Source organism: Semicossyphus pulcher, unplaced genomic scaffold, assembly GCF_022749685.1.
Source record: "Semicossyphus pulcher isolate SPU_LCO1_2020_fin unplaced genomic scaffold, fSemPul1.0.p SCAF_10, whole genome shotgun sequence".
In the NCBI taxonomy this organism is placed as follows: Eukaryota; Metazoa; Chordata; class Actinopteri; order Labriformes; family Labridae; genus Semicossyphus; species Semicossyphus pulcher.
Genome location: NW_027211604.1, coordinates 30,363,868 through 30,652,225, shown reverse-complemented (window position 1 = coordinate 30,652,225; position 288,358 = coordinate 30,363,868). Strand labels below are relative to the sequence as shown.

The 288,358-nt window shown below is 40.7% G+C and overlaps 1 protein-coding gene across 1 annotated transcript; it reads left to right on the top strand.

The window, feature by feature from the left end:
- The first annotated feature begins 133,729 nt into the window (after positions 1-133,729).
- On the top strand, positions 133,730-282,156 carry ntm (neurotrimin). Its single transcript, XM_069668185.1, has 8 exons — positions 133,730-134,215; positions 234,218-234,450; positions 257,985-258,110; positions 275,448-275,576; positions 277,228-277,348; positions 277,561-277,712; positions 278,602-278,637; positions 281,200-282,156. The coding sequence occupies exons 1-8, from the start codon at positions 133,932-133,934 to the stop codon at positions 281,298-281,300; spliced, it is 1,182 nt and encodes a 393-aa protein (XP_069524286.1). The 5' UTR covers positions 133,730-133,931; the 3' UTR covers positions 281,301-282,156.
- The last annotated feature ends 6,202 nt before the right edge of the window (positions 282,157-288,358 follow it).

The window sequence follows — 288,358 nt, the reverse complement described above, 5'->3', positions numbered from 1 at the left end:
CGGGTCAAAGCTGCAATCATCATGAAGAAGAAGAGAAGCGGCTCACGCTCTGATGTGTAGAGGCTTTTCATCCTGCTGCTGCTTTTACATTTGTTCTAGAAGAAGAGGTGTGATATTTTACAGGCAGGGACGCAGGGGATGGAAAACAACTTCAAACTGTCATTTATATATAGTTTCTTTTATCATGGCAGCACAGAGCCTGAGGAGTGAGGATTAATCGCACTCCCTCTCTGTGCATTATTTCTTTAAAGCCTGCTGCAGACTGTGGAGCTTTTTAAAGGCCTCTCTTGCTCCACTAACTCTGATTGCTTTCTTTGGCCGGCTGTTATGGTCACTCTGTATCAGTTTTAATGATGAGGAGACAAAGCTGGGACATGAATGGAGTTTGACCTCACTGCAGAGTCAGTCGACCCAAAACTAGAACACTATTAAAGACTGAATTTAATACCAAGAGATGTTTTCAAAGCCTTCAGCCCACAGCACCGATCCTCAGCCTGCACACAAGTGATCCATTTCTGTGTCGTGTCCAGCTCGGCCTCTTATGGGAACAATCTGGTCCAAAACATAAACAGAGTTCTTTAAAAGCACAAGAATCCCGTCAGAGTCATCTGAACAACAATCCAAGAGAAGGTATACTGTTCACTGCTCAGTACAGTCAGTAGGTTTGTCAGTGTTATGACACAAACAGGACAAATTTAGAGGTCATTTATCTGTTGAGCAAACGGCTGAATACTAATGAAACAGAGCCGAGTACTCAGCTCATTCACACACATACATGTCAAGTAGTTTTAACATGCTGACTAATAACAGATCGACCTCCCCACCGCCTGCTGATGCTTACTTATATTTTATAAGTCACTTTACAAACAGCAAACAAAGCTAAATGCTCGCAGGGCTCAGAAAGTGTTGAGTTGTGACATGTTACATGTTAACTGAAGAGGAAGCTCATTCAGTCTCTGTCATTGATCTGTCAGTGATATCAGTCCTCTCAGTGTGTGGAGACAGAGGAGCAGCAGCTCTCTGCTCCCTGGGGTTTGGATTCACGATGCTGAAGACAGATTACTACAGCAGCGTCTGAAAAAGAGCCGTCATTTTGTCTGCCTGGGTCGATGTCACCTTTCTGTTTGCTGTTAGCCTGCGGTGGCTGAACAGCAAGTCTTATTTAGTGTGAGGCAGGAGGTGAGGATCCTCTGGGGTTTGTAGTTAAGGTGCTCTGAATGAATGCAGCCACCCAGGAGCCAGCTGGGCTACAACTGCTGTCAGGCATTAGAGCAGAAGCATTTCATCTTTTTGGTTTCAGCCCAGCAACCAGAAAGCTCTAATTTAGCTCCACCCTGGGATCCAGGCTCATTAAGACCAGCAGATACTTTTGATTCTGCGTGGGTGAACAGTGAGCAGGTCACAGGCTCTGTTTTCAGACCTAAAGATGAAGAGATGCAGACCATGAAGACTTGTTTAAAGTACAGACACAGCTCTATCATGTGGGCTACAAAGGATGGAAACAGAAACCCTGTAAATAATTCTTCCTTTGAGCCAAACTCAGTGTTACATGTTGTTGTGACTGTGTAAGAAAGGTGCTGATTGTGCTCGTTGTTAAGCTCTGCTGTGAATCACAACAAGCTGTAACTGAAGAAACACCAATGTTTGAGAGCGTTTATTTGACCGCTGCTTTCCTGCTGTTTGTCTGTGTTGACTTGGGAAACAGTTTGGAGTTTTGTTGTGGAGCTGAGGGAAAACAAACTGTGTCCATTTGAGCTGTGCTTTTCTGAAGAGCTCAACATCTTTGCTCATAAAACCAAACTCTGTTGTGTCGGCCAATATTCATTGAACAGCAGCGTGGGGCTCTTTCTGGTTAACATTGATCTTAATATTAATGTTAATGTTCTTTCTGTGATGTTGGCAGACACTTTTAATAACAATCTCAGCTGTCAGTGGCTGAAACGAGCTCTGTTAGTGGATGCACTTTGATTGGCACATTTACTCTCATCATGATGCAGCCACTGAAGCCTGTTTGCAGCAGAAGCTATCTACAGCACACAGGAGAGGTTTACCGCTGCCTCCACCTGTTAGTGTGTTTAGTAACTTAGGTGTTCGTGTTTAACACAACAATAAGACCTAACCAGTCCTGTCCTGTAACGTTCACCATGTTTGTGTCTGTCCTGTAGTTAGAGCAAAGACTGCACCTTTAATTTAATGACGTGGTTTTGTCTCGGATGCTTTTTGTTCAAACATCTTCTAAGTGTTTTAACGTCATCAGCCTGATCACCTCTTTTCAGTTAGTGTAACTTGTTCTGCACTCAGGGGACATGTAAAACAGTGAGCTCATTATCACAGCATGAAGACAATAAAAACATGTTTGTGTGCAGCTTCATCCAGTCTGTGAGTCGCAGCAGAAACAGGACAGTGAAGTGAGGAAGCTCCTCAGCTCTGTTTACTGGCCTTCAGATGAAAGTCAGCAGGGAGACATTTGGGCTCAAAGTGACTGAAATGCAGACAGAATGAAACATGCTGCATGCAGCTGGGTGACATGAACAAACCTGCTGCAGTGATGAGCTGCAGAGAGCAGCTGTCAGAGGCACACAGTTTACTGACACACAGTTTATCATACAGCTGCTGTGAGTGACAGCAGATCAGGAGACAGTCCAAGCAGTCAGAGAGCAGGGAGGTTACTTTACTGTCTCTACTGACTTATTGAAGCAGGTCAGTGAAAATGAGCTTTTTATCTTCATTATAATGTTGGGTAAAAGAAAGGTGATGATAGGGTGCTGTTATTACAGGGCAGGCAGCTTCTATATTTACTTGTGTCAGCTGGTTTGTCAAAATGTTCTGAAGAAGGAAAATGTGGCTTAAATGCAGGAAAACATGTGGAGTTGTTTTGTAGTCTTGTTGTTGTGTGAATAAATGTGTTCATCAGATAATATGAGACTCATTAGAGCAGAATTCACTTTGGAATGAAAACATAAAGATTCATGTTTTGTAAGATAATTATTTAAAAGCTCAAATGTGGGACAAATAACATGTAATGAGCCTGATTTTACACAAGCTGCTACTTTAATTCTCTTTCATTGCTCAACATAAATGTGTAATGCTCAGGTGAGTCTCTAATGATAAAGTGTTAGAAGAAAAACGTGTTCACTCAGACTGTATACTGATCAATAACAGCAGCACACACAGTAACCTGACAGTGTGAAGCTCTGACAGAAGATAAACTTGCTCCAGAAAAGAGGAAGAAGACAAATCCATCCTGCTCACCTTTGCTCTACCTGTGTTACACACTTCTATTAGACTGAGCTCACTTCCACAGCCACTCCTGCTCTTCATGCCCTTTATGTTATATTTTTATTTCACTTTATTTATGTTTACAATGACTGTAAGTTGTTTGTGTTCATGAGCTCTGACAACATCGTATCGTATACAGTCATTCCAATAAAGCTCCTTTAATTGAAATCTGCTCTTAATTGTTCTTTAACAGACTCTGTCACACGAGTCCTGCTGGATTCCCTCTCTGGGAATCAGGATGAATAGTTGATATTAAACCGTGAGCTGCTGGTGGAGTCGTTCATTCACAGATAAACAGAGATCTCACTGAGCTCTGTGACCTCGTTGTAAAGGTTCAGTCCAAAGATGGATTCAGCTGCTGGGCTCTGACTCTGTCATGGTGAAACACGGAGCACTTAGAGCTCTTCATGCACTGAGCCACAGACTGCAGGCATGTTGCTCTGTGTCAAACTGACTGTAATTCATAATGAATGTTGCACATTAAAGCACTAACAGCCTCTAATGGAGGTCAGTGTTGTTCCCCTCAGGACATGATGTTAAACAGCTTCACATGTTGGTGAACAGGATTGAAAGGACGATATCAAAGATTCTTTAAAGTCAGAATTGTTTCAAATAATCTGAGGTTGAGATGCTTCTGACGCAAAGGATTATGGGTAACTGTGACTTCACTTTGAGAGCCCACAGAGGACAGCTGAAGACGATTCGCTGCAGGATCTGAGAGGCTGTGTGAGGTCACATTCAGACTGCTAGCATGTAGGCTAACTGAATGCACTGAAGTAACAAGAGTAGTTTAATGACTGAATTAAAGTTCAGTCGATCCAGCATGAATAAAATATAAGCAGAGGGAAATGCATCTGAGTGAAAGGAAGATGATCTTCAGCAGTCTGTGCAGAGTCTCATTCAGTCTGTAGATCTCAGTAAACACAGACGAGGCCGTTACATCCAAACTGTTCAGGCATCATTTTGTCGTTTCTCACTGTTTGTGTTTTTCTCTCAAATATGACGACAGGCTAGTTATTGGTTACTCATACAGGTTCCTCAACCTGCACAACAAACTATCAAATACCTTTGTGCTCCATGAAAACACATCACTTCCTCACACATAACACAGGAAATTAAGAAGTTTCCTCCCATGAGTCTTTGTGGCTCAGCAGCACGGGGCTCATGCAACACTCATTAATATGTAGCATTAGTTGAATGGACTCATCCTTCATGTTAAAGCTTCATATTATTTCTTGACGGGCTAATAAGTTAGCTTGACATTTATTCCAGGCATTAATCGCCTGCAGAGGCTGTTCATTCAGTGTGACCTTGTGAGCAGAGCAGAGGAAACTCTTGTGTGTAGTTCACTTGTGTCCAAACAGGTGATGTAAAAAAGCCCGCTCACTTCTTCTGCTAGACTGAAGGTGGATGAATACATCCTGAACAGTGCTGTTTGTTTATCTTTAACATGTAGTGATTTAAAATACGGCCGACACAAAGAGTGGTGATGCTGCGAGAAACAAAAGTTACATTTCAGGAAAATCTGAAGAAACATTTTTTGATGCCCACAAACATAAAATCATTTTCATTTTCATGTTCTTCCTGGTGAGACGGAGCGAGATGAAGTGTTTCTGATGTCGATGATATCAGCCAAAGGTGCATTCAGGCGCCAACGTGTAACTTAATCAATCTGTGTGATAAAGCTGATACCCATTGTAGTCCTGATCTGTCATCTGCAGCGGGGATCTGTCTCTGGATTTGTCTTTCACAATCAGCAGGTGTTGTTGTTCATCTTCATCACAGAGCTGCTGCTTCTGATGCACACGTGTCATTATAATAATGAGGTAGACTCCCTCTTTCTGCTGTGTGTGTGAGTTGTGCCACATGTCGGCTGGATTGTTACAGAGCTTTGGATCAGCATCTATATTCTCCTTCAGGCCGATAAGCAGCCTGGAAGCGAGCAGGCTGAGCTGAAGCTTACCCGACTATTAGCTTCCAGCTTCAGTCCTCCTAACATAGTTGGTAGGCCTCAGGTTTCTTTATGATGATTCAATTGCCTTTAGCTTAGCTCGTAGAAGGCTAACTAGCTAACACGCTAACTGCTCAGGAGTTGTAACGTTGCATTAAACAGGTGTTGCTGTCACTCAGGATATTGAATGTAGAACTGCTGTTCTTGAATCAAAGCTTATCTGGACACTTTTTTCAGACTATGTTATGCATACATTACCCACAAGGTCCCCTTCCTTAAAGGGGAAGTCCTGACTGGTAACATTTTAGGTCTAAAGACAACACTAACAACAGGTAGCTGCTCCCTGATGAAACTTACAAACAACCTGTTTCTCCTCATTGAATAACTGTCTGGTCAATTATTTCAGGGCAGCTCAGGTGTTTTCTTCAAGCACAGCTCCTCCTACTGTTTGCTCTGCACCTGCTCTCTCACCATCTACCTGTACACACTCTGCCTTCAGCAGGACTGTCTCAGTTATGACCTCACATCTTTATCTGAGTGCTTGTTCTGCACTTGTTCTGCACTCAGGGGACATGTAAAACAGTGAGCTCATTATCACAGCATGAAGACAATAAAAACATGTTTGTGTGCAGCTTCATCCAGTCTGTGAGTCGCAGCAGAAACAGGACAGTGAAGTGAGGAAGCTCCTCAGCTCTGTTTACTGGCCTTCAGATGAAAGTCAGCAGGGAGACATTTGGGCTCAAAGTGACTGAAATGCAGACAGAATGAAACATGCTGCATGCAGCTGGGTGACATGAACAAACCTGCTGCAGTGATGAGCTGCAGAGAGCAGCTGTCAGAGGCACACAGTTTACTGACACACAGTTTATCATACAGCTGCTGTGAGTGACAGCAGATCAGGAGACAGTCCAAGCAGTCAGAGAGCAGGGAGGTTACTTTACTGTCTCTACTGACTTATTGAAGCAGGTCAGTGAAAATGAGCTTTTTATCTTCATTATAATGTTGGGTAAAAGAAAGGTGATGATAGGGTGCTGTTATTACAGGGCAGGCAGCTTCTATATTTACTTGTGTCAGCTGGTTTGTCAAAATGTTCTGAAGAAGGAAAATGTGGCTTAAATGCAGGAAAACATGTGGAGTTGTTTTGTAGTCTTGTTGTTGTGTGAATAAATGTGTTCATCAGATAATATGAGACTCATTAGAGCAGAATTCACTTTGGAATGAAAACATAAAGATTCATGTTTTGTAAGATAATTATTTAAAAGCTCAAATGTGGGACAAATAACATGTAATGAGCCTGATTTTACACAAGCTGCTACTTTAATTCTCTTTCATTGCTCAACATAAATGTGTAATGCTCAGGTGAGTCTCTAATGATAAAGTGTTAGAAGAAAAACGTGTTCACTCAGACTGTATACTGATCAATAACAGCAGCACACACAGTAACCTGACAGTGTGAAGCTCTGACAGAAGATAAACTTGCTCCAGAAAAGAGGAAGAAGACAAATCCATCCTGCTCACCTTTGCTCTACCTGTGTTACACACTTCTATTAGACTGAGCTCACTTCCACAGCCACTCCTGCTCTTCATGCCCTTTATGTTATATTTTTATTTCACTTTATTTATGTTTACAATGACTGTAAGTTGTTTGTGTTCATGAGCTCTGACAACATCGTATCGTATACAGTCATTCCAATAAAGCTCCTTTAATTGAAATCTGCTCTTAATTGTTCTTTAACAGACTCTGTCACACGAGTCCTGCTGGATTCCCTCTCTGGGAATCAGGATGAATAGTTGATATTAAACCGTGAGCTGCTGGTGGAGTCGTTCATTCACAGATAAACAGAGATCTCACTGAGCTCTGTGACCTCGTTGTAAAGGTTCAGTCCAAAGATGGATTCAGCTGCTGGGCTCTGACTCTGTCATGGTGAAACACGGAGCACTTAGAGCTCTTCATGCACTGAGCCACAGACTGCAGGCATGTTGCTCTGTGTCAAACTGACTGTAATTCATAATGAATGTTGCACATTAAAGCACTAACAGCCTCTAATGGAGGTCAGTGTTGTTCCCCTCAGGACATGATGTTAAACAGCTTCACATGTTGGTGAACAGGATTGAAAGGACGATATCAAAGATTCTTTAAAGTCAGAATTGTTTCAAATAATCTGAGGTTGAGATGCTTCTGACGCAAAGGATTATGGGTAACTGTGACTTCACTTTGAGAGCCCACAGAGGACAGCTGAAGACGATTCGCTGCAGGATCTGAGAGGCTGTGTGAGGTCACATTCAGACTGCTAGCATGTAGGCTAACTGAATGCACTGAAGTAACAAGAGTAGTTTAATGACTGAATTAAAGTTCAGTCGATCCAGCATGAATAAAATATAAGCAGAGGGAAATGCATCTGAGTGAAAGGAAGATGATCTTCAGCAGTCTGTGCAGAGTCTCATTCAGTCTGTAGATCTCAGTAAACACAGACGAGGCCGTTACATCCAAACTGTTCAGGCATCATTTTGTCGTTTCTCACTGTTTGTGTTTTTCTCTCAAATATGACGACAGGCTAGTTATTGGTTACTCATACAGGTTCCTCAACCTGCACAACAAACTATCAAATACCTTTGTGCTCCATGAAAACACATCACTTCCTCACACATAACACAGGAAATTAAGAAGTTTCCTCCCATGAGTCTTTGTGGCTCAGCAGCACGGGGCTCATGCAACACTCATTAATATGTAGCATTAGTTGAATGGACTCATCCTTCATGTTAAAGCTTCATATTATTTCTTGACGGGCTAATAAGTTAGCTTGACATTTATTCCAGGCATTAATCGCCTGCAGAGGCTGTTCATTCAGTGTGACCTTGTGAGCAGAGCAGAGGAAACTCTTGTGTGTAGTTCACTTGTGTCCAAACAGGTGATGTAAAAAAGCCCGCTCACTTCTTCTGCTAGACTGAAGGTGGATGAATACATCCTGAACAGTGCTGTTTGTTTATCTTTAACATGTAGTGATTTAAAATACGGCCGACACAAAGAGTGGTGATGCTGCGAGAAACAAAAGTTACATTTCAGGAAAATCTGAAGAAACATTTTTTGATGCCCACAAACATAAAATCATTTTCATTTTCATGTTCTTCCTGGTGAGACGGAGCGAGATGAAGTGTTTCTGATGTCGATGATATCAGCCAAAGGTGCATTCAGGCGCCAACGTGTAACTTAATCAATCTGTGTGATAAAGCTGATACCCATTGTAGTCCTGATCTGTCATCTGCAGCGGGGATCTGTCTCTGGATTTGTCTTTCACAATCAGCAGGTGTTGTTGTTCATCTTCATCACAGAGCTGCTGCTTCTGATGCACACGTGTCATTATAATAATGAGGTAGACTCCCTCTTTCTGCTGTGTGTGTGAGTTGTGCCACATGTCGGCTGGATTGTTACAGAGCTTTGGATCAGCATCTATATTCTCCTTCAGGCCGATAAGCAGCCTGGAAGCGAGCAGGCTGAGCTGAAGCTTACCCGACTATTAGCTTCCAGCTTCAGTCCTCCTAACATAGTTGGTAGGCCTCAGGTTTCTTTATGATGATTCAATTGCCTTTAGCTTAGCTCGTAGAAGGCTAACTAGCTAACACGCTAACTGCTCAGGAGTTGTAACGTTGCATTAAACAGGTGTTGCTGTCACTCAGGATATTGAATGTAGAACTGCTGTTCTTGAATCAAAGCTTATCTGGACACTTTTTTCAGACTATGTTATGCATACATTACCCACAAGGTCCCCTTCCTTAAAGGGGAAGTCCTGACTGGTAACATTTTAGGTCTAAAGACAACACTAACAACAGGTAGCTGCTCCCTGATGAAACTTACAAACAACCTGTTTCTCCTCATTGAATAACTGTCTGGTCAATTATTTCAGGGCAGCTCAGGTGTTTTCTTCAAGCACAGCTCCTCCTACTGTTTGCTCTGCACCTGCTCTCTCACCATCTACCTGTACACACTCTGCCTTCAGCAGGACTGTCTCAGTTATGACCTCACATCTTTATCTGAGTGCTGCTGAACATAAGGTGTAATGCAGCTACAGAATGCTGTAATCTGTACTCATCGTTTTTTAATCCTTTTTTACATGTGTCACTGACTTAAAGCATTAAGGAGGAGATCTATAGTCTGTAGACTTCTACACAGTTACTCACAGCCTGCTGTCTTTATAGAGACATGTGGTCTGAATGAACTCAGCATGAAACATATTGAAGTGACTTAAACAAAGAGCAGATGGAGAAATGTAAAATGCTGCTTTAATGCACATGATATAACATCCTCTCATGTGTCACCATGTGTGTGTGGACATGTCTCATCATCAGCTGCTGTTGTCATCATCTCATGTGCATAGTTACAGAACACAACATGCGTTTAATTGAGCACAAAGGGTTTTGTCTCCTCTCTGCAGACTGAGTCACATTTATAACTATAACACATTCAGACAGTTTAATCATTGTTATGGAATCATTCATTCTGACCTCAACAATATGTGGGGCTGAAAATGAGCTGGAAGCCTGTTGGGAACAACACAATCAGCCATGTTTAAATGGATTACACCTGATTCCTGTCTGATCACACTGTCATTTAGAAAAGAGCTGCAGCTGTTCACACTTTGTGCATAATAATGTTTTTACCTTCAGCTCATCACAGCCCACTCCCCACTGACGATGTGAAGCAGCAGAAGGTGGAGGAGGATTTTATTTTCACTCGTTTGACAAAACTGTCGAGTATTCAAAAAGTGCTTCTGTAATCTGACGATCTTCAAGGACCCAGCCGCTGCTGACTTTCACTTTTTAGTCCTTATTTCTGACTGATGTTTAATTTGCATCAGTGCCAACAACGCAGGTCGACCTGGAGAGTTTGATTTAACCTCACAGAGAGAAAACAATCCACAGGCTGAAAATAAGCCCACAGATCAGTTTCTCTTCTTCAGCTCCGTCACAAGCACATCACTGCATCAATGATGGACTATGGACACAATGTCAAGTACTCAATCCAAAACACTGACTCATTATCCTTCAGTACACAGACAGAGACGTGTTTTATTTATGAGGAATGATGAATGTTCTTATACAGCCAGTCAAACAACGTGCCCTTTACATCCTTCACTCTGAGCGGGGAAAAGAACAAAGATAAAGTTAGTGCACAATGAGTGTTGTGATGTCAGTGTGTTGTCGGGCCTCCAGCAGTGTGGCCAAAGGCTTTTCTACACACAGACTGAACAAGTCAAAGTGTTTTAAAGCAGTGTTGGTTAAATCAGCCGCCTGTGCAGTACGAGCATGAAAACCTGCTGACTGCAGCGAACTGAAGCAGCTCCACTGTCAATGTTAAAAACAGCAGATACACAGAACACTACAGAGCTGCAGGGTTCCCTCCAGACTGACCCCATGATGGAGTGTGTGACCCTTCATGTTTGAGGGAGTGTGTGTGTTAGTGTGTTTGTAACCACAGACAATAAAAGACACACAGGTTTGTAAAGGTGTTTCTCAGGCAGGAGCTCTAATATCTTTTCCATCCTCTGTATAAAACACTGTGTGGGCCTGGAGAAGCTAACGTGAGCCTTCCTGTGAGTTTGCTCTCTCAGAACAAAACTTAGCTCAGCCCGACACCTTTTGTTGATCCTGTTGTTTCCTGTCACGCTGATTATCATCCTGTCCAGAAAGTGGCTCTGCTCAGAGAGAACTCTTCAGCTTTGTTGTAAACGTGTGTCTCCACTGTGCAGTGAATCAAACTCACCTGAAGCAGACACAGAAGTGGACCTGAGAGAAATGTTTCCTCCACACTGTGAATGATGTGAGGATACTTACAGTGTTCAGTGAACAACACGTGAGCTGTCAGTGTCTGCTGTACAAGAGAAGTTGTTGAGGTCTGAGACCTGTTAGAATGTTTCAGTGACAGGAGATCATGTTGTAACTCAACATGAGTTGCAGTTTAGTTGTTGATTGAAGCTTTGATATCGTCACCAATAAATGAGTGTGTGAGCTCGACTGAAGTGTTGGAGGGCACGAGTTGTTGCAGTCCTCTGCTGGCTGCGTTACATTTTAAATAACTGCTGTATCAAACTCAGTCCATCAGTTTATCCAGGCTCAAATATCTGTGTGTCACATACGATCACTTCCTGTTTGATTCTTCAGTTTAATCCTTTTGTCCAGTCAGTGATGAAGCAGTTCACAGTGAGTGAATGAATGAATCCACTCCTCCTGCTAACGCAGCGTTCACTCTGAATGAATAATCTAATGGTTTGTTTCCTCTCTTCTCTCCCTCTCTCTCTAGGTAAGTGAAACAAACTGCTCAGTCTGATTGAAAGTGGACTGCCTCGAGGCATCACATTCACCAGCACACCCAGCTCTGGTACAGTAGCAGCCTTCACACTGCAGAGCCTTTGCTTCTCTCTGTTAACACACTGACTGAAGATCACATGATGATTGTTGCGCTCTCATCTTGCTAACAACAGTTTGGTGCTTTGGAAGAACTCCAGTGGTTTGAAGGAGTTGTTGATGGAGGATTGAAGTGCATTGATGTTGTCCTGTGTGAGTAATGAGACTCAAGCTGTTTGCTAAAGACGACAAACCACATCTGCAGTTATGTTGTGATTCTGTGCAGTGCTGGAATCTGAACAAAGCAGGTGTCAGGTGCCATGGTTTAACTACAATCACACTGATATTGAACTTTCTCTAAACACACAAAACATTTCTCCGTTCCTCTGTGCTTTGCTTTATTTGACAACAGCTCGTGTAGTGTGTCTTCACTGCATCAACACAATCATCTGTCAGTGGATGTAGCAGTCACTGGCTCTGAGGTGAAGTCTGCGTTTCTCTTTGACTCCTTCTCTCTGTGTGTCATGCAGCCTCATTGAGTTCAAATTGAATATGAGCTTCTAATCAGTGTCATTAATGGAGGATTGGATTGTGTCTTGTGAGGGCACGAGGTAGAATAATCTCTCCAGTCCTCAGACATTATTACCTGAGCACCAATATACACACAGTGACTCTCCTCTGATTGGTCAGGATCACGGCTGACCGAGGATTCGCTCGCTGTAGGTCTCCTCGTTATCTTCCACCAGATTGATTTCAGTCAATGTGCCTCCTGTTGTTTCATTTATTTATTGAGCAAACTGAGATTTTATAAGAGGTCATGAGAAGTAGATATTTGCATTACAAAATGTTTTATATAACTAGATGTGCAGATAACAGGAAGCAGATGATTTTAAGGGGGAGTTCTGGTAAACATGGGCTCTATTTCTACGTGTTACTGTGATGGCTTTGATGGTATCAGTGAAATCGTTCCTCATCAAAGTACTTCCACTGAGAGTGCTGATTTGTTTCCACTGACAGTCTCTGACTGTTATTAAAACTGTGTGACATCAATACAGCAATGATCCCTACAGAGAGACATTTGTATCGAGGTAAGATCCTTTTATTAACCAGAAGCAGCTGTTGGATCCATCGCTCTTTTCAAAGCCACCAAACTTATTGACAAAAACATTTGACCCTGCAGAAAGCTGGAGCTGCTGCCTGACTTCACTTGTTTGTATAATGTTGTTCTTGTCGATGTCATGTAAAGGCTGTGTCTGGTTCAATATAATCATCTTACCTATAAAAAGGTTCCCTTTAGAGATCAAACAAACACAATTGAAATAATAAGAGTTCTGCAGGCTTGAAACGACTGTTTTGGCTGCTGGCTGCAGAATTTGGCAGCGACACTGTCGATCAGAGATTTCTTCATTTGAGCCTGTTTCTGAAACGCTTTGAACTCAAGCAAGGTCATTGATATTAGCTTTTATTGTGTTTTTATTGATTATAACTCATATTGGTGTCACTAATACAAAATGCTCAGAGTGAGGAGAATTTAGAAAACTGGTTAAAACATCAGGAGAAGATATTTTAATTCTTTTCAGGCTCAGGCTGTTCAAGTCACTGTGGATTTTGCCCTACTATTTTTTTTCATTGGTACCATTATACTAAATTGCATAGGTTTATGATGAAGTGTTGATGAAGACTTAGGTGATAAAATTGGTCTTTTCACGATGATAAACTAATCAAACACTTCAGCTTCATCATCACATCTTATGAGACAAACTGGCAGTGAGTCAACCTCAGACACTGCTCAGTTTTACCACTGCTTTGTACAAGCTGATTGTAACTAGAACATCTACAGCAGTGTTGTCAGGTGGAAAATCTTAAAATATCTACAAGAAAACATAAAACAGCTGAACAATACAAACACAGCTAGCTCAGAGTACGTCTGCATGTCCGTCTTTCTCTCAGCTCCTTCCTGTTTATTGCTCCTCTGTTTTTTCTCTCAGGCTTTATGACCTCCTCCGTCTAAGAGGCTGCTATAACTCGGCTTCTGGCCGTATAATAAAGCCTCTTTGTTTTTCTTTATAGCAGCATCAGAATCTGACTGAGCCGTGAGTCAGACGCCTCTGCTGCTCAGCACACAGGAAGCTTTGTAACCCTCGCTCTGTTGTTCTTAGCAGAGCGCTAAATATTGTGTCTGGAGGTCTCAGGCTGAAATACTTACATGCTGATTCAATGTGGATTCAAATGAGAAGAGATGATGAGAAACAACACTGCAGACAAGAAGAGGCAGGTATCTGAGTACACAGAGAGCTTCTATTATAACACTGTACGCTCCATTGGTGATGCTATTATGCTAATGTGCCAGGAGATGCTGTTGAGATGATTCGTTAGCATTATTGTAAAAAGCTAATTGAGTGCATTCTTGCTAAGCGTTGTTAATCATCCACCATCAGCCTGAGTCAGACGTGAACACACACATGCAGGTACAAATGTTGTCACAAAAACACATCCTGCACAAACACAACTAAGGTGTCTGCAAGAAGGGCGACTGGTCTTCAGCCATGACAGGACTCCATTTAGAGGCGGTGTGCTGCACAGGTGCTCACTGCTCTGAGACAGACGAGACCTGAGAGCTGAACTGACTTCAACATGACAAACAGAGAGCGACATGAATACTGAGCAGCTCTCTCAGCAGCAACAGTCACATCCTGGTGTCAGCCGAGTCACTCACACAGAAAGCAGCAGATCCTTCATGAAAACTATCCGAGCTGATGGTGTTTATGAAGACGGTAGACGAGAGACGATTCAGATGTTTTTTGCTTTAAGAACGTTCGTGCAGCGCGTCGAGCAGACGCCTCAGACTTTACCAAAATAACTGGCTCATGTACACAAGAGGCTTTGAGTCTTGTTGATTAATCAGTGACAGTTTAGTGTGTGTGTGTGTGTGTGTGTGTGTGTGTGTGCGCGCGCAGAGAGAGAGTACACCCTGGATAATGTCACATTAGCATACTTCCATCCCTGCGCTGTCTCTCAGTGTAAAACAGAAGACATACCTGTAGAGTCTGCCGTATACTGGCTCCACTAATATGTCTCTGATGTTCTCAGGAGTCAGCCGTGTGTTTCACCGCAGCAGCTCACATAACAGCCTCGTGTAACTCACCAGGGGAATGGATGCATCAGCTCTAATGGAACACAATATGTATGTTTCAGACAGGTGAAACACAAAGAGGTGAAAGTTCACATGTTCTGCTGACTTCAGACTAAATGTTGTGAATGAAAAGTGTGAATGCAGTGATATCAAAGTGTGACAGCTGGAGGACTGCTGCTGTAACCAAACAAACAAGTGAAAGCTGCTCTGAAATGTTTCAGTCAGTCACACAGCAGCCAGACTCCACACTGAAGGACTGGAGTGCTGAGACAGCGCTCGTGTAGCCGCCCCTGACACAAGACACACAAAGTGGACTGACAGTGTGAAACAACAATGTGTGCATTACAAGTGTAAAGGTACAATTAGAGTGACAGCGTGTGCTGTTATTCAGGGAGTCCATGTTAAAGCTTGAAATGACTCACATTAGTGAGACACACCTGGCCTGTTATTGAGCACATTCACCTGTTTGCTGCAGGAAAGCTTTCTAATGACGAGGACGGCACTTGATTGTGTCAAACACTAATTGAGGGATTAAATGGTTCCGGCTGACTAAAGGATGTCGAGACATTTTCTCCAGATACCCTGTTAACCAGCACTGAGTGAGAGAGCCCAGCAGCCTGACAGGAGCAGCAGAGGATCAGCACAGGCTGCTTATTCTGTGACAGCAGAGCTGAGCGCTTTCATCTGTGAGGACTCCAGTGTTAAATCATCTTTTCATCCGTCTCTATTCAAACATGTATTTCAGTGATCAGCTGAGAGGGCAGAGGTCACAGAACATCTGATTAGAAAGAGGGGAAAGAAAAGATCCTCTTGAGACGTGTGTTTACCTGAGAATAAAGAAAACCACCAGTCACCAGAGCTGCTAATCGACCCTCATCAGGGGATTTTAGACCCATCAGGCTGCCAGCATGCTCTGAATATTAAAGAGTATTTTCTTAACCTGGGCCCTATGTGAGACCAACATAACTGATGGGTACAAACAGTTTTGGAATAGCTTCAGCTGGCAGTCAGGAGACAGGCTGTAATACCTGTAACATAATCTTTAACAGCTAAAACGTCTGATCAAAGTTTGTCCACTAAAAGTTCTTGTTTTTGTCACTGACAGGTTCAGATTGATGTTTGAAGTCTCTGAACAAGTTCAGTTCCGGTGGTCTCGGGCTGCTTCGTTATGTTGCTTTGTTAGTGTTTATGTTTTATCGATCTGCCGGGGCAAGTTCAAACTTTGTGTACCTGTAAGTTACCAACTATGTCCCTACATGAGCCCATATTTAAAGTGAGGCCTGGTAGAAAGACGTTATGAGGCAGTTGTTTTGGCTGAACCTGTAATTTTAAGTGAATTCATCACTCAGCTACCTGCTGACCTGTGTGTCAGGCTGCTGTTTACTGTTCAAGATATTTACAAATGTCTCAAAGGTTGTATCACTTTAAATCAGAGCAACAACTTTTACATCGCTCTAAACACAGACATTATTTTATTAAGACAGTGAAATCATCCTCATGCACATCTTTAAGAGCACACTAACTACTGTAATAGTCCTTGTGTTCCTTCCCAGAATGCATTTGGGTGATGTTGATGTGCAGCAGGAGGCAGAAAGTTCAACCTGAACAAATGCTTCTCCGTGATTTTAGTAACTTTTAGTAAATCATTATTTTCACAGCTTTTCTCTCTTCAAACTCTTGATGGACTCATGACATGATCACATGATCAGTTCATCTCTCAGCACCATGCAGCTGCATCTGTGCTGTAATGAAAGCTGTCACAATCCACAGCTATTATCAAAGGCAGCACAGAATCAGGTTCATATTGTGTCTGTGTGTAAATGTGTCTTTATTCTGCAGGATCAGATGTGGGCAGAGACACTTCATCTCAGAGTCTGTTGTAGTTTGATCATAAATTCATCTTCAGAGTTTGTAGATATTTTTAATACACTTCACTTCACACGTCACCGACTTTTTCACTGATCTTCTCTGTTTCTATAACTTATTATTCCACGCCTTTATCACACCACACTGTTGTCATGGTGAGGGAGTTATCAAGCTTTAACTGAAAGATGTGGCCTTCATCTTCTGCAGTTAAGTGGCCCTGTCGACTCTTCCTCACTGATGTGTTGTTCTGGATATTTGGCTAATATCCTGCATCGCCACATTAAAGTGTTCTGTAGCTCACAGGAACAGATTCAAGGTAATGTGCCTTCAGTTCTGAGCGGATACACTCGACAGGATTTGTTGCAGTTTGAACGTTTCTATGTGAGAGAAAACACAAGATGTCAGAGTGAGTGAGCGTGCTCCTCAGAGTGTGGACTGATGCTGCTTTCTTTGCTTCTTCCACTGCTTGAAACAGTGACTGCTGCAGACCAGAGACATGAATGAGTGCACTCTCCCAACAATCGCTTTCACTAATGGATCCATTTAGCTCCGAAGTGAAAAGCAAACCACAGCTGATACAGGTTTACTGCAGAAGTGCTGACCATCTCTGAGGTGATCGCAGGACCACAAGAATAAACTTCTGTGGAGAAGCACAGAGGGGAGTCTCCACTGAGGCAGAGATCAGCACAAACAAGAGTTAAGCTCTGTCTGAGCTGCAGGACCTCCTGTCCTTTGGGATTTTATTCCCATAACATCTAATCAGAGGATTAATGAAGTGTGTTTTTCACTCAGAGATATCACGTGTGAGTTGGACGCAGATCTGCGGCTCAGTGGTTTTAACTTTTACTTCCTGTAACTGTGTCTGTAGTTCCCTCTGTGTCTCAGTGAGTTGTGTCAATAAAGTTGTAAAATGTCTGTTTTACAAATAGACTGAGGGCGGGATCCATAAATTGCGCATCATTTGCCCCCGCTATCTGCCCCGTCTCAGGGTCCGATTCACAAAGCAAATTGCACTAATGATATTGAAGCCCAAACACGGCCATAAAGTTTCACAGATCCGTGCAGTTGGCTCTTGTTTTGTGTCTGATTGTTAAGAGAAGCTGTCTGCACCTCCACTCTGTGCTGCGCGGTGCTGCGCTCTCAGGCATCAGTTGAGCTCCACACTGACTGCTCATTTACATAGAAAGAGGCCAAATTTGCCCTGAATGTCTGCATAATGACTCATTTAAATACACACAAACAGCACCAGAGCATAGAGACGCTGTTTGCTCTGCAGCACACTTTGAGGTGCATTCAACCCTCTGCGTGTGCTGGAGAATGAGGCGGAGTCTTTTTGTGTCATTTGCAGGTTTAGAGGCGCAAAAGCTGCACAATCCTTTAGTGAAATCCTCCCTCAGTGTTAATAACAGAGTGTCAGCTTGTTCTCCAGCCCGCCATCATGTCAAACACTCATACCAACACAAATGTCAACCACCATAGTTTGGTGGGAGTGATGCTGCTCAGTAACAAGCTGTGTGTGTGTTTGCCTCTGGCCCATGTGAGGCTCTGAATCAGCCCTTTGAGCTCCAACAACAGAGCTCACTGTACCGGAGGAATGCTGCTGATGTCTGTAATAATGTAAAGTCACACAAAGGTCCACATACAGGACTGCACATGTTGGTTTGTGCATCCACGAGGAACTCTAAACTATGAGTGGATAACTCTGCTCAGGAAACAAAGTTACATTCCAAAAATGTGTCTGGTCTTTGCAGAGTGACTGACTGAGCACAGGTGGGACACACCTGACAGACTGTAGGAGGAAACTCCAACAGATTTAACAACTCAACACAAAGAGGTCTGACATGTTGAGATTTTGAGCTTCAAAGTTTATTCAAAATGCAGTAAAACCAAATTCATTAATGGATAGCTGATGTCAGTTAGGACCACTTCTCACAACATTATATTCTAATATTTTACTTTTTACAGCTTAATATCAGATTATAATCTAATACGATTATGTTTTATATCATTACTAACTTAATATAGCATCCAGTTCTTTTAATAATCTAATCGTTTAATTCTACTGAAACATACCTGTACTAATCTAATTCAGTGAGAAATGACAGACTTTCTCTGCCTCTGATAATTCTTCTTCTGCATCAGTTGTGCTTCAGACACAGTGAGGATAAATAACCATCCGACACAAACACAAAATATTTTTGGGTTATTTTTAGTCAGATTCATTAATGTCAAAATTCAGTTTGCCGACTATACCAAAAAACATTTTCAAACTCTGTGAACCTGTGAGGGTTTCATTTTTTGGACTCACTTTGTGGCCTTCAGAGTCAGCACACTCTAACACTGCTAATAGTTAATTTTCTTCCAAATTGTTCATTTCCTGTTTATCACACGATTACATGTAAATTCTGCTGGAGGACAGAACGGCTCTGAAATGAAAGATTCATTCGAGGTGTGAATCTTTGCAGCAGCGATCAGTCAGAGTGGAAACATGGTGAAACTACAAGAGGAGAAAGGTACATAAACCGCACCAAGTCAACACCAATCAATGACAGCTCATGAAACGGGGAGACGGGGTAAACAGCATATGGACACACCTTTAATGTCAGCACACACACACGTTAGCGTCCTGGCTGCTGGTTGTAAATAAAGACTCACAGACACTTCAGCAAAGCTTCACCTCCAAACAACGTCAGGAGACTGAGCTTATTGTTGACCTGATTATAATTCTTATCTTGAGTCTGAGAAAAGAAGAAAATAAAGTCAGTATGTTTTTAAACTGAACTGAATTGTGAGTTTGCTCAGCATGAAGGGTAAACTCTGCTTTCAGCAGCTCATCTATACGGTCTGATGGCACTGCAGTCTGTTTGAAAGGAAGAGCATCCGGGCTGATGTTGGGCTCCATGAGAACATTTTCTAACACCTTATAGTCTCCTGAATGTTACAGCACTAACTCTCTACATAGAAGACAATCATCCCAACAGGAACACATGTATGCTAATGGGTCCCTGAATGCAGCACAATGATCTGAGTGTGATGATAATAGCAGCTAATTAGCAGGAAACAGTTTCACAGATAGCATCTCACCTGCTGTCAATAGCTTGTTAGCATTTCACACATTAATGAACGTGTTCACCTGAACAAACACAGGTGATGTCACTCATTATGTGGGTTAAAGCTTCATTAAACATCATCTCCTGTGTTTCTACTTTAAGTTGAACTTTATATTGTAATTTTTTATTGTCTTCATTTGACTTTAAACGTGTTTGGAGGCTTCACTCTGCAGCTGCTCTCCTCCACAGCAGCTCTAAAGCACAGTTTCCTAATGACTGCGTTCAGGATGAGTCTTCCTCTTATCAGAGTGCAGCTCAGAGTTTTCCTCGTGTGCTGGAGTGAAACTGTGGAGAAGATAACTCACCGGGTTGATGACACAATGACAGCGAGTCCCTCAGGAAGCTGCTCTGATGAAGCATCAACATCACTTGGTTTGGACTCACTGCTGCAGAGTGTGATGAAGTCTGGGAATACACAACCAGCAAATGACATGTGATGATGTGATATCGACGTTTTAGTTCATCAGCTGAAGCTTCATTCATTTTTCATCATGCTTTTATTTTGGCGATCATACGGGGGAAATGAAAGACAACAGCAGCAGTTCTTTTATGAAGTTTGCTATAAGCTCTGACAAAAGTGAATTGTTAAGAGGAAAGAGTGAAAGAAACTCTGATATTGAAACATTTACTCTCTCTGAGGATCATCTGAGGGCTGAGCATCGAGTCATGTCACACATCAATAATACACTTTGCTTGTTCCCCCTCAGGTTCATAAATTGGCTCTTTTGGAGTCTCATTATTGAGAACAAGCAGCAACATGTGATTAATTACCGTCTTCTAATTAGACCTGCAGTGTTGGAAGCTTCACATGATTTCATCTGCAGGAACATTTATCACATTTACACACTGAGATCATTCTGTCTCCACATCTGCTGCGTGCAGGAAAACACACACACACACACACACATACACACACACACACACACACATGCAAACACACACACACACACACACTAGGGATGCAATAATTAGACTTTGATGGTACGATTATAGTCTGGGAAATAATCATGGTTTCACGATTATCATAATTATTATGCATTAATTCATTTTACATTATTAATAAAATCACATGAACATGAACATTTGTTATTATTATTATTATTATTAATAATAATACTCATTATAATAATAATAAATGAATTTCAATGTACTAAATCCCATAGTATAGGCTAGGTATAGGCTGGTGCTGGAAGCTCCTGATGTCATGTTAGTGTTTCACACCAACCGTCTTGAATAAGTCTCTGGTCCTTCTTGGTGAACCCGAAATGCCCCCACACGGCCGACTGAACTTGTGGATTTTTTTTTTTTTCGGTGGATGCAAAGCTTCACTGCTCTGTCCCTCTGCCATAGTAAAGCTAATGTAGCGTAGCCTCTTTCTAATTAGCATGTCACATTAGTGTCACAGGTGTCACTTGTTCTCGTTCCGTGCAGGTTGCGCCAAAAACAAGCAGCAGGAAAACTGGTGTAGCAGAGCCTTCACGATTAAATAAGCGTGACGCTTATATATAGTGAAACAGGTTAATCATCCCTAACACACACACACACACACACACACACACACAAAGAGGCAGATCCTACTGTCATGAAGTGGGTTCATGACTGTCTGCAGAGAGACATCAGAGTTTATACGTCTGCGATGAGTCAGTAACCTCACCAAAGCTGTGAAGGGGCTGAAGGTCATAAATGTTCACAAATAAATGTTCCATAAAAATAAGGTGAGCCCCTTTAGGCTCCTACATGTGCCACTTTGAAGTGAACACATGGAGCAGGAGGCGTTGCATCCTCAGCAGGTGTGTCCTTCACTGAGCTCTGTGTCGACCTTGCTGCTTTATTGGAGGAGATGGAGTGATTGTCGAGTGGAGCACGCTGCCAGTTTATGATCTCACTCCAGCAAACATTATTTCCATTCCAGTCTTGTGATCTGATTTGGTCTGTGAGCGAAGCCTCCACTACTGTGAGGACTTCTGCATCCATTTGTGAACACATTTCAGCTGCTTGTAATAATATTACAAATACTTTTACAGCGCTCAGATCAGCAGAGATATCACAGCTTCCTGTCTCAAAGCTCACAGCTTTAGGGGATGTTTTTGTTACAGTGCAGAAATGTGTTTGATTTTCAGCTTGTATCAGATCATGAGGAGAGGAAGACGTGACGTTCATGGTGTCAGACTTTAGCACAGTATGCTACATGTTAGCATCCAGAGCTGAAGCTAGAGGGGAACCTACAATGTTGGGCAGCTCAACAACCTGCCATATTTGAAGAGCTGTGAGTGAGAACGGGCTGAATGTGCAGATGAGATGTGAGAGACAGTGTGTTAACAGCACATCAACACTCACACACAAACCTGCCTCACGTGACCACTGTGAGTGTTTGTACTCTGTGACCTCCTAATGCATCTCCTTCTCTCATGTTCACTCTGTACAATGACAGTAAATGGTGTGTGCACAGACAGCTGCTAATTAAAGGTGCTGCAGTTTGTTGTGACTCTAAATTCAGTGGATACATGCGAGCTATAGTTTGTCTCTGAGTGATTGGCTCTCAGCTGTAATGCTGGGATGTTGAAGGGTTATGTGCAGCAGGTGTGACAGGAAGTCTTTGTGAAGTGACACAAACCAGCCTCATTGTAAATGTGCTGTGTAGCTGATAAGGGATTAAAGGGTGTGAAAAGTAGCACAGAGCAGCAGGAGGACGAAACAACAGAGCTGAGAGCGAGAGACAAAAGGTTTACGTTTGTTTTCTGTCAGTCACCAAAGAGACAAACATCCTCAGTGATCCCTCAGAGCTCACGTTTCATGTCATCATTCTCTACATCATGTGTTCATAACTCAAATATATTAATTGTACTGTAGTGAGATTTATAGAGTTCTTTCTGCAGTGAGCCCTGCAGGAGAGCTGACTCACATGATAGGGCCTGACATTAAAGGACCTGTGTTTGACTGTAACCCAGGCTGCTGAGATAAGGACTCTGCTCTGATTGGTGCTCTCTCTACCTGGTGAGCTACAGAGAGCACTGCACTGAGTTCAGTGACATCACATTCATTGTGTGACATCACTTCCTTCTTTATAGTTTCCTTAAATAAAAACACTTTTCTTAAACGTAACCAGTTTTTTAATTTGTCCCTGTTTGTGCGTCTGTCTGCAACTTAGTGTTTTTTGCTGCTGTCTTGGCCAGGTCTCCCTTGAAAAGGAGATTCTTAATCTCAATGGGACTACCTGGTTAAATAAAGGTAAAAAAAAAAAACGTAACCAGTTTTAACAAATTAAATCAAACCAGTCAGTTTTAAAAAATAAATCAAACAACAACAATTTCAAAACATTAACAACGTGTTTATTATTGTCACCATGATGGCAAAACTCCACTCCATTCCAATTGTCGCTGCAGGTAGATAGATGACTAGTTAGTTAGTTCAGACCAAGTACTCTGATTGGACAAGAGGCACGCCATTAGAGCTGATATAGAGAACAACATCACTGGGACTTTTCACTCTGTGTATCACTCCGCCTCAGCCAGGTGTTCTGAACTCTGTGAATGAACATCACAGCAGAGCATGTATGTCTACATTGATCAAGCTGGTACCTCTGAATCACACAGAAGACTCTTATTTAACTGGCTGATGATCAATTAAAACAAACAAATAATAGCACATGATAAAAACAGCTGATTTGTGGTAACCTGGAGACACAGAGAGCAGGAGGATGTTTGTGCTGCTCGGCAACAAAAGTCAAGTTTCAGTTAAGTTTTGAACTAGTTGAGTTGATGGAGCAAAAAATAATGTGTTGTTCATTTTTACTTTTTACAAATATTTGCTGCTTGTTTAACTGTTGTATCAAAGTAATATCACACTCCAGGTTGTGACGTTGTTCTGAATATCATCTCGGCTGTAATTCTGTAGTGGGCACAAGGATGCAGTCCAAGTGTCGCAGGTAATCACAGCCGTTACAGCTGTGATGATATTCAGTCCATCGCTCTCTCTTAATTACACACTAAACATGCTCATCTGCTCACACGTGCTAAAGGGCCTGTGTTTAACTGTAACCCAGGCTGCTGAGAGAAGGACTCTGCTCTGATTGGTGCTCTCTCTACCTGTTGAGCTACAGAGACCACTGCACTGAGTTCAGTGACGTCACATTCATTATGTGACATCACTTCCTTCTTTATAGTTTTCTTAAAGGTACAATTTAAATCAAAACACTCTTTTTTTGTTAAACTTAAACAGGTAGTTTTCAACATACATGAAACAGGAACAATTTTAAAACGTTACCATGGCGACAAAGCTCTTGTTACATTACACTTGACCAGAGCATTTATTGGTTCAACAGCCGAAGCAGGAGAATCGTCCTCATGAGACTGAAGAGACGTGGATGTGGGGGCTTGGACTCAGGCTGGGACACCTTTACTGGATTAATTATAGTTTAAGGACGCTGTATCATGTTGATATTATTTATCATTACATTATGACATCACACACATGGTCTATCATGCACATGATTTACTGATATATTTTTATACTTTACTTGTTGTACTTTATAGACTATATGACTGATCCGTTGTGTGATCACACCTTCAGGATACAGATTGGGCACATTGCTCTGCTGTGTTATGTTTCTATAACCTGCTAAAAAGTTCTGTCTTATTTGTGGAAACACATCCGTTAACACAACTCAAGACCTGTTTGGACCCCTGAAGAATGTAAATGTGAGCAGTGTTGGTTATAAAGAGCAAATATAAAGCTTCCACAGCACTTTACCTTCCTTTAATGGCTTCATTTATCATTCTCATGCACCAAGAACAGAGATATTTAACAGATTTCAGTTAGAGCATTTTAAACTGAAATACAAGATATTCCCACACAGTGCACTTTCATAGCGAGTGCTGTTCAGTCAGCAAACTCCTGCTGGAGAATGTCTCATCAAGTGTTTGTGCTTCAGCAGAAATCAGATGGAAACAGGAAACACTTTGCTGTTTCTGTGAACTTCTCAAACACTCCAACAAGTGTGCTGAGCAGAAACAGACTCTGAGGCTGAGAGCCAGTGAGCCCGGGATGCATCTGTGAGCGTGTTCAGGATGATGAGATGCAGAACATCCACTGACTCTGCCAAGGTCAGAGCTGAAGAGGAAGAGAGGGGGCGTCTCTCATGCAGAGAGGACGACAAGCTTCCACTGGGAGAGATCAGAAGCACAAGAGCTGGAGTGTGTGTGTAGGTGTGTGTTTGTGTGTGTGTGTGTGTGTGTGTGTGCGTGTGTGTGTGTGTGTTTGCGTGTGTGTGTGTGTGTGTGTGTGTGCGTGTGTGCGTGTGTGCGTGTGTGCCTGTGTGTGTGTGTGTGTGTGTGTGCGCGTGTGTGTGTGTGTGCGTGTTTGTGCATGCGTGTGTGAGTGTGTGTGTGTGTATGTGTGTGTGTGTGTGTGTGTGTGTGTGAGTGTGTGATTTAATTTCCCCCATAAGAGCTGAGACAAAGATGAAGAGAGCCCCTCCCATGATGCACCAGGAGTACCTGCCTCTGTTGTTATCAGTGATTGGAAAGGAGGCTCACACGGCGCCTGTTAGACGATAGATTGCTCTGATAGAGTCGTGGTGGCAGCCGTGCCGGTTGTTTAAAGGGCCATTCGGATGCAATCTGAGAGATTTCAGCCTGGATTTATGCCTCCCTTATTGCCGGGGCTCCTCACTCCTCAGCTACTGTAAACCAGGATGAATTATTGTGTGGGTAAGCAGACTTCCCCCTCTCCCTCCCAGCAGACAGGACCCTGAGCTGAGCAGGCTGGCTGTGCTGTGTGTTTCATGAACACTCTGCAGCTTCACCTGCGTGTGTGAAGCACATGAACAGAGTCATTAGAGAGCAGGGTTCAGCTCATCCTGAGGCCAGAGGTGATCCCCTCAGTGAGAGACAGAAACTAAGCAGCATTTATTCAGTATCCATGTTGACAATGATGCAACCTTTGTGTGATTCATGTCACACTATACCTGACTGCCATGTGGCACAGACTCCGCCCCCCACCACAGAGAACATTTAATAAGAATAAATTGGACTCATTTGTCTGTCCAGTTGGCGCGGTCAGAAAACAGAATCTACATTCTTTAGCAGAAAATTAACTCCGGGGAAACTTTGAGCTCATTTTTCCTCCTCAGTGATGAATCTTTGCTGCTGCTGATGGATGAGGCTCCACCCTCTCTAATGAGCTTTAGACCTCGCCTCGTCCTCTTGGGTTGCTTTGGTTTGTAAAGATTGATTAGAACTGAGAAGTAAGAAGTTTGCTATAGTTCTGATTTGGAGCTTTGAAGTGTATAAAGTTTATAAGGATTACTGTCAGCCTCAGTTGAGCCCTTGACAGGCCGAAGACGTGGGGAGCTTTTAAAATGTTCAGGGCGTGGCTACCTGTGATTGACAAGTTGCTGCCATGGCAACCAGCACAGAGCCGTAGCGATGTGTATCCACCCTCTCTTCAGAATATGGTCGCCTATGGCCCCAAAAAAACAAGATAGTGACGACCAACAAGCCAAACTTTAGTCTTCAAACACTCGTCCACAAACCAGTCAGTGATGTGACCGTGGCTACGTCCACTTCTTGAACACAGTCTATAAATCCAACACCTGACCCGTCTGTCCAGTAATCATTCGGATGGACAGGCTCATGGTATCCCATGATTCCACACAGCACGGACCAAATACAGCTTTTTATCTCTGAAGTTCAAAGCACTAACTCTAAAGTGATCAGTATCATGTCTGAAACATGATAACAGCAACATGTGCTCTCAGCTGGGCTCTCTGCTCTGTCACCTTCTTTATCATTGGCTGGAGAAAGATATTTAACAGTGACACACGTACATGAGGAAAGTCCTGCTGAGTCCTTTGTCACACTCCTTCTTCTGTCTGATGGCTGCAGGATGCTGTTGTAGTCTTTAGTGGGAGATTAGATTCTGTTAGTCTTTATGTTTTATCTAGATGAGCTCAGCATGCATCAACCAGCTTGATATGTGTCCACCTGAATAAAGCACAAACAGCCAACATTACAGAAAACCTCCTTTACTAATGTTTCTTTTAATGCCCTGTTTTAATGATCAGGCCGAAGTGTTATACTGAATATATGTGTGCTGATGATGTGGGGGCGTGCATGAGATCATGTATTCTCACTGTCTCTTACCTTGGGTGGATTCTTCGATAGCTTTCATTAGAGAAAATAATATTTCTCTACTGATGCTCCAATTTGATCTGCCAACAAGGACATATTGATCTGTGTTTGCTTCTCAGTCCAAGCAGCACAACAAAGGTGTTACAGGTGAACATATTCAGCTGCCACGTAACAGCACAGTGTTCCCAGTAGGCAGCTGTTAAAGCAGAGTCGTCATTTTGTGAGAAACTGCTGGAAATGTTTCAGACAGAAGAAGAAACTGTCTCTCTTCATCACTTTGACATTTTAATGTGGCAGAAACTGAAATCAAATAAAGAAGAAACCTGACAAAAAGGTGATTTGAAAATGTCTCCCCATTTCCTTCTGCTGCTCAGACTGCCCCTCTGTTACCTGAGGGTGCTAGTTAAAGCTCTGCTCATGACAGGTTGTGGATAAAGTGGCTCTGTGGGCCTTTTACTGCTGTGCACCCTGTTTGTGTGTTATTTAACAGAAGCTCTCCGGTCAGCCAGAGTCTCCTTCTGTCTCCATCGGGTTCAACAGAGTCATCAGCTGTACTCTGCTCATCGCCTCCCAAGGAGAGGAGTGGAGCGTATTTGTTGGCCATGTAACACTGACTGCTGTGCAAATGTGTGAGGACAAACCTGTTTCAGGCATTTACAAATATGCTGGGCGGCTCAGTCGGTCGTCTTTAAATCGGAAGGTTGGTGGTTCGATTCCCAGCTCCCAGTCTACATGTCGAAGTTTACTTGGGTAAGACGCTGAACCCAAATTGCTCCCAGTGGCACAGCCATCAGTGTGTGATAACTGATTGACAGTTGGGCACTTTACGTAGCAGCCTCTGCCATCAGTGTGTGAATGTGTGTGTGACATGGTGAATGTGACATGTAGTGTAAAAGCAGCTTTGAGTGGTCGCAAGACTAGAAAAGTGCTTTATAAGTAGAGTCCATTTACCATTTACACATTTAGATACCTGCATGCTCATTTTTTTCACATGCACACAAAACCAAACCTTTTTGACCTTTATTTGACTCCATAGCTTTGCCTCCTGAGGCCTTGAATCGTGCACATAAAGAAGCTGTTCCTCACAGTGAAATGTTCTTTACTTATCAAAGGAGTTCATTTTACTGATCCGTTCTCCTCACTAAGCATTTCTAGCTTCCTGTACTTAAAGACTTCCTCAGAAGTGAAAAATTAAACATTCCCCTGAAATGTTCAATGACTAACTTCCTCGCCTGCAGACTATCAGGATGGAAAAGAGTAAAAAAGGAGGAGAAAACCTTAAATCATTCATGTTTAACACACCTCGCTGATGTCTGTGGTTTAAATGGTAGCAGCATCACTGGGGACGTCCTGCTCGCTGCAGACAGGTGTGACCACATCAGCAGCTCTGTTGGAGGTGACTCCGTTCATCACAAGAGGAACAACACAGACTCATAGATTTCCCCTCTCGCTCTCACGCCGGGTTCCCAGAGCTCGCTCGGCCGGAGGTGTTCCCTGTCATGCTCTGACAGATTTCCACAGCTGACATCACCAATCTGTCTCCCCCTGATCTGGACTGATGGAATTCCCTCTCAGCTTCCTTACAGGAGGAGGATGCAGCTCTGAGTTAGATCATTTGCTGTGTAATGAGTGGGTGGGAAACAACTCTTATCTTTCCTCCACGACAACACATACTGTTGTAGAGGAGTCTGGATAATTTCCCACGTTTATTTCACTGGCAGCTCCTCGACGGATTGATGAAGAGGTCTCGACCTCTCTGCAGCGTTTCATTCAGACCTACACTTTAACATCAGCATTTTCTTCCTTCCTTTGTTTCTTGATATAAAGTTTAATATCTATCGACATCCAGTCCCTTCAGAAGAGCCAAATGTTTGTCCTCCTGCTCTCAGGGCCTCACTTCTCTCACAGAGCTGGAATCAGTTCAAATCTGCATTTCAGTTTATCACTGAGAAGAAGTCAGAGTCGTGTCTGTTGTGTGACACATCTGGAGTGCTCGTCTATAAAATGTGTTTCTGTTAAACTGATGGAGGGAAGTTTATTTACATCTCTTCCTGGAAGCTGGAGCTGTTAGACAGCTGCTGAGTCACTTTGGATGTGTGTTAAATAAAGACACAAATGAATGCAGGAGATATTTAATGAGATGTAAAAATAGTAAACTTTATGTGACAGAGTAATCTCAGAGTCTACCAGTGCTGCCATGATGACAGCCTGACTCTGAGATATAAATATACACTGTATTAATGGCTGACTTTGTCCTCTGATGATCTGACTCTCTCAGTGTGAACAAGAGAGCAGATATCTTCAGTCACTCAGGATGATGATTGTTCTGCTGCCTGTGCACATCACTGTCACGTCTTTCAGCTGCACATACAGCTGCTGCACACACTGTCTTTATCTGTCACGTGACCATCGCTGCACTGTGGCTGTAGTGATCCAGATGTCAGTGTGTGTTTGTGTCCATCAATGTGCTGTAACCAGTGATGGTGCAGTAAAGACACTTTTAGACTCCAGCTCTTCTTTTACGCAGCTTTCTTAGTTTTTACTGATAATAAGAAGCTATTATTTCCACTGTGACAGTGTTGTAGTACTCCAGTCCAGGACTTGGACTTAAGTCCGACTTGAGTCCTGATTTTTAGGACTCAGGACTCGACATTGACTCTAGCACTGATGACTTGGACTCGGAATCTGACTCGCGCATTGGAGGCATTCAGACTGGGAAGATGGAGAGGAGGACTCTGACTTATTTATTGATAAGGACTGTTTCATTGTTTTTAATAATAATTTATTCCTTTTCAAGCGAGAGCTGACGCGTGTTCAGTTGCATGCGCGTTCACTTTGCTTTCAAAGATTTTACAGCAAATGTCAGAAAGCTACCGGGATATTTTTTGAGTGCAAGTGCACAAAAACAATATCCACTTACTTAAACCAAATTTTAATGTACCGCTACGTTACTGTGACTCTGTACATTTGTTGATGCGTGTATGCAGCATTGGGTGTGTCGCGGTGATGAGCAGATTGCAGTCATGTGGATTGGGCTAACAGGCTCTTAAAAAGTACAACTTTTGTTAATCAGAGGTGGGCTGCAGGCATTTTAGAGTTTATTAGGCACCTGCAGTGATCGCGCCACAGCAGGAACGACGAGTGCGTCTCCCCGGCGCAGTGCGCATTCACGCACGATACCCAGCGCTGTAACTTCATTCATAATTTAAACCTCCAGACACACCGACAGGATCAGTCCAAATCTAATGCTTAGAAATGCAATGTGTTTTCTACACATACAACAGGTCCCACACAGCCAGTCAAGGTTCACACAGTGAAATAGTTTGAAGTGAAACTCATAAATCCTGAGCTCCATCAGAGCTGTCTCAAAGTTTTATTTTAGAAGTTTATTCAGTTCTCTCTGGAGTTTCCTCTGTCCTGTCAATTTATAAAAGTTCAAAACAGTTTGAAGTTTTGCTGCTTAAATAAACGATATTTGCTGCAGTGACATCACTGCACACGTGGAAACATTTACTGTAAGCAGCTTCTCTTTTAAAGTAAATAGTTGAAGAAGAGATTCATACATCAATACAACGCAATAAAGACATCACATGTAAAGGTGCTCAACATCATTCATAATCATTTATTGATCATTTGGCTTTAACAAAATCCCACCCTCTAAGACCTGAGTATAAACATGAGGGTCAGAGATGGAGAGTTAAAGTTCAGCTGAGTTTTATCATAATTAAACCTTGAAGACTCGGACTTGGACTCTGACTCAGGTAATGGGGACTTGTATTCTGCTTTGGTGACTCGACTCGGACTTGAACACTGGGGACTCGAGACTCGAATCGGACTCGAGGTTTGGTGACTCGACTACAACAGGGCTGCTAGCATACAGGCTGGCTTTGGCTTTACTTGGACGAGAACCCAAAACCTCAAACTGCTGCAGACTGCACAGCCATCTGTGTACATGAGGTTTATATTAGATCCTGATGAGAAGACATCTTCATGACAGCCTCTGTCATCAGTGTGTGAATGTGTGTGAATGGGTGAATGTTGGCATGTGTTGTGACGAGCTTTGAGTGGTTGGGTGCTGTATAAATGCAGTCCATGTGTCGTTACATTGTGGTATAAAGTGGGGCTCACCATGGTTAGACTTGTATTCTGTGATCACTAATATGTGTGGAGATCAATGAGCTCCATTGACTCTCTGTGATTCAAACTAAACGTTCAGATGAGAAATAACTTCCATCTCAGTGAGTCGATGTTTGCAGCTCGACCTCAGGATGACGTGTTTCGCTCTGCAGCCTCCGCTCACTTCCTGTACTTGAAATCCAACAAGTGTTTACAGCCGACACTGCGCCTCTTTGAGACTTTGATCAGTCTGTCGTCGTCTCTTCAGGTTGCTTTGCAGTGTAAACAGTTGTCGATGCTGGAAGAGCAACTTTTCTGCAGGATTTTCCTCCACTGAATCAGTCTTTCACTTTCACCATCTGACGCGACATGCAGCTGCATCAGCATCTCCTGTCACAGGTTAGATCAGTGGTTCTCAAACTTTTTCTGTCATGCCCCCCTTTGGAGAAAGAATAATTTCCAGGCCCCCCGCTCCAACAAAATTGTCACAAATGGGTCAAGTTTAACTTTTATTGAAAGAAAGTCAAGATTGTGACCATTCTTTTCACTTTTCTGCTCATAACAATTGCTCCGTCAGACTTTTTCAAATAGAAATATAAAATGTGCAATAACTTTTTCAGAACAATAACATTGAAGTTAAATCTGTGCTAAGAAAAACAACAAACTGATTTTTGCTGCAGCTGACATATAACACAGACAGGTCTCTCTTCATCTCCGACCATATTCGCTGTAAATCCAAGAGCAAGATAAGCGTCGTCATATTTTCTTGACTTCTTGGATTTGGCGGTTGATCAGCGTTAACGTCGGCCGACGTCGTCTTGTTGGTATCTGACGCGTCAGCTGTTTTTGTTTTCGCCCCTGTAATATGTTTGTCCATTGGCAATGCCAGACTTTTTCTCTGTGTCTGTCTGAATGTGAAATCTGTCATGGAAATCACCAGGGCAACGCGTTAGTGTGTGCCAACTGAAAATGAGTCCAGGTTGTCCGAGGTCAAAACATAGTTCCGCCTGCTACATTTTCCAAAAGAAAAAAAAACACACAAGAGCGGTGACGCCCCTCCCCGTCATGCCGCTGTGCCCCCCATGGGGGGCGCACTCCACAGTTTGAGAATCACTGGGTTAGATGTTCTAAAGCCTGAAATCAGAGCCAAGAAGAGGTGCAGAAGTCATGTCTGATGATGGAGCGAGAATAAAGTGCAGCCCAGCTTTAAGTCATCATGTCCCGATAGTTTAGACAGATTTCAGTACTATACTACTATATATATAACCTACTAAATATATGGAAGGACTATGTGTCAGAAGAAGTTGATCAAACCACATTATGTGAATGTGATGTTATGAACTGTCTGTATGAACAAGCTGCAGGTTCATATCATTGATGAACTCCCTGCTTCTACACAGACTGCTCACTTCAACATGAACTCGAGCTCTCAGAGAGTCGATGCATTCCTTTAACTTCTAACAAGCTTTTCTTTTGCTGTCCTGTTTCCAGATGTTCACTTCATGTTCTGTAAAGCTTAATGTACTTATAAATGTCAGGGTGCTGCAGCAGGAGGAGTAGATAACCTGCTGTCAGGAAGCAGAGTGCAGGGTGAGAGGGCTGTTTAACAGGAACACATCAGACACAGATCATCTCCATGCTGATGTTATGTTTCACAGATTAGAGGCTCGAGCCGACGGAAACACAGCGGAGTGTTTGTGAGACAGCACTGCAGCTCTGCTGCTGCAGAAGTCTCTTTGATTTAGTGGATCTCACATTGAGCAACACGAGCCTCTAAATGATCACTTTGTATGACAGGAGACACATGTAGGCTGACATGCTGCTTTCAGTGTGTCTTTAGTCGTGTTACTGATGAGACTCATTAAAGACACTTCACTGGAGGAGTGTGACGTGGTTAACCTCTCCATTACATCACTCATCAAATGAATTCATAAGCTACAGTTTAATGGATAGAGTCCAGGTGACAGGGCGGCATCACACTATACTTTCAAACTCATATAACAAAAACAAGATGAAGCAAATTAAGTTTTATCCAAGAAAATGATGAACAATTAGATGAATCAGTCTCACACAGAAGTAGTGAAGTTGTCAGTCAGTGACCTCTGTCTGCTGCTTTAAAGAACACACAGAAAACTTGCTGATAACTGAAGACACATATTTATACCTAAATACCTAAACTGACTGATTATAGAGTAAATGAGGATTAATAAGGATTATATATGATGAAGAGAGGGCCTCACAGCAGGAAGCTTTTTGATCATCCAGCTGCTGTTCCTGTGTGGACTTCATGTTCTCTCTGTCTCTACTCCGGCTTCCTCTCACAAAAAAACATGCAGGTTAGGTTCACTGGAGACTCTAAATTCCCTGTAGGTGTGAATGTGAGTCGAACGGTTGTCTGTCTCTATGTGTCAGCCCTGTGATTGACTGGTGACCAAACAGGATGTACTCAGCCTCTCACCTGATGTCAGCTGGGACCAGCTGCAGCCCCCTGCCTCCTCTTAGGATGAGCGCTGTAGATAATGGATGGATGTTTGGATGATGAAGCAAAATAACTAAATGAAGGAGAAAAACTATCAAAGACATTTTATAAAGAAAACGTCTGAAGCTGTTACTCAGTCATGTATCTAGTGATGTAAACATACTTTTAAGATGACAGTGCAGGTTAGCGTCAGCCTGCAGCTGCACTTCAGGAGACACCACGGTCACTGCTGGAAACAACAGAAACAAGTTCAACAGAAAATCCTGCTTCTCTGAGGTCAGCGGTTTGTCAGCATTTTACCTTCCCTGTGAACTATGCATGAAACAAATACCCGATTAAGTGTTGCAGTTTGTTGGCTAAGCTACATGCAGTACTAACGAATAACCATCAGTGCTGAAAAGATATGTTTAAATTGAGTTCATCTGTGACCTGAATATAAAAATCCAATCCAATCATGGATTGAGAAAGTGAAGACGACTCTAATGAGCTGAACTCAGAGAGGAAACCTGCAGGCCTGATGTATGTGAGGAGAGCAAAGGGACGATGCTGCAGGTCAGCTGTCTGAGGATTATAGAAATGTGGATATTAGATGTGGAGGGACTGAAAGAGCTGAAAGGTGTCTGATTCTCCTTCTGGCTACGTCCAGCAGAAATGAAGCCCTGCTTATGTCATCTGCTCCTCTGCTTCTGGGGAATATCCAAAGTGAAGCTGCAGCGTCTCTTCCATCGAGCCCTCTTTCAGATGCTTCAATTCAGCTGTTCCACCTTCACTGTGACAGTCTGTGTGCCTTCAGCTGAGGACACCACACGAGCCCTCAGGGGAGGACACTGATCCTCCTGCTTGTAGCGTCTTCTTGTCTTTCTCTGCTGGAACTGAACACAAAGGCTTCTTATGAGCTCTTTGACCTTTCTCATTTTCTTGTGCTGAGAAAGAATCAAAGTGACTGACAGACGTCTTGTTTTCCTGTAGTCACCTTTCTGCGGTTGGTGTCGGGTGAACCCTGGCTGAACTCACTGTAACAATAGCATTAATCTTCCCCCCTCTATCGTGGAGTGGATTAATATGATGCTGGCTGCACGACATGAGCAACCTGGCTGTTTGTTACTGTGAATAAGAAACAACAAGAATTCTCACATGCTGTATTGAAAAAGAAACATTTCCCGTCTTCCTCTTTGCTCGTTCTCCACCAGCATGGCTTTAGGTTTGTGAATTTAGCTCTAAATGGATGGGGTAATTTCTCTTGTGCTTTCACATCAATGAAGATGGAATAAGAGTCAGTCTTCAATACATACAGAAAGAAAAATTTAATCTCAATCTAAACCTAAATCTCCTGATGGAAATCAAACCCTAATATGGGTTACTGTACCACGTGGTGATGAGGAAAAAAAGAGGGAAGAAATTGAATAATTTTACCATTTTTACCTATGTGGTTACATGTAGCTCTACTGCCCTCTAGAGGGAAATACAGCACATTACTACTCACCTCCTCTGCAGCGTCTGCACAAGAAAAACTGCACGACAGGCCAAGGACGTTTGAAAAGCAGAGAGTAGGAGGGGGAGTCTCTCATTTACTTCATTAGAAACAGTTTTACACATTTCAATGTGTCACTGCACAATGCATGGTGTGTGGAGTCAGATACTTGCAGCATGACTCACTGATCCCCTCAGTCTGACGCTGACACATTATTACCTGAGTTAATGCTGTATTTTCTGTCTATTTATGTACTGTAACAAGTGGCCCTTTCAATGCAGCACATTCAAGTACATATAATTAGTGTATTATAACCATGATGCTGCTATAAGGACTGTACTTTTAAATAAAGTTTGATACAGAGTTGACATTTACAGTCATCAGATCGGCTCCCTGTTCCTTTTGCAAAAAGAGCACATTCATTCATGTTCTCTTTTCCAGGATGGCAGCCTCGGTACTGCGCTCCCCAAAATGTGTTTAAATATTGTACCCATAGGCCTGTATATAGTAGCTTTTAGTTTGTCAGTGTTTGTGTTACTATTTGTCTAACTTGTTCTTGTCCTTGTTTTAAGTGTAGCATATTAATTTGTTTGTCTGTATGGAGAGTAATGGGAAACTGTAGTCAAATTCCTTGTACGTGCCCACATACTTGGGCAATATAACTGATTCTGATTCTGAAACTTTGTGTAGAGCTTTTCACAGACATCAGTTACAAAGTGCTTTACAAAAATAAAACAGCAATTCAAGCATAAAGGATAGATTGACCTGCCAAGCCATGTGATTTAAAAGAACAAAGCTCGTCACCTTGGGTCTTAAGGAGTGTGCAAGACAAAGACAGAGGTCACTCTGCATTGTTGTAACAAGAACATATGTTGTTGTTGCTCTCTTTGCCTGTCTCTGCATCTCCTTCTATCCCATTTTCGGCCCATCCAGTCGAGGCAGATGGCTGTTCAACATGAGTCTGGTTCTGCTCGAGGTTTCTGCCTGTTAAAAGGAAGTTTTTCTGCCAATGTGCCGAATTGCTAAGTGCTACTCATGGTGGATTGATGTTGGGCCTCTCTTTAAATAACTTAACAAAGAGTCGGTCTAGACCTGCTCTTTCTGTAAAGTGTCTCGAGATAACCCTGGTTATGATTTGGCGCTATACAAATAAAATTTGATTGATTGATTGATTGATGTATGCAGCAGCCCAACCATGCAATGATCTTAAAGTGGTAATCTCGAAGATCTCTGTTTCGTTGTCTTTGGCAGCACCTATGGTGATAAATGGTAGTTGCTGACGGTCACTTTTCATTGTTCCTCCTCGCAACTCTTGCAGAGACCGGAAAAGCAGCCGTTTAGCTCCGCCTACCCTCTCTAGACCAACTACTGCTGAGTGATGGAAAACGCGTCAATAACTGGGCACAGCTTGTGATATTTTCTGCGAAAGTTGCACCAGACACCCAGTCTGTAATATTGCAAATGCAAAGGCTTTCATCAGTGGGCCATAGGCTCAATCACCATTGTGTTACCTCATTCGGAGATACATAGTGACTAAACAGACATTTATTTACATGAAAATCTTCAAGATTATAACTTTAAGAGTGAGGATTTTAAACTGGATCCTGTCTGAAACTGGGAGCCAGTGAAGGGTTCTAAGTAGTAAGTATTGCAGCAGCACTCTGGAGTTACAGCAGATCACATGTTAAGAGAGAAGAACAGAGGGTAATAAAAGTCAATGTGAGATGAGCTAAAGGTGTGTAATATTATGTGTATAAGTATTGTGGTTCAGCAGTTGAGATTTCATGTTGTATATTGCAACATTATTTAGAGTAGGGTTAGTAACAGCATGTTTCTGTGTACTATTGCTTTGCTGGAAATTCCTTGCCCAAAGTGTTTATGTGAACAAGCTGCACAGTGTTGCACAACCCGTTGGAGCATCTTGAAAAAACAACAACATATTTTTCACATTTTCATGCTGCAAGCCTGGATTAAATATGTTGTTTATATTTTACCCTATGGATCCCTGGGTGGTAAAAATTAGTTCAGACTAATGAGACACTTGTAGCGGTCACAGGGGTGACTCCATTATCTCTCAGGAGTCCCAGTATCCCACTATGAGAAGGTGATTCATTATTGAGTGCCTTGCACAAGGTCACAGTAAACATGGAGCCAATAGTGGATGGGTTTAAGGATTTCAGCCTAGCTTCTCCTTCTTTTATGTTAAACACATAAGAGATGACCTGTAGTGACCCCCTGCTGTGTTGGTGAACTGATGCATCCTGGGATACACTTCTGCATCACTGCAGTGTGTTTAAAATTACCCTGACAGATCAGTGGAGCTTTAATGTTCCTCTCTCCCTCGGCCACAAAGTCTTCCACTGCTCTCGTAGCTTTTGTAGCTTAGCAACAGTTTGGGTAGGAGGCAGAGGAGGGAGGGTTAATGGACGAGCATGTTGAGTCTCTGGCTCCCACGTGTCTCCTGTGTTATTGTCTCTCTGATTTGACACAGTTTAACAGTGCGATTGTGTCTTAGTGGCACATCATCCTGTCAGTGATAAAATACAAATATGAGTCCATCTTTCAGTGCTGCTGACAGTTTGTTGTTGGAGAGATTTTGTTTGGCAATCAGGAGAGAAAAGTTCCCCGTGGCCTGTATTAATTTATCCCATGTTATCCACTTCTGTTAAGTAACACGTCATTTGGGAGATTGGAGCACAAATACTCGTGTTTTTTTGATAGTGTTGATTTACTGCCGCAACTTTAGTTACAGCTGCTCTCAGCACTGAATGGGTCCGATCCAACAGATGCAGGTTTTTTTCTTGTCATAAACACTGTGTATTGAGGAAGAACACTTATCTAGATTGACTGATTTACCTTTTTTATTCAATAGTAAAGAAAAAAGTAAAGACAGGTTATTGTTAGTATTCATGTACAATAACTCATAAATGACAGCCAAGACAGCTAGTCTGCTTATTTCCGATGAGGTCTTGCTCCTCAAAGACAGGATAGTCGTCAGCAAATGATGGACCTGACAGCTCATTCAAATTTGATAACCAGTGTTGGGTAATGTTACGTTTAAGAGTAACTCATTACATTACAACATTACTGCCATTAAAAAGTTACTTGTTACGTTACTGTGTTACCTCCTGAGAAAAGTAATCCGTTAGAGTACTCGGATTACTTTTTTGTTGAAAAGAGTAACGTACATCAAAAGTAATCCATTGGGGGAAAACAAGGCTGTATTTCCCTTTTCCATTTATCGCCACCAAATAAGAAAATCCCTGAAGCTCTGTTTCTGTTTCTCTCCTACTTCTTGGCAGGTAGCTGCGCACCAGCAGAAGGTAAACACAGCTGTGTCAGGGCTGTGTGTAGCTAGCTAATTTAGCTAGGGAGATGGCCTAGGACAGCGTGTACTTTGAGGAAATATTCATATTATTTTGAATGTTTGGGTGAAAGGGACGAGAACAACATGACGCTGAAATGTAAGTTGTGTCTGGAGGATAATTGCTCGTCAGCTGTGAAGAGCTCCACTTTAAATGTGAAGAACATCTGCAGCTAAACACAGCTCCACCACACTGGTGGGACTAAGGGCCCGTGTTGTATTGTCATGGAAACAGCTGTGCCTAATACTGTACACCTCTGCCCAGTTCACTGTCAGACTGTTAGCATAATAAAGAGCTGTAAAGGTTATACTGCATCACGCCATTCCAGTTATTAGGCTGCAGAGTTGTAGATTATGGGCCGTAAACGAGGCTATGCAATGACGGTAGAGTCAATACATTCAAAGGTAATCGTACAGCAGGCTACACGCCGTCCTGACAATATAACAGACGTGTGTAACTAGTCGCAAAAGGGGTTTAATTTTTGGTAACGCAAAGGTAATCTAATGTGTTACTTCTCTCAAGCGGTAATGCAGTAACATAACAAGTTACTTTTAAAAGTAATGTTACCCAACACCAGTGATTAACTTAAACATACAGACATTAGGTTACTTAGTGTTTGTTTGACCAATCCAGACCCAAGCTGCCATCTCAGGCAGGTTTTCATGCTCTTCACGCAACTTCAAAAGTCAAATGGAAACAATAAGATAGAAGACAGCTGACAGAAATGACTGGAAGGGTTAGGTCACTGACCATGCTGCCATGTTTGAACAGGCTTAAAATAAAGTAACATCTAAACATTCAACTAAAGTAGAAATTACTATTATAATTGTTCTTATTGTAAGTACAATACTTGACTTTTTGTATGTAGTTTTTGCAGCCCTCAGCTGTAACATGTATGCATACTGTACACATCCTTTACTAGTACAGTCCTGTTTGTCTCCGGAAGTAATTTTGCATTGTACAAATGGGGAAATAAAACAAGTGTTGAAGGAGTCTGTTCACCTCTTTACTCAAGGAAAAAAGGAGGAAATATAAGATACATGTCACAATTGTTCAAAAATGTCAAAAAACTGTCACTTCTCCAGAACTGCATGACTTCATGAAAAAAATATTGATATTGCGTCCTGTACATTCAGCCTCAGCACGTTCTCTCCACACAGCACAAATCCGGTCACTGATCCAGAGCGTGGTCCTTCGATCCTGCTGGTGCAAGCCTCCTGAGAAAGGCAGCAATGTGCCTCTTAAAATTATTCAGTGAATCCTGAGTGTGTTGATAAGCTGTGATATCAGCGGGTGATGAATCGGGGGCAAGAATGCGCTCCGTCTCAGTGTGTGAATGTGGGCAGAAACCCGACCAAGTGTGACAGCCGTGTTGAAGCAATGCAAGAATGATCACAAACACAGAAATCCATTTCAGTTTTCTCACACAGAAAGTTCAGTTTTGATTTATAAGCGTGGTGACATTTAATGTAACATCAAAAGAGCCAACAGTGCATGGTCCCGTATACCAAAGGAAGACTTATTTATACCTCCAGCAGTCAGCCTGTGATAAGACTGGAACGTCCTCTTTTTGCTGAGCAGTGAATACAGAGCACACACCTCTTATTCATTTATATGCATCACACCCAGCAGGTAGTCTTGGCGCCTACTTCCCAGAGTAAATATCATCCCTTCTTCAGCTTCCTTACCTTTTTCACTGCATCAATCATGAATGTTTGTTTGCTTTATTTAAAAAATCAATCCTCCTCCTCATTGCATCTTCATCTGCTTTAGAGACATGAGAATGTGAGGCAAAGCGTAGGAGTACGAAACACTTAATGCATTAGTGTTGGCAGACAGGTGTTACTTTAGATAAGGTGTGCATCTTCCCCCAAACAGCCTACTGAAATAATCCACGGATCTGAATGATGCAGGAGAGGACCAGAGACTGTATACACCGATCAGCCACAACATTATGACCCCCTGCACAATATTGTGTTGCCAACAAAACAGCCCTGACCCTTCGAGGCATGGACTCCACTAGACCTCTCAAGGTGTGCTGAGGTATCTGGCACCAAGGTGTTAGCAGCAGATCCTTTAAGTCCTGTAAGTTGTGAGGTGGGGCCTACATGGATCGGACTTGTTTTTCCAGCACATCCCACAGATGCTGGATTGGATTGAGATCTTGGGAATTTAGAGGCCAAGTCAACGCCTTGAACTTGTCATGTCCCTCAAACCATTCCTGAATCGTGTTTGCAGTGTGGCAAGGCGCATTATCCTGCTGAAGAGGCCACTGCCATTGGGGAATACTGTTTCCATGAAGGGGTGCACTTGGTCTGCAACAATGTTTAGGTAGGTGTCAAAGTAACATCCACATGAATGGCAGGACCCAAGGTTTCCCAGCATAACATTGCCCAAAGCATCACACTGCCTCACTGGCTCGCCTTCTTCCCATAGTGCATCCTGGTGCCATGTTTTCCCCAGGTAAGAGACACACACACACACAACCGGCCATCCACATGATGTAAAAGAAAACGTGATTCATCAGACCAGGCCTCCTTCTTCCATCGCTCCGTGGTCCAGTTCTGATGCTCACATGTCCATTGTAGGCGCTTTCAGCTGTGGACAGGGGTCAAAATGAGCACACTGACCGGTCTGCAGCTACGCAGCCCCATACACAACGAACTGCGATGCTCTGTGTTGTAGCGGTAACTACCTTTTTGGATTAGAAATTTCCTCTCGTTGAAAGGGGCACCACCTCCGATTAGGAGGAAAATAAACAGATAGCATTACAGGAAAATGTATCAGTCTCGTTATCTTTTTAGTAAGATCTGAACACATTGACCATAGTTCTGTAATGACAAATATAGACAGACAACGACTTTGATCATTAAATGAAGACCTTTTATTTATAATAAAATGATGATTAATAAGTGAATAAGTGAGCATACAATGAATATAAGACACTTAAAGAAAATTCTTACCTGGTTATGAACTAAAGTACTAACTTGGCGATAGTGATAAAGGGAAAAAAACCAAAGGGAAAAAGAAAAAAGAAGCGCGGACAAAAGAAAGTTTGTGGTTTTATCAATGTTGTGACTCGTCACTTTGTGGGCGGTCTCGAGCTCTCATCTTACCACCGCAAACTTCTTCGTTTAAAATAAAGGAAATTTCCTATATAATCACGTGGTTATTCGTTTACTTAATTTTCGCACAAAGTAACATATTCTTTATCACTTGTCAACAGATGTTAAGCAGTTGTTTTTAAAACACACATTAAATGAAAATAGGAACATAATCATGAACACAAGATAACTACGGCAAACAAACTTCATAAGCATTATAGATTATTAAACGGCGCATGCAATTCCTAATCAATTCGTTGCCAGATCTAACTTTAGCGTTACTACATTAAAAGACATAGGGGTTAAATGACTCGTTTTAATAAAGATCTCCGGATTATTAATAATTCACAGACGTATTTCAACATGTCCACTGGATGGCAGTATGACCACACGGTAGAAGTTACAGTATAATTGTAGTTTCCTATCTCAGTAAAAATATAACGTACAGAAGCGGGAATTGAACCATTTTGCAGGGAAACAAATTGAGTAACATGAACTTGTTTCCTGAATGATTGGACCACAAGTTTACCTTCATTCAGAACTGATCAAAAAGTACTTCAGAACACACACAAGAATGCTCTTAAATTTATGACTGGCATCTGTTTTCACAGTGAGAGTAGGAGAGAGGAGGAGGTGTTGGGTGTGTTTATGTTGAGATGAGAGAGAGAGGAGAGACAGATAAAACATAGGAAAGGCAACCATTGTTATTCAGAGTCCTTATCAACCAATTCTTGTTGATTCGCCTTTTGGTCGTGTCAGAGGGTACAGTCTTCTCATTAGAATGTTTATGTGTTAATCCATTTGATTGTGAACAAAGACAATTCTACCCAGGCTCGACCAAAGAGGTCTGAGGGTCGTTGTTGATTCACCCCTTTATCTCCTAAAGGGTGGTTTCTTGAAGTGTCCAAGGGCTTGATAGTCCACTGGGAAATGTTACTTTTGTCACCTTTATGACTTTGAGTGTAAAACCACTGAGAAGGTTCCAGGATGTCTGGTAAACATCCTCCCCGGTGTTAATCCAAAGGTCCATTAGTTGGAAAGGAATGCATTTAGAGTTAACACTCACCGATAAATGGTTATCAGTTTTGCCACACTAGTGAGGTCCACCTCTGTCCTCGCTACAGTGTGTTCTCACACCTTTCTATCATAACCAGCATTAACTTTTTCAGCTATTTGAGCTACAGTAGCTCTTCTGTTGGATCCGACCTCACAGGCCAGCCTTCGCTCCCCACGTGCATCAATGAACCTTTTGGCCGCCCATGGCCCTCTACAGACCGGGAACACCCCACAAGAGCAGCAGTTTTGGAGATGCTCTGACCCAGTGGTCTGGCCGTCACAATTTGGGCCTTGTCAAAGTCGCTCACATCCTTACGCTTGCCCATTTTTCCTGCTTCCAAAACATCAACATCAAGGATAAAATGTTAACTTGCTGTCTAACATATCCCACCTACTGACAGGTGCCATTGTAACAACATAAACAATGCTATTCACTTTACCTGTCAGTGCTCATAATGTTATGGCTGATCGGTGTATGTTTCATGGCCTGTGTGACATTGTTTGTTGGTGGTTTTAAGCCACAGTGGTCGTCACCATGTTGCTTCCATGGAGCTAGAAGTGACCATATTTGAAAGAAAAGGTTGAGCTGAGAGGCAGTTAGGGACAAAGGAGTTATACATGCCCTCATGGCTGCCAGAGTTTTGACTGACAACATGCAGGTGATAAAAGATGTTATAGAGTGCAGCTAGTTTTGCCAAAGGCTTCAAGACAAATGCTTTTTCTCTTCTTCGTAAAGTGGTTTCGTTCAGCGCTTTTCACCCTGCTCAATGGTGCGTCAAATACATTTATATCCATTCGAACAACTCGGAACCTTCAACAGAAAGAAGGGAAGTTTGTGATACAGCCCGGAGGCTCAGCTCAAGGGGTTGAAGTTGGAGATGGACATGCAGTGAATGCTTTATGTCGAGCTGGATTCACTTCAGTGGACAAACTGTTCACACAGCTGCAGATAGATATGAGCTGCATACACATACAATAGTGTAATGTTGCTCTAATGATTCAGAAATTGTAAGTATAGGAAATAATAAAGTGTAATTAACCCTGTGAAAATGGACCTCCTGCAGGCAGCTACAGGAGATTATTGTCTGTAGAGTTCTGACATGACATCACAATAAGTAACACCAAGGCAGACACTGATTTTATATTGCAGATTAACTTATCGAGACACCTTTGCACTCTGCTCATAAAAAGGAGCATATCTCAAAACCTAAAACAATGCACAGAGTCAAGCATGGCGCTACACCGGGTCTAAGGGGTTCTATAGCCCTGTCAAAAAACTGCATAGCCCCAGTTAAGCCCCAGTCCCAGTTTGTGTGTGCACAGTTAACAGACAGGCTGCTTACACACACTGGCTGCACTTCAGATTTCTGACATCGTGATAAACGTTTAATCCGTTACATTCAATGCAAAGTAGGACATGTATTTTTGTTTACAATTAAAATGTGATAGCAATTGATAACCAAGATTGTGATTAGGGTGGCCATTTCCATAACACCAAAAAGGAGGACACTTTGCAGGAGTCAGGGAAGCCAGGATAAAAACTGAAAAATAATCCCAAAACTATAACACAAAATAAGACTCTAGTGTACTCACCACAGAGTTGGATGTCTATCTGCGGTACTTTTGCCCTTTCCTGGCCGCTTCCAAGAGTTTTTTGTTTGTAAGGCATTTCCAGTACATGTCTGTGCACTCAAATGTAAAATTAACACAAATTTGCAGCTCTGCCTTGACACTGTCCACATCCAGATGATTTCTCTCATTTCTCCATGCTGAGGTCATCATTGAAAAGACAAGTTCTGTATGTGCATTGCTACATGGTATGGATAAGATGTAGGTGCTGACCTTCTTCAGGTTCACAAGTGGGACATCTGCTTTGGAAAACAGTTTGAATTACCGCTCCTCACTGTGCCAACCTTCCATTACTGAAGAGCTGAGAATAGCTTCCACCATGCCGTATTCCTCATAGAGTCCACCCATATCAATGTCTTTCAGACTGCAGGCCTGGACTGCATCACTGTATTCTTCATAAGACACAGCAGTTGTGAGGCCAAGCTTTGACACTTTGCTACGAAAGTCATACCTTTCACTCACGTATTTCTTGGCTCTTTCAAAGAAAACAATAAAATCAGCCTCACATTTCCCAGATCAGGGGTTAGCTGCTTGAGTTTGTTGTTCACAGCAAAGCCAAAAAATGTGTCCTTTAGCCTTCTGTCAAGTTTCCCTTTCAGTTCAGTCATTACCTTAAAAACAAAGGTTATGCTAAATGATTTGGCCTCAAGTGCTTCAATGCAGTCTGAGAACACCTTTAGAATGTGACTGAGGAGCAGAAAATACATCTCAGATACTTCAATGCCATCTTCTCCAAAGCATTTCCACAAAATCTTGGAGCATTCCTCCTCACCTAGACTCTGAAAATAGCTGGTCGGGGGTTTCCAATACTTTAGGATTCTGTCAATGGATGGCAGCAGAGACAACCACCTCGTGACAACGTGCCGCAGCAAATTGCATTCCTCCACTTCCACAAACTCGCAGAATTCCTTCAATTTTGCCATTCTGCTAGCTGAGATGCACAACATTTTCAATGTCAACATCCAAGCTGCTTGCTGCATACCTTGTTGCATTGTGCAGAATATGGGCTAAACAGTTTGCAGCAAGCACATCCTTTTGAGCCAGTTTCAGCTTCTGATAAACACTGTTGTGTTTTCCATAGTTAGCTAGCGTTGTCTGCTGCATATGCTGACATTTTCTTCACATCTAGACCAGACATCTCCAGTTTAGCCAGCAGCTGATTTGTTATAGCTTCCGACGTTTCGTTGCTATCACTGTAAAAATCCAACAGTGCATGTTGCACGCCCTCCTCAAAGTCCTCAGTACAATAGGAAAACACTTGATCGTACCTTTGTTTGATGCATCAGTTTCCACTGAATAATGCAGTTCATTCTCTTTTATATAATCCACATGCGTCTGGACAGAGTAAGGGGCTAGGACATTTTCGCACAAAGCTTTAGCTTTTGTTTTTCCACAGGTCACCCCTTTTGCTATTGAGTCGTTGTAGATCTCTCGGTCAACTGTTATTCCACAGTCTACACTCCTGTATGACTGGTGATGCTTGACTGCATGCTTAACTTTACAAAGTTCAGCAGCGGGGATTTTGTCATCTTGTGGTGATGAAGCTTCATGGAAAAACGAAAAAAGTGAAGAGGCACCTGCGCTTCGATTGCTGCTTTTGTGCTTGTCCGTGCTAGCATGTCTGTCGATGGCGCCTTTTCCTTTGCTGCTTACGTCCACATCACAACGACACAGAGTGCAAAAAGCATGGAAGTCGTCCTTTTTGTTTTTTGTGATGAATGCTCTTTTGACCAGTCTTTCGTTTTGGCATTTCTGCGGTTTAAGCTACCACTACAGGTAGATTGTGTCTTTGCCTGCCGTGACGTGACATCAAGATGCCACATGGCTAATATGTTTTCATTCAGGCTATTTAACCAATGAAATACCAGATATTTATTTGACACCGTGTTCAGCCAATGATTTCTTAGACCACAAGTTTAAGGAAATGTACACTTACACGTAGCATATTTTTTAATTTGTTTTATTATTGATTATATACCACTAGATAAAAAGAAGTATAAAAAGGGACGATCTCATAAGGAGGACATATAAGTGTCCAGCTCAAGGCTGCGCTGGTAGACGGACACAGTATTTCAAAACCGGACTGTCCGACCTAAAACTGGACGTATGGCCACCCTAATTGTGATGTTCATTTCTGTTCAAGTGTGCGCACAGTTAACAGGCACAGGCTGTTTGCACTTCTCGTTGCAGCTGCACTTCTGCAAGTTGTGATAGCCATTTACCGAAACATTGCCAATGCACAGTTGTCTGATTTTGCATAAGAAATGCACTTTGGAAATGTCATTTTGGATGTTTTGGGTTGTTGTTGTTGCTGGGAGCTGTCCAGTGCTGTGGGGTGCTGAAGTCTTTCACCTTGACACATGAAATCTTTTTGTCCTCACCTTTACTCAGTTGTTTTGAGCTTTTAGCTATTTTGTTGAATAACCAATTCAGTTAAAAACTACATTTACATGGAATGTGCTTTGTACCAGAGCTGTTTTTATTCAAAAAACGAGCATGCTTATAAAGGAACTCTAATGTCATGAGAATCACCATGTATTGGTCAAGCTCCCCCTCAGCACCAGTAGAGAAAAAATCCTGGCACCATGCCTGCACACAGATCTTACAACTTAAAGAATGTACTTACACTATAAAATACTTTGACACTTCAGAATTGTAAAGGATAGATATGTTTTGCTTGTTAATTTCGCAAAATTTGAAGGAAAAACATGACAGTTTTTTTTTATTTTATTCAAGGACAGGATTTCAATAATTTTATCAATCATTATGGTTGATTGACTTACTTCAGCTTTAAGTTCAGGTTGTAGAGATATTCTAGGGATATGAATAATAATTTTAAAAAAAATAACAAAAAAATAAAAATAACATATGTTATCACCAAAAGCAAAATACAAATGTAGGCATTGACAGACCATTTCTATTGCAGAGGCTTAAGTCCTCTATATCCAGACAGACAAGGCTCCAGTTAAAAAATGAATGAACTGAAGTCTAGACAAAAAAAACGTTTAAATGTGCCATATTAACATAACAATAAGAAATTAGGATACATCTGAACACAATGTCACCTGCATGTGTCGTTCTCCCAGAATACTTTACATGCACATACTCATGCTGGGCCAAAGTTTGTGCCCACACTTTGGAGAGAACAGGTTATAAAATTCACCCGAAGTCTCCATCTTTCACTCTCCTCTGCTGCTCATCTCCACATATTCAAACATCAAAGTGTCGGTTTATTGGGATATTTACTTACCACTTCCTCTGAGGCCCTGTTTTGTAGCTGAATTTTATGTTAATAAAGCTGTTTGTTCTCCCTCACCCAACAAAAAAGATGTTTGGGTGAGAGCAAAAGGCTGCATGCAGCCATTCTTTTATTCATCATGTACATACAGGGAGGATGCCTGCTGTTGGATTAGTCATTGTTCTCTGGCCCCCTGCAGCTTTCTGACACTGACAAGTAAATGGTGTTTTTTCGCAGTCTAGTTAGCATTCAATAGGGAGATTCAGGCCAGCCTTCCTCACAAAAACAAGGCTGAACTTGACTGCTGGTTATATTTTGTAGACTGTCAGAGGCTCTGATAGGCTTTGATTGATAGCTAAGGCAAAAGAAAATCCAATTACTATTGAAAGCTGTGCAGGAAGGCAGAGGGAAAACAGGATATTTCTTGTAGTGCACCAGCCCCATCTTCTGTCTCTGCCAGGCAAAGGCAGTGCTATTCGTCTTCATCACCTGCACACAGACAGGACTGTCCATAAATGAAGCAGGAAAAATGAGTATTATCAATGTGTCAGGTTGGTTTGAATATTCCATGAATCAATGACTTATCAATAGCGTATCCTTTCACTCAGACTCTCCATCATAATTATGAATCATATGTTTGTGCTCATGGAGAAAAATCAGGCTGATGTGAGCGCTGTCACTCTCAGATTTATTGTAGCATTACCTAAACGTGCTGCATGGAAACCAAAGCTGAAGGTATCACAGGTGATTACAGTTTGATTCCCTGAGCTCATCGGTAGAGTGAGTCACCCTCCAAGGTCGGCAGTTTGATCTTCTACTGTGTACATGTCAAAGTAGCCTACCCTTGGGCAAGATACTGAACCGCAAGATACTGAACCCCTGAACTGACAGGACTATGATTTTGTCACTTTAGTCTTCATAAGTGATTCAATAATTGTCATCAATCATCAGTCAATCAAACTTAATGTGCAACTTTCATCGAGGTAAACATAACGTGAGGCTTATTAGTTCTATATCTGCCTTAGTAGCAGTCCAATAGGCAAAGTTTCATAGTAATAATAGGCTTCATGGTGGTGCAGTGGTTAGCGCTGTCACCTCACAGCTAGACGGTGTCTGGTTCGAGTCCCAGTTTGGACGTGGGGGAGTTCGCATGTTCTCCCCGTGCATGCCTGGGTTCCCTCCGGGTACTCCAGCTTCCTCCCACAGTCCGAAGACATGCTCGTTAGCTTCATTGGTGACTCTAAGTTGCTCATAGGTGTGGGTGTGAAAGGTTGTCTGTATCTTTGTGTCAGCCTTGTGATTGACTGGCGATCAGTCCAAGTGTAACCCCCGCCTCTCACCCAATGACAGCTGGGATTGGCTCCACGTACCCCCAGGACCCTGAACAAGATAAGCAGTAAAGATAATGGATGGATGGATGGATAATAAAAATAATCAGGATACTAGAAGGTATCATTTTCATATCCCCACTTACCCCCAGTGATGGATGGAAGAGAATTATTGTTCTAAGCTAGATGGGTATTGAAACTGTACATTACATCAATAAGTGGCAGATAAACTGTTTTACCATGAGCACGTATAATAATATGGCATTTTGTTATGCATGTAGTGCATGCGTTTCTTGTTAGAGTCTTATTTTAGTAATTAAAACTAATAATCTATAGCAGCTTTCGGTTAAGTTTGACCCAAATATGACGTAAAAGAAGTAGTCTAAGCAAGATGTTACCCAATGGTTTGGTCCCAAATTCTTGAAACTAGAAGTGACACTATTTGGTCTGCAGTGTGGATAAGCATTTGCCTATATTTGAATTGACAGGTTGCAGTGGTGGTGACTTGTACACAGGTACCCACGCCCTACAGCATACCCTGCTTTATAATCTTTTTTTAGTCTAAATGGGACCGTAACTTAGAAAACGAACGTCATGCTGGATTTAAGAAGACTTTAAACTATAGCAATTGAAACCATAAACTATTCGGAAAATGTTAACTGGGGGAATAAAACAAATTTTAAGTAGTGTCACCTTCCAAACTTGTCTTAAATTTGACCTCCTTTGGCATTCAGTGGAGTTGTCCCCTGCTAGTCATTAGAAAGAATGCACGTTTAAAGACCAGCTCCAGTCATATTTTAGGACATATAAAATGCTCTGCTTGAAATCATAAATTCTCTGATGTGTTTTTTATGCAAAATATTTTTAATTACCTTCTCCTAAGACATCTCCTAATTCTCCCTATTTAAAATTTCCAGAATCTGCACAGTTCCTGCCCACTAAGCAAATGTCTAACTGCCTCCTCCATCGGGAAAAAAATTCACGTCTCTGCCAACGTTTATCGGCAACTTGTTGAAACTTAGCTAGCTTGAAATGTAGTAATTACTAGTAGTAACAATTACATTAATAGTCAGTAGTGAGTTTGCAAAAATGACGATGACGGTTATAGCTGGCTCGCACATCGCCGAAGTGGTTGCCATAGGTTACACATAATGATATGCATAGCGCCACCCCGTCCATTAACGGGATTGGCTCCTTAGGTTTGTGACGTCTCAAACCTGCCAATCTGAAAACGTGTTGTTCAGCCTGTCCTTGGTACACTGCAGTTTAAAAGTCACCTCCCAAGTTTATTTCATCTTTGTGCTCCCCTGTCTCGGTGTCAGTTCGTCGTTTGCCATTTGTCTTACGTCTGTCCTCGTCAACCTCAAGTTAATCTTTTTCGAATCGGTTTCAAGGACTCATTTGGTCTTTCCTTGTGGCTCCCCGTGTGTGTCACCTTCTGATGTGTTTTCATTTGGATTATTTGTTACCTGTTTTGTTGGTCCTTGTGTTGCCTTTGGATATTGTTTGCCTGCACCCTTTGGACAGTAAGCCTTTGTTTGTTGTCTTTTTAGCCTTTTTGTTAATTAAATTTATATCGTCGTCTGTATCTGGGTCCTCTCCCACTTATTGTTTAACTATAACCAAGACAACCATACACAGACTAAGACCAGAACCAATTTTATGACAATATTCAGTCACCTTGTTTAGACATTGTATTTATTATTATAGAACAAGGCATTACAATAAATGATCACTTTTATTATCAATTACAAAATGAAATCAAAGTTTAGTCTTAATAAAGTTGTTGGTTTCATTGTTATAAATGATGGATTACAGGGCAAATTTAATATGTAAAGTAAACTGTAAAACAAAGTAACAGGTTTTTTTGTGTTCTGCAGCCTCTCCTTTCTCTCTAAAATGTGGATGGTCAGTAAACACAAGCTCTGCCTGTAAACGATGTGGAAATGATGCCAATACTTTTCTTTTCTTTGTGGCTCCTTTAGCAGAACGCATTTCCACATTATAATCTGTGAGAAATGACTTGATGTGATGGATATTTGCTTCAGAGTGAGTGTGATAAGCTGAATACACGATGTAATCACATCATTTTCCACTCGCTACATTAAGTGCTTGTTCATGTGAGGAGCCAAAGCTTGAACGAGCAGCTCATCATCAAGATGCATAATGGTTTGACATCGTAGGAGGTATTAGAAAGTTTGTAACACTCAAAACTCCCATCATGCATCATCATGCTGATTAGATACTGAACTCAGAATAGAGGAGTTATAATATCCGTATAGCTGAGATCATGTTTCATCTCACACAGAAGGAGAAACTGCACAGATGCTCTGCTTTCTAATCTCAAACTCTCATATCCTACAATATTTGAAATTAATGGTGCATCACACACAAGAGGATATTATGAAGATAATCTTGTGTGCCAGGAGGAGCAATGCACCACCTCATGTTATCTAATAGGGGAGCAGATGTAAACAAAGAGGAGACTGATGTGGAGCAACAACCTGCTGAACTGATGCTCTGCTGTGACACAAAGGCAAGAGCAGAGACAAAAGGGATCTGGTAGAGAAACTAGTCGGGGAGACACAGTCAACAATGTTGTTCAGCAAGAACTGGAGGTGACATTACCTGTCAACAGTAGTATGCTAGCTAATGTTAGCCTTGATGGCTCTAATTAGGCTCGTTCGAGATGAGCGAGGCCTGCGCAGAATCGATTGCACCCTTACCAAGCTCATTGCATGATGGTTAGATTGTTGTCCGACTTGTTCTGAAAACCCGACTGCGTGAGGCTTTGAAGTCCCGCGGGAGCGAGGTGGTCGCAGTTTTCAGGGCAAGGCGCCGCAGTTGAAATACATGAAATATATATATTGAAAAATATGAGAACTTAATATTAAATCCAATAATAATAATAACGACAACAACAACAAATGAAGACTTTATTTCCATCAATTTACAGTGAGGCGTTTTATAGATGCTTGACGAGGCGAGCAGCAAACTCGTCAACAAAGAAGTGTCTGACTTTAAGACTCCTCCCCCGACTGCAATCGGCTACTCTCGCCTGTTGTCGAGGCGAGCCGGCAGTCATCTTGAACGAGCCTGTTGTCTCCTTTTAGACTTAACCCTCTCATTGGTTATTGTGGCAGGGGCATGTCATTCGGAAATTCCCAGACTTCTGTAGGGGGATTCACAGATCTTTCCCAGATTTAGTTTTTTAACACTTTAAGCAGCCTTGCACCTCATTTAAATTCAAGGTAAATGTCATAATCTATGTAAATTTAAATGTGTGTGTCAAAAACTGTTTAATGTATATATTATTTTAGTATTATGAAGCTAAAAATATTAGTATTTTAATGAATTTAAGGAACAATCTTAGTGCCCTTAACAATATGGTCAATGTTAAATAGACTACACTTACCGCACCTTTCCTGAGCTTCCAACTTACAATTTGAGCATCCAACTTCCAAATTGGACGTGCCCTTCCCACTTACGGCTTCCAGCTTCCAAGTTGAACCTGGGCCAGGCGCCAACCCTTTTCGGGTCATGTTGGGCCATACAATGAGCTACAGACTTGCACTCCACTTCTGGCTGAAAGCTGGCATCCCACCCATGGCTAGTGTCCATTTTTGTTCTTGTGGACACACAGGACGTGCCCCAAATGTGATAAATCAAAATCTGGAAGTGATTTACAATTAAATTTGGAAGGACTTTGTGCCTCCATAACTCCTGATCTACTTGAGCTAGAAGGCACTGAGGGCACCAACTTCAGCTTCCAACTTCTTACTTGAGCTTCCAGCTTCACATTACATCACACTCTACCCTCTGACAGACACATTCATGTTCTGATTCACACACACAAAGGCCCACGTAAGGCACAGCTTCAGGAGCAAGTTGGGGTTACCTTGCCCTTTTATGTTCAGACAGGAGAAGCCAGGGATCAAGTGCATATAAACCACTCTACCTCCTCCAAACACTACATAATACATGAAATTAATCAACTGAGTTTCAAGGCAAATGGTCCTCTGTGTCTCAGTATATTGGTCATAAAACTTGCCCCAGGTGTTATCAGTGTTTAGGACTTCCAGACATGTGCACTCCTTGTTCTCCCGGCTCTGGGTGAGGACGTCTGTGTCGCTGCTTCCCTTCTTATACTGTTAAATATCTTCTTAGATCCATAATCGACTGAGTGAGTTAGCTCAGAAAGCTAGTATTTTCCATAAAAGCCTCTCTGATTGGTCTTGTCTCTTTTCCAATTCACTGAAGATACAAAATTATGATACTGCTGTGTTCTTTAAAACAATTAACAGCTCAAGGATAAGAATTACTCAAAGATCAAGAATTTATCTTCAGGGACACAGCCCTGAATGTCCAGGCCATGCCATGCCCATATATTGTGTTCAAAGTCCAGAAGTACAGACGTAATCATCCAAGTTTTATATCCTAAATATTTAAATATGTTGGAAATATTCAGGTTGGTCCTAAGATTGGATCTGTAAAGCGCTCACATAGTATGATAATCTGGGCTGAACATCAGTACCGACCATGTGGACCAGACTTCTTAGGTTCGTGAGGCTGAATCTGGGATAAAGCAACCCGAAACTCCTATTGTCTGAGCCCGGATTTAAGTTTCCTCAAACTACCAGCTACTTATCTACTGAAAGAGACAACTGCAGCCCAGTAAGAGAACTGTAAGCATCCATCAGGCTTGGGCTAGCTAACACATCTCTCTGAAGAGTCTCAGCTTTCTCTCTCATTTCTCTCTGTGGGATCAGAACACATTTTCATTTGGTTTCCTTCATTCGGTTATTCTGTTTCAAACATCTAATTTAAATTTTAATCATTCATTTTCTCTCCACCGCATGAAAAAAAAAGTTGCTAGAGCTTTTTTTCTTCCCATGACAGATCATATCCACATTAATTGAGAGGAAGCACTAAGTTATCCAATCTCTGCCAGGATAGCAGTTAGACCCAGTTTCAGCTAATCAGGCCCTGTGGATCCATCTTCAGCTGCATCCAGTGGCCTGTTAGCACATCGAAGTGGGAGTTTCTTTGGTCTTTCTCGAGCTGAAAGCCTCTGTTCACTATGGCTACGTCCCCTCTCTGCTAACTCACTCCAAGCTGTCAGTTCAGACTGGGCTGTGAGGCGACAGACTATGTAGCGACTTAATGTACCATTATTAGCAAGGCCCACTGGGCAATTTGTGTAACTCAAGTGGTAAATTTCAGAGACAGCAAATTAAAGCTGGGCAGACTTGGCAAAAAATGCTTAGTGTGTTAAAGAAAACTCTTCTCTCTTTAATTTTCCATTGTCCCCTGGTGGTTCAGAGAGCGGTTTTAATGTCTATGCAGAAAAAATACAAAGAATGCTGCAACCGCAAAACAACTACAATTAAGTAAGAGGCTTCAACTTTCATTTAAGTATAAATATGAAGGTCTTTTATGACATAAAAAAAATACCTGGACTCTTATTCCACATGTGGTCACACAGAGTGTATATTTGTCTTCTGGTCAATAAATTCAAAGAACCAACTAAAAAGATCAATAAGTGTGTTTGTTCTCAATTCTGATCGGTAAATGTACTGAGAAAGAGATTTTTCACTTCCTCAAGACAGTATCCTTTGAAAAGGGATAAATATTACAGCTAATGCTTTCATTCTGTCTTAGTTGTAAAGTTGCTTGTTGTTAACACAGTCTCACTAAAATCTGAGATTATATACCTACCTTTACATAACAGGGCGTTGGCACTTCATGTGATGAAATTAAGTGCAAGCAACACTTAAGCAAGGCCAATGCAAAGTGTATGTGGCAGGGGAAGAAAGGCTTTGAAAGGCTATCAACAGGGTTAAAAACATTTGGGTCGGGGCTACGTCAGTATAAGTTACTCAAACCTCAATCTCCTGTGTGAAAGCACTGTTGTGACCAAATCATCTTTGTTTGAGTCTCAAGCAAGTCTCGAGTCATTTTTTCTTGGGCAAGTCGAGTCAAGTCAAGTCACAGGTTATGTCAAGTCCACCCAAGATCCAGCACTCTTACCTGTAGTGTCCGGTCTTTATAAAGAGAAAAGACAAGGTGTTAGTAGCTCCTCTAATAATGATATTATTGGCCAATTTATATAACCTGTTCAAAGAGCATGACAATGAATTGTATCTGTATTATCTTGGCACAGACGCAGCCATGATGATGGTCTGCTCTGAGACCGTATTGAGTAGTAATGAGTATGACTGATGAGGCTTCTCTTTGGGGAAAAAATACCAGGTAGTGAGGGTCTTAGATGTTGCGTGTTGCCATGGCGAGGAGTTTGACTGACAGCCAGTCATCCAATCATGACAGTCACATACTGGGGAGCTTTTTGAGTCATCCAATCATGATTTCCAGTTTGCGCTGCGTACATACTTGATAGTTAGAAACTTGAATTTTATCATTTTATATTGAACAGCTAACATTCAAACTTATGAACACACGCAGGTCATCCGAGTCATCATGCCTCAAGTCAAGTCTCAAGTCATTTATTTTTTGTCAAGTCACAAGTCATCAAAACAGTGACTTGAGTTGACTCGAGTCCAAGTAACCAAGTCTCAAGTCCACACCTCTGTGTGAAAGGGCCATGTGTTTTTGACCCATCCGTGGCCCACAACCAGCAACCTCGGCAGACTGTCTAACTTGTTATTCAGTGTCACCCGACTTTCTAAATCAGAGTTTTTCAAAGTGTGAGGTGCACCTCCCCTGGGCGCCAGAGGATTTAACAGGAGGCGCAGCGTGAGAAAAAGATAAACCAGAAAAATATCTGTAAGCATCTGGTTAGCTAACTTCTGCGATGCGTGGGGCAAGATGGATCGATTTCTTTTTTTGTAACTACAGAGAGAGAGGTCACATGTCCGTTTTTCGCATTAACAGTGATCAAGCAAGTACCATCAAAGCTGCAGGTAGAGGATGATCTGTGTTTATTCCTTTCTACAGTGCATCCTGCATCAACCGCTTGTGCGCATTATAGATGCAGGGCTCTATCGTTCACCTGGCGCAAAGCATTCATTGCTTTTCCACCCGATGCAGTTTTGTTCATTTTTTGGTCTCAAATGAGGTGTGGTCAGGCAAACAGGTGGTGCGTTGCGATCTGGAGGACACAGAAAACCACTGTGTCATAGACCTACAAAAACCTGGTCTAAAGTCCAGTGTCCGTTGGAGAATACAGCCATCTGAACCAGCAGCAAAAAGAAGTAAATAAACAGGCTGTTTTTATGTTCTTTCACTTTCCCATACTTTGAAAACCCCTGTTCTAAATGAACAAATGTGTGCATCCTCCATGAAGATGGAATCTTATCAACTTTCCATTAGCATTGTTTGCTGGCATATCATTTTCAGATATTACAGGCAACCACCACACATGTTGTAGTGGTAAGAGGTCTTGATTATGAGCATTGAGATTGTATTTCTGTGAGAATAACAACATATGTTGCAGCAGTACAGATCTGTGCCCAGAGATACGTGGAACAGTAACAACTGCAGGTGTTTTTCAAACTGTACCTGTGACAGGTGGATACAGTTGATTTACTGCATAGTTTTACTTTTGTTCACAAACTACGAGCCCCTTCCCGAGTGCAACAGCAGCACTCTTACCAGCTCAGACAAAAAATTCTCATTGAAATTGGCAGTGTGTCAGCAGGGTGCTGACTGTTACCTCTGTGAAGACGCAACGCTGCCCTCCTGTGGCTGCAGACACCAGCAGCATCTTGTCTGCTGCTGCTTATTCTCTCTTGCTCCTTTTTCCGAACATTGAAAGATTAAAAAGTACATACTTAAGGAGATCAAAACACTGAATGTTCTGGATCAATCCTTCAGTCTCTGCTCTGCTGAATAAACTAGCCCAGTCTCCTCCTTTGTGTGATACATTTGCTGACATAGTATGGAGTTAGAAAGTACTGAGAGACGGACAAACACATTGTTGGTTCTTGGAAGCACTTATCCACACACAGCTACTTAACTTGATTAGAAATGTATCCAGGAAGCACATGCAGGCATCAGGACGGCTCTGCAGCAGCAGCATCATCAAACATGGAGGCAATTTGAAGGGGAAGAAGCCTGATGATGTGTTTCATGTCAATCTGAAAGCCTAAAAGCACTTTAAACACCGTCTGTCTGCAGGACTGAATCCAGTCGTTGAAGAGAAAACACTGTCTGTATCATAATTGCGTAACATTTTGACATTAAGTGGTCAGCCCAGACAAACCTGTGACAGACTTCACATACTTTATACCTGGACATAGTGATAAAGAAGGTCACACATAGATCGTTTGGAGATACAAAGGTTATAAATGGTTAGGACATTAGACAGACCCTCTCAGCACAGGGATTCACTCTCTACATCTTAAATTCTGAGCATGATCCATCGGCACCAAACGGCCTCTGCACCACATCAGCCCTGAGGCAGAACCCACCCACCCTCGATTGCCTCTCCTCCACCCCTGAAAGCACCCATTCACTTCAAGTCCCATTCATTAGAGCACATCTTACCACCCCCAGAGCCAGCCAGCCAGGTCTCTGAGAGGCTGGGGGAGCCATACTGAGAATCTCTTCTCTCAGGTATTAAAACAAGACTTCACTCTGCAAAGGAGCAGAGCAATTACATTCCTCTTCCTCTCCTAATCTTCATCAGGTTTTTTCTGCCACACTTCCCTATTCTTCTGACAGCATGACTATCTGCGTGTGCTGTTTGGGGGGGGGGGGATTAAAAACCTCTGAGTGCACCTTTAGGGGCAGAACGAGAATTGGAATTAACAGAGGTTCAGTATTATCAGCCGACATGCCATAGGTGGCTGCGAGTCCATCAGCCCAGAGGAGAGCGACTTAATAAGAGCCTCATTAAGAGCAGAGTCCGTTACTGATAAGGGTCCCCCTGAGATGCGCTAATTAAAAGCGAAGGGGGGGCGTCAGAGTGGGCAAATTGGACACAGTCAGTGAAACTAAGTTTTCATGTGGAAACAAAAGCAGAGCTAATCTGGCCGCCTCCTGTGTGAGGCTTTGTGTCTGCCCTGATGCACCTTACAGGGCTGCCTCAGGTACTTCTGACTACTGGCCATTTAAGACTTAAAAAAGGGTGACTTTGCACAATGATCCTGCCGAATAACATTTTTCTCTGTGTGCGTATCAAAGGCTCCTGGGTGTGAATGTGCATTTGTTAAACCCTGTGTGAGTTCTGTTGCCCACTTGATGGCAGAAGAGCTCTACTGACTGCGCACGCCTCTCTCTCTGATGCTCTCCTCTCTGTGCAGGAATAAGAAAGGGAGACTTCTGCATGGGTGAAGTAGGAAAACGCAGGAAATCAGTTGTAGATGTCACCGGTTGTGTGCAGATTGACGTACCCAGTCTGCTGTTTTCAGTCTGTCACATAAGTTGATGTATTGCAGAGGAAGACAATTAAATGCTCCTATTGGGATTTCACAACAAGATGTTAGAAAACCTTAGAGCCGACGATGCACCTTGAATGACATCTTCTTTGCAGAGAGGTATTCTGTCTAATGTGGGTGTAAATGTCTGGATCATTGTTAGTGTTAGCTCTTGAATTAATCCTTCGAGTGCTCTGAGTAGAGAGGAGACTGCTGCTAATTTGAAATGAGTGTAATAGCGAGCACATTTAGGACCACAGCGCAGGAATGGTGCTGGGAAGGGTTAACTGTGTTTCGCCATTACCGGAAGCCAGCGGTAATCTGTGTCATACGTTAAAAGCATTTTGATCATAGAGCAGAGCCTATTTAGGCCACAGTGAAAGTGCAGGAGGAAATTATGAGGCTCTTAGAAAAACTCCTCCTGCCATCAACATGTTGAGGCACTTCATAGTCCTTCTTTGTTGTTTTGCAAACATAAAGAGTCCTACCTCAGTGGATTTTATGTTGGGAGGTATAACGTTTCTGAAATTACTTTCATCCTTAAAGGAGAAGAATAAGAGACTGCTCGGCCCACGTGCATGTGGCATGCGCTTCTATTTGTAGACAAACATGCGTTCCTAATAGGACGGCTCGGGCAAGCAGAAAATACATTTCCTGCTCTGTGCACTCCTGTCATCTCCGGTTTCATCCTTATCCATTTCAATGCTGCTGCCAGTGCTGTCATTGATAGTAAGGGCAAGGCCTGTTCATACACAAACCATTTCTCTTCCAGGAAGAATTGATTTAATGACAACATCCAGTAGCCGCAATCGATGGTGCAGAGGGAAATGTACATTATGAGGAAAGGAAGACAGATAATGGAGGATCACAGAGCCATTTCCATCACTCTAACTGGTCTCCTTGAACACTCCTCCCCTCCTTATTCCAAAAGTAGCCAGCATAACCGGCCTGTGTCTGAACTCGTCTCATTTCCTCCCCACGGTATCGGATCGTCACACCCCTTTTCCTTTCACCCGCTTGCTCCTCGCCACCCAGCAGAGTCACATCTGGGATCACAGCAGCACGCATTACTGGATGATGATCATTTCAGTTTACAGCCACACTGTTTTACCCCATGTGGCTGCTAAGCTAGCTGCAGTAACTGTGGCCATGGAAAGATAGTGAGAGATGCTTTTGTTTTAATAATCAACGTGCTCACTGCGCTTAAGATCCGGCTGCTTTTTAGCAAAGAGTCTTTTTTCTCTCATATCTGCTTTTAAGCAGCACATCCGCCCTGAACACATTTGATGAGCTGTCTTATCAAACAGAGGAGGGCTGATTCTTCTCACAGTGTAAAGATGCATTGTGGGTCCCACGCCCACCATGACATTGTTTATGAGCTACAAAAAGCTGCAGTTGCTTTCATTTAAATGGCTGTCAATCTGCAGGCTTTTTAACTTTTTCCCACTTTTCCAAGACATTATGATTTCTATTTTTAATACCTTCACAACTTACATATTTCTGAGTACTTAAAAATGATATTTTTCACTTCAACTCCTTCTTGTGCATGCAAAAAGTCATCGATATGGTATGATTTAAAAAATAAAATTACTCAACTAAAATGCTCAAAGGGAAAATATGCTCAAGGTGTTTACAATAAGCTCCTGAAAATCTGTTCTAAATCTCAACAAATATTACAGCTTGGTCGGTGACCGCTATGCTTCAAAATATGATGATTAAGGAGACCCTCGTCTGTTTTATACCTGCTGCAAATCAACAAAAAAAAAAAAAGGAAAGGTGCAGTAAGAGACAAGTTAGATATGAGTAATAGCGTACAATGAAATCCTGAGTAAACTGCTGGCCGTCACAGAATCAATGCTGTTTTTGTGTGAAAATTGTGTGAAAACATTTGTATGTATGAGTCAAAGTCTGACAAGGACTCTCTGTTGACAAGGACCTGAGATGTTGTTTTACTGATAACACGGGTCGAGGAATGCTCACCTCGGGCCGTTCGACCTGAAGCCTCTGGACCCTCTCAGCTGAGGTCACCTGTTGTCTGTAGTTATGAAGAGCCTACATAACACCGCCTGAGGAGCTGAGGCTGTGCTCGGGATCCTGAGGTCTGAGACATAGCTGGGAGCGAGGCCTGCATGAGCAATCTCTATAATCTTGACATCAACTTTCAAACTGACAGGCGACCCTTGTAATACTAGGATAACAGTAATGTGCTTCAGTTTGATGAGCTGTAATACTGAAGATTCTCATGTATCACACCTCATCTATGGCTTTCAGTGACTGTCATTCATTGTACAGTATGTGTATTACCCTGTTTCCTCTCTGAGCTCCACTTTTAAACAGCATAGACAGATTCTTGTGTTTGTTAATGTGTTCTTGCATTAGAGGACAGCTTTCGGTCATTCGTCTGATCTTTGTGACCCAAAAAATCCCCTCAGCAGGGGGATAAAATATCCCCTGTCACATGTCAAGTGCAGGATAAATGTTGGCTTTGGCAGTTAAACATACAGGTCAGCGGTCTCTATGATAAATTGTTTTTTCTATTATAATATATATATATATATATATATATATATATATATATATATATGATTTTTTTTTTTTAAGCCGTTCTAGTGTTTAAGTCAATAATGTGTCTGTATGCAGGACAATATGGAGGATCTCCTCTATGTTTAATGTCAAGGTGAGGGAGGACGCGGTTGGTTGGGAGACTTACCTGTTGTAAAATGTCTATATGGCTCTATTTTATCTACTTTCAATCAGTCAATCAAATTTTATTTGTATAGTGCCAAATCATAACCAAAGTTATCTCCAGACATTTAAAAAAAAAGAGCAGGTCTAGACCGTACTCTTTGTTATGTTATGTAAAGACAGACCCAACATGAATGACCATTAGTAGCGCTCGGCTTTATTTATTTATCTGTTAGGGCCCAAGCACTAAAACGGTGCAAGGACCCAAAATGAAAACGGAGGGAATCATTTAATTTATCTCCACCTGTACTTTACTCCATCCATACATTATCTATACCACCCATCCTGTTCAGGGTCGCGGGGGGCTGGAGCCTATCCCAGCTGTCATTGGGCGAGAGGCGTGGTTACACTTGGACCGGTTGCCAGTCTATCACATAGAGACAGACAACCTTTCACACTCACACCTATGGGCAATTTAGAGTCACCAGTAAACCTAACGAGCATGTCTTTGGACTGTGGGAGGAAGCTGCAACCTTCCACACAGAAAGGCCCACTTTGTCCATACCAGGATTTCAAACCAGGAAACTTCTAGCTGTGAGGCGACAGCGCTAACCACTACACCACCGTGCAGCCCCCTGTACTTCACTGAACTCTTTTTTGTGAGTGTTATAAGTTGGAAGGTTCTGTGACCTACCACAGTGGAAAGAGGGTGGAGGAAAATAGTTAAAATCAGACTCTGTATGAAGTGTCTTGTACAAGTATTCACCCCCATGGTGTTTTCGTCTTTGACAGTTTTACAACCTGGAATTCCGAAAGATTTTTTTTTGTAGCTTTTTACTGTTTAACAAACAAAATCAGTCCAAAAAGAAGACATCTTCAGATCTTAGCTCAGGGTACAGCTGACCCCAATGTAATCATTGCCATGGTAATCGACGGCAAAAATCATTCTTCGAATATTTATTTATTTTTTTTATTTACCTCCAACATTAATCTTGTAGTGACTTTGGCACCGGTTTAGCTCAGCAGTTAAATCGGTGACCATTTACAGAGGCTATAGTCCTCAATGCGGCGGGCCAACTCCCGCTGCCCTTTGCTGCGTGTCATCCCCACTCTCTCTTCCCCCGTTTCCGCCACTATCCACTGTCCTGTCTCTGTCTCTCTAAAAATTAAAAAGCCAAAAAATTTTCATTAGTGACTTTCAAACAAACCAATATATGTAAATAAGCCACTGAGGTGTGGAAGGCTGAACAAGTTTGTTCTGGGATGAACCTAAATCAATGTCCGTGCAACGTTCATCTTTTGATTCTGTGATCCATTTATTCACCTTTTTTTGTCGGCAGTTATATTGCAGCAATGTTTCCATACATCAAACATAAAGCAAGCTGAACCGACCAGGCACAACACACTGACGGTAACAAAAGACATCCGCATACACACACCTGCTCCTCATCATCGGGTGGTTACCTACATGCACTCACATACATGATGCTCCACCTGGTGTTGGATATCAGACAGCAGGATAGTCACAGTGCTAAACATTAAACCAACAAAAAACTGCATCATGGCTCCAACAAAAGGAAACTTAAACTGACCAGGAGTGAAAGATGGCGCTCCTCCTGACGATGGAGAAGCATCCGACGGAGAAGCGACTGTCACTAGAAAGAGGGAAGTGGAGGTCTTTTTAAAAGGCAGGTCAAAAACGGATTACTGAAATGTGGACCGTGCCGCAACTGGAGCCAAGCGCGTGCCTTGCATTCCTGTCAGGATGGAGCTTCGAGCGCACTTTTTTGAAAGCTGGATTTAATGCAAATGTCCCCCTCAACCCCAAAAGTATGGACACCTTTGTGTTGGTAACTTACCTACAACCACAATAATATCCCTTTAAGTTTGCAGTTGTAACTTCAACTACTTCAACATATAATAAAGTTAGAGGGGGGTGAAAGATGCGAGGCACCGTATATGTGTCCCATTATGTCAGGGCTGGTGCTATACTTCACACACACCTCACAGCAAGACTCCACTTTTACACCGGCGCTGAAAGTCAGAGCTGTCCTTCTCAGCGGTCGGGCAAAGTGAACTCCACAGTGTGATGTTTCTGTTTGATGAGCGAGATACGTTCTGACGACCAGACTGCCTGCAGTTCTTCCCCTGCCGGTTCCTTTCGCGCTGGAAATGAATGACTGCCTGGTAGCAATCACTTACTGCGTATAATGGACCTTCAGGTGAGCCATCACACTTTACGCTCAGTGTGGCCGTGACGTACAGAGAGTTGATAGTACATCGCTTCTTCAAAGAACAAAGGCTAACTCAGCACTCCACATAATCAGCACTCTGGTCCCGACTCATTTTCTTCAAAACAAAAATTGCATTTGAACATTTCTCCATTTAGAAAGAGGTAATTGGAAGGCTGCAGCCGTCTTCCTAATATATAATTACATTTGAGTGCTTGTCAGAATGCACAAAATCCATCGTCTGTCAGTGCTTTCAACCTTAATAATCCCAAACAACACCCTGCTGCTTCATTCTGTGTCACATAACAACTGAAGTTTCGCTGTGCTGTCACACAAAGCACTGCAAACTTTTCTCCAGTCCTCCTGGCTAGTTAAGAGCTGCTGTTGGCTGCTGCTGTTGTGTCTCTCCCCTCTTTACTCCCTGAGCACTGAGGAGCCCAGGTGTTGGCAGTGAGCAGATTGCGTGGCAGCAAAGTGATATTTTGATGACATGACAGTCAGCTCGCGCTCCCATTCTGCAGTGCGGTGCGGCACTGTGGCCCGGCGCTCCGCTGGGACGGGCAGATCCATGGGTCGACACAGCTGGCATCAGCTCCTGCCAACTCTGGAAGCTCCCCGCCACAGATGTTCATGCAGCCACCACATTGGCAGCGTCTGGCCCTTTGTGTTGACCTTATGCACGAGCACAGCAAGCCACGGACGGAGAAAAGAACCCCATCAGTGAACCTGTGAAATAAAAGAAAGAACTTTATGGGAGATTAGGTTGTAAAAATAATAAGTAAATAAAACAGCATGATCCACTTGTCCCATGTATTGCCCCATGCTAACACATTAGCATATGTCAAGTGATAGTAGCCATGGCAACTGGAAGGTGCCTGACCTTTTTTCAAGTGAAGTTGTTTGTGCTTTTAATAAAACGGTCCTCCGAACTGATGTGTAGGACTGTGATTATTGTGTCATTCTGTCAAACCTCAAAATGAAAGCCTATAAGTCACCTCCTATAAGTGTCAAACATCTCGGCCTAAAGAGGAAGTCAGTTAACTGGCAGTTGTTGTTGTTGTGTTTTTTGTTTATTTGGTAACGCAAAAAAATAGATAATATTCATTAATCGGTCTTTTTTTTAAAAGAACAACAATTATACGTATGCTTTGGGAATGTGAATTTATGCTCCTTCACTGAGTCAGATCGTTTGGCTCAGCACAGCAGTAGGTGCCGGCTCCTCATTCAGCTTCATTAATAATAATTTTTCTAGATTTTTTAATTGGTGTGTATGTGCACATATATCAATTAAATTATTTAATATAATTATAGAATGTATTTTTATTTCCAGAATTTTATTATGTTTGGTAAAAAAAACAAAAAAACACCTCATACTTAATTAATATCACATGAGAGGGAGTGATGTTGTACTGAATATAATCTTGGCTGTGATTCAGTCCTTATTGCCCGCTAATTAGTGATTCATACATAGGCACGAGTGCCACAGATATTCAGCACAATATCACAACCTCGAGTGTGATATTATTTTTATACAACAGTTAAACAAACAGCAAATAGTAGTAAACAGCAATTTTTTTTATTTGAAAGTTTTCTGTCACTCAACTAATCCATCTGTTCTTAAACGTTTTTCCTGTGTGACCCCTGAATGCTCAGCCATGGGAAGTCATCGTCGTTTTGTTGTTGGCAGTTTAATCAAAAAGTCATTTTCCTCCCAGTTTGTTTGATTTGAACAATTTCTAAAGGAATGAAAAGGTAAATGTGTATGGAGTTTTTCATTAAATAAGCAATGTTTTGAGATGAAATGATTACTGTTATCATAGGGACCCATTGTAGGAGCTGCGACCTCCTGGTCTGTAAACTAAAAGCCCTTTTGTTTGAGCTTTTGGTGTGAATAGACAGCTACAGAAAAACACAAATCTTCTCAACATTCAGCTGTCTTTGCCATCACATCCTCAGCAGTAATTGGTAAACAGTTCTACTTATAAAACATCACAAACAGAGAGCATATTTCTTACTGTCCCAGCAGGGGTCCTTGTTGTGTATCCCTCTGAGTCTTCAAAATGTGTTTTTCCCAGCGTGACGCCCATGATAATCACTCCACAATGAGAAGAGACTAATTTTATAAATGTATCTGATGATGTTGGGGTTAGAGGATCTATTCTAAGTTAAACAGCTGTCATTTCTTGTGGTTCAAATCTTAGTGTTCGCTTAAAAAGCTTACTGTCTGCTGGAGGAGATTTAAGGGGATCCACATACACCATCACTACCCCTACAGTCAACACAACCATCCCTCCTCCACGCTAACAGCCTCCAATCTCATATGCACAGACGCGGATGCAATTATTTTCACAGAGATAGAGGGAAATGTCATCAGGACCCTCAAAAAGCCTCCACATTCTGTCACCTTCTCATTCCTTTTTTTTTTCATTTCCCTTTATCAATTAAGTCTACTCTCAAGATTGTCTCTGGCAATTTCATTACAGTCAATTAGCCTGGAGAGAGAGAGGGAGGGAGAGAGACAGCGGCAGACAAACGACATGCACCCCAGCCTCTGCATACCAAATGGTGACAGCAGGAAGCGTCGAGCCGGGGACTTTTACTTCTCTCAAGCCTAATAATATTTGTGAGACGCTCAGGGGAGGCCAAGCAGACACACTGCTGGGGCTTTGTGCCGATGTGTAGTTATATAAAGAAAATGCTTGTGATAGACACGTTGCTGACCGCAAACTGGAGCAGCTATGAAACTGTTTCCTCTGTTGGACGATGTAACATGAGCCTAAGTCAGCATTAAGACATATGCAGCGGGCAGCGGCACAGCTCAAGGGAGAATATTCATAGAACTGTTATTTCTTATGTGGACAGGTCTTTGTGATCTGTCAGCAGTGTAGTTTGTACTGTATGGGGAAAGATTTTTACAACATTAATTTGACAGCTGAGATAAAGAGGCACTTCATAACTTACTTTACAACTTGGGTTGGGGAAAAAAGAAGAAACCATAGAGGAATAACAAGCTGTAGATGATTACTGTAATATGCTCCTCTTCGTGAGTTATATGTGTGTTATTTTCGAGAGCAGCCCCCAACAGCTCAGGAGCTAGCTCAGGAGCTGATGTATCTTTTCTTTGCTTCAGTTAGACCTATCTGTCGTGTTACAACAAGAGCCTTCCCCTTAAGAGAAGGCTGCCTTAAGGGTCGCAGAATGGCTACAAATGTTAGATGACCGTTCCTTCAATAGATCTGAGCAGCAGTTGTAGTTTTTTTTTTTTGTGTTTTTTGTCTGAACTGGTTTAATTAAAATTCTTCAACTTTTATTAAATTAACTTGTCTGGGTCACATTGATTCTGCCCTGTAACGCGGCAGATTTTCTTACGTATTAATGTTGTATTGTGCTGGTGTGCAACATCTCTGTGTGGTAATAAATGTGTTACCAGCTCTTCTCTTTCATACCATACCATATGGCTAAGCAGCAGCTGGTTAACTCTCCTGCAACAGCTCAGCTACAACTCCAGGGAATCCACATGGGTTCTTTGGGAATAACCAACATATGCCTGACTATGCAGTTTACTGCAACATTAACTGTATTCTGTTTTTGTATCATGCTGCCTTCGCAGTGGTTAAACCTGCTGGTGCTAGAACGGTATCATGCTGGTCTTCACCCTAAATGTTAGAGGCTGTTCTTTAAAAGTCAGCAGTAACTGGTGTCTACACAGAGCAGCGTTAGGATCACAATACCTTAAAGGGGAAGTCTGGCATCTGTAAACCTGTGCCCTTTTTTAGTTGACATATTTTGCTGTCTGAATGACCAACAGGCTTCAAAATGTTGAATTATTTCAGCTGTCAGCCGCTGTCAGGCGCTGTTATGGCTACAACGTAATCCTGAGGCCAAAGACAGGCTCAGATTCTTAGTGTCTGAAATAATTACAGAAGGGATCACTTCAGATCCTTTTAAAGGTAGAATCATCATTCAAAGCAGAAACAGCTCGTGCCAAAGTTTACTAGCAAAGACAGTAATTTAGACGAGATGCTGGTCTAACTGCTCCCTCGATCGTTGAGTTGAGTTTCTTTGTGTTATTGTGTGACTTATGTGTTATAAATGGGTCATTTGGATCCTTCAAGGCCTTCGTAGACAGGCAGCTCCCATATTGTGTGAGGAAAAATCATTTTGTCTATGGAATCAGCTGGTTTTGAAGAGAGCAATATGGCCGCTGGTTTAGAAAAGCATCTTACTCTTTAGCATAAAATAAATATATAAAGATCTTTTCTGTAATGTTGTCAGACTATTGCAATAAATACCTGAGCCTGTCAGTGAAAACAAACAAATTTAGTGGACGCAGCCATGACATCCCATCTTGAGGCTGCGGACGGAAGCAATCCTCTGGAGCAATTCCAAAACCTTTCCTACGTTTTATTTATTCAAATATGTACAACGACAAAAAAATGGGGCCAGGCTTTAAAATACCAGAACACCCCTTTAACAGGTCAGTATTTTCAAGGAAAAATAATACAGGTTGGGATCAGTGGAAGGATCGTAAAGTTTACGTTGATAAAGCAGTGCAAAACTGAAGCTTCCGAGCTGCTATAAGCTCCAAACACTGGAGGCAGGCAGGCAGGCAGGCAGGTCTTCTTTTATGATGTAGCTTTGGATGAAAACAAGTTTATTTTACTTCTCCTTTTGAAATGAGTTAAAAAAAACAATCTTTTCAAAGCTGCTCAGATTGCAAATAAACTTGCTATATGAGGATTTCATGCCCTTGCCAACACATTCTTCTGAAGGCTGTTGTTCAGGTACAGAGCACATATAAAATAAATTGCTTTCATTTGCCATATTTTGCTCTTTCTGGTTAATAGCGTTCATTTTCTCAGGGAAACAGTGGGTGGTAGATTTCTGAATCGTGCTGCTTCTCACCCACACTGCAGTAACAGAACAGCATATGGCCCTGAGAAGTTTAATCAACCCAAATTTTGGCAGCAGGAATACTATTTCTAAGTTTTTGATGTAACCGTGGTAAATTAAGTTTCACTGATCAGTTCAGTGGAAATGTCCATTGTTTGTACATATGTGCCAGGCTCAGAAGGTGAGGCTTGCAAAGAAAGCCACAAAAGAAGTGAAATTGAGTGTAGCAGGCTGATAAGATGAGCCTTCTTCTCACTTGATTTATTACCTCAGTAAACAATTAACTTTTTTATTTAATTAATTTATGGTCTCAGTCGCCAGTTGCAGGTCTTCTTTACTTCAGCATAGTGTTCATTTTGCACATTATGGTGCCAATTTAAGTACTGACCAAGCTGTGTTTGCCTTGAGCCGTTGCTAGCAGTGATTGACAAGCAGCTACCACGGGGGCCTGTTAATCCAGATGGAGGCGTAGCAATGCATATCCATCCTCTTGTCCAAATATGTTCACTTCTGACCCAAAAATCAAGAAGGCTACGGCCAGATGGCAATCTTTGGGCTTTAAAGTGGAAATCCACCGACAGTTGTTGCTGCATCCACTTCTTATATAGTCTATAGTCACATCTTAGCATTGTGTTATTGTTTGCAAGGGGCAAATTTGTGATGAAAGGGTTGGCAAACAAACCCACTGCAGCATCTGCAAACAGTGTGCAAGGTGTAAAATTCTGTGTGGTTCTTCTGATTTATTGGAACGACTGTGAAATTTAAAAAGTTGCTTAGGTGGCCTCCACATTCAATATAGTATGGATTACTGCTATGGATTATGGATTGCCATTTCTGGCACACTTAGATCCTTCGGAGCCTTAAGTTTTATTTGATTGCCAGAAGTTTTCACAGATACACCAAGCGAGAAAGACTCAGGCTTTTTGAAAGTGTCAACCTAAGAGAAGATTTCTATGAAAATTGAATCGGCAGGGTCTTCCAATGTGTTGGACGAAAATGACAATTAAGTGTGGAGCTCGACCTGTTCAAGACATGTCTACAAACAGAATGGGGCCCCTTTCAGGGAACTCCAGCAGTGTGTTTACATCAATCAGTCATCTTCTCGTTTTGCTCCTTTGACCCCTCTTAGCATTTCTGCAAAGGTGCCAGTTTGTTTCTCTGTAAGAGACAGAAACGCAGACAGAGACGCAGCTAGCTCACCCCACCGCCATCACCACCACCCACCACAGTTCTCTTCATGAATATCCACAGCGTTCTCTGTTTCTTCTTCCTGTGCCCAGATAGATTATGCATCAAGTTTTAATTGATCCCTCTGGGGTGGGATTCTCGCAGTTGGGGAGACTTAGGCACACAATGCTATGAACCTCGATCCTGTGATTTCTAAGCAAACACAGCGTTTTGAATACTTAGCTCCAGGCAGCATTAATTGGTTTTGCATAAATACTTGTGCTTCCACGCTATGGAGAGACCTTGAGTGGAGGCCGGGATGTTTGCACTGATTTGAGTAGCATAAGTGCGAGAGATGGAACAGGAAATTCAGTGTGTTGAATGTGTGCACACCAGTCAACAAAATCAGGGTTTTTGAGTGTTCCTTTTAGTGTTTGAAGTGTTTGTGCATATAAACTATGATGGTTATCATTATTCAGCAATGAAAAGGTACAGAGATCTGAATAGATATCATCATCCAAATATTTCCACTACCTTATTTTTGTGACAATGTCAAAACACTTAAAATCTTAAAAGTTTTTAGCAAACTTCATGTTGAAAGAATTTATTATTGCTGACGTTCCCGCTTTCTTTAGAAGGTCTAACTTATGAATATTTAGTATCATAAACCACTGAGTCCTGCATGTGCAAAATACTGCAAAATTCAAGCGATTCTTTCCTGTAACTGGGTAACCCGGTTGGAGATAACATATCACGAAATTCACCCCTTTCAGTCAAAGCTGGTGTTCTCTGTAATCGATAGAAGCAATAATATTTGAAATTGGCGCCATAGCTGTGGAGAAAGTTTAGTTCAGTTACAGCTAGCGGTTTCACCCATTCTACATTCCTACAACGCCCAGCGTGCATTGCACCCCCCCTCTGAAAGGAACGACCCAGAAACACTACCGTTTCACTGCAGGCTATGGCTCAGAGCGGTACATTATCCGAATACGACGAGAATATACCAGTGGATCGTCTGAAAAATCTTCAGGTCTGCAGTCTACATTTCAAACCTGACGATGTTGAACGAGACGTGACATCATTGGCGGGCGTCCTAGATTGAGGAAGTGTAGTTTAGCAAGCTCCCTAGCCTCCGCCAGATGGCTCATTTTACAGTTTTCCAGGGCCCATTGGAGAAGTGGATAGCATCCTTCAAAGGCATCTACCATAATGGCATTAGCTCCCCATAATAGCATGATAACCCGGGCTTTCTGCTTCAGGCTCTGTGCATGCTCACAGAAAAAGGGGCGTTTTACTTTTACTTATTACTTCTTCCACACAAAAAGGAGCTCTGGCTGTCTGCATCAGTCAATGTTAATATAAAGTGTTAATTTTACCTGAGGCAAACAAGTAAAAACAAGAACAGGGAGACAAGGAGGAAAAGGTCATATTTCCGCAAGAGAGGAAATGTTGTGACTAAAAGTAATGACTGAAATGTGATGACTTTTTATTGACTAAAACTGGGCTAAAATGTTTTGAGTTTTCATCGACTAAGACTAGACTAAAACTGTCCTGTCCCTCAGCCAAGTCCATTTGCCTTTTGGATTAAGTTTAAAATTACCATGACCTGGATGACTGAGAACCTTCACATGACTAGGTTAATAGTTTGAAAGAAACATTTTAATTGTAGAGATTCAATATTTGCGTCTGAAATCTGCAACCTCTCAACTCTTTTCATCATGATTAAAGTGTTAGGGAATCTGTAGAAAAACTCTTATGTGTGTGTTTGAGTGTGTGTGCGCATGTGAGCGCCCGCTTCCCTGAGCATGACTCATCACTGGAGCCTTTAAACTTTCCCTATCCCTCTGGGCGATTAAATGTCCTCATCCCTTGTCCCTGGACTCTCTGAGAGCAGATGATCCTCATTAATGTTGCCCAGATGGAGGGCATGTGTCTTCACAGCCTCTCCTGTCCTCACGCTGAGAAACCCAATCTGACAAATCCTCTTATAAAGATATCCTTCTCCCGCCATCCATCCCATCCCAGACCACGTCCTCGTCAGACACCGCTGCCTGGCTCATCCTTCCTTATTTGCACTCTGCATTGATCAGGTGAGAGCAGCAGTGAAACTAGGGCAGGCCGTGTGGATGAGTTGTAATAAATGATGGATGTTCTTTCCCGATGGTTTTTGCTGGGACGTGACACATGAAGTATAGCAATCACAGATCGTCTCACTGGCATGCAGATGAAGGGTCAGGTTGCTGTCCCATCAAGTACAGTAATTGAACTGTCGTCCGACTCCAGCATATTCCCAAGTACTGCTCTTGAATTCCTCTTCCTTATATACATCATGAAATTTTCATCAGCTGAAGCGGGGAGTTATTTCCTGCCTTCATTTACTCAGCTAACTTGAAAGCTCCGACAGCGAACAAGATCTGCAGCCATGTTTTATCAGGTGGAATCTGTCTGTTGATGAAAGAGCAGTTCAAGAGAAATCAATGTGCTCAACCAGTAAATGTGAGCAAATGACAGCCCACATGTTTTTTTAACTCACTTCCTGCCATTTAAACCAAACTCTGCTGCTCAGTTCCTGATGCCTTGCAGAGATCACAGCTGCTCTATATTGTGGGCTCAGAGCCTGCATGACACCACAAGGTAATTGATTCACCCGCTGCTGCTGTGGTAGATCAATTTAGCGTGATAACATCATGATGCAAAGACAGAATCTGAATTCCTCAGGGAAATATTCAGTGTCAAGGAATTGTATTTCTGTTCTGCAGAGAGGGAGTGGGTGTAGCAGCTCTTCGAAGTGCATGTAGTACATGCTGAATCTTTGGGTAAATACATTTCTAGAGGTGTGTTTGTGAACGTGTATATAACTGTGAATCTGTGATCTAATTAATCCCAGAAAAACAAGTCTCCTGTGGGTAAAATGTGTGGGCATTTCATTTCCCATAATCTGTAACTCTGCAGCCTAATAACAGGAATGACAGACGCAGTATAACCTTTACAGCTCTTTATTATGTTAACAGTCTGACAGTGAACTGGGCAGAGGCATACAGTTTTAGGCACAGCTCGTTACTGCTTGTTACAAGTAATCTGAGTACTCTAGCAGATTACTCTGTAACGTCTTACCCCAGCACTGATCATATCTACTATCTGACGAAAGCTGACCCATCTTCCAAAGAGTTTACCTTTCTGCCATCATTGTATTTTACGAGCCATTTAGAAACCAACTGTGTTCCAAAATGATATATTCTTATGATAAAGTTCTAATGAAATGGACAGTGAATCTGAAAATGAGAAACCACCAAATAGTAAAAATACATAATTTTACATACATTTTTCAACAAAAAACACAAGTGTGTTTATTTCATCTTGATTAAATTACACATCCGTAAAGTGTTGCCTTAAAAAAGCATTCGCGTGAAGTTAGATGACACCAATTATAGAGTTAGACTAGAAAAGTCATGTCTGAAGCGTGATCTGAACGGGTTAAAGAAGATAAACGTACAGGAGTTAAACTAAACCCAGAACAATTTCCAAATTTACTGAAATTAATGTTTGGAATTCTATTTCTGACACTTTGTATAAAGATTATAGGTATGCAAATAACTTATCAACTTATTATCGTATTATCAACTTGAAAAGCTTTATTGGGTTACAGGTTAGATACATCTGGAATAACCCGCAAACACACATAACAAAATTATAACTTCATGTATTTCACATAACAACACGGAGCTTAACTTATTGGTCTTCCAGTGCATCTTATCTTTATTTAAAAAAAAAACTTTTTGCTCACAATTCCCTGTAAATAATGTGGTCCCAGGGCAAAATATTAAGTATTAATGCACTTATCCACATATATGGATAGAAAATCTAAACACGTATACATTTTTAATACGTGTTTTAGACTTTTGCACCAGCGCTGCCAAATGTTTGAGCACAAAATGAAGTTAAGTTCACTTTTAAATTGATTTTATTTCACCTCAGCAGACATTCACTGAGACACCGTAGAAACAACAAAATCAAGGTTAGCTTCAAAACACCTTTTCTTTCCTGATGTTGATGATGTTAGAATGAACCTTGGCATTTCACTTTATAAAAAAGCCTTATAAAATGTTGAATGTTTCAAAGGCTGGTGATGTTTGGTGCTTATTTTCTTCTGAAAACTGTTTACTCAAAACGACGTGCTCTTTGATATCAACCTCTCTGGTGGGTAATAGAAAAGTTGATCACTATCTCAATTCCATTTCAAGGGAAAAAATGACTGCAATTCCTTTAACATTGGATATCAATTAGTCAGGAGAAGAACTAAGGGACTCAAAATAAATTCCACATGTGAAGGAAAGACGCAAAGACAGAGGAGCAGAGTAAACACTGCATCGTACCGCTACATGGATCATATTGTCAGAGCGTGTTTGAGAGGTGCAGGATCACCTCACTGAATTTAAACACAATTACAGGTCACATAAACGTCCAAAAGGTAGCAGGAGGCACATTACACAGAGACAGGCAGAGGAACGGAAAGAGAGCTATAATTAAACAGAAAGAAATATGCTGTCATAAAAACATGTAATAAGTCATTTTAATGTCCACAGGCAGCAGTTTTCTTGACATCTCCCAGCACTCTGCTTATTTCCATTAATCCTCGGCCCTCAGCCTGGAAAAACATCCAGGATGTTTCAGCTGCCATCTGCTCAGATGGGCTAATAAAAGCAACAACATCAAACTGTTCAATTATGCCTTTTTATGGTTATGATGGGAGACTGTAATTACGGCAGTAGACAGCCCTCAGGTGGACTCTACTTTATGCCTTTTTAATAACTCTTATGTTTTAGTCCTCTCTGTCTCCTTGTACTCTTTTTCTTTCTGGAGGAAATTTGGCCTCTGAAGTTTCATTATCCCTTTTTGGTTTGTACTTAGAGATCATCCGTCCCAGCTTAATGAATTGGAGACATATAGGTCGACCCCTTGATTTAGATGCTGATGTGAAGTATAATACACTCCTGTCAGAAGTTTCTTCAAGGGAATATACCGCAAGGACTACATTCAGTAGACATGTCAGAATGATAGATGCCTACGGTCCATCATTAAAACACTTCAGAAGTTGGCCGGGTCCCAAGTCTGGGTGATGTGTTGTCTCCATGGCACCCAGCAGAGCCGGCCAAATTACCCCAGCAACAAGTCATGGTAGAAGATGGATGCAGGCGTCGCAGCTCTCACTGTTGAAGAGAGCATACCGGTTGACTGAGGGGGGCTGGGGGGAGGTGGGTGGTTGGTTGGGGGGGTTCAGTCCAGGCCTGGGCTGCCCACAGCTTTTGTATGTCTGTCTCATTTCACAATTCATCAACCGAGCGTGACTGTCAGGCGAGCCTTCAGCTCCAGAGATCCATCAGGACCTGTCACCAAGCCATCACAACTGAGAGATGAGGCCCCGGCATTCGAATTCCATTAGCCCCATCAGCACCGGCTGTACGGCCAGGCAACCCAGTCAGCCAGCCAGCGCCTTGTCCAGGACTCAAAGAGATAATAAAACGGTATCAGCAAATCAGAAACAGCTCCCGTCTGCCTCCAGCCACTGCCACTCCCCCAGTGTACAGCATTCCCAATGGAAAGACCAACATATATCTTAAGTAGTAGGCTTAACAGATTCATTGAATATGAGACAACTGGAGAAATGGTGGCATCAAAAATAAGCAACAAAATAAAAAAGTAAAAGCTAAATTATTATTTTGAAGTTTGGTTTTAAAGGCCTCAGAACAGCTGTACATTAGAGAGGTTATTCCAAACTAAGGGGGCATGATAGGGAAAGGCCCTACAACCTGATGATCTCTATTGAACTATGTGGAATAAACAGGGACCATGTTTTCTATCAGTGGGAGCAGTGAACGAAATATAAGGTTGAAGGAGATTAGAGAAGTATAAATTGGCATGCCCATTCAGATCTTAAATAGCTTTAGCTGAAACATTTAGGACCATTGGAGAACTTCAGACATGCTGATACTTGAGCAAGCTGAAAACAAGGATTTACAATAATCTAGTGCGGAAGAACAGGTTTGAATTGAGGTCTCTGTATCAGCTTTGATTCTTGGCTGTCAGACTTTGGAGAATAACACAGTTGATATTTGTTACTCTTGATCGAACTGGTGATTACGTTTGCAAACAGCATCTGAGTTTCATCAGTCTAAGAGTTGGAAATTACTTGACATCCTTTTAAGTTGGGTGCAGTGCCAAAAAGAAATCTTAAATGTATTTGTTGCCAAAAAAGCAAGGGAAATATGCTGCTTAATGATCAGACTGATCATGCATGTGATTTAACACTTCTGCAATGAGAGGAAGAAAACTTCCAGCTTTTGATTCATACCAGTTTGTTTCAACTTCTCAAGCCATCACAGAGCACATATATCTTTAGTGAACCAGGGTGTTGGCCTCTCTGATTGTCTGCTTTTGGTAAAAAGAGGTGCAACTGAATCCATGAAAGTAGAAAGGACTGTGTTTAGGTCATTGGTACAGATTTAACCAAGGTCTATCGCTGCAGTGGCAGGAGCCAGGGAAATAACTCATCAAGAGCAGTTAAAGTTGACAGACCAATGTTGCGAGTGGTAAATATGTTAGCACCAATTTTGCAGAAACAGGCTGGTGTTGCTTCAAATTTAATAAGAAAGCCACCTGACACCACCAATGTGACAGTGAGGCTGTCAGAGCAGATACCACTATCCAGCATGACTGAATCAAGTCAAGGGTGTTACCACTGCAGTGAGTGTTAAGAGGTACCAGAAAAGCTTTGCTGAGATGATCAAAGCTCTTATTTAGGCTAATACTGAAATAACCATTGCAATCAGTTCAGACTGAAACATTTATTTGATTCTTCTTAAAATTGGGTTAAAGGGCCAGGTGGTCTCAAAGTTACCACATAGTGGAATGCCTTTGGTCTCCTTCCCTGGCAAAGTAATTCATGGTGGTTCATCGGTGGAGAAAGTTGTAATACAAGATCCTCAAGAGAGTTGAACTGCAAATAAAGTTTGAAGGTTCAATTGCAAAGAAAAAACTCTTTAAGACACCATCCCCAGCCCAAGCACAGGTTTGGTTTGGTTAGGTGGGGGATATTTCGCAATCTCTATCGGATGCTTTGTTGGACGTGAAAGTGGTCTTGTTAGACATACATCAGGGGAAGGGGACACCCTCAATGCTTTAAATTAGGCTGTCAGTGTAATGGTCTGCAGAGTGAAGATCTCCCTGGCTAGTCTAAGCATGTGCAATCTGTGCTAATGTGTAACCTGGCCTTGTGTAGATAGTAAACTGGCCGGCGAAATAATTACATTTAACGGATTCCTCTATGACTAGTGAGCTTGTTTAACTCTGTTGGTGTGGGTAGTAGTGGCAGGTTGGCCCATTGAACTGCCAACAGGGCTGGTAAGTGTCAAATTTTGTTTTGCAGTTACAAAGGGTGACCGCAGATCATGCAACACAACCAGTTCCTTGCTACTGTAAGTCTTTCCACACTGCTGAACAGAGCTCTAAGGAGAAGTTCGGTATTTTTAAACATGGGCCCTAGTCCGTACCGGAGCTACGGCGGAAGCTACCTACTGGACCAATTCCAAAATGTTTTGTTCCTATGAGTCATTTCGACACACGGATTTGTACAAATAGGGCCCAGGTTTAAAAATACCGAACTTCTCCTTTAACTTCTTCTACAAACAGGACTGTGGGGGTAGCTACCTAAAGTGCCAACGTTAGCTGAGTGTTGAGCTGTTCTAACTGAAGGCAGATCTGATCAAGGCACCCTTTATCTGTAAAGAAAGTCCCTTAGATAACAGCTGATATTATAGACTATCCAGCTCATCCTTAAGAAAATATAAAAGAACTCACAGAAGTGCCTTTGTCTTACATGTGACTTTGACCCACTTACTTCTTAGCGCCACTTTCTGTCGTACATTGACAGGACGTTGATCCAAGTAAGCATATGCCCTCCCATTTAACCAACAATACCCCGCATGACAGGATTATGTTCCGTCACGCTGCCTTCTCTTTCTTTTGCCAAACTAAAGTTTTTTTAAGAATACCCCAGTTTTGGGTTTTTTTTTGCAGGAAATAGAAGATGAGCAATGTTGTCTCATCTCCAGCATTGGCATCATCGCCTTTCTCCTTAATCCTTCAGGCAGTCAATTTGCAGCCAGCGAAGTGTGAAACTCTGTAATGATAGGTTATTGACCCGTTTGCTGTTTGGCAACGAGGACGGAGGCAAGCTGAAAGGATAGTTCCTCCTCTTCCCTGTGACATTCAGATGGCTCTCTGGCACTGAGGGTAATGCCACAGAAATTGATAGTTTGGTTTTCTGAAAATAGACACACTAATATTTGATTATTAATGCCATCAGATGAAATTCATAATCTCAGGATTTTAAAAGATTTGGGGTTGAATCATCCACTCCCAGCAAAAATAAGAATATTGTAGTTTTTTTTTTCTCACCACCAAGCATAAGGATAGACTTCACATGGGGTTGAACACATACAGGACTTTTTATTGTTATTTGCTAGCAATGTGGGAGTCATTGGAATATATCACACGGTAACCTTGGCACTCTTTATCTCTCTATGGTAAATGGACTGTACTTATATAGCGCTTTTCTAGTCTTTCGACCACAAAAAGCTGCTTTTACACAACATGTCACATTCACCCATTTACACACACATTCACACACTGATGGCAATGATCTAAGTGCCAATCTCCAATCAGGATCTATGCATTCATATAGAGTTATTTGGGGTTCAGTGTCTTGCCCAACATCTGACGGCAGCAGTCAGGAATCGAACCCCCAACCTTCCGATTGAGAGACGACCGACTCTACCACTGTGCCTCTGTAATAATTGTAATATGATAACTGATCATAAAGATCACATATGCTGACTTTGGTCTTCTGGTATGCACTGTTTAGCAGTAACTGCATCATTTTGACTGCAGGCTTCTAACCTAATAACCATTCATTCTGCCGGATTGATGTAGCATATGCTTATAGATCGACATCAATGACAGTCTACAGACAGGCCCCCCATCCCCTGACTATAACAGGAATTCAACCAAAAAAAACCTAAAAAGTTAGATCTAAAGTAATAAAAGGCCTCGTTTTAAGTTTCAAACAACTTCAGGCACATTGGTTTACAACTACAACTGCACCTCCCTCCATCACTGTCTCAGGCTTTGATTTTTATGACAGGGGAGTGACCAACACCACAAAGGTGTAATGCAAATACGGCACTCATGTCTCCATATGTCCAGCTTTAGCTTCAATAAATTCAACCTATTTTCATTTATTCAGCTGCTGGAAAAATGGCATTTGGGGTGAAATATCTTATCTTGGAGGAATGATATAATCTAGCTTTCCTAGAAAGCAAGTTTTTTTTTGTGGCTCTTTTTTTGTCTCTCTGTTTTTCTCTCTCTTTCTATCTCTGTGCTTCCCATGGGGCTCTAGTGGTTATCTATCTTGACATGAGGGAGGGGAAGCCTGAGGGTAACGCTTGACAGGGAGTCCTCTCCATGATTCCTGGCAGCGCTCTCCATTCCCTCGCTGTCACTGTAGGGGAATATAAGGCAGCCATAAAAGAATGCTGTCATGTCACTGTCACAAACATTGTATGGAACCAAGACGTCCGGCAGCAGTGCTGAATGTGAGCTGCAGAAATGGGCTCTGTGTGTGTGAGTGTTGTATGTCTGTGTGTATTGGAGTTAGGGCAAAGAGAAACTGTATCACTGTGTTTCCTGCCAGTCTGAGTTTTCATATTGCAGGTAGTGGTTTAAACTCGCCACGTAATAACTTATCAAAGTAATGTCTCATATGTTCATTAATAAATGTCATATTTGCTCATTTTAAAGGACACTCAGTTTAAATACAACTAGGACTTTATTGGACCGTATGTTACACAGTATTTTATTATGATGCTCACCATAGAAGATGTTGAGATCAAGGGACACAACATAAGCTGCCGACAAATGGATGGGTGATTAAAAAAACAACAACGCAATAGCAAGACAACAACATAGCTTTTGGATAATAAAAACATAAATATTTAAAAAATATATTTTTGGCAAAATATCTTATGATTTACGATTTCCACAACAATAAACCTTCTTAATGGATGGTAGAGTTAATGTTATGGAAAGACAACTCAGATCATACATGAAAAGACTACAACTTTTTAACAACCCATTACAAGTTGTCACGTGATGAGTTAAAATGATGTGCCAGCTCTACAGGAAAAAACAATGCAAAGTGGGAGAAGAAGAAAGCCGTTCCAACATGTGATGGATGTTGAGAAATGTTCCAAGTTTGGTTAGGTTTAGGCACCAAAACCACTCGGTTAGGTTTAGAAGAAAGACCATGGTGTTGGTTTAAACCAATGTCTGTGTATAAAGATGGACGACGCGTCTCCATCTGCTCTCAATGTACGAAATTGACACCAAAGTAGCCCCTGCAATAGGTGCTGCCATCTTGCAATGGGGACGTCATTTGGAGCCAGAGCTGCACAGTATAGATCGAAGGATGAAGCTACCGTAGCCACTTCCACTAACCAAAACGCACACTTAAATTACTGTAAAAAAAATAAAACAGCAAGGATCCTACACACTGGCGTGTTTAATAGCAGAACAGCTTGTTTGAGTTGGTCTGAAGCTGACGTTCACATGTGAACTTCAATGACTGTAGTGATTGTTTTAGTTACAACTCCTCTAGCCGTTCCTCCTTCACTCTGCTAATCTGGAACTGATCGGGTGCAGGAGCCTAATTTGTCAACAGAGCTGTCAATCATCATTTTTACAGCATCAAATTACTAATTAACCCTTCTGTCATGTTCGTTTCTCCCCCCTTACTTTGGTATTCCCGTTCAAATGTATTGCATTTTATTTAATATCTTTTTTAGCTGTAAACAATGTCTCGAGACTCAAGACTAGTGGTTAACACGAATAACTGCAGTGAATATACAAAGAGTAGACACTGAAAATGTATTCCAAAATCCATCGATGTTGTCTTCCATGCCTGAGACATCCTCCTCTCTCTCTGGTCCAACTTCGATCTCCTCCTCATCCAGTTCACAAATTTGGTCCAGTTGTTAAAGTCTGAAATGTGTGGTTCATGTGGGGGGATGTGTGGGTGTATGGGGATGTTTTCTATCCGATGGATGAACATATTTATTAATCCCATTAATTTCCTTTGGTGGTAATTTTTGACTGGGAACAGGTGTTACAAAGTTAACTAAACCACTCAAATATCAATGAAAATGGTGATCAGCAATTTTATATGTTCAAATGCCTAGTGTGGAGGATATCATAAGGCCTTGAGGCAATCAAATATGGAATATTTATCATTGATGAAAGTTGCAAATCGGTCAGATTTGAACCACACGACAGGAGGGTTAAAACTAAACGTGTAAGAAAAATGTACCTTGTGACATTAATCAGCATGATAAGAACTCACTATAATGACAGAAAAATGTATTTGATGTGTATTTTTATTTTATAGTTTGACTCATGTCCCATCTGTTAACATGGAGAAGGCGGGCTTTATGACCTAGACTGCAGCTAGTCAGCAGGGGGCGATAGAGAGGGTTTGGCTTCACTTTAAGGGAGCTGTCTTGTCATCCATCTTTTTATACAGTCTGTGGATTACCCAAGTCCACACAAGTATGAAATAACTTAAACCAATTCCTCTGTTTTCCTCTTTCTAGTAAGTACTGCTCATGTTGGCCTTTGAACCTCTGCTTCTCTTTCCTCATCTGACTTTTTGTAAATGTTAAGTTCTCTATTGACTTCTTCATCTACAAATGGAATCCATTACAACACTAAAAAAATAAAACCCGAGATGTTATCAATCACTATTATGCATTAATACTCATCAGCCTGTAGCCATTCAAAAGCAAGTTGATTTTTTGTTAGAGGCTGTTCAGCATCTTTGGCAGAACCTTAAGCCATTAATGGCTTTTCTGCATTCAAAGAAACACTTGCTGCTGCTCTGTAACTGCTTATCAAACCAGTTAACCGGATCAAGATCAAGTTGACAGCACAGGAGACTCTCAGACCAACCAGTTCAATGGTCAATCATGTTTGACCTCTTCATATTAAGAGAGGGTGAGATAAACCACGCTTAGCTCAGAGCTAACAGAGTGGCCCGCAGTGAGCTGGTGGACTTTCAGACTCATGGATAAAATATTGCATGTGTTTGGTGATCATAGGCAGCAGCATTATTTGGCAGGCAGTCCATAGCCCACTCTGCCATATGGTCCGCCTCATTTCATAATTGAATGTTTGTTTGAAATCAAATTCTGAGCATAAGCAGCTACAGGGTATTGATGATTTCCACTCCGGCGGTGGTCTGTGTCGACATGAGCATTTTCTGATTTACAGTGAGAGATTGTAATGAGGGGCTGTTATGTAAATGTTGAACAAAGGCTCATTGCCTCGGGGCTCTTTCTTTCATGTATCAGAATGGTTTTACAGTAATTACGGTTGAATAGTGGAACAAAATGATCCGCTATTGGCAAAACAGGAAGGGAGCAAATGTCATAGAGTATTAATATGTTAATGTGGTGGTTTTGGAACAGAGAAGTGAGACATTATCTAGCTTCGAAAAAACAAACCACATATGTCAAGCAGACTTCTCCTTCATGAAAGTGTAGGAGATCTTCACATACGGGTTCATCTTTACTTATTTCAGTGCCAAAATTAAACCCTCTTTGCTGCATTTTTCCAATGGTAAGCTTCTTTTTCCTTCAGGGCCCGACACTTGGTTTAATGATGAGGCGATAAACCTCAGCATCTCATCCATCTGTCCTTACTCGTGTGCTCTTAGTCCCTGTGACCTTTGCAGCTCCTGGAGTTGTTACTTAGTGCAGGTGACTTTCCTCTGCATGGCTGCCTTCAGCCATCCTTTGCCGCAGCAGCGTCAACAGACCCTGATGACTCTCTGACATACAAGAAGTTCTTCATCTGCGAAATGGCCGCCTGTGTTGCTATGCACCTTGAATTTATAATTCTCTCTCTGTCACCTTGACTTACCCAGTGCCGTGCTGCAGATCGTCTAATGACCGTGTATAGGGGGATCTGTTTCATGTAAATAGGCTTCTGCTCTGAGTGTAGATGACAGAGGACGAGGGCAGACTGGTATCTTTCAGTGGCAGGGAACCTTAACCGAGGCAGGAACATCAAATTAGATTAGTAACTGAGGCGGTGGCTGCGGTGTGTCTGGAGGGAGAAACATTTGCCGCGGCCCCTGTGATCCATCAGGGATCCAAAGCTTACCACCCTGCAACTCACTCTGGTCCACATCCCTCATGCTGATGACTTTTCACTTTGATCTCTTCAAAAGAAACCTTGAAGTCACCCCATTATGCAACTGAAACATTGCAGAAATCCAGAGGTAGGGAGTAGAAAATAAGTACAAATACTTTACTTATGTGGAGTTTTCAGTTATATTTAAAGCTCCTGTGAGGAGTTTGTGTTGGCTATGAAACAGACTGAAATTAATAATGATGCATTTATATGACCTACAACAGCAAGCACGACCAATAGTGACATGATAGATTTTTTCGATATGGTTATTTTGAATGCCTGTAACTGCTGCCAGACGAGGAGATTAACAGCATGTGGATGAAACAGCCTTTGTTTACTTTTTCTACTGCACAGATTCTCTCTGAGCGATTTGTTTAAATGTTTAAAGAAAGCTGGATGTGAGTTTTCACAAGAAAACACTTCTTACACATGTACAGGACAAGTTCAACAAAGAGATAATATGAATGTCTTTTTCCACAGGAGCTTTAAATTTAAACTTTTGGCTTTTATTATCTACATCTTACCACAAGTATCGGTTCTTTCTGCTCCTGAAAACGGGAGGACAGGCTTGTATGCATTTAAGGTGAATTACTCTATTGCATCGCTGTGTTGCTTCCCAACATCAAGCCATATTTCAGCATAAATACATGGGATAAAGAAAGAATGAAATGACAATTCATTGGCGTATCCATCAGTGCATATCATTCAGTGTTAAAATGGAAAAAAGAACAGTTGCCATCAAGAGCTGCCCCGTTATGGACGGGTCTGTCAGGGATAACGCCGCCTCACTGACTCAGAATGACCTCGGGGGAAAAAACTGCAGGATTATGAAACACAGCTGAGTGGTGTCACCTTGGGCTGACTTTGTTTTTGGATCGATTGCAGAGAGATTATACGTGACTTCATATTTTTAATTGAGCACCACTCTGACCTCACTCACCTCGTTGGAAATGCCAGGAGCCAGCAAAGCCGGGGGAAAGAAATAAATTGGGCCAAGGTGATGGAAAAGGAACATGTGTTTAGCAAATTGAGAATGTTGATAGAAAGTGCTCTTCCCGTCTGTGACTGCAAGTCATAAAAGATGGATGTTATGTGTGCGACGCCAAAGAGCTTTGACAGTCAAACCTGGTTTCCTTGTCAAACAAGGATTGCAGTGTCTTTTTCTCCTCTAAAGCTGGAAATAAAAAGCCCAGTGTCAGGTATCCGTTGCAGTACCCAGAGGTAGATGCGCTGTGGTTTATGCATTATTAATGCGAGGACAGTGAGGAAATCTTGTTATCTCTGTAACACGTGTGACCTCTCCTAGGATATTCACCCAATAATGACTACTGATCATGTGTACAGCTGGGCATTTGAAATGCATCTTGGTGCTTCACCACATGTATACCTAATTATGGATGGACTAAATTCTTTCCCCCACTTTTCCTCTGCCTTGTGTAATGCATAATTGGTTTAGCTTTTTAGTTTCTGAGGGATTTCAAGTTGTCGGAAATGAGACGTTTACTGAGTTTGTACCTTTTAATAGCATATTTCTATGAGGTGTTTAGAAGGGAATGACTGCCTCAATTCTTCCTACAGCTTTCTTATTCCTCTGTGGTCAGAATAAGTCATGAATCACATTTGCATTCTTTACTTGCTCAATCATATATGAAATACCTGAGATACCTGTAGCTCCTGATAATGTACTTTTAATTGCACTGCCCTTGAACTGCCACATTAGTCCTTTTCAAGCAGCTAATCACAGCGGCCATGATGTTGATACACTCATTACACATACACACATAACATTATAATGGCTCATTTGGCTCTCATAATTTCCCATCTATTAAGATTAAGTGGCTACCCCATGTGGTGAAATGTATGTGTTACACACCTTTGTGTAATGCAGCGAGTGAGGAGGGGATGACATCGATTTTGGTGATGCTTGTGAATCCTCCCTCTCAAAATGGCTAGTTCTGCTTTGCTGTAATTGGTTAGCACTCATTGCCTTTAACTTATACTTTCCTTGGGTTCTCTGCAAGGAAGCTCCTTCGCTCAGGAGTACAGGAGATCGCTGTTCCTGCCGCATGTCCATACTGACTCATTTTTCTTTACCCAAATCATGATTCAACCTTACCAAGTAGTGTTGGTGGCTTAACCGAACTGTGACAGTTTTGCAGTGTTAACTATTTATTCGATTTGTAAGCCATCAAAACTACAAACAAGACTAGACATTAGTCCATTTGGGGGGGAAAGCAGCCTAGCCCAATGCCTTACAGAAACAGCAGGTTTGGACATCATCCAAAAAAAGATGGATCTTCTGTTCACTCATTTGCATTACTTCCTGCTATGAATAGTAGTTCAGAAAAACAAACAGAATGTGTGACATGCAAGCGGCAACCTCCAGTGTTGAAAAATGAAGCTAATGTGGAAGTGTGAAAAACTGCAGTTCCCCGAGTTTTGGTGAGTTAAATGCTAGTGTTATTGTATTGAAATATTTTTAGCACTAAGTAGCAGGTATACTGTGCTTGCTATAGCTACTTGTTAGCCTGTGCAGTGTTTATCAAACATTTATTTGATTGTCGGCCAGTAAATAGGAGTCAGGAGGAGTTGTTGGCTTTTCCCCGGAGAGATTACAGCGGATCGTCATGACGTTACGTGTCGTTCACCCGCACCTCTCTCACCTGGCGAGCGAGCGGTGAGTCCGCTACTTCTTTCGTCTGATAAATAAACAAAACTAGCTCATTCACCAGCTAATACATCAGACACAGGCACAGACTGTTTAGCTTTGATAACTTGCTCCTCTCCAGCGCCACCCTCTCATCCAAACATGGTCACTAGCTCCAGTAAACCAACATGGCGGCGGCCATATTTCAGCTTCATTTATGCAGTCAAGAAACCAATGGGTGACATCACGGTGGCTATGTCCATTATTGATACAGTCTTCAGTGACATGCTGGCTGAATTCTGATGACAATATGGTTTCTAATTAAATGCTCTTTAAAAAAGGGACTGACAATTATGTTACTAAATGGCACAGCCAAAATTACATAGTGTATTTGTTCAGTGTAAGACAGGAGACATTCAGTGATCAGATGTGATTGCTGCCTGCAGAATATATTTTTATGGTAGATAATTTGCCAATTTCAAAATGTGCTCCTTTAATTCTTTTAAATATTAAATGGCATTTTTACACTCTCTCTTGGGCCTGCGTGCAGCAGCTGTTATTCTGTTCAGCCAGTTATGTAAATAATGTGGGAGTACCTTTTTCACTTAAAGACATAACTTTTCAGAAGACACAGAGCTTTCAGTAGATTTCAATGAACTGTTGAGTTCAGCTGAATATTCAAATTTTCTGCATCTGAACTTTAATAACCTTTTTAAAAAAACAATCTCAAGGCCAATGCCAAATGGTGTATCAAGTTCCAGTGTGTTATCCAAAGTTATTAATTCATTGAACCATTATCAGGCCGTCTCACAGCTTTAATTATAGGAACTGGTCCACAGGATAATTCTCCCCCACATGCAGAATGGGATCCATTCAGTAACTGAAAGGAGCCACGTGGTGAGTGCAGTGAATGAGAGCTGAAATGCATAAATTGAAATGAATCAAAGTAGCCAGGCTACATTTTTACATTTGTCAGGTGAAATGAAATTAACAAAGGTCAATCAAATGCAAAAGTGTAATAAAAGCACAGATTTAAAGCTCAATTGTTCATTGAAGCAGTATTTCATGTAGACTCTGGCACACAGCTTTAACTTTATAGTTTCTGATGTATTCAATGCATCCTTACTTAAAGTAACGCTCACATGTGGGCAGCAGCATTTCTTTGTGTTAAGCCCTCTAAAGCCGATATTAGAGGGGTATAGAGAGAGACAGAATAGTAGCCCGAATCAGTCATCTTAGCTCAGTGATGTAAAACTGTTTGTCCTTGGACAAAATTCAGAGCTGCTGTTTTTAATGGAATGAATGAATGAATAGCTAGATAGATACGTCATCCATCTTTAAAATTATTATTATTATTATTTTTAATAACCATATGTGGACAGTATAGAGGATAGAATAAGTTTTATAAGTACATGTGTGTTAAAGCAAGTCATGAGAAAATAGTCTCTAATCTGAATAGGTGCCAGAGATGTGGACTTGAGACTTGGTGACTTGGACTTGAGTCGACTCGAGTCACTGTTTTGATGACAACTTGACTTGACAAAGTAAAAGTCTAAAGTCCTCAACGCACTGATCGCAGGTTCGACTCCCAGTCTGCTGATCATTTGGTGCATGTCATCCCTTACTCTCTACTCCCCACATTTCCTATCTCTCTTCAGCTGTTCTATCCATTAAAGGCAAAAAGCCCCAAATAATAATAAAATAATATTAACTTGCTAACTTGAGACTTGCTTGAGACTTGGACCAAATGACTTGAGGCTTACTTGGGACTTTAGCAAAGTGTACTTGGTCACAACACTGATAGGTACTAAGAAATACTGAACACAAATTAAATGTCTTGGTCATCAGTCACTGCATATAGTTACCTACCAAACTAAAGCCCTTTATACACTGCGGTTCCACCTCAGCGCCGCAACGAAGCTAGTCCGTCATGCAGCCTTTGCCATTTCACATTGGACCAAGCAACGCCGTTCTAAAGCCGCCCCAGTGTGTGTTTTTACAGCGTGCACACACACAGCGCTGTTCGGCCCTGCTGGCTCCACTGTTTACACTCTGACTTCGCCCACAATTCCGCCTCAGTGCGTTCTACATAGAAGACGGAACGTAACAGTGGTGAAATAATCCTGCCTTGAACTGGCAGTGTAAAAAGGGCTTAACTCTTCTTACAGCAACAGCGTCCCTGTCCCGCTCTATTCTAACACTAATTTGAGTAGATGACTGGTTGATTCAGATGACAGTGGAGCGATACAGGAAAAAACTGCACAACATTTTTTATAAAAGGTTCTTAATTGCTCTCCAATCTGGCAACTGAAAAGAGCATTCTCCAAGCAAAATTAAAACGTTATTCAGCAGTTGGTTGCTCCTTCCGGTATTTTAGCATTTCCACAAACATGAACTGTCTGCCCAGACTGATGATTATGTTGTCCCTGAGACAGTCCAAGGTTTTAATACAACATTTCACAGACTGTGCTGGACACTGCGCCTGGCCTGCCATGGCTAGCAGCAGAGTCTGTGGAAGGTCAGATTTAAACGTTATATTCTTACCACAAAATGATTCATCCAGCCAGACTGGACACACGTTAGATCACAAAGTAGCATGATGGCAGGTGAAACACTGATTTTCCTATAACGTTTCTGTTCTCTTTTGAGTCTGGATCACGGGTTAACCCTCCAGACCCCAGTAGAATTCTAGAATGTTGCAGTTCACTGAGAACTGAGAATGAGCATTTTCCTGCTTCATCTAAACAAACAGCTCTATCTCAAAAACAATGTTACAAGAACAGATGTGTTGGGTCGTTCGCAACTTGTAGTCCTCCCTACCGTCGGGAGCACTGCACACCGGAAAACAGCGTACGTCTCCGGCAGGAAAGTTGGGTAGGTCCCGGTGTTTAGTGACAGTTATTACGTGATATTGAGCAAAATGCAGGGTGGTTCAGGATCTGACTCACAACGCAACCTTACCGCTTCCATAAGATTGTAAATACGGGGACGCTTAGTTGGCGGAGCCATTTTTAGATCTGTAAATAAAGGGATGGAAACCCGTGAGAAAAAACAAAACCTTCAAAGCTCATTACTTTATTTTCCCTTTCTGAGACACTAAAAATAACTTTAAAATGACGGGCGCTCTTGGGCGCTATAGTGAAATATAGAAAGGGCGCTGCGGGGCGCTATGGGGTCTGGAGGGTCTAGCTTTGGTCAGAAATTTAATTCATCACAGAAAAGATCTCACAGACACTTTGTGCAGAATCTTCAATAAATTAATTTTAAATAAAACCATAATAGCCACAGCCTAATTTAGATCATTTACTTAACCTGGGATGTGCAGATTTAGGGATGTTAGCACTCCTCTCAAGAGTTAGTATCTCTTGTCAAACAAAAAATACATAATGCATCGTTCAAAAACTTATGGAGTGAGACCACATGTTTTGTTCATTTGCCAAAAGTTTGGATTGTTTGGGTCAGCATGATTTGTGTATTTATTTCGTGATGTTAAAAAAGTCTATTTTCTGTTGCATTTTCTTATTATTTATGACACTATGTCAATAGCTTTATCAATTACTCTGGTTTATTGACTTATATAATCATTAAGCTTAGGTTGTACATATTCTAGGGATGTTAAGAATTGTAAAATAGAAATTCCATTTAAATGCCAAAATAGGCTCTGGCCAATTATGACAAATACAGAGTTCTGAAGCCTAGATGAGCTTTGTGTCCAAGCTCCAACAAACTATTCAGCTTCTGTAAAACTTGTTTCTATTTTGCACTGTGAGAAAAAAAGGTTTCCCCATCTGCTGAGGGCTGGAACTCCTTCACCCGTCCTGCATCTTGAGCTGACACCAGACATGGCAGAGCGAGGATTGCCACCCTTTGCCTCTGTGTCCATATCTGAGGGCAGATAGCTGGAAGAACACTGAGACTGTTGTCCTAGCTGTCTTTCTCTCTTGTGCATGTGTCTCACAGTACTACTGCCAAGTAGGGCTCGCTTCAAAGAGAAACCATTGTGTTTATTTGCCAAATGCTTTAGAAATATTCCTTTTCAAGATGGGCAATTATGTAGCAAGTGTATTTACAGTGCAGCTCTGGCCCTGCAGCTAAAAGTGAACGGAATAATTATTCTCCAAATATTCAGTGGAGACTGCTCGCTGAGTTCTTTGCTATGCTGCTTTTCTTCGATTACATTAATGTCTGGTGCATCTTTGCGTTTTACTCCTGGTAACACATAGTGCTGTTATTGGTCCGGCAATTGTAGCAATTAAAGATGTGAAAGTCTTGGAGATGTTTTTAATTAGGGAGGGAATTTGTTTCAGTGTCTGTGTGGGGAGATAGCAGATGAGTATAGACCACACAGTTAATGTAACCAATACCAGTAGGAGGAGAAATAATGGATGTTGCTTGTTAAATGGAAGAACCTGCAGACGAGCTCTTTCTAAATCGTGTTCAGAGAGTCTCACAGAGGATGCTGGAGACCTGTGACCTGCAGTGCAGCCTGGTATTAATCTTGAATAAACCCCCCCTCCCCACACATCTCTGCTTCTCGTTTGACCCTTCATAGTTGCCCAGGAAACACGCGAAGATGAAGAAGTATAGAAGGATTTTATGCCGCCAGCTCTAGGTAAAACTCTTTAAATGAATCTCTCCTTCCTGTAGGACTCCTGCATATTTTCTCATGCAAAAACCGACCTTTTCATCTAGGCATTTATGTGTTTAGGGGCAGTGCTCAATTTCATTTGCTCCACATAAAGGCTGCATCCCAATTCCCTCATTTGGTCCCACCCCTTCTTTTTGGATGCCCCTGCAGAGGGTAGGGTGCCACTTTTCTTTCAGGGATGGAGGGGTAGTGTTCTTCTAGACAGAAAGCATTTTCGAATGCACAGTGGTCGGAGGAAATTGCCAATTTGCATTTTCAATAACTCATTTTCCTCTGACATCACGCTCAGGATGGGAGGCTCAAATGCTGGTATAATGTTGTTCATCTAAAAAACGGTTATAATTGAATCACTCCGTTTGATCAGTGATGAAAAAGAAAATGGATAGTGAAAACGTTTTGTGTTTTATTTCTTTCTTAATTTACCATTAGACAACAGCTAAAGTTAGGATTTAACAACGGCCTCGCCATCATTTCTGTTTGATAGTCTTTCACAATACTATAGGCAAGAACTCTTCCTAAATTGGTTGAATGCCAATCTCGGATCCCATCAGCTATAGTCTGATCACGATATAACCTGTGGGGACACCAGTGAACATGCCGGGCGTGTAGCCAGCGGTTAGCAATAAACGTGCTGCATTGTTTACAGAATAAGAAACCTTTTTTCCTGTTATTGACTTTAATTAACGGGTCTTACCTTTGCTGAAATGTAAACATCATGATGCAGATTAGTAAAAAGTCAAAATGAAGCTTTGTCAGGTCTGTCCTCAAGAGGAGAAGAAAACTACTCTAAAATGCTTGTTTGTTGAATGGAGGTCAGATCTATCATTTCTGATGCATTCGAAGAAGTCGGGAAATCTGAACGCTGAACAGCTTTCGTGACACAGCGTCAATGAATTTATCTCAAGTTGAAAACTAGATCTAGAACCGATTGTTAGCTGAACTTGCTGCAGATGTCTATTTTTAGAGATTAATAAGAAGCTAAATCATCATCAGAAGACGCTGAAGGGAGCCGGGATGTCATTATGGTGGATCAAGTTCCTTTTTTCTTGCATATGCCGCAGCCTGCTGACACGTGATTGGTCAATATTACTCGGACTACAAGCATACTTCAAATGGAAACAAGAACATTTGCTGTCCCTAAAATCCCCCTCCCTGCCTACAGATTCTACATTTCAATAAATAGAGTTGAATGCTGTGACTTAGCTGTTGGTAGCTAATGGGTGATCAAATATGTTGTTTTAACTTGAAATGTGCTCAAATGTTGTCACTGGATTTCATTATTTGTGGTATTTTTGGTTGCTCCCTTGCTAGTTATTATAAAAATCCTTTTGAATATCCTGGAGAATCTTAGATAGAAAGATGCAAAGGAATATGTTTGTGTAATATTATAACAACCATTTTAGAAATTAGCTTTTCCCTATTTAAAAAAAAGAAAGTATAATTGACAGAACAGTTATTTCCTGTCATACTGTGAGATGTCTCATTTGGTATAGATTTCATCCTTTTAGATCCCCTTTGAGTGGCCAGTAACATTGAGGGCAGTCCAATAGGGTAGGGCCAGGGGGTTGCAATTGGGATCAGGCCAAAGTATCCAATAAATGCTCAGTCCTTGTCCCATTTGCCTTTGAGAAAAGATGTCGCAGCCAGCAGCAGGGATGAGCACAGCTCCCTCTGAGAGCACAGGTGTCATGCGATGGGAAACCACAGCGATGCCTCGGGGGCAGCCGCGACTTTCTCCTATCTGACACACTCAGACCTAATTCCTCTTCTGCTTAACGAGCCACTTGATCATCCTGCCAACATGTGCCGCCAGATCAATTTGAGCAGGGGGAGGAAAAAGCAAGGGTAACGTTTCTCCCTGCTGGAGATATTATAGGCTGCTTATCAACAACAGGCAATAGAGCAAGACAGGCTCTGCTGACCCCCGTGGCCCCCGAGTAATATGGTGGAGTCCAGTATGAAATGAGAGCTTGTTTCTGGTGAGATCGGGGAGGGGTGTTGTTCAGTAGCTGAGAAGGGTGTCAAGAGCAATTTTGCTTTCATTTATGAACAATACAGAATGTGCAGCAGTTGCATTTTGTCTTGTTTACCAGCAGGTTCCAAAAAACAAGTGAAAGGATAAAAATCTGAATCGGACACATTGATCGGATGCGTGTACACTATAAGGGGTTTGACTCCATTTTTACTGTGCAAAGAATAAAGAAATGTACATATATACTGTATGAAACATGCATAGATTTTCCTTTAACAGTGATGGTGCTAACACGATAGCAACCGGTTGTACCTTAGTGGGAATAAAATATATATTTAACAGGCACAGATCGCATAATAGTAGTTCTTCTGGGTGCTTATAAACACACACTCATTCACAGCGTCATTGATAGGTCTTGCCTTTTGTCACAATACATTTCAGCAGCGTTTAAGCTTTTAGCATTGAGGCCTTGAATGCGCTCATATTCTGCTAAAAGCCGTTCGGCTGTTTAATGTAAATGCCCAGCCTTGACACAAGCTTTGCAGTAAGCACAGCAGCAGTACTCAGCAGATCCGCATTTACTTTCTGTTCTACAAAACCAAGGTTAGCATCTCATTGGGAAGCCTGTGATTTATCAGAATATAGTGGGAGGTCAGCAGGGACCCAGATGCTTTGTTTGAACTTTAAGCATAGAGAAATGCATTAAGGTTTACCTCTGCTGGCTCTTTTGCAGCGATCTTAAGACGGTCTCCCGAGATACCACTTTTGGCACAGCATCTGAAAAGGCATTTTTAATGAAGATTGATTTGGTCTGCTTGCATAACCTGCATCTTCCTTTACTTTCCGAGGCCAGAATTCTCCACCTGTGCAAGTCCCAGGTATTTGCCATTTAACTTAGAGGCCTGTCCGTGTTTGTCTAGTCAATTCTTGTTTGCGGAGTTAATTAACATGAAGGAGGTAGGTAAGAATGAAGAGCGGCGCAGGGATTAGTTGGGATCCATTTTGCATTACAGAACAGAGAGGAGATATCTGAAGAGCACTAATACTGAACAAATACAGCACAATATGACAGAATTATTTATTCAGCTGCTCTCAACAACAACCTACTACAGCACAATTAATCTGTCTTTCTGTCAGTCTTACTGTGCAAATTTCACATTGGTTGTCTCAGCTGCTGTTGTGTAAAGTGGTGGAATAATGTCATAATGTACCTGTAAAATCTGGGGATTAGGTTTGCTTTGACCACTTCAACTGAAATTATGTTGTATTTTAACCTCTATTAGGGTCTAAATGAGCAGTGGGTACCTTAAGCTTGCTCCAGTAGATTTCTTCACCTTGCAATCGCAACATGGGCTTTAATGGCTGCAACGTAATATAAACTGGTAACCTTTGACAATTGCTGTAATCTTGTCTTGCAGAACACGGGAGTTGCTGCTATACTGCTGTTTGTGGTTTGTGTTACTGTGGGACTAATCACTATTTTCTCTATGTAGAATCTGTAGGCAGGGACGTGGATTATAGGGATGGCAAGTGTTCTGGTTTCCGTTTGTACTGCACTTGTAGTTCGAGTAATATTGACCAATCAAGTATCAGCAGGCTGCGGTGTATGCAGGAAAATCTGTGTGGAGAGCAAAAGCAGGCGGAACGTAATGCGCCGTAATGACACCCCGGCTCCATCAGCGTCATCTGACAACGAATTAGCTTCTTATTAATCTCTATAAACAGACATCTGCATGCTCACAGCTAACAATCTGCTCTAGGTCTAAAAGTCAACTTGAGACAAATTCCCCTGACGCTGTGTCACGAAAGCCGTTCAGCGTTCAGATTTCCCGATAGAGTTCTTGTTGTTTAGTTTTGTATTTGGTATATAGTGTCCCTGTCTTGGTTTAGTTTGGTTTAGTTGTGCATTTCTTGTAGAGAATTTCCTGTTTTATTTTGTAGTCCTTGCCCCTTGTATGTCATGTCTTGTTTTACTTCCTTCCTTTGTTCTGTTCCCGCCTTTTAGATTGTGTGCCCTGCCTTCATTGTGTTCACCTGTGTTAATTAGTCTCACCTGTCCCTGATTACCCTGTGTGTATTTAGTCTCTGTGTTCCTACCCTTCTGTGCCAGTTCATTGTCGTCCATCCTGTGGAGTTGAGTCTATGGCTGCTTCTCATGTCTCTTAAATTGCATCCATGTTTCCTTCACTTGCGTCGTTCACTTGCGTCTTAGTCCCTCCCACCAGAGATGCATGGAGAGACGCTAGGAAACCAAGAGACCTGTGTAACAAACACCTGCACATGAAGAACAGGCTGCACTCTGTGTTCCTGCTGCAGAGTCATACGGACATTTCTTACCAGCACTATGTCTTTATATTATTTGTTCATTATTTACATTTTTGATCACTGATCATCTGATCTGAATTAATTATTTAATAAGCCCAAATACTGTCTGTTCATGAGCTATGAAAATGATTTATTAGGCTAAAAGTTTCAGGATAAATAGAAATCACGTCACGCTGATCAAACCCGACCTCACTGATGATCACTCTCACACGTAAAAAGTGTTACCTGCTGACAGAGAGACGCTCCTGCTCCCTCTGAATTCATTCATTCATCTGTAATAAAAGATAGCAGGAAATAACTGATCATGACAAGAGGTATTTTTTTAGATTAAATTCATAGAAATTAATCTGTTTTTGCTACTTTTGATTTTTAGACAACTTATTTTTACTCAGATGTTGACTCAGAAAACAAATCAAATCTGCAGTTATTCACTACATTTTATATATTTTACAACAAGTTATGATCAATATTTCATTCTAAACGATAACAGCTTGTCAAATACCGACTCATTATACCGACGTTGTTTATAGTCGGTTTCAAGGCGCCCTGTAAAGTCTGTTTTAAGGTGCGCTTCTTCCTCTCTGCGATATGAAACTCTGGGGATGTTGTGAAGTTTCACATCAGTCCGATCTGCTGCAGCGTCCAATCACTAACTGATATCTAATAAGGGGGCGTGTCGGCCAGTAAAAGTGGAGGCTGCTCTCGTGTATCCTCGCTTATCGCTCATCGGAACTCCCTCCTCTCTCCTCGCTCCTCGCTCCTCTGAGCAGCGATAAGAGCTTTGAGACGATCCTCAATATGGCGGCTCCGGAACTACTTCTGGTTCAAGCGAGGAGCGAGGAGATATCAAATAAGAGACTTGGGAAGCAGCCTATGTCTTTGACCTTCCTTCTGTGATTTTGTTCCTCTTGTCTACTTTGGTAAGAATCTTACCTCAGAAACAGAACCTATCTCTGTAGCAATCCTTTCTGTAACGTTGTTAATCTGTCCTGTCAGTGGCAGAAACTAACACTTCTGGTTGACGTAGCTTGATCGGTTGTATTTGCCGTGAAAGATTACATTGCAGCCATTATAGCCTGATCATGGTTGCCTGCTGGAGCTGTAGGTATAAATCATTCATACTATGTAAAAAAATAGGCCATGTTTGAATGGAGTAGATTATAAATCTTTAAGCAAGACGAGTTGCATTTAAAAATAATTCAAAGTAATGCAAATTTTATTTGACATTTTAAACAGTTAAAAGCGGTGAAAGAACACAGTTGTAGAGTGAACCACAGAACTTATCTGCAGATTAATATCATTTATTCCGCTCTGATTTCTAATTCATGTGTAAAATGGCCTAATTCATCCCAACGACGGCGACCTAATTTTGCTGTCCACGTGTATATCTGACACAAATATCCCAAGGGAACGTTGCACCTTCAAACCTTCATACCAAGGTCTTTATAGAGGACTGCAGTGATATTTGACTAACCCTCATTAGCTTGGCCTTATTTCTAAGACTAATGCCCCCTTTGCTGCTTTTAGCTCCTTCCCTTCAACATCTGAAAGGGGCCATTTCTTTGGGGAAACTGCCTCAATCTGCACTTAATAATTGAGTATTTGAATGGTGACAAAGTGTCCTTTCTCTATTCCTTCTCAAGTGTTAGATTCATTTAAATGAGAGTTACGACAGAGCCCAGTTCTCAGGCTAAAGCTCCGTCTCTGCCGCTCTGCATGCTAGACATGACTTAAGAGAAAGAAATGACTGACTATAGCTTCTGTCATACTCTCGGGTCCCCGAAACCGAGAGCAGAAGTTCCAGTTAGAAAACAACAACATGAAACCCAGTTACATTATTGAGCTGAATTTATGTTAAGTTCAAGTTCAGCTGGGGAGCCATGGATCAATGAGGTCATAATGAGAAGTACTTTGTGAAAAAGAATCTAGGACTAAAATGTTCTTTATTAGACAGTAAACAGACCAAGTTATATTTAGAAACAGTACACCTTAATTATGATGCAGTAACTTCAGTGTAATTGCATATTAGACTCAATATATACTAATTAGAAGCCGGATAGCAGATCCTAACACATTACAAAAGATCATAGTATAATTGGAATTAGATTTTGTACCCTTACCACCAAAGTATGCTCTAATTATACACCACATTTAATGCTACCAACAAGGGCCTGTTTAATTGGATAGCACAGGCTGTAAGGTTAATTAGACCAATAATACTGTATTATATTGGGCAAAGCCTTTATAACAGTCAGGCAAAACACTGAGCGCTCAGAGGAAAATATATTTATTCAGGCCTTATTTAAAATAGTTTCACTTTCTGACTGAGTCATTTGTTGCTCATTAGCAGAAATCTGTGCTGTAAACTGAAGTCAAAGCACATCGTGTCTCATCTAGTCGCTACTTCACACATCCCTCACAGCCTGGATGTTCTGTGTGGAGTTTGTAGGTAGTATTACACAGTCTTATACACAGCCTAATAACAGGATATAAAGATTTTCTGCTGTTAGACTCTTATTAGATATAGTCGGATAACTTTGTGACACACTACAAAAAAGGTTTTTCCTCCATACTTTCTTAGACTCCTCTGGGAAAATGCTGGAAAGTTTTACAACAATTTTAAAAGTTAAGGCTCATAATATGTATGTATTTACAGTCATGTTTTCTTTGTAATGTTGATCATTCCTATTAAGCCACAGTGCAACTGCCTTAAATAATTGAATATTTGGGTTTGATAGTCATTAAATGCAGTCTCTAATTAAAGTAGTTAAGGTGTATTGTGTTCAACTCAAATCTTAATGACTTTAAGTTGTAATCTCAAAGATCACACTTCCCAGATATCCAGACAGTGTTGCATGTGTGACGTCCACAGTTGGCTCCAGTTGTAACTTTTGAATTTCCTCGCTGGCGGTTGCTTTCCTCTTTAGACTGTTTGCCTTCATCTGAACGTCGAATTTGTTTCTTTTTTTCTTTGGATTTTCACTTATTTTTGAAGTTGTATCTGTTTGTTCAGCCATAGTAGATTACTGTTTACTCGCAACACTTGCAGAGACCGAAAAGGAACCGCTTAGCTCCGCCTGCCCTCTCTGGCAGACCAACCACTGCTGGGTGATGGAAAACGCGCCACTAACTGGGCGCTGCTTGTGATTTTTTCCATGAAAGTCATACCAGACACCCAGTCTGTAATAATACTATATACTGCAAATGCAAAGGCTTTCATCAGTGGGCCATAGGCTCAATCACCATTGTGTTACCTCATTTAGTGACAGACAGTGACTTAACAGACATTTATTTACATGCAGCAGTCACACACGATTTCCAGTTTTACACAATATGCAAATTAACTATCACGGTCCCGAATTACTAAGAGATTGATTTTTCTCTAGATGACATTAATAACATAACCATATCTTGGGAGGAGATAAGAAAACAGTTTGCTCATATGTAACCTGCATTCCTTGTATGTTAAATTGATTCTAATCTAATTGATTCAAATTATTGTTGTGAAGCCTTATAAGTGTAAAATAAAAGTGCACCTTAAAGTGTTAACAGCACTGTTGATGTATCAGAGCAGTAATTACGCTTGTTTAACTGCAGGAAGACACTTTGGCAGCACTCTGGTTTGAAAGCTCTCAGAGATGCGTTGTGTCTGCATTGTTTCATGTCCACAGATAATTAGACGCCATGATGTGTAAAGTTTGTTTATGTGCTCTGCTTTTAACCTTTGCAAACTCCAAACTTTCCTTTAAATAATTCCATGAAAAGATCCAATTATGACTTGATTTTGTCACATGTAAGAGCTGTTTATGAGGGTGAAGTGGCCACTAATGGCATTTCAAAAGTGAGAGAGTCAAAAAATAGTTGATGTTATCACTGTAAACAAACAACGCTGTATGCTGCTTGGTTCGATGTTGCTTGGAGATCTGAACCTGGAGACAGCGCTGTATTTAGCTAAATCTGTCAAAATGTGCGGCAGCTGTTGGACGGATTGAAAATCACTGGCAACACGAGCACCACTTTTACAACAACCACCTCTTCAAAGGAGCCAAGGAGAAAAGATTTGACCTCAGAAGCCAGATCCTCTTTGAGAGAGGAAGAACAGCTCTCACAAGAAGCACAATACTTGAAGAAAGATGACGAAAGTTGAGAAAAAAAGGCGACGGCCAAAAGACAGACTGCCACATTTAATGACACTGTGAGAATGTGGACTTTTCTGCCCTCCTTTTCAGGCAGTGATCTGAAGACTATTAAGAGACTGAAGAGGAGAGGAGCAGCGGCTATAGCATGAACTGTAACAGCTTGAGCAAACTCTTCACAGAGGAAATAGACTCCCTATTACTGGATCGCTCTCAGCACTTTGATTTCCTTTGCTATAAAAAAATCAAAGCCCAGCCAGGTCAGAGAAACATATTAGAGCTGAGGGAAATGCACTCAGAAATCTTAAAGCATTCTGTGTGTCGAGTCTGATGTGTGCGGTGCCCTGTTAAATCAATGTGAAAATATCTAAAGTGAGCCCCCTCAGCTTATCTGTCTGCCAGTGTAGTTCACCTGCTAACATTTCTGTAATGACATCAGGAGCTTCTAGCTGTCTTTAAAAAAACAAAAACAATAACAAACCAATTACTTAAAGTAATCCCACATATAATAATAATCCCACAGTACATATGGCTATAAGTTCTGTTACAGGTGTGACTTTGGACTTCACACTTACAATGAATCAAACAGCGTCCTCACTGAAGGTTTTGTTTGTTTGTCTTCATCTAAGCATCGAAATTGTTGCTTTGACTTTGGATTTGAGGTTCATCACATGTAGTTATCAATCTTTTCTTTTATTGTTCGGCCTTAGTAACTATTTACTCACAACTCAGCAGAGACCAGGACCACAGTACCACTTGTCTCTCTGGAGAATTGACCACTTTTGGAGGACAGACTCAGCTTGTTATTTTTCCTGGGAGTGTCAACGTCTTACTACCAAAGAATTCTGCAAAAGCTGCAGGCTTCTTCATCGTCCTGAACTGCACTGGCAGACATCATTTGGCAAAAGACACTTAGAACTTAAAACAAATACATTTAGATTAGATAATTAAATCTTAATCCATGAAAACTCTACATGTGAAGGACTTTGGCTTAAGCAAACACAAGCATCCTAAACACGGGAACCTTATGGCCAAATAAGCTCTAACTAGACATGAGAGGTTCGACTCTTTTTACTAACTCAAGTTTGTATGAGTCACTCACTAAAGAGTGGGGTTTTCGAGTCACTTGAGTCAGTTATCCAGAGTTTGAATCTCCCACTGGCCCCAGTGCCCATAGAGCATGCTCACTCGAGACTTCTGTCGGCCGGTCGGACTGACTTCTGGTTTAGCACTCCGCTAACATTAATGGAGATTATACTTGGAGAGTCATGAATGAGTTAATGGAGATGAGGACTCGTGACTCCCGGTTCAGTGAAAAGAGTGGACTGACTCATGACTCGCACATCAAAAGCTCTAACCCTGAGCTGGAGCTTTTGTAAGCAGTAAGCTGCTCAGTTTGGTTATTTTATTTGTGTTATTTTGTGGTACAACAAAATGATGTTGGTTCCAAACTGACCTCAAACAAACAATGCAGTGGAAGACCAGCAACCTCCATGTTCTGTCAGGTAAAATACTAGATTTTGTCAATGGATTCTGGTAGCTTTGAGGAGAGCATAATAAAGGCTGTATCTGGTTTAAAAATAAAAGCATCTGATCTTAAATAAAAGGTTCTATTACTGTAAAGATCCTTTATGTAATGTTTTCATGTTTTCAGCATCTCGGTGTCAAAAACAAGCCCTTTTAGTGGACGTACCAGGATGGAGCCCTGAAAATAACGTGACAAAGATTACAAGCTGTTTCGCTGAAAAAAGCAACGTACTGAGGCAATTCCTGAACATGTTGTACCCATTAATGATTTTAACCACAAAACCTTGCCCAGGGCCCAGGTTTAACTTACTTCATACGTTTTCATTTAAATAAATGTCTGTTAAGTCACTATCACCGAATGAGTTAACACAACTACTAGATCTCTCCGGCTTCACCTGTACAGAGGTGAGTAATCAAGAGATCACAGTCATGTGTGCCTCAAAGTAGCTTTTAATAGCCCCCTCGTTACACGTTGTGCGCAAAAAGTAAACACCGACATCGTGTGTGACAGTAGCAGCAGCGTCAGGTGCTTGTTTACAGTTCACAGGCAGGTGACACACAGACTGCTGCTTAGTGGTCAGGTCTCTGTGTGCTCTGGTGAAGAGCTACACTAACATGATATCAGACTTTCCTGTTGATAAGTCATGAAAGAACAGAAAATGGCGAGTTTTCCTTTTGCAGCAATAAAGTAGCAGCTTTACATGTTCAGTAAATTTGTCTTACTATCACACATCCTGAGATTTGACCGTTGCACATGCGCACATCGCTACTGCGATTGTTAAACGATTTCTGGTTCAGCCCTGTTCTCAACAGTCGTACCAAACAGAGTGGCTTTAATAAAGCTGCATCGGTGCCATCAAATGCTCAACTGGCCTCTGATAAAGTAGCTTACATGGCTGCTTCATGTAAAGAGCTGCACGCTACAGCTGAGGAATCAATACGACCCTCAGTGGTTTCACATATGATTGATGAAGCAATAGCCAGCAATTTAAGGCTGTCCCTCTGTCAACAATACAATGGTGATTGAGCCAATGGCGCACTGATGACAGCATTTGTTTTTGCAGTATATTGTATTATTATGGACTGGGTGTCCATGTGACATTTGTTGAAAAAATCACAAGTGAGTGGCGCATTTTAGTGACGCGTTTTCCATCACCCAGCAGTGGTTGGTCTGCCAGAGAGGGTAGGCGGAGCTAAGCGGCTGCTTTTCCGCTCTCTGCAAGTGTTGCGAGTGAACAGTAATCTACTATGGCTGAACAAACAAAGGAAAGATCGATAACTACAGATACAACTTCAAAAATCAGTGAAAATCAAAAGAAAAAGAAACAAATTTGACTCTCAGATGAAGGCAAACAGTCTAAAAAGGAAAGTGAGGAAAATTAAGAGTTAGAACCATGACAAAGGGAGCCAGCTGTAGAGCCAGCTGTAGATGTCTGGTTAAATTTGGATGTGTGCTCCTGAAATTGAATGATTTTTGCCAGTGGCTGGCGCTCAAGAGCATGAAACTGAAATATTTGAGATTGTAACTTTAAAGCTTATTGGAGGATAATGCACATGTTTGGACGATGTAATGTATCAAGCTCAAATAACCACATGTATTCAAATTAAGACGAGGCATGTGACATTTACTTAAATTTAGGCCAATAGATATGATATGAATTATACGTTCACGTATAATAAAAATTAATCCAACACATACTTAAAACAAGTCAGACTCCTTTTTAAATCTAAATAGCAGACAGTCGTACACAGAGAGATGTCGTTTCTGCAGTGAAGCTGCTGGCCGCAGTAATTAGCTGATTTAGTTCTGTGATTTATAAAAAGAGTCTTGCTGTTCTTTCACGTGTGAAATTTGTTTAGCGAGACAACATTTGAGAAAGCATGTGGCCCTTTGTTGGAAATCTCCTGAATCAAGGATGTTTGATTGGAATATAATTGTAATGAGCACATGCATATGAATTATGCATTCTGTGAATTATAATAAATCCCACAGTCCTTGTCAATGACAACAACCTGTCATTGTTTTGTTGATTACCGCTGCTGCCTCACTGCCTCGCCTCTTTCCTGAACAAACCTCACACACGTTTAAGCATTCAGTCTGCATGAAAACACAGAGGCAAAACATTCTTTAATCAATGTCATGAATGCTTCACCTCCTGGGTGATTTACTTTCTTTTACATTTATTTCAGTTGATTACATTCATATAATTATTTTGTCTTTTATCAGATGATCAAGCTAGTAAAAATTTCTCACTGCTGGTTCTATATTTAGATCTCTGTAACACAGTTTAAGATCAGTCAACCCGTTCTCATGTGCAGAGCGGACTTGATGTTCTTTCAGAATAAATCTCATATTATCCCATAACCACAATCTGCCTCTACACAACTCCCTGACTTTTTATGATCGGTGCTGTGAATGTAGCAGATTTCATTTGTGTGGCGCTCAATGCTGAGAGAAGGTGGGATTGGAATTTTTCAGTTCTGCCTGGCTGGGGATACACACCAGATTTCGGGTGAGGGAACTAGCGACTTCACTATACAGACATATTAGATAGTTTAATACAAAGACCCTGCCTTTATTAACATTCGGTAAACCAGGCTACTTCAATTACTTTCTTAGAAGGGCCTGATTTAAAAACACGGGGTACCAAGGAGCCGAACATTTTCACGTCCTGTGTCAGAATGGTATAGCCTGGAATGAAACAAATCACCTATATAATCTAAAAATACATTTAAGATGTTGTTTTTATCAATGATGATTATTATCATCATTTTGCATTTAAAACTTTGTTTCATTCAGTTTCCCTCTCCTAAATCCCCTCTGCTCAAATAGACTAAACAACAGACGTAACTTATTAATGGGCTAAATATCCTTCCAGCAAAATGATTATCTTCTAAGAATGAAACAATGCACTGATGAATGTTGTTACCTCCTTATGGCTCACAGCCTGAGAGGTAATGTCTCTTATTACAAGACATTATTTTCAACTAAATATGTTTTTTTATGTTTTATTGGAACAAAATTATTTTCTCATAAATCTTTGTTAGAATTGATATAATTTGTAAACAATTAAAGGCTTGTCTTAAGATAGTCGGGTCAAAGACAGCCTCCGGAAAGGTGTGAAAAAGAAGCCTGAGCTGAGAGATGGTTAAATATTTAATAAAGTGTCTCTATAGTTATAGACTCAGAATTCCCAAAGTGGGGTGAAGACAATTTAGTGCAGCTTTGTCTGACCTCCACATGTTATTGCTCTGGGACCTCGAGACGCCAGCAGTCTCCGATGCTCATATTCAGATTGTATCTATTCTGCCAGCAGAGGAATCGATCGTGTTACAAGTGTAGTGATGCAGCGTTATAAATACAGTGTGGGATTATTCTACTGTAAGCAGCTAGTAGATCAAAGGCCAAGGACACCTCTGTGCAGGGGTTTAACTAACTGATGAAAAGATGAGATCCCTGAATCACAACTGTAGCAAAACACCACCGACCATGCACGCTTTCAGGAGGATGGGTGAGGAGTCACAGGGGGGAGGATGGGTGCAGGTAAATCAAAAAGGGGCTGGTGTGTGGATTTCCTAAACCAAACAAGTTGTTCCAAGCTGTGTGTAATTCACCCCGCAGATGATGGGTTTTACAGCCGTTTCGCCTGTATTCTATCCAGTGGGGATCTGTAAATCTGTCAGGGAGCGAGTCAATTCCATTCCCCCTGCTGTAATCTCATTTGCCTCTGGTGCCAATGGTGCATCAAATGTCGTCGCTGGCTCCCATGGTGGGTGCAGCGCCCGCCTGCCTGCCTGCCGCACTGCCGAGCTGAGCCTGGGAGTAAATCCCACCTGTCCCACATGAGGTGCTCCATCAACCACAAAAATTCATTATCCTGGAATGTTTTAAGGGGCTAATGGAATCCTTATCTTTATTTTTCACTGGAAGAATTTAATTACATGCCGTGGTAAAAATTCCCCCAGTTTATCAGCCCTACATGCATATCTGTCCTATTTTTATTTTAGCCCTCAGACTGTGTGTGTGTGAGGATGTTCCTCGGCGGATGTCTGTGTTTTACAGTACTGACTGCCAATCACAGCATGGAATCATCCTACTGTTACATGGAGCCTGTTCTCTAGGCCTATATATAGACTGTGCCAATAAGACACAAACAAATTAAGGCAGTTAGGGATGTCCTCGTCCTCCTTCACACTCCCTGAACAACATTTGCTATTTCAGTGCAACTCTGTGGTGTATTGTTAACCCATTCATGTCCACAAGCTGAGACAGCCCAAGTTTTCTTTCATATCCTTTTTTAACAGGAGTACTGTTAAACATCTTTTTACTTATTTGTATTTTACGTCTCTGTTTATTGTTCTGCACCTAAACACTAAGTTAAATTTTTTATATGTGTAAACCTATTTGGCAATAAACTTGATTCTGCTTTTTTACTTGTACCGTAAATTCCAGAATATAAGATGCAGTCTGTTTTTGGGGGTATCCCAGAGGGAAAAAGGTTTTCTATAGCTACAGTATTTATTCATAATAAAAGCGTTATTTCAAAACAATTTCAACTCATCTTCATTTAAAACACAAATTGTAGTCGATTTTACAATAAGCAAAGGGTTGCTTTCTAAAAGAGTAACCCAATGTGACTAATGAATGTCTAATGACTAATGTATTGTACTATAGTATTACACAGAGAGGGCTGTATCTAAAAAATCACAAGGAGTTATGTCAAATGCTTTGTGTCATTAGATTCAAAACTACTTCAATATTAATGGCATGAACATTTATACAGTGTGAATCAGATATTTAGCATGTCAGATAACTGTTAAAATTGTTATTGTGATTTTTGTAATTGACTTTTGTTTTTTGTTTTTTTTTGCCAATTTGCTTCCAATAAAACCATGATAAATATGTGAAATCAAAAATGTATTCTGTAATGTGTAGCCACATGTCCTAAGAGTTTGCACTGTGAATTAGTGTTTCCATCTCTACCAGAAAAAAAGAAGTTAAAGTCACTTAAAAAAAAAAGGAGGTTGATGCTGCGAATGCATCACAATAATATCAATGACCGTTTATAGATGGACAACGCGTCTCCACCTGCTCTCATTGTACAAAATTGAAGCCAAAATTCCGTCTTGCGATGGTGACGTCATTTGGAGCCAGACTCTGTGCAGTAGTCTGGCGATCGGTGGGTGGAGCCGCATGTTGGCGTAACAACAGAACAGCTTCTTGTGTTGGTCTGCGGTTAATGTTTACATGTATGGAAACTTCAATTACTGTAATGATTGTTTTAGTACATCTCCTCTCGCTGTTCCTCCTCTACTCTGCTAATCCGGAACAGATCGGCTGCAGGAGCCCCATTTGTCAACAGAGCTGTCAACCACCCTTTTTACATCATCAAATAACTAATTAAAAGTAAACTTGTCAGAAAAATGAACACTTGGACGTAAATCAGCATGATAATAACTAACTATAATGACAGAAACCATGTTTGAGAAAAATGTATTTGATGTGTACTTTGATTTTATAGTTTGACTCATGTCCCATCTGTTAACATGGAGGAGGCGGGCTTTATGACCTATACTGCAGCCAGTCAGCAGGGGGCGATAATGAGGGTTTGGCTTCACTTTTAGGGAGCTGTCATGTCGTCCATCTTTTTATGTACAGAGGAAATGTGATCACACTGGCGGCTTTTACTTTCAGCATGACACACTTGCTCGATTGTAATAGTTCTGTAGGGTTGTGTGTGTTAGAGTGTGTGCGTGTGGATGGAGGGGGTTGCATGTCAGAAGCAATCCACAAAGATTAAAAAAGCAGGGAGGGGATGCGAGTGAAACTATCTGTTGTCACATTTTGTTTAGGGAGCGATAACGCTGAAATATGTTTTGTTCCCAAAAAAAATTTGGCAGAATTTCTTTGATGACAAGTCTTTTTAAGTGGAGGCTGCAGATGTTAGAGTTGGAGCTCGTTAAAGACGAGCGTCTCTGTGCTCCGCTGTCGAGGGTCTCGGTGATTAGGGAGAGAGATAAAGAGGAGGCGTTGCTGTGGCCTCTCGCTGCAGAACATCTCCCACCACACAATTTAGGGCCGCCAAGTCGCCTTCAGATCCACAGAAAGTTAGTGCAAGGTAATAATTAGAGATAATTTCATCAAATTGCAGTGACGTAACACAAAGCCTGTAAGTGTCAATGGTGTATCAGGGTTATTAGAAAAAAAACAGCAGTTATTGTTTGGTTCTTTTCTCTTCACCAGAATTTAATCAGCTACTGTCTTTTCCCATCTGCGCTCTCCATTTGGAAACACTTGCTGCTGTCAATCATATACAGTAATTGTAATTACACAATAACATGAAAGTATTAAAAGTATGGACATGTTTTGTAGGAAGGTATTTAGGAAGTAAAAAGTGCCTTTTAAATCCAAGGTTACATTGTGGTGTGCAGTGCAAATAGCTGAAAACAGTAAATGACAATATAATAGCAACAATAGGAGAATGAGGAGAAGAGAAAGGAATATAAGCCTGATGATCTTACCACTTCAGGAGTAACAATATAGAAAATAATAGAAACAAGTAATATAAAGTGGGGCCAGCACGTGTAGAGCATAAAAGGTAATGATGTTACAATAAATCCTGCATTCTTGTAGGTAACCAGGGTCTGGGAACATTAGATGTGCAGTCACATCTTCATCATCTATGTTACAATACAGTGTAACAATTTCATTTAGCAGACGCTTTTGTCCAAGGTGACGTACATCTGAGAGTTAATAGAACACAAGCAAAGATTAAGACAGGAGTGAACAAAGGCAGTTTATAGGGCATTAAAAAAAAATCATCATCATCAGCAACATCAACAAGATCAGTCATCATCATCATGAAAATCCTAGTCAGCATAAAATACATCCTCAATGTTATAATCATCAATAGCATCAATATCATTAAGGTCAGAGTTGTTCATAAAGAGCTGGGTCTTTAGCGGACCAAATGGAGTTTGGTACCTCGTTCCACCACCTGGGGACTACTGAGGAGCAGAGTCTAGTTAGCAACTTAGGGCCCTGTTGTGATGGGAGTACCACTACGCTCTGCCTTTCATTGGCAGAGCATAAAACATCTTTTTTTTCTGCTACCAGAGAAAGCACATCACATATAACACATATAATACACTGATGGATAACAAGAGCTAGATGGAGTTGAATTTAAATTGGGCCTGAACTGAACTCTTCATGTGCACAAACACAGTTGATCGTTACCAGGGCAGATAAAGCGAGGCGTGTGAAGAGGAGCATGCTGAGCTGAGCACAGGTATCGATAGAATTTTAAACAGTGTAGTCCTGCTTTCCTCTTCAGGCAGTATGGAAGTGTGGAAGCTTAACAAATCTCTTCTTGCACAGGCCTGTGTCCTGTTGAAGAGAGCTGTAACATTGATTCTGATGTAGTTAAAATGTTGATATGGTTGTTGACTTGATGAGGCTCTAACAGAGACGTTTAAACATTTGCTCATACATATTTAACTCACAGTACCTCTAAGATGAATAATTTCACTGAGTTTTATCAGAAGTGTAGTTAAAATTATGCATCAATAGTGTTGTATGACTCTTTCCAATCTAGAGAGCACTCAGAGGTTGCAGAGCTCCATTCAATCCTGTTTGATGTGCAAATGTGCAAACATAATCACAATATACACCGATCAGCCAAAACATGATGACCACTGACAGCTCGAGTGACTAACATTGATTATCTCTTGACAATGGCCCCTGTCAGTGGGTGCGATATGTCAGGCAGCAAGTGAACATTTTGTCCTTGAAGTTGATGTGTTAGAAGCACGAAAAATGGGCAAATGTAAGGATGATTTTGACAAGGAGACTAGACGACTGGGTCTGCAGTGGTCAGTACCTACCAAAAGTGGTCCAAGAATTAGAATCAGGTTTATTGCCAAGTAGGTTTTCACATACAAAGAATTTGACTTGGTGTTTAGCTGCAGAACAATAAACAGAGAGGTAGAATAAAAAAAAAAAGTAGGTAGCTAGGAGCAGCAGTAGGAAAAGGAAAAACCATTAACCAGCGACAGGGTCATGGGCAGCCAAGGCTCATTGATGTGCGTGGGGAGCGACAGCTGGCCCCTGTGGTCTGACCCAACAGAAGAGCTACTGTAGCTCAAATAGCTGAAAAAGTTGATGCTGGCTCTGATAGAAATATGTCAAAACACACAGAGCATCGCAGTTTGTTGTGTATGGGGCTGCGTAGCCGCAGACCAGTCAGGGTGCCCATGCTGACCCATGTCCACCACCGAAAGCGGCTACAATGGGCACATGAGCATCAGAACTGGACCATGGAGCAACAGAAGAAGGAGGCCTGGTCTGATGAATAACGTTTTCTTTTACATGAGTGTGTGCGCGTCACTAACCTGGGGAAGACATGGCACCAGGATGCACTATGGGAAAAAGGCAAGCTGACGGAGGCAGTGTGATGTTTTGGGCTGGGAACGTTCTGCTGGGAAACCTTGGGTCCTGCCGTTCATGTGGATGTTACTTTGACACGTACCACCTACCTAAACATTGTTGCAGACCAAGTACACCCCTTCATGGAAACAGTATTCCCTAATGGCAGTGGCCTCTTCAGCAGGATAATGCGCCCTGCGACACTGCAAACATGATTCAGGAATAGTTTGAGGAACAACGAGTTCAAGGTGTTGGCTTGGCCTCCAAATTCTCCAGATCTCAATCCAATCAAGCATCTGTGGGATGTGCTGGACAAACAAGTCCGATCCATGGAGGCCCCAACTCACAACTTACAGGATCTGCTGCTGCCAGATACCTCAGCACACCTTCAGCGGTGGAGTCCATGCCTCCATGGATCAGGGCTGTTTTGGCGACAAAAGGGGACCTACACAATATTAGGCAGGTGGTCATAATCTTATGGCTGACTGGTACATGTCTGGATATGTTTCCAATGGCAAAAGAATTACGTCACATCATCTCAGTGTTTATTCATCATGTACTAAACTGAAAGTACTTCACAAACTTAACATAGATTTCTAAAAAGCATAAAAGCACACTTCACTATAATGTTCAATGAAATAACATGAACATGGCAGCTGGTTGTGAAAAGAACTGTATGTACACCATGATTAATGTTGTCAATAGTGTTGCTTGCTTGTGAGTTGGAATCGTCTTTTATTTGCTTTGTCTGTGAGTTGCCATCAGATATTGTTTGCTTGTTTGTGATTCAGATCCTCTCATACTTCTTGTTTGAGAGTCGGATCTGGGTTTGATCAAAATGTAATCAGGTTTTTCTTGATCTATGCTACACCGTTCAACCAAAGGAAAAAAGGCATCCTTTGTGGAATTAAATAAATACTCTTTGCACAAAAAGGGAACAACAGCATTATTTATTTAGCCAATTTTTATATATTCATTCATACATATATTCACACGTCAAGAACAATATGTTAGAAACCAGCAATCTGGATTTCCATGGAACACTTAAGAGACCTGACAGGAACACTTGCATTATGGGTAACATGCATTAGTGCTTTTCCCCCAGGGGGGTGTGGCATCTATTTTTAGTGCATGTTTATCTTTGCATTGTTTAGGATATAAATGAAACAGTGAAGGTGTAGAAGTGTAACAGGTGGAATAAGCTGGTGTTGATTCCTTTTTTCCCCCCACTAAAATGTCATTTACAGCAAACTATGTTAATTTCCACAGATGGTGTGTGAACACCCAAGGACACCACACAGCACGGCTGAATTTAAAGCTCATTACAGATGACTAAAGAGAATACATTTAAAGGGGCTGAGTGCATTTAGATAACTACTGCAGCTAACCAACTGCAGCAGCCAATCAGCAGAGGCTCAAGCTTGTTGTTGTGTTTCACTTTTAAATAAAATCATATCCATCTGAGAAGGAATCTGGGAGTAGCGTCTGGGTGCTGTGGATCTCACCTTAAACCATTTTTGTGTGTGTTGTTTTGGCCTTTACCTTTATTGGATAGGACAGCTGAGTAGAGACAGGAAATATGGAGAAGACAAAGGGGTTGACATGCATCAAAGGCCAGAGTCTGAGTTGCACTGATGCAACTTTTGGATGCCCCATATACAGAGGACTTTGCAATGGTATATGGGGCGCCTACACTACCAACTGATCTAAACTGGCTCCCTGCTTTGCTAGAATTTGAACATTTTCACTTTGTGAAAAGCAGCAGTTAAAACCCTTCAAATAATGTCTTAAAGAGGGGGAATTATGCTGTTTCACATTTTAACACATATATATAATTTTACAACGTGGGATGTCCAGACTAAATGTGGGTTAAGTTTCATCTGTCGGGTACGTTGGAGTAATCCCCAGGCTTCTCAGCTCAGTCTGCAGGCTGCTGTGAACGCCAGGTTTCACACAGTTTTACCAACAAAGTGCAGCCTCAGCAGGCTTCTGAGAGCTGTCCAATCAGAAGAAAGCAGGCTTGTAGGGGCTGGGTTTCTTAAAGGGACAGAGCTGAGTCCTTTCAAGCAGAGGCTGTATAAGGGCCTGCACAGATCATCAGTGTGATTTTTTTTTTAACTGTAAATTATGCCAAGCTACTCCACAGGTATCACAGAGTGAAATATGAAGCTTGAAATTAGCATAATCCCCCCTTTAATGGTGTTGTATGTTTGCTTGTGGAGAGTTGATTACTGTCTTTTGTAATGTTTATTTGTACTTGGGAAGTGGCAGCTTTGTATGTGATTGAAATTATAAAGCAGATTTGTTTTCTGGGTGCTAATTTAATATATAGAGCACATCTTTGTAATATTTTAACGACAGGGCTATCACCAGGAACTGAGCCCTCCTTTAATCAACGCTCGCTGGTTTGAAAGAAAATGTCAACAATACACGTGTTGCCCTTTCTCTTGTTTTGGCTCCATTGATAACTTCTGGTTGCAATAAAACTCCACTTTCAATTTCAGAATCTAAATGTCAAAGAAGCAGGGGAGTCACACACAGTATTAATGTGCAAATAATGTTCCACGTTTTAATTTGAAGGTCAGTTTTTTTAAATTGAAATACTCATCTTCTTTTTGAGCCTTCTGGTGACGTTCCAACAGATGAACATAGGTTACTTTGAATTATGGTCAAGAATTATGCATTAGATCAAAAGTCTGTGAATAAATAAGAGAATTTAAGTGGGCTTTATTCCCATCTGTACGTGCTTTTCAGCAAAGAAAGTCTGAGTGTGATGTTTCAACTGATGGAATGAGATGATGATGTAATTGAAACATGGTGAACAAATCAACAAACCTACATTAGACAGTGAATTGTAATGTTGGTCAGGGGCCCGACCAGACTGTTGTGTCCAAACCACAGATTGCAGATGTGAAGTGTAAAGCCAAGTGTTTTAAAGGGTAAAAGGACTGTACCTTCACACTCATTCACACACTGATGGCAGAGGCTGCTACCTCAAGTACCTAACTGTCATCACATTCACACACACTATGCCATCGGGAGTAATTTGGGGTTCAGTGTCTTGCCCAAGAACCCTTCGACATGTGGACTGAGGGAGCTGGGGATCAAACCTCCAAACTTCTGTTTGAAAGTCGACTGACTCCACCACTGAGCCGCAGCCACTTTAAACTTGTATTTTTTCTGGTGCCGGTTTAGCTTAGCGGTTAAATCGCACGGCCTATGTAGAGAGAATACAGTCCTCAATGTGACGGCCCCGGGTTCAACTCCCACCCTCGGCTCTTTGCCGCATGTAACCCCCCCTAGCTTCCCCTGTCTCCGACACTATCCACTGTTCTCTCTCTAAATAAAGGCATAAAAGGCCAAAACATAATCTTAAAAGTAATAATCTTGAAGATTTTCATGTAAATGTAAAATAGAAATTTAAAATGAAATAGGTCGATTAATTATTTAATATTATTTAACCCCTAATACCCTTAATACTACCACATCAACTCCGATATACAGTAAAGCAAAGTCAGACCTACTCTGGAGCTTCAGGTGCCCTGGGCTTTAACCCGGGTAACATCCCTCGGAGCGGCGCCGCACGGCCAGTTCGGTCTCTCTAGATGACGATGTGCAGGTCACTCCGTGTTGTGACTGGTACTGGATGGAGGCTGAGTGCGTTTCCTGGGCTCTGGGTTTGAGGCTTGTCAGAGCCCAATTGGAGCAAAAAGAGAGAGAGCTGCTCTTCTCTCTTGATGTGTCACAGTCCTTTAATGAAGCATTTGGTTAATAATCATACACATTTTATTCTAAATGCAAATATATAAAACAAAGCCACAATCAACTCAGTTCATTGGAGTGTGTCCCAAAATTTACATCCTGTCTCTGTGGAATGTTGAAACAAATGGGGGAGAGGGTTGTAAACCCTCCTCTGATTCCATTAGTGTCCACTTTGATCCAGAGCAGAGCTAGCGGTCTAGCTCTCTTCCTGGTGGGGTCGAATGACCAGGTCAGGCCTGGATCAGACCCATCCTGATGCCACGCTACATAAATAAATGTCTGTTAAATCACTATCTATCGCTAAATGAAGAAACACAATGGTGATTGAGCCTATGACCCACTGATGAAAGCCTTTGCATTTGCAGTATTACAGACTGGGTGTCTGTGGCGACTTTAGCTGAAAAAATCACAAGGGGCACCCAGTAAGAAGGCGTCCCCTTCTTACGTACATTATGTGGTATTAACCACTGCTAAGAGACATTTATGGTCCCAACAGGAACACACCTACAGACTCTGGCTGTACCCTCACTTCTCCATGAGCGCCACTATGAAATTCAACTTTGAGATTTTGAGTGAAATGTCTGTTCATGTTTGATTAAAAAATGTTTTGATTGTTAATTTTGTAACATAAATTGAAGGTCTCCAGAGGATATATTTTTATTAGACCTAATGGTTCCTCTAGTGTCATCATCACATCAAGATTACAGTTTGTACAATACTTAATAGTTATTGGCCAAAAACCTTCAAAACGAATTCACATAAGCATCATCACTGTAAGCACATGAGAATGCTACTGTTAGCATTTAGCTCAGAGCACCACTGTGTCCAGAAATACAAGACCACAGAGCCAAAAAGATACAGCCTCGTTTATCAATTTCTAAAATAATAATTTCTCTTGCTTTCATGGCAAAGTGAGTCCTTGAAATAATTTACAAGTTTGAAATGAACTTCTGGTGTTGGGCCACTTCTGACTGGGGACGCTCTAAAACTTCTGTTGCACAGGGCAGGGAAGGGCAGAGCCACACAGACACGCACCGACACACACTCACACGTACACACACACTTACACAGTAAAGTATTACACCACATATGTGCATCCGGACTCGGCTGTCTGGAGGTGTCCAGGTGACCTTCTTGCTTGACTGAACAAGAGGATTATTTCTGGGGGTGTTCAGGGGGACTTAAACGGTGACAGATGGCTGACGCAGCAAAAAGTGGGGGAGGAATGACAACCTTTAAATATTGTACAGGGAGTATGACCCGCTCAACATGTACAGGAAGCAAACCCCAGATTTCAACATGTTATGACTACCAATTCATTGCATAATTGTTCATCTAAATTTGTGATGGTCAATGACTGGTCAAGGCTCACCCTTACTGACAGGATCCAATCAGAAATACAAATAAATTGCAGCCTTTTTTTATTCCCTAGTTTTGGGGTCAAGCCCTAACCAACATGGAACTAGTTTTTGCAATTAACCCTGTGTTAAAGACCAGAACCATTTTTTTTTAAATGCTCTGCTTGAAATAATAAATTGTGTCTGACATGTTTTTTTCTGCAAAATACGTTTAATTACCTTCTAAGACATATCCTCCTTCTCCCTCATTAAAAATTCCTGAATCTGCATAGTCCCCGCCCACTATATACTTAGCTAGCTTGAAATGTAGTAATTAGTAGTAGTCACGTTAACGTTAGTAGTCAGTAATGAATTTGCAAAAATTAGGACGACGGTTACAGCTAGTTCGCACATCGCCGAAGTGGTTGCCATGTTGCACATAATGATATGCATAGCTTCATCCCGTCCATTAACAGGATTGGCTCCTTAGGTTTGTGATGTCTCAAACCTGCCAATCTGAAAACGTGTTGTTCAGCCTGTCCTTGGTACACTGCAGTTTAACAGCAGACAGGCCCAGCCATGGAGATGACTGCTTATGTTGTCCCTGATATGTCTTGTAGCACATGAAGAACACCACGTGGAGATGTTTACAAGGTTAAACACTGGATTTTTACCGGAGGAGGTTTTTTAATTATAACGGTGAGTTCAAAAATGATGAAATGTTTTTTTTTTTTGGCTTCATTTTTAAGTCATATTTTTTAAGTCTAACCGGATAGTGCTTAATTATTCTAGCTAACTTGACTGCTGCTTTATTATGAAACTCTTTTTCAAACTCTAACCAGACTTTGTTTATGAATTATTGTTAACTTGATTGCTGCTTACAAGGTTATCAAGTACTCTTAATTTTATATCACTATGTTGACCGGGCCTCGGAGCCCTGCAGGTGCAAAAATGACACTAGAGAGGGGTGCCTAGATCGTCTGTAGGCCACAAAACCAAACACCCTTTTGTCAGTCACTATACTTCATGTACTCTAAATCAGGGTGCGATCAATTGCATCACTGAGCTAAATCTTAACTCAAGGCAGTACTTTGTTCTTAACACGGTGAGTAAATAAGCACTACAATTTAGGTACAACAGTGGCTGTGAGAAGATATTGCAGATAGTCATTGATTAAAGGTGCTTGTTGATTTAAAGGGCCAAGAATACTTAGATTTTAATTAACCACATAATGAGCACCAGGGTCCAGCATTGATAAATACTCTAACATGCCGGGGGAACTGGTGCTCTGACTCCACACCTCATCACATAGTACTGTTTCCTGGCAGACAGAGATCTGGGATGTGACACACTTCCTCTATTTCAGCACACTCGCTTCCTCTCCCTCTGCCTGACAGGCCTCATCAACTAACAGGCAGGTCTGAGGTTGCCGTTTAATCTCAATGACCCCTCTGCCATGGCACAAGATGCAGGTAACACAACAGTCTTAAGATAGGAGGGAAGAATTGATGGGTAACCTAGAAGTGTCCAGGTTTTTTTTGTGTGTTTGTGTGGGTGTGTGGTCGAGCACTGCTGCCACGCTCCCAGCATCAACCCGTTCCCAGTTTCTCACTTGGCACCTATTTTTCCTTTTTACAGCTAGTGTTCACAGAGGTTTGTAGAGTTTGTCACTGCTGTTTGGGTGCATTTGTTTGGCTCAGTTGTCAGTGTCTACCAAAAATATCTTTGTAACAGTTTAAGCTGCAGCAGAAATGATGACTCAAAATGCCGAGCAAAGCCGCAAGCCAGGCAGAAATTATATCATGACCTTGACCTAGAGGTGTGCAGGTGCTGCAGCCTTCAAGCTGACACTTATTTTTGTTGTGCTTGCATCCATCTTTACCAGCAGAGTCAAAGGAGACACATAACAAGCTGAGACAGGACAGGCGGACCATGTCACAGCAGTTAGTGACAGAAAGATAAGATTACAATTCAGGGCATGGAAGACAGAACCTTTTATATAGAGAGAGTATATGAATTGCAATAATGAAAATAGAGGTAAATGGATAAAAATGCAACATCACACATGCAGCAGTGGCACCAGGGAATAACAGGTGCTACTGACAATAAGAAAGTAAAATTACCAAACAAAAGAGATCTAATAATCCTTTGATTAATATGCACATCTCCTGAATGTAAAACGTAAGCACAATTTATTCCAAGCACTGCTATTGGACAAAATAAATGCATACAAAAATTCAATCAAAGTTAAAGTCATCACTTAAAGCATCTGTGGAGTTACACAATACTTCAGCTGACGTTACCTTAAAGGGCCAGTTTGCCGATTTTCAACCTCAGTCCTATCATGCTATTATGCCATTATGGTAGGAAAAAAAAATGCAATTTCACTCTGTGACTTTGGACTCTATCTAAACCTCCACCAGACTGTAAAATGCACCATCTGGCGGAGGCCAGGAAGCTGGCATGTCCGATGGCATGTCTCATTCAAAATCGTCAGGTTTAAAATCTGCAGACCTGAAGCTTTTTTAGACAATCCACCGGTATATTCTCATCGTATTTTGGATTCTGTACCGCTCTGAGCCGGTAGTAAGTATTAACAACACTAACTTACAATATTAATGCAGCTTGTCAGATAGTCCTCATCATCCTCCGTGTTTGGCTTCACAATTTCTCTGTTACGGCCTGGTACTGTTTGGAACCCAAAGCAGAGACGGGAAAGCGGTAAAAAATACAGAAAGATTTCTTTACAGATTTACACAAAAAAATGTTCAGAGCAACCTTTGGCGACGGGAGGCTGGCTGGCTTGCGGTGACTCGCCAGACAGAGGAAACAACACGAGGACCGAGCACATGGAAATGCTCAGGTACAGAGCACGCAAAAAGGCAGGCAGGCAGGCAGGCAACTCACCAAAACCTGCGGACACGGAAAAACACGAGTCAGGAAAACACAATCAATAAGGACAACAGATAATGTAGTTCACCACGAGTGTCAGCTCCACAAAAGGAATTGGAATTATCTGGCGTTGAAGAGAAGGCGAAGCCAAGCAGCTTAAGTAGAGGGAGGTTGATGAGCTGATAGAGATCAGGTGTGCCTTGTCAGCCTGCTGCAGGTGAAGCCAGCCACGCCCCGTGTCACACACCAGCACTGCAGGAGATGAGAAGAGAAAAGGGAGGGGGGGGAAAGGGAGAGCAGAGCAGACCAAAAACCAGAACAGAGTCCAACAAAAAACACAAGGCTCACAGTCTCCACCATATTAGCAATTAGCATTCTGTCAATTATAGCCACCAACATCAATCTCTATTCTTTATGTGATAACAAAAGTAAAGCCATCCAGAATCAGCTGGTCAGCTTTAACACTTGAATGTATTAACTTGTTGTATTTCATAGAAGTGAAATGCAGTAAAGTTCAATCAGGAGAGACCAGTAAATGAAGTAAGGAAGAACATTTATTTTACAATGATGAAGTGGTAATGAATCATGGTCAGAAGTCTTTGGCGCTTGGATGCTACGGGGAGATATGGTGACTGAAGGATGTCAGCCCTGAGCAGCTGTAAGATATATCCCCCCATGGAGTCTGGACACTGGTGGTGGAGGTGTTGGCTGATGATATGATGAAGCTGATGATGAAGATTGGGCGGTGATGGGGAGGTGGAGGGTCGCACATAAGGAAGGCATGAATAAACTGGAGGTAGAGGAAAGCCATATTTAAACAGACAGCAACAATATGATAAGACTAAGAATGAGGACCTCTGCAGATGATCCAGAACGCAGCAGTGCGACTGGTATTCAGTCAACCTAAAACAGCACCTGTCACGCCACTGTTCATATCCCTCCACTGCTCATATCCCTCCACTGCTCATACCCCTCCACTGTTCATATCCCTCCACTGCTCATATCCCTCCACTGCTCATATCCCTCCACTGCTCATATCCCTCCACTGTTCATATCCCTCCACTGGCTCCCAGTCGCCGATCGCATCAAATTCAAACCCTGTTGCTCGCTTACAAAACAGCAACAAAAACGGCTCCTGCCTACCTGAACGCCCTCATCCAGGTCTACACTCCGCCCACTACGCTCTGCCAATGAAAGGCGCCTGGTACTCCCATAACAACAGGGCCCTAAGTCACTAACTAGACTCTGCTCCTCAGTAGTCACCAGGTGGTGGAACGAGCTACCAAACTCCATTTGGTCCGCCGAGTCCCTTTCACCTTTAAGAAGAAGCTAAAGACCCAGCTCTTTCATCAACGCCTCTGACCTTAATGAAATTGATGCTATTGATGATGTTGACATTGAGGATGTGGTTGATGTTGATTAGGATTCTCACTTCCTGTCGGCACCAGTGTTCGATGGCACTTGAAGCTGTTTGTTGGCTCTTACTGACTTCGTTCCCTCCTGTCTTGATCGTTGCTTGTGTTGTATTAACTCTCAGATGTACGTCACATTGGACAAAAGCGTCTGATAAATGAAATTGTAACATTGTAATTGTAGGACGTGCTGCAGTACTACGAGGATGAGTGAGCACACGTGAGGGGGCATGCAATCAGACTTGCAATGATACAAACAAACCAAAGCACATTATTACAAAAGAAAATCATTACAAAAGTGAAAAAATATAATTATAAACATAGTTTTGTAAATAAATAAGCCCTATCCATATATCCAAGTTTATATAATGCCTTTTTACTCTAAAAAAGTGTGGAGTTTAAGACCCTGCTAGCCCCTCCCTCCCGCTCTGTTGCATCCATGCAGAACAACAGACTCAGTTTAGCTTTCTGTTCCCTCCCTCATTATGTTTTTTTTTCTGTTTCACTGTAATGTAACAGACTGAACTTGGTACCACAGTATCTGCTAATGTTTTATTTACACACTCTGACTGTCAGTGCTTGACTAAAGCAACTGCATGAGACTACCTGCACTGATCTAACATTAAAGCAGGTTTTCTTCTGTGGTGTATCACACACACTCTGTATTGGATGGAGGAGCAGTTAGGTCTATTTATCTTGTTTTGTTTGGATGGTAAATTGCATCTGGAGTTCATAATTTGTCCTGCAACTGGGCAGCAGGTTCCAGGGACGCCGACCCAGTCCTCTCTTAATTACTGCAGAAGATAAACAATCACATATATCATGTGAGAAGATGGCAGTAAGATCACACGCAGTGTTATGTGGACTGTAGTCAAGGTCAAACCCACACACTGTGCTGGTGTCACAGCAGTATTTTATCAGTCTCAGCTTAGAGCTGCGGAAAATAGTGATCATTCAACTCTATTTTATAGCCCCTTTTTGTGACTTGTCAACAATTAGATTTCCTTTGAGGCATCCATAGGTAGTTCATGGTATGCTATATATGTAACAGAGTATAAATGCAATCACATACAAATTATACCTCTTTAGCTTTGAACATACCTTTAAGCAGGGCTGGGCAGGGTCTTGCTTTGCATGTGTACATACAACCTGAGCTGAATATTCTCTTCTCCTTGTCTGTTTGATGTCTGTGTTCTCTGTTTTACGTTCGTTAACTGTAACTTTACTTTAACTGCCGAGCTGTCCCTCAGAAGAGAGGTGTTAATCTCAAATGGTCAAAAAGAGGTTGAATAAAATAGATAAGTATCTATTGCCAGATCTGTGTCTGAGGCAGAGACAGGTTTCAAACAAAGTACATCTTTCTCCTGATTTGTCCGTTTCAGAATATTAGAAAGATATGCGGCTTGTGAAAAAGTGGTCCAACATTTACTTTGGTAGTAATGTGGTGAGATAATCCTGGCTCAGATTCACTTCTCCCACTTGAATGAATACTCAGAACCTGCCGCTTTAGTCTCCAAACGGAGCGGGGCTATGGCGAAACCCATCAGAGGCAGATACAGGAAATGACTCTCAGCATGCTGTCTCCTTCCTGAACCATCTGTGTTGCTGCAGTGTTAGCCGGCAGGTGTGCACACTTTTTGTTTTGCCTCCATATAGTTTGAATATTCGGGATTAATTGTTGGCTTGTAGAAGTAAATGCGTCCCCAAAATCGTACCCATTATTTTCAGTGCAATGTTATCGTAACCGATGACAACCAAAACCTTTAAAATGAACCTGGTTGGTTATGAATCAGAATATTGCTTTGAAGTACAGTTCATACTTCACAAGAAAGCTCCTGCAGTATTTTTTCACACAAAGTTCAATAGCATTTTCCTTTTGAATATGCATTAAAAGCCCTCTGCCTAAAAAAGAGAAAAGTTTGTGTTGCCACAAGGCTTTGCATATTTCTTTGGTTAATGTATTATTACTCACAGTTAAGCTTCTTTTTCCCTTCCCGTAGGAGCGTTCGTATAGAGGCTTGATTTAGTCAACAAAAAGAATATAACCACATAATAATTAGATGTGTGCACCTTCAGCCTTAAGCTGACACTTTTATAAAGCTTTACTGAAAAAAAACTCCATAGAGCAGCAGAATATGTGTTTGTTAAAGTGCCTCTGCACAAGGGAAGAAAAGTGTGTTTGTGTGTGTGTATGCATGTATGTGTGTGTTTGTCCCCTTGGAAAAAAAGCTGAGATGAAATAAACAAACAAGTCAACACCATTGCCATTAATTATAAGTGAGCCGCTCTCCAGATTATAAAGACATCAAAGTTTAAAGTGCTTTCTTTGTACTGTGCGTTTGAGCTGTGGGAATTAGAGAGTCCATCGTCTACAGAGGGATGTTTTAAAGCCTCCGGAAATTTGGCTTGAAATAGTAAAAATGTATATTATATCAAAGTTGAAAGTCTCATTATGCATCCACGAAAATCAGATAAAAATAAATCTTCACAGCTATTAAATAACCTGATTCAAAAAACAACAGCTCATTTGCTGGTGAGACCATTTCTTAAGATTGTGGAGGAGTGGCACACTTTGATTGACATCTGTCTGGTGCAAGTGAGCCTGTAAGTTTGAGTTGTCAGAGTCAGAGGAGGAATCGGAAGCCCTGCCATCTTAAAATTTTCAGGAATGCTCCTTACTCCTTACCATGATATGCCACTTCATTCAGATATTATACACAGAGGAGGGTTTCCCTCTTTGGCAGGGTGGGGGTTGGGGGGTCAGGAAGCCATTGCTGAGGATGATAAAGGCAGCATTGTCGGCATCAAGGCATCAATCTCTTTATTAGAAAGTAATGGTCACTTTCTCTCGGGGATGTCTAACACCTAAGGACCACTTTGGTATTGATTGCCTGAGCCCGCTGTGATTAAGATCTTGGCTTGCTCTGGGTGAGTGCTGGGACGAGGGGGTGGAGCGGAGCACGAGCCTCCAGGCGAGACCGTCCTCTGATTCGGTGCCAATTGGAAACCTCTCCCGGACCAAGACAAGCCGGTTTCACAGCCACTCAACCACAGAGCCTCTTCCACAGCTGCTATCACCACTGTTTGTTCAGTCTTAATTATTGTTTTTCTCCAAGAGCCCAAACCCCAAGTCAAGTGCTTCCTGTCCACACATCTGCAAGTGCTCCAGCACAATTACTTAGACATGCAATCACTTGCATACAATAGGGACATCTCTCAAAAACACATTCACATTGTCATTTTTCTTTCTCACCAGGCCCTCACGAGATCCAATTATACTGTGAGCTTAATTCTACACTGGGAGATATGTGTGCGATTAATGTGTGAGCGGTTTACCACACATTTCAAATCATTGAGGAACATTCTCCGTTTTCAACACAAACTGTAGGTGTCCAGCTGACTTCCTGTCTGAGATCCTCCTGCCGTGTTGCCATACTGCTAGGTGATTTTTCATTAATGCCATTGACAACGACCTCATTACCCCAGCTTCCCTTGTGGACAAAGAGAGTCTTAAAGATGGAGGATGACCATCTGGAAGTCATCAAGTGGGATCACGGTGCAGAGCAGCAGAGATAACCATTTAACTCGCTGTCCGGAGCATCAGCGTGATCCATTTCATGCACATCTGGCCTGTGGCTCCCAACTAAAGTGTAAATTACACAGTGAAGGTGTTGCAGACTGCAGCTGATGAGCGGCTGCTATCTGCCGTCACTTCATGCTGTATTAAGTTTGTTCCTGTCATTTCTTCAAGTTCTTCCACTTTGCATTCATTTGTTGTCAAGACAACAAAAGGCAATATCACCTAAGGGATGTTGAGCTAGCTTAGCATATGATCATATGGGGTTTTAAAAGACTGCAAAGCACTTGTTATATAAATACAATCACTATGTCTGTGAATCACTGTTATGATGCCAGTCTGGCAGAGGAAATAAAGACAGCGTTTGTTATATAAAATCCTAATTGATGGGTTTGCAGGAAAAGAGGGTTGGAACAAATAAAAGGAAAGCTCCCTGCTGTCTGACGCATCATAGCCCAATTAAGCCAGCATTTACAGCAAATATTTAAGATTTTCTCAAGAGGAACCATCTCTGAAGGTAGACAGGAATCAAGTACAGAGACAAACTGCTCTTCTTTGTCAGGCTGCCTTCACAAAGACAGGTTTCCCAGAAAATACATGTATGTACATCTGGGTTGCTGCAGCATGTTTTCTTGAGAAACATAATTAAATGTGGATTATGTTTTTATCAACATAATCAGACATTGTAAATTAAAGTGCTATATCTGCCAAGGTGCAAAATGTGAATCCTAAACTATCTGCCAAATTCTGAAGTGACAGTTTCATTCATTGTACATTATCTGTGCACAGAAACTGACGCACTTGGTTTAGGTCACAGACAGATCGTAGTTTTTGTGTTATATTGTGTGAACTCTGCCTTAAGTCAGTAACAGGATATGTTCATTGTATTAACATTTTAGTGAAAGCACATCTCTCCCTTACCTTCACAACTTAAACTATTCACAAGTAATTGTGTGCCAGTGCCTGTATTGGTATTTTTGCTAATTCTCAAAATACATACACAAAAACATAAATTCTAGAAGAGTGTACTGCATAGGCCTACCATTTATTTTCACATAATGAAAGAAACATGTCTTCTGTTTGTGCACAAAAAAACTAACAATAACCCACCCACCAAAGGTGTAAAATTGCATGAATGCTATTCCATAAACACAGAAGAGTTGGTGATCAACGCTGAATTAAAAGCAAAGGCAGTCTATTTGGCCTTGTTTAAATGGATATTGTGGTGGGAATAAAAAAGTGTTGTAAGTGCTTAAGTGGCTGCTGAAGGGAGTAGCTGAAAGGAGTGGTGAAGGAGGTAAGAAGGGTCCTTGGTGGCGAAGTCTGCTTTCTTTTTGCTGCTTGACTTAAAGGTTTGATTTGGTTTGGTTTGAGTGGTGCGAGTGACTTTGGTTATTCTTGGTGATTACATTAAGTGTATTCTTGCTTTTCTCTCTTAGGAAGGTATTCTACAATGCAGTGTTGACTGTGACTGTTTTGATCAGTGACACTATATTGCTGGTGAAGTCTGATATAAGCCTTTTATATGCAGAGATGCTGCAATAGCTCAGTTAAGAAGGCCTGTCATTGTGCCGACTTCACTTTTTTAACTGAACTAAACGGCTCTCAGGAAGCAAACTGGTGAAGTACAACACAGCATCATCTGCATATCGAGTGACAGATAATGCATATCTGGCAGTGACATTACCTATGTGACATTTATAGCCAGATGATCTTGTCCTCTGCTTGGAGCGTGAGTAGCTCCTATTTAGTGGCTGTAGTTTAGTTGTTAGCTTCTTCTTTTTCTGTGAGTCAGCTGCTCACTGCTGGTGGGTCCAACAAAACATCCTCAAAACCTCTCACCCCTGTGTTGTCCTTCTGGATCCACCATTTACACAAACATGAACATATCTTTGTTTCTTGCTCCACTTTTGGCTAACAGGTGAAACAACACAAACCCCAAATCTGTCTTCATAACTTGTATGCAAAGCAGCAAGGCACAACATTCAGGCTTCTCTGGAGAAACATGTGCTGTTTAGATGTTTTGTAGTCCTTGTCCGTATGTCGAGTGAAGGGAAGGTGGATGTTGATTGGATTGCCCAGGTAGTTAAAGTTTTCGAACCTGTTCTTCGACCTGCTCCTCCAGCCTCAGCTGTCCAGAGCGTGGGAGTGGTCTGTCAGCTGCCCAGATTTAATCTCAGTTTCCTTACTGATATTCACTTCCAGGGGGCTCTCCTGGAGCCGGAGAACTATAGTGTCCACAAAATGCCTCTATGTGCACAGGGATCCCTCATCTGTCAGGTGAGCCACCAACTACATGTCATCACGATATGAAGAAAGTGATGGCTGTTGTTATTGCAGGTGAATTTGTTTCACCGGATGTCTGACAAGACACAGCCCAATGGGAACCAAGCTTTTAAACCACTGATGCTGGATTTAAAAAGTTCACTCTAACATGTTAAAAAATCCTTACACCATGAAACCACAGAGGTGTTGACTTGTAGTTCTTGGAGGTGGTGCAGAAGTACTTTTGTGAGTTCTGTGTTAAAAGCAGATAAAAAGTCCATGAACAAAATCCTGGCAAATGGGTCTATTAGAGGAGCTTAGCCCCTGCATCCTGAAGAGTTTGGCAGGCATCCTCAACTTCCTGTATTGCCTTGTAGGCAAACTGGACCGTGTCCACACTTTCGCCCACCAAGGTGGTAAGCTTCTCAGCAACAACCCTCTCCATGCATTGGCAGATGATGGAGGTGAGTGCAACAGGCCTGAAATCTTTCATGGCTTTTACATGAGGCTTTTTTGGAACAAGGATTAAGGTTTTCTTCATCCATACCCTTGGGGCAAATCTCAACTTCAGTACATAGCCCATGAGCTTTAAGGGTGAGGAGCTTCCTCATGTCTATGTAAGAGAGGATGGCGCTTCTGTTCCTCCACACTGTATGGTGCTGTAGCGTTACTAGGTGTTGGTTAAGGTCAGTCCTGTTCAACCTGGCTCAGAAGGTATTTGTCTGCTTTGCACGACATCTGTGCTGCATTTTGAGTTCTGCCTGACACAGTGTTCAGACCCTGCAGCGCCACGCCCCTGGTGCACCTCTCCACCATCTTATCCTGCCAGTTTGGTTTTGTGATTCAGCTCCCTTATCAGCTTAACAGCCTAAAACATGAGCCAATCAAACAGAGAAGCACCCCAGCACTGACTGAGACCAAGCGATAACTTGAACTGTGAAAGTTTTAAGTGTTTTGAATAAGTAGACTTTTTAGTCTGAAATCTTTGAAGCAACACTTCATAGCTCCAACATTAATGCTTTTTTTCCTTTATGAATGGGGCATATCTTATTTTACAATACATCTCTTCACATCCACTCACGCACATACATTTTGGAGCTTCTTTCTCCCTCTTACTGGCATTGATTGGAAACTATTTTGCAGATCTGAAATGTGAGCACCTATACACCTTGATTGTGTGCACTGTAAAGTGAAAGCCACTTTTTAGCATGATCAGCATTTAAATGGTGGTAAATGGTAACCGAACTGCACTGTAGCACATTTCTAGTCGTCTGACCACTCAAAGCTGCTTTTACACACTGACGGCAGAGGCCTAAGTGCCAATCTCCAATCAGGATTCAACACTGGTGGGCCACCGGGAGCAATTTGGGGTTCAGTGTCTTGCCCAAGCACACTTCAACATGTGACTGTAGCAGTCAGGGATCGAACACATGATCTTCTGACCGAGAGACGACTGACTACCACTGAGCCACAGTCGCCCCTGGTCTGACTAATCTTGGTGTTTTAACTGCATAGCAACACAGAATCCACAATTTGTTCTCTCCTGAATGTACTCAGCAGCATCCTCTTTCATTTACCATCACAGTTTCATTTACATGACTGCATAATATTTCTTGTGTCTTCATGTCTGTCTTCATCAACCTGTCACTCTTTCCAAACAAAAGGCACTTTGTTTCGTTAGCTGCATTTGGATTCTTGTGTTTTTTAAAGTCTCAAATACTTCTTCACCAACAGAACTTAAGTCAACCACGTGGTATGAGTGACGGGTTACGCCAGGAGAGTGTCCACTCTGCTCCAATGGAGTCATCTGAGGTTAAGCACTTTGCTCACTGACATCTTTACAGGATTTAAAGCAGTCATGTCATGCCTTCTAACAGCGTTCCCTGTGGCACTGTGATTAAAACCACCCAATGAGGCCTGCATGGTTACTATCATCATAGAGTACATGGGGTGTTGTTTTTACTCTTGTTATTTGTTGCCGCTTGTGGTCTTTGTTTACCTCGTAATTAGTATGAAATTACTTTTGGGAAAGCATAAACACATTTTTTCAAACTACCCATATTTATCATCTGTTAAACTGAAATAGCTTAATACCTAATACAGGTTGGAGGATGATTCGTGGATGCCACATGGATCATTTTACTCACAGCTTTATTGTTAAATCCAGGAAAGCGTAACTTCATTATACATCCTTCTGCATAGAGGTCATAGTAAGGAAGTCGGGGTGAGTTGTTGGGAGTAAACCTATAGATTGCATAGTTGACGTAGCCACCATGACATCACCTATTGGTTTATCAACTGCACTATCGAAGCACCGTGTATGAATACCCCTGTTCTGACATCTCTTAGTTTTTGCTGTAAGTTACTGACATCAGGCAGGAGGAGGTACTGCACCTTTAAGATTCCCCCCAAAATAGCTGAATCCTCCATTTTGTTTTTTAGTTTACACAGCATGGCCAAGCAGTGCACATGCAGGCTCTGTGCAGCCACACAGAGATTTTTTGGTGTGATCCTTGGAGTAGATTTGTCTGTGAGTACTGTTATAATTACACTTGAATATGCTTCAAGCTATGTTAATATGTGTTACAAAAAATGCTGTTAAAGGATTTGTTATTGTCAGTTTGAGACAAGCTAACTAGCCACTATGCTAACCAATCAAGCTAATGGCTAGCAGAGGCTGCTTTCTAAGCTATTCAATTATTAATGCAGATATATTTTAGTTTGTCCATATATGTGGCATAATCTTACAGTTTCTTACCTCATTTGGAAACCTGTAAACAAGAAAATCATTGTAACGTGTGTACACGTATTTCATTGTAAATGTGTCATATTCTTCTCTGTTTTTGTGCTTGCAGTTTCACAATAAGGCTTCAGTAAATCACACTTAACGACAAGTACAGCCTACTGAGTCTTGTGGTTTAGCTATCTGTCTAGCTATGCAGTGTGACAGAATACTGCAGAATAACCCCCATGTAGTATTTTTGGAGCCAGTTGCTAGCCAGTGCCTAATTAGATGAGAGGGGGACGCTGAGGAGCAGCAAAGGATTGGCAAACTCAGAGTTTTTAAAGCTACACAGTCTAAGCCCAGTACGGCCGGCTAGATAATCATAGTTTTCCCCACAGAATAAGATTTTCTTTGAGGTGGTAGCTGACCAGAGCTGTTTAATTCTTAGTAAAGATATGTGTTGCCACATTTCACAACCAAACAAAAATATAGAGTGACTTACATATATATATGTATGTACAGTAATTCCAAATAAAAAAGACTCTGCTTAATGAATCTACACACCTCGACTGCCATGTGTTCAGGACACTTAAAGTCTCTTACTTACTTACTAAGCATGTGTTGATCCGATTGGTGTGAGTGAGTGATTTCATGGGGTTTGAGATGGAGAACATTCAATGTCACCACAGGAGGCCTTCCCTCATTCATTTACTTGACAACTTCATTCATGGGAGCTGCAGAGGGGCGCAGAGGCATTTATAGTCAGTGTGGAGGTGGAAGCTCGATTATGAGCTGCAGCACTCCGAGCAAGTCAAGTGACGTGACTGTAGCTTCCCTGGAATGTGCTGCCCGCAGGCTCAGTGTTCTGGATGGCATCTCATTCTCTCCTGTTCAAGACCTGGACCATAAAGGAGCTGTGATGCTGTCAAGCCTGAAGCACACCCACTTCATGTAGCGTCGTAACATACAGCCCAGGGCAAGGGGAAGGGATTCTGTTTTAGTATAGTATCCATATTATCGGACATAGAAAGAATACTAGAATAGTACACTAAAGTAAAGGTATCTTTTTTATAAGATAAAAGTAAAAACTAAATCAGCCAAAAATAACTCTAAGACCATTACGCCACCGAGCCCTGAAGTCTAATTTAACAATATATTAAACACATTTTGCAGCCTGTTCTTAACAGAACAAGTTGTTCACTTAAAGACAAAGACACAACTGCTTTCCTCTGTATAGCATCACTATTTTTTTTTACCATAAAAGAGGACAAAACTCAGACTTATTAAGGCAATTGATCAACAATAAAGACAAATTATTATTAAGACCTGAAACCTGAAAATGGTGCATATTCATGTGAAAATAGAAGGTATTAGGTAAGCCTACAATAAGGCTACCACCCACAAAGGTGTCATCCTTTATTTAGTGCATTGCACTGTTCATCTGCTGAATCCCTGGAAAGCTCTGACAGTCGGCCAGTGAACGCACAATTCAACTTGTGTGTGTCAGTGTCTGCTCTCTGCAGCTCTGCCCTCCTGCAGGCGCACACACATCTTCTCTGCTGTATGACCGATCATCACCTTTCTTATATTTTCCTGAAACTTCTTTTCAGAATTGTTAGAAAAGTTGAAGTAAAATTATGAATTTTAGAGTCCAGTCCAATAAAAACAACTCTGTTACAGTGGTGGGAGTTAATGTAATGTACATATTATCCATATAATATTGCTGCAAATGAGATGTGACATGTTTTTACATTTCCAGTCTGCAGTTTGGAGAGCATGATTGCAGATGGAGAAAAGTGCTCTATGTGCTTTGAAGTCAGAAAAGCGTTGAATTCCATCCAGTAATGACTGCAGGTTGTCATATTCAGATTTTTTTAATGGATTTTGACATTTATTGGCCAGGCAGAGCTTCTTGAGGCCTTTCAGGCACAAATGCAAATGACTCCCTCGCAGCCTTGGGAGTCAAACTAATTAAAACTTATTATCATTCCCACCGTGCGGATAATTCCACCAGAAGATTACCAAACCTGGACTTAAAGTCGAGCATTTCAGATTTTAATGACAGTCAAATGGACAAAAGTGATAAAAACGGTATAGCTTAAAAAAGTTAAATTTTTATTTTCACCAGTAATATGTTTTTGATTGCAAGTCAAAGTGCTGTTAGGAAAAATATTGGGCATTGAAAAGTACCGGTGAATGATGGGATTAAATGAGTGACAGGACTGGCAGTTTAGCACAGGACTGAATAACTTCATGCTAACTTTTTTCAGCGGGGTGGTCGTATGTCAGGAGATTACAATGAGGCTCCAGTAATTATGCTAATTAAAATCATTTCAGCAAATGTAAGTGAAAGCAGCCTCTCCACTCTCCCACATTTTATTACATCAGGCATTATAAGTATAAACCTCACATCTTAGGCAATATGATTCATGTCATGTAGGGGCAGTTTTGGGGGTTTTTCAGAGGTTGTTCACTACTCTGAGGATTGTCTGTAGGATACCTGGTCCCTCCAGTTTGCATGTTTCTTTGGGGAGTTACATTTTTAGTCAGGCGACTCAAAATGCATTATGCAAGTGCAGTCCACTTACCATGAACTTGTTTTATGAAAAAAATAAGCTTTTCGTTTTAAAGAGCAGCTCCAGTCATGTTTTAAGACATATAAAATGCTCTGCTTGAAATAATAAATTGTGTCTGATATGTTTAATTACCTTGGAAAAATCTTAAAGCATCTCCTCCTTCTCTTTCATTAGAAATTCCTGAATCTGCATAGTCCCCACCCACTATGCAAATTTCCAACCACCCCCTCGTCGCATTAACAAAGCACGTCTGCCAACGTTTAGTGACAACTTGTTGAAACTTAGCTAGCTTGAAATGTAGGAATTGGTAGTAGTAACGTTAACGTTAGAGTCAGTAGTGAATTTGCAAAAAAGACAGTTACAGCTGGCTTGCGCATCGCTGAAGTGGTTGCCATAGGTTACATATAATGATATGCATAGCATCACCCCGTCCATTAACAGGATTGGCTCCTTAGGTTTGTGACGTCACAAACCTGCCAATCTGAAAACGTGTTGTCCAGCCTGTCCTTGGTACACTGCAGTTTAAAAGCAGACAGGCCCAGCCATGGAGATGACTGCTCATGTTGTCCCTGATATGTCTTGTAGCACATGAAGAACACCACATGGAGATGTTTACAAGGTTAAATACTGGATTTTCACTGGAGGGCGGGCTTTAAACTTCTAAAGCTGCGTGCTCTAACTTTGTTGAAATCTGTAACTCTTTAATGAAAAAGAGAAAGAAAATGCAGCATTTGGAAAGATTATGAGGTAACCTGTCTACAATAAATACATGGAATAACATTGGAATATTAATTTATTCAAAAGGTGCTCTAAAGTTGTACATTTATGTTTTTATCTGTAGTCATAAACACGTTTTGCAAATTTTACATTAGATTACTTTAAGAAGTGTTACCACGACTATGATAACATATACTTACGCACATTATCTCACGTCACTTGTGGAAATCCAAAGTGCTGTCATGAAAACAACCATCTTTCTGTTCCTCTTCTTTCTCAACAACATTTTGATGCACAGGTTAGAGCTGTTCAGATGTGTTGTTTGAGTTGTTATCGCATCCAGGAGAAGATATAAGAGATGATGCCACCAGAACCCTGTTGTAAAAAGTGAGTTCAACATACAATGGATATCTTTTACCAGCTGAATGCAGGAAGGACAGGTGACAAAAAATCACTGACTGTGTGAACGCTTAAAATATCATTGCTTCATCACTATATCTGACAATTATATATGTGTTTCACATTATATCAACATGTTGATTCGATGTATTCTTATGGCATGTGTGACACTTTTAGCTTTAGTGTTTCAGCCTCATCCATTGCGGTGTCAGACAGACTTTTGAGAGGATATGAAAACATAATTCAGGGCATTAAGTCGGCTCACTACATATCGTATAAGTACAACAAGAACAAGACTGTAGTGCTTCAATCTGTCTCTGTTGAAGGATGGTAAAGAGCACAATGAATACCTCTCAAACTCATTCGAAAAAAAAGCTAAAATGTTGTTGCTGTGTTGTGTAAAGCTAAGAGCAGACCAGAGGGGTTGCCTGGTAATTCATTTGTAGCTCCCGTAGAACGAACACAGACCACAGAGTTTCACAGTTTCATACCAAAATGTGTGGGCCATTTGTATCACTTCTTTACCAACATTTAGAAAAACTGAAAACTGCTATGAACCAGTGTTGCCAACTCCTCAGTGAGGAAAGTAGCTATTGGCTGCCCTAAAAGTCCCTAGAAGTCGCTAAATGACGTCATCGCCTAATTTGCATAATTGTCCATTTGCATGTAATTGTAATGGATGCCATAGGAGAGAAGTAAAAACGTCATGGGAGAAATAGAAAGTGAGTGAAGAACACCCTTAATATGTTTAGAACTATAAATTAAATTGATTCTTGGTTTGTTTTTGTTTTTTTATTTTGCCATTGAAATAGGCCATCACTTCTCAAAATAACTTCATGACTAATGCTTTGTCTCGACCCACATTACATAAATCAGTTTTGTCCTGTATTGTTAAATGTTAGAATATCAAATTTAAAAAAATAATTTATATTTACATCCCGCTCTGTAAGCCAGGACGGGATCAGCGGCAGCTTTGCGCACGCGCGATTCATTTGCAGTGTCGACGCGGAGTGGTGTGGGTCTCCTCTCCGCTCTGACTGCAGCTGGGACTGCTGTGCGAGGCTGCTGTGAGTGCTTTGGGACTGGGAAGGGGCTCACGGCAGCACCTGCTGCTCGTTGAGGACAGTAACTGCAGAACGATACGTGCTTTCACATCAGAGTCTCCAAAACACCGGAAAAGTCTCCAATAACACCAGAAAAAAGTTGCTGGATTTGTCCCTAGGCGCTTTTGAAAAAAATCACCAAGACGTTTTGGAAAGTCTCAAGATTCAGCGAGAAGGTCGCCAAGTTGGCAACACTGCTATGATCGAGTCACGTTGATTTTAACCCTTCAAATAAAATAATATAAATCATTACTTATGGGCCTCTGTACATGTGTGTTGGTGAGTGTGTGTGCAGACCCTTGTGAGACCCTTCCCTCTGCATCTTTTCTGTTGTTTTGCTTTGCATGGGACGTTTTAAGGAGGGGCACTTTTGTGGTTCCCTGAGCCAATCACAGGGAGTGGTTCAAATTAGAAACTGGACCCCATTCAGACCGGCGAACATGGCGATAGAGTGATGCAGAGTTGGCCTTCTTTCTGTTGGACAGGTAGGTGCCTCAAACCGGGTAGGACAAGCTAACTGCAAAGATACCGGCCCTTAGCATGCTAGTGCAAAGTTAACTGTGATGCTGTAGGTGTTAGCTCGGCGGGGTGGGCGTGTTCTCGCACGAGAGAGTGAGAGTGAGCTTCTGGTGACGAAGAGCCCAGGAGGAGGGGCCCAGTTTGAATGTGTTGTTGACAAAATGCAAGGAAAAATCCCACTCAGTATAGCTTTAAAATGACATAATAAAAATCAAATCTGATGCACCCAACAGATATAAAGAAGGAGTAGTAAAAACAGTGTTAAAAGCTGCATACTCAGCGTCACCAGGCTTCAGACTGAAAGGAATTTAGTAAAAATAGAAAAAGCATTGTGTGTGTGTGTGTGTGTGTGAAGGAGGAAGCCAATTTCAGCCACTTAAGACTTAATCCTGCAAACACCTTTTTCTTTGTAACGGAAACTTGTTTTTGTTAAATAAACAACCATGATATTTAATGTCAGCATCTCCGACTTCAGTTCAGCTCTCTTACTATAAATGCTGCATGTATCTTACTACCACTGATTCAGAAGTAGTTCATGAACACATAATTGTTTTTTTATTCAAGCATTCATTCATACAGTGTTGACATAAAGTGGTCTACATGTTGTTTGACGAACAAGCAAAATGCCAGGTATGGTGAGCGCAGACGCCCATGACTGTGCTGGTTTCTATGATGCAAATTAGTGTTTATTGGAGTTCATTCGTGCATTATTCACAATGTATAACAACACAATACCAATAACACAATAGATACAATAACAATACAGTTGTCAATAACATCATAATGCATATGTTTAACATATATTATACATGCACACACTCGTGAAAAAATGTGCTGAAATTCATATGCTGAGTCTCAGTAGCTCTTAAAAGAGATGGGAGGTTCGACTCTTTTTATTAACTCGAGTCTGTACGAGTCACTCACTAAAGAGTCGGGTTTTTGAATCACTTGAGTCAGTCACCCAGAGCTTGAATCCCCCACCAGCCCAAGCGCCCATAGAGCATGCGCACTAGAGACTTCCATCGCCCGACCGGGCTAGCTTCTGTTTTAGCACTCCGCTAACATTAATGGAGATTAAACTTAATCGTGCAGCTCTTCTAGACCTTCTGGTTGTTTTTTGCTCTCATAGTAAAGTGAGTCATTTGCGGGGACGCTTGTTTTCCTGTGATTGTGTGTGGAAAAAATGCTTTTTGTGCCCTGTTGGACCAGGAAGTTGTAAGGTACACAGTTTGACTACTATGTAATATTGTACAAAGCTCGGCATAGTTCCCGGGGGCTTGAAGCACTCAACTGGTTTCAGAGCGGCCAACTTGAGTTGACGGCTGAGTATCAAATTATCGCAAGTCACAACTGCTTGACCAATGAGACGAGTTCTACCCGCTCCACCAGAACCCACTGCAGCATTAACAACTTAAACCAACTCTGAGGAAAGAAAAAAAAAACTCTTGTGCATAAAGTGGTGATAAAATGTTTTAATTGAGAACAGTTTTGTTGTTAAAGTCTGTCAGTCTGCTCAACAGACGAGTGATTTGTGCAGTGGGGCCATTGGTGGCGTGTTGGGAGAGGGTACTGAGTGAGTAAGCGAGTGAGTTATTCAGTGAGTGTTCTTCTCACAGGGCGAGGCTGATACAGTGTTCTTGCATCAAATTTGCAGTTTGCAGTGGCTAGTAGCGGGTAGAAAGGTTGAGTCAGTGAACGAGTTAGTGGAGATGAGGACTCGTGTCTTCAGAGTCAGTAAAAAGAGTTGTTTGTTTGGAACGATTGACTCATGACTCTCACATCACTAATTCTTAAAGGCAAAAGTTTCCAATAATAAAACCAGGTGATCAAAGCAGATGATTGATAGATTCATTTTTTTATCCTCAATAAGAATCATTTAATACTACAATGTGTCGCTGTTTAGTATTTTGATTGAGGATGTAATGTTTTTGTTTACATCACAACATCTCATTGAGGATCTTCTTCCATTAGTACAGTCTTATTTAAAGGCTGAGGATGGTGCAAACATGCAACTTGCAGATGCTTCTAGCCAATTCTCTGTAGGTTTAATAACTGGTTCATTTACATTTTTATGACAAATACATAATGTGCAAGAATATTTGTAATGCATTTTATGGGGATATAAGTGGTTAAAGAGATACAGGTAGCAATTAGTATTGTGCATAACAGATCCTTTTTCATTGTAGGCACCAGAGCCACTATAGCTCACTTCCACTATCTACATTATTAATATTAAGTTTTCCTCTTTTCCATGGGGGTATTTAATATAAATGTGAATCCATTGCTCTCACCACTTCCTCAGCTGTCCACCTCTGACGTATCCACACGGAAGACGCTCATAACAGAGCACCGACAGAGAAACAACTCACTGACAAGCGATGCAAATCGCAAACTTCGCATCTCTCTCTCTTAAGTCTCTCTGTGTTGTTTGTGTAGTATTTAAACATATTCCGGCTGCTGATTAGCGCGTTAAACTCCTATCTGAAGGACTATTTCGCTTCTTGTTTAAGACTTCTAATGTTAGTACTTAACTTGGGAGAGCACTAGGCACACCAGCAGCCGCCGCCGGACCCACAGACAGGAGGGATGATATTTTTCTTTTCCTTTAAAACAGAACATAAACAGTGGATGCTTTACAGTGCAGGCAGATAGGGTCGAGTGTCTCCCCTCCCCTGCGCACCGCGCGGCTACCTGGCGAGAAGATTTGGATTAAGACTAATGAACTGGGGGGTAAATAATCTCCACGGGACGGTTAACGGGACCAAACACGAGTCATTGTCTCGCTGTGGGATTCTTTTCTACACCTTTTTTTTTTTACGGCTGAAGACGATGTCTGTTCGGGGACACTTGGTGGCTTTTTCCAAATGCACAGTTCTTCTCTCTCTGAGGATGTTGCTTCTTGTGCCTGCAGGGTTGCCGGTCCGCAGCCAAGGGGATTCACAATCCGACAACAAAGTGATGGACAATATCACCGTCCGACAAGGAGAGACCGTCTTCCTCAGGTGAGTTTTTTTTTCTTTTTCTTTTCCTCCTCGTGCTGCTGCTGCTCCTGGTCTCTCTTCCCCGTGTTGTTGCTGCGTTCAGGTTTTAAGTATTTAGTGTGGGAAGAAACAGAAACATGACTGAAGTGCTGTCTGGTTTTATCATGTTCCTGCCTTTGAAAAAAAAGGGGGGATTTCAGAGGATTAGTATCTGGAAAACACTCAATCCAGAAGCGATACTCTACTAATCTGTAGCAGCTGTTAACCACAGACTTAGCAGTTTTAATTGTTGTGTGACGGAGCAGAACGAAAGGTGGAGAGGGCTAAAAAGTGTGTTTAGAAGAGTGTTGCTGCTCTTCCCGGGTCTCTGCTGAGGGCTGAGACAGGGTGTTAGAGGTGAAAAAACAAAACACAACATCTGCAACAGATACCACGGTTTATAATGCGGGCGCAGACATGGATTGACCCGCTATTCCTGAAGACAGGAGATTGTCTGCGGTGACCTTTCCCCTGCTCTGCGCCCTCACAGGCTTACTGCAAACAGAAGGATTTGTGTTGCATTCAAGTGCCGTCGGAAATGTCCAGTGCGACATGCTCAATAATCACAATGGCTAAAGGAAGGGATTTGCTTGTTGACAGCATGGGCTGTGGAGGAGGCGGAGGGCACGGGAGCATTGTTAGCACTAAAGTGTTGTTGTACTGTCGGTGATTTACACTGATGTACCTGTTTGAGGTAGTTTAAAATGAATGCAGAGAGACTTTTTGACGCTGTCATGTTGACATATATCCTGCCATGTGCACTTTTGATCAGTGCATTTGAGGAGGTCAGACTTAAACCTGTCCTGTCAACTCCAAAAATATCCCACTGATGCAAAGGCTAAGGTCGCTTTGTCCAACTAGAACCTTCACCTTTTTTTTTCCTAATACATTTACCTGCACACTCATTTTTCACTATTAGTATTTATATGGCAAATTTCAGATTCGATACAAGTCTTTATTTTTTAGTTCACTCTCAGGAACAGTGCGTATTATGAACATTAATGTAAATATGCCAACATTTGCCAGAAGGCTTATCGAGTGAGTCGAAAATTTAAAACAATTACCATGGTGTAAAGCATTTTGTTACAGTGAGTATAACATAGACACGGGCTGCAGTAAAGCAGCATGCATATTCCTGGGGGAGAGTCAGAGCCGTTTCTTGAAGAAGTGACCTGGAGCTGTTTACTGGCGGGAGGAAAGGTCAGAGTCAAACTTTAGAGATTAAAAAGTGGATTTTTTTTCACCCTCGCTTTTCAACCTGTCTGCAGCAACAAGCCGCGGAGGTGCCGACCTCCACTGCCGGATGTTATAATGTAATTAGTCTCTGTTTGCCCATGTTGACTGCTGACTGGAGGGAAAAGGAAGGCCTACTTTACTTCAATGAACACACAAAGAGAGGAATGTGAAAAAAGAGTGTCTAAAGGGTGCGAGCAGCGCTCAGAGGCTGAATTGAGCACAAACACAGTCTGTGCTTGCTACTCCTCACTAGGAGCTATTTCTACCACCTACAGAGTGACCTAAATCCATGTAATGTAATTATTAGCCTGTTAGCGATCCTGCTAACAATAGCTACCTAAAACATGTATTAAAAAAGGCTTTTGGTTGCTTAAGTTTGTTAGTTTCAATTGTGAATGCTTTTTTGCAGAATGCTTCACACTGCAATCTGCCACCTCACTTTACAGGACTGTGTAGGAGGTCACTGTGATTGTCTCTTCATAGGCACAGAGAGAGCATCGCCTGCACTGACATGCACAGCCGACTGCTCCTGCTACCAAAACAAGGAACACAGAAGCTAGAGCAAAACACAGAAATAGTGGCTATTGCTTCCTGAGCATCCTGAGCTTCCTGAGTTTTCCCCATATCTTATACATAAATTAGTTGTTTGCTGCTATAGTAATGTTTAACACGTGAAATATAAAGAACCTTTAACAATCCATCTCGTACACCTTGCTTAAAATGATGATGTTGGTGATGGACATATGTGGTTGATGGGACCAATTCACTGCTGGCTGTTCAATAAGAAGCTTTGAGAGTTTCCATAACCTCTATATGTCAGCTGGAAATGAAAACATTTCAAGCCCAGTATTTTCTTATTGTTTTAAGTCATGTCACAGTCGTTTTCAACTTCATCATTTAACTGGATAAAGTATTTTTATACAGCTAGAGAGCTAAGGTTAGCTACAGCTCTGCTCCAGATATCCCTTCTAAGAGTGTTGAAGACAGCGTGCTTTTTCTTGTGAAAGTACAGGTTTTTTGTTATGGTTCTGTTAGTTTGGAAGAGGTTGATAATTTGTTACCCAGAAAAAAATGTTTTAATGATACACACTGAAGGGTAATTTTGAGACTATGAAGTTTACATAATGTCAAGCTGGTCCTTCTGCATCACTCGGTGTCACAGGTAAAAGCAAAATATTAAAAGACAGATGTCTGTCTGACAAAATGCAAGTAGACTCTAGGACTTCTTTACTGATTTTTCCAAAAAGTTGACTTTCAATGGTAGCTCTAATGTATTGCACTGGTTGTCAGTTTAAACATTGTAAAATACTTTCTAGGATTTCAGAAAAACAACAATCTGTTGTCTTTACAGATGAATTTGTGTGTCTGTAAAACACCTACAAAGGAAGCAACATGCAGACATTTTTTGTGAAATTTTTTTAGTTTAAGTTTAAGTACAATATAAATGATAGTGTCACTCATTTAAGCTCTTGATAGTTCCACTCGAGCACTGCACTCCTGACTTTCAGCCCTCACTGCTGACCCTCTTCAGGACCACGGACAGCTCTCTGCCATGTTTATAAGTGGTAGAGTAGCAGTCAGAGACAGCACTACCACACAACACACCATTACTGAACATAAGCCAGAACGAAAAACAGAGCCTGCATTGTAGATGGAAAAAACATTTTGCTTCTAACCCAGTCCAAATGGCATGCAGGGCCATTATTCTTGTTATTGTCACTTTTATGGACTGCTTTGTGCTTTCTGCATGGATTGTCCATCATGTACTGTCTTTGTATGTTCTGTTTGTGTGTTATTTTTACTCAGTCTGCCTCAGTAATGGCACCTCTGGGATAAATAACGATTTTTTTGAATTGAATTGAGTTATTACTCCCCTGTTCAGCCATGTGCAGGTCAATTGGAAGGAGCGAGTCTGAACTTGCCATGATGTGCATCATCTTGCAGGCTGATCAGTGATGGCTGTTTCTGTCTGAAATTGATTCACACATTCTGCGGTCATGCTTTGCTTTCATCTTGTTGCTGAGTGCCCACTCGTACAGAGACATGGGTTGAAAAGGCATTCGAATCTAAAGCGCGTGCTGGATGCTCAACTTGTAATAGGGTCCAGCTGTCTGTGGCGGCTGCTTCAAAATAAATTCAATTTTCTGCAGCCCCTGAAGTCCGGCTTTTTATTTTTAAAGACGGAAAGGATCGAGACAACGGATTACTGCTGCATCTGTTGAGTAAGCAGATGATTGAAGTCCCTGAACTGTGTCTTTATTTGAGGCATGTGTCTGATTCTGGCGTCAGTAATAACACTTCCTCTTTTTTGCATGGCTTTTGACTGGGGGGAATATTACATCTGTTTACGCTTTACAACTGTGGAGCTACAGAGCTTCATGCTGTTTTTGAAGAAGCTGTATAACAATGTATCCCCAAAAAGTCATGTGTCATGCAGCATGAAGACTAGAAAAAAAGGTTCTTGCAAACTAAACAAGGACTCAGAGCTCTTTAGATGCACAGGAGTCTATTCTCTGTCCCTTTAAGTTGGCAAATACAAAATAATCAACGAGGACAACAGGTTATGTGAATTATGCAAATGAGTTAAATTCCAGAATAAGTCACATTTTCTTCTGTATTGTCTTTATAATGATGAGTTACAAACACCTTTGATACATCTTTCCCAAGCACAGTGAGCATACAGTGGCTGTAAAGGAGCTGCAGGTGTGTGACAGATGCAGGTAGGCCCCCCACCATCAGCTAGCTTAGCGAGTTCGTGTTACCTTTAAAGTCCCTGGGAAATTTGGATTGCCTTCATCCAGTAATAATGATGTTATAGACATGGGACTCGCTTCCCTCCTGTGTTCTTTGCTAACAAGCTCCCCATCGCCCTTTTTGACAAAACTCAGGGTGGCTTCACATTTCAGAATTTTAAGTCAGAGCTGCGTTGTGTTGTTTTCAGTGCAGTGGCTGGATTTGTGAGAGACGATGTATAAATAACTCTAATTATCAGTTTCTCTCAATGTGACCTCAGACCTATAGACATTATTACAGATACTATGAAAAGATATGTGAGTTATTGCTAAGATGAATCCAAGGCAGCATGTTTTTAATAATATTTTCTTACAACATTTAAACAAAATGCGACTGGATTCCTTTTCATTAACTACTGCAGAACCAGAAGCAGAGAGTTTGTGCAGAAGATGATTTTTTTTTTTTTTTACTAAATTGCAGTTTGATTGCAGACGGAAGATGACGAGGGAGAGAAGTGTGATGAGGGAACACGACTGAATGTCTGAACTGAGCTTTCTTCACAAACACCACATCACCAAAGAAAATAAAATCCTGAACTGAATGTTCGTTAGCCATTTTATACAGAGATCACGCTTTATCGCCATAAAGGCCCCTCATTATGCTGGTTTTGCTTCTTTACACTGAATCAAACTATTCCAGCATAGTGCTACCCCACCGTGTGATTTTACACAGCATGCCTGCGTGACAGAAGCAGGATAAACATGCAACGTCTAATATAATATATAGCATAAACATCAGGCAGCAAGGAGTTGATTTCATCCTTTGCTGGTAGTTATGAAATCCCATTTAACTGGGTGATGGTGGGTAGTGATCACAAAAGGTCCAGTTTCCTGTCTGTCCTTTTGCCCCTCTTTGAACGTCTTTGAACCCTTTATTTGAAATAAAGGTGTGACATTCCCGCCTTCAACAAGCTGTGTAAAAGGGGTTAATTACTAAATTATCTAAAAATCCAAAGACTCTTAATATTCTATTATAAACAGTGTTGGGTAATGTTACCTTTAAACGTAACTCATTGCGTTACTGTGTTACGTACTGAGTAACAACAGTAACGGAGTACTTTTGCGTTACTAAAAATTAAACTCTCTTTGCGACTCGTTACACACGTCTGTTATATTGTCAGGATGGTGTGTAGCCTACTGTATGTCTACCTTTGAATGTATTGACTCTACCGTCATTGCATAGCCTCGTTTACGGCCTAATAACAGGAATGACAGACGCAGTATAAACTTTACAGCTCTTTATTATGCTAACAGTCTGACAGTGAACTGGGCAGAGGCATACAGTATTAGGCACAGCTGTTTCCATGACAACAATACAACACGGGCCTTTAGTCCCACCAGTGTCGTGGGGCTGTGTTTAGCTGCAAATGCTTCTTCACATTTGAAGCCGAGCTCTTCACAGCTGAAGAGCACTTATCCTCCAGACACAGCTTACATTTCACCGTCATGTTGTTCTCGTCCCTTTCACCCAAACATTCAAAATAATGTCAATATTTCCTCAAAGTAAACGCTGTCCTCTCTGCTATCTTGCTAGTTGAAATAGCTAGCTATAGAGACAGCACTGGGATTGGAACCCAGCGCAAATCTCGTGGGAGCGGGTGGTTTAAACTTTGCTGCGGGTGAGAGCGGGCGGTCAAATGTTTAAATGTTTATTTAGTTACTGTTGCTGCTGGATCACATGGCTGTGCATGTGCGTGTGTAATGCTGGACAGTGAATTTATATCTGTGGGCACGATTGTTGGTGCCAAAGGTAGTTATGTTTGAGGTCTATAATATATTTACCTCTAAGATCCGTGTATGTGTGAGTGTGTGTCTGTTTCTGCGTGTTTGAGAGGGAGCGCATCAGAATGAGCTCGCATGATGGAGAGGTTTGTCTAGGTCTCTGTAGTTTTTGGCCCGTGTGCGGCTCGAGCAGGGATCTCCCTGAGGTGAAGCAGGCGTGTGTGGAGGAAGCGGTAAACTTGTGTAAACTAAACAGTGAAACCAAGTTTATTCCCTGTGGGACAGGAGAAGGCACAAAATCAATGGAACTCTATTGTGCGGGCGGGAATTGTCAGAAATCCAACGAGAGCAGGAATAATAAAACAGTCTCGCGCAGGGCTCTAGCTAGGTACACATGCGCACTGACACAACTATGTTTACCTTATGCAGGTACGCAGCTGCCAAGAAGTAGGAGAGGAACAGAAACAGTGCTTCAGGGATTTTCTTTTTTGTGGCGACAAAAGGAAAAAAAGAAATACAGCAATGCATTTCCAGTAATGGATTACTTTTTATGAGAAAGTAACTAAAAAATGGATTACTTGAATTGAAAAACTAATGCGTTGCGTTACTCGTCACAATTAAAAAGTAATCTGAGTACTCCAATTAATTACAACACTGATCATGCATGATGAGAAAAGGCATGAAATCCTTACATTTGAAAAGAGCAAATGTATGCCATGTAGGTATGATAGAAATGGACATAGGTATTTGCATTTCATAAAACACTTTTAGAATAAAATCTTTCAAAGCTTAACAGTCAATGGAAACATGAAAGAGGCCTAAACTGCCCTCTGCGTCGTCTCTTTTTTGGAAGGCTATATTTTCTTTGTCTCCTTTCCTGGCTTTCTGTTCGTCTGCCGTCTTTGATTCAATGGACTTTATTTTGCTCCTGTCGTGCAATAGACTGTTAAGTCACTCCATAGCTTTTAAGGACAGCAGTTAAAGCCCAGAGTATAATGAAAGTTTTCTTTAAAGCGAGATGGAGCTGTATTTATATTCATTCTGAGCAGAGAAGGTTGAATTGTGCTCTTTGTTAAACTCTGTGAAGGAACGTTAGCACATTGGCAGCGCTGCTTTACATAGAACAGACTATAACTGGACTAAATAAGAAGCACATTAATTTCCCCAGGCTCTGGCAGCACAAATGGACTTAAAAAGAGACATCCCGCCTCCTGAGAGTGCGATTAATAAATGTCAGCACGGTGGCCGAGGTGGATTGACAGCCTCCTGAGACTCTTATCTACCTGCACAGAGCGTGCTGGTCTCAGAGCAGCATCATGTTAACATTTATTCCTTTGTCTTCATGCTGCCTGATGAATGCATTCAGGTTAAATGTTTCAGGGGTTTTCAGGGAGATGCTTTTACCTGCGATATTTAGTTTGCATGGAGAAATGTGTGCTTGACATATGTATGAATTAACTCACAATCTGCTTTCAGCTCACCTGCTGCATCAGTGTTGTGAATGAGACCATCAGCAGCCAACGCTCTGCTGTCAGCCGTGAAGAGTTTTCCATGTTAGGAGTTCCCGGCAGCAGTCATTTTATTCCTCATATGCCATGGGCAGAGATTGGAAAGCGGATAATTTGATTTCACAGAGGGATGCTAACGATTCCCTCTGTAATTCCATTTTCTTTCACCTTGCTCTGTGTAGCCGGGCTGCCGTCCATCAGCAGCACGTTTTCACTTATTGTCTTCAAGTCCTAGAAACGTGTTTTTAACGTCAAAACAAAGAGTCTGATGGCGAGAACAGGATCACAGTACAATAGCATCAGTTCACAAGATTTTATAAAGTCCTTTATAATGTATTCGTAAGAAAGCTAAAGGCATTCTTCTCATGTAATGAAGCAGCTGTTGACAGATTTTCTTTTTGTGTTCATCACTTTGCCTTAGTGGTTAAGAGTTATTGAATTCAGTTCACGTTGTCAAGGACGTGAGCATAAACATGGGTAATCCATAAATCATAAATTTGTTCCTTGTGAGTGTGATATTACACTCACAGAAAAAGAGTTAATGATGTATACATGCTGCATGTTTATCCTCATTTCCCTGGAACGAACTGCTCTGACAGTTTGTGTTAGCGTATGGATTTCACCGTGACATATTTGGATGGATTTGACGTTTTTCCTGCTTCTGTTACCAATATAATGACACAAATCTATTAGATGAAAGGTAAGCTGTATTTAATATCTATTATAAGAGAGAACAAATTACATATCCTTTTCACACTTATGAGAAGAGTCAGTAAGTACTCATCAGACAAAGACAAATACATTTAAATAAGTAGAACCTTAAAGAGGGGGTATTATGCTGTTTCACATTTTAATATGAACATAAATATAATGTTACAATGTTGGATGTTTCAAATCTGTAGGTCAAAGTATGTAGGAGTAATCCCCTGCTAAAAAAGTCTCAGTCTGCAGGCTGCTGTGAACGCTTTCAGACAGACTTCTCCAGACGCTTCACTTGTGATGTTACAAAGTGGAGGAACTCCATATTTGGGCATCTTCCCGAAACACAGCAGAACTTCCGGCCCCTGGTACAGTTCAAGGAAAGACATCAGTGTTTACTTTTCCAAAGGACGAGAGCTCCAGACATTCATTTCAAATCGAACAAGTGAAGTTTACTCTTTGCCGACAACTCTGTAACACGGACATAAGGTAGGAGGCGAGCCTCAGACTCTGAGTTCTGCCCCTCGGCAGGCTTCAGATAGCTGGCCAGTTCAGAAGAAAGTGGGCTTGTAGGGGCGGGGTTTCGTAAAAGGGACAGAGCTGAGTCACTTCAGGTAGAGGCTGTATGAGGGCCTGCACAGCCCAACAGTGTGAGAACAATGATGAGGTACTCCACAGTCATCACATAGTGAATTATAAGCTTCAAATTAGCATAATACCCCCCTTTAAGCTTGCAATAGCTGTATTTCTTTATGGCCATGAACATAATATTTTCGTATCTTTTGAGTTAATGTGGTGAACCTGTTGGAAAACAGTCGCTTATTAAAACATCCAGCAGTTACAAAGCAAAAGAAATATTGATTTAGAGCATGCTAGTTTTCAGAAAGTGTTCTTTAGCTGCTAAATGCTTCTCTATGAGCTAGTATTTATGTTTGGAGTCATTAGCAAGGAGTTTTAAACTTCAACTCTGAAAAAGGAATAATTGATCAGAGTATTGAAAAAAATCTGACATTTTGTTTCATCAAATCTTGCTATATAAAGACACTAAACATATTGATCCAAAACTATTTGAAATGTAGAAACATGAAGAAACTTTTTGACCTTTTTTTGTTTTTGAAAAACAATGTATTTATGTGCAGAATTCTCAGTCTGCTCTGTGTACATTGTTATATTTGCTTGGTTATGTTTTTTTTTTCTTGAGAGTATATTCAAATATTCATATCCCTCACGACTGTTCAACCTAAAGCTCAAGTTAAGAGATAGCTATAATGGTTATTAATTCATGCCGCTCCCGGCCGCCACATTGTCACCATGTTTGTCGAATAATGATGACATCAGAGAACGTACATCAATGACTCAAAAGACTGTAGCTGGGAGCTTTGATCTCCAGAACATATGAAAGCTTTAGCTTTTATGGTTCTTATTTTAGATCATGCAAACAATGATGTCGGCCTGTGGGAGGTCTGTTTGAATCAGTCAACCAGTCTTTATATGTAGTCATGTTCAGAAAATGATAACAGGATGACTAATTGGAAAGAACCATTTATAAAACTTCATGTCATTCAAATCCCAAAGTGACGTTTGATATTGAATTCCTTCTATACTTTAACAAGGTTGGAACAGGACTTTGAAAGTAGCACAGCAGTCATGTGAAAGCAATAAAACATTTATCAAGTTACATTTAGTGTATTTGCTTAAGTGTTAGGGCGAGACAGGGCCATGATGTTTGATACAACTCTGGTCTTTAATGCGGTCGTCATTAAGGATGCAATATTCTAACCTAAGCAAGCTGAAAAGGTCTTTAATTTCAGCCTAATTTAGCCAATCAGACTTCTGTAATTTGGCATGGAAGTGCTAAAAGCAGCAGGCTGAAAACTGCTGGGTCATGTACGGTTCTGCAGTCACACATTTCATCAACAAATCTTAATAGAAAAACACAGAAAAATTCTCCTGTGTGTGTTGTACTTCCTGACATTAACTTGTGCAGATGCTCTGGGAAACAGCTTGGCCTACATATACAGGCTGTCTGTATTGTTGATGAGAATAATCCCGTATCTCCTGTGGATTAGAGAGCGAGGACTTGCTGAACTGTGGAACTGTGGCAGTTCGTCATCACTCATCTCTAAAACATATTCTTCTCTCTCTCTCTCTCACTTGTCGAGCTTTGAAGTGATTTAATTCTGCCTTGAATGCTGTCCAGGAAATTACAAAGCCACTGTAATGAAGTGTGGCTGATTGAACAAGTGCCCTTGTGTGAACATTCATTTTTCGACGATCCAGGAATTTTGAAATGAGTACTGGCCAGGTTGAATTGTTCAAATGGATTTTTTTAGCCTTAACCCCCAGCAATTTTAAGCTTTCTGGTTCCAATTCAGTAAAGTTAATAATAATGTGATCGGAGTGTTGCCCGAATAATCAAACTGAAGCTGACAATTTAGTCATTTCAAGCAACTCCAGGTTGCAATTGCAGGGCAGAGTGGCTATTATGGACAAATGTTCAGGCAATCAACCCACACGTGTCTGATATTATGAACAAATTAAAGTTTTTGAAGAGAGAAAACAAGTTGTGTAAACTTTAACCACAAGTTGGTGCAGTCATTGAAAAATGCAAGCACGATTGTCAATTGAACCAGCCTGAGCTTCATTTCTAACAAGGCTAAATGAACAATCGTTTTCGGAGGGTAAATAAAAAAGGTATTTGAGTCAAGCAAGTCACGACTTCATACCAAGGATGTGATCAGATAACATAGAAAACATAACATTAGGGCTGTCACCGTGCTGAATTTTGAAACACTAACGCTACCTTGCGGTTTGGCGGTTAACCGTCGCTTCAGCCTGCTGCCGGACTATGTTTTGTTTATTTCTCACAGCGCGTCACCCAGACGGTAAAACATCATGGACATGAGGTAACACAGCATGAGGGGTGGAAACATGAGTTTATTAACAACTACTACTTAGGGGCGGCTGTGGCTTAGTGGTAGAGTCGGTCGTCTTTCTATTGGAAGGTTGGCGGTTTGATCCCCAGCTCCCACAGTCTTCATGTCTAAGATGTCCTTGGGCAAGACACTGAACCAAGTGTGAAAAGTGATAACTGACACTTGGACACTTTAGCAGCCTCTGTCATCCGTGTATGAATGTGTGTGAATGGGTGAATGTGACATGTAACAGTGTAAAAGCAGCTTTAAGTTGCAAGACTAGAAAAGGGCTATGTAAGTAGCCTACAGTCCATTTACCATTTCACTAAGTTGGTATCCTTAATTGTTGAACTGAAATCCATGGTGACGGGCTAGTTGTTGTTGTAGCGGCTAAACAAGCATGCCGCGAGACTGCACACGGGCTTGTCTGCGGCGATTAGATGCGCAGACTCTTGAAACAGCAGTGCTCTGACAGCCAGGTTTCTTTTGCTGATTACTGTGATTTTTAACAGGAGTTTGTTACAGGAGTTTATGTTCATAATGTTGTGTCGTTTTTATGCGTCAGAAAGGCAGGATGTGTACCTAGCAACATCACTGGGTCTATGAAAAAAAAATAGCGATGATGGCGATCCCTGGGTCCACCCATGTCACATAACCATAGTATTGTGTTCATGTAGTTACCGTGACAGCCCTACATAACATGTTTAAAACTTACCTGAACGTTTGCCGTATTGAAGTCCTCTCTTGTTGGCGAGAAGATTTATTTCATCTTCATAGTTAGCGAATTTGATGCAAGTTGAAAAAAATACTTCACAACATGAATTTGAATGACATCTGACTGAACACACATTATTGACCAATGAGGCGCATGCAAATGAAAAATGAATCAATCCGTGCTCTGTAGGCAGTTAAAGATGAAAAATGAGTGGGTAGAGCAGGCGCCTCATATACAGAGGCTATACGCAGTGGCTATATGCTCAACTCCCACCCTCAGCCCCTTGCTGCATGTCATCCCCCTCTTTCTTCTCCCCATATTTCCTGTCTGTCTTAAGCCGTCCTATCAATAAAGGCAAAAATGCCATAATAATAATACTAATACTAATACTAATAATAAACTGTTAAAAATGAGCCAAAGCTTTGGAGTTACTTACTGACCAGAACTTGGATGCAAGTCATGCAAGTCATGCTAACTTACAAAGAAGCAAAACATACGTACACAACTTTATAGAAAGAGTGATTTTAGCCATTCTGTAAGAAAGCCTGCCCCTTTAGTGTCCAGTTGAGTTCAATATTAAATAGAGAGTATGAAAATAAGAAAAAAGAGAAGAAGAGAGGAGGAGATGGGTGGGAGAGGTGGAGAGCTCAGGATTATGAGCTTAAAAGATTCTCAGCTCCACCTCCCCTTTAGCGCCAAGATATCAATACTGCAGGGCACCGTGCACACATACACACACACACTGTCTACCGACATAGGGATTAGTTATGGATATACCACACCATTGCTTTGGTGGACCAGACACAGGCACAGTGCAATAAACAGAGCTCCCACAGAGGTCATAAAATCTGCAAAGGTCTGAAACATGATTGTCTTTAAAACCATGAACACACAAAAAGTTCTTCTGGGAAAAGGTAGGACAGAGTTTGAGCTGCAGCTCTAAAACACTGGACCGGAATCCACATTAATTGCACCATGTGCCTTTAGCATGAAGGACAATAAGGTCATGTTTGGATTTCAACAAAGAAATTATTACTTGATTAGGTGATCTGCAGAAAAGGAATATCTTATAGATTGAGAACTGTTGGAGGGACAAAACCGACTATTTGAAGACTTCACTTTTAGCTCAGGGAATTGTTACTGCCAAGGGCCAAACAATAAATAATAACATTTAAAAAAAACATCAGCAGATTAATTGATGATGAAAATAATGGTTAGATGCTTCCCTTTTTTCCACAGTCTGCAGGTTGTGTTTCTGCTCCACAGCACACAGCATTACACTGACTGTATGAAACATCAGGGACAAGGTGAAATCAGGTGAAATCCATTATACCGCATTTTAGATGTGGCATTAACTCACAAATAAAACCCAGATACATTTTCAATATCGACTGAAACACATCAGTAGCACTGAAGATAGAAAGCTGTTATTTAATATGTTGTTACATCCTTGATCTTGCTCACTTCTTTTTTTAAGATTATTTTTTTGGCCTTTGTCTTTTTTATTGTATTGATAGGACAGTGGATAAAGTTGGAAATGTAGGATGAGAGAGTGTGGAGGAGTCGAGCCCTGGGGCGCTGCGTTGAGGACTTTGCCTCTGTATATGGGGCGCACGCTTTGACCGCTGAGCTAAACTGGCACCCCTTACTCACTAACTCATTGATCAGATATATCAGATTATAAAATAGGTATGACGTGATACTGGCACTAAGGAAAAAGTCAGAAAAGTTTTCATAAAACTTCGGTAAAGCCCCGAATGTTTGGAGCCTAGCCCCGAAGGTTTTTGGTCCGGAGTTGATTTTAATGTACTATAGTGGAACAGAACTTAAGTTGTAGTTTCAGCTGGGGGCGCAATAGAGCTCTGCACAATCATGACGCCATTGTCATGACAATGGTTGTTTTCAGTGTTGCACAACGTGAGTGTTTATGCTGTACCCAATATGGAGAGTCGAAAACAAACCAGCCTTCTTGGCTTTTTTACAGAGAGAAGAACTTAGAAACAGGCCAACAAGCTTAAGTTATACCTAAAAACGATTATACAGAAGGAGGTTCTACCAAAAGACATATGAATGCATTAGCCTAATAGCAGCAAGCTAGCACAACTAATCATGGCTAACATTATCTTGATTCCTCTTTGTGATTGACAGGCTGTTCACTATATGTTTGAGTCTAATGTTTCTGTCCGTTTTCTTGTTTGTGGCATTCTCATCATGTGTTAGCCCTACAGTCTGGCACAAGGCCACAGATCTTTTTGCTACCACCACAGTCAGGTACAACGCCTGCATTATTGCTGATGCTGCACCGATCCGCCTGCCTATCTCAGAATCCATTTTACCCTCACTCGTGAACAAGACCCAGAGATACTTGAACTCCTTCGCTTGAGGCAGAGACTCACTCCCCATCCGGAGGGGGCAATCCACCGGTTTCCGGCAGAGAACCATGGCCTCAGACTTGGAGGTGCTAACTCTCATCCCAACAGTGTCACACTCAGCTGCAAACCGCCCCGATGCCTACTGGAGGACAACATCATCTGCAAAAAGCAGAGATGAAATCCTGAGGTCCCCAAACTGGAAACCCTCCTCCCCCCGGCTGCGCCTTGAGATCCTATCCATGAAAATCACAAACAGCATCGGTGACAAGGGACAGCCCTGGCGGAGGCCAACACGCACTGGGAACGTGTTTGACTTTGTGCCGAGGATGCGGACACAGCTCTCACTTTGGTTGTACAGCGACCAGATGGCTCGTATCAACGGCTCCGGTACACCATACTCCCACAGTACCCCGCACAGGACCCCCCGGGGGACACGATCATAAGCCTTCTCCAAGTCCACAAAGCACATGTAGACTGGATGAGCAAACTCCCATGCCCCCCTAAGCAGCCCTGCAAGGGTAAAGAGCTGGTCCACTGGTCCACTGGTCCACTGTTCCACGGCCAGGTCGGAATCCGCATTGTTCCTCCTGTATCTGAGGTTCGACAATCGGCCGGAGCCTCCTTTCCTAAATCATTAAGCAGAGTATTCGTAACTATTCACTGGGTCATCCTATTTGGCAGTTGAAGTTGACCTGAACTAAGCCCTGGTCATTTACAATGTTACAGTGTTGCAATGTTACAATTTCATGTAGCAGACACTTTTGTCCAAAGCGACGTACATCTGAGAGTTAAAAGAACGCAAGCAACGATCAAGACCACAGGGAATTAAGTCAGTAAGAGCCAACAAACAGCTTCAAGTGCGATTGGACACTGGAGCTGACAGGCTCTAGGGCATTTTTTTGTGGTGTTTTTTTTAAATAATCATCAGCAACATCAATAAGGGCAATATAGTCATCATCATCATGATAATCCTAATCAACATCAACAACATCCTCAATGTCATCATCATCAGAAGCATCAGTATCATTAAGGTCAGAGGTGTTCATAAAGAGCTGGGTCCTGAGACTGGGTGAAAGAGACTCTGCGGACCGATTGGAGTTTGGTAGCACGTTCCACCACCTGGGGACTACTGAGGAGAAGAGTCTAGTTAGAGACTTAGGGCCCTGTTGTGATGGGAGTACCAGGCGCCTTTCATTGGCAGAGCGTAGTGGGCGGGACGGAGTGTAGACCTGGATGAGCGCGTTCAGGTAGGCAGGAGCCGTTTTTGTTGCTGGTTGTAAGCGAGCAACAGGGTTTTGAATTTACCTTGGCCTATAGGACCAACTGTAAATAAGGAGGTCACACAACCCCCAGCTGCCCCCATACCCCCTACAATGTCTGAGGTGAGCCCTAGATGTATTTGGCTAAGCCCCAGATGTTTTCAAGTCTTAAAAACGCCCCTGCCATCCAGTAGCTATCAAAACATTTCAAGTTCCCACACATGTCAACCTTTATCCTGGCACTAGATTAAAAGTCTGTGAATCACCAAGGATTTCTAGTTTTCTCTGGACCAAAGTTGACTGAGGGGCCAAATGACAGACCAGCACTGAGTCCCAGCCTTGCTAGAATTCAAAGGAGGAACTGACAATAATGATGAGCAGTGATTTTGAACAATTGAAATGTGGTTTGTGTTCAAAATTGTGTTTTGAGCGATACAGGTTGACTCCCCTTCACCCCTGTGGGATTGATTTTAGCCAGTCACCTCTCTGAATTTCTTGCAGGATTCAAGCTTGCATAAGTCAGTGTTTGATGCCAAAAGTAATGCCGGTTCAGAAAATGAAATGTCTGGCAGATAAACTGTGTCCTTGCATCTGTGAAGGTTCCATAAAACATGTCATTAGATGATAAACTGCAGCATCAGTAGTAAACATACACTATAGCTGCAGGACCCAGCATCCCCTCCCATAAGTGAATGTACAAAGCGTATAAGCGATCGAATGAGCCCGTCCGATTGATGCGAGTATCTTACCTCTGCTCTCACTCACATGCCAGCTGGTATTTAGGAGGGAAACAAACAGCTTTATTTATTTTTCAGCAGTAATTGTGCCCGACCAACTCCTCCTCCTCGGGCTAAAATAACTTTTTACTGACTTTACACTTCAAAGTGGAGAGACGGGCAGAGTGAAGTTGGAACAGGCAGGGCTCCGGGCTACAGCTCCAGCACACCCTTCACGGCTGATCAGAACTGTCTGACTGTTTGTGTGTAAGTGTGTGTGTGCTGGTGGTTATATCTCTGTACTTATGTAGAAAAATAACCGCAAGAGGATACAGAAGTGAGAAAATGCCATCGACAACATTTTGTCTGTCCTCACTTCTGCAAGTGCAAAGTGAGATAAATGTGTGGGACTGAGATTTGGATCAGTGAAGGTAACTTTAGAGGATGGCAAAAGGTTTAATTAGAATGGTTCAAAGTTAAGATTAAAAAAAAAACTGGTGGCCAAGAGAGCTCAACAAACAGCAATTAATAATCAATTTGACTATTTAAAAACTGACAACACAACAGAATACAAAAACAAGTTGCAAGTTGCACAGACGTCAACAAATGTGTTTCAAGGGGAGACTTAACAAGAAGGAAGAACACAGCAGGGGCCGAAAGCTGTATAAAAAAGTAAACATAGCCACTGTAACGGCGCCCATTGGTATCATTTTGGCTGTCATAATTTACAGTTATAAAAGCTCATTTTTCTTACACTGGTGCTTAGTGCAGGCCCTCATACAGCCTCTGCCTGAAACGACTCAGTCAGCTCTGTCTCTTTAAGAAACCCCACCCATACAAGCCAGCTTTCTTCTGATTGGCCAGCTCTCTGAAGCCTGAACTCGAACATACTTTTACCTCCAGATTTGAAACTCCACCCACATTTAGTCTGGATATCCGACATTGTAACATTGTGTATCTTAAATGTGAAACCGCATAATAACCCCTCTTTAAATAAAATGAGAAGAAGGGTCATTTTACCAGCTATTGTCATACAGTCAGACTTCTTATAGCTATAAGTACATTCTCCCCCTGCTGGTCATTAGGAAGAAAGCAGGTTTAAGGCCCGATACAAGACATGATGAAGCTACGTCTTCTTATTATGGCTGGGACACATGTAGACTTGTTGTTGTTGTGGTTTGTGAGGTTATTAAAGTCAGATATCCATCATTGGTGTTGGAGAAAGGCCTTAAAAGGCAGCTGTGGTTCAGTGGCAGAGTCGGTCGTCTCTCAATCGGAAGGTTGGGGGTTCGATCCCTGACTGTTACAGTCACTGAACCCCAGATTGCTCCCGGTGGCAGGGCCATCGGGTATGAATGGGCATAGATCTGATTGGAGACTGGCACTTAGGCCTTTGCCATCAGTGTGTGAATGTGAGTGTGAATGGGTGAATGTAACATGTACTGTAAAAGCAGCTTTGAGTGGTCGGAAGACTAGAAAAGCGCAACATAAGTACAGTCCATTTACCATTTAAAAGTAAGGTGCTGATTTGATATTTTTGCAGATACCAGCATTAGCATTTTGCCTATTTGTTACCCTTTCATTTCAGTCAGACAACAAACATTTGTAATAGTTTGAAATGTTTATTTCAGCAGCAGAGGACAGCTTGTGTTTGGCGCCTCGGCTCCAACCTCATCACTCCTCACAGATTTATTTTACATGCAGACATTTTAAGGAGTGATGAGATAATATCTTAACCCCTCCTAGCCAGCCTGCAGGTGGTGGTGGGGCTGGTGGTGGGGATGGTGTGAGTGGGTCGAATTTGACCTGTATCTTTCAATGTTATATTTACACAAAATGTACCTGGTAGTTGTTTGTGTGTGAATAGGAGGACCTCAGAACTTCATTATGTACTGTTCTTCATAGCCCCTCCTTCCTCTGTTTTTCTTCTTCTGTGGTTGTTGCCTCATATCCGTCTTATCCATCCTCTTATTTATCATATTCTTTTGTGGATTTTAATTTCCTAACATGTTGTAGTGCCTGTTGTTACTTTCAATTTGTTGATTTAATTTGAATATCCTGTTAAAATCGTTAATTTAACAGTAAATAAGCTAGCTTTACCTGCATGGAAACTTAAGCTAACTTACGTGATGTATTTTATTTTATCTGTGTAGAAGCTGGAGCGGGCTGAAAAGTTTTGATGGAGGTTCTCTCTGTCTTTCTGTTGGCCAGAATAAACAGTGGTGCAGAAAGAGTCCCAGTGTCACAGCATCATTAAGTACAAACACAAAACAACGCAGAAGCTCATTGGTTACATGAGCGCAGCACTGCTGCAGGGCGGCAGTGGCAATGACAGAGCAGAGGGAGAGAGTGGAAATCTTGCAGCTTAAATAGACCGCCACACTGGGAGGAAGTGTTTGTCAGGTGTTTGTGGAGAATGACGCATGTCAGGCATGAAATCAGTGCAGCTCGAGTTGCCTGCCTGAGCTAGCTCACAGGTGTCACTCCATTTTTTGGTAAATGGTTGTGTTGTCTGAGACTTTTCTAAATGTTCAAAATGTGTTGTCAAATTGATGAAGTGGTTTTCTTAAAATGTTTTTGTTTTGGGGGCGCTGGTTTAGCTCAGTTGGTAGAGTAGGCGCCAGAGAGGCTAAACTCCTCATCGCACTGATCGCAGGTTCGACTCCCGATCTGCTGATCCATTTGGTGCGTGTCATCCCACGCATCTCCTGTCTCACTTCATCTGTCCTATCTATGAAAGGCAAACAAGTCTATTTGCATGTGTTTTCTTAAATTACAGTGTGTTGAGCTCTCAGGGCCACCGTTGACAAGCTTTATCAGTTAAAATATTCTGGCATCAGACCCTGTGTTTACAAGAATTACTGAGCATCAGAACCCATAACTAAAATAATCAGAATGTGTGGCGCTCGCAATTCTATTATACGGCATACTTGGGAAAATTATAGTGTACGGGCGGATGTCTGACCTTTCCCTTCAATTGCAGTTTGCAGTAGAATAATAGAAAACTTTATCTTTAAAAGATGAGAAAATAAATAACACAAAAAAACAGACGATGATTCTAAAGAGAAAAGCGTGCCCTCTCATTCTCGTCCTCCTTTACTGTACGGGGGGAATCTAAACATAAGATATTTATGAGGTTTAAGTGGAAACATGTTCGCTTGCATTGAGTGTCCTTTCTGTGTGAGTACTTCCTGTTTAATATTACTACAAAGGTCGGTGGAGAAATTGGATGCGTTGAACTCCCTGTGCTCTGCTGAGGGTTATGGGTGATAGGATGAGTGGATAAGTGGGTGTGTGTGTGTGTGTGTGTTTGTGTGTGTTCAGGGGAGGGGAGCAAGGTCAACAACAGGTACTGAGTGTTATTTACCGTCATAAAGCAGGAAGATTTATTTGACAGCTAATTTAACTATGGATGCATGAACATGTAATACATTCAGTGTATTAAATCACACTTGTTCACGTGGGAGGAAGGCTGGGACGCATAACTGTGTGGGATTATCAGAGAAATGTAAGCGCTAGTGGGAGCAGTGGGGCTAAATATGAAGATTTCTTTTTCAGTCTTGAGAACAAGCCTTCTGGTCACTGCCAGGAGATATTTATACTCCCCATAGGATGAGTCCTTTTGGTTTTGGTGTCCCCATGACATTTTGTCTTATGAAACCATAAGCTAAAATTCCTCTGAACTAACACTTGGGGTCCAAAACAAGATATGGGGCACATCTACCTTTCCTTTCCTTACTCATGTCCAAGTCTATAAATACATGTGGTAGGGCTGTCCTGAATACCTTTTTTGGGCGTCGAAGCTTTGGCAGTAATCACTCGATTGTATTTGGAGCTTTGCTACGACGACGACAGGGGGTTGGGTTTTTTTAAAAGCCAGGACAATGTTGGTGTCATGTCTCGTCATTTATGTTAAGTTCACACCTTTCAGTTCAGTCCTGTCTTTTGTGTTTCCCATCCAGTTTTATTTTGTAGTAATGTCTCTCCTCTCGTTTCAGAAAACTTCACTTCCTGTCCTGATGTGTTTCCCGCCTTTGTGATTGTCGTCCCCGCCCTCATTGTTTCCACCTGTGTCCCATTACCTGGTGTGTGTATATATAGTCTGTGTCTCCCTTTGTCCTGTGCCTGTTCTTCTTGTCATGTTAAGAGAATTTGGATCAGTCAGGTTGTTTGTTAGGATTTTTTTGAAAAGACCAGTTTATCTAGTTTGTCTTCCTTTACTGATTTTTCCAGCCTAGCTGTGATTTTGTTTTGTTACTTTTGCCTTTTATGCCAGTTTCATACTGTGATTTTTGGTTAATACTTTGGCTTGTTTTTTACTCAAATAAAGAGTCTTTTTTGTTGAACTTTTGAGTCGTGCGCCTGGGTCCTTTACTTGGTTCTTGTCAGTTGGGTTACTATATTAATAAGCTATTTCTTATTTTGGAGGGGTTAAAAAGGAAAAAAAAACATGGCGTTTTTTACCATGGCAATGATTAAAGCTTCGAAGCATTTGGGTCAGCCCTAGCATGTGGCATCAATTTGTAAATGATTTGTACCTCCATGTTTTGATACCTCAAATAGCCATCTTTATGCAGGTAAAATTGGGTGGACAGGTCCATACCAGTATTGTCATGAGTGTTTATGCTTTCCAATATGTCTTTATCTAATGTCTAATATTATTTTTGTACAGGATATTTGATACAGAAAAATGCACATGGGATTATTTAGAAAACAGTGCCATCATGTAGTTTGCACAGCAGTGTGTTGTAATGCCCTCAGCACTGCCTGCAGCACATGTTGCAGAGATTCAAAGCTGAGCCGGCGCTGCTCTGCGCTAAAAATTGACTGACAATCTAAAATAATGTTAACAGTTCTTTATGAAAGTTATTTCTTAAAGAAAGCAGCCGTCAGAGTACATTTGGATCACGGAATAAGCGCACAATCCACATTTTCATTCTGAAAATTCACTATCTGCCGCAATATCTGCATTTTTTCCTTCCAAAACAGTGTGTCTCAAAACTCCTACATTGGTCGTCCTTTCAGTTTTAACCTAAGAGTCAAATCCTACACAGGCTTTTGTCTGGCGTGGCACTGACACAACGTAGAAGCCTGTACAGCTTTTAAGTTTTCGGTTAAAGTGTTACAAGTTACAGTGGTTTAATTCACATTGCATAAAAGGACGTTAGGCTTACGTTTGAATTAATTTACATCTGTCTAATAAAAAAAGAAAAACACATCTCTTCGCACAGGTTCTGGTAAAAACTTGACTCATATTGTCTTGTAGTCTACTTACCACCTTGCTGGGTTTTAAGCCTTTACATACAGGTCAAAAGTTTATAACAAATAAGAACAAATAAACCTTTGTAACAACTTTTTAACAGCTCGCTCCTCTCATGTTTGTTATATCACTACCCATTTTACTGCCCGGTCGTGTCTTCCAGGAATATCAACTATCAATGTGAACTTTATGGTGATGTGTTTTGTGTTGCTAAATGCTCAGTGAAAAAAACTATCTGAAAATGTTCTTTCCCTCTTGAATTGATTCTTACTAAATGCCAAGTTTGTTGCAGATGCATCTTGTAAATGCACACAAACGGACTATGTACAAGGCCCCGGGTGCCTTATTATATTTCGGGCAGTTCATAAGTCGATGATTTGTTTCCAAGCAGCGAGTCGGCTTGCAACAAGAATACGCTCTTTTCCTCTCGGGTGTCCCTGCTCCATTAACCAAACAGAGAGGCAATGCTAGGAATCTTCCGGAGGATAAAGTGAAATCAGGTGGTATTCAAAGCAGATTATCTTCCCCTGAGAAGCAGTTCACCTCACTTACCAAAAGCGCTCAGATGTCTGACTCTATAGAGGGAGCAGAGGAGTACCAGAGATTAGGAAACTCTTTATGGTTATGCACCAGGGAGCTGCTCACAACTACTGTTCCTCACAGGCTCTTCCCACGTCTGAGAGCGTCTGTAGCACAGTGTACCTGTGCAGGTACAGAGCTGCAGCAGCCTTTGGGTTCCTTCACAGTAATACAGTGAGAAGTGAAATCTCCCAGAATGCCATCTTTACTTCAGCTGCTGCACTGTAAATTATCATACAGTTCGTACATTTCACTAAACTGAAATTTATACAGAGGAACAACATGTCTCATGCTGAAATGACCACTTTTTGCGCCGTGTCCCACATGCATGTGCACTCTCTCGCTCTCTCTCGTTTAAATATTATACATACCAATATTAATTAATGTCGCTGCCCTGTCTTTGGTTACAGTGGGTCATTTGAAATTAAAACAGCTCATCATCAAAGTGCTCTGTATCAAAAGTTACGTTTATCCATTATAATTAATGAATGAGATACAGGATAAAACCTACTGCTACAAACCCCAGTTACTGAGGTGGAGATAAAGACCCAGAGATTGGAGTTCATATACTTTCGCAACCTTGGTATCATCTTCGATCAATCTCTCTCCTTTGAACATCACGTCAACTACATCACCAAAACTGCCTTCTTCCATCTGAAAAACATCGCCTGTCTTCGCCCCTCCCTCACCTTCTCAGCCGCTGAAACACTCATTCACACCTTCATCACCTCACGACTGGACTATTGCAATAGCATCCTTTATGTCACATCCTACAAAATCCTCAACAAACTACAATACATCCAAAACTCTGCCGTCCGTCTGCTCACCCACTCTCGCACCAGAGACCACATCACCCCTGTCCTACAACATCTCCATTGGCTTCCCATCCAATACAGAATCCAATTCGGAATCCGACTAATCACCGACAAGGCCCTTCACAATCTTCCCCCCTCCTACCTCACCAATACACTCCCACCCGCAACCTAAGATCTACTGATGTCACCCCTCTCGAACCCGAACCAAACATCGGACCTGGGGGGACAGAGCCTTTTCCATTGCTGCCCCCTCCATCTGGAACTCAATCTGATCTCTTATTACTTCTTTCTACCTTTCTCTTACCTTTATATACATATTTTGTTTAACTGTAAGTCTTGTACTTTGATTGTTTTTCATTGTATATGTTCTTAATATCTTTGCTATTGTTGCTTCTGTTCTTTCTTTCATGTACAGTGTCTTTGAGAACCTTTTAAAGCGCTATGTAAATAAAATGAATTATTATTATTATTATTATTATTATTATTAATAATTTCTTCTTTTCAGTTTTAAGCAATAATGAAACAATAACAATTTGAATGTGAGTTCATAATTCCTTCATGAGGCAGGGAGAGTGTCCTCACTCTCTGTCAGCTAAACTACACAGAGGTTACTAGGAAATGTAATGACATAAATAATCATATTTAAATCTTGCTTGAAAAAATTACAATTAAATACATTTTAAAAGTTGTTGTCCCCACCAATGTTACCATGAAAACTATGCCCTTAAAGACACACTTTTATCAGAGTTTTCCATTAAGCCCAATTCAGATCAATGATTTCGCAACGCAATAAAACAGTTTTAGAATGTTGCAGAGAAAATTGCAGCGGTGTGAACTGGTTAGTTGCAGAGCGTCTCAAGCCGTAGCCGACTTGTCAAATCACCAAATGCAGTTTTAGAACTGAACGATGTAGCTATTTTACTTCAGCCAATCAGGAAACAGCATTAATTGGCGTAGGCACCCTGTCTCTGGCGCTGCAGTAGCCAAAGATGTCCCCAGATCCTCTCTTTCCAAACTCTCTGTCTTCGCCGTTTATTAATCAATGTTACAGCTAACATTGTGAGCATGTCACTGTCACTGTCATCCACTTCTTTTATAACGATAACAGAAATCCAGCTAGATAATTCATGTAACCTGCGCCTAATACTAACGTTATAGTATTAATGCAGAAGTAGTGGGGTATGTAAGTGCGTCGTGACTATGGACACGGTCAGCTGTGTATGTGTGCGTTGCGTTGCTTTGATGTGAACGGCCCAGTTTTAGAACATATACGATCACATGTCAGGGGATTCTTTTGGCAGTTGCATCCAGTCTCGTTGCGAATCATTGATCTGAACTGGCCTTTAGACTCATGATGTCTGATATAGGAGTTTGGTGTGGTGCTAAACTCACAAAAGAGTTTTGTACAGCCCTGGCTTTTAGCCAAAGTATAAAGTATTTCTTGTGAAAAACACTGAATCCTAAAATGCCCCTTGCACCTGGCACAGTGCATGCCTAACTATTGGGTTATCGATGTGTGTGTATGTCTGAGTGTGTGACTTAGCAGAAAAGTGTTCAAACACTTGTATGTGTATTGGAAAGCTTTGATAGATTAATGATAGACATTTACAATCAATATATTTATCATTTAGTGGCACATGAGCTGACTGTGATTCAGAGCTTCAAACAAGAAACACACTTGAAATGCAAAGTGCAGGATGATACATGTTGATAGAAGCTCTGTGGCATGTAGTTCTTCATATTTATAATTAATATATTAATATTTGATATTGTCTGCAGGGTTGATCAGGGACCAGCTCAGTGTCTATGTTGGTGCTGTCTCCCATAATGCATTCTGATTCACTACTTTGCATGCTGGGCTGATTGCGAGGTGTGTCCTCTCAGACCCAGTCCACAGTCTGACAGACTGTCAATGTCAATGAAGTGGAAGCATGTCTCTGATGGCTGTACCTGTCTGTCAGTGTGTGTGTGTGTGTGTGTGTCTGTGTGTGTGTGTGTGTGTGAGAGAGAGAGAGAGAGAGAGAGAGAGGGCCTAGGAAAAGCTAAATTTGAAATATGGTCGCTTGTGGTTTTTGTCAGCGCTCTCCTTCGAAGCAATCTGTGAGTGTTGATATAATCCAGGATGATGTTTTTATTTAAATTCAAGTTTGTCATTTTGCACCAGAGAAGATGTTCTGCAGTTATCCTGCACTCTGCATCAGTCAGATTAGCAGATTAATTATTTTAGATAAAACACAGAGGAGGGAATTTTGAGATATTTAAGCCTCATGGCAACTTACCCTTTATTGCACCATACTGTACTTGGTTGCAACATAACCAGTAAAAAAAACTGTGACATGATTTGAAATGAATTCCCATCCTGACAGACCCTGGTATTTTTAGATCAGTGGTGCATCAGAAGAAGGGCGAGGCCCAGTTTTGTTCGATTTGTTACAGAGTTTGTCACTGCTACCTCCATTGCCAATATGAAGAGACATCATAGCAGGATGATGCTAATGAGCTTTATCATAATTCTCTTTACATTTACATTTTTTTTCTGTTTGTTTACATTGCTGTTTTTGCTTATCTGAATGTTTTTCTTTGAGCATCTTGAAATGCTTCATATCCCTACAGAAGGCAACACTTGAGAATTGTGTTAAAGTAACACATTTGGATCACTGCATTTCCCCAACGATATTGAATTGAAATGATGTTGATTTCTGATCTGTGACTGTGAACGCACGCCCCACCTGACTTGTGTCAGCTGCGTGCTCACAGAGGCTGTGTTAGTCAGGAGCTATGTCATTTTGCGGTAAATTTCCTGTACCTCGTTTTCCAACATTGGCATATACTGCTAAAGAAGCAAAAATAAGGAAGACCTTTGAGGAGAAAAAAGCTACAAAGAGAGGCCTAAATTAAACAGGGAGAGTGGTAGTGTAAGGGGCTGAGGAATGATGCAGAGGTTGCCCTGTTCCTTCTTGACAGGTAACGGTAGTTCTTACGGTAACAGCTAATGGTAGCACTAAGCTCCGACACCTAGAGGTAAAAAGGTGGTCCACACCAAGAATCATAACTAGTGTTTGAACATTTTGCCAGCAATGAAGTGAACTTTTTGGATTAAAACAGCATCTCTCCTCGCCTCGGTGCTGCAGAGAAGGACCGCACAACGGCTGCGTGGCACACACCACTGGCAAAATGCATGTGCATGTTTGGTGTAGCGAAGTGATACAGAGAGACAGAATGTTTTTTTTTCCATTGGAATGTTCATGTTGCTTTAAATCTGTCCAACATAAAGGTTATACGTTTATTAGTAATGCTCTAGCTATTATTGTTTTAATCCTAATGATTTAAAAAGGATTAAGCAACCAACAATTTCTTGAGGACAGATCCAGCTGCCCCCTGCCGTCTGCTCGTTTTCAACCATTTTACACTTTGTGATACAAAACATAATGTCATCAGCTGTGTGAACCTTAGCTTATTGTTGAATCTAAATTCTTACTTTGTTATATTTTTTATGTTCCCTTGTAGAAATGATTTTTTCCCCTCGGTAATAACATAATCTGATACTTGTAGGTGTAAATTACAAATTAGCATCAGGGGAGCTAAAGTCTGTGTCATCTCAACTTTTTAATCAAGTGGAGTATTTGCTAAGACTACACGTGTAATTGAGTACAGCTGCAGTGTGCATTCTTTATGTAAGTAATTGGATGAGTAATGAAAAAAGAATGTCATATCTAATTAAAAAAAACACCTACAGATGTATTTTTGCTGGAAGGATTAAAAGAGACAGGCGGACTTAGTATAGGCGGAGTATAACTGGCTGCTTCAATCATGTTGTCAGCCATTATAAGTCTGGTTTTCCACAGGATTGTTCTCTTTGCTTGCTTTTTACACACACACTGCTGCTCTCGTTTGTTGTGTTGTGGTGCTGAGTGGGTGATTGAATTTTTAATATCTCCTTTTTTCAACGCCTAAACTATTAAAACATTGTCTCACTGACTCCCTCTCTCTCTGTCTCTCTCACTCTGATAAGAAGCGGCTAAAGCTTCTCTCCCTCTGTATTTGAGAGGAGACAATTTGTGTCCAATATATTTATCTGGCAGGAAAGAAACATCTTAATATACATGTTGCCTGAACACATTAAGCGGCTGTGGCTCAGTGTAGAGTCGGTAGGGTTGTTTTCTTACCATGTTATTTGTACAAAACCTTGTAAAGCCTTCATGAACAAAACAAGAGTCAGAGACAGGGAATGAATAGAGGGAGTGGCATTATTGAGAACAAAGAGGTGAATCAGAGAAATAAAATGTAATTTTCAAAATGTTTCAAGGCTGTTACGTTCTAAAGCAAAAATTAACAGTTTCACCAAAACTTAATAAACAAGATTTTATTGTGACATTGAAAAGTCTGCTGCAACAGTTAAATAGCTTGATAAACTGTGTGTTGTGAGGTCAGCGTTTATAATCCCAACACACATGTGAACATGCGAGTCTGTGCAGATGAGGCGGTCACATCTGAGCACCTTGTGACTCTTTGTTGTTGGTGGCAGTAAAAGGGTGAGAGGACAAGGTGAAAAATCAATCTTAGCATTTGTTTGATGTCTGATGACAGTCTGATGAAGGTGATGATGACGTTGATGATGATGAGGGCCAAGGTGCCCCAGCAGAATGCTTCTCATCATAGATGCCCTCTCTGGTGACGCTCCGTCCTGTTCCTTATCACCTTGTGATAAAAGTCTGTCTTTGTTTTCTCATCACTGCTGGATCATCTCACTTCTGCTAACTCTGCACTCTATCTCATTTGCTGCATTAACAGTTCATTACATCAATCTGTTCACCTCCAGGGTCTTCTGGGGAAATCCATCACAAACAAACAAAATGCTGACATGGTAGTTTCGCAGTTTTGGGTTTGCCATGGCGTGTTTTATAGGAAAATCATCATATACAGTTAGGTCCATAAATATTTGGACACTGACACTATTTTCATCATTTTGGCTCTGTACACCACCACAATGGAATTGAAATGAAACAATCAAGATGTGCTTTCAGTGCAGACTTTCAGCTTTAATTTGAAGGTATTTACATCCGTAAAGTCAGGTGAACGGTGTAGGTATTCCAACAGATTTTATAAATGGTAACCCCTTTTTAAGGGACCAAAAGTAATTGGACAAAGTAATATAATCATAAATCAAACTGCCATTTTTAATATTTGGTGGCAAATCCTTTGCTGTCAATGACAGCCTGAAGTCTGGAACCCATAGACATCACCAGACGCAGGGTTTCGTCCCTGGTGATGCTCTGCCAGGCCTGTACTGCAACTGTCTTCAGTTCCTGCTTGTTCTTTGGGCAGTGTCCCTTCAGTTTTGTCTTCAGCAGGTGAAATGCATGCTCTATTGGATTTAGGTCAGGTGATTGACTTGGCCATTGCAAAACATTCCAGTTCTTTGCCTTAAAAAACTCTTTGGTTGCTTTCGCAGTATGCTTCGGGTAATTGTCCATCTGCACTGTGAAGCCCCGTCCAATGAGTTTTGAAGCATTTGGCTGAATATGAGCAGATAATATTGCTCGAAACACTTCAGAATTCATCCTGCTGCTTTTGTCATCAAAAAAAAAAGGAACCACTTCCATTGGCAGCCATACATGCCCAAGCCATAATACTGCCACCACCATGCTTCACTGATGACGTAGTATGCTTTGGATCATGGGCAGTTCATATTCTTCTCCATACCCTTCTCTTCCCATCATTCTGGTTGATCTTTGTCTCATCTATCCACAGGATGTTGTTCCAGAACTGTACAGGCTTTTTAAGATGTTTTTTGGCAAACTCTAACCTGGCCTTCCTGTTTTTAAGGCTCAGCAATGGTTTCCATCTTGTGTTCTTGATCTGGACAGCTGTTGTGAAGGGATTTTTCTTCACCAGGGAAAGAATTCTTCTGTCATCCACAACAGTTGTTTTACGTGGTCTTCCCGGTCTTTTGGTGTTGCTGATCTCTCCAGTGCATTCTTTCTTTTTAAGAATGTACCAAACAGTTGATTTGGCCACACCTAATGTTTTTCCTATATCTCTGATGGGTTTGTTCTGATTTTTCAGCCCAATGATGGCTTGCTTCACCGATATTGACAGCTCTTTGGACTTCATATTGAGAGTTGACAGCAACAGATTCCTAATGCAAATACCACACTTGAAATAAACTCCAGACCTTTTATCTGCTTTGTGCAAATGAAATAACGAGGGAATAACACACACCTGGCCATGGAACAGCTGAGGAGCCAATTGTCCAATTACTTTTGGTCCCTTAAAAAGGGGGTATCACGTATAAAATCTGTTGTAATTCCTAAACCGTTTACTTGATTTGGATGTAAATACCCTCAAATTAAAGCTTAACATCTGCACTGAAAGCACATCTTGATTGTTTCATTTCAAATCCATTGTGGTGGTGTACAGAGCCAAGATTATGAATATAGTGTCATTGCCCAAATATTTATGGACCTAACTGTAAACCACTCTAAATGTTCCTCTCTCTAGATGTCATGGCAGCCCAGCATCTTTTTTTTTTGCATCTTATGGTTTTCTTTACCGGTTTTCATTTTCTGCAAACAAAAGACCTACATGAGAATATTTGATTTGGAAATAGGAAAAATGTTACAATAAAACAAAAGTTCAGTTCAACTCAAACTTTTAAATAGAAGAACCAGAGAAAAAACATATTGCATTGCTCTCTTAGGATGATTTTAGCCTGGTCCACTGCTTATTTTATAGAAGGTAATGAGAGCAGATTTCTTAGTTCCACAGAAGAAAGCCACCACTGATCTTAGACCCAATATTGTGTGGTCAGAAGTGGAGTTGATAGTGCTATGGATGGCTTCAATAGAAAGGGCTTATAAGAAGGAAATCCTTCCATATGCACAGCTTACAGCAGAGGCAGAGAGACGTTGTGGTAGCCTGAGTTCCCCCCTGTGAGATTAATTTTGTGCATGATAACTGAGCTGGGTATAAGAGAAGAGGCATAAGGAGGCAGTGAAAACCATGGCTGACACTGCAGCCAGTTCCAGTTATTAACTGTGGTGCATGTTGTCCTGCTTCTTAAGATAAGGTGGCTGAAGAGGCTTGAGTGGTTGGCTTGTGTGGTGGTTTAGGCTGAAGCTACCACTGCTACATACTTTTTAATGGAGAGCAGCAACTAAACCAATGGCTGGCCTTCCATCTGTTCCTCATTCCTCTGCATGTTTCATTATCTAAATATTTTCAGAACAGGAGTCTGAATCTAGTTTAATTTTGGATCCATCAGACAGTTAGCTCTCCCTCCCTCTTCTCCTCATTCTACCTGTGTTTAAATATGCAGGAGGCATCTGTCTTTGTAGAGAACCATTTTTCTCCCCCTGCTCCACCAAAGTGCCGTTTGCAGTTCTTCACATTGGAAACATTTATCAGTGGGAAAGTGTAATTCAGGCATGCAGGCTCCGGGTTAACATCTGGAACCCCGGGTGAGAATAATATATCGTCAGCAGGAATGTGTTTGGAGGGCGACGGAGTCAAACATGTCTGCATTTTCAGGTGAGCGATGCCTGATCTCATCCACAAGGTCAAGTTCCAGCCTCATGTTCAGTTTGCCGATGGGCAGTGCTGATGTGACATTTCCATTACTTTTTTCCATAATCATTCTGCCCAAAATAAGAATGATAAGTTATTCATGCAGGAATAAAGTTTAGTGATAAAAATGTTTCCAAATCCAGCAAAAACCCTTTCAATTAGACGTGCTGTTCTTTATGTGTGATGAGTTCTTACAGTTCAACAAGTTGAGAAGAATTCAGGATTTCCTTTTTTTACATGCACATTAAACAATGCAAGGCAATAGTTCACTATTGTCAACTTATTAGTGTGCATTTGGACACTGAGTATGTGCATATCTTTACATTGAATATGAAAGTCTTAAGTGGGGCGGCTGTGGCTCAGTGGTAGAGTCGGTCGTCTTTCAATCGTCGGAGGTTCAATCCCCAGCTCTCTCAGGCTACATGTTGAAATGTCCTTGGACAAGACGCTGAACCCCAAATTGCTGATAACTGACAGTTGGGCACTTTACGTAGCAGCCTCTGCCATCAGTGTGTGAATGGCTGAATGTGATATGTTGTGTAAAAGCAGCTTTGAGTGGTCGCAAAGAGAAGATATATAAGTACAGTCCATTTAAGTTTAATCTAAACCAAAACTTTACAATTTTGAGGTGTCCAAATCCACTTCAGCTAGTTCAAAGTCAAAAGGAAAGTATAACAGATGAATGAAACAAGTGTAACGCCTCGATCCCACAGGATCCGTGTCCGGCATGTTCCGTCTGTGCTGTTCTGGTCAGACGATGCGAGTCCTTGCCCAAGCAGCTTGATTCGCGAGAGCACAACTAGATTATCGCGAGAGAATTGTGAAATCATGCAATAACATCAATGTTAAACAGAGCAACACACAAACAACAGTTCAGTTTGCACCTCCGAGGTTGATTATCTGCTCATTTGGGTATCATTCCGTGATTTTTGTGCTTCTACCATGGATGAGTACACTACTTTTTTAAAAGTGTTCTTTTTTCAAGATTTCAGTGTTATGAAAACAGAAAAAACGGAAGACTGTACCGGTCTATACATGGTGTTTTATTTTGAAATGACCGGATGCTGTATGATGTATTCTTGTGTGACTTCCTGTTTGGAACGATCTGCTCTGTTGAGCTTGAAGCGGCAAAAATAGACTGGGTGCGGTGGAGCAGAGCGGAGAGGCGCTTCTGGGACACCCCAGAGACGGACCACGGCGCTGAAGACGGATCCTGTGGAATGGTAATTGTCAGCGTGCTCTATCATTTGATCAGTGACACAGACTCTAGCCTAGTAGATCTAACCTGGACAAGTACAAAGCCAATGATAATTCAGACAATGATTTTCTATGGCAAAGGTGCCTTGACCTTGGAAGCTGCTATGACAACAGCATTCCTCTTCTCAGTGAGTCTCTGAGATAATTTAGGAACAGATCTATTAGTGTACTGACCCTAATGGCAGCTGAGCTGTCCAGCTTCTTTTGAACTGCTGTTTTCACAGCTGTGGTGACTAGAGTAATCTTGTGAATAAAGAGAAACTGGGAAGTATCAATGAAAGAGAAATTTTCTCTCAAGGCTGAAATTATATTTTGAGCCTGTAAACTCCTCAGGTTGGTCACAGGCTGAACTGTCAGCAGACCAGCAGCTCTCTGTGAAGGTTCTGAACACTTGGACTTCCTGAGCGGCGTGTCTCGGGAAAGTTAATTCTCTAACACAAAGTGCATATAGAAGAGAATAGGCTGGCTGGCAGTGGGTGGTGTGGGGCTTACCTCCGGTCAGCAACAGTGGCTAGCTCAAACCAGGAGCTCCCCATGAGTGGCCAGCCCAGGCGGCGTCTGTAGACGTTTCTTGTTCAAGGTTTATTGTTGGCAGTTGGTCCAAAAGAAATAACAAACAGGAGATAGTAGGCTTCTAGTCCTTGTTGTAATCAAGGCTCAAAAACAAAAGGTGCTCTGGAGTCAGGTCTCACTACTTCTTGTGGTTCAGCTCCAAATGTCTCACTGGACGCTGTTACCCAGCAAACTTAGTACACCTGCGCAACTGGGTTAATTGCCCCCTGCCCACTACCAGCCAGCCAAAAGAAAGAGGGAACTAATAATGTGCCTAATAAAGAGCACACTGTTCAACCTAACAATGGTTTTGGTGATTTTTGGTGAAGTAATAATGCCAAAGACCTGCTGGGTCCAGCTTCTTGTTATTTCATAAAAGGTATGTAATGTTTTTAACTGTTGGTTTAAAAATAGGAGGCAAACTGAGGATGAGAATTTTATTTCCAACTTTATATCAGTGAATTGTAACAATAATAGAATGGTTGGCTAGTTACAGTCCTGTCTTACAGTGTTGCAAATCTTTGCCCAAACCCTTTGTCCAAACTTTTCATTAAAGACAAAGTGTGTCTGAATTTACAAAATTGACTAGTTTGCGATGGCCTGCCTTTTGATCCTCATGTGACACACACCAGGGAGTACATCTAAACACACAGAGACAGAGTGGCATCACCTAAGAATCACATACTGTATTCAATCACAGAATACACTATGTACTGTATATTTAATTTGTCCTCATTTCCCCAGAGGCGAGGACTAATAAAGTACTGACTTTAATAAATAAACCATACAGATGTTTTTTTAAGCTGCGTTTGAAGTCACCTTGCACTTGACATTTCTAAGCCTCCACCTCTGGTCTCCTCCTCCTGCTGAGCTACTAAAGGTTCAGAAAGTTAAGGCCTCGTTCATGTCGTCTGTGTGAAGCTGCTGATCTGCTGTCTTGGCATTGATAGTCCTTGAGTTACTCACGATGACCTCATACATGACTAAGGTTGTAATTTTGCTGCAATGTTGGGAAAATTAGGTCCCCATGCCCTCCAGCAAGCAAAAATAATCTCAGTACAATCCGCCGGTCGAGTCACTCCGGATGGAGGCACAGCAGTGTCACATTCATCATCGTCATCCTCAAACATGACTCATATTTGTTACATCCATTTCTTCATGTGACTCACAAAGAAGCTTCAACTGGGTCAGGGGCAACGTCAGGCTTTTACTCAGCAAAATTTACAATGCAACATTAAAACAGCGAGTAATTCCTCTCTAACCCTAACCCACACACATACAGAACTGGACAGAACAGAATCCTTGGTGCCGTCATTTACAATGATTTCAACCATAGTAAGCATATTAACTCCACGAGAAATAAAGCAGACCCGACTTTCCTCTTCCATATGTAAGGACATTAAATTATGAGTTGATGTTGCATTTTAGATTATTAATCGATTGTCTTTGAAGTGGATAACCAACTTTAAATAAAAAAATATGTACATGACACATAGACAAGCTGTTCCAAGGTTTTTGAAACCTGTTTTTTATTATATCATAACTATTACACTAAACCATTTGGATAATATAAAACCAAACAAACTGCCCTTATAATGCAAAACTCGTAGAGACAACCTTTGAGCTTCAACAGGTGTTAGCACTTACAACAATTCAGATACCTGCCCCTGTCTTAGATAAAAAATGTTTAAGTGCCCTCTGGGTGCTCCTCTAATGGATAAATGCTGCATGTTGGAAAATGAGTTGGCCTCCTCACGCTCAATGTGCCCTCATGGTTTGCCTCCATAGTTAAAAATGCCCAAGTTGTTGTTTCGCATCACAACTTTCTGCGTGGTGGTGCCCCATGGCATACAACGGATGACCCTTTTTTTTTTGCCCCTGCCCTTAAAACAGCCTGAGTACGCCACTGCCTCCAATGCACATTTATTATTAATATTTTACAGCTGTAGGGTTTTATGGATGATAGCTACTAGTGTTTTTTTTGTTGGCTCAGTACGCTGAAGGAACCCTCATCTAGAAAGAATCTGAGCTAACATTAGCGGCAGGTTTTTATTAGGCCTCTCCTGAAGTTCTGTGTCCACTGAAGAGTGCCAGAGAAGCCTTATTTCTGACATGAAACTTCCTTATGTGTTTACACCATATTAATTTCTAAACTTTCATTTGAAAATAATCGTATAGTAATAATAATATAGTCTTTAAAATCTGTTTTTTAAAACACCAATAGCTGACGGTTTGTTAGCTTTGACAGTACTCTCTGCTAGATCAGTACTGTTTTTCTTTGCTGCTCTCCATAGATGCAACCTTTATATTTGTTATAACTGTGAAAGCTACTGTTAGGGAGAAAGAGAAACTTAGATTTTTGTAGGGTCATTAAATTATTGTATTGGACTGATGCATTGACTGCGAGGTCTGCATATAAGTGCATATAAGTAGTTTAACAAAAGGTGCTAACTGAGAGCTAGGTGCTAGCTTTCTTTCTAGAATCTATTATCATAATTTTTAACGATACGGTGCCATCTGAAAATTGAGTCAAAGCTAGCAAAATGTTAGTGTTTAGTGTTTTATCCAGCAATGATTTGTACATTTTTTTTATCTCACTAGCATCAGAGCGACACATGGTATCTGCCATTTTGAAGTCTAGGAATCAGAATCTGGCAGGAAAAACAAATTAAAATCTCAAGTCTAGATTAGCTCGGGGGATATTCTTTACTTTAATGTCATCAATGCCCCCTTAAAAAAATTTGGCCCACCATAATGGGGTAAAATCACCTAAGACTCTATTATGTCATTATTGTAGTATGATATAAATACATTTGCTAGATCACTTTTTACTTCTCCGTGCAGTAAAGAATCTCCTGATTGAAGTGACATTTATAAAAGCACCTTATTAAAGCAGCTCATTAACACCCACTGTGCGGGTTAGCTGCAAGTGCTTTTGTTATTTTTGGAAACTGTTCTGATAACACTGTGCGCCTGGTGTAATGCACACTTTCTGCTCTGCTGCTTTTAAAGCTCCTTGTTTCTTCTTCTCCATGAGTCTGAATGTACGTGATGTGCACTGTAGCCTGAAAAAAGTGATGCTTATTTTGAAGTTCTTCTGTTCACTTTGACAACAGCAGCTCTCCTGTTCCCGTCGATGACTCAGCCTCAGAGACAATTTTAGAACCAAATTACCTGGGCGACATTTCAAACACTAACAGACAAGGTGATGCAAGTTTGTTTCTCAACAACACAGCAATTAAAATAAATTTGAATTGATATTGTTATTGAGCGCTGGTGTCTGGTTAAGTCTAAAGAACTATTGAATCACAACATTTTCAGAGCAATAGCCTTAATTGCACATTAGTTTTCTTACTCCTATCTAAATTCCAGCATTTTCTGCCACTGCGTCTGTTTAAAAGCCCAGCGGTGCATAACACTGATGAAGCAGCCAGAGAGATAATCAAATCATTATAAATGAGAAACGTTCTGCTTCATTATGCCTCCCTTTGAAAAACGCACTGCCTCATTTTTCCATGACAAATGCAGATTACGTTCTGTCCAAGGCTACAGGTTGTTTCATGTATATTTAGCTTTGATTATGCTGCAGACGGTACATGAGTTTACTATTTAATTTCCTGCACAGACATGAGCCGCTGTTTTGATTTGTATTCACCCCTTATTGTGCAGAGACAGAAAAAGACTCTTTCTTAATAGTGTGTCCACATCTGACATTTACGGCTGATGCAGGGAGAATGCTGAAGACAGATGGATACCTCACAAGAGTGTTTTGCTGCTGAGAGTCTGGACATGTCCGACAAGAACAAATGAGAAGCTGCAAGTCAGAGCAGCTCAACAAACACAATCCTAGGTGAGTTAAGTTTGTATTCAAGTTGTACAGTTTATTTAATCACTTGATGCAAATTTCACTGATTTTATTTGATTTTAAAGCATCTTAAAATGTGTATAGATATTTATGGGTATCATTACCTAACCCAGTGGTTCCCAAACTTTTTCTGCAGGGCCACCTTATCTTCAGGAAAGGTCTGTCTGTCACATTAGTGCGCTACCTGCCTGTAAACTATAAACATGCATGCGATGCTACTACAACTGTCACACGCAATGTCGGCTGGATGATCGAGGCTTTCAGTTATGCAAGGTGGCTTTTGAGGGTGTTTATTCCCGTTTTCAGCACCACCTTGTCCCGGTGCTGGTTAACGGTGTGGACCTACATCACGCGACCAATCCGCTTCCGCCATGCCTCGCTGGTCATTTATTTTGGTGAACTGAGGAGTCTTTTCAATCAAACCAACACCCCACAAGGTTTATTTACTAGTATATCACCATTAGCTTTTCTTTCTTTCAATGCATGATTATGACATTATGAGGTAGAAAAGCTGTTAAAAAGTAGTGCCGCTTGCCTGGTGCGTGTTGCTAGTTATCCCAGCATGCTTTGAGCAGTGTGCTTTGAGCTGCTTGCAACACACAATAAATTGGGGAACATTTTTGAACGCGAACTGTCGCAGCCGAACGCGAACTGATACATTTCTGATACTGATGCTGCTACATCATTATGTCACAATCTGAATTTAAAGATATCGGCGATTCATTATTTAGTAAATAAACCTTGTGGAGTGTCTGTTTGATCGAAAAGATTTCTCAATCCACGCTAATAAGTGACCAGCGAGGCTGGACGGACGCCGGTGTAGAGGAATTGGTGGCGTGCAATGGCACCGTAACGCTGTGGCCACATGAACGGGCCATTCACGAAGCAGACGTGCTGCGGAGTGTTAACTTTTAGCGGCTTCACTTGCAGCGCATACACGAGGTGAAGCCCAGAGACAGATATGACTCTTCATTGTTCCTTGTCTTTGTGACGTTTGGTATACATTGCAACAGTGCATTGTTTTTATTGAGCCTTGCTGCACCCCCTCATTACTCCCCCCCACCCCACCCCCAGTTTGGTAATCACTGACATAACCTATCCTTAGAATAGTGCTTTATCATGTAGTGATTATGGCACAAATCAAAAAAGAAGTGGAAGACACTTGACATTTTCTGTATGTTATACCATGAGATAGAAGTAAAAAGTAGGGTTGGGGACGAATACTCGAGTACTCCTTGTTGATGTCATTATTTGAGTAACGTTACACTACTCGCCAGCCCGCGCATGCGTTGTTTTTGGCTAAAGTAGTTTAACTCACTTACATGCACCATGTCAGCCGTGACCAGGAAAAGTGATGTCTTGAAGTACTTTGAAAAAAAAGACGACGTGCTGTGCAAGATATGTGGTGTTAAACTTGTATATCATGGAAATACTAGTTTGATGCTTAACCACATGTGCTTAAAGCACAAGGAGAACCGCTGTGACGTTTGACAACGGAATGTTACAACAGCGTTAATTGAAAAGCCTGTTAAGGTTGTTTAATGCATTTGAAATTGCACTTGCTTTCCATTGTTGGCAATTTATTTAGATGAATGTAAAAGTGTTTGTTAATGTTCTCTTAAAGGCATATGGCCTACTAAATCCGGGCCAGGAGGTCTGTGTCCGACGAAAGCTTTTTTAACAGTAAATAACATATATATAATTTGCGAGTACTCGATTACTCGTTCATAAGGTAATTAGATTACTCGAATATTGAAATCACTGAAAATGTTCCTCCCTAGTAAAAAGGAATTACATAATCCATGATATCATCGAAGTTCAGTCTTCCCTCTGCTGGTTGCTGAGCTAATGTTACAGACGCTAATGTTTTCATACCCAGAGAGATAGGAATGGCAGGTGGAGATTGTTGATCACATAATCCTGCTTAAATTGATGTAGAAGTAAAAACTGTTGTAGCTAGAGTATCAATTCTGCATTCATTTTAACAGAAAGAGAAGACTTCCCTCTTTCGTGTCGTCACGACATTGGTTTGATGATGATGATGTAGGTCGGGTGGTAGGGACAGATTGTTATTCACATAATCCTGTTAAATTGATCTAAAATAACAACCATAAGAACTAAAGCATGAGGTTCATCACTTACATAACCTTTATGTTGTACAGATTTAAGGGATATGAAGCATTCAAGATATTCCAAGACATGACGTCACAGTAAGTTTTCAAGGTTTCAAGTTAACAGTCGTGAGAAGGTACAGGTGTTTTGATCTGAAGGATCTGCAACGTAATAACTTTAAAATGTATTCTGAAACAAACAGGGATCAGTGTTATGAAGAGAGCCTTGGACATAAACCTGCAGGATGCTGGCCTGAGTCTGAGTCGGATTATTGTAAGTCTGATGGCACCTCAATTGCAAGGGGGTTGAGATGGAGAACTGCAATATGAAGGATGACATACACAGAGTATTACCATTTTAATTTCTAGGGAGTTCATGTCAGTAATACTCAGAGCAGCCTGGGGTGACTCACATATTTCCCTGGCTCTGCTGAAAGGCCAATAACTGCGGAGGGTGGAGCTGTTCTCTCGGCTGCACGGATGTCTTAACCTTAACCACAGTGCAGCTGATAAAAACAGAGTGCTGAGAAGGTCATCCGGGACTCAGCTGCGTGTCCGGGGCTCCATTATCATACTTTATTAGAAGTGATACCTTCCGCTCTTTCAATTATATAGGGAAAAGATTAGGACTTTTTCATTAACCTCCTGTCTCTCTTACATAGAAAAGCAGCTTCCGAGCGGTCACACGAAATTACAAAAATTATCCTTGATAGCTGTCTAACACAATTTTTACTGGGAGCTGCAAATCCTGTTTTCAGCTGCTGCTTATTACTCTGCTCTATTGCCTCTGCCAATCATTACAGCGGGGCCTTTCCTTCAGCATTCACCAAACTTATCAGTCCTGATTTAGAAACCACTCTCTTCTAAATTGTCTTTTATATTGTGGCCTGTACATTCTTATCATTGGTGTTTTACACTCACCCATGACTGTGCTGTTTGTATTTGAGGTGCCATACATGAAATGCACAACAAATAACGTTGTTAGTAGCTTCCTGTGCTGCTGTCCATCTGTGTTAGTCTTTCTACTGAATTTTCCTTTAAAGGCAAGTTCAGACCAAAGATTTGTGACGTGAGGAGTTGAAATTACCTGCAATGCGCTTTTCTAAAATGTTCTATAGCCTGCCAGTTTACAAAGATTCAACAAGTCGAAATGGTGTCTGCTCTCTGTAGCTTAAAGCAGACAGCTGCAGGCCTGTGTGTCTGTTTGACTGAGGGCTGGGCTGAGCTACTCCACACATGAAGAGCAGAGAGGTCAGACAAGCAGGTTGAAGCATGTACTTCAATTTGAATCACACAAAATCTGTCACCTTCCTGCAGGTTTGTTTGAGGTCGTTTTATGATGTGATTGCTGGAAAACAGCCTGAAGGTAACATTTTACTTCTCTGATTCTCTGCTTTCTATTCTGTCCCGAGTTAGCTCGACCACCTCTGCTCTTCACTCGGCCATTGAACCAGTGATAAGGGGTAGGGCTGTGACGGTAACTGCATGACCGCAATACCACGGAGCATTATGTGGACCCAACCGCGGAGTGGACGAAGTTACGGCCATCACCCCTTTATTATTTTTAAATATAGACCCAGTGATGTTGCTAGGTATGTGTCCTGTGTCACTGGCGCATTCAAATCTGAAGGGACTCCGTAAACTCACTGTCCATGCGCCTCAGGAGAGTAGGCCTACCTCATCTTTCCATACAGAACGATACATGGGGGGTCTGTGGAGGTTCTCAGTCATCCAGGTCATGGTAATTAGACCAATTAGAACATTGTGAACAACAAAGTCGTGTTAAAAATCACAGCAAAAGAAACCATGCTGTCAGAGCAACGCTGTTTCAAGCCTCTGCGCATCTAATCGGCGCAGACGAGCCTGCGTGCAGATGAACCAGCGTGCAGTCTCGCGACATGCTTGTATAGCCGCTACAACAACAACTTAGTAGTGATAATAAACTCGCATTTCCAGTGCTCATGCTGTGCTCACTTATGTCCATGATGTTTTACCGTCAGGGGGACGCCCTGTGGTGAAAAAGATAAAACATCCGACAGCGGGCTGAGGCGGTGGTTAACTGCCAAACCACAAGGGGGCGTTAGTGTTTCACTGCGGTTAGAAAAATTCATTACCATCACAGCCCTAAGACAGCCCCTTAGACGTCAACTTTCTATGCTGCTTTAACAAACAGGCAATGACAAATAGACTGAAATAGAAAAAAGTATAATTGGCTCAGTCTCAGGTACCTTGGGCCTCCAGAAGGTTCGATAGAAATGTCATGACAATTAAAGAAAGATTGTTCTTAATATATATTGTATCTTAATATACAGCAAGCACAGTTAGTGGAATTATATCACCAAAGCTACTGTGCCTTTCTATGCTGATGCTTTATCATCTGAGCAACATTTCAAGGTTGTCTGAGCTCCTTTCCTAACAATTCACCAACATGGATTGATATATACAGGACAACAATACCATCATAGCAGTATCCATTATCATCTTATTTCATGGCAGTAATGGTAGATCATTATCCTACCATTATCACCAGTTCACTGGATAAAACACTTTGATAGGAGTCTGCACATTACAGCAGAGAAAAATACTTTACAATGGTATCAAATTGTTGTATCTCTGTTATCATATTTTGCAGACTTCAGTGGTCAAACTTTTTTTTTTAGCAGCTTTAAACTAAATATCTTCTCTGCTGCAGCCATATGTAGAAAAAACAAGACTTGGTAAAAGTTTAAATAAAGTTGAGCAAAGCAAAAAAGGCCAAATAGCCTCAGAAAACGAAGCTATCTGAATTACTGCTGAGCATTATCACGGTTTACACAGAACACTCAAGTCAGTCAAAATTATCTTGAAATGAACAACTGCAGAGTTTTTAAAGGCTTCAGAGAATGATAAACAGAGAAACAAATGAGCTGCATGTAACCACTAATGATAAGAATACAGAGAATTATCTGTGCACAGAATTAGTCATGTATATTTTGCATGTTAATGTCCAGCTCTTAGTCTATGTATTCTGTTAAACACTGTTATTAAGCTCATGAATTATTTTCCTTGTAATAAAGGGGGTTCCGAATAATTAAATATAAACTGAAATAACTCTCGCTCTTTTAGTGAGGCTCTGCAGTCTTAATATTTACAACTACATACCAAAATATGGCAGTCCAGTAATCTAGTTCAGTTGGTGGAACAAAAAATAATCTGTTGTTGATTGTTACTGTTTACTACTATTTGCCACTTGTGTATCTGTATGCAGCCTCGTGCCTACGACTGAATCACAGCCGTGATGTTATTCAGTATAACATCACTCCCTTTCATGTGATATTGCTTAATTATCTGTTAACTATCAATCGCATCTAAATAGTTTGATATTTCCCGCAGCGTTATGCAACATTTATGTGTTACAGAGAGGTTAGTGAAATGGCATATGACATAACCTCACTGCGCTGCATTGTACTAATTATATGTTACTGAATGAGGAACCGGCCACTTCTGTGTAAACTCTTTGTATGACTCCCTGAATTCTGTGCAGTGTTTTTTTTGTTTTGTTTTTTTGCGAGTGCTGTGATACATGGTTAAGTTTGTTGTGTTGCAGAGTAAAAAAGGCTGTAAAACTGCTGAGCGGCTGTCGTTTTGTATAAAATATAAATAATGTTTGATATTTTAAATTGATGCAAAAAAAAATTATTGTCATCATATAGACTGGCTTTCTCTCAGCACTTCCAGCTGTGACTTCCAGCGCGACTGCTTGCTTGTTATTCTTGAGAAGAGTGTGTATGACATTTATAAATTTTATTAATTTTTTAACAATTATTTGAAACGGGATGATGGAATCAGCATCTGACCTCTGACCCAGTGTTCACACCACCAGTATGAGCCTTTACGCCTTCTGTTGTGATATGGCTGCTGTATGACGTGACCCTTTTCTATTCATTGTCGGACCTTATCGTCTCTCCTGTGAAACGGGGCCAACATGCTGCTGTTTTAATTTCAGGCTTATTAAAAAGGAGGGGTGGAACTGAGAGGGAAGTATGAAAGGGTAGAATTAGCATGTGGAGACAATCCTCTGTGAAATTACTCCCGAGTAGGACAGCTGAAGTTACCTTGAGGGTGCACTGTGTCGGGCAGATTCACTGTGTTTACCTGTTTCCTCAGAGTCTTAATTAACCCATCACTCACTCTAAACCCCTGCAAAATGAGACAAGCCATTCTAATTATGTGTAATTGTGAAAAATAATTGTATTAAGGCTTGCTGATTAAGGAGTTGAGGGGGAAACATGAACTCTAAATCTACCATATATCATTTTTAAATAAAGTAACTTGTATTATTTTGAAACTAGGGGAAATCTTTTCCTCTTCTAAGCTCACACGGGCAGGAAATATCACACGACCAGCTGCGCCTGCTAATGCACTTGGCAAACTACTTTGGGAAGCACTTCAGTGCGTTGGCTCTACTTTCAGGAAGTGACTGCAGAGACTGTGCCAGCCTCGGGGCATGTTGTACACACACTGTTTTTATTATTCTTCTGCATGTTTGATGCTTTAATGACTCTTTGAATTTCACTTTTCTCAAGTGACTCATTATAGGATGTGCACATGGTGTGATCATATTCAGAAGCTTGCCAACATTTATTGTAGACAATATGTTTGCCAATTAATCATTTATGACTCCTGCGAGCTGAGAAATAACAATATTCTTATTCTTACTCAAACACCTGTGACACACCGGTTGTCTTCCAGCATTGAAGCTTCAGAGTGCCAAAATAATACATAATCAAATATATAACAGTATGAAACTGACTATTTAAATAATTGCATAGCGCACCCATTGAGCAACTCTGACAGTACAAAGAGCTCTATACAGGAGAGCAATGTTACATTTTCTGAAGCATTAAATATCTACGCCTCAATGTCTTAACTGAGACAAGAAGATGTTAGCCCGGATGAGTTGTATGGGTTTGGACAGTGAATAATATTTTGCTTTTCAACTACATATGAGAAGTGACTGCTTCACTGAGTATGAGATTAATCTTTTAAATGCTTGGGAGAATCCCTGAGGGACAATGAGCAGAAGGATCTGGAGTGTTCGTACTTTGTGTCAGTAAAGACCATCAAATGAAAGCTGACAGCCTGCACTCACCACCTCACTCTGACTGTTACGGTCATAGTGATAATGTTATAGAAGCAGAATATCAAACTGTAATGGTAATGGCCCTTACACTGAAGATCTAAAGTGTGTTTAATGGCCCAGACAGACGCATCAAAAAAACTATCTACATATATAACATGAAGACGATTCTAAGACTGTCCCGTTGCACCACAGACAGTCTTCTTAAGTAAGGAAACAAGATGCACTGTTGTACAGTTAAAACACAGTGCAAAAGGAGAAGTAAAACAATACAAACTACAGGGCACACTTAAACTGATTGTTTTCTGGAGGACATTTTTAAGTGTCTAAAGAATGTGTTTCTTGTGGCCCTGTGTACAGTGGTACATAGCTTAGCTGACGTGTCGCCGTCCGGCTTCTCCAAACAGGGGCCATGCTGCCCATCATCTATTGCAGGTAAGAAAGTGACTAAGATAAGTACCTCATACAACTCCACATCAAAATCCAAACTAACAATTTAATGAGACACAGCATTTTTATGGTGAAAAGAACTCCAAGAGAAAAAAAGAATGGGAAACTAAAATGGATTATCTTACTGATGCACTTTTTACAGAGGGTGTTATGATGTGAGCAATTGAAAGGCATATTTGACTTGAACAATAAAGACTTTTTGTGATATCTACAGATCAGATCACAAAATAAAGGTTCCTGAAATAAGTAATACAGAAAATAGATTTACCTGGTGTTTTTTCTTTTTTTCCCCAGGATATAAATGTTACAATGTTACAATTTCAATTAGCAGACAGTTTTGTCCAAATCGACGTACATCTGAGAGTTAATACAACACAAGCAACAATGAAAAACATGAGGGAACGAAGTCAGAGCCAAAAAACAGCTTCAAGTGCCATCGAACACTGGTGCTGACAGGCAGCTCACAGGGCAATTTATTTTTTTATTTTTTTTAATAATAATAATCATCAACATCAACAAGATCAGTATAGTCATCATCATCATCATGAAGGTCCTAGTGAGCATAAACTACATCCTCGATGTCATCATCATCAATAGCATCAGTATCATTAAGGTCAGAGGTGTTCATAAAGAGCTGTGTCTTTAGCTTCTTCTTCTCAAAGGTGAAAGGGATTCTGCGGGCCGAGTGGAGTTTGGTAGCTCGTTCCACCACCTTGGGACTGCTGAGGAGAAGAGTCTAGTTAGTGACTTAGGGCCCTGTTGTGATGGGAGTACCAGGCGCCTTTCATTGGCAGAGCGTAGTGGGCGGGACGGAGTGTAGACCTGGATGAGGGCGTTCAGATAGGCAGGAGCCGTTTTTGTTGCTGTTTTGTAAGCGAGCAACAGGGTTTTGAATTGGATGCCAGCGGCGACCGGAAGCCAGTGGAGGGATATGAGCAGTGGAGTGACGTGTGCTGTTTTGGATTGATTGAAGACCAGTCGCGCTGCTGCGTTCTGGATCACCTGCAGAGGTTTGAATGTGCATGCAGGAAGGCCTGCCAGTAGGGAGTTGCAGTAATTTTATGCGTGATATACTAAATAAATGGAATCTACTTACTCAACCATCTCTTCCTTTGTAATTTATCTATTTTTTCTCTTCCGTCTTTTTTTGTTATTGATCGAATATTTTTTGTATATATTTTGTTATCACTCATTATTTAGTGAGTAGTTAATAAAAGTAGCAAACAAAATGCAGAGCTGAACCAACATTTGTCAGTCAAACTATGACTCATTTTCCAGTTTGCAGCTGTATGTGGCATCATGGGTCAAAAAGTGTCTGATCATAAAGACCAAGGGATTTTAATTTCATGCTGTCATTTTTAACCCCATTTCTCTCTACAGGATGAACATGCTGCACGGAGCGTTCAAAACATGCGACTAAAACACGGCTTTAAAATGTGTACCAAATATTTCCCCGCCACAAATCACAAATTTTGTATAGTCATGGAATGCTGCCCTATACTTTAGCTGTCACTTAAATGGATGTTCAGGCGCACGGTGTACATGCTAAATTGCTTGTGTGGGAGAATAAATCAAAGCGCTATTCAGGACCTCTCAAGAAGCTTTAATTTGTCAGGCTGCATGAGCTTTTGATTGCAGCCGAGAATGTGTCTGCTGTGGGTGTATGGCATGATTTTTTGCTGCTTTTAAGCCGAGTCAAATCATGCTCTCTTAATCAAAATGTCAATGCTATGGTGGAATGTTTACCATACCGTCCTTGTTGGGAAAATATGCAGTGATAAGCAGACTGACAAAGCTTTGAAATGGGTGAAACCCTGACTTTAAAAGGGAACTACTTGGCTTTACTTACTTTCTGCCATGCTTACATAAAGTGTTAAAACTTTGAATGTTCATATTTAACATGGCCAAATGTACTAAAAGTAAATCCTCAGGCCTAATTCTGACTAGCTGACAAGCTGACAGATGCTTCTTTATACAGTCTTCTGCTGCAGGCACAGCAGCCCATGAAGTGCAGGGATGCAGACATCCACTTGCTCAGTTTGTCTAAGTTTTGCGATCAAGTTTCAAGTGATGCTCACAGGTTGCAAGCGCTGCTGTTGCAGGCAGGCCTCCTGGAAGCTGGCCCAGCAGAAAAACATAGGCTTTTAGAGAGACGGACCTTAAAGGGATAGTTTGGATAGTTTGAATCTTGGTTGTATGAGGGAGAATATAGTGATGATCTTAATTTTTAGGTTGCTTAAATACACTTTGCTGCAGACCCCATCCACAGCAGTATACAGCTTAACTCCCATGTTGGTACCCAGGATAGATTCTCCAAACAGGGACCTTGAGGAGCCCAGAGGCTGAACTGAGGGGCTGCATAGAGGGTTTCTTGCAGTGTGAATCATGCAATGCTACTATAGTAGAATCCCAGAAGAATGTAGTCTAATAAAAGGTCCTCTTTGAGGTTACTGTATGTCATGGGAGATTGGATTAACAATCAGACAGACAGGAATGAGACACGTTAGAGGTGGCTGACTGAACTGAAGGTACTGGGACACAAAACACTGCACTGTGGGGTCAAGCAGAACAAAAAGATATGTCAGCAGCAGCACCTCTGATTGCACTTTGAACACAAATCACAACCTGTGAACTGCACTGGAGGTCATGTGAGGGAACTAGCAAAGGTGCAAATGTTAAAATCACCTATAAAACATCTGTCTCTGTTTTCAGACACTATGATTAAGTGACCAAAACAAGACATTTTAGTGAACGCCTTATTGCAGACAACTGCAGTGACTCAACATTACCTTCATGTGTGTCCATGGGACCAATTTCATGCTAAGTTTGTGTGTTAAGTGTGACAGCAATCATAAGTTAATTATGTTAACTTAATTAATGGCAAGAAGGATGTAGCAAAATGTCAGAGCTGTGTTTCCCCACATGACAAAAGGCTTGCGATCCAATTATGACCATAGAGGGAGAGCGTCGGGAATGATAAAAGCCAGTCAGGAACTCACAAACACGACTATTTACGAGCATCACATCTACCGTCCTTGTGTTTGCCATTACCAGTGACAAACAGAAAAGCCTGCACAGCTCAAACATCACTGTTTTTAAACTGTGTTCACTGAAATCATGCAGGAGATACTGGAGCTATATTCACAGAGAAACGATGTAATATTTAGTCAAATTGTGCATTTATAGGGCACAGATGGTATAAAGAGATTAAAGCTTGGCTGGGCTGAACAGAGGAAGACTTGACACTGTGTCCATCCACAGCGTACAGTACCAGGACTCCTCACTGGGAGAAGTCAGGAGGCTCAGTGTTGCATATCAATAAGGGCATCAGTATTACAATATTTTAAGTGCAGGTAGTAAAACTTCCTTCTTTGTCTGTCGCTAGTCTCAAGTTCTCCTCTCCCTCTCTTTATCTTATTTAACAGCTGCTGTCAGCCGTCGTGCTGTAGTTACACAACAGCTCATAAAAAAATAAAGCACACTTCTCTCACATAACCAGAGGAGCAAGACACTGCAGCTTACCCAGCATCCCACTTCTGTTGATATCTGTGTTTCAGGCCTGAGAACCCGTACAGTTGAACATATTGTGCTGTGTTGAACCGAGCTGTTTGCAGTGCATCACAATGAATGAGTACATTTTGTTTTTAAGTGTAATTTCCAGAGAATGATGGAAGGATTTGTTTAAGAGAGCTACAGGAAAGAAACTAACTGTCCGATCTGATCAAGGAGGAAATCCATGACGAGCTGAAGTGTCCCGTGTGGAAAAAATAATGTTCACATTTCTGGTCCCTGTTTGTTGCCTCTAGGCATCTCTTTCCTATTTCCATTTGCTCTGTTGGCATTGTGTCTTTTGAACTCTTGCTACTACTATGAGTACTGTGTGGTGATAAAAATAAGTCCTGATATTAAAACTTAATTAGTATGGTACTGGAATACGGTGGTACCCAGACGCAGAGTTGGAGATACAGGAGAGGGTGGGTGGAAAAAAATACAAATTTCTTTCATAAATAAATAAAAGAAAGAAACTGGTGACATTAAAGAGGGGATATTATGCTCTTTCACATTTTAAGACATATGTTACAATGATGTCCAGACTAAACGTGGGTGAAATGTCAAATCTGTCGGTAAAAGTATGTAGGAGTAATCAACCGCTATAAAAGTGTCAGTCTGCAGGCTGCTGTGAACACTTGCTTTCAGACAGACTTCTCCAGACGCTTCACTTTGTGATGTCACAAAGGGGCATCAGCCCGAGACACAGCAGAACTTCCTGCCCCTGGCACAGTTCAAGGACACGCCCACCCAGCCGCTCAGTCTGCCTCTTAAATGTTTGTCACTACACCACTCTGCTCAACGGCTCTGCTCGTCAAGCTGGTTCAGAATGTCTTCCAGAAAGTGTTTCTGTGACATCAGTGTTTACTTTTCCAAAGGATGAGAGCTCCAGACATTTATTTCACATCGAACAAGTGAAGTTTACTCCTTACTGACAACTCAGGGTAGGAGGTGTGCCTCAAACACTGAGTTCTGCCCCTCAGCAGGCTTCAGAGAGCTGGCCAATCAAAAAGTGGGTTGGGGGGGGTTTTCTTAAAGGGACAGAGCAGACTGAGTCGTTTCACGCAGAGGCTGTATGAAGGCCTGCACAGAGCACCAGTGTGAGAAAAATTATGGAATATAAAGCTTGAAAATTAGCTGAATAATAATATAATAATTAATCTATATAGCACCTTTAGTACAGTGGAAAAGCTCAAAATGCTTTACGATTACGTGAAGGGATGATTAGGACACATGTTGGTGAGTTAACGTCTGACTCTGCAGTATGATGACTTACTAAAAGTGTATCCTGAGCGTACGAGCAAGGTTCACTGACACTGTACTTAATATGCCTAGCTACAATATGCCCTGTGCATTGGCTGATACTACTCCAACTACAAACGGAAACCAGAACATTTCTGATACCAAAATCCCTCTGCGCTGTAAATAGAGATCAGTTAGTGAGTTATTGTGATCTTGATTTAGCACAGAAAAGGTGTGAAGTGTCTAACCTGTGTCCTGATCGGAAAATTGGGACAATAGTTGATGAAAAGAAGGAAATTGATGTGAAACCCTTTTTTCCCCTCATATTTCCCTCAGAATCTTAATCTTCATGATGGTCACCTTAAACTAAAAGCAGACTATAGTAAGGTGAGGAATACTTGATTGTTTCTGCCAGCAGCAAACATGATTCAAACTTTCAGCATTGTAGAACCTCGGTGGGTTCCTTGATCTCTTGGGCTCATAAAAACCTTCAAAAACCCAACGGATTGACTGAAAAATTCATGGCTGTCAAGCTGTCAAGGCTGCTGTTTGCTGCTTCCTGAAAAATAGTTGTCTGTGTGAAAATAAAAAGATATCATGTGGCTGCAGTGCATGTAAATTTAGACGGTTTAGTTTACCCTTGCCTGAGAGGATTTAATAACAGTAATTGCAGTGACAGGAGCGCTTGTGTTTTATGTATTATGATGATATCCAGGACGTTTTAAAGAGACTCCTCCAGACAGCTTAAACACTTTGATCAGTGAGATGCGGATTGATATAAAATCATAAAAATAAAATGAGACATTACCTAGTGTTTTGACCTTCATTTTAATTTGTGGTTGTTGCAAACAGCCATTAATTCAGACGCTTCCAGCTGCTAGAACACCTTGCCAAAGGGATCCTGGGGAACTTTTTAAATTTGACCTCTTTGTGTTTGTACCACTTTAATAAATCAAAACATGGTAACAGTGTTTTCCTTTTTTATTGTTGCTCCATAGGACAGATCTGCCTCACCTGCAGCTTCTTGCGAGGTGAAAGCTTCCTCAGCCGCCCTGATGAGCAAAGATCTTTCCCTTTTCATTTCACTGAAGCAGATTTTTTTCTGTCAAAACAGTCAAAAGTCACTTTACCTGTTTTACATCTGACTCCATGTATGAAGAGATATTCTTTTATTGTCCGCTGTTGGATGTTTTCTGCACATTAATGTTCTATTCATGAGTTAAGAAGTCTCTTTTAAGATCTATACAGCACATTAGTCTCAATGAGTAGCCATGAAAAGGCTCTGTCATTTTCTCTCTTGAAATGAATGATTCATCCACACTTAATGGACGAATACCCCTCACAATCATCTGTTCTTTTTAATGTGGAGACTTTCCTTTGCTCTCTTGTCTCTTTGCTGCTTCGTTAAATGAGTTCATTGAGGAGAAACTGCAGCAAAAAGATGAAGCTGAACTTAAAAAATATCATGTCCCTGTGGAATGTATCAAGTGATTTACTTCACTACAGCAAAAAATCATTTCAGTCTGTCATGTGAAAAGTCCGATGGGTTTACCTGGGAGTAAGCCACATACTGTTGTGTTTGTGAAATGCAATGCATTAAAAAGTGCAGCATCGGTCTCCACTGAAACCAAAGCTTTGTCATTTCTGAGGCGCCGTCTGCCTTTCAGGAAGCCATTTTTCTACAAGCTTGCAGTTACCAGAGTAAGCTGCCACTTAAAACCAAACTTTAAAGAGCTGGCTGTCAGCTGCTCTGCGGTCAGCCATTGTTCTATCTGAAAATGGAGCAGAGTGAAGTGAGGAGTACTTCATCACTCGCTGCGGGATCTGACTGAGAACTCAATATAAGCTGTTAGATATGTAGCACTTACTTACTTATTCACTTACACAACCTTTTAGCTGAGATTGTACACATTCAAATATTAAGCATTTTTAAGACACTAAGAAATGATGTCACAATAAGCAAAATAACAACGCAGCACTGGGGGTCTATTTCTTTTCCAGAGTTGTAAGGGTTAACAATCCTTAGGGTTAATCCTCTGCAATGACAGAACATCTGGTGTACAGGTGTATTAACTAACATGTTACTTAATTTAGTGTTACTGAGGTTAATGTGACACTAAACACAGATATTAGCTGTGTCCCAACAGGGGCTGCAGCCTTTCAAGTCCACTGATGACATCATTTCTCTTTCCTCTCCTCACTCTGGTGCACACTATCAGCTGTCTGCACACTTCAGCCCTCTAGACCATCCCTGTCTCCAACTCAATGGCCACAACAACAGCTTTGTCTTCATGGGCGGATCCAATGACCCTGAGGCTCTGAGTGTAACCTGCCGCCATATCGTAATCAATCCCTCACAGTGATAGCATGGCCCCGGGCCATGTGGGATATGGAGTTCAGATAAATGTTGGCTTTTACTTAGTGGAAGGGAAAAAAAACAACACAATAACAAATTGGTCACCTCTGAAAGGGCAAAGCTTTGGCATATTGAAAACAGATCAAGAAATTAGTCATGTTTGCAATATAAATGGTACTGCCAATTGTCAAGCTTCTGCTTGCCAAAGTGATTCATGGAGGAGCAGCTGCGGCGCTGTTACAGGTTAAATGAGCAACATCAGCGGCTAGCAATGAAACAACTGCTCAGGATGGTTTTATTAAGTGTTGCACGGGTGCACGCTTCAAATTGTAGGTTTTAATAAACTGCAACACTTGAGCATCCAGCATTATTTCCATCATTTATGTCCACATCTATCGCAAGCATCTCCTGCATCCATTTGAATGACTATGTGTGAAATAGAACACAAACATAAACAAAGAAGAAAAACGTGCTTCTGCTATTGATGGGAATAACTGTCCAAGGATTAGAGATGTTTCGGTCATGAACGATTCGTTCAGAATTAACTAATCTTTTTAGTGAATTGAATGATCTGTTCAATTCCATGCATTGATTCGTTCCTGCTGTTGGCTTGATGTTAACATCCAACAGAAATGTGTCTGACTCTGCTCTGCTCGTTGCTTCCTCATCCCTTCCTTCTTCCTCTTAGAAAACCAGACTGACTGATGTAAGCATGCGCAGATAGCCTTTTCATCACAGTCTGCTCTGTTAAACAACATTGCATAAAGGATCGCTAAAGAGACTTTCTGTTTTAAATCAGAATGAAACCAGACTCCATCTGCAAAAACGGGATTTGCTGGTCTACGATGACACGACGTGGGAGTTTGTTTGTGTCATTGTGTTGTGCTGGATATGAGCTAACTATTTAAAACAGCAAAGTTACACAACAATACAACCAACTACCTGATCATGGCAGCGGTACACTAACAACTCCCGTGTTCTGCAAACTAAAGAAACAGCTGTTGTCAGTGGAGTCTGGTGGCTTTGAAGAAAGTGATTGAAATTGAGTGTTGTCCACATAGCGCCCTTTTCTGGCAGAAAAGCGCTGGCAGGTTGCTGGGATGAAGTGTTTGTGCGGTGAGAGAAAAAAACGCTGCACACAGTGACAGAAAAAAACCTGCATGCGGGTTTTGTTTCTATACAATAAGTTTAACTTACTACACAGCTAACAACAAGCTTACAACGTGTAGGGCGATAAAAGCACAACACTTACCAGCAACATTTAGTGTCCAGCAGATCTGCGCCCACTAATGGGCTTTTCAGTCTCTATTGTGATACTGTTTGTTTATCATATGTACAGCTCCAGGTAGTCAGAAACCCAAGAAAGCCAAAATAAGTGGTTTCTCCGTGATTGGTGGTAACCAGGGTGACGACACCAGCGCCTTTCTGAAAAGTTGATAGATTTTCAACTCACAGCGCTCGGAGCGGACGCACAAAAAAAGCTTTTTTCTCGAGGCAGCCACATACGCTGCGTCCTCATTGGGAACGAGGGAAAAAGAGGCTTGTGCTCAGAAAGAGGCACTATGTGGAAATGGGGCCTTACTTCCTTTCTGTAATGTTGTGAGACACCCAGAAAAACAATCTGAGCCTGTCAGTGGCAAAGAAAAAAAACAACCCTGCACTTTTAGTGGACATATTTTTTACATACTGAAAGATTTAGTTGCAGCCATTACAGCCCCTGTAGAAATGTGTTTACCTGTACTCATTCAGACCCCAAAATATTTAATAGTTTAAAAATACCAGCATTCCCTTTTAAACTAGAGATGGCATATTGCTGGTAGCATTAACCTACTTCTTCATAATGAAACTAAGAAATGATAAGTGGCACATGGACGGCCCGCAGCCCTCGATGTGGCACATTTAACAGTCAGATGTTAATTTAGTAGCATTAGAAGCTTTACTCATGATATGACTTACATTGTGCTTAACAGCTTTCACCAGTTGCCGCTGCATTTGTATCCAACTTTCCCAGATAAGGAAACAAATGAACTGAGCTTATAAAGCCATTAAACAAAGCTGCTTCTGTTGTGTGTCTGCTGTGGCCTGAAAAGCTTCCTGCTGTCTGCCGTCCTTTGCATTAATCTGTCTCACACCAGCATGTCCCTTTATGATCATCACTTTCACCCATCCTGCCATGTTTATTCTCTGGGAGTTTTATTTACCCGCCCCAGATACCATTGCTCTTCTCCCTTTGGCTTTTTGGTCCACTTAAGTCTGAATCGATGTTCATCAGCAGGGGCCAGGGGTGACTGTAAAGGCCTGACAATTGCACACTATTGATTAGCATCCACCCAGCCTAATTTAAACTGCATATGGCATCATCAATACCTTGTACAGAGTCAGATCGTGTGTTTAGTATTCAGTAAGCGGCAGTGGTAGGCGGAGCAATTTGTGAGAGGCAGCTGAAAGATGGGTAATTACAACAGACACTTGTGGAATCCCTGACTGTACGGCTGCCAACAGACCTTTTGTTTGCCTGTTTGCTTGTTTGTTTGAACTCTTCTTCCAAAATGGACTGTGTAGTAATGAGGTCATGATGTTAAACATTAAGAGGAATGTACCCAGCAGCATTATTAGAGCCCTATTAAAATATCTTGGATTATTCTGTCGAGAGACAAGCACAAGCACCACAATTATTTTTTTGGGGGGGGAAGTCACCTTAAAGTTTGTTTTACCTTTTGGTAGGAGCATAAATCTCAAGACTTTAAAATGCCTCTTGGTGTCCAGTCTACAACAGGCTTTTCAATAAAGGATTGTGCAGCTTTTGCACCCGCTAAACCTGTTCAAATGACATAAAAAGACTCTGCCTCATTCTCCAAGCACACGCAGAGGGTTGAATGCACCCCAGAGCACACAGCATTTCTGTGCTCCGGTGCTGTTTGCGTGTAGGCAAATTTCTTGCCTTCCTATGTAAATGAGCCTCGTAGCAAAAAGCACTAGCAGCGCTAACAGCACCACACAGTTAGAGAGAAAATATAGTGATCATGACGACCATCTTTTGTGTGGTCAAAAAATGTATTTGTCTGTGAATATAATTCACCAACCCCGGCACACTTTGTCCACGTGTGGAGACGGTCTGGAGCCGTTATGCATGACAGGGATTATTATCTGGATGCTTGTTTTCAAAAAACATGAATGTGTTTACTAGTTTGACAGTTAAACTAGTAAACACTTGTAGAGTCTGTACTTTATAATAAACTGTGAAAAGAGCTGCCCCCTCCTCTCCCTGCTCATCATCGATCTGTGCATGGAGAGCACTGAGAGCGCAGCACAGCGTAGCAGAGAGTGGAGGTGCAGACAGCTTCTCTCCACAGTCAAACACAAAACAAAAGCAAACTGCACGGATCTGTGAAACTTTATGGGCGTGTGTGCGCTTGATTATCATCACTGCAATTAGCTTTGTGAATCAGACCTTGAGACGGGGCTTAGTGAATTCGTACAGTGGTGTAAAAAATATCCGGTAAAGGTGCCTTGGATGAAAAAATATATATTAATAACATTTTATTAAATATTTATTTGTAAAGTTAAATTTAATAAAATTATGATCTATAAAATATACATAATAATAATTGTATTTATATTGAAAGTTAGACTTTTTTTTTTTTTCTAATAAAGTTCAGATTTGTCATCTGGATTGAAAAGTTTAATGTAGGCTATTTTTGCAACCTCTCAATAAGTCAAGACACATAAACTGCCTGTGAAGAACTGTCAAATCCAATCCTTATATGGACAGTACACTGACCATATGGCACAACAGTACTACTGATTATGTGTTAACAGTAAAATACTGTAATACTGGACCTTGAGACGGAGCAGATAGAGGTGGCAAGTGATGTACCATTCATGGTGATAACAGTGGCGGCAATCCATTCTTTGTTGAATCATCCTTCAGTGTCCGATCTGCCCAAAACTTTGTTTGGCAAGAGTCCCTGCCTGAAGACACCTACCTGCCAATACTCGGCTAAAGTCATAGCTCCACTTCTAGCAGCAGGAAGTTACACTTGTTTGACAGATGAAAGAGGGAAGTGGCTTCAGCCATTGTCTTTTGAACCATGAGTCGACCATTTTGGCCTTTGCCATCTTTCGTTTTGGACAATAGATGACCATATTTGCACGAGAGGGGGGGGGGTGTTCATAGTAAAGTTTCTATCATGGCTCGGAGGCTGTCGTAGAAGTAACTTGTCAATCCCATGTAGCCACTTCCTAAAGCATACCCTGCTTTGACGTCTCCTTAATCTAAATGTGATTGTAATTTACAAAATGCACATCATGCTGCTGAGGACTTAAAACCTCCTTGATGTCTTGTGTGAAGCACTTTGAACTGAGCACACATGCTTCAGGAAAACTTTGTTGTAATGCACCATGCAACATCAATTTATTTTTCTTTGAATCGTTATGCTACCTCACTTCTTGACATAAAATCTACTCCCATGGAGCATTGAGGCTGACTGCAGAACCACTGTCCCTGTCGAAATGTGAAGTGTCAGAGCAGAATGCTTAATGACAGTGATCAGACTGAATGAACCTGTAATTTTGGATCCAAAGGTTCCACTTTGCTCATAATCCTTTCTCACTGCACTTTGATGGTGCTCGCTCGTCCTTGCTTAAATGCCTCTCTCATCTTTTTTTTTCTTACTGCCAATTTTTCTGTCTGATTTAAAGTTGGAAAGGTGAAAACAAATTAATATGAGGTCACAGAAGTGATAACTGGATGATAATGACTTCTTAGGAGATGACATCTATAATCAAGCCCTACTGTATTATTATTACCGTCTTCCTGCTTTGCTCAGTTGATTGTGAAGCCTCTTATAACCTGGCAATAAGTGGCAATATGAGAAGTCGAGATTTATTATCTGCAGGCTGTTTCATCAACATCTTTGAGGTAGAAAGTAAATAGTATGAAGGCCTCAGATCTCATTGCTGCAGACAACAGCAGCTCGCATAACCTTAAGCTATGGTTATTACATTGTAGGGCTCTGTGCTATGAGGATATACACCATACATATAAATGTGTCCAACAGTACATATAAGGCAATACGAGTTTTGCTGCAGGATCTATTTTCTTGTGATATCGAGTTTCTCTTGTGAATCCAGCTGGCCCACATGGTAATGTGATCTGGGCTGACATTTATGGTATGAAGGAGGAGAGTGAAGTAAACACAGAGCAGGAGGAGGAGGAGGAGGCCTAACAGTTCCAAATAGAAGGAGAAAATAATCACGTCATCAATTACAAACTTATACTTTAAAGACCAGCTCCGGTCATGATTTCAGACATATAAAATGCTCTGCTTGAAATAATAAATTGTGTCTGATAGGTTTTTACTGCAAAATACATTTAATTACCTTGTAAAAATCCTCCCAAGACATCTCCTCCTTCTGCCTCATTAAAGTCAAGCTGAAACGGCATTTCGAGAGTATCTAGCTTCCGTATCGTGACGTATTTCCGAGTGAAACAGGACGTGCAGGCGGGACATATCATTAGAGGGATTTGATTTGATCGTTGAGAAGTTGGCGTAGACAGACGTTCTCCACAGCGCAGTAGCTAGCTGACTGACCGAGCGTTCTTGGTGCTCTGCAGCTAAATGTTGCAGATTAATTGACAGGTGGATGTCATGATATTATTGGTTGGTAACTTACGTAAGCACAGGTGATATTTTGTATTACAGGAAGAAAAAATGATCGGATTTTAAAATAAGAATACAAAGAAATGGATTTTCTGTATTTGTTTTTTGGCCTATATGGTCAAATAGATGCACAATATTACCGGGGATGTGATCTAAAAGGATTAAAATGACATTTTTCATTTCACCTTGACTTTAAACATTCCTGAATCTGCATAGTCCCCGCCCGCTATGCAAATTTCCCCTTCAACGCGAAAACAAAACACGTCTCTGCCATCGTTTAGTGGCAACCTGAAACTTGCTAGCTTGAAATAAAGTAATTAGTAGTAGTAACGTTCACGTTAGTAGTCAGTAGTGAGTTTGCAAAAATTACGATGACGGTTACAGCTAGCTCGCGCAACGTGAAGTGGTCGTATACAGTCAGCCTCTGACTCAGAACAGCAAACATCCAAGACTTTGTCTTCTTCAGATCTGCTTCTTATATTTGTAAAAATCCTGCACTTGCACGTGGGTAGCTGAGAGTTCAAATTCAAAGTGTATGTTTCAGAATATGAGAGAAGTAAAGATATGTAGCACAATCTTGATGAACTTCTGCAAGACTGTATGAGTGAAGTTTTCAGCTCTTTATTGGAGCTTTATGATATGAATTCAAATCAAAGAATCCATGTTTTTGTAGCAACACAATTCTTTCACAATTAACTATACCAGATGTGATATACACCATTTTATAATTTATAATTTTATGTCTTTGTAAACTTACAGATTTGAACTGAATGTAAGAGGAAAGCAGGTGACCGAGTTTACGGGTCCTCAGCTTAAATGGGTACAACGCACCTGGTTAATGAGCTGCTTTTAAGGTTCAAGCTCATTAATGAGTCACAGACTCTTCATTAAAATGTACAGAAAAAGTCCCTTTGACTTATTTTTGGAATCAGACTGCAACCTCGACTCCATTGAACACGTCTTTCTGTATAATAAAGCCAGGACACACTCTGATGTCCTGTTTCAGAACCCTTTTATCTTTCTTAAATTGGTGAACGAAAACAGACTTGGTACACCACCCTTCTTATTGTCTTTAGATAATACACAGTTTTGACTCACCTCCTTCAATAACTGTTTGTTACACAACCAGCGTGTTACAAATGATTTGGCATGGGAAGACAATAAATAAGCTTACACTCTCATCTCGTGTGTGTGTGCATGTGTGAGCTGCGTAATGGAGAAGAACTAGTCTTAAGATTGCCTTCTGGAGAGTGAATAACACTGAGCTGAATATGTGTTGGAAAATGGGATTTTTTAACTGCCTCCCCTGTAAACAGATGTACTGTAGGTGCAAGCAAAGCCTACGCATCTCACAGTTAAATCAGCAGGAAAGCAGCACTGTTTCATTGTTGCAGACATAAAATTACTCCACAGACAAACATGCTGCTTTTTTAGTCATCTGAAATTGTATTGAGCCTATTGTTCACAGTGTTCACATCCAGATCCTTCCCACAGGCAGTGTGCCCTGCAAATATGAACTAAAGCAAATCTTCATTACTTTAGATCACTTGAACACAGATTTTCCTTTTATTAGCAGAATCACTCCACATAAAAGACGGCTGATATGCAGACAAAAACCAAAGAACGCTTTGTGTTATTGTGTCATGTTTCATTCCATTTAGCGCCACTGGTTTTTCACTGTAATTGCTAACGCTAGCATGTAATAAAAGGCTTCACTGAGCCTCAATAATGTTGATAAAATCAATTGTACAAAGTGAAAACATGACAGATTTTAAAACTCATTATCATAAAAATTAGTCCTCTAAGTTTTGGGACTACAGCCCTAAGAATTCTGGGGCTCCTGAGATGTTGAAATGTTTAATGTAGGGTAAGGTAGTGGGGCTGCACATGAGCCCTGCTTTCAGCCCCCCTTTTATTCATATTGTGGTAAATTGATACCATTAAAAGGATGGATGTTCAGACTAGTCTCTCTGGATGGATGCTGCAGAAAACATGAATATTACACAAGCTCTGGAGTTATAATCAGTGCCTTTTTTTATGATTTCTTGTGTATGGACAGCAGAGGGAGTGATAGACATATCTTCAATATACAGTATTAACAATGTAAATCAGTGTAAATTGTAACCTGAGTGGCTGGTGCATGTATACAACCGTGAGATGCTATTTTTAGTTAGAGCACAGGCATCCATCTAATCTCTCCCTGCTTGTCTGCCCTTAAAGTCGGAAAAAAATAATGTATTGTGGCGTTAAACATTTCACAAACTCTTCAGGTTCAAGTCAGAAACAAAAATCATATTTCTGTAGTTTTTTCATGATTAACTCCTACCTGGGAAACAGGTAAGTACAGGGTACTTGGTTCCATCCAGCAGGAGGGTAACTCACGATACGATACAAGATAAGTGGCCCACGATAATGAAAATATTATGATATACTGCAATAATTGATATATTGCAAGAGTCAAAGTTAAAATGGCAGGGAAATATGTTTGCAGCGTGGCTGTACCTTCAGGACCGTGTGCTTCAGGACTTTTAGGGCCGACAGAGACGTTATGATGAGCGGTAAGAAGAAATGTGGTGGGATTGAGCTGTATGTGAGTGAGAGGAGGTGTAATCCCGGCCACGTTCACGTGAAGTAACGTTTGTTGTTGGAATGGGCCCGTATTATTTGCCGAGGGAGTTCACGTGCGCCATCGTTGTTGCTGTTTACATTCCACTGTCAGCTGATGCAGAGTCTGTCTGTCAGTCAGTCAGTCAGTCAGTTCAGGATGTGAGGTGAAGTCATTTCAAATCACACCTTTATTACACTAGTTCCTGCAGTTAGAGCTTCAGAATATCATCACATGTTGGCATCCCAGTGACTTTAGTACCAGTCTTTTTATAGCTAGTTATAAGTCACAACAAATGTATTGTGGGAGAAACATAATCACTCAGGTCCAATTCAGTGGCTGGTCCCAATTAGTTATATTCACTGCGCAGTTGAGAGAGATGGTCACAGCAAGTTGAAGAAAACCTCTGACTAAAGTCAGCAGGAAACAAAAGGCTCAGCAAATGGTCTATGCTAATTCAGAGAAAGCAACAAAGGCCAAACACAACCTGCGTAAAAGAAGATACAGTGTCACTCTCAAAGGGGGGCGTCTGGGTGACCCAACTAACAAGAAGGATCAAGCTAGCTTCTCGGGGCCTATATAGTGGTCATGGGGACGAAGAAATAACATGGTCTCACAGCCTGAAGTCTAAACCAGTGTATAAAAGGATGTTATTCACAGGGGTTCCTCTGGAAACTTCAAAAACTTGATTAACACTGATAGCAGGAAGAAAAAAGAAAACACTGCTCTGAAGACCATTTGTCTAGACTATTTAAACTAAAAGTAGAAAAGTAGAATTGTGAATTAAACCACATTTTAAAAAAATGTTGACAAATCAGGTCAAAAAACACCTGCTAACACTCTGCTTTTTTGCTTAGTGGGAAAGGTTACAATCTGCATTCAGATCCGGTCAAATGACTCTGCAGTAGACCTGGGTAATTATCGCCTCAGCTCCAATCGGCATTGATGGGAACACAAAACCTGTGTTGACACGCTAATCTCCGCCCCCTTTCCGGTGCAATGCTATGCTCCGTCGGTAACTTTTGCAACTCCTTCGTCATCTCAGCTACAAATTCCGCCCGTCTCCGTCTGAGCAGCGCTCGAACATCGTTCCAAGTTTGACGGTGCTGAGTTTGATAAAAGGACTGGATGAGTAATAGATGCAATACAGACGATACCACTGTAACATCTTCACTGTCTACTAACCCTGTTTTGGGCACGTTTGTGACGTCAGACGGTGACGCAGCAGAAAAGAGGAGTATACTTTTCTGGCAACAGGGAAAAATACAATCTGCATTTATAAGTGGGTCTTCCAAGGTCTGAAAAACCTGCGTCAACACGCTAAATTTAGGTAGGAAAGGGGTCCGAGCTGATCCTTTAAGTTCTCTGAGCTAAAACTGCTGTTTTATCAATGAAGTCTGTTTGCTTTAAATAGAGCCATGTAATGGCTGTAATTGTTTTAAAACAAATCAACAGAAGAACATTTTACTTTAATAGAAATATATATTCACATAGAAATCACAGAGCACTTAGCTTTATGCAAATGGAATACTTACAATATTGCAATGTTGATTTTCTAAATTGCAGCTCAAATGTAAAGATTTTCTGCAGGTTTGGTCAGTAACCTCAGATTTTTTTCAGCCGATATGTTATATTGGAAGTGGTCAACAGCATAGGTTGACTTATTGTGGAATGTAGCTTGCTGTCAGCACTGGGGGAGCTGGCACATTTTGACACACACATGCACAGACTAACATTAGAAGAGGAGACTAGAAAGAGAAATAGTTTTTTTGTTTGACAAATGTAACACTTTGGTTTGAATCTGTGGTTGTGTAGCAATATGATACTATCCCTTGGGCCCCATTATCTCTCTTATCTGGTTCCCAATATGTATCGAGTAATCTGTACTAAGAACTTTTACACTTTGAAAAATGGTTGCTTTCAACACAAGGTTAGCAATAAGAAAAAAGTTTGAATGAAATCTACAGAAACCGAGAAAGAAATAGGGATCTTGTTGGATGATCAAGCATAAAAAAATCATAGCAGCCGAATATATTGAATATTTTAGGATCCAATTTCTTTTCCTTTCTTCCTTTGTGATTGTTTGACAGATATAGGGAGATATCGTATTAATATTCCACTTTCTTTCAGTGTGAAATCCTCCCAGCAGTCATGCCCTGCTGCATTCTCCCCACTGTGAAGGACATCCGCTGTGGTGCTTAAAGATGAGTCCACGACCTTTGCTCCTCCATCTCCTCACCCCCAGTGATTTCTAAACGGAAATCAGTTGGCCTCTTATAGATCTGTGCAGAAGCCTCTGACCCCCAAACCTGACCTGTGTGAGCAAATTAAGTTGTCAGATCTGCAAAAAACTAAAGCTTCTGATGAGAGGAGGAGCTTTTGGGGGGGTTCCTGCAAATGTATGGTCACCAGAGAACGTTACCTTTGTGTTGCAAAAAAGAATGAAGGCTCCATCAATTATTGTTTTTATAAAAGATACATGTAAAGATGCTGCCCCCTTAGCTGCCTTACAGAGGTCTGTTTTCAAAGTGATAAAGTCTTCTTTTAGACACCGATACAGAGATTTTTGAACCCAAGAAACTTTTCAAGGCCAGGCATTTAGCAGTGGAGTTAGTTAACCTTGTCCAGAGTCAGTCCTTTCCTCCTCTTCCACGCTAGCCTTAAGTGATGGGCCTCTCATAGCAGCCAATTAGGCTGTGTCATTTCTGGAGGTGCACAGGCCCCCAGTTTGATAGATCATGCACCAGAAGCATGTGGAGGGAAAGGCAGCCAAGCATGCTCTTAGGTCAGCTCCATCCTACATACACCAACCCCCAGTAGAAGTCAGCCAAGGCTGTGTGATCAATGGAGAGGAAACTGTGTGGCTATTATTTATAGGATCACCAGGCCATTAGACCCTACTATCCACTTAGCCTTTGCCACTGACTGTTTCTGGGTGCCAGACTAGAGAGAATCGGAGATTGAGGACAGCTAGCCAGCCCATACTGTAGGAATCATTCTTTTCATTTATCTCCATCCACACTAAATGTACCCTGGGCTCCAACGCTTATGATACAGCAAAGCCACCAGAATTTTCAGGCGGGCAATGGGACACATTTACAAACCACACTCTGTGATGTAGAAACAACTTTTCTTCTCAAAATGTTGCACAAACGTGGACCATGCTCGCACGTTAGTTTGCTAAAGAAAAGGAACAAAAAAGGTTGCAAAGCTAAGATGTAATGTGGGAGCAGAGATATAACTACATTACTGTACACTATGTGTCAGTAATTGGATGTTCGTACAGTAATAAAACAAAGTGCTCATTATAAAACATTTGTAGAGGCATTTGTGAAAGAATTATGTTAAATGAATATGCACATACATGTATTGTAATGTTGACCTTTATTAGGACACTCCTGAAGGCCTTTAGTAATGATGCCCTAATACAGAAGATTCCACATAAAAATCTGGAGACCTATTCTCCATATTATTAAATACCAGAATAACCAAACATTAGGATTAGGGTTAAAATGTCCCTGTGTCTTGGAAATATTCCTGCAAGAACCCAGGATTTTAGGCAAGTGTGCCAATTTTTCATGCTAAAATTGCCAAAACTATGCAGTTGGTTCAACTGTATAAAGGCCTGGCCACTCTAGCAACACAATACATCTGCACACCTTAGCAAAATATTGGTACCCATCAGATATCTGCACTGAGCTGTGGACTGTTAGCATCTGTGTTCACCTTTGTACATCATTTAATTCAAGAGAGGTATTGAGGGGTGTGCTGCCTAACTCCGCACAGTAATAAGCTTAGATCAGCACTATACAAATACTCATGCACTCCCCTACCACTGGCATACATTGAACTTATGTAATTAATATGGTGCAATGATGACATGTGACCTCTCCTCTTACCAACTATGTCATAATTCAAAATGAAACATCAAAGTAAAGTTAATGAAAAAAGTTTGATCAACTACAATCCTGACCACACAGACTAGCAAGGCCGTCTCTGCATCCATCTGAACATCTGAGGAAACACAGAGGTAAACATGGTGGGATTAAACACCAGCTGCGGTCTTGGCCATATAGATCTCCTCGGCCAAGTTAGCTAAGGGGAGCTGGATTTTGAGAGGAAGAAGTAACCTCTGGGTCTGACAAAAGATGCCAATGCAGTAATGAGGCAGCCTCTTGAGGCAGCATCCAGAAGTGAGTCAATCAGCATAGGGTCCAAAATTGGCCAACTTTACAGCAGAAATAAACATGTTTACAGCCTGTATACAACTCGCTTGTTTAAATTATATTGAGGCATAAAGTTGTGTATGATTTGGGGGCTAGCCGCTTTGAGTGACGAGTGTGTTGCTGCTTGCTCGCTGCAAGGTATCACCTCAGTTAACTTAACCGTCTTGCTGTTTTTGTGGGTGTTTGTGTTGGAGATATATAACATATGAACATGTGGTTTGCCACTCAGATTATAATATTAAAAGAAACTCCAAGAAGTCTCTGCTCCAGTTCATTTTGAATTCTTCAACTCCTCTGCAGTTTTCCACTGCTTTTAGAGACTCTACCTTATATTCTCTGAATGACTTGGGCGACCTCAGTGTGGATTACTGTATGACGATGTTTGACTCACTTTGTACTGAGATCTTAGACTCCATTGCTCCCCTGACTTTAAAGCGCATTAAACCACAGACTGAGCCTTGGCTAAATGAGTCCACTCGTGCGCTCAGACGCACATGTAGAAAGGCGGAGAGAGTGTGAGAGAAAGTGGAAAAGGGACAAACTACAAATCTCTCGGGATCTTCTACATAATTCTTTATTAACGTATCAGCAGGCTGTTAAAGCAGCTAAAACCAAATATTTTTCCTCACTTGTTTCCACTAATGCTCACAAGCCTCAGGTTCTCTTTAATGTTTTTGACACACTGGTGAATCCTTGTGATGCTTTTTGTATTGAGCCTTCCCCTTCTCTGTGCGAGGATTTTCTGCAGTTCTTTATTAATAAGATTTCAACTCTTAGATCCCCGCTCCCTCAATCTGCACAGGACCCCTCTGCTCCCTCAGCAAGCTCAGCTGTCTTTCACCAGTTTGAGCCTGTTTCACTTTCTCAACTAAATGAAACAGTTATACCCTTACGTCCTGCTAACTGCCCAACTGATAGAATTCCATCTCTGTTGTTTAAAGAGGTTTTCAGTTAAGTTGAGTCTTTTATTTTGAAACTTATAAATTTGTGTCTCAGCTTGGGATGTGTTCCATCCTCCTTCAAATATGCCACGGTGCAGCCTCTTCTGAAAAAGAAAAATTTTGACCCCTCGGTTTTGGCTAATTTCAGGCCAATATCTAAACTCCCTTTTATTTCCAAGGTCTTAGAGAAAGTCGTTTTTAATCAACTTCAAGAGTTTTTAAAAGAGACCAACATCTGTGAACGGTTTCAGTCTGGTTTTAAGCCACTCCACAGCACTGAAACGGCTCTTTTAAAAGTTTTTAATGATCTTCTGCTAAACCTCAACTCTGGTAACTGCGCCATTTTAATTCTTCTTGACCTGTCAGCAGCGTTTGATACAGTGGATCATTCAATCCTCCTGTAACGCCTAGAGCATTGTGTAGGCTTAAAAGGCACTGTTTTGAATTGGTTTAAATCGTACCTCTCGGACAGATCTTTTTCTGTCCTCGTGAGCCAGTTTTCCTCCTCTGTGGCCCCTCTGACTTGCGGGGTCCCACAGGGGTCAGTTTTGGGCCCTTTATTGTTCTCCCTTTATATGTTACCACTGGGGTCGATATTTAGGAAGCATGGCATCCATTTTCATCGCTTTGCTGATGACGTGCAGGTGTATTTGCCGTTAAAGATTCCTTCCAAAGATTCCCCTCAGGCTGTGCTAAACTGCATGTATGACGTTAAAACATGGATGAACTTAAACTTTTTCAAATTGAATGAAAATAAAACAGAGGTTGTCCTGTTCGGTCGCCCTGATCTGGTTCAGGTTATTGTCAGCTCCCTGGGCCCACTAGCACCTTATATGGGACCCCACGCCAGGAATCTAGGTGTAATTATTAATGGTGCTTTTAAGCTGGACAAACAGATCAGCTTAGTGGTCAAGTCTAGCTTTTTTCAGCTGAGACTGTTAGCTAAAGTTAAGCCTTATCTAAGCCAGAAGGATCTTATCCATGCTTTTATTACCTCTCGTTTAGACTATTGCAACTCCCTGTACATTGGTATCGAGCAGTCAGAGCTCAACCGCTTGCAGCTCGTCCAAAACGCGGCAGCCCGTCTCCTAACTGGAACAAGGAAACGTGACCACATAACTCCGGTGATGTCTTCACTTCATTGGCTTCCAGTTAGGTATAGGGTTGATTTTAAGATTATTTTATTTGTTTTTAAATTTCTAAATGGGTTGGCCCCGGAATATCTAGCTGACCTTATCAAGCTGCATCAGCCCCCCAGATCTCTCAGATCTGCAAATAAGATGGTTTTGGATGTTCCTTGATCCCTTTTAAGTACTAGAGGAGCCTTTGCAGTCGCGGCTCCCACTCTGTGGAATGCATTGCCATTGCCTGTACAGACTGCGAATAGCCTCCTCAATTTTAAATCCTTGCTCAAGACACACTTGTGTTCCTTGGCCTTCGGCTGAGTATGGCTCCCGCTATATGGTCTTCTCTTTGCTAAACTGATTGTATTGTTGTTTTACTGTATTGCTGTTTTTTGTTAACTGTTAAGCACTTTGGTTGGCCGCTGGCCTTTTTAAATGTGCTATACAAATAAAGCTGACATTGACATTGACATTAGTACGTGAAATCCTAGTATCTGTATGTTAGCCCTTATGAAAAGGTAAATGGACTGTACTTATATAGCGCTTTTCTATTCTTTGCGACCACTCTAAGCTGCTGTTACACTACATTTCACATTCATCCATTCACCACTGATGGCAGAGGGTGCTAAAAGTGCCCACCTGTCAATCAGTTGTCACATTCATACCCATTGGCTATGCCACCAGGAGCAATGTCTTGCCCAAGGACACATCGACATGTGACTGCAGCAGTCAGGGATCGAACCCCCGACCTTCCGATTGAAAGACGACGGACTCTACCACTGAGCCACTGAGGGGTATTGATGTCTGACCTTCTCACACCTGCCTTGTCAGCTAGTTAAGTGTTTTGTCATACATCGATTTATTTGTGGCGGCCCTTACATGTGAGTAAGAATTCTTGTTGGCTTTTCCCCACAGAGGAGACAGCGACCGTAGTGATGAGTAGACCGGTTATTTGAGGTTTGTGTGGTCACCTGCCACTCACTTTCCCAGTAGAGATGTGTGCAGGACCTTCAGGTTTGTTATGTTCCACAACTTCTCTTAGTTGTTTTAGTCTCAACAACTCCTGTCAGCTACCAACACAAATAAATCTAATTTTGGTGGAAACACGTAGCTCATTTGCCAGCTAATGGGATGGTATCTTGCATTGACTGTAGCAAACAAACCAATTGGTGACGCCATGGTGGCTACATCAGGTATTTATATAGTCCATGGGCAGACGTGAAGGCCTTTAATCCTGACGTTGCACTCGTTGTTAAAGTTTAAATTGAAACAGCTGATGGGATGACATTTCACTGTGATTGTAATTTACACGTGTCAGATTAATTGATAGACTTGTTGATTGATTTCGGTCTTCTATGTCTTTCTACCTTTGCTTGTTCCTCCCACTTTTGGTTGAGGTTCACAAAGGGCAAGAACACCTGCTAATACATGTCTGTCACAGGGGGACGAAAGGCAAATTGAATTCTGGGCTCTCCTGGATAAGACCTGTATCTAGGCTGATATTGTTCAGCCTAGAAGGTAAAAGCAGATGAGATTCTATAGAGCGAGTTGAGTTCCTGTGGGATTTAAGGTGTGATCCCTTAGATGGACTGGCTCCCCTTATAGTCGAAGTAATGTTTCACTCACAGGGATATTTCAATGTAAAACAGTCTCAGCACAAAGCTCAATGTCATACAGATCAAGATAAAGTAAATCTAAATGTTACATTGTGCAGGATTCAGCCTGATCAAACATTGTTTCAGTAAGAGCATTGTAGAGGAGTTGTCATAATGTTACATAAGCTGAGAAGTAACATCCGTACATTTTAGCAAACACCATTTCATGATTAACTGTATTCAGATCTGTGTTTAAAATAAAACAATATATATGGTGGGAGATCCCTGGAAAGGGATTTGCAAACATGCAAAACATAAAAATTAATCCATTGATTCAAATGGATCCATCCATATAAATCAATATGATATGATTACAGAGTAATATTTCCTTAAGGCAGAAAGTGAGTGCAGTCAAAGGGATTACACAAGCTCTTACAGAGCATCTTTTAGGCTATATTTTAGCCCAACTCCTCCCCATCCATCCTGGAAAAGATTGTTTGTTATAAGTAGATGCATCATTTCCTTTCTGTGGTCCTAATGGCCCTTTTTAATTATTTATGATGATTGAACACAAGCCGCAGTCTCAACTCGGGCTCATATCCGACCTTTTCTTTGTTCTTTCCGGCTCAGTCCACCACAGAAGATCGATGCGGCTTTTGAGTGCATTTTAAGAGCAACATGATGTCACACAGAAGAATAAAGTTTGGTTCTGTTGAATGAATAATTAGCTAGACAATTAGCTTTTCCAGACCAACTTTGTTATCATTTCTTGTATTATTCTTGTACCATACAGCCATAATGGTCATGAGTTGTTCTTGTTTGGTTCTGTGTTCGGTCTGTTTCTTTGTTCATAAAGCATTTGCTGTTTTATTGTGTAGTACTAATGTCAAAGTCCCGAGTTTGGTTTTTAGTGTTTCCTGTTTTATTTTGTAGTTCTTGCACCATGTATGTCATGTCTTGTTTAACTTCCTGCATGTGTGTTTCCCCACCTCTTTGATTATGAGCCATGCCCTTATTGTTTTGCTCCCTTGAATGTCTGCTCCCAGTGCCCCATTAGCCTCACCTCTCCAGTGCATTTAGTCTTTGTCTTCCCGTGTCCCTGTGTGAGTTTGTTATTGTCTTCCTTAGTGAAATGTTGTCTTGTCAAACCTTGCTCCTTCTGTGAAGCTTCCCTGTGGATGACCAGTGTTGTCAGTGTTTCTCCTGGACTTTTATACTTTTGTGGATTCTTCCTTTGTTGGATTATTTTGGTTGAACTTTATGTTGGACTTTGTTCACAGTTTGAATGTGTTGTTGACAAAATGCAAGGAAAAATCCTACTTATACCTTTAACTTTTGGTTAATTCACACTGAGCTGAGAAAACTTTACGGTCATGAGCAGCCGGGGTTGAGCTGAATGATATCTGGCATGTGCTCCTGACACATTATCCATGCCAAGAGGAACATTTGAAGGTCTAGAACGCCCCAGCAGGACATGTGAGCTTCTTCAGTCCTTTCCAGCCCCAAAACTCTCCTTCAACTCTGTGACTTAATAAGTTGATGAGATGCTGGTGGATATTATTTTGAAAAAGGCACCTTCATTTGTTCCTGTCTTTTCAGTGCGTCCACAGTCTGATGATTTGGAGCTGGAGCATTAATCAATCTGACACGGGCTTTTCCGATGGTGAAATGAGTGTGTTGAAATTCAGGCCGCAGCGATTTGTTTTTTCAACCATGTATAGTTAAAAGAGCAGTTTGTTTTTTAGTACTTTCAAGGTTTTTAATGACCTTGTGTAAGCATGTTTGGCTGGAAGCATCGCTCATGAGTTCTGTCCAAGTCGGGAAGGAGACAGATTTTATTTTGACGAGTGGTGATACTGAGGCGAACGCTCTGCTGCTGGGAGTCATTTTAGTATGAAAGGAAAATACCTCACAGCTATAAAACTGTCAGTGTGTACTCTTTGGGTGAACTGTGAAGCACACTGTATGTCCTTTATGTTATTAGGTGTCAGTATGGTAGATAGCACACATGATAACTGGGCCACTGGCCTCTTTTAAAAGATAAACAGATGTGTATCTTAGCAAATGTATTGTGAAATACAATTTAGTTTAAAGGTAAAAACTCAATATTGTCTATTTTCTTGTAGCTTAACTGATGTTAAGTTTGTCTCGCTGGCAGGTCTTAGATGTGTCATCAGTGACTCCTGGGTTGTTGCTTAGTTTCTGTTGTCCATATTTCAGGGTTTTGTTCTCTGAGTGTGGGTTTCCAAAAACAGTCACTGGCACCCTTTTATCACACACACACACACACACACACACACACACACACACACACACACACACACACGCACACACACACTAGCTACACAAGCTACCTGGAAATAGTGGAGCCAGAGGTGGTTTCACACTGAACTTTAGGTGACAAGCAGGCTTGTGATGACAGCTGTCCATGCATGGCAAAGCAGATTTAATGTCTGTGGTTTTGTTTTAAAGTGATGATCTTGAATATCTCTGTTTTGTTCTCTTTGGCGGCACCTATGGCAATAAACTGTAATTGCGGGAGCACACTTCCCAGATATGCAGACAGTGTTGCATGTGTGATGTCCACGGTCGGCTCCGGCTGTAACTCTTGATTTTCCTGGCTGACGGTCACTTTCCTTTTCAGACTGTTTGCTTCATCTGAGCGTCAAATTTGTTTCTTTTTCTTTGGATTTTCACTTCTTTTTGAACTTGTATCTGTAGTCATCCATCTTTTCTTTGTTTGTTCAGCCATAGTAGATTACTGTTCACAACACTTACGCCACTTTCCGCCTACCCTCTCTGGCAGACCAACCACTGCTGGCTGATGGAAAACGCGTCACTAACTGGGCGCCGCTTGTGATTTTTCCACGAAAGTCGCCACAGACAGCCAGTCTGTAATCCTGTAAATGCAAAGGCTTTCATCAGTGGGCCATAGGCTCAATCACCGTTGTGTTCCCTCATTCAGTGATAGATAGTGACTTAACAGACATTTTTTTTAATCAAAAATCTTCAAGATTATCACTTTAACAAAGACTGATCGTTCTCTTAGTAACAAAGTGACTATTTTAAAAGATGTTCTTATTACATTGACTGCAATAGTTAACATGAGAATAGTAAAAACTGTCAAAAAGTAGTTTTTTAAGACAGAATTGACAAATTATCTCGAGAATGACATCACTGTTTTCTCATTTATTCTCAATTTAAATTTAAATTTTATTTTGGGATAATTTGAAGCAGCTGTTTACAGAAACACATTTTGGTGCGTGGGCTTAATTTCATCTCAGATGTGTCTGGATGGTTTGTCTGGAGATTCAGTGCAACAAGTTTGAGCAAAAAAGCACTGGAAGAGATAAGTTTAATTAGTTGGACAGTTTTGATGGACTTCATAATACCTTCCGGCTCCAAGCGTCTCAACATTTCTGCTCAATTTGTTCATGTTTTGGTAAACGTTGCAGAGTTGTTGCCTACGTAATGACTGCATGAGCGCTACCATCAGGATGTTTAGACCACAAGACCAGTTGAGCTTACTGTATTCTGAGTATGAACAGACTTGCTTGCTAGGTTTTATGTATTTTCATGCATGGGCAGAGGGTTAGGCAGATTTTGTTGTAAGAGGAAGAGGAAGAAGAAATTGCCAAATACAAGATGAATCGGCAGCAGAAGCGTCTTCTTAGACTGAAGGTCAATAAGCTAATTAGTGTTACAGAAGGTGACTTTCTGTCTCTTATGAAGTGTTTGACATTGAAGGGTTTTTAAGGGTTAAATAGGCTTATTTCCATGGATGTCAAAGGAAAAGCAAATAATTGGATTCAAAACAAACTGCTTAGTTCAGAATGACGGTGCGGGCATGCGGTGGTTCATTTATAAAGGCCCATGTAAACAAGACACCTGGTACCTTAATCAAGGAGAGAATGACAGAAACCTGATTTCCACAAAAATATTTCATCTGCTGAGAGCCATGTGTCCGAGTAACCTGGTTTCTAACTGGCTTCTCACAAGTACACGTGCAAGACTTTGGACAGAGAAAGTAACACAGAGCAGAGGCGGGTTAAGGATGGAGAGATTATTTCATAAAGCAACCATCTGTGTATTTAAGATATTTCATGCAATCGTGGAACCCGTTGATTCTTAAAATCTAAATGGGTCAGTTTCCACCAGATGAACTTTGGCTAATGGTCACACACACATACAGTAAAATGCTTTAGCCCTTTTTACACTGCGGTTCCACCTCAGCGCCGTAATGAAGCTCTGTTGTCATGCAGCCTTTGCAATTTTACACTGGATGAAGCAACGCCACCATTAAGCCGCCACAGTGTTTGTGTTTACATAGTGTTCCGGCGTTGCGGAAGCAAAACGTGTGCAAAGTGTAAACAAACAGCGCGTGCTTCAAATACACACGCACACAGCGCTGTTCCACCCTGCTCGCTCCGCTGTTACACTGACACCATTTCGCCTCTGTTACTACCTCTGAAGCCGGCTCAGAGACGGAACGACTTCCCCCCACCATTCCGCCTCTGTGTGTCTTACATAGAAGACAAAATGTAACAGAGGTGTAATAATCCCACCTTGAACTGGCAGTGTAAAAACAGGCTTTTGATTCCCAAATAAGGTATGTGATAGGGAGAAAGTAAACTGGCCCCTCTGAGTGACTTCAGTGTATGCACAGTGTCTGTTGGGTAGCTTAAGTAATGTTGAACAGCTGGTTGTCGTTGATGCGTGAGCATAAGCTGATCTCAGGTGTATCAATGCTCAGGTGTTTTTAAAATCCATCAGCGCTCGGCACAAACAAACTTCACATTGGTTTCTTGTTCTTCTTCACTGGTTTCATCTCAAACAAACATACAGTTTAATACAGTTCTCTTTTCTTTTTTTCTGCCATTCACTCATAACCCATGGTCACCATAGCAACCCATACTATTTGGTTCTGTTGCTGCTGTGGCCAGATGTTTTTGCATCCAGTTTTAACGACCATAATGTGTTTCTGAACTCCTGTGAGGAAAGTTTGAAGAGGCAGAGGAAAAGCAGCTCTGAATCAAGATCTCTGTAACTCCGGAATATAAAAGATCCAAACAAAGACTTCAGACGGGGAAACTTAAATGTTGAATTCAGAAAAGATTCATTTGAACTGAATGCTATAAACGATAACTACAAATATATATTTATATAATGGATGTTTTTCCTGTGAGCATGATGTCGGCAGTTCAGTCAACATGTGTGTTTGAACATTCATTTGTTTCCCAAAGCTAAAGATCAGAGAACAAAGTGCTTTGACTGAAGACAAAAGTCTATTGAGACTCGAGAGTCTGAGTGCTGAACTCAAAGAATGCATGAAGGTCTTTCAAAAGTTATAAAGTCCTTTTGTCTACTGTAAATTCTATTCACTGACTGTGCAGCAGAAGTGTTTTTCTCGATGGCTCCTGTGTCCCGCTTCACATTCATAAAAGTTTCTTCCTTTTTTCTGACAAGGCCAAACTATCCGGGAGATAAGCATCAGGGTCTGTAATGAATTTTGGACAGAGTTGGATAGTAAATGACCTGAATGAGTCTAGTAGGCCAGCTACTCGCTGAATCTTCCGAGACTGAAAAATCTCTAACACATTCAAGCTATTAGCAAACATAATACTTTACATGATCCCCTTTAATTTTCTGTCGTTTTGTTGCAGCGAGGAGCGGAAGAGCATGAGCCCTCTGCTCTGCGGCATCTGATTTATTGCATTTGCTTTAAGCTGTGCAAAAACGTTTATACAAGACGAGTGGAAGTGTGTGCTTCAGCAAATTTAGCCTGATGTGTGGAGCTGTGAGAGCATTCATATTATTCACTGGGGTACTTTTATCCCCGGCTTTGCTTTGTGTCCAGCTCAATTAAGCAAAGCTCATGCACTTTCTCAGACACTGAGCCTCGATTATCATCAGAGGAGCGGCTGGCCTCTTCCCAACAGCCTGCTCTCTTTCAGCTTTGTGAAAACAGAGGGTGGTGGGCGAGGGGCGGTGTCATGGTGGTGGTCTAACTGGCCTATTTTCATGCGTCAGTTTAGGACACAGCGGGGAACACTGGTTGCTGTGTGTGGATATTTCTTGGCCATGTCAATTGCTCTGAGCCCGCTGAAGCTCCTTCTGGGACAAATCTTAGACTCCCCAGACAAGTGTTTCCTGCTCCTATTTAAGGGTCCCCCAGAGGAAGACAACAAGCTAAATCTGACTCTGCCGCATGACCCGTGAACGACCTCTCCGAGCTGTGGGGAGATAAACTAGAGCAGCATCGTGGTCATGGACAAATTATGAGACAATGGGCCCCTGGGCATGAATGGATGCCTAAAAGCAATGTTCTGTAGGTCATAACTAGTTTGCTCGCTGTTAAGATCCTGAAAACAACATGAGTTGAGCTCTACTTTCTACCCTCATGTTTATCACGGGGACTGTACCCAATGATTTCTATTTATACTACAGTTCAGAATCAGAATCAGGTTTTTTTTGCAAGTAGGTTTACACATACAAGGAATGTCTCCTCTCTGGTCTCTGGTGCACAACGATAAACATGGAAATGGAATAAAAAATAGAAAGAAAGTAAACAGCTGTTCTCATACTGTCAAGAAACATGGATAAAATAAATGTGTAATGGAAGCAATGTGTAAGATGCTGTCCAGGGAGCGTGCAGTCTAAGTATGAGATAAAGAGAAAATGTGCAATACAGAGATGACAATCCAGATTGTGTTGATGCAACGCATAACAGTCAGATGTTAGAGATAAACATTAATGTAACATCAAGTTGCCATGACAGTGGATGACAGTCTGTCACAATTCTATAACACTTTCCCCTGTTTTGTTACTGTCTTAATGATGATTTACTATGGCTGTGGCTCGATGGTAGATTCGGTCACCTTTCAGTCGGAAGGTCGGAGGTTCGATTCCCGGCTCCCTCATTCTACATGTTGAAGTGTCCTTGGGCAAGACACTGAACCCCAAATTGCTCCAGAAGGCAAAGCCATCATTGGTTCTGTGCATAGTAGTGTCTGCCATCAGTGTGTGAACGGATGAATGTGACATGTAGTGTAAAAGCAGCTTTGACTGGTTGCAAGACTTGAAAAGCGCAGTCCATTTACCATATTGTATTCATCCATTATATAACTAAAAACATATCAGAGTTCTTGCACTAATGAAGGTGCCCTGGAAAGTAACTGTATTTCCATTTTGCAACTGACATGTAACTTACAATTATCAATGAAAGCAATAAAATAATTAGTATAATAATAATTAAAACAATTTAACCTTTTTTTAAATGTAAACTGATTCAATACCAAGTTTGCTACCGATGAAAACCTGGTAAAAAAAAAAAATGTACACAACTGCCTCTGCTGTTAAAAACAAAGAAACATAAACCAGTGGATAGTGTCATATTTGACAAACTTTCTGTAACTCTATTGTTTTTTATTCGACGACATTCATCTGTTACTTTTTCACAGTGTAACTGTAATTAAGGCGTCACTGTAAAGTTTGTGTGCTGTATACTGAGCAAACTCACTTTGCATAAATATTTGCTAGAATGTAAATGAGCCTTCAAGCTTATCTTTCAAGAACATAACAACAGGCGTGTCTGAAATTAAAAGGCCATGTCTCTATTTGTTGAAAGGCAGGCACACATCAGAATACTTATGTTAGAGATTTAATTTGTTCCACATCGAGCCTCCAACAAAAACCTACTCTATGAGGGTGCTGGAGACACTTTACTATACCTCGACTATGAGCTGGTTATATCTCACATGCCTGATCTGGTCAGGTGTACACATTTTCAGTTAGCAGAGGCTGGGGGTTATAAATGCATTATGATTTAAATAAAATAAAGCATCCACCTGCGCCACACATAATCTCACAAGTGAGTCATATATTTCGAAAGTGGGTGGAATCAGGTAGGACTGCTGCTACGTGATACTATGAATCATTTTGTCATTAACCTCATGGATATTTACTTTATGTACTGACGACTGTTAAAGGGCCCCTCAACTACAATTACACATGGTGGTCAGGAGTTTTTAAAAAAGGTTATTTAATGTCTTCAGTGCCATTGCACATATACTAACGACTGTTGGCTTTGTGTCTATCATGATGGCATCCATAGTTACGTATTATTATATATTTATGCATATGATGTGTATTGCTTGTGTGCACTATACTACACTCACCAACATTAACGCATCGACACAGGTTTTTCAGACCCGGGAAGACCTGCTTATAGATGCCGATTGTCTCTTGCCAGTGGAGTATACTCCTGCCGATCTCTTTTCTGCTGTGTCACAGTCTAACGTCTCAAACGTGCTGGAAATGGGCGAACAACAAACTTCCCTTAGGATCAGAAGAAGCTCTCTCACTTTGCTGTCTTGCCAGTGTTGCTGCATCTTGCACGAAACAAAGAACACATTTGCCGTTGTATGTTGTTCTTCTGCAGCCGGAACTTCAATGAATCGTGCCGGAGAGGGGGCGGAGGTTAGCGCGTCAACCCAGGTTTTGTGTTCTCATCATTGCCGATCGGAGCTGAGGTGATAATTATCCCCGGGCTACTGCAAAGTCATTTGAGCCGGGTCTGAACGCAGACCAGAACAGATTTTCCTATTCAAGTTTTTGGGAAAAATTGATATTGCAATAGTACAACATGATTTCTTTCTTTCTTGTCTAACAAAATAAACTGGAGGTGTAGCATTGTTTACAATATGGAAGAGTTGGATGTACCTACCATAATGTCAACCATGTGTTCGTGGGCCGACATTTTTAAACCCTGAGTTTGGTTTTGTGGCCATCGCCATATTGATTTCTTTGGAGCAAAATCGGAGCATGAGGCTGGCAATTGCTAAATTATTCAAGTTTGACAGTAGATACCCAAGGCTAATGCATCAGCTGGTGAACCAAGTTAACCACAGTGTTTCTGACAGAAGAATATTGTGTTTGTGGTGGTTGCTGACTGCGGCTGCATATGTATTAGCCTGGATCTACGAGATCTACTTGTTGAACTTAGCTAACGAAACAGGAAACACATGTAATTGGGTCACTTAAAAGACATAAGTCCCATATTTGCATGAAACAAATCTTCAAAAGGCACCAACACAACAAACATGGCCAAGTTTAGTGATTGAATGCAGCCTCAAGTGGTCGGTTGAGGAACTGCAGGTTTTGGCTAATTTTTAGGCTTTATTTTTTTTTTGCCTTGGAGTTTGGGGTTTGATTTTTATCAGACAGGGATGAGACAATAAAATACTATCCCCAGTTTAATTTTGAGGAAAGAAGGATCCATAGTATCTAGATCTTAGTCCCTTGAATTGTTTGTAATACATTTAGGCACATTCAAGGCTATTGAGTCTTGTTACGTTCCCCGTACTACTAGAGGATGCATGGAACAACAAAATTATAATGCCCGGAATGAAGAGGAAGAGCAGGAAGATGTTTAGCGAAATAAATAGGGTTTTTTATTTAACCCCACACGCAAAACAAACCCACTAGATCTTGTCATAGAAATAGACACAAAAATGAATTGAAGGGAGCGTCAGCCTGGGCCGCAGCACACGAGAACGAGCCACCTCACACTGCCCACAGCGCCCTTGTCATCTCTGCTGCCTGCAGCCTGATTGACACACGTGGAAACACTTCTCCACTGATTACCAACACCAACCTGTAGCAGGAAACAGAGCGGGGAGGGGCGACAACACAAAACACAACCCATAACAAGTCTAAATCAACTTAAATAAATAAGAAGTGTAATCTCTTGTTAGTTTGCAGATGCAGACAATGTGCACACTTCTCTCCCCCCTCGTTCTTCTGTTGCTTTTTCCAGCAGCCGCAGTGTGAGGATTACTTGAATTGTAGACATTCACACATTAATTATCCCTGAGAGTTTTCAACCTAGTGCTTTTGTCTTTACTTTATTGGCAGTTTTATATAAGGGCTTAGAGTATTGAACTTGTGGTGCAACTCTAATCGACACAATAGCTCATCCGCCTCCTTCACCTGTCAACAACTCTCAAAGTAGTTCAACAATAAAGAGAGGAACTACAAGGCGATACAAGCTGACAGCTGTGAAGCTTCTTGGCAGCTGCAATGATCTTTTAGCGCAGTGGGTGAACATCTTTATTATCTTTGCTTGTATGTCCATAAAATCTCTTTATATTCTTCTTATAATAAATCATAATTATTCTAATGTGGTAATATTTCATATTAACCTGCTGTAAAAGTTAAAATTAAAAAAAGAATAAGTCATTAAACTATGATTCAAGTTATCCAATGATTTTATACTTTGGGTCAGTAAAACTTTCTGAAGCATTGAAGCCGTTAGGTCGGGCCGTCTGAAATATGAAGTTGTAACACATTCGAACATACACACACCGTTTTGCATACTAAGTATACTAAGGTTGCAAAACATAGATTTTACACTTCTATAGCAGCGAACAAACAAGTCTTCAGATGTGTTGTTTATGCAGAGTAAGGCAGCTGCTTTCTCCAAAGGTGGCAAACAGTCTTATCTGGGTTTGTAATGTTCTCATCTCTGGTGTAAGACCCAAGATCTCCAAACACTGCATCTCAAAGGCTTCAGTGTTGTGATTAACCAATTTATAGACTCAACATTGTTCAAATATTTGTTAGAATTTTAAATAACAATTTATGGCCTTGGGACATGTCTTTGTTTCTTCTGTTTAACATTTCAAGCGTCCTCCCTTGTCAATAAAAGTCGACCATCTATTAGTTCTTTCTTTCTTTTCTATCCATTCTGTTAGAGATCTCACAAAGAAAGCAATGTTAGCGGCTCTGTGACTCTGTATGGCATGGCCAGGACTACAGTCTAAACTTACTGTATGCAGCAGGTACAATGTTTACCTTGTCCACAATTTAGTTTCTAATGTAAGCATGCTAAATTGTTCTAGCTAGCGCTAAATCACATGTGTCAAGATAATCTCGAGAGATAATATTATGTCTATCATAACTGGCCTGCTGGTGTACAGCACGCACACCGCTGATAGGTCCCAGAATGCACTGCAACAGCAGGCGCTGCAACAGCCTGCGAGTACCAGCTGTGTGAGTTGGCATTTCTGTGCGATGTAACGAAGCATCTCGGACATGTATGATGCAGTGAGAAAGAGCACCTGTAAACATCCAAATAGAGCTGATAGAACTCTGAATCGATGCCCCAAGCTCCGCCTACAAGCTGCTCGAATGCTCTGCGCGTTTGGAAGCACATACCTCTGTAAGCAACTGATGCACACCTTCACTCCTTCCTGAGAGTGTCCACAGCTCAGAACCAGACCCCAAACATGAATGAACCTGCAGCCCAGAAAAGATGCCAAGCATCTGGCTCAGGCAAACGGGCATAAGAGCAGAGTGCACTTAAATATATGTTTACTTTGAGCACTTTTCCCTGTAATCACAGGTAGACTGCTCATGGATGAAATACTTGCAGATTTTCACCAGATTGATCACATTTAAAATGATTGATCACATTTAAAATGATTGATCACATTTAAAATATTCTGTATTTTTATCAGAATATTTTAAGATATTCTTGACAAAAAAATATAGTTTTCTGGCTGTTTTTGATGCCTGTGTTAAAATGTTTTTGGAAAATGACTCAGTGAAAAACTGCTGATAGAGAGGGAGACATGAACAAATTAATGATGCTGATGTGTCTTTTATTTAAAATTTGTTTGCTTGTTTCTTCTGAATTCTATAAGACGTCTTTGGAGCAGTAAAGTTCATATTTCTGTATGACTAATTTGTCATAATACCTCTGGTAAAAACGAGGTTTATTTAAGTCTGTTCTAAAAATGTTGACCCCGTTCGGCCCTCGTCTTAGACCCAGTTTTTAATTTCGGACCCCTCTCTTATGGAGTTTGAGACTCCTGCAAGAAACTAAACATACGCTACTGCCGAGGCTGATGGGAATGGTGAGGAAAGAAGAAGAGTCGAGTCGTTTTTGAAATTCACCCTGTTTCAAATTTTAAGAAATACATCGAGGGGAGACAATTCAGTCTAAAAGTGGTTCAATGTCAGACAAACATTGTCCTCTCAAGAATCACAGCACTAGAAAACTGAAAAAGAGTGCTGTGCTGCAAAACATATTTTCTCCAAATATATGGATGGTAAATGGACTGTGGTTGTATAGCGCTTTTCTAGTCTTTGCAACCACTCAAAGCACTTCTACACAACATGTTACATTCACACATTCACACACTGATGGCAAAGGCCTAAGGGCCAACCTCCAATCAGATCTATGCCCATTCATACCCGATGGCTCTGACACCGGGAGCAATTTGGGGTTCAGTGTCTTGCTTAAGGACACTTTGACATGTGACTGTAGCAGTCAGGGATCAAACCCCCAACCTTCTGATTGAGAGACGACTGACTCTACCACTGAGCCACAAATAACGTGGCATGTTGTCTTTTCTAGATTATGTCTTTCATATTTATCACACAATATCAGACATTGCAATACATGTTTCAAAGAGAATGAACCTTTGGGAGGTTCAGAATACAACAACAGCATTGAACAACATTTCATCATGACATTGATGTGCTGTCATAAAATCTTTCTCTGTGATACAGTCTGGATCCTTTCAGCCACTCTCATGCCTGCATGCAAAAAAAAAAATCAAGATAGAAACCAATAAACAATGCAAACAAAAGGTGATGCAACATGTAGCCTTGTTCGGCACAATAGTCTCTTTCACACTCTGCCTCTTTACTCGATCACTCCTCTGAGCTGAGCTGACACACGTAACTAGCTGCAAATCTCCGCTAACTGGCGGCATGGGGGAGAGCTACAGTCTCACCAACGCCTCAGGAGTTACACTTCCAGGATGCAATGTAGCGATGATGAGTTGACTGTTTGACAAAGTAATGCTCCTTGGAAGATGTCCAAGTTTGTATATTACAACTATTTACTGCTCTCAAGTGTTGCAGCTCTTCATCACGCCTGCCTAGGCTAAGTGAAGGGTAGATTTCTGTTACTCAGCCGCTGCTGCTCTTAAAGTGGAATTACCACTCAGTTAAGAATGTTATCCTGATGGGCTGGGACGGTTCATTTAATAATTTCGACACATTTAGATGCCATTAAATAACAGTAATGCAAAGTCTAAGGCTGTGCTTGAATGTGAAGAGCAGGAGGAGGCTGTTGAATCTAGAGACACCCAAGAGAGTCAATTAAAGCAGTAATATATGATTCTCTTCTCGATTTGTGTCGATGTCAGGGCTGCGGTGTGACACTCTCCTCATCTGCTCAGCCATGCTGGCTCTCTCTGCTTAGTGTAAATGTCAAGGTCATTCTGTGGTTTTTCATCACAAAACTAATTTTGTGGCTGCCAGAAATGTAAAATATCACTACGGAAAGAAAATGACCTACTTTGTGTTGAAACATTATTCATATCATATCATGAGCAGATAAAGTAAATCCCGCAAATTCATAGATAGGCATTAAAAACATTGTGTTCGTGTAAATGTCAGTGATTAACAGTATCAACAGCGACAGTATAATCTTATACTACTGGTATAAAGTACAATGTAAGGAATAATATTCCAGATCAATTTAAAATGTGTGCTGTGTGTAATATCTGAAGTTAATTCAACATTTTGTTTAATTTTGTACCATGGGGAAATTAGTTGTTACAAACCTCCATCATTCCGGCCATGGTTAAAGCCCAACTCCAGTCATGTTTTAAGACATATAAAATGTTCTGTTTGAAATAATAAAATCCAATCTGATCTGTTCTCCCTCATTACAAATTCCACAATCTGTATGGTACAACCGCCCCCTCCTTCGTGAAAGCAAAACACGTCTCTGCCATCGTTTAGCGGCAACTTGATGAAACTTAGCTTGCTTGAAATGTAGTAATTAGTAATAGTAACGTGAATATTAGTAGTCAGTAGTGAGTCGCACGTCGCCTAAGAGATTGCTATAGGTTACACATAATGATGCATAGAATCACCATGTCCATAAACGGGATTGGCTCCTTAGGTTTGTGACGTCTCAAAGCCAGTCTGAAAACGTGTTGTTCAACCTGTCCTTGGTACACTGCAGTTTAACAGCAGACAGGCCCAGCCATGGAGATGACTGCTGATGGTGTCCCTGATATGTCTTGTAGCACATGAAGAACACCACATGGAGATGTTTACAAGGTTAAACACTGGATTTTACTGGAGGGGGTCTTTCATATGGTGCACTTTTTCTGACTGTAGACTGAACTAAAAAGTTTCTTTCAGACAATCACTACTGAGGATAGTATGTACACCTGACAGACTGAATAGGACCTCTATCCTAACAGTCAGTAAAGATTGCTATTGATTGTCATTCGTCCTTCCCTCCATCTCAACCGTGACTGAGCTCTTCTGCCATGTGGAAGGTGGTCCAGATACCCGCAGTCTAAAACAAAAGCATCCTCATTCACCTCCTGAGCCAACACTCAGCTAAAGAGACTGGAGATAAGCCAGGGACAATCTATTTAATGTATCTCACATTGCATGACCTTCACACAGAGCCATGATACAATTTCCTTTAGCTTTGCTGCCTTATACTGTACAATATAGAACCTTATCCTATTACTCCATGCTTTGTTTATGTGCCACACATACCATTTTACCTGCCCCTTAACCAAGTCCCTGAGTGTGCTGAAACTATAAAACAGTCAAAACTATTTAAAAATTATAAAAATGTTGTGCTTTAGATGAAGACATAGCTCTTATTCTCACTGACTACACTGGAAGTCTTGAAAGTTGGTTGTGGTTCCAAGAGGCAAAACCCTCGTCAGACAATAGCTGTTGGTTCCCAAATGGTTCCCAATGTTGGTCACTGCTGCAGAGAAAAGTTACAGTACAGTTCTTTGTCACCTGGAATCACACCAGCTGTTAGGGTTGCTGTGAATGTTATTATTTATATATGCTTATTCATTTAAGAGCTCTTATTTGTGTTAATTTGCTGTAAAACAATTTGCATTGTATGCAGTCATGCCAGTAAAACCAATTGAATTGAAAAGTATTAAAGTGGGTGACTGGATGTGAGACGCTGCTTTCAAAGGAAGTCCAACTGCAGAATATCCATCTGGGATAATTTTGCAAAAACAGCAATTAAACAGCTTTCACAGTGTATCCTCGTGGGGAATTAATGCTTTTAAGAGGAAGAAACTTTTAATTTCCTCTTTCTGGAATTCAAAGGAAGAGATGGACCATTTCCCACATTATTTGAGAGCTCCCATTAAGATCCATTAGTTTAAGTGCTTTTAGTGGAGATTGTTGTGTTCAATTATCTTGAGGTACTGTAGTCACCAGTCCAAAGTCATTTTAGCTGAATATAATGCTCAGTGAGTACTCTGCGTTTAAGTTGGTTTTACCAATGATGTGTCTCTTAGACACTGAGATGCATGTCATGCACGTTTGCATATATGTATAGCTGTCATACTACAAACAGAACATACTAGACCCTCCCCAGTAAAAATAAAAGTAGTGCTTTGACATGAGAAGAGATAATAATTCCACCAACTGTAACATGGAGACCAGCATGTTGACACAGGAATGTTTCCTAATGAGAGCATGGATTGGGCTAATTAATGGGCCCATCAACCTAACCGCGAGGCCTAATAAATCATTGTGATTATGGTGACACATGAGGAAGCTCAGGTGGCTCTTTTTCCATCAGGTTGTGACAGTGCTTGTTTATGTGCTTTGTTCAACACCAAGATGGAAATCGTGGGTACTTACTCATAGCACATGGACGTAAACTTACAGCTACACAGCTGGAGCTGCATCATGATCAGCATGCAACTGGAGGCCTCTCATTGTATAATTTTCTCATTCAATTTGGTGTAACATTCAGTTAAAAGTCAGTCAACTTGGGCGCCGGTTTGGCTCAGTGGTTAAATCGGCGACCATACACAGATGCTATAGTCCTTGATGCGGTGGCCCCAGGTTCAACTCCTGCCCTCGCCCATTTGCCGCGTTTCATCCCCTCTCTCTCTTCCCCCATTTCCGCCACTATCAACTGTCCTCTATCTAAAATTAAGGCATAAAAAAATAAGTCAACTCAGTTTTTACATTTACGGAACATTCACAATAACTGTAGTTGTGTAAAATCATCAATTACTGTCATCTGATTTCTTTTTGATCTAATTTCCTAAATAAAATTAAGTAAATACTGTGGAAAATCTGGACAAACTTTAAATACCCCTAATATTCCTCATCAATCTGATTGAACAGAAAGAAAATGTGTGTCTGAGGTTACTTATGCATTCAATAGAGTTAAATCCTTTTCCAGCTGCTGCCACAGTCATTTACAGAAGATTCTCTTTACTGTTTAACTCGATATTTTTTCTTTAGTTTATTGTTTATTGACACAAAAAAAAAAAGTGTCCCATCACATTTCATTCTCCAAAGCCAAACCACATTAGACTTTTCTTTCAAAGCAAAAAAAGCCAAAAACGTTGTGATGTGTCTTGACGGGTCATTCAAATGGAAACAAACTATGTGACATTTTATAACACCAAGCATCAAAGTGTTGGCGTGAGTTAGAAGAAGTTACTTTGTTGTGTTGTCCATCACAGGATCCCAGTTGTGTTGTGTGACCCAGAGTACAGGGAGGGGGCCTGACCTACTAGAGGGTTAATTTTAGCAACATGACAGCATGTCTATTAAACATTTCCTGATCAAAAGGCAAGAAGGAAACCTCACAGTCAAGTGGTTGGGACTGAGCATTATGGTCTTCCTCACTTCATGTTAGCTCCTCCCAGTGAAGATGTGATATGAGAGGGAGATGCGAAGATGGAGCCAAGCTGCCAAATGAGAATTGCATGTTTCCATAGCTTCAGCCTTTAGAGAGGTCAAACTGGAGGCCATATGTGGAGGTGAGGCATTAATACAGCACACCACTTGCTAAAAGCCTTCTGCTTCCTCCCTCTTTGCTTGTGTCCACTTGAGGTCCATTTAAGGGGCTGATGGCAGAGAGGAAACGATCTCATGGGAAGAGAGAGGACATAAGGAAGCATAAAGCCGTTTTCACATGAAGAAATCTGCTACCTTCTCACTGCAGTGTAGAGCAGAGTGCATAGTGTCATAAAAAAGTTCTACTCTCCATGTTTCTACAACAACAGTAGCAGTTAAAGGGTATTTTGTTTTAAGATAAGGTGTGTGTTTTTCTAATGTTGTATTATACAGGTCTGGGATACACTTTAAAAGGTATGCAGCAACCAAGTTCAAAGTTGACCCTCACGCTAGCAAAGCCAGCATAGAGCATTTTACTGCTGATCATTTGTAAGCAGCGTAAAGGGCACAAAGATCTGACCTCTGCTTTTATTGACCTATGATGTCGTTGGCCATGTGTCACATTCACCAATGGTATCTGACAGCTGAGTCAAGTGTGAAAACGTGATTGGATATGGCTCTCCTTTGCCTAAAGAGCAAAGAAGCCTGCTGTCTCAAACACCATTTGGATAGCAGGGCCCTATACTGTCTACTGTACATTACTTATGTCTGTTAAGTCTGTCCGATCTGTGCTACAGGCCATGCTTAATGATGTGTTGTCAAAAGAAGTTTAACTGCCTGCAATTCTCAGGTGCAGAAAAGGTATTTAGTAAGAAGAAGCATGAAGAAAGGGGCATATTACAAACTAGTGAAAGCTCTTACAGGCCAAAAGACAAGCAGACCAGGCCTACATCCTGTCTGTATACCTGTGAGTTTAATATGTACATATATGACTGCATATCCATCCATTTCTATACCACTTCTCCTGTTCGGGGGGGGGGGGTTGGAGCCTATCCAAGCTTTCATTGGGTGAGGGGAAGGGTACACCCTGGACTGATCGCCAGTTAATCACAGAGCTGACACGTAGAGACAGACAATCTTTCATGCTCACACCCACACCTACGGGAGACTTAGAGTCACCGATGATCCTTGGACTGAATTGAATGCTTGTGGGACTGTGGGAGGAAGCTGGAGTACACAGAGAGAGCCCACACATGCACGGGGAGAACATGCAAACTCCAACCGGGGTTCGAACTAGGAAGCTTCTAGCTGAGAGGTGATAGTGCCAACCACCATGTCGCCGCTGACCGCATATATTAGTGGTACTGTGTTTTGTTTTATTTCATTCTGTTTTTGAACCTACTGTGAGGAGTTTTAACTGTTTATGAAACAGACTGAAGTTAATACTGATGCCTTCAGGAATAAGATTATTTAATCCATATAGTTATTTTTAATGTCTGTCATCGCTGCCACCAGGTTGTGTCAGGCGAGGTGATTTACAACACGCAGACCAGAGGAGCTTTGTCAGTGACACGTTTGATTGTTAAAAGAAAGGTTTTTTTTTAACAGAAAACACTTCGTACACATGTACAGGAAAAGATTAGGGAAGGGATAAGAGGTACAGCTTTATCCACAGGTGTCGCCAAATTCAACACAAACCAAAAGTTCCTCACTGTAGCTTTAAAGAGGAGGTATTGTGCTGTTTCAGATTTAAAGACATATAATGTCACACTGCTGGATGTCCAGACTAAACGTGGGTGAAGTTTCAAATCTGTAGGTAAAAATATGTTGTAGTAATCCCAGCTACTGTGCTAGCTGCTGCTGTGAACGCCAGGTTTCAGACAGACTTCTCCAGACGCTTCCAAACGAGAAGAGCTCCAGACATTCATTAGAAATCGAACGACAACTCCGTAACACAGCCACAGGGTAGGAGGTGTGCCTCAAACACTGAGTCATGCCCCTCGGCAGGCTTCAGAGAGCTGGCCAATCAGAAGAAAGCAGGCTTGTAGGGGCGGGCTTTAAGTTTTTTTCACTGTAAATTATGCTAAGCTGCTCCACAGATATTACAGAGTGAAATATGAAGCTTGAAATAAGCATAAACCCCCCCCGTTAATATAAATATTGTATACATGTTCTATGTGTGAGTTGCATGAGAGGGCTACAACTTACATTTCATTGTGCAACACTTTGTCTTAAAACAACAAATAAATGGTTATTTGACCTTCAGTAAGACTTGCATTAAATGGGGAACAAGGGGGAAAACATTTTATTTTCTAATGTCATTTATTTTCAAAGCACAGGTAGATATCTCCCGTTAAAGTGCACGTGAATCATTAGAAGGTAATGTTAATCTCTTATGGGACTGGATGTTGAAGACATGAGGGTTGTTTTCCAGGAAGCAAAGGTAATGATGACACAGCATTAAACATTAAACCAATTGATCCACAGTGTAAACAAAGTCTAGTGGCAACATCTAATTGTGGTGCAACAAGTGTCATGTATTTTTAATGATCCACGCATTACTGTCAGAGAGTACACGGGGAGGAGAGAGGAGACGCTGTTTGCTTACGGTTACAGTTTCACCTCCCAATCTCACATCATCTCCCCTTCCACACCTCCTTCATGCTTTCAGAGGATTGACAACTTTGGGGATTAAATTGTGTTTGCCATCTGTGCAGAAGTGATAACGGGGGAGAGTATAGGGTATGTAAAATATTTATCCTTCCGTTTTTCTTCTTGTTGCTCTCTTGGGGGATTTAGCTGATGAGGCACATAGTTTTATAACAACCTGAGTCAAACCAGATTTTCTTTTCAAAAAGGCTCTAAAAATATTCAAGAAGATCATCCTAATTACAGTTTGACTTCTAATATTAAATATCTGGTGTCAGGAGTGGAGCACCAGACAGTTTAAGTTTAGTGCTGTAGAAAAAATTATTGACATTTCTGCACATGTAGACTGAGAAACTAAAGCAGCATGCTCTGCCAAACTTAGCAAAAGAGGCACTGTAGCTGCTTTTACTCTCTTTCCTCCTCGTTTAATAGCTATCAGAAGACCAACCATTGCAATCTTACACCTTATGGCTTGTTTTGCACTCTTTCATGCACTCAAAGAAGCAGCACTCCCACTCACACAACATGACTGCACAGAGTTTCTCATGAATTGGAAATTGGACGGCAGCGTAAACAAGCTGCCAGGATACCTTCAACTGTGTCACTGACCCTCTCGAATTAAAGGAAAAGCACTGAAGGCTGTGTTTCTGTAGGAGGCGCTGACCACAGCCTCGACCTTGAAGACTGTTAAATAAACTGCAGGAGTTCGAAAAAACAATAAATCACCTGACTTTTATTTATTTATTTATCTGTAGCTCTGTTAAGTGTTATCCTAGTTTCTATTGCACTAAAGCCTGAGTCAGAAGTCCACCTGTATCAGCGGCTCATAATGATGTGTGGTAACTTAAGGGGTGCTTTCTCTTCCACATCTCGTCTATTAAATTACTTTCAAAATACTTGTTTTGTGTGTTACTTGAGAAAAGTGTAAGAATGCACCACAGACACAGTGAAACACATGCGTCCATGTGTTGTGAGGTTACAGTACTGAGCTGAGAGTGTGCAGAAACACGAGGGTCAAGTACAGCTGTTGTCAAAAGGGCTGTGTGCTATGTGTGCTTCACTGAGTGAATAAAGCACCTGTTTTATTAAACCATTCTTGTTAGTTAGCTTGTTAGCCGCCATGAGGCAGGCTAAAGCTTATGAATCAGCCTAGTAGAAATAGAGGTTACCATATTGCGGTTCAGAGGGCCTAAAGCAGGTTGTGATACTTAGTTGAAATAACGGTTCAGTCTCCTGCTGTTTCTTCAGGATAATTACAGCTAAAGCCATCAAATTATCGTCAACAAGCTGCTTCACTTGTCCCATACATGGTATATTAATGTGACATCACCCACTACTTTTTTTAAGCCTCCAGTTTGGCAATTTGGCCCCCACCTTCTTGTTTTTTTTACACCCAGAAGTAGCTTCTTTTGGATGAGAGGGAAACCATGATGAAACGAGGCAGTGCATACGCTTTATTATACCTCCTTCCTGGTTCACAGGTAGCCATACTACTGACTTTGTCAATCATAGGTAACCATCCCCTAACGCTTTGGTCCTCAAATGGTGGGTCAGGACCCAAAAGTGGGTCTTAGAGCTGTTTTCAGTGGGTCGCAGATGTGTGCTTGTGGCAAAAAGTCTGTGCTGCACTTTTATTTTGAAGGAGATGTATTTTCTATGCTTTGCATGCAGTAGTAGTGTAGTTTCACTCCGTGTATTTACTGAGTGGGTAATCCAAACTACAGTTACATTCTTGAAACTTGATGTTGGTGTTTATTTCTCTTGAGAAAAGGCTGCTAATTGAAGGATTCGTAGAGGGAATATTTTCCTCTTACACACTGCTACCGGCTGGTCATTTTGCTTGTTTTGTTTTGTGATGTTGACATACACTACTGTGAAGTTTTGTTCTGCCTCAGGTCCAAACTGCACAATTTTTCATCAAATCCACTTGAGTGGTTAAAAAAATCTGAAATTTGGGTCGCGATTTGTCATTAAGGCGATGGTGGTGGGTCCTGAATAAATACCAGTTGAGAACCACTGCCCTAATGCACCTCATGCTGTATTTGATGCTTGGGACCATAAGTTAAAAAATCAACATTGTGCTGTATAAAAGATGACTTAAAACTAGGGATTGAAACCATAACCTGATTAGAAAATGTTTTATTAGGTAATAAATCAGGTGTAAAGAGGGGTCATTGTTTAGTGGAACTACTGAAGTCGCCCCCTGCTGGTCATTAATAAAATGCAGGTTCAAGGAAATTCTGAAACCAAGAGCACTCAAAAATGAAATGTTGACTTAAATTACATTTATTACGTACACTTTTTCCATCTAATTGCATTAGGTTAGTTAGAAGCAAAAATTTACATTTACGTTAAGTAAAGGAACTTGTGCTACAGTAACTTAATGATTTTAAATTGGGCCAACTAAAAAGAAGTACTTCAGGTAAACAATAGATATATAAGTTGACCCAAATTAGATCTTTTATGTTCGACTGACTTAAAAAAGACAATGACTAGCTACATATTTAACATTTGTCCTCTCAAGATAAATATTGTTTGTAGTGATTAATTAATGAAATTATGTTAATTCAACTTAACTTTTTCCACATAAATGAATCATGTTAACCCAACATATTTTATTTCTTTTTACTTTATTCACCAACATAAACTTTAGTTCTATGACAGCTTTCTGTGCAGTGAACAGTTGGTTGGAATACATTAAGAAACCAAAGTTTGCACTTGCCGCAAACATGTAACAAAATGGTGCAAAATGTAAATCACGTTTCTTAAACAATTCAAAGAAAGTCCAACAACTTATCAGTTAAGAAAAAGTATAACCAACTAAGTAGTTGAGAATAAAAACAATTGTTGGATGCAGCCTTACATATAATAAAATAAACTACTGTACATTTTTTTGTGTGAAAGCTGAACAATACAACTAGCTAGCAGGTTTCCAAATTTTGTCCAACACCATAAAAAGGTACAACTATCCAACAAAACACTTTTTTTGCCTTCAACATTTTTCAAATGCTATGGTTGGCACTGAACTTGTAAACTTTTCTAAAAACATGCATTCATGTTGCAATATTCTCTTCTGCCACAGCATAATAGTACCACAATCCAACTACACATTTTTCTGCTAACATTTTTGTAAATACTGTTGTAGGAAAACCTTAGATGTCAACATTTTCACAAACATATACTCATGTTGCAACATTCTTGTTATCTGGTTAAAACTAACCTCTTGTAGTTATGGCTGCTTGGTTATTAAAACTCAGGAAAATAACAATAAATGCATCAGTTGTTGTGCAGCATGGTCTCAGTTCAAATCCCTTTTGTCACCAAAAGACAACCGCATTTCACTTAAGAAAGTTGTTCTCAAGGTTACAGTATAATATTTGTTGACTTATTCATACAGTCTGTTGTTCAGCATCTGTACCTTGTTTGACAGTCTGCCAGCATCCAGTTGAAGAAAGATATTCTGAAGTACTTCAAAGAAGGCTTTCAGTTCCTTAGGATTACTGAGGTTCAGAGAGTATATGAAGCCCATCAGGATAGCACATGCTGTGGCAATGTTTCCTAAGTCATGTAGGACTTCCACACCTTCGATGATTATTCCTACATCAGCTGGAGGAGTAGTGGCATCACCTCCCTCGACATTGACACAGTAGATCCCAAGGACAAGTTCTCGAAGGTCCCTCTCAACAGCCTTAACAATGAAGAGAAAGACAGGCCAACACCAAACTGTGAAACCACAAACTTATTTTGCAGAATTCTAAAAAGTTACTTTTCTTTATTATATAAAGAAGATATAACACAAAAATGAGTGTTATATGAATTAAAATAACACTTTATAGTAACATTGGGTGACTTCGAGTTTTTTTTATAATCACAAGCACTAGAAATGCAAACCGTCCAATGAAATTCATTACTACAGCTCAGCCATTAATGTTTACTTGGCTAGCTAGCTTAGTTCTTTTTTTAAAAACTTACTGTAAACATTGTGTCAAAAACACCCAGGTATTATGCCCCCTATTGTTTGGTTATAGAGTAAACACAATATAAGGCACACATTATGTACTCACTAAGCATTACACTCTGGAAGGGAAATACTCCTTAAAAAAAAGACATTTACCAGCTACCAAAAGGTTCAATTTTACCAGCAAGTAAATAGTGCATTATTATTGGTGAATTCTAGCACTATTATACTGAGTATATTGCTAGTGGCTAGAGTTACATTTCCACCCTGAAAGTAGTAAAAACATCACCACCCACTACAAAAGATCTTTTTTTTGTAAGCAGAAAAAGAAAAAAAAATGTAATGAAATGTAACACATAATTGCAGAGTTTGTAAATTTGATTTCGGCAAAGGTTTGAACAAACTGATACCCCACAAACTATAACAAAGTAAAAAGAAAACTAATTAAAGAATTGGGATAATACAGGTAGAAAACTAACTATTTTAATCACCAACCAGGTATTCCTTGAAGAGGACATTTGGGTCTTCATTCAGGAAGATGCAAAGTGCCCTCAGGATGCACTCCCTCCTCTTTTCAATACTTTCATTCTAAAGGGAGAAAGTGACATGTAGTGGTGCTTTAGGAATGCACTTGCACACATACTACACCATACATTTCTTTGAGCATTTGAAAAGGATATCGCAATTGCAGAAACAATGACTATTCAATCATTGCATGGGTTCGAATGGCTACCATGTCAAACAAGTCTTTTCAATGTTCAGATGAATTTAAAAATGTTAAAAAGAACAGTAGTTATGTTCAGACTTGAAAAGCAATAATCAAATCCCAGTGTATAATCATTAGGATCCATTTACAGATTAAATGTTTTGTTTAATAAATCTGTCAAAATAGACTTATCAGCTTTAATTCTATAATGTAATATCAATAACAAAACCTACTTGTGCCACTGGACCTAAAGCCATAACAATCTTCCTCCCCACAGAGCCGCCTTTGTTTTTATAAACCTGGATTAGCTTGGGAGTATGTTGGTCCAGTTGTGCAAGGAACTTTGAGACAAGGGGAGCAGTCGTAATCCTTACAAATTCTGCTTCAACCTAAAAACATAATGTCAACAAACACAAGAAATAATTGGTAGCTACTAAAATATTTAAGTGTATTGTAAAATTTCAAAAGGCTTTTCTACATTTTGCCATATTTCTTAATTCAGTTTAACCCTGTAACTGCCCAAAGACCTAAGTTATGAGAAAAAAAAGAAGTAATTTATGAACTGAGCTTTAAACTTATAATTGTTTTCTGTACCAAAACATTACAAGACATTACACCGTTACAAGTCCTCATGTTGTTATTTGATGCATTAATCAAAAGACAAAAAATATTACTATACAATTTAAGAAGCATTTCAAACCTCTGCCGCACTGAACAATCCTGGCCATCTGATCTTGAACTTGGCAACCATGGGCTTATCTCTGACGACTTCCTGTCTCCTGTATGCAAACGTCTTGGCCATCTTCTCTTTGACAACTTTATCATTCTTTCTCTTCTTGACCTCGGACAACAATGCCAATCTTTTACGTTCAAGGCTGTCCTGGCTCTCTCCAGCAGGAAAGGGGGGACAGAAATTTACTTCAGCCTTTCTGGGTTTTTTGACATCATAGGCTGGCTGACATCTGTCTGAAGGTTTGTGCTTGAGTGAGTTAATGTTTAGTTCTGGACACCCCAAGTTTCTAAGCTTTGTCCTGTAGTTTGCCATCTTGTACTTATCTTCCATCCATAATAGCCACTGAAGTTTCCGTGTTCCTTCAAACATGGATGGGCTTTGATTAAAGCTTCAGCAACAGACTCTATTTCTAAGTTTGAAGGATATGCCTTGAACTGAATGATTTGCTCTGCCAGACTTTCCAAGATGTCAGACTTGAGTTTGTGATTGGGGCTGAGACAAACTCCATTTGATATGAAGTCCTGGTTTGCTCTTTGAAGTTGCATCTCCACATCGTATGGAAACTTTGGTATTGGGAATTCTGTGGGCCACTGTGATCTAGCAGTTTCTGAATCAGACGTGGACAGCAATATTGTGTCAGAAGATGACAGAGAAGTTTCTTCCCCACTCTGGCTCATGTTGCTTTGGTTGAGGTCAGAAACTTCTGGCAAGCGGATGATTTTCACTGTGCTTTTGTCTTGAATATCGCTGATTTGGTTAAGATTAACAAACTCGTTATCAAAGTCACTGTCCATGTACTGCAGTCGTATGTCCCCATCTATATCAAACTGACGTTTGACCTCATTTGAAAGATCCCCCACAGACTTCGGCATTCCCGATTCCATGGTCAGTTTCTCAACATTGTTGGCACCAAGGATAATCCGCAATTTTACATTTGCAGCCATCATTCAAACGATTCAGTCTGGAAAAGATAAGGCGAGCACAGTCATGACTTTAGTGTTAAAATATGCCATTTGAATTAAATGTATGAATGCAAAAAAAAAAAAGTCCTGATACCCCAATTATGAAATTGCCATTTAATGTTAAGTATTGGGAGGCTTACCTTTTGAGAATAAAGTGCACATACATTAAGCTATCAATTACAGCTGCTTACTTACATATTCAAATGGTACTTTTAATGTAGGGATATCTTTTAAAAGTGACAAGTCGTAGGGACCCAACGAAGTAGTCATGTAGTGGGTACTTCTCTGCCAGTTCATCGTGTGTTATCAAGGACATGTTGCCAATTGGACAGGGTTGCAGTTCAAAGGCCCGGTAGTGTGCCCTATACCAAGCTGAGTACATCCTGACAATAAAAGTCAGTGTATCCTCCAGTACACATATCCTTATGATCTGGCCAAATTCAGGTAGACCATCAGTAAATCGACAGATGACATTCATTCCCTGTCTATAGCTGATCCCTTTACAATCTGCATTTTTAGCCATGTTTACTTCTGCCATGTTTGGGTACATCTGATGGATAGGCAATGATATGTCATCTTTCAGCACCTCAAGGGGAACTCTTGATACACTTGAAACTTCAACTCCCTGTTTCTGTGGTTGTAATGAGTTTAAGTGATAGGCTATCATCAGGTCCAGACTCCAACGAAAGGGCCAAAACATTGAATCAAGTGAGGGTAATGTTCCAAGTAGTGATGCTTTGGGAGAAGTTTTGTGCGGGGAAATGCTTCTTGATATTTCTGTCTATCATCAGAAATTTTGAACTGAAGATATCCACTATGTCTTTTAATCCAATCATGAATGGCAGCAATCTTAAAAGAGTCCAATTTCCAGCTGCATTGCCACCTATTGTGTTTTTGCTTAAAAATGTTTGAGGCACAATATGGGGCCGGTTTGTTTTGTCATCTCCCTTATAGGGAAAACTTAAAATCACTTTATTTAAAACATCCAAAGAGATGAATTTCTTGGATATTAACACACCCAGACACTGTGCAAGTTCCACTGGAACAACACCCTCCAAGAGATCGTGAAGTAAGTCAGGGGGATAGCCAGTTGTTACATCAGAATGAGCAAGACTTTCTGTCAGAACACAAGGTCTCTTAACTCCGACACATGGCTTTCCACTATCCACTGCCTGTTTGACGTGTTCTTTGTGGCTTTCTTTGGAACGATGATGAAACTCACCCGGACACACTGGACCTGCTTGGTCTGAAAGTCACTAGACCGCCCTGTGCAAAATCGACAAAGAAACTCTCCTGAAAAACTCTCTATAAACCCTGCAATCCCATGAGCACCCAGATTGTCTGCGGCTACACACTGGATTGTGCCCCTTATATTTTTTCCAATCTGTTGAACAAACACCCCATGTTCTTCCAAGATGACCAAATCCTGTATAAGAGGTTTAAGCACTTTTCCATATCCATATTCCTATATGTAACTACTTGTACACAGCACTGCCAAGTATATGGATGACAAATTTGAGTGTTGGCCTGGAGGTAAGTTGCTTAAAATCCAGTACACTGCGCAGAGCTTGTGCTTCTTTCTAGAAGTGCCCAGAGGATTGCAGACTTCAAAATCATCAACATAAAGGGACAATTCCTCTGCAGATAGGAACGGATTTTGTTTGTAAAACTTCCCATCTTGAAATGACTTGTATTCTTGCGCAGTTTGATTTGATTGAGCACAATAGTTTTCTACAACATAATGAGTGATAGCATCTTTGCTAAGGAGCTGCTGCAATGACTGTAATAGTGGCACATATTGGTAGCTATGGTTGCGTTCATTATCCAAGACATATTTGACTGGCTCAACTACTTGGAACTTGTCTTTGAAATATTGTTTACGTTTAAAAGCAGAATTAAACGGGCCTTGATCTCCTATTGTTTTTGTCAAGAGATTAGAGAGGCAAACTGTAGAGGCCAGTTCTGCAATATCTGCTGCATTAAGGTCAAGATTATGCTTGGTGCAAAAGTCTGAAATAATGGCAGTTAATGTCGTCAGGGAAGCTGAACTCATCAGGAAGTGCATGTCCTGTAACAGCTCATCCACGGCACTGCTGGGGACATGAAGTATGTTTTCCAGTTTAAGTTTAACATTGCTGCAAATTTCTCTTCAATAAGTTTCTCGTCATTTTCAGATATGTCTATCTGGAAATTAGGCTGCATTTCTTCCTGGAATGCTTCCAATACTTCATTGTCTCCATGTTCAACTGAAATGTCAGGACTGCCCAAACATTGTCTTATAACAACTATTTGAGGTTTAAAGTCACTGCACGAATAACCATGGTGCTTTCTATTTTTATGGGAATGAAATGTTCCAAAGATGTTTGTTTTAAATGTACAACCCTTGAACATGCAGGGAACAGTTTCATTTGCTTTGAGATGTACATTTATATGCCCAAAATACTCCTTTTCAGAGGCAACTTCGGAGAACCCACAAACATGACAGTTGAATGTTGTAGATGAAAATGTTTGCCGTGATGTCTCTCTAATGGACTTTATGGAGATGGCACTTGAGTGCATTCCATGACTTAAATGTACATAGACAACTAATATATGGACAAGGATATGGTTGCCTGCGCCCATATTGTGGGTGTTTTAACCTGTAATGTTTAAGCAACTGGACCCTAGTTGAGGTCTCTGAACTGCAACCTTTACACTGCCACATTCAGTTCTGAAAAACAACAACAAATAATTTCAGAAAAGTAAACTTATCTTTTAAAACAGTTTTCGTTAGAACAGTCTGTTAACTTACTCTAAGGCTTTTAGGCTTTTGCCACATCAATTAGGAATGGAACAGATGAAGGCTATCACTCTCAGGATCTGAAATTCAACATGTAAACAGAAGCCATCATCAAATGAAATCAATGACTTCCTTTTAAGAGTACTACAGGAAAAACTGCTTTTCTGAATAGCAATAGCTAAACTATTCAGAATGGGAGCAGGAAAATAGCTAAAATGTTTCGGGGGGGTGGGGGAGAATTAATTCACAGCAATTAAGTAGCTTGATTTGAACATACCTGTTTTGAATGCAGTATCTTGGCCAGGCAGGATGGCATTCAAATCATGTATTATCATTCAGGGGCTGAAATATTGTAAGAAGGTGATAACAAAAAGAAAGAGAAAAATATCAAAACGATCAATAAATGTGTGTTTACAAAGAAATAGTTTACATTTTACATTTAGAGCTACAGTAGATATACAGCTCTTGGGAAAAAAATGAAAGACCACTGCAAATATTAGTTTTTCTCTGGTTTTACTTTGAATTTTATACAACAAATCTCCCAACTTCCCAATAAGAAGTATATTCAGAGCTTAAAACAGACATGTAAAAAGAAGAGCTTTCACTGTGTTTACCACGAGCTTACATGTTGATGTGCCTGTCGCATTTTATGTTAAGAATACCTGCAGGGAGTACCTTTCATTTACTGAAATTTTAGTATAAAAAACATATTATACGATGACCAAGATGTTGTTTCAAAGTAGAAACATTGTCTTAAGGACATGCAGGCAATGTACGATAAATAAAGCTGTCTCAAACTCAAACTTAACTGGTGTCACGGAAGTCAACACTTGCTAAAGTAAAGTTACACAAACATGCCTAAAATATAGAAACAGTCTTGTTTCAAAAATGCAATATACAATAATATTACATAGGAAAATACTCAGGACAAATGGTTAGGATAAGAGACACCTCCTACTTCTTTCAACTCAACGAAGTGCAACACCAAATTGTTAGAAGTATGTCAGCTGTATTTGAGTTAACTTAAATGCTTTATGTCAACAAAACGCATCAATATTTTGTACAGATAACAAGAGATACATTTACATGGGCTTTATTAGAAAAAAAAAATTAAACCCAATAAATGCAAGTATTTTAAGTTAAATGAAAATAATATATATACATATAGTGCACAACCCATCCTATTCATTTTGAGCTTACATGCACATCAGCCTGTTCTCTGACCGCAGCCAGCATCACTTTTTGCTGTGTTGGGTGTGAACAGAAATGTGATCCGTTGCATCTGTGATCCCACCCAACTGTGATGTCACTGGGCACTAAAAACCCACTGCTGCAGAGTAAGAAGTTAAACCAGTAGAGGTCAGCAAAGACAAAACATTTTAAGGGGGTCTATTTATTATTGTTATAATTTACTAGTAATATAGTTAGAGGGTAACTGTTGAAACTAGTATTTATAAAAGGTAAAATTTACACTTGCAGCACAGATTAATTAATTTACTGTAACGTTTACAAATCAAAACCTACTTTCAATCCACTCTGGTCATCATGAATTGATCCCTCACCATCTCACGTAAACTATGATCCATTACTTTTGAAAGTCACCGCTCCTTTTTATTGATTACGAACAACACAAACAAAAACAAACACACATTTCATTTTTTTGTCGCCTTTTCCCTCCGTAGCACCAAATGCCCCAAGGAGGCCATTGACCCCTCTGCTGCCGCTGAAGTGGAAGTGACTGATGTAGTAACAGAGGCTGACAGTGTAAATGGAGCTGAGAGTCTTTCAGCTGCAAAGTGTTGAGCTCCTGATGTATTGCCACCACTCCAAACTGTTAATGTTTAAATGCCCCGTTCCTCTGTGCATCAGGCTACTGAGAGTTAAATAAACCCGGATAGTAACAGGGCCTTTAGAAACAAAAGCACAGTTTGTGCCATTATGCTCTCCTGTAATTGAGCCGTTTTTTCCGTTAATCTTTCTCAGTGCGATCCAAAGATTTGTCATGAGATTACAGCAGATGTGTTGCTCTGCGGAAACAGTCAAAGATCATTGACCCAGCTCCTGTATCAAAGCAACATTCTGTGACCGGTGAGAGCAATCTGTTGTGATTGCAGCAGTGTTGTTCTCGGCTCATTGTCTCAGTCACTTTTCAATGTGACAAGCCAAGTGTGTGGGCAGATTAACAAAAGAAAGCTGATGACGGCTTGAGAGCTGCATTTTCATATGGACAATCTGTCTAGTTACCAAGCTGAATGAAAGTCTGTCAATATTTCCAAGCAAGCTGTAAACATGGGTGCTTATAGCTCTAATGCTAATGCAATTCTATTTTGAGGTTGACTTACTTGTTTTGTGAGACAAAACATCATTAGTGTTGGGAACTACGGCTCTTTGAAGGGAGCCGGATCTTATGGCTCCGTTCCTTTTTTCAGGAGGCGGAGGTCCATCCACATGCTGCTGCGTTTTCGAGTTTTGCTCTTTTTTTTTCGTTACAAACACGTCTTCCTCTTGTGACTTGCTGGTTCTCACTGAAGCCCACTCTTGAGGTGGAGAGTGGGCGAACGTGCCTGCACTAAATTCTCATGTCAACTCACGCATATTTAAAATTCTGCACTTTTAAAATTTAAAAGGGAACGGCAGAATAATGTAGGAACAAATAATCAACGTCACAGTCAACAAACTTGGCGGAGCCTTACAATGTTGCTCACCGTGGGCAGTATGTTGTGGTGACATGATTCTGCTGCATGTGACCTAGTGTAGTGGAGTTGCAGTTGAGGAAAGCTGCCTGTGCTAACTTGGCATAAGGGGGAGTGGATCTAGGGCGGGCAGTAGAATTTGGGCACAACTATAAAAAGAACGGCTCACCTACGACTCGGTTCCTGTCGTTCGCACCAAAGAGCCATTGAAAAGAATCGGATCATTTGCGATCACAACACATCATTGTAATACAGACGATTTGGTGGTCTGATCCAGGCATACGAAATTGATAAACAACATGAAAATTGAAGATAATCCTGTATAAATTGATCTAAAATAAAAGCTTCATTATATTTGCTGTGAACAGCTTACACTGTGTCCTTGAAAGAATTGGGTTGATAGCATTGTTTCCTTTGGAAGTGTCCTAACTGGCTGGAAGCGACGCAGCGCTGCACAGCGTGGCATGCTGAATGGTTTTGAGCTAAACTCTGTTTGGATTTATCCCTCTCGATCCTTTTTTTAGGGAACCAACATGACAATTGAAAGTTTCTTGCACGAAACATTCATTGATGATGTCTTACATCCTATTACATGTGGTGTACATTGGGTCACACCCAATGACTGTATAAAGATGGACAACGTGTCTGCATCTGCTCTCATTGTACAAAATTGATGCCAGAATAGCCCCCTGGGACAGGCGCTGCCATCTTGCGATGGTGATGTCATTTGGAGTCAGAGTTGCACAGTAGAGATCGGCGGGTGGAGCCGCCGTAGCCACCAAAACACACACTTAACTTACCCAAAAAACAGCAAGGATCCCGCACGTCAGCATATTTAACAGCAGAACAGCTTCTTTGTGTTGGTCTGAGGTTAACGTTCACAGATTAATAAATTTCAATGACAGTAGTGATTGTTTTAGTTAAGTCTCCTCCTCCTCTACTCTGCTAATCCAGAACAGATCGGCTGCAGGGGCCCGATTTGTCAACAGAGCTGTCAATCATCCTTTTTATAGCATCAAATAACTAATTAAAAATAAAGTTGTGAGAAAAATTCAAACTTGGACATAAATCAGCATGATAAGAACTTACTATAATGACAGTGTATTTTGATTTTATAGTTTGACTCATGTCCCATCTGTTAACAGGAGGAGGCGGGCTTTATGACCTATACTGCAGCCAGTCAGCAGGGGGCGATAGAGAGGGTTTGGCTTCACTTTTAGGGAGCTGTTGTGTCAACCATCTTTTTATACAGTCTATGGTTAGAAGTAACTCATTTTAAGTATATATATTTTGTGTCAAAGCGCTACAGGAGTGATCTCTGAGCACTTTTTTTTATAAAGGGTTAGTCTTTACTCTTTGTACAATTTTTATTTTTACAGAGATTAAACAATTCCACCTTAAGCAAGCACTTGGCTAAAGAGACAAGGGAATACTTCCTTCCAACAGATCCTCTCTGGGCTCTTTTTATAGTTCTGTTTTAGACTTTAGCAGTATGAGTGCAGTGGGGAAAGCTGTGTGCAAAGGAGAGCCCAGAGTCTGCAGTCCACATCACAGCACCAGCTGCTTCCACTGATTAGTTCCTTCTCTCCGGTTGAAGGTTTGCTAATGACTGTGATGACTGTCCACACGAGCCAGACAGAGAAAAATCCTCCTGAAATTTGCAATGAATAATAAGTAGTCCTTGTGTACTGTAAGGGAGAACCTGACCTCTTTGGGAGGTTTGAGGCTGATACCAATACTGATTCCGATTAGAGGGGGGAAATTCACTGATTAAAGCTATGGTGGTCAATAAAGCAAATGTTTGAGCCCTAATGACTGAATAACTTTTTTATGTGGCTCTTGCACTGATTCGGCATCACTATGACTGTGCAAAGTTACTCAGAAGCCTGCTTTTTCTATGAGGACACTTAAAATAATTTGATTAATCAGTCAACAATGGTTAAACCCATATTTTCTATGCTGTTTGTATCTCTTTACAGGTGTGCACAGGGGGACGTGGTCACACACACAGCATGGCTGAACCGGTCCAGTATTCTGTACGCCGGAGAGGACAAATGGTCGGTGGATCATAGAGTGAGTCTGGTGGCCCTGAATCAAGAGGAGTTTACCATCAAAATTGAAAATGTGGACATGACAGATGAGGGACAGTACGTGTGCGCAGTCCAGACAAGCAGTCGACCGAGAACCACCTCAGTGCACGTCCTCGTCCAAGGTAACATTTATTTTACTACGACTGTTGCAGCTGCCAGTAACTGATAATGACATTAATAAGACGCTGTACAAGTGTCTGCTGTTTCTTTTGAATCTGTTACAAGCAACAAATCTTTATTATGTAGTTTTAGTTTGACAGGTGTCTCTGATTGTAAAAACCCTCTCACGTAATTCACTGTGTCTGCTTGTGCTGAGGTCCACACTGTAGGGTTGTGTTGTTCCTGAGCACCAGCACATGAGGGCATAAGTGAACAAACCAGAGAGTAGAAACAGACATGTGCTCTCTTTCTTGAATCTCATTTCCTCATTCATTGCTCCAGTGGAGCAATTAGGGGCTAAATGTCTTGCTCAGGGAGGGGGAGGGGAGGCAATGTGTAGCTCATCCACTACGTTAGGTGCAGTTAATGGGGAATACCAGATGTTAAGATGCTTTGGCTAAAATTAAGTGCAGAGTTGTGATAGCGTCTTCATAAAGATGCAGGGTGCAGTGAGGTGTGCTGTGCTATATACACACAGCATAATGGGACAATTTAATGCTTCTAATTTGATATGCAGATGATCCGTGCAGCACAAAGAGCAAGATAATATTGGCAGAGTTTGGATTTCTTTCTTGTTTAAAGTGTTGAACCAACACCTCCTGCATTTTAATATGAAATCTTACATTTGTTATTAAGGTATGTGAATTTTATAAAATGTTATCTTCTGAACTCAGATGAATCTCTTTTGTGTACATTTTATTTTCAACTTATAAAGGTAGTAAGGGTGGTAACTTGCTTCCTATTAGACTTATGGGGAAAAAAGTGTAGTGTCTGTCTGTTCATATAATTTATTTATTTACTTATGTATTATTCATTTCTATTTTATAATTTATTATCCTTTAAAGTCACACTTATTTATTTTTGTTCCTATGAAAAGCACAAATATAGGCCTGATTACACATAAAGTTTACACATACAAAACTCCATATATTGAAATGAAACTGATGATAAGATGAAGCTATTATTTATGCCTACTTTAACATAAAATCAAAACACATACTCAAAAATAAAGCTACTGTCAGGAACTCTTTATTTTACACTGAATGTGATTCTGCCCAACTAGCAGATATTTTAAATTAAGAGATGTAGTTTTAGTTGTCAGCATGAAAAACTGCAAATCAAACTTGAAATCCATTTTTGTGAAACTGCACGTGATGATAATTGTAAAAAAAAATAACAACACAGAGCCAGGGGAGGGGGTGATATTCTGTGGAAAAACTCATTATTTCTAAGATTACATTTGAAATGTACGCGGCCGTAGATATTGTCCTCAAAAAAACTTTTTCAAACTCTGCCTCTGAGGAAATTAGAATAATTATCTTCACAAACATTTCCACTGATAGTTACATTATCCAGTTAGAGCATCACAGATTAGTTTAATTTATGATTGCAAACACTCACACAAAATGTCATTCAGATGGGGAAAAAGGAAAGTTAACTTCTTGCATTAAGTCGTACTGAGAGAGCCCAGAAAGTGCTTCTCCATCTTTTGCTCACAGGTTGTAAGCTCTTAGAAAATATGTTTTAGGACTCCTTTATAATCACAACTGTTTCACCAAACAAAGCCTGGAGATTCTCAGCTGATTACGAATGGAAGTCGAGCTCTGTGCATGATGACATTTGAAGTTCAGCTTTACATATTCAGTCTGATAATGTGTCTATGAGTTGCAGACAGTCTCAGGGATCTGTCAGGTGTTTGCACATTGTTTGTGTGACATTGATCATTCAGCTGACATTCTGTCCAGTAAAACAACACTGTGACTATGGAGTTATTTCCCTATCTTTATTCAAGAGTGTGTTTTTCATTTTGAGAGCATGATTTATTGATTTTGCGTTCAGATTTTGTAATACTTTTCTTCACAAACCTGCTTTTGCACTCAAATAGCCCCTCTTTGTGCTCAGATCTGCTCTTCTTCTGCTCAAAATGGATGTTGGCCCTTAAATATATTGTGCTTGCACAAATTTCCCGCGCTCAACCATTCAACCATTCTCTTCTCACTCTTCTTAAATGCTTCTGAAACATCCGCTCTCAGATTTGTTCTCTGCTCGCGGATTGTTTTTGCTCACGCTCGGATTGTTTATCTGCTCGCTGATTTTTATAAGCACCAGCCAATAGGAAACCAGGTACAGGGTCAATGATGTTGTCTCTACCCCGTTGTCAGTGCGTCAGCTTTACCTTTTAGAGCGTCCCGTATGGGAGGTTACTCTTAAACCGTGTTTATCCACCACGGCTTCACCATAAATGTACAACTTGCTTTATGTACGACTTTCAGAAAAGAAATTGTCAGTTGTTTATACGACAGTTTGGTACATTTTTTAGTAACAAAGCCACACAGTAGCCACATAGCACACTGGACTCTGGACAAGCTACTGCTGCCGTAAAAGTACAAGAATGCTGCCATGGCGATTACGACTGTGCATGTCCGTGACGAAGCTTAAAACAGCGAGGAAGACACAAAACAGCACTGCACCATATTGTAAACAGGAGGTGTTGTTGTGGCTTTGGACCCAGAAACAATTGAATGCGGAGATGTGATGTCAACCACTTACTAAACGACAACTTTAGCTGGATTATAGCGCCATCTTCTGGTTAAAATAACACAATAACATACCTCTTTCTGCATTTTATACTGGTATATTGGTAGCACTGGCATATAGGAGCCCACTGTTTAGATGAAAAAAAAAAGTATTAAAGGTGCGTCTTATACACTGAATTTTACGGTATTTTTGGTTCTGTAAATGGAGGTCATTACACATGGAAACTTTCAAAACCAGACAAACAAAACAGCCACAATAATTACCACTGTTTTAATGTGCAGCATGATTTTATTGTCTCAAAATCAAACACAACCTGGATTACTGTATCAATGTATATGCGTGTTAAGCCACAAGTGCACTGTGCTCTAAGTGCTACATGCAAAATTGATATTTCTGTTGCAGAGTTTAAATGAACCAGCAGCTCTAATGACATGATCAGAGAAACCAGCTTGGTAAGCACAGTGATGTCAAGAGGGGATGAGCTCTTGTTTGGTTTACAGAGAGCTCATTATATAGATGTGGCTCTCCTCCCTCTCTTTGACAATATTTAATCAGAGGCTCTTGATGGCTCTCCAGCATGAGGAGTCGGTCTTTGGAACAATGCCCGAAAACAATAATTCATCTGATGTCAATTCTGATTATTTACTGTACAAGACAATTTACCACATTAGTATAGAGTCCTGGACTTCACTCATTAACCCTGTTCTTACTTCGCTTACTTCTAAACATAGACTGTATGAAAAGATGGACGACATGACAGCTCCCTAAAAGTGATGTCAAACCCTCTCTATCGCCCCCTGCTGACTGGCTGCAGCATAGGTCATAAAGCCCGCCTCCTCCATGTTAACAGATGGGATATGAGTCAAACTATAAACTATATACATTTTTCTCAAACATGGTTTCTGTCATTATAGTAAGTTCTTATCAAGCGTGTGTTCATTTTTCAAGTTTATTTTTAATTACTTATTTGATGCTGTCAAAATGATGATTGACAGCTCTGTCGACAAACTGGCTCCCGCAGACGAGCTGTTCCGGATTAGCAGAGTAGAGGAGGAACAGCGAGAGGAAACGTTACAAAAACAATCACTACAGTCATTGACGTTTCCATACCTGTGCATGTTAACCTCAGACCAACACAAAGAAGCTGTTCTGCTGTTAAACACACTGACGTGCGGGGTCTGCTGTTTTTTTCTGTAAGTTAAGTGTGTGTTTTGGATAGCCGAAGTGGCTACGGCGGCATCACTCAGCGATCTCTACTGCGCAGACTCTGGCTCCAAATGACGTCACCATCGCAAGATGGCAGCGCCTGTCACGGGGGCTATTCTGGCATCAATTCTGTACAATGAGAGCAGATGGAGACACATCGTCCATCGTATACAGCCAATGTTTAAAACCAATAGAAAACTTTACTTCTTTTGAGAAGTTCTGTTCTTTCTAAGTTAGATAACATACGGACATTAGTTACATTGTTTAGTTAGCATCTATGAATTAGTAATATTACTTAACACTAGTTACATTACATGAGTAAGGACTTATTTAAGCCAAAACAATGATCTGCTTTGTTTTTTGATACAGGAGTTATTCCCCTCTGGTGAATGTGACATATTACCTGTCACATTCACCATATTCACCTCTTAATATAATTTTTTTTATATTGTCACACAATTTCACAGAAATGTAAGTAATATAAATGAAGTCATAACATTTTATACCTAAAAGGTCAAAGATCAGCTTCACTTTGATCAGCTTCACTTTGACATTATAATATCTGCACTTTTACTGCCTGATTTCTGTCTCATTGTTGCTGAACATGACAGGAACTTGGAGGGAATTTCTTCCAATTTAGCAAAAATAAAATGTTTTTCATCCGTCTGAAAGAAGGACAAGGACATGATCCATGAATGATAAGTCGAATATCTCCCCCTTTGTGTGACAGTTTGTTTTGCTGTCAGAAGAGAGAAGTTCAGTTGCTCTGAATAAGAAGATATGCTGGGTTTGGTATGTTATGGCCGGAATAACTGAAGGCTTTCGTTAAGGAACATCTCTCTTTTGGCTGTGTGACAGAAGGTAATGTCTGCCTGCAACCACCACAATGTGCACATAATCTAAATCATTTCCAACAAAATGCCATCATTACGCTTAAAGTGTGAGAGAGTGAAAACTCAAATTTGAATATAAACTTCTCTCGGTTCCCTTTGTGACTGCAAAAGCAGGAGAAATGTGGGTTGATTGAGGCAGCCAAGAAATACTTGAACAGTTGAGGCCACAATACAATATGTGGGGTTATTGTATTGGGTTCTTGCTGCCACTGCCAGTCTACCGAACAACACAGGGAATTAAAGAATTTGCCACCTGACTGAAGCCCATCTTTCAGTCCACCACTCTTGTAGCAGGTGCTGTAGAAAAAAAGGAGCCTTCAGGATGCTCTATAACAACTTTTATTTTTTACAGCCCACACAGAAAGCTTGTTTATCAAAACACTTGTTTTGTGGAGGGCTCCTTTAAAAAGTAGTTTCTTTTTTGCGGCGGAGCCTGGGGAGGATTGTGTCTGTGTGTTTGTTTCAGAGAAAGATATATCAGAAACTTCTGAAAAGATAGCCATGCAAATTTGCCAAAAAAAAAGATGACCTCCGGAGGATAAAATAGTTGTAGACCTAGTGACCTCTTCAGTCATGCCACCTTCAAGCTAAAAAAAATGACTACAAGAAATATGATGCCATATTTTCATAAAGTCATGCTTAGATGGAAGAACACTTTAACTGGATAACTTTATTTCTTCGTGTGCCAGACAGGCTGGTTTTCATGAATTTTACAGAGCTCATTAAGCAGTATGTTACCAGATACATGAACCATTTGGATGTTAATGATCTGGTTGCCTGTTGGGATAAACATTTTTAAACATGATCACTTTAGCTGTGCCAGCAGTACAGTCAGTTTCCTCGGCTCACTTGTTTTTAGTGAAATGTCCTGAAAACTGGTGGATTCATTAGCAGTGAAAACGTCACCATAATCAGGACAACATTTTAATGTGTCATTAAGAAGTATTCATATGACCAAGAACTGTACAGAGCATGGTGCAAGTTACTGAAGTAATGTTCATTCAGCAGGTTGGTGTCAATGGTTGTCCGGTTGATGAATGATTAGAAAGGCAACATGTGTGACTGTGTTATCTTTGCAGTAGTAATGGAATAAGAAACGCTGCTGAAACCACAGTAAACTAGTACGAAACAGGGCAAAAATAATTTTGCCTCTTGGCGTCCTGAAGCTGCATGCACTGTGCACAGCTGATGCTAATACCGATGACGCCATCATCAGGTGCCAATCAATCAATAATGTAATGCCCTGTTTGGCACGTATAGTCTAATAGAATTATTCATGGTGAGTAATTTATCTTTTTCAATATTTGGCTGCTACACTTTGTTCATAACCACATTTTTCAGGAAGCAGCAAAAGCAGGTAAACAAGATTTGGAAAATCATAGCTTTTCTCAAAAGCAAAAACAGCAAAAAAAAATAGTAACAAAAATGAATAAAATCACTTCAACTAAAAAAAAGGTTCTGACCAAGACAAACCTGATCTAACAAATGACACAAAAAGAGTGGTATATACTGTATACCCAAAGTCTAGCCTGCCTAACACTAAAACCAGGACTGGAGACATAACAAGCAATAATTACAATTAACAATAAACCCAATAGTTATTATAATTTCTGAAACCAATTATACCACCAAACCAAAAAAGAAATATCCACATGCTGCCTTTAAAAAAAAGGAGTATTTTGTGAAGCAAAATGAGAATCAGGTACAATGATGGTAGAAGAGCGGGGCTAGGAGGGTCCTAAGGCCCCCTCTTATAAAAGCCGAGCACCCTTCCCGTTTAGGAAAGCTACTTGTGTAGTTGGGCGTGACCCTAGCTAAGGTTGGCTACAACTGGCAAGCAGCTGTTTCCATAGCAAAGGGAAATCTGGGTTATCATAATCGTTGCTCACAGCTTTTTGGATTTTAATTGTTTGTGGTTGTTAAAGACTTTTTTGATCATTCTCAAAATGCAAATTGAAGTATGCGCATTTAGTAACATGCATTTCAGTTTTATACCTGGGATAATAGAATCTCATCTAATGTTTGTTGTTAGAAGAGAAGAAAGAATATTTAGAAGAAAGAATATTTAGCTCCTATTAACAGATTAAAAGCCCCTCTTTTATATCTGTAACCACTAAATATCAACCAAATGCTTCCGCTGCGTATTAATCACATTCAACATCATTGCAGTTCGTCTCCTCAGATCGCAGGTCAACTCAATATACTGATGCCTTCAGATTTACTGTCTTTAAAAGCAAATATATTATTTGACTGATTTCAAGTTTTCTAACATAACTTATTTCTGTTCAACAATGTGGTAAAGTGCCTATCAAATTAAATATCAAGAGTTTACTGGAGATGTGTTGGAAAAGGTCACTCAGTCTAATTATACACATTCTTGGAAAATCATTTCAGTTTATTACAAACCCACAACTCCACACTCATAGCTCTCTGGTTGGACAAACTCTAATTCAAAGTTTATTAAAGCCTTAAAAATGTTTTCTTTCACAGAAATTTCAACATGACTGCAGCTTTAATGTCAACTCTCTTGACAGCTTCATTAAAATAAATGAAGCTGTCAATCACTGTCATTTTCCCGGCCTGAGAGGGAGATCCATGTACGGTTCATTTTTTAATCCCCATTACATTTTTCTGCATGTGGTGCAACAGTGAAATAATGAGAGAGATGTTTGTCCAGTGCATTCATGGACCCTTTCATCCCAGCTGTGGTACGCTCATTAATCCTGCAGGCAAAGTGTCCACACTGCTCTGTTTGGCTCAACTCTGATCGGTATGAACAGTATATTCCTTGGCAGTACTTCTAATATGTGATAATCAATCAATCCCTGCAGCTCTCTTTTAGCTTGCCACCCCTTTGTGAGGTCAGCGGTCAGAGTCTGCCACAGCAGCCCTGAAGCAGATAGGGATTTATTCTTTGCATGAGTGCACCTAAGCCAGGTGGGTGTCTGTTACACATGGACTTGAACTCTCTTTTGAACTGGTAATCCAGCTGAAAAATGAGGGGCCAGTCTACAAGTGGTCAGACTGATACTTCTCTTCCCCTGATAAATTGTAACAAAGACATCTGTGGGTAGCTGTCAGCTTCTGTAGGTGTGTGGCAGTTACAGAATAATGAAGATGTTAGCTTGTGAATATATGAAAATAATTGAGAGAAAGCTTACTGTACTGCCCTGTAACAATACATGAAATAACCGTCTGTGTCACTGGGAAGTGTTTACAGTGGGTGGTTGAAGCAGCATCTGAAGGAGAGCTTTGTGTTTCTGCTGCTTTGTCGGCCCTGATTCTTGACATGCAGAGGAAACTCAGCAGGAGTCTATTTGGTCAAAACAATGATTTGACCTAATCTTACATAGATTCTCAGTGGAGAGTGTAGTGATGACGTAAAGATAAAACCATTGAAGCTTGAAGTGGAAACATATAATTTCCAGTACTTCTCTTATTCAACTGTTGTTAAGATAACAAAACATGCAGAAAAGATGTTTTTAGACCTCCAACAATGTCGGATCCCATCGGCTATAGTCTGATGATGAGATGGACTCTGGGGACAGTGGTGAACATGTTGGGCGTGTCCAGTTTAGCCAGTTCTTGACTTCAATTAACGGGCCTTGTTTGCTGAAATAACAACATCATGATGCAAATTAGTAAAAAGTCAAAATGAAGCTTTGTCAGGTCTGTCCTCAAGAGGAGAAGAAAACTACTTTTAAAATGCACATTGGTTGAACGGAGGTTGGACCGATCATTTCTGATGCATTCGAGGAAGTCGGGAAATCTGAGCGCTGAACAGCTTTTGTGACATAGCGTCAAGGGAATTCATCTCAAGTCGTTTGCTGAACATGCTGCAGATGTCTGTTTATAGAGGTTAATAAGAAGCTAAATCGTCGTCAGGTGATGCTGATGGGAGCCTGGATGTCATTACGGCGCATTACTTTCTGCCTGCTTTTGCTCTCCTCACGGACTGTTTTTCCTGCACAAGCCGCAGCCTGCTAATACATGATTGGTCAACATTACTCGGGCTACAAGCGTAGTACAAATGGAAACCAGAACACTTGCCGTCCCTAATATCCACTACCCTGCCCACATATACTACATTTCTATCTAGAATCTGTAAATAGAGATGAGACCTCAAAGAAGCAAAAGTTCACAAATCAATATTTGTTGGAATAACCTGGTTTCACAGCTTTCATGCATCTCTGCATGCTCTCCACCAGTCTGTCACAGTGCTGTTGGGTGACGTTAGGCCGCTCTTGGAGCAGCTCAGCTTTGTTTGATGGCTTGTTCCTCTTGATCATTCACATGTGGATTGGGCTGACTATGACATGTAGCGAGAGATGCTGATTTAAGGAACATTTGGAGAGGTCTCTTAATTTTTTCCGGAGCTGTATGATGGCCTGTTTTGATGAAACTTGTGCTAAAAACCCATATTACTGCAGGCAGGTGAGAACAGAAGCAGGTGAGCGTCATGTAGTGCGCCCTGGGTAATGCAGTTTGTTTAATCGCCTTACAAACCTGATATGGAAAGAGAACAGAAGTGTAACTACAGACTATTAAGAGTGTTACCACTGTATAAACATTTAAGGGAAAAAAACAGTCATCAGTTAGCAGTAATCAGAGAAGATGCTTAAAAAGAAGCTTAAATTAAATAATTAAAGCTGAATTAATCATTGTTAGACCTCAGAAAGAACATACAAAAGAAGCAAACAGATTAAGCCTGAATGTAGTATTGTAGTGAGAGCTGCTGAAATAGCCCACTTTCCAACTTTCTAACCATGTATCTACTTATTCTGGCTACTAAGACCATTAGTGCCTGATTGTTGAGGTTTGTGTGAGATTTGTTCTCTTTCTAAGAGCCATACCTGCATCAATTACAAGCCTCGACAACAGGCGAGAGTAGCCGATTGCAGTCGGGGGAGGGGTCATAAAGTCGGACACTTCTTTGTTGACAAGTTTGCTGCTCGCTTCGTCAAGCATCTATAATACCAACACCTCACTGTAAATTGTAACTGGATATCATGGCTTGATGGCTGCTGCAAAATGGCTGCTGCTGTGATGTGCTGCTGAGAACTGAGGATCTAATCCACCTAAATCCACCTAAAATCTCAGTAATCCCTGGTATTTTCTCTTTTGAAAAGTTACTAGTGGTTTTATATACTTTTCACCCATTATTGCAAGTGGAATTTTAACCCTAAGTTGGAAATTGAAGCAAAAAGACTACCACAAGGCCTAATACCCATGGCCTGGCCTAGGCTCTGGCTACAGCCAGCCAGTTATTTAGGCTAACTATTTCTACTCCGGCCAAGCTAGCTAGTCACCATTTGAATGAACATGGCGACTACCACCAAAAAGTTGGCAGAGGAATTGGTAGATATTAAAAAATCTCTCAACTTTATGACTGAGGAGATCAGTACAGTGTTGAAGCAACAACAAACCCTCATGGGCCTGGTGGAGGAGATCCGTGAGCTGAAGGCTATAATTAAGCAAAAGGACCAGAGGATTGTGATGTTGGAACAAAGGGTTGATGACTTGGAGCAGTATTCCCGAGCAGATGACCTTGTAATCACCGGGCTGGAGACCAAACATCGAAGCTATGCCAGGGTTGCTAGCTCAGCTGATGACCAAGAAGGTGAGGAAGCACCACCTGAGGAGCTGCACACTTTGGAGCAACAAGTTGTTAAATTCCTGACTAGTAAAAACATTTACCTGGAGAGTCAACAAATCTCAGCCTGTCACACTCTTCCACGTAAGGATAAAAAAACTAAGCCTAAAATTGTTCTCAAGTTTGTAAATAGGAAGGACAAGGTGGAAGTGCTGAAACAGGCTAAAAAGCTTAAAGGCACTGGGGTGTATGTTAATGAACACTTGACGAAGATTAATGCTGAAATTGCATGGAATGGCCGTATCCTCAGAAAGGAAAACAAAATCCAAGCAACCTGGACCAGGAATGGAAAGGTGTTCATGCGGTTAAATGGACCACCAGAGCAAGCTAAGGTGGTTGTGGTAAGACATCTGAGAGACTTGGATCAATACAAGTGACAATGACAAGTGATTACCAGTGAAAATATATTTTTTTTTTTCTCTTTTGTTTTATAATTCTGTTAAATGACTGATTCACTTAAGAGTCAAGTTTTTTCAAGATCTGAATTCACAGAACATAGAATCTATGATTTTGAAAATGATGTGGATCCAGAGAATCATGTTTTTAATCATATCAATGATTCTTGTAGATATTATACTGATGGACAACTTAATGATATTGTTGAACTTGATAAGACATTATCAGTAATTCATTTCAATTGTAGAAGCCTACCTAAAAATGTTGCTAAAATGAATATTTTGGACATGTTTAAAAGTAAATTTAAGTTGATAGCTTTATCAGAGACATGGATAAATGAAGAGAAAGATATTGATTTGCATATTAATGGTTATGATTTATATGTCAGCAGTAGCGCTAACACGAGAGGAGGGGGTGTGGCTATCTATGTGGACAGTGACTTAAAATGCAGACCAGTAGAATGCATGACAGCTGTAATTGATGATCTAATGGAGTGTATTGCTGTGGAAATCCAATTAGAAAGAATGAGAAATATCGTTGTTACATGTGTTTACAGGAAACCAGGGTCAAATGTGGAAACTTTTAAGGACACTTTAGAAGAATTAATGAATAGCTTAAATGACAACAAAACACTTATAATTTGTGGCGATTTTAACATCGACCTCTTAAAGGTATCTACACATAAACAAAATTCTGATTTTCTGGATGCATTATATAGTAGAGGGCTGTACCCACTAATTACAAAGCCCAGTAGAGTAACCACAACTAGTGCAACATTAATTGACAATATATTCACAAATGTCTTGGATAACAGTATAACTAGTGGGCTAATAATAAATGATATAAGTGACCATTTACCTGTATTTGCAACATTGAATTATCAATTACAGAGAAAGAAAGCAGAATATTGTCCCAGATATATAAGGGTAAGGACTGTTGAGGCAATTAATACCTTCAGAAATGACCTCCTAAAACAAGACTGGAGAGGGGTTTATACAGATGAGGTAAATACTGCTTATGATTCATTCTTAAATTGTTATTTGGCTCTCTATGATAAACAGTGTCCAACAGTTTTATGTAAGCATAAACATAGATATAATAAAAAACCCTGGATAACAAAAGGTTTACAAAATGCATGTAAAAAGAAAAACAAACTGTATAGGGACTTTATAAAATCTAGAACTGAGACTGCTGAAAAAGATACAAATTGTACAAAAATAAGTTAACCAACATATTGAGAAAAGCGAAAAAAGGAATATTATAATAAGATTTTACATGTAAATAAAAATAACATTAAGGGTACATGGAACATTCTAAATAATGTAATAGGGAACAAAATTAGATCAACAGATCTACCCAGTCATTTTATAAAAGACAATAAGGTGATTAAAAACATGAATGAAATGGCTAATGAATTTAATTCTTTTTTTGTAAACATTGGGCCTAGCTTGGCAAATGACATTACAAAAAAACATGGACAAACAGGAAGTTGTTGGAAAGGGGAAAATAAGGTTCTGCAGTCAATGTTTCTAGGAGAGGTGAGTGAAAGTGAAATACTATCTGTGGTAGCTAAAACAAAAAACAAGACATCAACTGATAGTGATGGAATTGACATGAACATAGTAAAAAGACTATTGATTGTATAATTAAACCATTAAGTTATGTTTATAATCTTTCATTTAGAACAGGTGTTTTTCCGGATAGGATGAAAATAGCTAGAGTCATTCCACTTTTTAAAGCAGGAGATAAACACAGTTTTGACAATTACAGACCAGTATCAATGCTATCACAATTTTCAAAAGTACTAGAAAAATTGTTTGTTCAAAAATTTGATAGTTTTATGGAAAAAAATAATTTATTGAGTGAGAGTCAATATGGTTTTCGGAAAAAACGGTCTACAGGTCTAGCAATAATGAAAATAATAGAAGAAATCACAACAGCAATTGATAGACATAAATTTACAATAGGGGTATTCATTGATTTAAAGAAAGCATTCGACACAATAGATCATTCAATTTTAATCTCTAAGTTAAATACATATGGTGTGAGAGGGGTTGCTCTAAACTGGTTAACTAGTTATTTAAACAACGGACAACAATATGTGCAATTTGCTGGTAAAACATCTAAATGTATGAAAATAAATTGTGGGGTTCCACAAGGTTCGGTTTTGGGGCCAAAACTTGTTATTTTATATATTAATGACATTTGTGAAGTTTCAAAATTATTGCGGTTTGTTTTATTTGCAGATGACACAAATTTCTTCTGTTCAGGAGATAATTTAAAAACGTTATCTGAAAATATTGAAAATGAAATGGTTAAACTAAAATCTTGGTTTGATGAAAATAAGTTATCGTTAAATTTAAAGAAAACTAAGTTCATGATTTTTGCTAATAAAAGAAAGGATGAAGTCTTATTATCTATTGATGGAGTTAACATTGAGAAAGTACCTGAGTTTAGATTTTTGGGAGTTATAGTGGATGAAAAACTGACATGGAAATCCCATATATCATATGTTAAAAAAAAAGTGTCTAAGAATATTTTTATTTTGAACAAAGCTAAGCATGTTTTAGATTGTAACACAATGAGAATGTTGTACTGTTCACTTATACTGCCTTACTTTATTTACTGTGTAGAAGTGTGGGGTAACACGTATATAAGCAATATAACGCCATTGTTTTTATTACAGAAAAGAGCACTTTATGCATAAAGTTGAATATAGAGAACACACTAATAGATTATTTATTGAGTCAAGATTATTGACATTTAAAGAAATAATAGAATTGCAGACATTATTAGTTGTGTTCAAGGCTAAAAACAGAGTATTGCCAGAGAACATACAAAAACTGTTTGTGTTTGCCTCAGATGATGATCATCACAGAAGGAGATTTGATTTTAAGCATCAAGTTGCTCGGACCACTTTAAAACAAATGTGTATTTCTGTTGTTGGTGTGAAACTTTGGAATTCTCAACAGAAGGATTTAAAAGGTTGTATAAATATCTTTCAGTTCAAAATTTACAAAGAGGGACAAATTAGACAATATGCAAATTAAACTTAACTTTATTTCTTTTGTGCCTGCAATTGTTTTACTTTATAGGTTATTTTGTTTAATGATGTTGTAACCAAGGGTGTAGATAATGGTGTAGGTTATTGGAAATGACAGACCATCTAAGATGTATTGTGTTCTAATAAGGGGCAGATAAATAAAAAGGATTATATTCTTCCTTCAGCTCCTTTCCTTTCCTTTCCTTTTCAGACATGAAGGGCATGGATTTTTTTTATTTGAAATGTGAATTGTGGATTTGTGTACCGGTTTTGTGGTATGTTGTGCATTTTTCATGAAAGGAAGGAATGAATACATAGATAAATAAATAATAAATAAATTAAACATGGAGACACACCACACATCATTAGAATGACCGGTGTGTACCGACTGACAGGCCAAACATAAAACAACAGCAAGAAAGCAAGCTGCTTATTTCTAACTCGTTTTCATCAGAGCAGCTTTTTTGTGCATTAGCATTTTTACTGCGTAGCATTGTTTTGTAACATTTTTCTATCATTGCACTTCCACATAATGCTTTTGACAAATGTTGCCACCTGCACAGGGGATAAACTGTATCATTATCATGTCTCGCTGGTTGACTTGGGGCAACCTTTGAAGCACTGAAATTGTCTCTCAGAGATGATGTGAGATTTCCACTCTTTTCAAAGCAGAGTGAGACTTCCTGTCTGAGCGGTGCCATGTGAAGACAAACGTCTCTGAGCTCCACATTAGATCACTAGTTTCACATCGTGACTGCTTTATGCAACATGATTTCTTTGAGTTTTTAAAAGATTTATTCTGCAATTCTGGCTTCTTGTAAAATCTGTATCTCAGTCTGCTTCTTTATATTTCTCTGTGACATGTCTGGACCTTAAACACAACAGAAAATGGCAACAAAGGAAAATGTCTGCAGCACAAAGGTCAGCTTGCCCTCGCAACCAAACGATGGTCAATCGTGAAGGTCATTAATTCTTTATTGTGTATAGTTTGATGACCATTTTCTCTTTCTGAAAATACAAATACAAATTCTACCTTTAAAAGGACATCGTATATGACTTCTATAAAATAGAGGCCATTGAACACCAATCTGAAGACAAAGACAGTTCTGCACACACAGAGCCCAATACAGGTGGGATTTTGGTGAAACTATACTGGCTGTTGGTCTTGATCTTTACACTATCTCTTGTTCTCTGTCAAACTTCTAATATGCACAATCATCAGCAAGTTTGTATTTGTAATTAGTCCCAGTAGATAATAATCAAAATATATAAGACAGACGTACATTTTCAACCCTCGTTTTGGTTTACAGTTATAACCCATCACTGTCAGAGCAAGTGAAGAATTACAGTACACTTTCTTCATCAGAAAGTGTTGAACATTTTTAAAGCCTGAAAACTTGTATTGGATAAATGTAAAACTCACCCTTTTGTTTCTTTTCCACTGACAGAGGTTCAGCCTTGGCCTCTTGCACCGCAGCTAAACGAAGCAGCACCGGCACGATCGCATTATGCTTTTGTCATTCATGAAGGGTAAACGAGGATTAGGCTGAAATAAATTATTCATAGGTTTTTGTCTTACAAACAAGTCTGATGTGACTAAAACAAGTTGAAGCACCGGTGACACTCTGTTCATACGCTCTTAGTTGATTATCCCGAGATGTCAAAGTAGAGATGCGTCCTTGTTTCTTTGAAATGGAAATGACAAAAAGAAAGCTCAGAGAGATCTGTCAGGGATAAAAATACAAAACTGAATTTATTCTGGAAAACTGAATAAGTGTAAGACATCCAGGAGAAATCATTGCCGTCATACACAGCCATCAGATATTTCCTCTGATGTTCTGAGACACATGTTTTATGTCCTGAGACTTTGACAGACAACTTGGTGTCTTAATATGTTAGTATGCAGTATAAGTCACAAAACCAACTGTCATTTTGATGTGCCATAAAGATAGTCACATCAGAAATGTAATAGCTTTGGAAAGCTTACTGTATGTGGACACATTAAATATATTAACACATGCACGCTGATCAAGCAATTAACAAGATCACAAATATGTACTGAAATCTATAATTAGTAAAATATTAAACACAAATCTTCCTTTTCTTTCACTGTGGATGAACACTAATCCAAAGAATTAACTTTCCCTTTCAGATTATTTGCAAGTCAGCCTATATGTAAAACTCTAAAGTCCTCATGGTTATGAATGAGTTATAATTATTACTACTGTAATAAATAAAGTGGTCCTTTTCTAAGGCTGCGTGGTGCCATGGCTCTGTATTTAGACAGAACACAAAGCAAAAAGCTGGCAGGACATGCAAAATTCAATGGAAGGACATAATTAACTGGTTCAGACTGAAGGGGTGCGCACCACAAATTGATTTTCTCTGTTTCAATTGCACGTGTTTCAGTTTCAAAATCAGCCCTTGTTCTTTGTGATTGTGTTTTTTAATGATGAACAGCCAGGCTTGTGCAATCTTTCACAACCTCTTGTTGCACCACCTGCTTGGTCTGCGTCGTCAGGTATCCCAGCAAGCTTTGTTCAGCCAATCAGCTGCTGAGAGTGATTTTTTTCGCTAGCCAGTTCATAACAGCAAGGAGCCAGTTGCTGTTGCTTACAGATATACTTCTTGGCAGCTTCCCTCCCTTCACCATCCATGCTTGGTTTACATCTGGTGAGAGGCTAGACAACTACATTTAAAAGATCACAAATTTTGCTATGAAATATGTGCAAAACCCACAGGAAGGTCTGTAGGTACGTGGACATGGAAAGGGAGAATTTTGGAGTTACAAAGTGCATCAGAGTCCTTATATACACTTTGACAGCCCCTAGCCCTCACATACTTGGCGAGAACTTCCCTTGAAGTTGGCAAGTCTCTAAGTGTGGAGATTGGGTTTGTGCCATTGGTCAGTTCTACCTCATACACTGATTTCCTTGGCAGTAAGTAGGTGTATGGGGTGTTACAACAGGAGAACTGTGTTTGTATCCAAGTCAGAGACCTGTAATTAACAGAAAAGAGGAACCGTTTTTATGTTACTTTTGGGGACGTTGGATCGAATACAGTCTCAGCTTCAGTAGGCTGAATTAAAGCAAAGGCGTATTTGGTTAGGTTTGTTCAAAAATTCAGCCCCTATTGCTTCTTTACACACTGTTACTGTAGGCTACAGATTTATTTTCAACAGCTAATAGTTCTTTAGGGCCTGAAGGTATCATATATTTTAAGATCATGAGCTAATATATATTTTCAATTAACATACATTTTTTTGGGCTCTTGACTAAGTGCTGATCTGTTAACATTATGCTGACGTGCATGGGGGTCATGGAGGTCGAACCCTGCATGTTGCCACAGTTGACCTTCAACATAGAAGAAGGACATCTTGTCTCATTTCAGAATAACGAGGTCTAACCAGGAGCTGGGGAAGGGTATATTTGACACATCCATTATTAGCATATTGAAGGGAAAGTAAATGAGGACATTCCTTGATTTACATAATGAATTTAAAATATAGTCATGGAATTATTTATAGAGTCTCACTGTTAATATTTAAGTCTTGATACGTTTGGTATGCACGGCTCAATTTGGTTCTTGTTTTAAAAAAAAATGGTGGTGGATTCTCTGGGATGAATTAACAATAAAAAATCATGATTAGGTACATCACTGACCGCACAAACACTATTTAACCATTATTGAACGATAACAATAAGCAGCTTATTTTTTTCTGTATCTTCTATTATGTAAAGCATATTCTGTCTTTCCACAAGAGGTCCTGGCTACTGTAAACTGCAGTGAAGTGTCTCCTCGTAGCAGAAATCACAGCTTCAGGATGAGTGGTCTCGAATCGAGAGAACTTGGCTGTATTGGCTGCAACCTAACATTAATTCCTACATCCAATCAAAGCACTTCTACAAAAGTAGTTTTGCCACTTAAAGACTCAGATTGTTATACGACTCAGACAGCATTGTGTAATGGATCCCCGCAGAGATGGACCTTTAAGTGAAGATAAGATGCTTTGTTTATAACCAGAAACAGCCATGACATCACTCTCTTTTAAGCCGCCAGACTAAAAAACACAAATGTTACCTTCCATATAAGGGGAGTTGTCTGTCTAGAGCTATAACACAAACTAACTTACATTACAATTGAGGCAACAGTGGACCATCAACTCCTGTGTCCTGCAATGTAAAATGTATTTGTCAATGGTTTTGCAGAGGTCCCTCTGTAGGGATCCTTTTTGTGACATCATTGGACAATTTTAATAACAATCAAAGCACAATCATGTACTTTAAGCTGATGTACTGTGATGGATTATGTTACAGTTGTGTCTCAAGTGTAGACAAATGGTTTCAACCAATGACTGTATATATAGATGGACAACACGTCTCCATCTGCTCCCATTGTACGAAAGTGATGCCAAAATAGCCCCTGTCATAGGCGCTCCCATCCAGCGATGGTGACGTCAATTGGAGCCAGAGACTGCGCTGTAGAGATCGGCGGGTGAAGCTACCGTAGCCACTTCTGCTAACCAAAACACGCACTTAACTTACCGAAAAAACAGGATCCCGCACGGGGGCGTGTTTAACAGCAGAACAGCTTCTTTGTGTTGGTCTGAGGTTAACATGCAAAGGTATGGAAACTTCAATGACTGTAGTGATTGTTTTTGTTACGTTTCCTCTCGCCGATCGTCCTCCACTCTGCTAATCTGGAACAGTTCAGCTGCAGGAGCCGTATTTGTCAACAGAGCTGTCAATCATCCTTTTCACAGCATCACATAACTAATTAAAAGTAAACTTGTCAGAAAAATGAACACTTGGACGTAAATCAGCATGATAATAACTAGCTATAATGACAGAAACCATGTTTGAGAAAAATGTTTTTGACGTGTATTTTGATTTTATAGTTTGACCCATGTCCCATCTGTTAACATGGAGGAGGCGAGCTTTATGATCTATACTGCAGCCAGTCAGTAGGGGGCAATAGAGAGGGTTTGGCTTCACTTTTAGGGAGCTGTCATGTCATCCATCTTTTTAAACAGTCTATGGTTTCAACCTACTTATTATTTGCACACAAAACATGTAAAATAGGGCCCAGGTTCAAGGATAACATAATTCAGAATGTTATCTGTTAGTACTTTTAAGATTACAAGCATTAAAGTTAGCTTTAATTTTGTATCTCTTTGATCTTAATATAAAAGCTTTTCAGTCATTCCTTTGAGTGATCTCTGAAGATGAAGGCTGTGATCCACAAATGCAAGTTTTCACACCTCACTGTAACCACCTCTGTTCACCTTGGAGCAACGTTCTCACTGGAGTTTATTATATCTTTCCTGAACAAAGTGTGTTTCATTATAGATCTATTCCTTTTCTTGTTCGAGACAATGCTCTCTGCACTCCTTTCAAACTGCTGTATAAAGTCTAGCACTGTTGCCTCAATTCTGGGTTTTATTTATAATGCTTTAGAAAATATTTCTCTGCTGGGCTCTGACATGCAAACAATGTGACCTCGGAAATGAAACCCTTGGTTGCTGACTGATGGCAACTCCTAAGCACCTGCTGAACTCTTCTACACAGTGCCATCACGGTCATATACTGTGGATACTGGTCCATTTACAACATGGGTTGATTAAGCAGACCACCTTGAGGAAAAGACTAGACAAAAAAGTTTGCATTCACAGAGCATTATCAAAACTTAATGGGATGTTGTCAAAGGTTCTTTTTCGCCCCTTTTCATTTTGACATTATCTTCAGACAGAACTAGCTTTGCTATTGATCATGCTTGGACAAGCTTTTAACATGTAACACGTTTTGATAACAGAAAAAAAGGCAATACATTTTTTTTTAACGTCTAAATGATTTTTGGCCATTTTAGTGCAGTGGACACAAGCTAGCAATAAAATACTGGCATGTTTAATAAGAAATAGAAGTGATCTCTTGGTTTCAAAAGTGAAGCGAATGTAATGTGGAAGTATCTTTTTTTCAGCTTCTGGAAGCCACTCCACTGACTGACAAAGAAAGAATGTTAATATGAAATCTACCTGAAAATGGCTCTACTTATCACTACTTGTTAATGAGTTCATGGTCTTAATTTCTAGGTTGAATTCTTCGTCAATACAGCAGGATGTTCATTTGGTAAATTATGGTCCCATTTAGAGTAAAATAGAAGATAAACCAGGGAAAGCTTTAGGTTGTGGCTAGTCGCTATACCAAGGCTAGGATAAGAGGTGTAATCAGAATCAGAATGTAATGTAATGTAATATGTTGCAATGGGTATCCATCCCCTAGACCATGTCTGGCTCCATATTTACAACCAGGCCACGGGCAACAGTAGTCAACAAACCATTGGTTGATGTCATGGTGGCTTGGTCCATTTCCTATATACCCGCCTAAGACCCAAGCTTTTGTTTGGTATGCATTTTTAATTTCTCCTACCTTTTGGGGATTAATAGGACATAATAAGTATAAAACCTAAGAATTGTCTTTGTGTTACATTGAAAAAGTCCCACTGTCCTCATGTGAGTACCTTGTCGTAACGGTGTTGTAGCTTGTTGCTATTGATAAAATTAGTCAAATTTGTCTGCCATATCAAGCTACAACTGTTAATACACATTAAATAAACAAGTTTCAATCATAAAATCTGAAGAGGTTTTGTACCTGGTTGAGTTTTCTGTAGAGACCGACTGTAACATATTTTGGTTGGGATCACGGCCATCTTGAATGTACACTGATCAGTGTAATTTGCTTTTGTGACCACAGGGTGGTGGACAAAGTGTCCATGTATTAGACGGGTCTAAGTTTTGCAGAATTAAATATTATGGTGCTGTGAAGCCAAAATGTAATGTCCCCATATGAGGATGCAGGGTCTCAGGATTCGCCACCATTCGCTAACCATTTGATTCACCACCAGTGACACAACCCTTTTTTTTGGGGCCATCTTTGCCTTAATTTATAGGACAGCTGAAGAGGGACAGGAAGTACGGAGAGGAGAGAGTGGTGGATGACATGCAGTAAAGGGCTGAGGATGGGAGTCGAACCTGCGGCCACTGTGTCAAGGACTGTAGCCTCTGCATATGGGGCGCCTGCTCTACCCACTGAGCTAAACCAGCGCCCTAAGTGATACAACCTTTATCATGTAGACATAATCACACACTAACCTGTGACGATAATAACCTGGGTCCCTCTTCCAGTTGTGATATGAATCCTGCCATCCTGAGCTCAGGGTAAAAAGGAAACTTACCTACGTCACTCTTCATGTGAGAGTTACGTAGATTAGAAAGTGTTTACTCGTCCCTGAGCTTCATAGAAGCAGTCATGAATTCTAACCAGTTGCATAGATCTCATTATCACTGGGAGGACCATATATCACTCTGTGTTTAATGGATGCAGAGCTCTGTAACAAAAAGCTTTATTTACCACAGGGAATTAAAAAATTGCTCTCACAAGCAGAGTGAATTAAACATGACAGTGACTCCATTTTCATATAAACATGATTTCAGTTTATTGATTTGTGTGCTGCAGAAGATGAGACTGAGTTTACAATGTTTACAGGAAATCTGCTTTGTTCATATCTTAAGGTGCTGGGGTGAAGTGATTGCATTATTCATTACAAACTGTTTTGCATTTGTCACTGAGAAACGCAGTGAGGATTGTCTCATGAATGAATGTGTTTTACTTTCCTCTGTTCTTGTCAAATTTTAACCGCACTTCCTGACTGTGAATAATTCCTCCACTTACACATGACAAACACTAATAACTGATTCTTCAAATTGCATGAAATAACTTGTGCAGCAGAATGCCAAAACTGAGTTTGTGCTGCAAAGAGGAACAAGCTCCCAGAACCCCTGAGCTCCCTCTCCATCACCTCCTCTCTACACGTGAGCAGCACACTGAAGCTGTAGTCTGTGTTTACAATGGAAAAGTAGACTCAGATGTTGACAAAGCAGCTTCTACAAATGAAATCAAAAATACAGTTTCTTTTTTTTTTTTCTCTTTAAATAAGTTGTAAAGCAGACATTTCAAACTATTTCATCACATAATCTGGAATATACATATTTAGTTTGTTTGTTAAAGGCAGTATTAAAAAAAAAATGTTTTGGTTTTTTTTTGGAATAAATTAAAAATCATCTTAACTAAATATATATATGCATAATTGAAATCAAATCCAATCATCACCAAGATGATATCACCATACCAGTTTGGTTAATCAGTCGGTGCACTGCAAGAGACAATGGGTCCATAGTTAGCATGGTGTCATGCCGGCAATCCAATTTGTAAAACTACATTTCTGTTGACTGTCTGAGCAAATAATTCAACCTTCCTTGACATGCATGTTCCCTTTACAGGTTACGCTTAAAGTATGTGGATCCTTCATTTACCATATTGATAGTGTCTTTTTATTCATGCCGAGGTCAGACCAAAAATGATGTACATTTTTCCTATACGTTGCATGCATGGTTTGGCTTATTTTTCTTTACTTGTATTGTTAAACACGGCAAGCAAATGTACACACTTCCTAGAAGGAAACCCAACACGTGGTGTCTGGCTTCACCAGAAGCTGACCACTCTAAACTCTCAAACTTCAAGTAAACTGCCATAAACTTAATCCAGTCTGGTACTTGTGTTTTTACCCACACCATCCCGGCCACAGCCATCACCAGAGTCACAAACTATTTTTCAGTCATGGTAGTAGAAGACAACAGGTTAGCTAACATTTTTAAATGGAATTCTGTGCAGCTAGCATTAGCGGTTGGTCTTACCTGTACATGTTTTGAGACCTTGAATAATGACATTTTCACAACCTGAAGGTAGTACTTGCACTGTACTGCCATGTTGCTCCCATTTCCACCCAGTGAAAGCATTTTTTCACCACAGGCCATGGCAACCAGAGACTGTTGATGGCAACTTTGAGGAGCGGTGTTGTGAGACTGTCCTGAAGTGTCGTAACGTGTGCGTGCAGTTGCATGGTTTTATCAGAAACCAGAGATGGTTTAGCAAGGAGACACCAGATGTTATAGAGCATCTTTGGCATTATATCATCTTCATTTTAAAATTGTGATCCTGCTAGTAATTACCTTTTTTTTCTGTAACTGTAACAGAACACAGTTGCCTTTTTTTGTATCGTAATTATGTAACACCGTAACTTGTATTCCGGTACTCCTGAAGCCAGACCAGTGGCCAGTTTGATCATGGCTGATCAGTTTGGCTTGGTTCATTTAGGCTTGGTTACAGCTGCAGTAGAAGAAAGACTAAGAAAGTCATATGTTTTTTATGTATGATGTTTTTTACAGTGGGGTGAACACAAATACAGATTTAGCTGTAATTGCATCGCAAAATATGGTTTGAAAGGATGCAAAAAGACCTTAATAATGATGCATATTTGTAAAAAGACTAAATTCATGCTTCCAAGATCCGTCTGCAAGAGAGATGACCAATCATCTTAAAAAAATGACTGTTCTGATAATGTATGGATTGACCATTTCTGATTCAACATCAGAGAAAACCTCAAAGCTTGCCTGAAGCAAGTTCATATGTATTTGCGTCGTCACGTTGGCTCTGTTTTGGCCTGAGCAAAACTTTAAACTTCCCCTGCCTGTTCATGCCATGTCTGTCAAAATCCATACAACCAGTTTGTAACAATCAAAACTCACCCAATGTTGTACTATTGAGAAACCCTCTACAATGTTCTTCATGTAAGATATATAACTTCCCACAACAACTGAAATGAACAAACCTGCTCCCCTTTATTAATTTACACTTCTGCCATTTGCTTTCACAGTACCACCAAAAATCATCAACCTGTCGAGAGATATTATTGTAAACGAAGGCTCCAACGTCACCCTGATGTGCCAGGCCAATGGTAAACCAGAGCCTTCCATCAGCTGGAAACTCATCTCCTCCTCAGGTAACTTGTTTGTCTGTGAATACAAACATCAGCTGCTACTTCCTCTTCCTCACCTTCCTCCCCTCTCTCTCTTCCTCTCACCCCTTTGTGATTATCGCCTCATCTTTGACTTTGTGTGACCCCCGGTGGATTTCACGCTTCACTTATTTCCCATCATTACGTGTTCCCAGATCATCATTACAACGTAATTGTTCACAGGAAAATAAACTGACCCTGTTGTTATTGGACTAATTAATTAGGATAATAGGATGGATGTAAATGTTGTGGAGGCCATTTGAATGACAGGATTCATGCAGAAAACATTAGCACAGTGTGGAGCATTATGAATATATACAAGCATGCCTCAGCAAGCATGCTTATATATATATATATGTAGTAATTATTCTTTACTGAAGACTGAAGGAAACAAAGTGTTAGCTGCTAGTGTCCTTGCTTCCCTTCATCAGGCAGTATGTCTGCCTTCATAATGAATTACATTTAAAGCCACTGCTTTTGTGCTTCATCTGTGCTGCTCTTTGTGCTGAAGTAGGGATCAGGGAATTGAATTGTTAATGACACAAGTGTGGCTGACCTGTCTGTAAGGAGATAAGCAGGGAGAGAGGGCATTACTAGACTCCTAATTGTGAAACGCTGCATGCTTTGTAACATCTGTTGTGATTGTTCAGGATGTGAAGAAGAGACTGGGGAAGCTTTCACTAGTGTTGTTGGACTGCTTAGTTGACTTTTCATAATGCTACTGGAAATGCAAGCCCACAATAGCCCATTTATATGTAATAAAGGGTCTTATGTGCATAATAGTAAGCCTTTAAAAAGCATTATATTCCAATCAGAATAAAATTAAAATATTAACCCTTCATTTTCTGATCTTTCCTTATGTTGGGTTTAAATTGGGCATGCTAAGTCGTGTAATATTGTGATATTGTACTGTGTAAATTTTGCAATTATTATGGCGAATGAGTCATTGGAAAAGTAAAACAGCAGAGAATCGGCTGTTCGGCACCTAGTTTTAGCTAAATCCACAAGTGATAACGGCCGCAGTTGATTTAGGTAAGCTGCAATTACTGTGGTTGCAGGAGTTTAATGCAGGTTGTTAATGATCTGTTTTTGGTGGCTGGTGTTTAGTTTCAGTGTCAGAGTTCTTAATTAGACCCAACTTAAAATATTCTTGAAGATCTCAGTTTCGTTTTCTTTGGTGGCACCTATGGCGATAAACGGTAATTGTGGGAGCATACTTCCCAGATATCCAGACAGTGTCGCCTGTGTGACGTCCACGGTTGGCTCCGGTTGTTGTAACTCTTGATTTTCCTGGCTGACGGTCGCTTTCCTTTTCAGACTGTTTGCCTTCATCTTTTTCTTTGGATTTTCACTTATTTTTGAAGTTGTATCTGTAGTCATCCATCTTTTCTTTGTTTGTTCAACCATAGTAGATTATTGTTTACTCGCAACACTTGCAGAGACCGGAAAAGCAGCCGCTTAGCTCCGCCCACCCTCTCTGGCAGACCAATCACTGCTGGCTGATGGAAAACGCGTCACTAACTGGGCACCGCTTGTGATTTTTTCCACGAAAGTCGCTGCAGACACCCAGTCTGTAATACTGCAAATACAAAGGCTTTCATCAGCGGGCCATAGGCTCAGTCACCATTGTGTTACCTCATTTGGCGATAGATAGTGAATTAACAGACATTTATTAAAAGGAAAATCTTCAAGATTATCACTTTAATATCATATGGGCAGTTTTACTACTTCAAGCCAAATTTCCAAAAGGCAGCAGTGGCCCTGCTACCTGTCTCACTGCTACCCGTGTAAAAGAGTGGATAGTCAGGTGACTCTGATATCTTCTAAAATACTGACACTTTTTGTATCAAACAAACAAAATACATCCTCCTTATTAACCTGACACCCCCTCCACCTCAAACCCTCACTCCTGTAATGAGGGAGCGTAGGGGCAGAGGGATTGTTCACTTGAATATTGTCTTGTCTGCCTGATTCATCGATCCTTTATCTGACTGAGGTTTATGCCAGTAACAATCTATGGCCAAACCATGGCTCTGAAATATCAGAGACCAACTGTTCTGTGTATTCTTTAAAGCCATAAATAATGTTGAATGATCTCATCTTTTGGATGTCCATACAAAATGCCATTTTGAGTTCATTGCATTGAATGTGTGACAACACCTGCTGCGGTACTTTGGCGTAAAGGTGCAAAATGTTATTGATCGATGGAGTGTCTACCAGCAGGGAGTCACAGGAGGGTGGGCCGCTGACTCAATGAAAGGTGGTGATGAATTCGCTCTCTCCAGAATTTTGGCTTGCATCTTTATGAAGATAAAAAGAGCATTAGTTTGTGCATTAGACACCCTCAGCTCTCGCTGTATTCATCATGGTTCACCTCAAACCTTCACCTTCATCAGACTGGTGCCAACAGATAAAAGACTCAAATGCAGACTCTGGACAGAGAAGCAGAATCAAAACATTTAACTGGAGGCAGGGTAGTTAAGGCCAAGGAAGCTAAATCACAAGGCGGAGTCTAAGTCAGAAAACAGAAAGCAGAAAGAGGGTCTAAACAGCCGAGATGAACCGCTACAGACATTAAGAGAACCAGGACTAAACACACTGGGGGAGTAAGGAGGATGAGGGACAAGTAAAACTACTGAGGCAGGTGAAACTGATCTAGACAGGGGCAGATAATTACACGCAGGCACAAAAGCAGGAAGTGAAGGTGTCTGAAATGAAAAAATGATAATTTTACCAAAATAAACCGGAGATAACTGAAAACAGGAACCATATGAAAATGTTACCTGATCAGCCGACCAGGATGTAACAACTTTACTACTTTACTTGTCTGTTTGTGACTTTTCATGTTTCATAGTTTTCATTTATTAAATATCAATCTCGGACTTGGCCAACTTTTCAGGGCTTCCAGTGTAGCCAGCATTCAGAGATAAAGCACTTCTGGCCAAGACTTCCTTTTATGTGCGGTGCATTGTTTACAGTCCGGTCCTGCCGTGTTCACATGGATGGCCATGGATTACATTCTGCCTCTTTTGCCTGCCATATGGCCTGTTGTGAGTGGTCAATACTACTCGGACTACAGACGCACTACAAACAGAAACCAGAACACTTCCAATACCGATATCCTGTCCCGGCCTACAGATTAAATGTATACTCATCATATGGAAGCTAATATTACATTTGATGTGTTACTGTTGTGCATTCCAGGTGGTTAGCTGTTTTTAACAAGTGTCCCACAAAAACTCAAATTTTAAACAAGTCCACCTTTTTATATTAGTTGGCATTAAAAACCCCCTCCAGTGAAAATCCAGAGTTTAACCTTGTAAACATCTCCATGCGGTGTTCTTCATGTGCTACAAGACATATCAGGGACAACATCAGCAGTCATCTTTAATCTTTGGTGTACCAAGGACAGGCTGAACAACACGTCACAAATCTAAGGAACCAGTCCCGCAAATGGACGATGACGCTATGCATATTATATGTGTAACCTATGGCAACCACTTCCACGATGCACGAGCTAGCTGTAACGGTCATTGTAATTTTTGCAAACTCACTACTGACTACTAACGTTAACGTTACTACCACTAATTACTAAATTTCAAGCTCACCAAGTTTCAACAAGTTGCCACTAAACGATGGCAGAGACATGTTTTGTTTTTGAGACGTAGGGGTTGGTTGGAATTTTGCAAAGTGGGCGGGGACTATCCAGATTGGGGGATTTTTAATGAGGGAGAAGGAGGAGATGTCTTGGGAGGATTTTTACAAGGTAATCAAAGGTATTTTGCAAAAAAAAACATATCAGACACAATTTATTATTTCAAGCAGAGCTTTATATATGTCTTAGAACATGACTGGAGCTGGTCTTTAAAACAGCCATGGCTCTCTAGTTCTCTGCAAACATTTAGAGCTCAAGTTTAGTAGTGTAACCGACTAAATTTTGTATTTCTGATGGACTTAATCAATGATCTGAGCAGTGGTTCAATAATTTCTCACTTATGTTTAACTGCTGTCAGTAGAATTATGTCAGTTTTTCTAATTCATATTGCATTAGTTAGAAATGTAATGACTGTGCCGAAAGAACAGCAGGAGCAGAGCAAGAAACTGTGAGTAGTTCTCTGTTAGCAAGAAAAAATAAGATCAATATGAATACAACAGAACATTGCATAAACAACTTGCCATTGCGGGAGGATATCAATTTGATGTCTACAGAAAATGACAACAGTTAATGATTATATTAATTTAACATGGCCTTTAATTTCTCCATTTCATTGCTCAGAAAAAGCTGCAAGTAAAATAAAAGGAGCGCCTAATTAGCAAAGTCTGCTCATTTGTTTTCTTTCTTGCCAAACAGTAGCCTTTAAAGGCAACGGAGGACATGTATCCCATTTCAATATGATCATGAGCTTGAGTGGACTGGTGCACGTTAAAAAGGTTTCACAGGAGAGCGTAATTTTGACTCTTAATTAGGCAGATAGTGAATTAGAGGAGACAGGTCTTACAGAATTGACTGTAGGGTCAGAGGGGGGCGTGGGACCAAACCACTCTGCTAACTCTGGAGCGGTCTCTCATTAAATAAATCCAGCAGCTGGTTTCACTGATGATTACACTTCCTGTCTCTGCTGTGAACATTTTCCTGTCACAACTCCTAAAGGTAAAGTCTATTATATGAAGTAATTTTGATGGAGGAGGACGTTGACATGTGTGTATGTATATGTGATAGTGAAATACACATTTGCACTCATGAATAAAATAATCCCACAGGATTCGTGTCCGGTGCGTTCCGTCTGTGCCGCGGTTCTGGTCTGTCAGACGGCACGAGCCCTCACCCACAGGAAGTGCTGTGGAATCACGAGCATTGACTTGAATGGGCACTATCGACTCCGGGGGTTGTGGCGCACACGGAACGCACCGGAGACACATCTTGTGGAATTTGAGCATGCACACGATGCGACTTAGTGAGCAATGATCTGCTGGAAACATGAGACATAGCCTCTTTCACAGATCATCTTGTACAGAGGAGTTAAGTTTGTCAATGCCCCAAATTTGCATAAATTTGATCCCTGAAAAAGGAATAGTCTTGAATTCTAAATCTTAATTGTATACGCCATTGCTTAAAATACCTTCTGATCATTTGCAATTTTAGTTGCTCAATCGTTAGCAGTTGACGCCGATGGGATCCGGGATGTCATTACGGCGCATTACATTCCGCCTGCTTTTGGTCTCCACACTGACTGTTTTTCCTGCACACGCTGCAGCCTGCTGGTACGTAATTGGTCATCCCTAAAATCCACGTTCCTGCCTACAGATGCTACATTTCTATGTACAATCTGTAAATAGAGATTAGTATGACCCTAATTATTAATGTAAATGGCAGTCTCTCCAATAGATACGTGCGTATAGCAAATTGGGAGATGTATTCATATCTTCATGAGAGATATTCACATACTTTTGTAATTCCACTTAACTTCTATCTTTTGGGTCATGTATCGGTGGAGAATTACTATGCATTGATGCGCTGTGAGATACAGCAGCTGTAGTAGAGATGTATGTGTGTGTGTGTGTGTGTGTGTGTGTGTGTGTGTGTGTGTGTGTGTGTGTGCGCGCGCGCGCACGTGTATTTTTGCATCATTTTGTTGCTACACTTCCACTGACTCTGAGCTTTTGTGTCACACCAAACTGATTGAGAATCTTTATGTAAAACAAGCATTTTTCAGAGCAGCAGCTCAGTTCAAGGGCATTCTTTATTCTGTGCTCATCTCAGCACTCTCTGTGATCAAAGTGTGTGTCGCGGCTGGTGGCTTGTGTTTATTTATCTGTTTAAAATCAATATCTGAGAAAGTACATTGGAATTCATAGTGAAGATCTTTCTTCGCAGGAACCAAGAAAACTACAATTCAGCGATGTCTATTGGCTTTTAGTTAAATGTGGAATGAAAATGTAAATATATGAGCTTGAGAAGCTGTCGTTTAGATTTTCCTCGTGCAAGATGAAAGGCAACAGTGACTCAGGCTTTTTTTCCCCCTCTCATATTCTTCAATCTCTGTGTGATGAATTCTAGCTGCAATTTTTGTGTTACCTTTTTCCTATCAGTTTCCTCCCCAGTATTCGACTGAGGGGCAGCTGAGCAGTGACAGTTGTCCCTCTGACTCAGACAGAGAGCAGCAGAGCAGAGCAGGAAATGTCCCAGTACTCACTGGAGTCCAAACTTGTGTTCCAGTATCTCCCAGCTGCAGAGCAATTGTCCTGCAGCCCCGAGGCCTTTCACTGTGAGCCCTGCTACTGCAAACACTCAGGGGCGTTAGAAAGACTAAATTAAATAAATAAAGACCCTCTGTGTGTGTATGTGTGTGTGTGTGTGTGTGCGTGTGTGTGTGTGTGTGCGTGTGTGTGTGTGTAAAGATTGATGATTTCTGGCTGAGGCCGGGGCCCTCACACAGCAGTGACCCGCCTCTCCCCTCACCTTTGATAGATAGATGGCTTTAGGGGCTTGTGGCGGATCAAAAGAGATCCTCAGTATCTCCCACAGACTGCACAACCTGACTGCAAAGTTAGTCAGCCCGGGCAGCCAGCCGACGCCCCGGTGCATTAAGGCAGCCAAAATGAACATGTACATGATTGAACCTGGCCCAGGAGCAGGAAAAAGTTTTTCCAGAATCGCTCAGGCCGGGGTGCTCGAACGATCCTTTTCAAGTTGGAGATGATGGAGTCGGTAAATGTGACAGATTGGCGCCTTTTTGACCCCCGCAAGGGTGAAAAAAAACCTAAATACTGCAATACAGTATTTAGTATTTAAGATGTTCAGGTCAACTGTGGCCACTGCTTAGTTTCTGTCTTAGTCTAATAATGAAAATGCGTTTAACTTTCAGTTTAGATTATTTTTCATTCTCATGGATTTTTTATTGTTATGCCTTATAGCATTACAATTACTGCACAAGCAGAAACACACACAGAAAGAGCAGTGAGATGTAATGTATCATTTTTACTTGTGGCATCACTATTGCAGTATTACTTAACCCAATGAAAAACTGACTTCTCACAAGCCCCTTTGGAAGATTTTTTGTTTACATATTCCTGGGTTAATTGGTCCTTAATAAAAACTAAAATTGCCAGAGCATTGAGTGTTTTTGCAGCATAAAGTTAAAGTGATCGTTCAGATTATTTGAAGTGGAGTTGTATGAGGTACTTATCAATAGTAAGTGTCCTACGTACAGTAGATAACAGTCAGCACGGCCCCTGTTAGGAGAAGCCAGCCGGGGGTTCCTACACAGGAGCTAAGCTAAGCACCGCTGCTGGAGTGTTGATGTTGACATTCAGCGGAGCAAGCCAACGCTGTCTAACACCATTGTCACTCAACAGAACTCGGTGTAATCTATGAGGTAACCAGGACACTCTTTGTTTGAACACGGGGAATAAAAACAAGCGAGCACCACCTGTGATATCTTCAGAAAAATAAAGTTAGATTTCAGTCTGTGCTAGCCGCTGCACTTTCTGACACAAACAGCTGACATATGGCAAAAACACTTCAGAGCATGCATCGGAAAACAATATCCTCTTGTCCCCACCGTAAAAGGCACTTTGTCCTTTTCCATAATATTGTATTTTATTTTATTTGTTGTCTCTTCTACAAACCGCTGACCCAAACAGCTGATCTGATACCGTGCGCTGCAGGCGTAGGTATACAGGGCCGTTGTGCAGAGTAAGACATAGTTCCGAGGGAAGGGGCTGTCTGATTTCAATGTGAAGCAGTGACAAAAAACTAAAATACAGCATATACTGAAACTGAAATGTTTGTTTTAGGGCTGTCAAAGTTAACGCGTTAATAACGCCTTAACGCACATTCCATCAAACGCCACTAATTATTTTAACGTGCGATTAACACATGCACGTTCTATTATTATGACCCTCCGCCCTGTAGTTTAAGAAATCAGGAAGTGATGCAGCCGCAATGTTGTGGATAGCATGCAGAAACAAACCTCCGTGAGCAGAAATGGATAAAGAAAAGGGTCTTTTAAATGACAAGGTCAGCCTCAAAGCCCTGCTAGATGGTTCTCTGGACAAGACAAAAGTTATTTGTATTTACTGTCGATGTGAACGGAGTTACCACCGGCAGTGTTTCCGCTACATACATTTTGCCGCAGCGCCGTTTGTGAATTAAGGTGAAGAAGAGAGTACAATTAAACTGTGGAAGTAAGAAATAAGCATCTAGAAAGAGGGTTATCCAGACTGAGTAAGTCTACATGTGATGTGCTTCTTACAGAAATCATTGATATATGTGATGATTGCCATGTTCTGCTTTCAGCATATTTTTTGAGAATGTAGTACCTTTAAGGTTGTTCTGTAGAATATTCTGGACAGTATTTGTCATTGTTTTGGAATGTTGCAATAAAAATAAACATACATTTGCATAAAGGAAGCATATTTGTCCATTCCCATGTCGATACGCTGGAGGACGCTAAGAGGATTAAAAACTTCAAAAATTATCTCTTTAAGGTACATTTACAACATGTAAAAAATATGTGATTAATTTGCAATTATTGGCAAGTTAACTATGGACAACCATGCGATTAATCCCGATTAAGTATTTTAATCGATTGACAGCTCTAGTTTGTTTATACGTAGGACGTTTATAAGTGGCTAAAGAATGTGGTACTACTAATTACCTTCGGTGTACCAGCTTCTCCTACCAGGATCTGTGCTAACTGTTATCTACTGTATGTAGTACACTTACTATGGATAAGGACCTCATACAACCCCACTTAAACAAACCGAACTGTCCCTTTCAACAGTGGTGATAACGGGTCAGAAGCAGGGATCTGGTGCCAGGAGATCACAGTTTGCATAACTATGTGTAAAATGATGTGAAATAAAACCTATAACTTAAAAGCATTTAGGTCAATACACATTTTAGGGACATGAAACATTTGACAGCAAAGAAATTACATCACAATAAGCAAACATATGTAGACACTGTATTTCTATAACGGATAAAACTGTGAAAATGCCTTACACTGGCTCATAAAATAAAGCATGTCTACACAAAATGAGTAAATGTAAATATCTTAAATAACGTGTTTAGAAATATTGTCTTTTTTTTCTACACTAACAAAAAAAATTATTCATAACACCCTTTCAGTAATTTCATCAATTGTTTTGATTTATTCACTCACTTAATGTTTTAGTTTATGTTGTATAGATTTTATTAATATGAAGTATTTAAAAACAGTCCACGAAAAGACCAATACAAATAATGTAACCAATGTAGGCACTAAGAGACCACTTTCATTGCAGACCTGTATGGGGTTGGAAATAGATTGATTAAATAGGTTGGTCATTTTAATATCATGTGCTCAGTTGTTTACAAGTAGCAATAAGTGAATGTGTAACATTAAAATAAGATAATACTTTATTGATCCCAGAGGGGAAATTCTAGTATGAGTTTAGGACATTGAATTTCTTAAATCTCTGAAAGCATACTTAGTCTAAATCCTTTGATGCTCTGTTGCAGGAACCAGCTACTCTCCATCTGCTGCCTCTGGGCAGACAGACACTTACACTTTAAAACACAAATAAAACAAATACAAGTGTTTGACAGAAGACTCAGCAGTGAGTTATACACACCCCTTCTCTGTTTTACTCAATCCACTAATTGGGTTTGGTTGTCAACAGTTTATTTCATTGCAATAGAAGGAAATGTTAAAATTCAAGTGGATTTCCATTTGATTTAGCATACAGACGCAGAGACAGATGTGACTCATTCTTACACACTGTGCATTCTCCATGTTTTTATCTCACAACACTGTCCTTCACTCACACAGCGGCTGCTGCTGCTGCTTCAGTATATCTGAGATACAGAGGGACTTGTGGCCTGAGAGATTAGCAGCAGCCATGCTTTTCATTTTTCTTTGTATGCTCAAAATTATTCATGCTGTTGATGGGTCAAATCTAACCCGTACTGTCACAACAGATTCTCTTCACTGGCAAACCTCTTCAATAGAAGTAAAGCTGCCTCACTGCATAGTGCTAATACACAGAACACTGTGCTACTGTATTTCTATGATTATTTTTTTCTTCTCACCCCTTTTATGTTTGTTTCCTTCAAAAGGGATGATACATCAAAGGAGGCCTGGCACATTATGAAATTTCATATGCCAAAGGCTGATAATCAGAGGAAAACTAACTATATATTTACCTTGAATAGCTGCAGACACATGCAGAGACACAGTTTTAGACTCAGGCTGCGGTTCAGCAGCAGTTGCCTGCTGTCCTTCATCGTCTTCTCAGACATCTTTTAAATAAGCTTTCTTCCTCGTTGTTTGTCTGAGTAACAAAAGCTTTGTCGTGTCTTCGACACACTTCACTTTGACTACCTTTCCCTCAGGACAACACTGACAACAGCGCTTCCACTCCCACTCTCTCTTTGGATATGTATGCTTTTCTGTCTGTTAACAACTCCTATCTGCCATCCTGCTTCTATTTCCTTCTCTCCCCCTGCTCGGATTCATCAATTTAAATCCTACCGCACCATATCCCTTTGCACCCTCTCCTTAAATGCCTATATCCCTCAAGCATCTGCTCTCCTGTGTTTTTTTTTCTCGCCTGCAAAGTTTCCTTCACCTCTCCCTACACACACACACACACACACACATCTTTCTCTTTTTTCCATTTTCGCCCCCATTTTCTTCTTTGCCCTTGAGTTTGGGGATGGCATTTCAGGAACACAGAAAGGGTACATTATCTCCTGCCAGCCTCTCCCGAGAATTCCTCGCTGTCTTTGCTTTCTCCTCCGGGCCACCTTCTCCTGTCTGGTCTCTCCGATGTCCTGCCATGTCACTCTGATGGCACTGCAGGACACAGTATGGTCCGCTAATGACTTGGCCACAAACCCAGCAGCATCACCTCTTTAACAAACACTCACAAATTAGAAGCTGGCTTCTGGAGTTCGAAAAAATGTACTTTGCCAGAGGTGGAATTGAAGAAACTGTAAAATATCAGCTTGTTGTGAATTGGGGGCCTTTGCTGTTGTTCATGGCCATAAAATGGAAAGATGCGATAATGAGGCGTTCTTTGTGTGTGTCTCAGAGCTTGGGTAGTGCTGTGTGGCGTGTCCTGAAGAATTCTGTGAACTCTTTGTTTCTGCTGAGACAACATTTGTTCTCTCTCTAGTCCACATAAAGAGAAACATCAATCTTTGGCACACGCAGCGAGTTCTTCCCAATGGCTTCACTCGCACAGTCGGGTGACTGGCGGTCAACCTGACAGCAGCCACACATGAAGAGGCTCGGTATGGCAACCATGATGGTAGTGATTTAGTGCTTTATCTTTACTGCAGGATAATTTGGTGTAAAAAATAAAAAAAATCATGTAAAATAGGTAGAGCCAGAAACCTGGTGGGGATGGACGAGCAAACACAAAAATACTCTGATGATAGGGTGTATTTTTGACTGAGAGGTCATGATTTACTTGTAAATGGCTGCAGGAAAATGAAAATGCAAATGAGCTTGCTTAAATACTTTCCTAGTAACCATTGAACGCGGCAAATGCTCGTTTTCAGGGCTGCTGTCTAAACGTCAGTGATTCAAATCATGGACTGGAACCTCTGCACCCTGCTAATGAAAAGCAGTAAAAACACAGACCAAAGCAGATCATTTGAAAAAGTATTTCAATGTGGGGTTTTTCATTCATTCAACAGACCTAGTAGTAGTAACCTAGTAGGTGGCTGACCGCACCAGGTCAATGTGCTTTTGTGGGAACACTGGAAGGGTGGATACACGCGCGTATCCTAACGCACCTAACCCTAACGCACCGAAAATGTAGAGAATAGGAGGCTGACCTATTTTTCCCGCGAGCCACGTGCAGTTCTCGGTCATAATACACGGTGAAAATGAATTGTGAGTCCTATTGATCTCTGACAGCAATATTAACACCTCTTCCTGTAGTAAAAGTCACAGGCATGGAGAGTAAAGTAGCTTTTTCAAAGTAAAATCCCTATCTGGAATTCTGACTCCCCTTGTTTGTACACAATGCTATTATTTTGAAGTGTTTCCTGGGCTGCTGTTATTTTTTTTTAACTTTATTTGGCTCTGAAAGTACCATCACTCACTCAGATTATCTGTATTGTTTGCATACTACATAATACATTTTGGCCAAATCAGTACGTGCTGCTATAGTATGGCGTTTCAAACACAGTCAGAGACAAGGGTAAGTATTTCAAAATAAAACAGGAAATAACCACATTAATGAAATGAAAACAAAAAAATTATTTTGAACATTAGCTGGACTAGTCTGCATGTGATGACTTACACAGTGACAGAATTCCAACCAGTTGTGGAGAGTAAAACTATTTAGAGGAAACGTAATCTTTTTAAACACAAAAACATACACTGCCAATGATGGTGTAAATTACAGAGAATGCTGCTCAGTGATTTGCCTAAATATTTTAAACCACAGTGAAGATCTCGGCTATGCACGACTAAGGAAATGTTCTGAGAAGTTTTACACATATTGTTTTAACAAGTTCAGCTGTCAGTCAAGATTGAGCTGAAGCAACTGAGAGAGAGTGTAAATAACCCCTCAGTCATTAAACACATGGCCTTCACTGTCTAATGTAGCTATTCTGCCAGTTTTGCTTGAGGCTTTACATAAAAGTGATGGAAGTGCAGTAAAATGTAATTAGCAGAGGAACTCTGTATTTATGCTAGGCACTGTGCCTCATTATAACAAACCACAGGAAACATTGCTATGGTATAAAACAGGGCTTTGAACATCAGCAGTGACTGCATTATTTTAAAGAAAAACAAGCACTTAACATTGAGCTATTAATAGCAATCTGCTTCTCCTCTGCCATTGTTGTTGAAAAAGTTGATATCTGAAGTCACGCCCCTTCCTGATTTTGATTGGTTGGTGAGGGAGAAGTCACATTTGATGTCTGTTGAAAAAAGGCTGCTAATTTAATGAATTAAAGAAGAAATATTTTCCTCTTGTGCACTGCTGCCTGCTGGTCATTTTGATTGACTATTATACTGTTGTGTTTTGTAATGTTGACAAATTTGAGTGGTTGAAAGAAATCAGATATTTGGGTCGTGATTTGTCATCAAGGAGGTGGTGGTGGGTCCTAAGGCTAGACCAGCTGAGAACCACTGCTCTAGATATTATGGCCTCATTTTGTTTAATTTGACATGAGTGTGCTCACAACGGTCTCCTACCATCCGCCCACTTTCAACACATTGTACCCTGAACATAACATAAAGCGTCATCAATGGACATACAGCATGGTGAATTAAAAGATAAAAGTATTTTCTCTACACTGTAAAAATAATTGAGCCTGTAGCTTTTACAGTTACTGTAAACCAATTAAACAGGATCAAGAAAAAAAAAGCGATCTCCCCCGGCTGCCTGCGGGAGGTCAGTTTTCACAGAGTTAATGATTTTAATACCTGCCATATAAAACGGGTGCTGATGCGAGAACGTGCGTCATCTGGCAGCCTTGTCTTGATTAACTCTCCTCAGAGGATCACTGTGTGGCTTTAACTGACACTGGTCTCTATTGGCGAGCTGCAGTGTCCTCCTTTTGAGACAAAACCAACAGAAAGGAAGCAGCCTGGAACCTCCTCTGAGTCCTCCTGATACTCCTCGTCAGGTGAGCAGCGTGTCAGCGAGGACTTTTCTCCATAACAACCTTCCCAGGTGCAATTCAGTAATGTGCCTAAACCCAGCAAAGTGAATCCATGTGCAATTTATTCCTGTCACCTACCTAACGTCTTGGAAGGAGGCTTGGAGTCAATTACGTCTTTTGTTCTTTGCGTTGAGTGCTGTATTAAGTGTCTCTGTCAAGCGTGTCAAATTGAAACAAGGAAAAATAGCAGGGCTGGCATTTCCCTGTTCATATTCTGAAACAGTGGAAACAGAGCAGAATATGAAAGTTCTGACAGAGAAGGTGGGGGCTGAACAAAGCACCAATCACAAAGTGCTGCGACGTCCTCAGAAAAATGTCAGTAAGCTCAAGACGGGTCCGTGTAAGTGCTGAAAGAAACAAAAGAACAGCCATCAGAGACTGAGTTGGGCACATGTCAGGATATTTACTTGTGTAAGTTCTGATGCACATGAACCTGTGTGATTTCTGCCTGACATACAGGGTCTGCTACAAGAATGAACTAGACCTGTTATGTGTACCTCCTGCTGCTTCTAATTTCAACTATCAGTTTCATTTTTAACTCCTATATAAGCCCACGAATCATCAAGTTTTCTGTCAGAATCAGCTTTTGCCCGGACATTAAACCATTTCCTGCCAACTACTTTCTTACTGTTTCAAGTCTGTTGTTTTAAACCTATATCATTACAAGGCTGAGTTAAATATTTCCGAGGTCTGTTATGTCATGATAATAGATCGTTGTTATAAAGAACAGACCATTGCTAGGGATGTGGCTCTAATCACACCGTCCAAACTGTAATCATATCAATCTGCCGAACGTTGTCCAGTAAATTTGACGTCGGTCTGTTTAAAGAGGGAAAAAAAAAAAAAGAGAAGAAAACAGTGAAGAGACAGCAATAAAGGCTAAAAGATGCAAAAACTGAAGGCTACAACAGAGAAATCTACAAAACTGAAGACGGCACATGAAGTAAACATTGAACAGAACACAGTATGGGATACGGCAGTGTTTAAAGGCAGTGAATGGAAAAGAAAATGTCAACAGACTGACAGTGACGAAACAGAAAACCTCAATCAGGTGCTGTGCTGATTTCTGCAGTCCCGTTCACCTTGTACTTCACCATCAGAGGAAATGTTTCCATTTAATGTGAGTAACAACAGCTCGGTTAGCTCATTTTAATGTGAGTAACAACAGCTCGGTTAGCTCATTTTAATGTGAGTAACAACAGCTCAGTTAGCTCATTTTAATGTGAGTAACAACAGCTCGGTTAGCTCATTTTAATGTCAGTAACAACAGCTCGGTTAGCTCAGTAATAACAGCTCAGTTAGCTCATTTTAATGTGAGTAACAACAGCTCGGTTAGCTCATTTTAATGTCAGTAACAACAGCTCGGTTAGCTCATTTTAATGTCAGTAACAACAGCTCGGTTAGCTCATTTTAATGTCAGTAACAACAGCTCCGTTAGCTCATTTTAATGTCAGTAACAACAGCTTGGTTAGCTAATTTTAATGTGAGTAACAACAGCTTGGTTAGCTCATTTTAATGTGAGTAACAACAGCTCGGTTAGCTCATTTTAATGTGAGTAACAACAGCTCGGTTAGCTCATTTTAATGTGAGTAACAACAGCTCAGTTAGCTCATTTTAATGTGAGTAACAACAGCTCGGTTAGCTCATTTTAATGTCAGTAACAACAGCTCGGTTAGCTCAGTAATAACAGCTCAGTTAGCTCATTTTAATGTGAGTAACAACAGCTCGGTTAGCTCATTTTAATGTCAGTAACAACAGCTCGGTTAGCTCATTTTAATGTCAGTAACAACAGCTCGGTTAGCTCATTTTAATGTCAGTAACAACAGCTCCGTTAGCTCATTTTAATGTCAGTAACAACAGCTTGGTTAGCTAATTTTAATGTGAGTAACAACAGCTTGGTTAGCTAATTTTAATGTGATTAATAACAACTCGGTTAGCTCATTTTAATGTGAGAAAAACAGCTAGCTTAGCTCAGTTTAAGAAGGCTGTTGCCTTCTTAAACTGTTGCTATGGACACAGCTCTAACTGTGAGTGTAACAGACTATTTTTAAACATATTTTTAAAAGAACAAATTTATTTCCAAATCAATATATTGTGTCAAATAATTAATTTTTGTAGGAAAAACGGCCAGCGACTGCTGAGAGAGCTTAACACAAAAGAAATGAGTGATCATCTCGAAGATTTTCATTTAAATAACTTTCTGTGAAGTCACTATCTATCGCCAAGGTTACACAATGGTGATTAAGCCTATGGCCCGCTGATGAAAGCCTTTGCATTTGCAGTATTACAGACTGGGTGTCTGGTGGGACTTTCGTGACAAAAATCACAAGTGGCGCCCAGTTAGTGACATGTTTTCCATCTCTGCAAGTGTTGCAAGTAAACAGTTATCTACTATGGCTGGACAAACAAATACAAGATCGATGACTACAGATACAACTTCAGATGAAGGCCAACTACAAGGGAAAGCGACTGTCTGCCAGGAAAATCAAGAGTTACAACCGGAGCTAAACGTGGACGTCACACATGCAGCACTGTCTGGATATCTGGGAAGTGTGCTCCCACAATTACCGTTTATCGCCATAGGTGCCGTTAAAGAGAACGAAACCGAGATCTTCATGATTAATCAAATCAAATTCAGTCAATCAAATTTTATTTGTATAGCGCCAAATCATAACCAGGGTTATCTCGAGACACTTTACAGAAAGAGCAGGTCTAGACCAACTCTTTGTTAAGTTATTTAAAGAGAGGCCCAACATCAATCCACCATGAGTAGCACTTAGCAATTCGGCACATTGGCAGAAAAACTTCCTTTTAACAGGCAGAAACCTCGAGCAGAACCAGACCCGTGTTGAACAGCCATCTGCCTCGACTGGATGGGCCGAAAATGGGATAGAAGGAGATGCAGGATAGAGACAGGCAAAGAGAGCAACAACAACATATGTTCTTGTTACCACAACAACATATGTCCTTGTTACATGAACAACAACAGACACATACTTATGGTTACAATGCCAATAATAGTGGTAGACTAGGGTGAAGATTGGCTAAATAAATAAATAAATAAATAAATTAGTGAGAGAAGCAGAGTAATGATAAAGGCTGAGGTAATCAGATTACATCTGTACCATGACACTGCTTTATTATTATTATACTACTTTAGTGTTTTTGGGTTGTTTTTTACCCATTTTACTGGGTCTGTTTTGGAGAGGAGAAGACTTCTGGATAATCTGGTTTCTGGTATAAACCTTGCAAACAAGTGACTCTTTTATTGCCTACCATGCTGTAGCTCCTGCATTGCTCTGTGTATAATGATGCTGCAAATATTCTACTTTCAAAATGTGAGTTGTCTCTGGTTCTTGACGACTTATGATTAGAAATGTCAACATATCATTGCAACTACCTGGACAATTGTTGATTTACTGCACTGGATCACAAATAGAAAACAAACTGAAACTTGATGAGTGAATATTTGAACAGTTATCAATACCCACTCCTTCCCTCCTTTCTCTCTGAGCACCGGTGTGACGACTGCTTTCCCAGAGGCCATGCCGTGTGAAAAGAACAGACGAGGCCACAGCTGTGGACTTGTCGAATTAACTCTGAATGACCGTCTCACTTACTCCCTCTTTTGTGTGTGTGACCTTACACAGGTGACCTGGCCTCAGACGATGAGTACCTGGAAATCCCATCTATCTCCAGACATAGAGCGGGGACGTACGAGTGCACAGCTGTCAACGATATCGACACGGACATCCAGACTGTAGACATCACTGTCAACTGTGAGTCTGCTCCTTCAGCTGAAGTGATACAGCGTTCAGCAATTAGTCTCTCTGTAGAGAAAATACTAAAGCTATTTTAATATCATATAATCACTTAAATCATTTATTGAGCAAAGATTTCAAATACACTCTGGTGCTGCCTTCTCAAATATGAGTCTTATATGATTGTAAATGAAATACTTGTGAGTATTTAGACGTTGATCAGAAAAGAAAAGGGACTGGAAGAAATAATCACTAAAGTTTACCTGTGATTAATCAGTTAATACAAAATAATAATCAATATGAATAATACAAAAAAAATATCTTTAGTTGTAGCATCACAAATATAATGACGGGCATACAAATTATTATCTGCACATTTAAGTTTTTCAAAGGAATGATGTTTGCTTTAAAAATGTTTTCATGGATTTCATAGACTGGATTCATTGAACGGCCCTGGGTTGAACGTTTTTCTAAAGTGAAGTGAGTCAACTGGAATTTGGTTTGAACTTTACAATGTTAGATTTGGTTCTCATTCAGTTTGGCACTACCTGCTTCTTAATTTGCTTTCTTTTTGGATCTACTACTCAAATGAATCAAGTGCAACTTGTGTGAAGTAGAAATAATAAGATTGAGCCCGTCATATTTTAACAGCAGTTTTTCAGAACGAGGCACCAGGTTTAGTAGATTACTCTATTCTATAAAATGATCACTCTATTAATTAATAAGTTGATTGAAGACGGAAAAATATTGTGCAATTATCTCAAAATATCTGTTTTTAGCTATAATTTCATAATTTAAAATAAAATATGAGTCAAAATGGAGAGTTAAAAATTCTAAATCATGTTGTACTTCATTAATTTGGCTCATTTGAAAGAAAACTGAAAATGGTGGTGTTTCTCATGAGCTACAAGACATATCAGGGACAACATCAGCAGTCATCTCCATGGCTGGGCCTTTCTGCTTTTAAACTGCAGTGTACCAAGGACAGGCTGAACAACACGTTTTCAGATTGGCAGGTTTGTGACGTCACAAATCTAAGGAGCCAATCCTGTTAAAGGACGAGGTGACACTATGCATATCATTATATGTAACCTATGGCAACCACTTAGACGATGTGCGAACCAGCTGTAACCGTCATCATTTTTGCAAACTCACTACTGACTACTAACGTTAACGTGACTACTAGTAATTACTACATTTCAAGCTAGCTAAGGTTGGCAATTTGCATAGTGGGCGGCAGATTTAGGTAATTACGTACAAAATAACGTATTTTGCAGAAAAAACATCAGACATAATTTATCATTTCAAGCAGGGCATTTTATATGTCTTAGAACATGACTGGAGCTGCTCTTTAAGGAAGTTTCACTTTTCCCCTATAAAGAGAAATGTTAAATTCCAAGCAATGATCAGCAGATTAACTGACAATGAGAAAATACAGCCTTTATTGATCGACCTGTATTGTAATTATTAAAAACCTGATCAGATCTTTCTCATCATATCCTATGGAGTTCCACCATGGTAAAACATGTTGTACATCATTTGAATCCCTGATTCCTGGTGCAGATCACAGCTATGAATCATATCCTCCACAAAGGAGCAAAAGCCGTGACCCCTCTCAGGATATCCTTGACTTACCTCTGAGTGCTCTTGTGTCGCTGCTTGCTTGCAGATGCTCCAACTGTGTCAGAGGGCCGAGACATCGGAGTGACTCTGGGCAACAGAGGAGTGCTGGAATGTGAGGCTGACGCAGTGCCCGAGGCTGATTTTGAGTGGTACAAAGATGACAGAAGGTAAGTCAATTTACTTCTGTATTTTAGTAAGTTTTCACTGTTAATGATGCTTAATGATCAGCTGCCACTCATACCAGGCTGGTGACCGCAAAATTGGTCCTTGTTTTTAATTTAATGATTATTACTGTGCTCATACTGTGCTCAGTGACTTTGATAACTGACATGGTGGGTGAGAATCACTTTCTGTCCATTACCTTTTGTCCACCATCCAGGATCTTCAGTGGTTTTGATGGAGTGGAAATCCTGAGCTCTGGATCCCTGTCCAAGCTGACATTCTTTAATGTGTCTGACGTAGATTACGGCAACTACACTTGTATCGCCATCAACAGCATCGGGAGCTCAAACACAAGCTTCCTCCTGTATGGTGAGTTCAGGAATCTAATGCTTGTATAGTATAACCAAAAGGGAAGGAAGATGCTGCTAATAAGAGTATTAGTGTAATAAATCACCTTAAAATTGGCATAAACCAAAGAAGGTCTGACTAAGGTAAAATTAAAGTCAAAACTTACCTTCTTCTCATTCTGTGGACAGACACTAAAATGATCTCATAGACAGCACAATTTAATGAGTGATGTAATTGGTCAGGCTTGTCAGGCATTAAAACAGGGCTTTTAAAATCCAATCCCATCGGAATATGAGATAATTCTCAGTAGGTGCAGTAAGAACCCAAAATGTGTAAAACACAAACAGTGAGAATAAAAAAAAAAAAGAAAGCTAGCTCTTCAGTTGTGTGCGTGACGGAGGAGGGACATACAAATTGGTACAGAATTTCATTGGACACAAAATTGGTAAATGCCCCTGAGTGGAGGATGATCAACATTTAATCATCTGTTTACCCTTAAGTAATAATTCTAAATGATCATAAAATAATACTTAGAAAAATCCTTTTTTTTTGTGATGCCATATATGTTGCAATCGGTGCAAAAAAAAGACCCATAAAAAAAAGTGTACTTTATTTCATGGGAATATTAAGTCAAGAATATTGCAGATTATCACTTTATCAGCACCGAGTTATTGTCAGAATTTAAGTACCCATAGTGTTTTGCTTTGAGATGAACCTTTATCAGCTTTAATTTGATGAATATCTGGTGACGTTATCAGTGTAAACTGTGCAGCCATAATGTAATGTAAATGTAAAGATGTAAAGACCCATTCTGTCCTCTTCATTTTGTGCTTTTCACAAGTGTTGTCACTGATGTGCTGCTGCTCTGTTTCCGATATGTTATTCTGTTCCATTTGTTCCCCTGGTTTAGTGGTAATTGAACCCACTAGCTCAACGCTATTGCAAGGTTAGTATTCTGTACCAGCATGCTTTTCAACTGTCTTGGATGGAAAGTATTAACTGCATGCTGACACATGACAAACATGGCCTTTTTTTACAAACTGAAAGTGAGGCTGCAGTGACAGTGGAGTGATGCAAAGTGTTTCACATGAAGAGACAAATGGTTTCTGGGCTCTTTGATCCTGTCAAAAGTGTTAAGTAATACTTCCATAACTGTTTGTTCTATTCATGAATTGACTTGAGCTATCATGTGACAAATGATAGGACAAATGGCAAAGCAGAGATCATGTGGGTCTTTGTGAAATGCTCATTGCAGCCTGTTTTTCTAACCATGTTTCGTCTCTGTGTTTTTAAACCTAACTGCTTCTCTATGTGACGTGGCTTCGTTTTGCTTTTTGCATGCTCCTTTTCCACTGTAAGTATTTATCGTCTTTCATTTTCATCATCTGTGCTTGTGTGATTGTTTGTACTTGCGGTTGTGTTTTAACTGTGCATCCTACAAGTAAAAACTGTTCAAACAAACAGAAGACTGCAGGATGAAACGTTTCTGGTATCTGTGAAATGATAAACAAACACAGGAGCTGTAGTCGTGCAGAGAAAAATATCTAACTCATCTTGTCTTTAAATGTGTCCTTGTGACTGGTGGTTGCAACATCTTGTAAGCAAGCCCACTCCAGTAATACAATTGTGTTAATGGCTTTGCTTTTGACTAAGAGCGAACGTCATTATTCTAATTAACCATATGCAGGATTAGGGATAATCCACTGTGGCAGAGTAATTGGATAGATGCCCCAAAGGAAACTGTGGTGAACTGATGGAAATCCTGGGGAAATGAGTAGTCATTGTGTAACAAGCTTCAAAGTAAAAAGTTAAATGTGTCCTCAATCCTCACACAATGCATTCATTTAGTTGGAACTTGGCTCATCCCTGAAAAGAACATGATGGAAATACTATGTGCATTTCATTTTGTTTCGTAACGTTGTAGTTAAGCAGTAGATTCATGGGAAATCCACACAAGTCTGTAAAAACATTGAAACTCTTTGTTATACTAGAATACTACAACATTATCCAGTATGATCAGATAAATAAAGGCTGCTGTTTAAATAATGACCAGTCTAAGGTTAAGATGCTTAGCAATGTTCAGAATTTGTTGCAGCAGACATTTCGACAATCAGACTCAAAAATGGGTTCTATCTGCAGCAACAATAAAAGCTGTGTCCCAATCCAGGGGCTGCAGCCTTCGAAGGCCATATTTGAAAGCTGATTGCGTCAAAGAGGCACGTCGAAGGCTGTCCCAATTCGGAGGCTCCTTCAGCATTGCGCGCCAATTCAAACGAGATGGCGGACTCTTACGCAGCCAAGGAAAACACTTAAAAATGTAAAAGTTTTTGGTTTCAACTTCAATTGGCTAGCTAGAGTTACACATTAAAAAAACCATAGGTAATAATAGGTTAAGTTATGTGACATTAGTTATGCTAGCTCATTAGCCCACTAGCTACCTGTTGCTAGACGACAGGAGCGGCGTTTGTTGAAATCCTCTGTAGACCAGACCGTCTCATTTCAGTTCAGCTTTAACAGTCTACGCAGGCTATGAATGGCGCATCCTTTGCAGACCGCCTCCTTCGAAGGCTGCAACCCCTGGATTGACTCTGGTTTGCTGCTTCCATTCTGATGTTATTGTTCAAAACATTAAGCCATGTCTCTTTAAAAAACCCAGGTATTTACAACATCATGCTTGTCAATTATGCCCTGTACATGCTGAAACAGAGGCAAAAATCAGCAACGATAAAGCTAGGTTTTGCAATCTTATGAATAGGGCATATTACTACTTGGCTCACCTTATCAGTGAATCAACATTAAAGTGTGTGTGAAGTTGTTTCTGTATGTATTGCAATCTCTGCATGTCTTCTGCATTCTGCATGTCTTCTGTCTTAACAAATATAACCATACACTATAACTGGTAATAAAACAAGATTCATTAGATCAGTTTATTTTAGAGACAAAGATTTAAAATGAATAAGGGCCCAGGTTAGAACCCTGAGGTACTCCACTCATGTTCTGTTTTCCCTTGTTATTGCTTTAAATTCTTAACATAACCACAAACAATGTTTTGATTTCTGTAATGTGTTGCTAGACTATCTTAAAACTGTCATATTTCAACTTATACATATACATATACATACATACTGCTCCCTCTATTTTTTGTGTGCGTGTGTTATTGTGCATTACACAACTATTTGTTGAATCCGAACCTTACAAAACACTAGTCACACAATAACACACACAAGCCATCAACCATCAGATCATCAACTCTCAGAGCGATCTTACAAGTGTTTCTGGTTACTTACAAAAATGTCTCTCTCCGTAGGGATCCTTTCTGTAATGTTATTGGACACTTAGAATATCAAACTGTGTCAAGTGTCAAAATCAAAAAGGAACTCAGTAGGTGCATTAAGAACCCAAAATGTGTAAAATAGGTTTAAAAATACTGGAGGTTAAATTAACTTTATGTGGTGTTAAGTGATGAAACTTACCCGTGTGTTTTTTTCCTTCTTTCTTCCTTTGTCAGGACCGAGAGCAGTTCAGGACGGCAGCGGCGGAGCAACAGGAATACACTCACACAGCTGTCTCCTCTTCTTAGTGTTCCTCCCGATCCTGCTTCGATTTTGAAGAGGGATGATTTGAACACACATATTCTGTGTGTTTGTGTGTGAATGTGTGCGTGCGCGCGAGCGTGTGTGCGTGGGTGTGATTTTTTTCTTTTCCACCTGAACCATAAACTGATGCACAGTGAGTGCATTAGGTATCCTGCTTACGTAATTATGTTGACCCACTAAATAAGTCGATAACAATTGTTTTTTTTTAGATTTTAAAGGTGTAACAAATGTTTCACATTTTAACTGAATTGAGTTGAATATTTTTCCCTCTAAATTACATTATTCTGGGTCGTCTCTTTTCATGTATGTGTCTCGGGGAAAAAAAACCTGTTTTAAAGGTGGTATCTCTTATTCAGATTGATTTGTCTTCAGTTTTGACCACATTGCATATTCATCTCAACTCCAGTAAAAGGCAAATTACAGCAAGTGTGTGAGGTGAATGTTAAATACCTCAAAGTCAAACCGAGACAGTTTAGCAGAAGGAATCTAGGTTACCCCGAGGCTGGAAGCCTGATATTATCATATTTTAATGTATAATCATTATCATTCAGTCTGGTTGTTGGAAGCAGTATTGTTTTTGACCTTTAAGTATTTTGGTTCTCAGCATTGTAGTGATATACTTACAATTGTGTTATGCTAATTTGTTATTATTTTTTCCAATCTTGATTAGTTTTAAATATTTTTGAGAAGGAAAAATATGAAGTTGTAATTATTTAGGCCAATATCCTAGTTTCATGTCTATTGTTGTATTTTTCTTTTCCAGTACAGTTGTACACAAAAATGGTGTCATGAATAATTATGTTATAATTAAACAATTAAACATGAAGGGGATTTTACTCCACTTCAGTGGAGCCAACATCTGATTCAAGTCATGCAGATTTATTACTGCTGTTGCTTCTTATTTCAGCACCATGCAATTTCTCGTGCACAATGTTTGGAGAAAATGTTGCTGTTAATGTTGCAAACCAGCACCGGAGGGTTAGAGATCACTCGGCAACATCATGTTATTAGAAAAGAAGTAACTCTCGCATGTATTCAGAAACCAATAACCCAAAGACTTAGCAGTTTATACAGCAACATTCTTCATCGGATTTCTCTTCTCTGGTCTCAACACGAAACAAAACACTCTTTTACCCTCGTGTCTTCTTTTTTTCACAAACTAAAGAAGAAACATGTTTTAATATGAGTTTAACATGAGAGTGATTTGGAAAACGTCTAACATTATAGATACCTTTAAACCAAAATGTACAGTTTGTTGTTCATGACTGTGAAATGCTCATCTGAACACATTTCCAGCTCTCATTGAAAAGAAAAGAAGTGACAGCTGACAGTACAGTATGGAAGCAAATTGCAATAAAGTAAGGTTAATCAGAAGTGTCAGCAAAGAGGCTACAACTGCTCCTGTCACTTGAAATACATCTTACATCATCAGAAAAGACAGGATTTGTAAGAAAATGGAGACATTAATGTAGAAAGATCAGCAACACTAAAGAATACTGCTGGCGTTTTTACAGGCAGGAAACGACAAACCTCCTTTTTCATTGTGAGCGTGAGAATTTTATGCAACAATCAAAAACCTCTCACAACACAGCAGCAACAAGTACAGCCGCTTAGTTGGCAACTAATTCACACCAACAGCCACACCACACTCAGGTCCCCCCCAGCAGCTGAGAAGAGCTGAGTGACAGTGATGGAAAAAGCAGACGTTGGGCGACATGTTTTGTAATGTGGAGGGGGATTTTTTTAGAGATCATGCCTCTCCTCCAAAAGGCAGCGTTGTTTGTGTTTGTGACTGCTGGTTTCCATGAGAGCTGCACTCTGCAGCGTTGGATTGTGTGCAGCACTAAAGGATTTGTAGAATTCCATTAACACAACATCAAACAGGAGCAGTCTATTAGAACAAATTAGTGTGTGTCGGTTTAGTGGTGGGGCACTGATGTGCCTCTTATGAAGCCACAGCTCTCATTGTGTTTCCACATAAGGTTATTTTAAATTAATGCAAGCTCAGTCAACAAGGAGAGTGAGAGAACCAGTGATCTCTGCTCTGTTCATGTTCAAACTTTCCTTTCCTCTCTTAACCCTGTATAGGGCACTCATTGACATACTTGGAAATTCAAAATTGGAGTTTAAGGCCAATTTATATCCCATTCTCCCCTCACAGCAACTGGAGGAGAACTGGCTTGGACCAGGGTCTGTACCAACATTACATCTAGATTAGGCGTTTATTGATCCGGTCTCACACCTCCCTTAATGCTCCCAGACGTATCGCGCCTGATAATTTCAAACGTCTTTGATTCTAAAGATAAATCTGGATGATGAAATCAGTTCTCTGAGAGAGACCACAATTCACCTTATTCACACCACAGACATTTTCCTCTGACTATGCGCTTAAGACAGGAAGCTCAAATGCTGTTATGATGTCGTTCTGCTGGGTTCAAGGTTGCAAGTCAGATAAACATAGAGACTCTGAAATTGTTGTAATTCCATTTCTCACGAACTGATCAGTAACTGAGAAAGAACAGTGATAGAGTGTTAAAGGTCTAATCTCAAAGATTTCAGCTGCGCTCCCTTTGGCGATAAACGGTAATTGCGGGACTCTTGATTTTCCTGGCTGACGGTCGCTTTCCTTTATAGACTGTCAATCACCATTGTGTGACCTCATTCGGCGATAGATAGTGACTGAACAGACATTTATTTAAATGAAAATATCGAGATTATACCTTTAAATCCAACATCAGGTACATAAGGCCATGTTTCAAAATGAAAAACTATGTTTGTTAACCAATTAGCTACCGTTAGACAACCTGTAATGTTAGCATTTAACCCCTTCCTTGCTAATAAATGTATTTGATAGTGTTTAACAATAAAACCGGAAAGGGATGAATTATCAACACTAATCTTTGACACCCTTATTTAAGACGTCAGCACTTGCAATGCAGTTTATATAAGAAAAACAAACAGCAGCTGAAGGAAAGAAACATGTTTCAGCCCGCAGCTTTCGTCATTTCTGCTGTTTATTTTTCTCATTAAAAGTTTTATTCTTTATTGCGAGTGTTGACAGCTTTATGCTCACAGTGTTATTTTTGAGTCAGCACAGATTACCTTTGTAGAGTTTGTGAGTTGAGCACGTCAGCTCTTTCTTTGTTTATACACCTTTATTTAAGCCTGGAGGTAAAACACACCCTTATCATCTAACACTGTAAAACATGTCAGCCAAGAAGTGGTAGAATGCTAGCATAAAATGCTAACCCTAACCCTTAGAGTATACATATGTACCTAATTACACATTTTCTTTCAGTTGCTGGTCAATCAGGAAGTGATCAAATTTAAACTATTTTCCAGATTCCGTTTTCCCCATGTTTACACGAGGTGTGGAACACAGGTGTAGATACGGTGAATAGCCAATGAGAGAGAACTCTAGAAGGAGACAAAGCAGTTAAGGGTGTTCATTGCCTAAGGGTATTGTTAGCTGGCATACTGCTGCTGACAGAAATCTAACAGGTAGAATCCCACCTTCAGTTCTCGGTAAACAGCCCGTGTTAACAGTGTCTTCACAAGTGTTTGGTCATCCAGACATGTTAAGGCGTCTGCTTTTGTTTTTTCTCACTGTATTAATAATATTCATCTCCGTTTTGGCTCTGCTTTCTTATGAGATCAGGTCAGGTGGCGAATTTCCTCCCTTTGGCACACACAGTATTCTTAATATCTTCAAGTGTTGACGTGCCATCCCTTCGATTGTTATCTTATAGTGTGTGCACACTTGAAATTTGAGAGAAGAATACCTGTGAAGTTTCTCCTTAAACACGCCATGCGACCTGTTTCTTATCTTTTAGTGTCTTGAAAGTCCCGTAGTCTGCGTCTGGCCTTCAAAGAAAAGTCTGATCTTTATTTCCCTGGCCTGCCTCAGCTCTGAAGAGCGCCATCACACATGCACCCTAATTTTTCTTTTGAACTCAGCCCCTTTGTCACCGTTTGGAACATCAAGGTTTGCGCTCCCTGATGTGACAAAAGAGCCAATATCCAAATCAAAACAGCGTGAAACAGATAGGGCCATTATTGAAATTGATCGGGGTAATCATCAGCTGAATCTGACAGTCTAATCATGGTCTGTTTTCACACACGAGACAAAGAGGGAGACAGACACTGCAGACGATTATTCATCTGCAGCACAGTGATGTTTGGAAATGACATGATAATTATTCCATCCTGGCTTGAAGGATGGCAGCCCTGATCTCACATCTATTTTGCCACCAGATTAACCACATTTAAGATAAACTAAAATCACATCAACTCCCACGGAGGCTCTGTGCTGGGATCCCTTCAGAAGAGTCGGTGTTTAGTGGCTGCTGTCAATATTCACACACATCACAGCCTCACTGCTTTCAGTTCACCTGAGAGGTTAATAAGGAGCTGAAAGTGAGAATAGTTTGCCTGAAAATATCAATTAACGAAAACAGAGGCATCGCTTTCCCTCTTTCTCTCACACACTTCACAGATTCTACTGACAGCTTGTATATTTCAGCCTACATTTCTTTTTATATATATATATATATATATATATATGTGATTTCTTGAGCCGAGCACACTATTACTGAGGACAAACACATATAAGCGCTTGTCCACAGCTCTGTACAATCCAGCAGGGCTGCTGTCAAAGTACAAACGTACATCTTGTTTAAATTAAACGAATCCTTATTTCATCCATAATCAGAAACATAAGTTGTATAGCTAACTTCCTCTTATAATCCACCTGATAAAAGCAATGCCATACGGTCACCCTGGCAGCTATTCTTAGCTGAGGCTGCACAGAGCATCACAGAGCTCAAAGCAAAACTTAAAATCTAACTAGATGTATCATTAGGAGGAAGCTTGCTGATTGCCAATATTCAACAAGCATATTGGTTAATAACTCTGCAGGGACGTGTGGTCACGGATAAATGTTGTAAACTATGAAGCTCTGAGCTGAATAAGAAACGAAAAAGTGAAGTCGGTTTGTTATCTGAGGGGGAGACATTTTGGCTTTTCAGCCGACGTAAAAACACAGTCAGCACCTCTCAGAATATCTCTGCAAATCCTGCTACATTACTTCCTAAAGTTCCGGCCTTGGTCTGAGCAATGTGCAGCGAACAGAAAGTATCATCTTCATTTTGTTGTTCTCAAATCCCGGCTGCTCAGAATGTGCAAGAGGAGGCGTGTGGAGATAAACCTATGCAGGCTGCTACTTTAAAGGCTTCATCTGGAGTGTTTTCTGGCCTCAGGCCTTTTGTATTACATCGCACTAGCGTTCTCGCTGCATTATGGTCCATGGTAGCCTCGAGGTTAGACATGCTGGCTTGCATCACAGCTAAATAAACACAATAACATTTCATTTAGAGAGACAGCGTGATATTGAGTGTTGCACTATACAACTAATTGCCATGATAGGGCTCATTTAGTTGAAGCAACTAACTGATAAGCTCTCAGCTGGCCCTCACATTGTCCTGTTGTTAACTGGACTTTTCCACTCCTTGTAAAACTGTGGGGGGGAGTCATTGTATCAGTGTGATGATTGCAGCTCTAAATACAGTAATATCCTGTTTATGCAAAAAGTCTCTTTAAAAACGGTGCATTGTTTCTGTCCATGCTGTATGCTTCCAGCTGGTTCACATGCATCACAGTCAGACAAACTGTACGCAGCAGGAGTTTCCATACAGTCCATTATTAAAAATAACTCACTCTCAGACAAACTGAGAACTGGGCTGTTGTACTGCAGTCTTATTAGAGCAGATCCTATGATTCAAACTCCCGCCGAGCATGAGTTTTAAAAAGGATATCCAAGACGCACTGCAAGTCCCATTCAAGCCAAACTTATAATGATAAAATCTAGCAACCCGAGGAGAGAATCTAGGACTAACACTACTGAATTATTCCTGATCCTTCCCCAAAAGTTCAGCTAGGAATCTGCACTGATAGGGCCTGACTGCACACAACTTCTCCTGTTTCTGTCTGGCTGCAGTCTGCACATGAAGGCTTATATTTTGGCAGTAGTGCTGCATATTTATGTTGATATGACCAGTTCCATTGTCTGTTTGAAGAGTGCATAAGGATTGCAGAGCTCATTCGCCTCCTTGGCCCGGGTAAACAGGGGCCCAGATGGGAACATAGGCTGAGTAGGGAAAGCTTTATATGGGTCTATTTCTTTTCTTCTTCTCCATATTTGCAAGGCAAGAGAGCAGTCTTTGGAGAAAGTTTGCTTCCATTTAAGAACAATGACTGAGCTTTTTTCACACCTACCAGATAGTATTATTAATTTTAGGTGTTTTGTGACACTTGTGTGATTTGCATTGGAGTCTGGATGACATCATTTTTTGCATATGAACTTTGGTTAGACATGAGAAATCAAACCTTTGTCTCATAGCGGACGCATGATGTAGTCTCATGATCTGTTGGGATTTATTTTGGATGATTCACATGAATAAAGTTCTGCCCTTTGCCTGGCTACGAGTTCACAGGGCTCCCTTCAGATTGGATTGTTCCCCGCTGGAGCGGGACATCATGCGATTTGACTCCCTGCATTGTAAAAGGATTGTTGGTTCATATGTATTTTCTTGATGAAAAGTATGTGCTCATATTTAAGACTGACAATAATAAAATGTTGTATCTTAACACTCTGTGCTGTTGTTCTTTCAAATCGGATCTTTTGCTTCACTGCCAACAGACTTTCCCAAGGTGCATGAACAGCAGAGTTGCTTTCTGTGGCATCAGTCCAGAAACAAGACAAACCTATTGATTTTTGGATCCCTCAGAAGTCCCGACCTTGGAACAGCTCATTGTGGTCTGTCCGCTACATTACCAACAACCGCTAACTGCAGTGCTCATAATGACACCAGTGTGTCTTTGAGCCTGATCACAGTGCATTTCAAGGGTTCTGGTTCATCAGTTATGTACAGCCGCAGCAGGAGGTCTGCCATGATGCTCCGAGTCTCTTTCCCTTCCTCCACCATGAATGTTAATTGCACTCTGTAGCTGCATGGAAAAGCTATTTCCTATTCTCATTCATCTGATGTATAAAGATGATATATGTCACAAGAC

Bases quoted from the DNA above. Each gene is read 5' to 3' on its own strand.
- ntm (XM_069668185.1), top strand. From the start codon at position 133,932: ATGAACTGGGGGGTAAATAATCTCCACGGGACGGTTAACGGGACCAAA. The intron at 258,111-275,447 runs GTAACTTGTTTG...GACCTTACACAG, and splicing joins GAAACTCATCTCCTCCTCAG to GTGACCTGGCCTCAGACGAT. The intron at 278,638-281,199 runs GTTAGTATTCTG...TTCCTTTGTCAG, and splicing joins TAGCTCAACGCTATTGCAAG to GACCGAGAGCAGTTCAGGAC.